The 202,734-nt window shown below is 39.8% G+C and overlaps 7 protein-coding genes across 13 annotated transcripts; 3 read left to right on the top strand and 4 right to left on the bottom strand.

Moving 5' to 3' along the window:
• Positions 1-225: 225 nt before the first annotated feature.
• On the bottom strand, positions 226-24,390 carry faxcb (failed axon connections homolog, metaxin like GST domain containing b). Of its 2 annotated transcripts, XM_047361436.1 has the most exons (7): positions 24,157-24,390; positions 20,032-20,153; positions 12,665-12,800; positions 12,207-12,403; positions 10,362-10,579; positions 7,931-8,047; positions 226-4,849 (listed from the first exon to the last, which is right to left on the bottom strand). In XM_047361436.1, exons 1-7 carry the CDS (start codon positions 24,190-24,192, stop codon positions 4,530-4,532), a joined length of 1,146 nt encoding a protein of 381 aa, XP_047217392.1. In that variant the 5' UTR covers positions 24,193-24,390; the 3' UTR covers positions 226-4,529. The 2 variants fall into 2 exon arrangements, with proteins under 2 accessions (XP_047217392.1, XP_047217391.1); XM_047361435.1 differs by lacking the exon at positions 24,157-24,390 and having other exon boundaries at positions 20,032-20,479.
• Positions 24,391-24,525: 135 nt separating this feature from the next.
• On the bottom strand, positions 24,526-35,120 carry coq3 (coenzyme Q3 methyltransferase). 3 transcript variants are annotated; one of them, XM_047361437.1, is made up of 6 exons: positions 34,822-35,120; positions 33,363-33,500; positions 30,103-30,202; positions 27,553-27,819; positions 25,423-25,582; positions 24,526-25,247 (listed from the first exon to the last, which is right to left on the bottom strand). In XM_047361437.1, exons 1-6 carry the CDS (start codon positions 35,109-35,111, stop codon positions 25,075-25,077), a joined length of 1,128 nt encoding a protein of 375 aa, XP_047217393.1. In that variant the 5' UTR covers positions 35,112-35,120; the 3' UTR covers positions 24,526-25,074. The 3 variants fall into 3 exon arrangements, with proteins under 3 accessions (XP_047217393.1, XP_047217395.1, XP_047217394.1); XM_047361439.1 differs by having other exon boundaries at positions 34,846-35,117; XM_047361438.1 differs by having other exon boundaries at positions 33,363-33,512; positions 34,846-35,112.
• Positions 35,121-42,076: 6,956 nt separating this feature from the next.
• On the bottom strand, positions 42,077-51,237 carry pnisr (PNN-interacting serine/arginine-rich protein). The gene is made up of 12 exons (XM_047361434.1): positions 51,093-51,237; positions 50,505-50,616; positions 50,228-50,404; positions 48,963-49,213; positions 47,982-48,147; positions 46,670-46,860; positions 46,364-46,504; positions 46,172-46,271; positions 45,536-45,589; positions 44,970-45,155; positions 42,826-43,915; positions 42,077-42,411 (listed from the first exon to the last, which is right to left on the bottom strand). Exons 2-12 carry the CDS (start codon positions 50,593-50,595, stop codon positions 42,378-42,380), a joined length of 2,481 nt encoding a protein of 826 aa, XP_047217390.1. The 5' UTR covers positions 50,596-50,616; positions 51,093-51,237; the 3' UTR covers positions 42,077-42,377.
• A 3,116-nt stretch (positions 51,238-54,353) lies between these two features.
• Positions 54,354-101,923, bottom strand: usp45 (ubiquitin specific peptidase 45). 3 transcript variants are annotated; one of them, XM_047360780.1, is made up of 18 exons: positions 101,645-101,923; positions 99,751-99,861; positions 98,822-98,991; positions 97,484-97,584; positions 97,176-97,276; positions 83,141-83,292; positions 81,474-81,569; positions 81,052-81,182; positions 71,372-71,459; positions 68,768-68,849; positions 68,405-68,496; positions 65,212-65,268; positions 64,916-65,047; positions 62,764-63,427; positions 62,053-62,150; positions 61,816-61,902; positions 59,457-59,601; positions 54,354-57,200 (listed from the first exon to the last, which is right to left on the bottom strand). In XM_047360780.1, the coding sequence occupies exons 2-18, from the start codon at positions 99,851-99,853 to the stop codon at positions 57,070-57,072; spliced, it is 2,430 nt and encodes an 809-aa protein (XP_047216736.1). In that variant the 5' UTR covers positions 99,854-99,861; positions 101,645-101,923; the 3' UTR covers positions 54,354-57,069. The 3 variants fall into 3 exon arrangements, with proteins under 3 accessions (XP_047216736.1, XP_047216738.1, XP_047216737.1); XM_047360782.1 differs by having other exon boundaries at positions 83,141-83,289; positions 101,645-101,922; XM_047360781.1 differs by lacking the exon at positions 101,645-101,923 and adding an exon at positions 100,692-100,835.
• Positions 101,924-102,134: 211 nt separating this feature from the next.
• On the top strand, positions 102,135-106,098 carry tstd3 (thiosulfate sulfurtransferase like domain containing 3). Its single transcript, XM_047360784.1, has 4 exons — positions 102,135-102,378; positions 102,464-102,631; positions 102,808-102,967; positions 105,631-106,098. The coding sequence occupies exons 1-4, from the start codon at positions 102,252-102,254 to the stop codon at positions 105,686-105,688; spliced, it is 513 nt and encodes a 170-aa protein (XP_047216740.1). The 5' UTR covers positions 102,135-102,251; the 3' UTR covers positions 105,689-106,098.
• Positions 106,099-112,624: 6,526 nt separating this feature from the next.
• zgc:172323 (uncharacterized protein LOC564165 homolog) lies at positions 112,625-117,758 on the top strand. 2 transcript variants are annotated; one of them, XM_047359226.1, is made up of 11 exons: positions 112,625-112,950; positions 113,091-113,250; positions 114,139-114,288; positions 114,742-114,861; positions 114,951-115,046; positions 115,121-115,255; positions 115,339-115,449; positions 115,544-115,654; positions 115,742-115,866; positions 115,956-116,046; positions 117,403-117,758. In XM_047359226.1, exons 1-11 carry the CDS (start codon positions 112,727-112,729, stop codon positions 117,409-117,411), a joined length of 1,332 nt encoding a protein of 443 aa, XP_047215182.1. In that variant the 5' UTR covers positions 112,625-112,726; the 3' UTR covers positions 117,412-117,758. The 2 variants fall into 2 exon arrangements, with proteins under 2 accessions (XP_047215182.1, XP_047215173.1); XM_047359217.1 differs by having other exon boundaries at positions 112,629-112,950; positions 115,956-117,191.
• Positions 117,759-129,248: 11,490 nt separating this feature from the next.
• On the top strand, positions 129,249-135,962 carry prdm13 (PR domain containing 13). Its single transcript, XM_047360273.1, has 4 exons — positions 129,249-129,571; positions 130,599-130,730; positions 130,837-130,957; positions 133,373-135,962. Exons 1-4 carry the CDS (start codon positions 129,404-129,406, stop codon positions 134,842-134,844), a joined length of 1,893 nt encoding a protein of 630 aa, XP_047216229.1. The 5' UTR covers positions 129,249-129,403; the 3' UTR covers positions 134,845-135,962.
• The last annotated feature ends 66,772 nt before the right edge of the window (positions 135,963-202,734 follow it).

Genomic DNA, 202,734 nt, shown 5'->3' with positions numbered 1-202,734 from the left:
TTCACCTTCAGTAAATCTCTGCTGCTGTTGGCTCGCCCTCCAGCAGCTGGCAGACCCCTTTGGCACCTGAATTATTGCACCTTCTTTGCCTGTTTGATAACGCGACAAAACACATAAAATAGAATCAGAAATATGACAATAAACAATATGAAAAAAATATAACATCTGGCACACCATATTTACTCCCTCAGGAGTTAAGCAGCAAAAAAAGATCTAAACAAGATGTTCAAAATTGTCACAGCTAGACTTTATTGAAATCCTCCAGTCGCCCCACTTTTTATGACTGAACAACCACAGGTAGTTGGATCAGTCAGTCAGACCAACATACAGCAGGATACACATTGTCACACAATATTTACATTACACCAGCACTAATGCTATGACATGGCTCCAAAAACAATACATCTAGTAGTATTAATATGGCTTGATTAAATCAGTCCAACTGTACTGTTTGTGGTGACCTGACCCAGAGAGATGACTGACAGCTGGATGGATCAGGACAGATGAGACCCCTGGACCAACATGTTGGAAGGACATCCTTAAAGTCTAAGAACCAAGCTCTGACCTAAAGCCACTAAAACACCTAACCAGCCTTCAGCTTATTAAACGGAACAATGACAAAATAATTTGATTTTACTGCCTAGATGCTAAGATTGACTATGTTTGTCCCAGAACTTTGAAGGTGGATGGAATTTTATTTGACGTGCAAGCAGGCGTGGTCCACAGTGAAATTTTCACAGCATGATCACCTTGTGGAAAAATTACCTAGTTTCATGGTATCACAGAAATTTCAAACAAAAATGCGATTAAATATAGTTTCTTTTTTTGTAAATAAAAAAGGTTACATGTATTCCTAAAACACATGCCTGGTGAGTGATTACTGTATTTTTCAAGCCATAATTTGTCTTTCTTGTAGGCCATAGAAAGGTTTTTTAACTTTTTTCAGCCAGCTGACTGACAGTGTGCAGTCACAGATGCGGTTGGGCCTTTGCTACATTGTTCTATGCTCCAAACAGCCAAAGAAAACTCCTGTCGTTCTTGTCTTTGTCTCATCTAATTAAAAAGGGCTTTATATGGTAGAAATAATATACCACAGAACATTTTAGCACTTTTGAAACTTGTTAAAACCTTTATATTTGTAACTGGCCCATGCCTGTATGCAAATCCAAACAAACACTACCAATTTATTTTCCAAACAAAATGAGTTTAACATGAACTTTCTAATTATTTCCAGATTTTAACTGAAGTCTTGAACGGCATATCTGGCTGACTGGTAGACAAACACTCAGTTGGCGTACTTTACCAGCCAGGCGCTAGCTTAATTGGTGAGTCATTTGTTTTGGAGCAATCAATGTGCAGGGGGAAGCGGGTGAGTAGGGGTGGGGTGGGTGGTTAGTTTCGCTTTGCTGAATGAGCGCCCTGCTGCTTCTAGGAAGGATGCTAATGAGAGCAGTGAGACTGAACCAAAACAAAACAGAGAGGTTGTGTGGCTGGAAAAAGAACTGATTTAGAGAGATAGCCTTGGACAAACTTGTCCTTTCAGAAAGAGAGTTATTTTCATTTTCCATTTTTTACCTGATGCGTAAACTAGTTATATTAGTCACATTAGTTTATGCTAGAAGTTTGAAACGTCTCACTTTTTGTAAGTGGTTTGTGTCTTGTTCCAGGGTAACTCAGAGCAGCAGAACGTGTGAAAGAAATTATGAAAAAATAAGAGGTTGCTGAGCTTTTTTTTCTGAGCCACAAGTAAATTTCAACTCATCTCACCTTGTGTTAGGGAGATCTATGAACCACTACATGTGGACAATGTATTATGTAAATTGACTGGTCCACCCATTTTAAATACAGATGTGTACATATCTGTTGGTACCAGTGGTAAAGATGTGTAAAAGCTCCTAATAATGTATCTTTTATTGCAGTATGTGCAAATGTGCACATAAACATTCACAATAATCTCATTAGAAATTGTTTTTAATAAAGTCACATTTGTTGGTATCCCTAACAATACTTTTAACATACATGTAGATGAAGCATCTTTAATATATTTATTTTACTTGTTTTAATCGGTCAGAGTTTCTAGGAACGTCTAATTCGTAATCTACAACTTTCTGTTCCCCTGGGGTGCATATATGTGATGGCACAGGAACCAATCACCTTTAGCTATCAGGCTGGAAGATAACCCATATTTATTTTACCACAACGTACAGTGAGCAGGGTTGTAAGGTAGGGGAAAAAAAGCTCCAAAGCTCACAGTTAGAGAAGTGCGGCCAAGAGAGGCATGTTGGAGGTCGCCAAGTCTCTGTAACAGCTACTAGATGCAATCTACCTGTCAACCTGTTTATTTTTGAGGTATACCCAGAATGTAGGATAAATGTTCGGAAAAGCATCTCATCCCCAATATTAGGTACGGTAGTGGCCCTGTGATGCTGCGTGTCTGCTTGTCTTCCAAAGAAATTGTATAAGAGTGCACAACATGAACACTCATGAAATACCAGGAGATTTCAAAATACCAATCTGTTGGTCTCTAGGAAATTGAAAATGGGTCATCATTTGGCCTTTCAACAGGACATTGATCCAAAGTATATGTCCAAATAACCACAGAAATGCATCATCAGATTCAAATTCATCTTCTTCCATCTCAATCATTGGACCTATTGGACCTATTTAAAAAAAACTCAAGAGAAGAGAGCATAAAAGAAAGACCCAGGATAGATCATCTAGAAAGATTGTACAAAGAGGACTGGCCAAAGATCCCTCCCTCTGTATACTCCAAACTTATTAGATAGACTGAAGGCCTTCCTGCTGGCAAAAAGGGGTTGACAGCAGGGTTACTAATAATTGTACCAGTGGTGGTTTTGTTGTTTCCTAATGTTAGATTTTCCCCTCACTAAAAAAAATGTACTCAAATTACAGTTGAATTAAAAAAATATTACTGTGAGACTATGCTGAAGCAATAAAAGATGAATTTATTTTTAGACTTTTTGAACATCTTTACCGGTGGTGCCAACAAAGTTACCTGCATCTCTACGATTAGATTTTGAGCTCTTCTACCTGAAAGACGCTTTTGGTCCATTTGGAGTTTTTCCATCTACCTACCTCTGGTTTGATATTCTGACTCAGTGGTGAAATGTCTCACTGATGACATTCACACCGGGTAAATTTCACATACACACAGCCAACATAAGCAATGCATTCTCCCTTACTGAATGATCACTGACAGAACCTTTAGTTTCCCATGTTACATCGATCATAGCATTCCTTTTCGGCCCTCTCTGTGCCTTCACAGCAGACTTCTTCCTTTGACATAAGGTAAAAAATAATTCCCCAGTAGTGCAAAATAACATGTTTCTGAGAGCAATAAGAAAACAAGAAATATATATTTATATACATAAACTCATTAGAAAAAAATTGAACGGCACTGGTATTAAATTATTCAAAAACAAAAAAAACAACTAATGTCACCATTTTATAAATATTCTGAGCACTAAGGCTGATTTGTTGCTGTGCTCAGTTTCAGTTTGCCGTTATGAATGCACCCACACACAACACCTACACGCTGTAAGACAGGTCACCAATGAGTGGGAATTACAATGTCGGGAATGAGGGACAAATATTTGTAGCAGTAAATGACTCGCATCTCCTTCAGGAATCTGCTTGGAAGGCCATAGGGGTGCCCTATGCCTCCATCTAGTGGTCGAATACAGACTTACACATCAAATGTGTTGAAACCATTTTTTAAAAACCCAAGCCTAAACATAAAGTGCATGAAGATATTTACTCAATGAAGAAAAATAAAGACGATAACTGGTAATTGAAACAGGCACAAATGTTTCCTTCTGCTCTCCATCCAATAAACCTGCTGAAAGATTTGGGTTGGAAACGATGAAGTCATAGGCCCCTTTTCAATAAGATTTCCAACAGTACACAGCAGCATAAAGGACATGGCACTAGGATCTGTGATGGACAAGACGTGGCACTCGCTTTTGTCTGTGTTTACTATTCAGTACACGGATGGTAAACAGCAGAGACACGGCAGCTGTTCCTTTTGATCCACACGATCAATCCCCACCTGTTTGAATGGATTTATGCGTTTTGACACATGGCAGAATGGTGATTAGTTGAATCATTTCATAGCAAGTGAAGTGCCAACTGTCTTGTCTGCAACCCTTCTCCCCATCGCTGCACGAGATCAGATATTTAGTTGGTGCAACTTTCAGGGCGACTTCTGTATCTGAGAATGAGACAAATAAGGCAAAGATGAACTGCCGATGTGACAGTTCAGGTGATACAGAACGGGACAAACGGCACACTACATGTTTTAGGAGGTTTACTTTGTATCCTCTGCATATAAACACCCAGTCAGAAGGAAGCGGTAACATGCTGGGTTTTGTCAGTGGAGAACCTGGAATAGTTTCCCCAGATATGCAAACGGTCATCTGGACAGGTTGTTCATGTGCAACCACACAGCTGCCTGCCACATTGACTATTCCAGTTTTCCTGTCAGTCCCACTTTGTTAATCAGTCACAACTCAAACCTCCAGGTCTGGCATTATTTCCTCTTTGAGCTGAATGTCATTTTCAGAGCCCGTCCCCATGTCCGAATCAAAAAGTGAGTGGTCCGACTCAGGGGAAGGGGTGTGTGTGTGTCTGGCTGACTGGCTGCTGCTGTCACTGTCATCTAGAGTGTCAGTCCTGGAGAACAGGCCAAAGTCCAACAGGCATGCAGGGGTGCTACTGGTGCTGCTCTCGCTGTCTCCATCGTAATAAAGATCCTCCACCTCCACGAACCACTCGGGCCAGAACTTTCTTCGCATCCGTTCGCAGAACATGGCCAGGTTGATCAGCTCTCCTGAGGAGACATCAGCCACAACTGGGTCACATGTAGAGCAAGAGCTTAAACCTCCAACGAGGTATCGAAGAACTTTCATCTTTTTCATTTCACATGAGAAGTTTGCAAGTATGAAAACACGGATTTTTCTTTTTTTTTGACACTGCGGGTTCAGGTGCAGTGCCTCTGTAAAAGTATTCATACCCCTTAAGTTTTTCCACATTTTGTCACAATTACAACCACAAATTTCAGTTTTGTATTTTATTGGGATTGTATGTGATAAAATAAAAAGTAATGCATACTTGTAAAGAAAAGGAAAAGGATAAACATTTTTTAAAATGTTTTTGTAGTTAATATCTGAAAAGCATGCACAGTTTTATTCAACCCCATTAACTCTGAAATTCTTAAATAAAGTCCAGAACAATAAAGTAATTAGTAAATGGAGTGCAGCTGTGTTTAGCTTAACCTCAATATGAATCCAGTTGTTCTGTGAAGTCCTCACAGGTTTCTTAGAGAACATTAGTGAACGAACTTTATCATGAAAACCAAGGAACACAGCAGACATTTCTGGGACAAAGCTGTGGAGAAGTTTCACAGAGCAGTGTTTAGGTCCTCATGGTACAGCTGCAAACCTCTAAGTCATGGCCAAATGCCTAAACGGACAGGTGAGGCTGAAGTTGAGGTTTTTGATATACATGCTATGTGTTGTAGAAGGCTAACATTGCACAGCACCCACAACCAGTTTCCCCAAGGTTGATTTCTTCCACAGGGACAGGGAAGTTGGGTCGAGTTCAAGGGAGGATGTATGGAGCTAAATTCAGGGCAATCCTGGAAGGACTGGGGGGACCAAATAGGTTTGCACCAAGTAACATTTCAAGAAACAGCCTCTTCATCAGAATCTGATCTCTGGTTTGATGAAGAGCCTATCGCTTGATACATTACCTTGGTACCACATTACAACACAACAAATGATTCCTGCATTGGTATCTTGCAGCAACTGGATCATTCACAATGATCCAGGGCAACATCCTCTACATGTTTCAAGCGCCACAGCAGAGAGGATCTGTTTGCTTGTCCTCTTGTTCCACACAATTTCCTCATTTAAATATGGCGGTCTGCACCTATTTTGCATCTGTTATCCGTTGCACTCTCAGTCTTTGAAAATCGCATGCAACACGCCCCAAATGCCATTTTTTGTGCAAACAAAAAATGGCATTTGGGGCACATACAGTTCCAGTAACACATGCTGAGGTTTGTGGTCCTAAAGTAAACAAATAAAGAGTTTTAAACACTTTGCAAAAGCTACTGCATCAGAACAAGTAATTCTCTTTTCACACTGCAAGTCATAATACTGTTGGTAGAAACGATAACATCAGAGGTTTTGATTACTGTAAAATCTAACATATTGTTGAAGGTCTTTTCCAAAAATGTGTATCAGTGAAAAACACTTTAGCTCAAGAAGTTTCATAAATTCCAGCTAAGAAGTGTTTTGAACATATATCAGTGTATTGGTCCTTATTGCTTTTCTCAAGATCAGTATTCAGTAGGTGAACATGTATGTATTTAACAGATCACATTATAATCATCACATCTGTTAGAAGTGGAGGCTAAACCATCATGTTATAGCAATGCTTTAACTTCTAGATCTTATAGAGAGATTGTTTTAGAGATCTATATGTAAAGTGCATAGTATTTAAATGTGTTGAGGTCTCATTGTGAAAGCTTTGTTTCTCTCATCTTTAGAAGGAACAACTGCACTTGTGACTGAAAGCTAATTTTTATGTTTTGTTTGCAGCAATAGTGGCCTTTATTTTTCTTATTTGTTTTACAGTAAGCTGACAGGAAAGCGGTGGAGGGAGCAGGAAGCCAGGAGTCGAACCCGCGACAGCTGCGTCGAGGACCGAATCTTCTGGCTGCATATGGGTTGCACGTATTTCCTCTGCAACACCGTCACGTCCCTGAAGACTATTTTAGTATGTTTCCCGCAGTTTAATGAGAAAAAGCGATTAGTAACTCCCCACCAGATGATACTGAGGCCTGTTTACCTATGAAACACTGATCTTGATAAGCTTGATAAGGATCAAACAGCAGATCGCTCAAAAGTGTGCATCACTTTGCTTTGCAAAACACCACAGCCCTCTGGTGGTAAAAACCTAAAACATCAACACTATTAAACGCTGCCAACAAAACCTTTAAAAATCCCAAATATTCCACAACTTTTCCAAGCTTTACAGGAAAGCTTCTGTACGTGTCAGTTTCATTGTATCTTTAACCTTCAAATAGTGATTTTAACTGGCGTCGTTAGCAGTTGTTTGGTTGATAAGAGCTAAACTGTTGCTCAGAGGATATTTTTAATTTCAAATGTCCACAATTTTCCAGACTAAAATTTCTAAATGTTATCTTTTTTCTGTTAGTATTATGTCAGTTAGTAAGGATAACATTCTAGTATAATTTACCTCATTAGCTTTTATTATCTGTATGTTCCAAAATGATTCAACATGATGCTGAGGTAGCCTCTGATTTAGGAGTGAGGTAAAGGGTATCTGAACCAACTTAATATAGCTCAGTTTTAAAATCTGTAACACTTGGACTTATCAAATTTGAAAGTTAAAGTTCTAGTGTGTAAAACAAATAACTTTCACTGATTTCTTCAGATTTGTATGAATCAACTTTAATTTAAAGTTCACCAGTGGTGCTTATTTTTCAAATGTGGGGAGGTGCTTTATAATAATGACAGGTAGATCTATGTACACAGTTTAAGATTTCTACGATTACCATTTATCTATCAAATACGTTTTAGTTTAAATTAAATTTGACAGAAGTTAAGTTATAACTACAGTTATAACTATAGTTAGAAAGATGTGCGAAGCTGGTAGAGACATACCCCAAAAGACTTGCGACTGTAGCAGAAAGTGTCTCTAAAAGTTGTTGACTTATGCTAAACTTCAAGTTTTATCAGTAAAGCCTTGTAAAAACCACATTGTTTTCTCTAATTGTGTACTACTGTGTGTTATTCAATCCAAAAAAAATCCAAATTAATTCAACTGAAGTTTGTGGTTGTAATGTGACAAAATGTGAAAAGGTCCTGACAAAAAAGCTGACCTTTGATAAGTTGTTCTGGCCGGGTCCCAGGTAGAGTCCACATAGCCTGAGCTAGATGGCCGAACACTGTGGCATCTAATGTTGACATCTTAGAGCCCATAAAGTATTTCTTATCCCCTGCATGACAAACAACAGATACATTGAATGCAGACATTTCACAGCACAAACTCAGCTGGTCATACGCCACTACATCACGTCATATTTGTTTATGTCAAACTTGTTGCAAGTATGTACTGCAAACTACTATTTATCCTGATTAAGCCATGTGCCAGTTACTTTCCAGCCTTTGATAAATTGCCAACTACCTTCCAGACTACTGTCCAGGCCGTGTATCTGTCAGATATAGCAAAGTAAGTAGTTATTTTTCATCGTCATTCCTCGGGCTGGAAAAGTAGCAACAATACATTTATACTACTTACTAAAAGTTAGGGATATTGGGCTTTTGGTGAAATGAATTGAAAACGTAAAACATATTATATCATGAAAGTAGAGCATTCAATGAAGATGTTCTCATCTTAAACAATTTATTAAAACAAAAACCAACAATAGCAGTAGGTATACCATAACACAAAAATGTCCATCTCAATAACGTGTCATGTGCCTTTGAGCATTAACTACCGCTTGTCAACGACAGCTCATGCTGGTCACAAGTGAACTTCTTGTCTGCTGAGGCATAGCATCACACCCTTCTTGAAGGATGGTCCTCAGGTCATTGAAGTTCTGGGGTCCAGAGTTACGAGCCTCAAGACGGCCACTCAGCTGGCCCCATAAGTTTTCTATGGTATCAGGTCAGGAGAAAGTGGAGGCCACTCCATTCAAGGTATCCCAGTCTCCAGCAGTCGTTCCCTAATGAGTTGGAGCATTGTCGTCCATCATGATAAAATTAGGTCTGTGTTGTTCATGCAGGGGAACAATGATGGAATAATGATGTTATTCAGCTAGTATGGGCTTGTCATAGTACCAATGACGAAGTGCAGAGCAGTTTTGTATTGACTAGACACACCTGCCCACACTGTAACACCACCATCACCAAAAGCTCGTCTGGAGACAACAGTGGCTGATGCACTCTCCTTGATGTCTCCAACATCGTAGGCGGCTCAGCGCGAATCAACTTTCAACAGCACTGAGGCTCACTGGCCCCTCGTCCATTGTAAATGCTCCCTGGCCCATGCAAGACCATGACGCTTGTGCCTGGTGGTGCGGTCAAGTACCCTTGCAGGTCGTCTAGCACATAGACCACACTGATGTAAACAATTTCAAATGGTCTGACGTGACGCTTAGGTGCCTCTCACCTCCCTTAAATGTGCATGGAGTGGAGTGGCATTCATCATCCAGTTTTGCAGGGCACTGTTCTAATGAAGCAGTCAACAGTGTGTGATGTGGTCAAAGGACGCCCACTTCTGGAAAGACGGATTCTTCATAAAATGAAGAACATTATGGAGAACTCTGAGCATCCTCTTCATGAGACTGTCCTACAACAACAGAGTGTCTTCAGTCAGAGGCTTCTTCAGATCTGCTGTAAGACGGAGCGCTACAGGAGATCCTTCCTGCCCACAGCCATCAGCATCTACAACGTCTCTTTGAAGAAACCTTCATAATGAGCTACAACGACATTTAATTTCCCTTTGGGATTAATAAAGTATTTTTGAATTGAATTGAATTCTATGCCTTACTGTGCCTCTTCCAGTCTCCAGTCTCTCTCAATCTCTGTTGCAACCTACTGATGACACTCAAAGCTCAGTGGCCACATCCTGTTTAAAGCCTCACAATGGTGAGGTACCGTTGATCAGTTGTTAGGGGACGTCTTGATGTCATGATGTCAAAGTGTGAACAGCATTATGAAGAGGACTGTTTAAATACCAACTCTGATTGAACCAGGAAACTAATTGGTTGATTCACCTGTCGTGAATTTAGCTGTTAAGCTCTTTGTTAGAGAACAGCAAGTTGTGCAAAAGGTACTGTAACAGTGAACAACTGGACATAACATTACATTACATTAAAGGTGAACTATTGTTCACCTGTAAATAATATAGTGCATTTATGTTCATCCTAAAACTTCACCCAAAAGCCAAATATCCCTAACCTTTTGTGAGTATTGTAAAATGAAAACATCTGGCATTTGCACAAAGCAAACAATAAGTGGAGTAGCCATGTTTTGGATTAGTGCACAGATTATTTCACTCTGAGAATGACTTTCCATTTTTTCACAAAAAACATTCATTAAATGGAGAAAAAGATCAATACAAATCTATTTTTCAGTCCTCCACCTGACCATTGCTAACTGGGTGCTTACATAAAAATCATTTTCTGACATAAACTCCTTCAGCTGAGCTAATTAGCCTTAAATGTGAGACCCATATAGACTAGCATCATAATACACTACAACCACGAAAGCCTGATAATACATGAGCTCAAGGATTGCTGTTCCTACCCAGCAGAGTGGCCAGTGTTCTCAGGTCCTTCTCCATTAGCGTGTAGACCTCCTCCTTGGAGAAACGGCCGATGCCGTGGCCGTACATCTCTCTGCGCACTACGCTGCCATTCAGATGGCTCAGCAGCCACTTTAGGGTGTCACTTAGAGGACCGTTCATTGCCAGCAGCTTCTGGGTTTCTTCTACGTTGTCCACCCACTGGCAGTAGGCTATAGTCCTGAGGGAACACACAGCATAACAAGAGTTGAAAACATTACTGAGAATAAAAACTACTTTGATTTAATTGCAATAATAGGGATTTCACCTCCAGATAATGAATTCCAGCAGACATTTTTGATAATGACATGTTTACATTGAAAAAGGCCTTTAGCAAAGCAAGACGATATTACAACCTCTATTAGAACGATCCCCTAGATGGATCCTATTCCTTTTTTTATGTTCTCTGTTTTATCACACCAGATTTAGTATTTCCTAAAAGTACTTCTAAAATATTTTAGCAGCACATTACGTGTTGAAAGAGACTCTGTATCTAAATGAAGAATAGAATTAACATAACTGTGAAGCTAGTTGGCGGTAGCGTTTGCAACAAACACAAACCATAATGTTATTATACCATTAATCCTAATTAAATCTCAGAATGTTCGGTTCTCACTGTTGGATTTGGCATCCTATGTGTACCTGAAATATATCAACATGTCATGATGAACTTCACCCTATCAGTTCATCTACAAGCTCTGAAGCCTGATATCAGACTTCCTTTCGTAGGATGCAAACTGTAAGATGGAAACGCTCCTAATGTGCAGCAGCACTCGTTTTATATAATGTGTATGACTGGTTGCTGGGCAGAAACTGAATCAAAGACTCTGGCTAATATCATGTCTGGCTGCATACTTTTTAAATTATCTGACATCCCAAAGACAGGCCCAGCTTTGCTAAAAATAAAACTAAAAACTCAGATGCTCAGACGAGGTTGAATATTTACAGGATATAGCCAGGGTACAGGCACCAAGTGCTAAGTGACAGCTTTCTTAACTCAGGCCAAAAGGCTCATATAGTGACTGAATATATTTCATTAAATACACACTAATTATAAAAACCACAAGCAGCAGTAGTATGATATTATCAAGCAAGATGCAGGCTACAGTCTCCGGGGCTCATAATACACCCCACTGATGCTAGCATGTATTTTATAATGTAAAGAGCAATGAGCTGTCAAGTTGCTCTTTATAAATAATTCAGCCCATTGGTTCTAGATGTGGGTCTAAATATGTCAGGTGGAGGTAGTAGCTGAGAAAGCAGTCAGGAGCAGGAAAGAGTGAAACAGGATGTGGGTTACATGACTGACCTCTGCTACTGTCCTCATCTGACAAACAACTGAGCTTGCAGCTGAGTGTGGGGTTAAAACAAGGTTCTTCATGATGCGTCCTGATGTTATCAAAGGGATGGGACTGAAACGGCTACAAAGGATAGGTGGAAGATGGATAGAGCTTTTAGGTAATGGAAAACACTCTGTGTGTGTGTGTGTCTGTTGGAAGAGAGGTGAAAAATATTTCCTACAAGCAGGAACAGCCTATGTTTATTCCGGCCGCTCTGGTGTGACTCCACACATCAGCAAATCAGGAACCCTGAGGACAGTATCAGCCCACAGCAAAATAAAGAGCATTATGTCTAAATAAAGCTAGACAGTCTGTCAGGGAACAAGCCCTCTGGATATTTTTATTAGCATGCCAAAGTTGCAGTTTCAAATAAACTGATCCAAGTTAGTACCAAGCTGTAATATAAATCCAGTCTTTCATAATGTACCATTTCTCCATACTATTAATGTGTGTGTGTAATCCCCATACCAGTAGAGGTGCTCCTCAACCATTTTGGTTACTGCTCTGGACACGGCGATTTCTTGTGGGGTGAGGTTCTTGTTCAGGTTGACCCCCAGTTTCTCCTCCAGGAAATCCACGATGAACTCTGACCCCGACACCTGCTCATAGTTATACTCAATCCATGGCATCTTTCCCTGCGGTGACAGCTTCCCATCAAAGTAGTTCTGCAAGTGACAAAAAGATACTTTTTAGCTCGATAGCTAGGATTACATGGAACATACTGTACATTTGGTCAACATTACCTTCTAAAGTAACGATAGATTGTGTTTCTAAGCTGTGTCTTGAATATGTATGTTGAATGCTTGTACAGAACAGAAAACCATCAGTAGCAAATTTAAGAGTACGTCTTCCATCACTACCAAATGACTGCCTTGGAAAACAAAAGGATGGTAATGAACGAACTAGCTAGCTCCACTCTCGGTTACCTGGTAAGGTAGATCCAACATGCGCAGGTACGTCTCTATTTTGAGACAGAAGGGGGAGAGGCTGGGGATGCCGTTATTTGGTCTGGAGAACTGATGGAGGATGATGGCATCCTTAGAGTCCAACTCCTGCTCCTTCCTACACACACACACACACACACACACACACACACACACACACACACACACACACACACACACACACACACACACACACACACACACACACACACACACACACACACAGCACAAATAAATGAAAGCACATACTTAATAAAATTTGATATGTTCATTTCCATACTGTTTAAGCTATTATTTTGGTCTCATCTTAAATAAGATGGAAATTTCATATAAGATTTGATCAATGTCCAACTCTAAGCTAACACCAAACCATTTCCCTTTGGGATTAATAAAGTATTTTTGAATTGAATTGAATTGAATTGAACACAACAGTATTAAAGCTAGGCAAGGAGATTATTCTCATTTATTAGGCTTTGCCCTGCCATTAGCTCAGTGTTGATCATATAAAGTTTTAGAGTCTAAGTAATCGAAGCAACCCTAGGCATTTAAGTATGTTTACACTGGCTAGAAAATATAGTTGATATTCCACTGTGCTGCTCCACTGAGGGGAATCAGGGGCCCCTGAGGGACTAAATGAGTCATTTTCCTCCAGCTCTGAGCAAACATAATGATCTGAACCAAGTGCCGGCAGCCTGAAAACACTTACTGTACTAGTTTGTTTGTGAGAAGAAAACATCATAAGGGGGAAAAAGAAAAATCAATCAGATTTTCCTCATTTTAGTGTTCATATCACTCTGTCAAGCAACTGATTCAATTACTACAACACGACTTCTTGAACTCTAAAATAAAATAAAAACCTACTAGAAGAAAGAGCTTTTGATATGCAGGTAAAAGTTTCAAATTGTAAAATAAATCCATGAAATACATTGCTTATCAGATGGACAGAATATAAAAATGATATGTGGCCAAGACAGTTGTCCAAGGACATATTATAACTTGAATTCGTTTTCTAAGCATTTACATAGAACACATTTTGAGCCATGTGCAAAAAATATCACTGTTGTTCAACCCTTGTACCCAAGCGAGGCATCAAACAGTATGGAACAAATTCATAACATTTCTGATTATTTGGATATACCAAATGTCAGCGATGACATGGTTGCAACTCCACAATCTGAAAATTGCATTGACCTCAGCAATTATGCAGCATCTTTTGTGGCCCAGATGTATTCATCTTGAAAAGTGACTGTTTCTAATGTTATGAAAAGTGTGAGCTGTGCTAAAGAGCTGATTCTTTTTCATTGTTTCTTTTATGAATTTTATTGCCATGTTGTTCATACATGTTCACTGAATATTACAAAAAATATTTAATAATGCAGACAGTCTTTTTTTTTTAAGATTTGGAGTTAATACCTTAGAAAAATGGGTATTTTGTTTGCTTGACTTTGTAGTTTGAATTTATTTTAAAACTTTTTTTATATATTTGAGCTGCCCCAGCATTATTGTTGCAACATACATAATTGTAATAAAAGTATCTTTAATATCCTCAAATAGAAATGCCCGTTTTTATTTGACCTTATCTATGAAAACACATTTTATACATATGTGTGTCAAAATAACACATTTGTGTTGATTTGACTGACACAATAGTTGCATGAAAATGACAAACACATTAGCTGTGTCATAAATGACAGCATGTGTTGTCCCTGAGCTGATTCGGCACGTGTGTTAAAATTTAACATATCATGTGTTGTTTTTGACACATCTGTTTTAAGAGTGTAGGCTTGGGCTGGTATGAGATTTTATAAGTATGATAACTTTGAGTAAAAACACAATGGTTTCACTCTGGTATTGCAGTGGCACCACCAAGGGAAGAATCATTTGTTGATGCTTACAAAACATGTTCTATCATAATTTATCTGTTAAATGTTGATACTTAGAAACTTGAACTGACTGCCCAGGTTGTCAGAAAAAAAGTTTTAAGATTTATTTTTGTAATCAGACCTAAGTTTTAACCTCTACCATAGAAACATATGTATATGAAACCCCTGACATTCTGATCCAGCTTTGGTTTTGGAGCGTCACACCAGATTATTAAAGGCTTCCATCTGGTCACCCCTTGCAAAACCTTTTATAGGTCTCCATTTAATACAGCATTGACTGAATAGCTTGTTTCTTCAATCAACAGGTTTTAACTTTCTTATGATCAGCAGGTCTGAACAGTCATTCCTTCTACGTATGTTTCCTATATGAAAACATGCTTCAGTCAATTCTGTGATTATCATCGCGGTCTGAACCCCTGATCAATTATTGGGTAGTATGCATGGAAGCCATTAGCTGCAGAGGATGTTGTTGTTAATTCTATTTACATTGTCTACTGTTAATCATGTTTAGATAGTGATTGTGTGTTTTCTTTGTGATTTTGTTTTTTTGTTTGTTTATAAGTCGATGTAATTGAACGGTGTCATGTGCTCTGTCACAAAGCAAAATTTCCAGTTGGGATTCGATTCTATTCTATTCTATTCTATTCTATTCTATTCTATTCTATTCTATACATTAACAAAGGAAGTTACTGATGTAAATGAAAAGGAAAAATTGTTCCTTCTGCTGCAAATATATAAAAAAAAATGCATAACAGAATAAAACAGTGTAACACATTTTAATGTAATATGCAGAAGGTAAAATTACTGATCACCAATTTTCTAAGTAAAAATATTTCTAAAGGTGAAACTGACATGGAATTCTCACCAGATGTCAGTAACAACCCATCCAGTCCAGACGTGCAAAGAAATCAAATCATAGACGTCCATAAATTATGTGGAATAAAACTGGGGGAAAGGTTTGAACACCCTTACTTAAATTTATGTAATACTTTGTACAAAAGCCTTTTTTGATAATGGCAGCTTTTAGACACTTCATGTATGGAGAAACTAGTTGCATACATTGCTCAGGTTGGATTTTAGTCCAATCTTCCACACAAGGACCTGTGCTGAAGGTCCTGTTGGCCCTTTCAGTTCTTTTCATAGATCTTCTATAGGAATCAGGTCAGGTGATTAGCTAGGCTTTTCTAGAAGCTTTGTTTTCTTTTCATGGAACCAAATGAGAGTTTCCTTGGCTGTGTGTTTGGGATCACTGTCTTGCTAAAACCCATGCAAGGGCATCAGATTTTTCTTATGAATGTCTGGGTACATTTGTCCATTCATCATTGCTTCAGTTAAGTGAAGTCTACCGTTGCCAAATGCTGAAAAACAGCCACACACCATGATGTTCCCACCTCCAAACTTCAGTGTTTCCACAGTGTTGTCAGGGTGTTATGCAATGCCTTTTGACCTCCAAACCTGTTGTGTATTATAGCATCTAAACAGTTAAATCTGAACAGATTATATTCTCCCAGTATTTCACTAAATGTAGTTCAGCAAACTTTAAATGCGCCTCAGCATGCTTTTTTCATCAGCCATGCAGTGTTGCGCAGCAAACATGCATACAGGCCATGGCAGTGGAGTTAATTACTAATTGTTTTCTTTGAAACAAGAGTCCCCGCTAATTGTAGGTCTAACTGAAGCTCTGTGCAACTGCTCATTGGCTCTTGGACAACCCAGTAGTTTAGAAAGTCTTCTGTAACTAATGTCATATCTATGTTTTGCAACAATAAGGTAGCAACAGTCCTCAGACTGATACTGGTAACCAGCCCATGCCTAGTTAATCACACCCATCTACCTATTTCATTTCACACTCACAGACTCAAAGAATTTCAATGGAGATCCGTTCGCAGGTTTTGAACCAGACCAGTATCCTATCTAGCTGACATTGTCCAGCAGGTCGGATCATATTTGTCTGATCTTGTTCAGCATCGTGTAAATTACTGAATTTCCTCATCCATTGTTCTCTTGTCTAGTGCAAACTGACAGTTAATCCCTGAATGCCGCTTTGATCTAAACATCCATGTTTACCCCAATCTAATCTTATTATCTTTTACTCTGTTAATCACAACTGTACAGTTTGTAGTTTCTTTCAGTATTATTATTATTAATTATTGTCTGTTCATCTTTATAACCCATGTGTTTCCATGTGTTCCATCATTTTTCTGCTAATGCACCAGATTTGTATCATCATCATTTGAATCTATTGTATTCCAATGATGGTCCATGTTTGGCTTTCAGTGTGATGTGTTTCTTGCAAATATTGAGTCATGTTTCTGCCCATTTGTTCTTTTTTTGCTGTATTGTTACAGAAAAAGGTTCCTACTGCTCTCTGTGTCACAAAGAATTAATACTTTTCCTTGAATTATATCAGCTTTAACAGCATGAAACATGTCACAGAATCTGGTTCATTTTAGATACTCATTTGAACAATAGAGGTTTGTCTGCTGCTGTGTCCTCACACCTCCCTTGGTCAGGAGTATGGGACACACATTAGATGTTGTTCTCTGTCCTTGAATTGCTTCTTTGCCTTTTTTTTTTGCTTGCAATTACAAACAACCCTTTAGCGCATGGTTGGCCAAACTTTAGGCGATCATTGCATTCTGTCCTTTGTGCAAAAAGATAATAAGGCTTTCGAAGACAGCAAGTTGTTGTTCATAATTGTGGAAGAGATCTGCAGGACAGTTGCATTCATATATACAGGGGTTGGACAAAGAAACTGAAACACCTGGTTTTAGACCACAATAATTTATTAGTATGATGTAGGGCCTCCTATTGCAACCAATACAGCATCAATTCGTCTTGGGAATGACATATACAAGTCCTGCACAGTGGTCAGAGGGATTTTAAGCCATTCTTCTTGCAGGATAGTGACCAGGTCAATACGTGATACTGGTGGAGGAAAACATTTCCTGACTCGCTCCTCCAAAACACCCCAAAGTGGCTCAATAATATTTAGATCTGGTAACTGTGCAGGCCATGGGAGATGTTCAACTTCACTTTCATGTTCATCAAAGCAATCTTTCACCAGTCTTGCTGTGTGTATTGGTGCATTGTCATCCTGATACACGGCACCGCCTTCAGGATACAATGTTTGAACCATTGGATGCACATGGTCCTCAAGAATGGTTCGGTAGTCCTTGGCAGTGACGCGCCCATCTAGCACAAGTATTGGGCCAAGGGAATGGCATGATATGGCAGCCCAAACCATCACTGATCCACCCCCATGCTTCACTCTGGGCATGCAACAGTCTGGGTGGTACGCTTCTTTGGAGCTTCTCCACACCGTAACTCTCCAGGATGTGGGGAAAACAGTAAAGGTGGACTCATCAGAGAACAATACATGTTTCACATTGTCCACAGCCCAAGATTTGCGCTCCTTGCACCATTGAAACTGACGTTTGGCATTGGCATGAGTGACCAAAGGTTTGGCTATAGCAGCCCGGCCGTGTATATTGACCCTGTGGAGCTCCTGATGGACAGTTCTGGTGGAAACAGGAGAGTTGAGGTGCACATTTAATTCTGCCGTGATTTGGGCAGCCGTGGTTTTATGTTTTTTAGATACAATCCGGATTAGCACCCGAACATCCCTTTCAGAGAGCTTCCTCTTGCGTCCACAGTTAATCCTGTTGGATGTGGTTGGTCCTTCTTGGTGGTATGCTGACATTACCCTGGATACCGTGGCTCTTGATACATCACAAATACTTGCTGTCTTGGTCACAGATGCGCCAGCAAGACGTGCACCAACAATTTGTCCTCTTTTGAACTCTGGTATGTCACCCATAATGTTGTGTGCATTTCAATATTTGCTCTTACTGGTGCAATGTGCAATTAATGAAGACTGGCTACCAGGCTGGTCCAATTTAGCCATGAAACCTCCCACACTAAAATGACAGGTGTTTCAGTTTCATTGTCCAACCCCTGTATTTGAAACCTACAGCACTCAGGTATGTTTTGGTCCTGAATTTTGAAGGTCTGCCTTGGTCCTGTCTTTTTTTCAACCGTTCCACTTTATTTGTAATTGATAACAAACAAGGGAATAAATGAAATCTGTAGCTACAGTGACCATCTGTTACCTTCCTAAGGGAGTTTTAATTTCATTTTTTATTGATTTAATTGACAACTGTTCTGTTTTTGGCCATGTGTTACAGTTTTTCAAAGAGTCTTAAAACTGCAGACAATTCTGCATTTTGTACTTTGGCAGATGTTTGTAATAGAAAGGGACTCCATATTTTTTCCTCTACCTAATCTTAAGGAAAACAATTACAAGAAATCTACAAGTTTTTAAATATGTTGGTTTATAATATATTGTACAAAGGCCTTTGTGCTTAGTGGTAATGTATGTACTTTGAGCCTTAACTTTGAATATTTTTTATATTTTTCCTTATTCATTGATTACAAAGTACACCAGATAAATTATCATCGTCCTAGACACGTTGTGTATTGTCCTGTGTTGCGCTGAAGCTACCGTCTTCAGACTTATGAGTGGCTCAAAAGTCACTGTCCACACTTGTGGTGCTGAAAGCCCTCCAAATACTCTAAAGGAAACCCTAAAACCTTGACTTGTTACAGCACCAGATAACCTCAGAATCCTTTATTTTTATTTTATTTTATTTTTATTTTTTTTTGCTCCTGCAAAGGACAGAACTATTTCAGACAGGAAGTATCTGTCAGTGAGCAGGGTAATCTAAGCTGGTTTACAGTAGCCCTGCTGCTGCCACTGCCACCCATTAAGTCACATGGCACAAACAGATGATTCTGGCAGACTGCAGAGCCAACATCAGGAGCCTGCACGTGATTGAGCAGACTCAAAACACAGCTTATAGGCGGGAGGGGAAGTGAAGGCACACACTATCAGGCCACTGTAACAGGATGTACCTACTGCCCGGCACTGGGCTAGTCCAAATATAATCCCTCTTCTGCCAGGCACGCCTTATTGCTCTGAGAGTAGCCCAGTGATGTCCCCTGTCCCGCTGCCAATCAAAGCCATGTTGAGGGTCTATTCTTTCCTGGTTTTCAGGTGCAGCTGCAGCATCTGCTCACTGCAGATGTATTACAGGCCAGGTTGACTGCAGAGCTCCAGTGTTTACACTCACTCAGCCGCGGGCCAGGCTGGCTGGCAGGCGAGCAGCCACTCTCTCCTAACAGACCTGTGACAGTACATTTATTATGTTTTATTTCTCTAAACATGTCTTGTCCTTGGTAGAAGGACACATGGACAGTACGCTCAACCACCACAGCGAAATCTGCAGAGCAATTCCACCGTAACTGCTCTCTGTAGCATCCATCTATTTGTTATGTTACCATTGAACGCTGTTCTCAAACCTAGTCAAGCCAGATGAGCAGGTGGGCTTTTTATATGGGCCTCGAAATACTGACGGGTGAATAAAAAGAACACGAGAATCCAAGCATGTTGCTGTGTCCACCTACCTGATGGCGAGCAGCTCATGCAGTAGGTAGGCTGCAGCAGCCAGCAGGGCCCCCCCGGTGATGTAGAGGGTCTTCTTCCACCAGGAGTCCGAGCCCAGAGCAGACATGATGCCTCCGTAGTCCTGCAAAGGAAAAGCGATGATGTAGCCATATAATGACTGCTGCTGCTCGGAACCGCATATCCCGAGCGGCAGGCTGTGATTCCGCCCCAGTTCCACCACGCACGGCCGGGAGGAGGCGAAGCCAGCAGCCCAGTGCATCCTCCCACCTTCGGTTACGACCACCCGGCTTCCTGCCAGCTGCGATCCCCGTTCGGCTTCATCAAAACGCCCAGCGGGATACCTACGGCATGGCGGCGGCGGGAGTACTAGCTATTTACCCAGAAAACGGTCTGAAGTAAACATGACGGCCCCTTCTAGGAAGATGCTCCGCGCCCAGCTCACCTCCCTCTGCGGGTTCTAGAAAGCATTGTTACATATGCTGGAGAAACAGCAGTACTCTTTCCGGTTGTACTCATCTAAATAAAGGTCAAGGCTGAGATTATTTGAGGGTTTCACAACGTGGCAATCTACTAATATTCCTCTAGTTACATTTTAAAGGTTAGTTTAAAAGAATCAAATCTTTGTAGATCAGCACAGCATTCACTAGGGTAGGGTTAGGGTTGCAGCAAGTTTTTAACAGCTGACTTTCTCTGACTTGAAAGATCGTAGATGTCAGTTTTGACAGGCAGAGGTTTAATGTTTAATGGAGAAGCATGGCAATAAAACAAAGTTTCAGTTGGGTTTATGGTCAAACTGCAGGTCATGTCTACACCAACATCTTTACACTGAAAGCAACTAGCTGCCTTTCATACCCAGTCTCCCAGTATAAGACTGGGAATAATCAGAAAAGAAGAAATTAACATTTTTTACACAAATCTAACAAACAATTAATAGTGCCCAATACATATTTACATAAATACAAATCTTTATGACTATACAAACCTAAGGCTAATAAAAAGAATAAATCAAATTTAGCATAACTCTTGCAAGCACTACTCTAATCTAATTGGTTTGCTCCAAGAGAGTTTAAGCAGCATCTGGAGCCTGTTTCTCCCTGTTGTTGCCCCACCCTGCTGAGGAGATACACCAGGAAGAGGTAAGTGGTTGTTGTTGTTCCACTGAACAGGTATATTCTTAAACTGAAAAGTTAAACCAATAGAAATTCAAGAAAACCCAAACTGACATTTGTAACTGTGTTCTCTTTATAGAGGAAGGATGGCCAATCCCTCTGCTTCTTGATAATGTCTCCAAATGTCTGAGCACAACTACAATAAAGAACCCAAACAACCCAACCAAATGGTCTGTATCGCAATCATACATTAAGCCCACATTTCTGTATTAAAAATGTCTTTATTGGTCTGGTGTAATAGTCTAAGCTTAAATGCTGTATTCCTTAACTTTAAGCGGAAAATCATCACAATTAACACAAATCACAATTTTTTGTGATCATTTAATATTAACAATTTATGCTGCACTAAACTGTCTTCATAAAATCGTGTCAATACTGAAAAGAGCTAAGACATTCAAATGATTACTTTAATCTATTAAAGCTATTATAAATGAAAAACAAGTCTAACAAAACTTTAATCAGCGACAGCACATTGTTTCCTGATTTTTCATTATGATTTACTCAGATTCTTTTTAATTCTTTGTTCAAATTGTTTTTGGTTACCCTTTCGCACACCAAACATTCGGTGGTACATATTCTGAAAGGGTTACTACTGAGATTCAATGGCCTGCATGCCATCAAAAAGCTGCTTATTCAGTCTTAAACATTATACATTTTGTATTAGGCATGGGCTGGAATGAGATTCCCACCGTATGACAACCTTGACTAAAAATACCACCGTTTTACAAACAAAACTTTAAAAGTGACCTAAATAAAAAAGCATAAATTTGTACCGCTGCTAAAGCAAACACCAGTGAAACTATAGAATAAACCCCCGCTAAAATGGTAGTTTTTAAGATGCAGCATCACCGCTCTTTATAGAGTAACACTGGGATTTACTCCATAATCAAGCTTATATTTCATCAATTCCAATTTCAAAGCATGTTACCTTTTAAAAACACAAAAAGGTGGTGATTCTCTTTAGTTTCCACAAAATTATGGTGTTTCCCTCCACTGCAATGTTTTGCAAACAGCCAACATTTGTCTGTAAGCAAGATAAAATGATAGTAGCTGTCAGTTGATGGTGTGCAGCAGCATACAGCAGGAGGGGCAGTGCTGTGTTACTCTGTGCTCCACACTGCTGATGAAACCTCCAGTTACTGACACCTTTAAAGGGCTCATTTAAAGGGGACACATCAAGCAAAATCCACCTTTTCAGCCTTTAAATACATTTTGGAGTCTGAAGATTGCACAAAAGTTTCATTTAGTCTCTCCAGATGTTGCAGAGATATCTCTATATTCTGTTTAGATCATGTTTTTCAATCCGTTCAGTTTTCTCTATCATCTGCTGCGTTTTTTGAACTGTTACGTCACAGTATTTGCTGATCAATTTTGTGTATGCCATATTTATTTCTCGCTGCGATTTTGTAGTCCAAGCTCAAGTATGCCTATAGTGAAAGAGGATAAGTTTGATCGGTGAATATATCCACACAATTCATTACACCATCCCTCGGCATCAAAACCTTTTCAAAGTGCCTGGTCAAATTTTTATTTTTCATGATGTGGGAACATTCGAAGCACTTTGAGGATAAGTGCCTCCAGCAACCTCCGCCATTATCAAGAAGGATTTGAAGAAAGACTTAATCTGACTGAGGACTCAGTTCCTTCTGTCTATGGAAACGAGGGACACAGCAAAGCGGTAAACTGCAAATAACGCTAAAATGACAACAAACTTTATTTTAGACATGAATTTATTGTGTTGATATGACATCCTGGCCATTGTTTTTATAGCAGTAGCAATGTTCCTTCTGCTTATGTTAGCGCTGTGTGGTGGACATAACCGTACTGCGTATTTTGAATAGTATTATTACATAAACAGTTTTGTATTGTTTTTTGCCGTTTTGTCTTGTTTCTGCAGCGCTACATGATTATTATCAAACTACAAAAATGGCTAAACGGGTCAAAGTGGAGCACTCCATGACCTGGAGGGTGGCGGGGTGGGAAGCACCTCAATAACATTTAAAGAGACCACACCAACACGAGTTGCTCTCAGACGCTCCTCAGAACAGGAGTAAAAGAGGAGCCTGTGGAGCTACAATAACAAGGAGTTCAGACCAAAGCCTTGCAGCTCCACTTTCTATAGACCACAACTATATGATTTATGGGTAAAAAGGAAGGATTTAAAACACGGCATGTGCCCTTTAATCCATACAGATAATATAATGGAAGGTTTTAGCAGTATCAAAACTTTTTAAAATCTCTGTTCACCTTGATACCAGTATGTGGCCATGACTATTTTATATTAGGGTGTGTTGCTCCGTCTTAGAGCTACATAAATGTTTTTTTTTTTTCTATTCATGATATTTATCAAATGAAGATCTTGTCACCCAAGCTACATTCTACTTAACAAAGTCTATTTAATATGTAAGGTGTAGACCTATATTAAAAAGTCAAACACAATAAACAGCTTAGTGGTAAAAACAGGCTGACATCACCTAGAACAAAGTTAGGAAATTTTCTTTTACTTTGTAAAAACACAGTGAAACCATTTCCGGTATGGAGCTATTAAAATGCTGTCGCCTTGACGTAACTTTGCCTGTATTGTCTAACTCCAGTGATGGGGTCACCCTGCCCTGACGAGCCAACAGCAGCATCCCAGTGAAAACACGGGATCGTCGCAATGATCGCCCGTGACGTAGCTACATCTTTGATAATATTCAAACAAGTTCAACTCTAACGTAAACGGTAACCAAATTAAGCATAATTTACTGACATTTGCGGAAATAAGTCAGTTACACGTAAAATGCTATCGGTTATGTGACGTTTTTCTTACTACTAACAGTTTTTAAACATACTTTTATAGAAGAATGTAGTAAAAGCATGATGCAGTAGGTCTAAACTGTAAAAATAGCTCTAGATTATTTATATAAATGCATTATTTTCACTAGAAACTGATAGTTGAAGTAATGTACTCACTCTGGAACAACCTCGAAAGTGCAAGAGTACGTTCATGTTGACGGCCTAATCCAGCAGCTGCCGAGTTGGGAATTTGTTGGGCCCGTGAGACTAGGGACACCAAACCCGAAAGTGTTCCGCTGCTGTCATCCGTCCGCAGCTTGTGTCCACGTCAAGGACACGGACCCTGGCGAAGACCAAATGAGTCAACTAATGGTGGACCTTTTAATCTTTACGGCGTTCAGCGCTGCCATGGCGACGGCGACTGTGCAGTCGCGCGCCTTCTAGGAACGCGCACCTTACAGCGCGAGCGTGTATTAGTCACAGCCGGATGCCATAGAGGTTAGTGAAATGTTCAAAACTACACAAATATAACGAAACTGTTCAGTCTTGTAGATTAATTCATAGTTTATGCGATGTAGAACATATTCTTTAACAGGTAATTACAGTCATGTCCGTGGACTCCTTAGAACATTGTGCAAGCATCACTTATTCTCTGCGGGGAGATTCTATATTACATAATACCTCCACAGAAGACCCATTATAATCCCTCTGAGTGGCCTTAGAAACTAAATATAGAAATTGTGAAGCCAGTTTTTTTATAAGCCAACAGTCAAAATATAAATTCTTATTAAAAGAGATACAACTGACAAGTCAGTTTAAATAGAGAATGACACACTTCAATAAACATTCACATTCATTGTTAGCAGAATGATGCAGAACAGCATATGGTGAAATTAATGCACACCAAAACGATATGCTTGATCTTTGAAGTTGAAGAGTCAGATAACTAGTGTACACATGTCATTCTATACCAAGTTTATCTTTATTCCTTTAGTAAACTCATTCTCTAATTGGCATTTCACAGTTGACCAGAGGGACATTAAGAGTCCAGCAACACATCTTCATCCCCGTCATCATTTTTTGTCTTTCCTTTTTTCAGCTGTGGGTGGCCTCATGGTGATCCCCTGGGGGAGTGCTGCTGTCCATAGTTTCATCATCCTGTTTGACAGCATGGAGTGCATAGTTGATGGCAGTGCTGTTTGCCCAGCTCCAGGCACCAGAAATTGGGTTGTACAGCATTCCTTGAACAGACTGCACCAGGAAACCATCTGAGAAAGAAAAGGCAGAATAGACAAACTTTTTGTTGTTGCTTTGGTTTATATATTGAGAATTTAGGTGACATTTAAATTTAATTATAATCATTGTTGCTCTGTAATATGTCAAAAGGAGTGCAAGGTTTCCTCCGTTTTTGATCTTTTCCCCTAATGAACATCTGAGACTTACTGGACTCCAGGAAGCGCTCCAGCTCCACAGGGCTGACAAACTTCTCCCAGTCGTGTGTCCCCCTGGGAACGATGTGTAGCAGCTGTTCAGCTACGACGATAGCCAGCGCGTACGACAGGTTGGTTTTATTTATAGTGGTAATGAAGAGCGACCCTCCTGGCTGCACAGAAAAAGGACCACAAAGATTTAGATCGTGAAATGTAGACCTTTCTGAATTATAATGCAAAAACATTTTTTTAAGACATCCTTGAGTAGAATCCTGGAAGACCAAAAGGAAACAGTGCCAAACTTCAGGATTCAAATTGGACAAGAGTATGGATGCAACTTCTTTAAACATAAAATAATATTTAGCAAAAGGACACTACTGTGCCAGAAAGCTTTACATGTTATACAAAGTCTATAGTAAAACCCTGATCCAGTATCAGACGCTTGTCAGCTTGACTGGCCCTGACCAGTGATAGGCAGTTGGAAACTCATAAATCCGATCTGTGAACACATTGTCGTCGCCACAAGGTTGCAGCACTGCATGTTCTGTCACATGTGGAGGCATGTCTGTGGTTCATTCAGGCTGAGAGAGAGCAAGATTTTCAGCAGATAATAGGAACGCTGAATAGAGTACAGCAAAGTTAGTCTATGTTTGTAATAGATTTAAAAGATGCTTGATTTAGAAAAACCTGAACGGCTGTTTGAGATCCCAAAGTTAAGGTAAGCATCTACATTCTCTTCTACTCACAAACTACTACTCTCTGACAATCTGTGGTCTGTTTGTCAGGTAGTCTTTGATCCAGGAGATTGTTGAGGCCTCCACCACCTGAGTCTTCTGGAGTTTCTGACAAAGCAAATCAGGTTGGATTGTATTAAATGTTCTGGAGAAATCAAAGAACATGATCCTCACAGTGCTGCTGGCTTTGTCCAGATGACAGTAGGTTTGTTGAAGCAGGTGTATGATGGCATCTTCAACTCCAACTCCACAGCGATAAGCAAACTGAAGGGGGTCCTGATAGTTTATTGTTTGCTTACTCAGGTGGGCCAACAGGAGTCTCTCTAGGACCTTCATGATGTGAGATGTCAGGGCATCAGGTCTATAGTCATTGAGGACTGATGGGTGAGTTTTCTTTGGTACCGTAACAAGACAGGAGGTCTTCCACAACACTGGTACTTTCTTCTGGGCCAGGCTAAGGTTGAAGAGGTGCTGCAGAATCCCACAGAGCTGCTCTGCACAGGCCTTCAGGACTCTAGGGCTGACATGATCTGGACCTGCAGCCTTATTCCGGTTCAGTCTCTCCAGTTGTCTCTTTACCTGACTTCCTTAGAAGTCAGGTAAAGGAGCAAAGGGAGCATCAGCATCTTCTGATTTGGTTGAAGGCAAACATGTAGAAGCAGAAGGGTCCATGGTTCAGGTGGAAGATAAAACATTTGAGGTGTGACAGGAAAGCTGTGGATCAAAGGAGGGTGGGAAATCTGATTGGCTGTGAGCAGGAGAGGAGGATGCTAAGCTTGTTTCTGAACTGAACCTATTGATAAATGTGTTTAGTTCATTGGCTCTGTCCAGACATCCATCGCTCTGATCATCATTCAACTCCGTAATCTTTTTGTCTTTGTATTAAATCGGTAAACCCTGTCACTCAAACAGAAATACCTAATGACCACTAAACAACAAGGCTAGGAAGAAATATTTTTACTGATGTTCTTATATCTTCTTATTTTATGGTTGTTAAAGAGAATTCAGCTACAATTGGTAGCAGACTATCAAAGCAAAAAATAAATAAATAAACAGATCAGAAATCATCCACAAAAATCTGATTGGTCCATCTCTACTCCTCATATGCATTAACCTAAGAACAGGGCAAAGAAAAGTCTCTTCTTCCTTTCTGTTACCTCCTTCAGCCTACTGACACAGGAGATAATGATCATCTGGCCACAGCACTGACACACAGCCTTCACTGTAGCTTTTTAATGTCCGCTTCAAACCACACACACACATTTACCCAGAGACAAACCCCAGATGCAAACACAGCAAAGGCACCATATGCACATTAAGGGCGCTCAGGTGAACAAGCAATGCTGCACTGATGTAAACATCTAAGGAAAATGAAACAAACAAACAGACGTGCTTGCGAGAAGGTGCACCTTCAGAACGTGACTGCAGCTGATGGCAAATGTTTCCAAGTCAGCCAGATGCTCCACAACTTCAGACGCCACAATGGCGTCAAACTGGGTCTCTGTCTGCTCCTCCTGCTCTGCCTCGCCTTCGCCTGAGAGCTCCTCCAGGGTGCAGGCCCGGTAGGACACCCGGTTGCAGAGGTCTGGGTCATGTGACGAATGCAGCTGGGCAGTGCGGATGCTGTCTTCGACTGGATCTATACCTAATACACTGGCTCCCAGGCGTCCCAGTGGCTGGAGAGGAGAGGTAGGAGGCTGTGTAAATATGAGATTTAATCACACACACACACACACACACACACACACACACACACACACACACACTATGTGGTGGACTGAAATCAGTTAGTGGTTTCAAACCATTGATTTTATTGATGAAAAAAGAATTATGTTCCTGCTGGATTTCATTTTACAAGCGAGTGAGATCAAAGTAAAATTTTACAGCCTAAAATGAAATGTAACAGATGTTTGAAAAGGTTTAAAAGGGAAAGACAAAGCACACGCCCCTTAAACAACGACCAACCGCTTCGATGTCTTCCAGTCAGACTTCCTGCTCACCACAGTACAGAGACTGCTCTTGTCAAGGTGTTCAATAACATCCGTATAAATGTAGACTGTGGAAGAACCACAGTGCTGGTATTATTGGACCTTAGTGCAGCATTCGACACTGTTGATCACTCCATTTTATTAGAGCGCCTGGAAAACTGGGTCGGCCTTTCTGGTACAGCACTCAACTGGTTTAAGTCCTACTTGAAGGACAGGGACTTTTTTGTGTCAGTAGGTAACTTTACATCAGAGACCACAAAAATCACATGTGGCGTTACCCAAGGGTCCATCTTAGGGCCCCTCCAATTCAATATCTACATGCTCCCCCTAACTCAGATTTTAATAAACAACAACGTAAGTTATCATAACTATGCAGACGACACACAGATATACGTTACCATGTCACCAGGTGACTATGAACCCATTCAAGCGCTGGGTAAATGCTTAGAAGAAATCAATGCATGGATGGGCCAAAATTTTTCTTCAGCTGAATCAAAACAAAACTGAAGTAATAATCTTTGCACCAAAGGAAGAGCGTTTAAAAGTTATCACACAGCTTTATTTAATACAGCTAGAAACCACCAGTCAGGCTCGAAACCTGGGGCACATAAAGGTTGTAACTAGGTCGGCCTTCTATCACCTAAAGAACATCTCCAGGATTGAAGGACTAATGTCTCAGCAGGACCTTGAAAAACAAATTCATGCGTTCATCTTTAGTAGAATTGATTACAACGGTGTCTTCACAGATCTGCCTAAAACGTCAATCAGACAGCTGCAGTTGATCCAGAACGCTGCTGCCCACGTCCTCATTAGAACTAAGAAAGTGGAGCACATCACCCCAGTTCTAAAGTCCCTACACTGGCTCCCTGTAGCTCAGAGAATAGACTTTAAAATACTTCTGTTAGTCTATAAATCATTGAATGGCTTAGCACCAAAATACATTACAGACTTGTTGTCAGTGTATCAACCACCCAGACCTCTCAGGTCTTCTGGCTCAAATCTACTCTGCATACCCAGAACCAGAACCAAACATGGAGAAGCAGCTTTTAGTTCTTATGCTCCACTAATCTGGAATAAACTGCCAGAAAACTGTAAAAGCGCTGAAATCCTAAATTGCTTTAAATCGAGATTAAAAACTTATTTGTTTAAAGTGGCCTTTGACTGTGTTATCTAAACATTATTAGTTACGTTTTCAGTCCAATTTTCCTTTCATTTTCTTATCCATCATTCTATTCTCTTTATTTTATTTAACTTTTTTAAATCACCTCTGTTGTTTGATTTTATCATTTGATTTGTTTTTCTGTGTCTGCATCTGTGTTTATTTTCTTTGTGATTATATTGTAATTGTATGAACAGCGCTTTGAGTGTCTCGTTGCTGAAAAGTGCTATATAAATAAACTTACCTTACATGTTACCAAAAATAATGTGTGTAAATATATTCCAATGGACAATACTGTTAGGATAGGTGCTACCTACACTGCCCTCTTGTGGAGAGATGAAAATATTTGCCCGGGGGTCTTACTCATCCCCCCATGGCTGATCCATTCTGATGAACATCACAACCAGACATACAGTAAATATCTATGACCTTAACATGGCCTTATATGGGTATGTGTGAGTGTCATTCCAGATCACACAACAGAGCTGGTTATGTCCTCCGTTCAAATAAAAGTTGCCCAGCTATCAACCATAACAAACACATAAACAACTGTAAACGACCGGCTGTCAAATCCACCACACTGTGACCAGTCAAAACCACTAAGGGAATAGAGCTGGGAACACTCGTTCCGGAGTGTGATTTTTCCAAGGCACCGCTAGGAGTACATTTCAGAGGACTGCCCCTGAAACACTAGCATACAGCTCATGACGAAAAACAAGTAGATAGATACTACAGATCAGGATATGTCTCGATGCCTTTATGCTCACTGTGTGGTTCCCCAAAGAAAAGGGAAAACATGCACACATCTTCACCTCTGTGAGCAGGCCTCCCCCACAGCCGACATCCAGGATTTTCAGTCCTGCCAGCGGTTTTCCGGGATGACGCTCTCTCTGCACATTTAACAAATTATCCCTGAAAAAATAAAAGAGCCATAAAAAAATCACATTCAAATTCACTTTAAAATAACTTCTTTCAAATAAAATGTATATGGCTTAAAAAGGAATTATACAAACTGACCAAACAAGAAATCATTGAAGGTTTACAGAACGCAACCAGCCATGACACTGACACAAAACAAATCTGTGCACTTGACATGAAACTACACTTTACTCTACCCCCAAACTCAAAAAGTCTCACTTTAAAATGGCCACCCCAGGATTAAGTGCACCAACAACAACAAAAACACAGGAGTAACTGTGCTGTTGTGCTGCTGTATCTCATTCAGGATGCGCCCTGAGGGGCAGAACCCGGACGGGCAAATCAGCGTCTCTCAAATGCACCCTGGCACTAGAGCTGGCATATTGTCATCTTCATCATCGCCATCTTCAGGAAGAGTACAGAGCAGCTTCAGGCTCTAACTAAGAACAGAACACTTCATTTAAAGCAAAGTATTCAAACCCCTTGACATTTTTCACATTTTGTCACAATGCTGCCATGAACTTCAAGGTATTTTGTAAAGATTAAAAACATTTCCCCCACGCCACTATTTGGTGGCATGAGAGAAATGTTTTTTTAAAAGCTTTCAGGCTAGTGTGCATTTGCTCCTCTTTATTCCAATACCCCTGAATAAAATCTGAAGAAACCAAATGCCTTCAAAAATCACCTACTTTGTAAATGGAGTCTACCTTTGAAGGCCTCAGAAGCTCGTTACAAGGAACACACCAGATAGGTCAGTAGTAGTTGTGGAGTGAGGCACAACTGCAAGCTACAACATGTACAGGTCCTTCTCAAAAAATTAGCATATTGTGATAAAGTTCATTATTTTCCATAATGTCATGATGAAAATTTAACATTCATATATTTTAGATTCATTGCACACTAACTGAAATATTTCAGGTCTTTTATTGTCTTAATACGGATGATTTTGGCATACAGCTCATGAAAACCCAAAATTCCTATCTCACAAAATTAGCATATTTCATCCGACCAATAAAAGAAAAGTGTTTTTAATACAAAAAACGTCAACCTTCAAATAATCATGTACAGTTATGCACTCAATACTTGGTCGGGAATCCTTTGGCAGAAATGACTGCTTCAATGCGGCGTGGCATGGAGGCAATCAGCCTGTGGCACTGCTGAGGTCTTATGGAGGCCCAGGATGCTTCGATAGCGGCCTTTAGCTCATCCAGAGTGTTGGGTCTTGAGTCTCTCAACGTTCTCTTCACAATATCCCACAGATTCTCTATGGGGTTCAGGTCAGGAGAGTTGGCAGGCCAATTGAGCACAGTGATACCATGGTCAGTAAACCATTTACCAGTGGTTTTGGCACTGTGAGCAGGTGCCAGGTCGTGCTGAAAAATGAAATCTTCATCTCCATAAAGCTTTTCAGCAGATGGAAGCATGAACTGCTCCAAAATCTCCTGATAGCTAGCTGCATTGACCCTGCCCTTGATAAAACACAGTGGACCAACACCAGCAGCTGACACGGCACCCCAGACCATCACTGACTGTGGGTACTTGACACTGGACTTCTGGCATTTTGGCATTTCCTTCTCCCCAGTCTTCCTCCAGACTCTGGCACCTTGATTTCCGAATGACATGCAGAATTTGCTTTCATCCGAAAAAAGTACTTTGGACCACTGAGCAACAGTCCAGTGCTGCTTCTCTGTAGCCCAGGTCTGGGGAATGCGGCACCTGTAGCCCATTTCCTGCACACGCCTGTGCACGGTGGCTCTGGATGTTTCTACTCCAGACTCAGTCCACTGCTTCCGCAGGTCCCCCAAGGTCTGGAATCGGCCCTTCTCCACAATCTTCCTCAGGGTCCGGTCACCTCTTCTCGTTGTGCAGCGTTTTCTGCCACACTTTTTCCTTCCCACAGACTTCCCACTGAGGTGCCTTGATACAGCACTCTGGGAACAGCCTATTCGTTCAGAAATTTCTTTCTGTGTCTTACCCTCTTGCTTGAGGGTGTCAATAGTAGCCTTCTGGACAGCAGTCAGGTCGGCAGTCTTACCCATGATTGGGGTTTTGAGTGATGAACCAGGCTGGGAGTTTTAAAGGCCTCAGGAATCTTTTGCAGGTGTTTAGAGTTAACTTGTTGATTCAGATGATTAGGTTCATAGCTCGTTTAGAAACCCTTTTAATGATATGCTAATTTTGTGAGATAGGAATTTTGGGTTTTCATGAGCTGTATGCCAAAATCATTTGTATTAAGACAATAAAAGACCTGAAATATTTCAGTTAGTGTGCAATGAATCTAAAATATATGAATGTTAAATTTTCATCATGACATTATGGAAAATAATGAACTTTATCACAATATGCTAATATTTTGAGAAGGACCTGTATGTCCACAGAGACTGGCAGACCCCAACAGGGGAGAGTTAATCAGAGAAGGAGTAAGGGGCCAATGGTAACTTTGGAGGAGCTGCAAACATTCACTGCTTAAGTGGGATCAACCTGTTGAGAGGATAATGATTAGTTGCTCATTCCACATATCGGACTTTTATGGAAGGGTGGCAAGAACAAAACCACTGTTGGCGAAAAAACGCCAAAGGAAATCCTGTCTGCAGGTTGCCACAAGTCATTAAGGGGGTACATCAAATATGAGTACGAAGGCACTCTGGTCAGAAGAGACCAAAATTACATTCTTTGGTCTGAAGACAAAATGTCCGGTTTGGCGGAAAATTAACACTACATAATACCCTTAAAACAACGTATCCACTGTGAAACATGGTGGTGGCAGCATTAGGATGTGGACATGTGTTCTTCAGCATGGACAGGGACCCCGAAAGATGGAGGAAGTTAAATATAGGACAAAACCCACAAAAAAACACTTTAGAGGCTTCACAAGACTTGAACTGGGACTGATGTTAATGTTTCAAAAATACTAATCTACGATAGAATTATTTATATCAAAGCATATTCATGTGTTAGAATAACCTCAATCTGTAGCAAAACTATAAAACTGATGTTTACAGAGGATCTGCACCTAGTCCGCCTAAGCTTGAGCTATTTTGCAAAAAATTACTGAAAAAACTTGCAGCTGTAACGGCAGCAGAAGGTGGTTCTATACGAATCCGACCTGCAAAATCAAACGACTAACCAAACTTAAAAAATGAGAGGCTCCTACCGCACAAAAGGCACCCTGAGGTCATTCATGGCATGAAGAGCAGCAAAGTCTCCCTCTTCATCCCACCACTTGTTGGCCAGCAACTGGAACCTCTTCACCTCACCGGGGTCCACCGTGGTGTGTGAGGCTGACCTAATACTGAAAATGTTCCTTAAAATGTCAAAAAACACAAAATGTAGCTATTAAGTGTCATTTTACAGTAGTGTGAACCTAATACTGTTGCCGTTTGATGCATATTCCACACATACAAAAGACCATAAAGGAAGCAACTAACAGTCCTAGTTCGAACAGTTGCAATAATACAGCATTAAGCTTTATTTGAAACACTACACAAATGGAACAGAAACATGTGGTAATTCCATTTTAAAGACTTGTTTTAGTAATAGCATCATTAAAAAAAAATTTATTATGTCTAATGCCACATAATACCTCAATTTGTATTATATTGGTTATATATAAATGAACAATATTTTCTTGTTCATTTGAATTAACATATTCAGCATATGTCTGATGGAAATAAACCCATAATTATTATTTTTAATAACTGTTAAATAAATTAAGGCAGCAATGGCGTTAAGGCTCCCAGGCCACTAGGGAGACATCCGAGATTAATACACATTTGTAATCAAGATAATCAAGAATCTATTGAATCTGGAAATTTAAAAAAAATTAGGATAATTTAAGCAGAAATTTTCAGATGTAAAACTATTAATATATTACTACAAATATATTAGTATAAATTTATTTATGACCACTAAAAAGGGTGGTGGTCGAGGGCTGGTACTCATCACCAGCAGTCATTGGTCAAGAGGTGGTGACCTGTCTGGACAAGTACTATTAATATCATCTAATGGAAAATATTTTCCAAAAACTATTTGTCTTACTAAATATGGGAATGTTCAATGGTTATTTGTAAGTACAACCATTTAATAATGATCTTTCTTTCCTCACTATTTTAAGTTTTTAACAAAGAGAACCACACCATTATCAGATGGGATGAATAAATCAGAGATACAATCCCATCTACAATCTGTCACCTTTTATAAGTGACATCAGATATGATGCACCTCATGACTGCATTACAAGCAAGAGAGTTTGGAGTGCTCAGATTGATTTTAAACCAAGCTCTACATCTGATTCTACAGGATATTAAGTGTTATAACACTGACTGTGCCCATAAAGTCCTCTCTGTACCAAAATATGCTGCTGATTCCACTGTAAGGCCATTTGCCTTTAGCAGGACAACGATCCAAAGTACTGCAACAAATCTGCAGCAGAATGACTAAAACGGAATCAATGACCCAGCAAAACAAGCACAGATCACAGCATTATATCTACTACCAGCTACGGCTTTCTGCTGTTGCGTTTTAGGATTTCCAAAGCTAACAGGGACGCCCAATGGTACACTGTTTCACACATGGACACTGATGGCAGGTTCAGGTGCTATCACCCGACCCACCATCCGCTTGGTTCTGCTAAGTACCCGGTCCGCTGCATCCCTGTACCGACGCTCCTCTGCTGCCACAGTTCCCGCTGCTTACACACCACAGCCCAGCTGAAACCGCTCCGACTCGCCGCTCTCTGGATCGCACCGCAGACGGAGGTCGCTTTAAGGCCCCTAAACCCAAACATGAGACCGCCAAACTTGTTGGAGAACATCTCACAACATTCGTCAGGTGTCACGTCTTTGTTTCTTCTTCTTCTTCTTGTTGGTTTTATTGGCGGTTGGCAACAAACTTTTAGTAGCATTACCGCCACTTACTGGTATGGAGTGTGGTTCGTGTCGGTCTATCTATTTATATATATATATATATTTAATTCTACAAATTAAATAAATAAATATATCTTACCTATATGTATATATACAAATAGACATACTTACACATTACATTGTATTCTACCCTTCTATATCCTCCATACTTTCACAATTTTATCTACTATAATCAAATTCTATGAAATAATTTTTTCTTTAAAAAACGAATCACTATTTGTATGTTTACTCCCTAAATTCTTCCTCAAAATATCTAATAAATTAACCTTTTCCTTAATACCTTCAAACTCTCTTCTCATATATCTTCTTTCTCTTTCATATTTATGACATTCTAATATAACATGTTCTATTGTTTCATATTTTCCACAGTAATCACATTTACCAGTATTATGCTTTTGAATTTTAAAAAGTGTATAATTAAGTCCTGTATGCCCAAATCTCAACCTTGTTATCACACTTTCCTCCTTTCTATTTCGTCTTCCATTTCTTCTTTCTCCTACTATCTTCTGAATTTAATAAAACCATCTTCCTGTTTTTCCTTCATCCCACCTTTTTTGCCATTTTTCCATCAGCTTTCCTTTAACAATACTCTTTCCCTCAGATTTACTTGTTTTAACTATAAAACTAATAGGATTTTGAATTATCCTCTTTGCTATTTTATCTGCCCTCTCGTTTCCTTCTACTCCAATATGTACTGGAACCCACACAAATATAACTATCAAGCCCATTTTTTGTATTCTGTATAATGTATGAAATATTTCTAATAAAATGTTCATCCTACTATCTGATTGATTTTATTTTAAACTTAATAATGCAGAGCTTGAATCTGAGCAAATGACTGTTTTTAATGGTTTTATATCTTCTACTCATTGTAAAGCTAATAATATAGCCAATATTTCTCCTGTGTATACTGATAAGCCGTCTGTAATTCGTTTTCCTATTTTTAGATTGAATTCTGGTACTACAAAAGCTATTCCTACTTTTCCATTTATTTTTGATGCATCTGTATATATTTGAATATATCTATAATAATTATTTAAATGTATCTGTACTGAATAACTATCTACTATGGAAGATTTATCTTGCTTCTTTTCCATTATTGACATATCTACTGTTGCTTCTGGTAGAATCCATGGTGGTATAATTGATATTGGTGACTAATTTCTAAATAAATCATTTTAAATTATTTTACTTTATTTTCAATTGTCCATCCAAAACTCTTCATTTCCTTATTTTCTTTTTCCCAACATGGATTTAAAATTTCCCAAATTGGATGATCCAAGTTATTACCTTGTAAATTTAACCAATAATTTATTTCTAGTTTTATTCTTCTTAACTCTAACGGCATTTCTTCCATTTCTATTTCTATTGCTGCTGTTGGTGTAGTTTTAAATGCTCCAGTACATAATCTTAATGCCTGATGTTGGATAATATCTAATTTAACCAGATGTGTTTTAGCTGCTGAACCGTAAACTATACAACCAAAGTCTATGTTAGATCTAATCATTCCTGTGTAAATCTGTTTTAGTGATTTCCTATCTGCTCCCCAGTCACTGCCAGCCAAGCATCTCATAATATTTAACATTTTCTTACATTTATCAACAACTTTTTGAATATGTATATTCCATTTTAGTTTTTCATCAAACCATAATCCTAAAAATTTTATATACTTTACTTGCTATAATTCTTGGTTATATAATTTTAATTTTATTTCCTTGTTTATTTTTTTCTGATTAAATATCATTACTTTGTTTTTTTCTTTTCCAATATCTTTAAAAACATCATTTATCATAATTGAAAACAATAACGGACTTATAATACTCCCCTGTGGAGTTCCATTTTCTACTATATATTTTCCTGAGATCACTTCCCCAATTCTAACTTGTATTTTCCTATTTGTTAAAAAGTCTTTAATCCATTTAAATATTTTCCCTTTAATGCCCAGCATTTGCAATTTAATTAATAATCTCTCCACACACATCATATCAAATGCTTGTTCTATATAAAAAAATACTGCCACTACACTTTCTTTATTTACCTGTGCTCTTCTAATTTCATGCTCTAAACATAGCATTGGATCATTAGTACTCCTCCCTTTTCTAAAACCACTTTGATACTTTGACATATATCCTTTATTATTTAAATAATATACTAGTCTACTATTAATCATTTTTTCCATTATTTTACATAGATTTGATGTTAAGGCTATTGGTCTATAATTTCCTGGATTTGAGTTATCTTTGCCTGGTTTAGCTATTGGTACTATAATTTATTCCTTCCAGCTCAGTGGTAATTTTCCCTCCTTCCAAATTTTATTATATAATTGTAATATTATATCTTTTGATTTTTCACTAAGTTGCCTTATCATTCTGTACCAAATTTGATCTTTACCTGGTGCTGTATTTTATGTCTTCCTAAGTGCCAAATTTAATTCAGCTTTTGTAAATTCAACATTTAACAGATTATTTGTTTCTTCAACACTCTGTAATAGATCTTTATATATTAGTTTTGTATTTTCTCTTCCTTTTCTTCTCTCTTCACTAATATAATTTGAACTGTTAATTTTACTAAATATTCTTGCCAATATTTAAACTTTATCTTCATATTTTATTATATTCATATTATTTATTTTTAATATAGGATATTCAAACTCTCTCTTTATGCCATTCATTCTTTTAATTATTTCCAAATTTTTGTATTTGTGTTTCTTTCCCTATTGTGCTACAGAAATTTCTCCAATATTCTCTTTTTGCCTTCTTAATAGTTCTCCTTACTATTGCTTTCTTTCTTTTATAATCAATAAAATTCTTATCAATTGGATTTCCTTTTATTACCATAAATGCCTTATTTCTTAACTTTATGGTTTCTTTACATCAGTTTGTCCACCATGGTACCATTTTCTTATTACTTTTACACTCTGCTTTCTTTATAGAATTTTCTGCTGCTTCCATGATTATCTTACAAATTTTTAAATTTACATTATTTATATCCAGTCTCATATCTTCTTTCTCTAAGTTTATTTGACTCAAGTATCTAAATTTAGTCCAGTCTGCCTTATTAAAATTTATATTCTTATTATTTAAAGTTAATCCTACTCTTATTGTAATGGGATAATGATCACTACCTATTGTTGAATTTTTATCAATGCACCACTCACAACTACTAGCTAAACCATTTGAAACCATTGTTAAATCAATAACTGATTCCATCCCTGTTCTTACATTGATTCTTGTTCCCCTCCCATCATTAATACATACTAGATTTTTTATTTCCATTAATTCTTCTATAACTTGTCCATTTTTATCATTACAGTTACCCCACAATGTACTATTTGCATTAAAATCCCCACACCAAATTACTTTCCCTTCCAAATATTAATTTAACTCCTCCATTATTTCAATTGACAATGTTTTACATGGATTATAAAAATTTATTATTTTAAATTTACCTTCTTGTTCCCATATCTCAATTACTATGTATTCAAGTTCTTTCCCTTTCCCTAATACCTGATATTGTATCCCTTGCTTAATAAATATTCCACATCCTCCTCCACTTCCCTCCTGTTGATCTCTTCTTACACCATCATATCCTTTTATCACAAAATCCAACGTTGTTTTTAACCATGTTTCCTGAACACAAATCATTTCTGGTTGTTCTTCAAGACTATAAATATAACCTTTAAGTTCTTGTCTGTTAGCCATTAAACTTCTTGCATTCCATTGTAATATTAACATTTACTACTTTCACCAGATGTTCCTTGTCTCCCATCTACCTCCAACTTTTTATTTATGTTCTCCCATGATCCCTCCTTAAACCCCAACAACATTTCAGCTCCTCTCACTATTATTTTAATATTCTCAGTTTTATGCTTAACTTGGTCAGTACAGTTTATAACATATGCGACGAATAATATTAGTTTTTCTACTGATATTGTAACATTTTCTTCTGACTGTACTTTGCTTTGCTGTGGAATTTGATTCGCTATTTGTTCAATCTTTCTAGTTTTCTGTTCCTTCATATTTTTAACTGCTTCTGCATAGCTTATGTTTTTAGTCATTTTAATCTGTATGATTTCTTTTGACTTCTTCCTTACTTCACATCCTCCATACGTAACTCTATGTTGCCCTCCACAGTTACATTTTTCTTGTACTTCTTCTTTACATTCTTCTAACTTGTGATCTTCTCCACATTTTGGACATCTCTGCTTCCCTTTACAAACTGCTGCTATGTGTCCATACCTTTGACATTTGAAACAACGAAGTGGTGGAGGGATATAAGGTCTAACCTGAAAGCTGAGATAACCTATTTTAATGTTTTGTGGCAACTCTTTTTCTTCAAATTCAATGAGGATTGACATACTTCCTACTTTTTGTCCATTTATTGTTTTTGACAATCTCTTCAAGTTATTCATTTTTGCACCAATAATACTTCTCTTAATTTTATCAAGATCTTCATCTAGAGGGATCCCATAAATCACTCCTCTAATTTTTTTATTTTCTCCCATGATTTATTTTCTCCAACACCGTTTTCTTGCAGATATTATCCACCTTTAAAGCCTTGTTCTTTTGTTCTTCATTTTTACAAACTACCAATAAGTTTCCATCTCTCAAAATCTTTACCATTTCAACATCTCCAATTTTCTTTTTTATCTTTCTTGACACCACAATGGGGCTGATGTTATCCTGTTCTTCCTCGTTCTTAAGTTTTAATACTATTTTAAATTCCTCCCTCATAACTTTCCTCCTAACTATCCTTTCTTCTTCTGAACTGCTTCCTTCCAATTCTCGTTTACTACCTTGAATATCACCAATTCCCTTTCCTTCATCTATTTTATTTCTTCCACATCCTTTCCCTCTTCCTCTCCCCGCTGGCGTCCTCCCTTCAAAATCCATGTCTTCCTCATTTCCTGTCTCCATTTCCAACCGAACCATTCACATACCAGTTTATGCCCAAATCCACCTTTTCCAAATCCGATATATTTCTATTTTTGTTTTTCCCGCGCCGCACCAAACCCGTTCTTCTTCGACGTAGTCTCACCACCGACAACCTCTCTCCAACAATCTTCCAGCCACCCTGACCCGTCTTTGTTTCTTCTTCGGCTGTCTGGTTTTAACGGAGCTGTCAGAGCTACACGTCTCTCTACTGCCATCTTCTGGACTTGGTTGAGTCCGTTTTATCTATCCTACACCGAGCAAAAGGGATTTTACTGAATATTTGGCTATTTAGGTTATAAGGTTTGGGAAATTCTTTATCATTTTTTAAAAGTATTGTTTTTTCAAACCAAGAAATGCAGTATGAATCACATTCACATAAAATGATTTTGATAACAATACATCTCTCCTTGGTGACGCTATATTTTTCTGGTGTTGCAATTTGCATGAGGATCATCGTGGTGTTGGGCTCGTTTTAAGGACCATAGGCTTGTAGCTCACTGTCTGCCTTGCTGTGGTTGCAGAGAGGTGTCGGTTTTGTAGAAGCAATGTTCCGCTGATAAGTTATTCATCCGGAAAAGCCGAACCTGTCAATATCTTTCTAACGTTACCGAACTCTATTATCCTCACATAAGAAAGGTTTATATAAATTTCTGATGAAAAATTTCAGCTTTTTAAACCAAAATACTTTTCTTCAAATTTTGGGGCATTTTTTTGTCTATGTACAAAAAGGAGAAATGGATCTTATCAATCCACAGAAAGGGAAAAAGGAAATATTAGGCAGTTAAAGTGTTTATTTTCTTTATACTTACTGTAAAAAGCTACAGCATAAACCTTCTCGTGAATCGCTGAGCCATTTACATCAGTTTTGCATCGATTAAACTTACGATACCAGTGAATAGATATTCTGGAGGACAATTACTCTGCATCCTTTATTTGCCCCAGAAACATGATTGATTTCACCCAACCCATTTTTTTAAGATTGAGGTCAGAGGTCAGGCTGGCCACTCTAATGTTAATCTTGTTGGTTGGAACAGAGAAGCTGCTCACTCAGTCCTGTTAAATAGGTCCCATTAGTGTAACATCCTCAAACCATGGTGCCTACACTACCATGCTTCGACACCCCTTAGACCCAATTGGAGCGATATTGCTTTCATTACATAAAGTGTTGAGTCACCTCTCTTCTGACCAGGTAATGTGTTTTTGGCAAATAACCTCTTTGCATTATCGTTTTTAAAGGGAATATGTGAGGGTTTTTTTCCTGATAGATTGGCTTCACATTAGCAGGACTTGATTACCTTGGAATTGATTACTAGATGAGTCTTTGCCATTTTGGCCATTTTTTAATCCATCCAATAAAACTGTTCTTCCACATTTCTCTGGTTTTGATTACCATTTTAAAAATATTTATTTTTGACGAGCAACCTCGCACATTTTGCTCTTCTGCACATCCTTCCATCTCCAACTTTTTAAATCCAAGGTACACAGAATTGACCTCCCTGATTGAACCATGCACTATTAATTTGAGCACACCTCTTCCAATAATGATCCCGTTACAAAGAACCAGCAGCATGATATGTATGACTGATTTCTGTTGATCGACTAGTTGTGAATGCTGTGCCAAGCAGAGAAAGAAGTTCCACCGAGCCCAGCCATTGATCTGGTCAGTGATGTTGGACTGAGATAATCTTTAACACAACTGCGTAATGTTCAGTAATTTAAATCTCAAACAGTAATGAAAGTTTCGACTCAGGGTACAGAGATGAAAAATGTTCAATTTTTTTTATCCTATACTTGGGCAGAATTAACAAACTCCATCCTTTTCAAAGATTGGTTGGGACTGGATTAGGATCATCACAGCAGAGGTCCTAACGTTTCATGATCAGGCAAGTGGCTAAAGCAACATGGACAAAGGCTGCCCCCCATTCACATTCCTAATATCATAAAAGCAAATGTTGATCATGCGACTGGGAAAAGGAAAGATAATGGTATTTAGATCAGATGAGACAAAACAAGGAAGAAATGGTTTTATTGGACATCTTACAACAAAGTGAGGGGAAAATGTTTTATCTTATGTTTTAAAATGATACAACTTCAGATTTTAGTGTGATTAAACTCTGCATACTGAAATCTACCATTCAAAATGTATTGTTCATCAGCCACACTTTAAAAAAATTACAGCGTATTTACAATAAAAAGAAATGTATGAGGGGGGTGTTCACCTACACAACTGCCTCTATAATGAGACAAGCCTGCTCAACTCATGGAATTTTAAGCGGTTAAATGCACAGATCCAGACGTCGACTGTGCTCCTCAGCGTTTGCTTCGATGGGACGGGGATGTCGACCTGAAAGAGAGGCGGATGGCACCACATTAAAAATACATGTAGCACTTACAGCATTCACTACACCAGGCAAAACATGTGAATTCCCACTCATCATAATAAGGAGACTAATGTTCTGCAGGTTCTACACAGGGAACTCTACCATGCAAACACAGCAGCAACAAACAGCAGTTTTACATTTTACTAACAGAAGAGGATCAAAGGCAAAAATGACACAACATGTACTGAAAATTGAAAATATGGCATATAAAACCATCACGAGCCCTGGGTTGTATTACGCTTGATTATACACAGCTGAGCACTTTGCTGCAATGACGGTACATTTTTTTGACAGTCAACATTTCTCTGAAAACACACATTAAAGTAAGACATACAATAAACACAGAGTAAGTGGAGAGAATAAAAAACGAATACTACCTTGATCGTGACTTAGACTTGTGTTTGCGGCTTGCCTTCTTACCAGACTTGTGAGATTTTTCCACCGACCTTGAACGACTACGTTTGGATTTCTTAGATTTTCTTTCCTTGCTAACTTCGGGGGAGGGGGATCTACTTGAGTCGGAGTCTGAGCGCCTCTTGCTAGCTTTGCTGGAGCCCTTCCTGGAGGTTTTGCTATCTTGTCGAGAGCGTTTTTCACACTGAGAGTCTGTGAATGAGTCACTCCCTTTCCTTTTCTTTGCCTTGTCGTTCTCTGTAACAGATCTTTCTTTTTCCTTCTCCTTGTCTTTAGATCTAGGCTTTTCTTTCTTTCTGTCAGTATCTTTTTCCCTGTCCTTGTCTTTATCCTTCTTTTTCTTATCTTTTTCATGGCTTCGACTTCTGTCTCTCCTCCTCTCCCCATCTCTGCTGGAGGCCTTTTGTTTATGTTTACTGCTCCGATTGTGACTGCTGTCCCTGCGCTCCCGGCTCCTTTTCCTCTCCCTATCCCTCCCTCTGTCTCTGCTGCGACTGCGACTGCGGCTGTCTCTGCCCCTACCCCTGCCTTTATCCCTGTCTCTCTCCCTGGATCGGGATCTACTCCTGCGGCTCCTGTGCTCTCTGGAAGCACTGCGCTCCCTCTTGTGACGACCTGATCGCTCTGCACTGCTCCTCCTCCTCTCCCTGCCCTTCTCACTGCGATGCCTGTGAGAGCTATGGCTGCGGCTGCGCCGGCGGGCCTTGTGGGATGAAGAGCGACTACGCCTTCTCTTCCGTCGTGGGGAAGAGGATCGAGAAGAGCTACGAGAAGATGCCGAGGAAGACGAGGATGTAGAGGATGAGTGGGAGCTGCTGCGGCTGGAGGTGGAGCGGGAGCTGCTACTGTGACCATTGGTTGGCGAATCACTGCCACCTCGTCTTGATTGTTCCTTCCCCCTGCCTGAATGCTTGCCCTCATCGCTGCGAGACCTACGCCTATCTACCAAGGACTCTGGCTCCCTCTCATTCACTTCCTGTTTATGTGCATTTTCTAAGTGACCCTCATTGTATTCCCCCTTTTCTCTGCTCAATCTCTCCTTCACCATCTCTTCTGTAAAACACGAAAAGAAAACAAGGGTTAAAAATAAACTTGGCAGCTTTAGATGCACCATTCTTTGGTAAATGTTTTTATTCCTGCGTGCAGGTTTCCCCAGGGACTTTGTTTCTGATTCTGAGGGGTCCATTCTGGGTTCATTGCTGTTTATTTCATACATGATGCCTTTGGGGTCCATCTTAAGGCGCCAGAATACATCTTCCTTTATTTTTTCATTACAGGTCTATTCTCAAGTTTGGCTAAAAAGTAGTAATCCGGGGCCACTGTGGCGATGGTTGCAGCGGTTTGTCTTGTAACCAGTGGGTTGCAGGTTCGAGCCCCTGCTATGTCTGTCTCAGTTGTTGTGTCTTTGGGCAAGACACTTCACCCCTCCTTGCTTACTGATAGTGGTCAGAGAGGCGCCTGTGTATGGCAGCCTCACTTCTGTCAGCTGTGGCTACACTGTAGCTCACTACGGTCAGTGTGTGAATGTGTGTGGATGGGTGGGTGACTGTATGTAGTGTGAAGCTTTGGGGTCTCTGGGGACTTGATAAAGCGCTATACAAGTACAGGCCATTTACCATTTAACCTCGTATTGTTTTAATGAAATTAGGACCTGATTAAGTTCAACTTTCTGGACCTTCAATAAAATGAAAACAGAAGTAGTTTGGTCTGGTAAGTCCAATCCTCTCCTCAGTTTAAACAATGCTCCACTAACTCTGTTTTCCAGATTTAGGGTCTTGAACTTTACACCTCAGGCAGTTTGAACATACTTTTCCAGACCTAAATACTGAAACCAAACATGTTAACCTGAATGTCTACAACAGCATTCCTCCTTTATTGCAGTTTATTTTAATGGGACCACATTGTATAGTGTAAATATGGGTTGGATAGTGAAGATAATGAAAATCCTATATTGTACTTTTATGCATGTAATTTGCACTTTAGAACCCTTCCCATTTATTCTTTTTGCCCCTTGTTTTCATTAAAAAAAACCTATTTTTTAAAGTTTTTTTTTTTTTTTAAATGCAGATTGTTTGTTATTTAAAAAAGCAATTAACTTGAGACTTACCCCGTGCTAGCAGAGTCTCTTGTGCTAGTTTTTCTTGCATTTCTTGCTCTTTTCGCCGGAAAGCATCCTGCTTCACTCGGATACGGTGGTGCAGTTCTTCCTCATCCGTGTCGGAAGAGTCAGATCCTCTGGCACTGCGGCCACCGTCGTCCTCACTTTCATCTGAGCCATAGTCGCCAATCCCGCCTGCCACAACAGAGCCCCCCAGATTGTTCATTGTTGGAAGGAACGAGACCGATCTCACAATTAGGTTCTGATAATGAAACCACTCAAAGACAGGAATCCAATGAAAGGCACTTAATCCTACATAGATCTGTATTTTCCATCAATAACCCTCCCAATAACAGAGTATACATATAAGGCTTAAAGAAGTATTTCATTGTAGCAAGTCTAAAGCATGCTTTCGTAAAAGTAAGACGGTAAGATTTGGCTGAAATGATCTGAAAACTAAAGTACTTTGGTGTCATGGGCTAAGCTCTTTCTCTTTTGTCCAATCTAACACCGTACCATGAATTATAACCATTTCCATTCCCACCCTCCCCAGGAACAGAAAAAGGGATACTCACTGAGACCAGTCAGAGAAGCCAGTGCACTTGACTGTGCCAGCTGTTTTGCAGGAGCTTTGATTCACATCAACAACAGGAACAACATGTTAAAACACATACTGCCATTGTCTCTAAGGCAAGAGAGTTGCTAGAGAAGGGGCCACAGATTAAGCACTAGTCACAAGAGCTGCCGTTGGTAACAAGAGAATAAAAAAAATTAAAATATATATAAAAAAACAAAATAGAGAAAAAAAAGAGAGGGTTAACAAACAAAGTTCTGTCACACATTCCAAGTCAATCAGTGGGCCAAGAGGGAATGAACCAATCTGTACTAATGCAGTAACTTCAATAGAGGGTGTCACTTCCTTCATCTATAGGTGAATTCAGTGACTACTGAGACTTTAGTCTTTCAGGACAATTTAAACCAACATGAACAGGTTTCTAAATCAAATTTATCAGAGCCGTGTCTTTGCTCTCTCCCTCAGGTGCATTAGCAGAGAATGGTTGAAAAATGCATATCATACAAACTTCATATGATGTTCTTACATGTGAGTATACTATATACAGATTATTTTGCACATAATTGATCTGCAGACTTATGTGATCAGTGTTGGTGGAAAGGACTGGTGATGTGTGACGTGAACAGGGTGAGCAGACCTCGAGTGGCTTTTCTGTGGGTGTCTCTGGCAACATGCAGGATCTCTTCATTGGTGACTGTTAGGAGGATCTCTGTCAGAAGAGTTTTAGTGATGCCCATCTAGAAAAGGAGGGGAAATATTCTTGTCAATGTTTAAAAGGATTTTCCAGCAGACTACTTGTAATGTTGAATAAGGTAACAGAGGAACTGACCAACAGCTCTTCCTTTAACTCATCAGTTAGTTCTGGTTCACTGTCTTCTGCAGGCGGAGACGGGCTCCGGGTGGAAAATTCTCTTTTGATGGTGATCTTCTCTTCGTTCTCATGGTCTTCATTGCCCTCATCATCGCTATCCTGATTTTAAAAGTGAACAGAAAATGTAGAGTCAACAAATAAGCAAGCATATAGACAATTAATGCTTCAAAGCAGGACTGGGGTACACCACCAGTTATCCTTCCCTTATTAATAAAAATATAACCCTGAAAAAGTTCTCCATAGAAATTCAAATGAGATGCTTACAAATTTACTCTTGCGGGGCAAACGAGGCCCATCCCCGTCGACGTTGGCCTTGTGCTCCTTCCCATCATCCTTTGTCATTTCTGCACGCTGCTTTTCCATTCGTTCACGCTCCAGCTTCTTCTGCTTTTCCCTGTCCATCTTCTCCAGACCCTCTCGGATCCATGCCGGCAATGTGCGTCGTTTTACGGCGTCTAAAACGTTTAAACATCAGTGAAGCAAGTATTTCATTTGTCAAAAATGCATGTACACTACGATGCTCCAGGTAATTCTAAATATTTAAATTCCTGTTTACAATTACTGTGATTTTCTGTTAGTGTAACTTTTCAGTATATAACATTGACTAAACTAATATAAACAAACACAAATGACTAGAAACCAGATAAAACAGATATTTCTTTTTGAAGTTGTAATAAACTTCAAACTTTCCTATAAACTAAATTTAAAATATACCTGTAATGTGTACAAATTAAATGTAGTGCCTTGCTAAAGTGTTCATATCCCATTCTGTCACATTGCAACCTCAAAGTATTTGTTGGGATTTTCTGTAATAAACCAAGACAAACTGGTGCATACTTTCAAAGCAACAGGAAATGCATCATTTTCTTTTGTTTTGCAGCATCTGATAGGTTCTAACAGGTTCTTCTCCAGGATTGTCCTAAATTTAGCTCCCTCCATCTTTCCGCCATGTCCGACCAGCTGCCCTGAGCTTGCTGATAAAAATGCTTTCTTTACACCCTCCTTCCATAAATGCCACATTTGTGAAGTATGATTGTCCTATCAGCATGTTCTCCCTCATAAGCTGTGCATCTCTGCAGCTCCTCCAGAGTTACTTACGGGCCTCTTGGCTGCTCATCCGTTTGGGGAAGATCTGCGAGAAGTTCAAAGCTAGCCTAATCCTGTGTTAAAATTCTCGACAACATTATCCCTGATTTGTCTGCTGTGTTTCTTACTCTACGTCATGCTTTTTCTTCACTTATGTTCTGTAACAAAAGTCTGCGGCCTTCATGGAATGCTGGATTTAAACAGAGGATAAATTGCACATAGTTAAAGAAGATCCAATATACTGATTAGGAGACAGTTGGCACTGGATTTTATTTAGAGGTATCAGAGTAAGGAGGGCTAAATACAAATACCACACTTTGCATTTGTAAAAAAAAATGTTCAAAACCAATTTTCATCCACTTCATAATAATGCCCTACTTTGTAACAAAGTCTTGAATACATTGAGGTTTGTTGTTGTAATGTGAAAAAGTTCTAGGAGCGTGAATACTTTGGCAAGGCATTGTACTAGACATGCGATAGTTGGACTCACCTAGAGGTGCTGGGGCCTCTGGAGGTTTGACGGGGAGCTGGATAGGGGATCTGGGCCGGTCTCTAAACCCAGGCGGTCGGGTATCTCGTCTGTTCTGAGGAGGACCCTGCCAGTAGGGAGAGTGAAATCCTGTGGCAGTTGGAGCGAATGATGGAGCTGCACCATGCTGTGAAGAGACAGGACAAACTGAAAATTAAAGACAGGCTCAAAGTATACACAGTTTACTGTTTGTCCCATCACTGAGCGTGGCGCGTCACTGCCTCAAACAACTCTCACTGAGCTAGATGGTCTGATTTACTACCAGAACTCCTGGAAAGTCAACAAAAGCCCTTCCAGTGGTTTATTTCTAAATCCGTTTGTAATTTGTTGCTTTACATTTAGACAAATCTCTAGAACTAAATACATAGGTTGCCATCAATGTCACTCTTTTCACTTCGAGGTCAACTTTTAGGCTCAGTGGCTACAGTTTCATGTGCAGCAGTGGACCCTACTCTGAATAACACACTTCAACATTAAAATTATTTCCCAATCATCTGAACAAGATTTAGAGCAGCTAACCAAGTTACACTTTCATAACTACTCTGATCACAGGTACATAATGTTTGCACTTTGACACCAGCATGAAGAGTACTTTTTCTTTGCTGTGTCTCAGCACATCCTCTTTGTCTTGCCTACGGATGCATTAGCTGGCAGAACGTTATAAAATCTCAGCATAGATTAGTGTGGAAGAGCCCCCACCCCAATAATAAGTTGAAACTTGCAAGACGGCAAAATTCTGCAGAACACCTGCAGTCTGGAAAACTTGTTAACGAAATGTTAAACACTCCAAACATGCAGAACTTCACATGTTGAATGACAGTCACTGAGACAGCTAGACGCTGGGGTCCGGCCCAGTTGTTGGGGACTGCGTCTTCCTTTGATACTTGGTTCTCACACTAAAACCAACAAGCTTCAACATTTTCTACTGTAGCATCTGCATACCTGGTAATCAAACTGGTTCATGGCCATGGGGGCCATGGCGTAGCTGTCGGGCTGTGCCCCATACCCATGGCTGTTCTGGGGGTAAACCCCGTGGTGGGCCTCAGAGTTGAACTCCACGCTGTCCTGGCTGTTGCTGTCCTCACTTGGGGTCACCACATCCATCGGTCCTGACCCTGGAGGGATCCAGGGCTGCTCAGGGGGGGGTGGTGGTGGCGGCGGTGGAGGAGGGGGTTGACCATGTATTCCCCACTCTGTAAAAGACACATCCACATCCATATTTTTCAACTGGCAACATTAACTCAAAAGATCCATTTATTTGGAGACCAGTAATAGGAGAGCAGAACAGGACCCCATCTGTGAGCACCATTTCACCCAGTCTCTTTTCATAACTGCAGGGAGTGCTGGGAGAAAAATGCTTAAATCCAAATCTAAACTTCAGCCTAGTTGTTGTACCATTAGATATGTGCTAAGTGGTGAATGCTGCACCCATTTCATTTTATCTCAAATACAACATCTCCAAAAAAGCCTTATATACTTTCTCACATGTTCCAGTACATGTCATCTTTTATACTAATGTGCTCAAACTGATTTCTGGGTAACTCAATAAAACAGGTAAAAATGGAGAGGACACAAGTTCTGCGGTACGAAACACAGACTGCCAGTCTGGGTCGCTGAGCAAGACCCTTAGCCCCAGAATCCTCCCTGGGTGCTGCACAGCTGCCCACTGCTCCCCAAGGGATGGGTAAATGCAGAGGACCAATTCTGCTAGGATGTACAATTGCAACGACAAATGAAGGTGATTATCATTATTAAATTTAAATCAGATACACAGATCGGTCCTGATTAAGGCATTTTTAAGTGACCATGTTTGAATCCATGCCTAAACGTAACTCCTGATAGCTGTTGTTGGTCTGCTGTCTGTGATTTTATAAGTTGCCACAACCTTTTTACTCAAGTAATATTTTGAATGACCATTTTTACTTCAACTTGAATACAAATATATTGAAGTATTGCTACTCTTTCTCGAGTACCATTATTGACTACTGTACCTACCTCTGTTTAAAGACCATGTAAATTACTTTACTGAACTAACAAACCTGTTTTCTTCCTGATCTAAGAGATCTTCCCATTTGACAGTTACATTCACAAAATAAAATTAAATGTCTCCCTGGCACATCCCTTACAGCTCTGGTCTTGTCATGTAGAACTGGTCTGGAAAGTGATTATTTTCAGGGTTTTAAAGTCCTAATGTTAAATCAAAGCACCTGGTTGCCACATCCTTCCAAATGCTGGTTCACCCTGAAAAGCTCCATGGTTAGGCGGTGGAGCAGATTCAAGGCCGGGGATGTCCTGGCCATTAGGCTGGATGTTGTGCTGTTGTGTTCCTGTTGACTCCTTCTGGGCTATCCAGGCCTGTGCCAGAGCAGCCCAGTCCACTTGACCTGATGAAAATGACCCAAACATTTCAACAGTTAATCACACATAATCAGATCTTTTTCATTGGATAAAAAATGTTTAAGAGCATGAATGCCTCTTTCTGACCTGGGTCATGCTGGTGTTGGAAAGACTGCATCCATTGCTGCTGGCTGCTGAGAGGCCACTGCGGCCACGGCTGTCCTCCCTGGTCCCACATCACTCCTCTCGGCACTAACACCTGCAATATCCGGACAAGTGACTTTTAGATTTAGTAAAAAAAAAAAAAAAAACGACATGCGCCGTTGCGGTCTACACACGATCAAGACAGGCTCTCGTTGATGGCCAGAAAAGCGCCAACGTTACCGCTGGTTCACCAGCACAGTGAACGTCGGAGATTTCAGCAACGTGTGGATCATTTTTTGCTGCAGTGTTGGATACAGACGTTGTGCAGCAAAGGGGTCTTGAGCCGTGTTGACGCATGAGACCAAAATAAATGCTTGGGTATCTGAAATTACAACCTCCGAGACAACCTCGAACAGAAAGCTAAGGAAGCTAACGTAAGCTAATGTTAGCTAAGTCTTGAAGCTCGTAGTGGACTCGGTTTTAATCGCTAAAGCAACACAAGAGCGTCTCTGTAGTTCACCGATCAGTTGAAAGGGGAGTAGGACTAAAAATTAAATATGCTAGCTTTCTTATGCGTAACACAGTTCCCACCTTTTTCAGTCAGCTTCTCTCCGGAGATGCGGCTCAAATCAAAATGGCTGCAGTCACTGAGGAGCTGCTCTGAGGAAGCGAAGCTATGCTGCCTTCACGGGATACCGGGAATGTTAAATTCAAGTTGTTGAAGCGGTAAAGATATGCACTTAAACAGAGTCAGCCTGAATTTTCATAAAAAGAAAATTGTGGGGATTTTTCCTGTCAGATTGATCTGTACGAAGGCTCATCAGAGGTATTTTTTATTTTTTTAGATAAAACTGTTCATAGCTTTCATGTTTCTTGATAAAATATTGCAATGGAAGAACTGCATTAAAATAAAACAATAATGACGGCCAATTAAATATTGAGATAGCCCTAAAGCTTTTTCATCAGATTTTTATGAGTGGAAAAATTAGATCCTTTCAATGGATGGACTAGAGACCTGTCCAGGGTTTACCTCTCCTTTCTCCTTTCTCCCTTTGACCACTGCAGATAAGCACCAGCCCCCCGCAAACCAAGCAAAAATGAAGTAGGTGTGGAAAATAGGTGAATTTTTGCAACTACTGCATATGTGCCCTCTATTCTGGGGGCCCGATGCAGCATTGTGTTCTACCTAAGCTAGCGCAAGCTACAGTGGACATAACTAATGGTAATTTAAACATATGTGATTGACAGTGAACTGAGTGCAGCAATCAGCATCTAGGAGATAAACTGCCAATAAAAGGTATAGCTGAGTCTATTAATCTATCTATTAAGATTGGGCAGAAAAACTTTGTTTCTTATCAATTCTAAGCACTTCTAAAAAGTCATATAACATTCTATGTAAGACAGAAATGCTCAATAACAAATCTACTTACAAGAGAACAACCTTTTTTCCATCAGTCCACAAAATGTTGCACCATTACTCTTTAGGCCAGTTGTGTTCTTTGGCAGATTGGGAAAATCAAGTCCCGTCACATCTGTTATGTCTCTTTTGATGTCTTAGAATGTATGCTGAGGTGAGTGAATCTTCATCTATAGCATGGGATGGAGTCATTGCAGTGACATTTGAGTAACATGTAAACTCCATAGCAGTGGCATATACAGGGGTTGGACAATGAAACTGAAACACCTGGTTTTAGACCACAATAATTTATTAGTATGGTGTAGGGCCTCCTTTTGCAGCCAATACAGCGTCAATTCATCTAAGGAATAACATATACAAGTCCTGCACAGTGGTCAGAGGGATTTTAAGCCATTCTTCTTGCAGGATAGTGACCAGGTCACTACGTGATACTGGTGGAGGAAAACGTTTCCTGACTCGCTCCTCCAAAACACCCCAAAGTGGCTCAATAATATTTAGATCTGGTGACTGTGCAGGCCATGGGAGATGTTCAACTTTACTTTCATGTTCATCAAACCAATCTTTCACCAGTCTTGCTGTGTGTATTGGTGCATTGTCATCCTGATACACAGCACCGCCTTCAGGATACAATGTTTGAACCATTGGATGCACATGGTCCTCAAGAATGGTTCGGTAGTCCTTGGCAGTGACGTGCCCATCTAGCACAAGTATTGGGCCAAGGGAATGCCATGATATGGCAGCCCAAACCATCACTGATCCACCACCATGCTTCACTCTGGGCATGCAACATTCTGGGTGGTATGCTTCTTTGGGGGTTCTCCACACCGTAACTCTCCCGGATGTGGGGAAAACAGTAAAGGTGGACTCATCAGACAACAATACATGTTTCACATTGTCCACAGCCCAAGATTTGCGCTCCTTGCACCATGGAAACTGACGTTTGGCATTGGCATGAATGACCAAAGGTTTGGCTATAGCAGCCCGGCCATGTATATTGACCCTGTGGAGCTCCTGATGGACAGTTCTGGTGGAAACAGGAGAGTTGAGGTGCACATTTAATTCTGCCGTGATTTGGGCAGCCGTGGTTTTATGTTTTTTGGATACAATCCGGGTTAGCACCCGAACATCCCTTTCAGACAGCTTCCTCTTGCGTCCACAGTTAATCCTGTTGGATGTGGTTGGTCCTTCTTGGTGGTATGCTGACATTACCCTGGATACCGTGGCTCTTGATACATCACAAAGACTTGCTGTCTTGGTCACAGATGCGCCAGCAAGACGTGCACCAACAATTTGTACTCTTTTTAACTATGGTATGTCACCCATAATGTTGTGTGCATTTCAATATTTTGAGCAAAACTGTGCTCTTACCCTGCTAATTGAACCTTCACCCTCTGCTCTTACTGGTGTAATGTGCAATCAATGAAGACTGGCTACCAGGCTGGTCCAGTTTAGCCATGAAACCTCCCACACTAAAATGACAGGTGTTTCAGTTTCATTGTCCAACCCCTATATGTGCAGGCATCTCAGAGCTGACACTAATTCTGTGGAATATTTCAAGATGTCAAAAAACTACATTATAGCTAGTGATCAATTTGCTTAATCTACAATATTAAAAGCATACAAATCTTTTTAAAAGCCATCTAAAGTAATCACTTGACATCCTTTGATAAAAGGGTTTTGCAGGTGTTGTTCATTGCTGTCTTGTGCTGTGTTGGTCGTTAACAGCACTCTGGAAAGAACAAAGCCCCGAGGCATGTGCAGTCCAAGTGTGTTGATGTTTGCAAAAGAAAATGTGTTGAATGCTGGGTGTATGCGTCTGCCGAGGTAAGGCTGACAGTGACAGCAGACGGCATGGTGAAGACAATTTTAACCACCACTGCTGGTAAGGCAGCACTCCAGCAGCACCTTATTACTTTCATGCAAGTGTCTCACAGAAAGGGGGCGAGGGCACATTTCATTAACTGAGATTAAATCATGTCAAATGCCTCAGCAGCTTGTCCTCCAGCTAGAAACCCTCCTGCCCCTTTTAGAAATAGACAAACACATTTCAGGAGGGATTTGCTGTTTTTGTTGGTGGCCGCTTGACAACCGGTCCCAATGTTCCAGCTGTGTGACAGGGATGTCACGGCGTGCGAGAGTCAGAGGACATGCGGGGCGATGCTTTTCGACGTTGCCCTTTTCATGATTCCACACCCACCTCCTCTTCACCAGCTCGCGACATGTTCCGAAGCAGTGCGGATTTGCACCCGTCAGGGCCGGGAACAGGCCAGGATGGGTGGAATATGGCATGGTGGGATGCACAGTGACAGCATGGACAGAAAAACCGCAAGACAACAGCTTCAAAGTAGGAAACATGAAATCTGTTGTGATCTCTCTTCCACTAGCAATGTTCCATAAAAAGCTGAAAGTCAAAAATATAGGAGTCCTGCAGACTGTACAGTTCCTAAATCTGATTTATTTTGATACATTGCGTTTTATACTCATTCCAAAACATTTGAAGCGTTACAGAATTTCACTTGTTGTTGCTTTCCATTCCAGAGAACAAAAATCTTTCCCGCCCAAAGCACCATGAGTTTGTACTGCATCTTTTATGTACAAATACACATAAATACTGTTTCTGCCAACAGTAAACTCCAATGTACATAAATTAAACATACATATCCCTGTTTTATATTACCCTCTGCATACATTTCATTCTCACCATACACAGGTTTCTCAATGTGGAAGCAGAGGCACTGAATTCATCCTTGTTAAAAAAAAAACACAACTCTTGAGGTTCTGACCCGATAGTCTGAAAGCTCTTTATACATTTGTAGCAAATGATAGGAGAGCAAGAAAAAAAAAAAAAAAAGTCTGATTCCAGGATTAAGCAATACATTCATTTGCACATTTTTCCAAACCTGTTTTATTAATAAGGCCTAAAGCCAAAGTTTTATTTATTTATTTTTTATCTCTGTGACAACATGAAGGAAGACAACATCTGCTGCTCTGTAAAACACATCATTATGGATTTCTTTGTGCGCTTATAGTTTCAGCAAGTTCCAAACACAATGAAGGCAGATGTGGTCCTGTTGATTTAATAAACATTGTCTATGTTTGTTTGCGCAGTGACGCCGCACTGATGATCTCACAACACTGCATACAGTAAAGTAAACTTGTCTTTGGCTGATTGGTTTCACAGATAGTCTGATAATTATTCATTCTAATGTAATAAAGAGCCAGCAGGCTTTTAAAAGAACTGCTGCGCTGTTTTTTAAAGGTCCTATGTGTAGCAGTTTTAATTTATTTATCAACTACTGTTGTAGTTGTGGTAAACAGATTCCAGTAACATTAAACATAAACGGTTCATGATGAAAATGTAACTGTAGCCATTGGTAATATTAGTGGGTTTCTCAGTGTTACCAATGCAAAAACAACCTGCGTTCACCCAATAGGTTTTTGTCTTATACTGTATTGTTTTCTCTCTACCGTACATAAAAAAAAAAAAAAAAAGGGATGCAAAGAGAAATTGAGAGATGAGCAGAGTCGGCTGACTTTACACTCAATTGGCCTCGATTGGGCTATTTTGATCAGAAATAGCCCAATAATCCAACTTGACTGCAGAGCTGTATAACAGCAACTGCTCTCTCATACAAAAAGTGTGACAACCCTTTGTTCCCGATATATAAAAAAATCAGTTAGGCTGCGTCAAGGTTCTTTATAGTTACACTAAATAAATGAATTATTTAGCAAGCTAACATACCTGTAAGTCTGAGATTTAGTTTCAAATATTAAAAGTCGGATAGAGCTGGGTTAACATCTTGTGGTATGGTGCACTTTTATATAGTAGGAAGCAGTGAGTTACAACTCTAACTTTGAGTTGTCTTTTTGGAAATCTGTTTTATTTTACTGTAAAGATTTCATAGTTTACAGTTACATTTTCAATTTATGAAGAAAGTAAAAAAAAAAAAACAAGTATTTTGTTAATTATATTTCTTAATAAAAAATCTGAATCGGTTAAAATCCGTTTCAGCCACAAAACCTCTGCTTGGTTCTTCTTTAAAAGGTCCATCAGAAATCATATTTTTCAGGGTTATTGAAGGAGCGTCTTCTCCACGTTTCTCTGTGTTTGAATGCAGATTAAACTCACCGTGACTCATTGTGAAATATGTTGTTTTCCTTTGTGAACCAGGACAAACAGGCACACATACCTCAAACTAACTTTTGGAAGCAACATAAATCCTATTTTAAAAAAAGAAAAATTATTTAATCCAAACACAAGTCCTAACTGATTAATATGATAGTTTACTGATGTTTAACAAGGGATGTGGAGATCATTAATTGAGGATTAGCTGATTAGTCGTTATGCCAGTTTTACTAAACAACCCAAAAAATGTACCAACTTGGACCTTCTGTGTTCAGCTGACAATTATTCTTTAATACCTGCCATAATACACCAACGGTGGTCTTATGACTTTTAATGTTTTAATGTAAACAGTTGGTGGTGCTGATTCTCCTCTTGCAGGTGCATCATGGGATGCAGCTGGCGGCAACATTAAAGGAGCTGCAGACAAACTAGAACTTTGAAGAGCAACCTGGCGATATTATTGGCTAAATGAGACCATTTGTTTATAAGTGCAAACAATACAGACAAGTTAGATTGAATCATTTCATTAAGATACTTCCTGTAACTGCTATACATAGACCCTTTCAGCTACATTCATTAGTCTTTACCTCAGTCACCCTCTGATACGTGTGCCCACACACTATTTATTGACATCAAGTCACTGCAGACTGCAGCTGGGAAGGGATACTTCTGCTAGTTTGTTATGGTTGCAAACTCCATCATGCATTTTATACCTTAATAAATTCTACATACTAAACAGCTCAGGTTCAATCCAAACCTTTCTCCTAAGCTTTCTGTCTAATGGTGGGTGTTTTAAGTCAGGATCTGAAATGAAAATCTATGTAAGATCTGGATAATGTTGGCATTTAGTTTTCTTTTTACCTGCATAACCTTAGCATTTGCAAATGCCCATTTGTGTAAATTAAATAAACAGATAAATATTTCCCCTTTTGCTTGTCTTTATGTATTCAAACAGAAAGGATTTTTTACTGAAAATAAATACAAAGAAGTAGAGATATGTAGAGGAGTTGCATCGCCTGAGGACATCACAACATTTCCTCGTAGAAGAGCAGGTATGCCTGAGAGCTGAGTACTCTGGACTCTGGTACAGTCTGAACGGTGGTGTCACTGACGTACACCCACTGGCCTTGGCAGCTGCTGCTGGCATCCTTTGCACCTAAAAACATGAAAAGTGTCAGTGTCATCAAGTCCTAAGGCCATTTTCTGAATGTATTTTCAGACATTCTGAAAATACCAAGAAATCAAGAAAAAACTGGAAATTGGAAAACTCATCTGTCTCAGAGTGAGTTCTCATAGGTTTTAGGTCAACTCTGTGTACGTTATGAAGTTAACATTTGTATAATCAATATAATTTAAATCCAAAAACAGTGCCATTAAGATGTATTTAAAGAAATTCAAAAACAGATGAAACACAAAGTGTTGACATTAATCAGTCTGAAAAGAGTTACGAAGCCATTTTTAAGGAACTTCAGTGAATCACATTGAGAGCCTAACTGCAGGGAAACTGAAAATGTAATGAACCTTCCCAGGAATGAACAGTCTACCAAAAATGCCCTAAGACCACACTGAAAACTCATCCAGGAGGTAACCAAAAACCAAGAGCAACATCTAAAGCACTGCCGGCTTCTCTTGTCTCAGTTAAGGCCAGGGTTCATGATTCCCAATAATAAAATAGACTGGGCAAGAATCACGGCATCCAGGGGAAAGTTCCAAAGGCTGATCAAAAAATACCGCAACGGCCTGCCTCATGTTCCCCCAACACCATTTTGATGATACCCAAGATTCAGCAAAGTACCACAACAACTTGCCGTAATCAATGGAACAATTCATTTTGCTCTCTAGCAGAATATCCTCCAGGAGAATGTCTGGCCATCAGTTCCTGACCTTAAGCTGTAATGTACCTGGGTTATGCAGTAGGATAACGATCCAGCGCCCTCCTGTAACTCCAACTGGCTCACATCTAAAAAGGGAGTTTTGGTGTAGCCTTGTTAACATCTGGAGATAATTTAATTACACCAATGTGATGGAATTGGCAAAGTGGACCAAAAAAACTCCTTGCCAGATATTACAAATGCTGAATGGTGGTTGCCACAAAGAGGGGGGCACAATCAGGTAGCAGGTTTAGGGGGCGAATACTTTGAAACATAAGGTCTGGTTGGTTTGGATAAATTTTGTCCCTTAATAAATGAAATCCTCATTGGAAAACTGCTTTTTGAATTTACTCAGGCAATATTTGTTGGATATTGAACATTTGAGTGCAACAAAAAAGGCAAAAAGGAGAAATCTGGAAAGGGCATATACTTTTTCACAGCACAGTGCATAAATTATGAAAAAAAAAAACATTTTTAGTAAATACTTAAATATTTAACTTCCTGGATATATTAAGCAAGCTAAATAAAACTTGGTCAACATAAGTTGGTGTTTTTTTTATGATTTTTAGTTCTTTTATACAACTCCAACAACACACAGAAAGCTTCATTGCAAATTTAATATTCAGCTGAACCTAATTTAAGACCTAGTAATAAGAACCTGGGGTAAATCCATACTTGAAGGCCGACAATTAAGATTATTCAGGTTTAGGCCTTGTAGAAATCCTGCCTTTCATAACAAGAAAGTAAATAAATGAAAGGAGGAAACTGGACCTAGCCAGAGTCCGTTGAAATGTTTTTGTAAGGCCTAAGAATGGCACGTTGTTCTGACAGTTTTTTAGGGTAGTAACATCTAAGCTGAGGGCCGAAGTCATTCTCTAAAACAGGTCCTTATCTGCAAGGTGAAACATCCTGAAGAGAAAGACAGATTTTAAATGAATTACTTGAAGGCAACCTTATAGCTTCAACATTTATTTGACCAAACAGACACGGAGTGAATATTACAGTCTTAGTTTGGAGATGCCACCTCGGCTCTATTTAGATTTCCATATTCAGCCTTTGACTGGTTGACCTGGCATATGAGGCACAATTTAAATGTCATGCTTCAAAATCTATTTTCAGATGCTTCACAATGTGGTACTTGCACTGCAGCATTGTTTTAAAGTAGAGCAGCTAGAGTAGAGAGAAGAACTACTGTGACAGATGAGCTTTTGTTAGAAGCTCCTATCACAGACCCAACCAGACTGCAGTTATTCCAACATGTTTGGACCTCAGTGCCATCACAGACATCCAACTAGAACACACCAAGTCTTAACATTAGCCTGTTAGCAGCAGGGGTGCATGCTTTCTTAGGTTTCCAGTGACCTTTCAGGGATTGCTTTTGTTAATCTGCACAGTTTCCTTGAGCAAAGGAGAAAATGAGAAAAAAAGATCTCAATTTAATCAATCTTCAAAACAGTCAAACCTTGGCTTCTTTCACTAAGCTTCCACAGACAAAGATGAACAAAAAGTAATAACAGATTGCAAAAAATCTGACCCCTGACCTGACAGGTTTTTGTGGCGCTGTTCTGTTCTCCTCTGAGGGGCACGCACTCTCACATATGCAGTGTAGTGCCCGCCTCGCATTGAGCCGCTGTGTTCAACGATCCCATAAAGGCTGTACAGGACGCGCTCACCAGTAGCCAGGTTCTGGAAATGGTGGAAAAAAGAAAAGGAAAACACAAAACAGAAAGTTTTCGGGTTTCAATCTAAGCAAAGTCATTCAAGACATTAAACCTACTGAAGTAAAATGGGAATCATCTCATATTCATACATTAAAGGACTGTTATATTTAGATGCTTGAAATCTAACCAGAAATTTGACACTAATAAATGTACACTGAAAATAAGAACACAGCTGGGGAATGAAATGTGGATTTCCACTACAGCTTTTCACAATTTACCAAGTTTCTGAAACCATTCTGCAAATTCTCCTTTGTGTGTTTTGGTCTAAAGACATCAAAAGAGGAAGAAGAATCGAGCCAATCAGCAGGCATTAGTAAACAGTATGGCAATCACACAACTATTGCTAAATTTTAACGGATTCTAACGCACTGGAGTAGAGCCCGTTTTTTTTTTATCCCGCTGTCTGTCTGTTTTCCTCCCGCTCACTCCGTATTTGCAAAAAAATAAATAAATAAATCACACCCCCCGGCCACACTTTAACTGATGCACTGCACTGTACTGTTTTACTGCAGCTAAACAAGAGCAGAATACATTTTAAATATTTAACAAAAATCTCTCCTCTTTGAACCACAAATTCTCCTGTGAACGGAGGCCAAAAACCACAAATACCATATCTGCAGTGAGACAATATATAAATAAGAAAAGCTATCAAACATCACAAAAACAGATGAAACCCCTGAGAGGCATTTTAAAAATAGGCTAAGTTTGGAATTGCTGAACACTAATAGAAAACAATGGCTCACAACACACAAATAACTATGAATATAACAGTTAAATTAACCTGGGATGTCTGTCTAACTTGTAATTACTGAGCTGAAAGAGTAAATTGCTGAGACTCTGGTGTCAGACGACTGCAGCTTCCCTCTAAAATACACGCGCAGACGCTAAATGCTCTCTCTGATGGTGCAATGGACCCACAGTAAATGAATCTCAAAAGCTTTGACAGCGGAGGAAAACATTCCTTGAGAAATTTCATCTCGTGGGTTTGCAATCGGGCTGTCCGATGGTCTGGCGCTGAGGTAGGCCTTTTATTTGGCTGGTGGTGGTACGTCCATCTCAAAGCCCATCTTTGGATAAAATTGGGCATATTTTAAGTAATAAAGAGATTTAAGTTTCTATTTATCTGTTTTTTGATTTCAATACATTTTCAATTTATGAAATATATTATTTCTGTTATTTTTCTCCAGTCCAAGGTGTTGCTTTTATTACCAGCCTCAGTTGTACTCTCCATCCGTCCAACAGTTTCCCGCAGTAATAAACCTGCCCTCTCCCATGTTCCAGTTTGAATTTTTTAATCTGATTGATTTCTGCGCAAATTCACTGCTTATAAAATAAATAAATGGTGTTTTCTGCTTGCATTACCTCAAATAGTTACATTATTTGCCAGTTTAGAGGCATTGCCTGCAGTATGGACTTATACTACCTTAGCTTACCTGAGCAACTTCTCTGTTGCTAACAACGATGGGATTTTTTTCTTTTACATTAGGTTACTGGGGGTGACTGGAATGATGGCCATGGATTGTTTTCCCAAATTTGATGAGTGATCGTTTTAAGTAGGTGTGATTTCAATATTTACCAGAAATAACTGATAATACAATAAACTAATTTTCCATAACTGAGCAACTCTACTGCAAATGATTGCTATAGATACTGGATAAATAAATCTGTCCACTCCAGTCTGCCCTGATCCTCTTCACTACCTGCCTTCATGTGCTTTATTGCTAGCAAGTTTTCTTGAAATCCATACGTTGTGCTAACAGAACAGCTTGTTGTAGCCTTACAGAACCCAAGCAAACACCTTCGATTTAATTTGATTTAAAACATATAAATTAAACAGAAAAAACAAATAAAATACAAATGGAGGTCCTCAAAGGGTCCACAATCTGTTGCGTTATGCCTTATGTGATGTCACCAGAGGGATGTGTGTGTAGGAGCTTGTTTTTGGGAAGGGCATTTTATCATGATGACATAAAGATTTACAACAAAAAAGCAAAACAAATAGACAACTAATCAAGAAATGTAGTTCTATTGGCCACAAACTACACCAAAAGAGAATTTGACCGATTTTACATAAAAAATCTGGTTGGTAGATTTAAATAAATACAAAATAATTGATGTTTCCCCAATTAAGATTTAGTAATAAGTGAATGTTTGAGCTGCAGAAATATGCCGATGTTACCATGCAAGATGCAGAGCAGAAGGGAGCCAGATCCAGGATGAGAGGAAAATCGACATGGCGATTCACCTTCCGAAGGTTCATCCCTGCCTTTACACAGGCACGCAAACACACACACACACACACACACACACACACACACACACACACACACACACACACACACACAAATACAGAATTAAGACATATACCACATAGCAGCACTAATGAAGATTTGAACAGGAGCCTGGGGCTGCCTACCTGGTGGAAGCGTTTCAGATGCAATGTGATCACAGGAGGCAGCAAGGATATTAGCATCTGCTTCCTGGCACTGGTGTAAATCTTCTCTACTTTCTTATCTATGGAAAAATCATTGAAATGTTTGACTGTTTAGTTAATAGAAGTCATCTGAGGGACCTAAACAGAATAAAATACATGGGCTAGGTTCAAATTCAGTCCCATACAGTCCAATCAATGCAACTCTTAACATATTAATCATAAAATAATATGTTTAAAAGAAAAACAGGTTTTTAAGTCACTGAGAGCAATAGATCGCAACAAAAGTTGCATTTAAGCTGCAAGAACCGTTTCCAAAAAACATGTTTATTTTCTTGGGCCATTCTTCGTTTCTACTGCACCGACTCGGGAAAAATCGAATTGCTTGGTAAAATCTTACCTTGGAAAAACACCCTGGTCAGGATGTAGTACTTTTTCATTTACCTAAACTACTGGGGGAAGTTTTGTGGAAGGAGAGTAGTAAGCATTACATTTAGTTAATATTAGCTTAAGTCGACATGAATCCTTTTATTCAGTTATCCTGGTTCTATATTTTTCAAATACTGTTTGATATCTCTTTCTAAATTTCCAATAAACAATCTGTCAAACATTATAAATTGTTTTGGTCAAAAGCTACACTGTAACATTCATCTGCAGAAAGCCATGTTGGGGTTTGGACTGCGGTGTTTGTCTCACCTGTGGAGCTGCTTTTGCGCAGCTGCTTCTGCCTGCGCTCAGTGCAGTTCTCACAGAGAAGCTTGTTGTTGCCCATCAGCAGTTCTACAGATGTGAACTGGTGCAAGCAGGACTGGATGGAGCACTCTTTGGAGGTAGGAGTGTAACTGTGGGACAGTGCCTGGAAAGCTCCCTGGTGGTGCTGATGATGTAGATGATCTCGGCTTTGAGTCTCTCCCTGCTCCTCAGGAGAACAGTGAGTTGAAGTGGACATGTCCCCAGGAGAGAAGCCCAGGTTGACTTTAGAAACCGCGGTAACTAGCTTCCCCACAGCGCCACACTGCTTTGTGGAAGCTGATGATGATGCGGGAGAGGAGGAAGAGACAGGTGTAGGGGAAGGAGTGAGGGTGGATGTGGATGATGATGGCGTCGTGTGACCGTGGCCATGACTGGAAGGACGTGGGGCCCACTCACTTTCAGAGGCCTCGCTGTCTGCGTCATTACTACTGTCCTGGGCGCCCGAATCTCTTTCGCTGCCGTCTGACAAGCTGCCTGCAGCTGCCATCTTACACACAGAGACGCCGCGTGCTAATCCACCAGCAACCGCCTCCTCCTCGACTCGCTCAGCACCACAGGATGCTCCTTTTTCCTCCACAGAGCTGGAAGATCTCCTGTTCAGTTGCTTCTGTAAGCGAAATAAACAAGGTATGTTATGTCCTTTCACAGATTCGCATCCAAAAAATATCCTAAGTTTTAGATGGGGTCAGATTAGAATATTTCTAAATAATTAGCTTCAAGAGTCCCTGGTACAACCCGACTCCTAATATCTGTAGTTGATCCGCTGTCTGTGATTATGTCATCCCCACCACCAGTGAGCCAGGGAACAGCGTTTTGCACAGGCAGTTTTTAAAAATCAGGGCCTAGTTTCGTCTAAATGGCTTAGGCAGTAAACATTACCTTCTTCATCTAACAAAACTGGGCTTTCTCTAGCAATCTAAGTGAATTTCAGCCTTTGTGATAACATTCATATTGGAAGAAAGAACACAGAGAGCAGCTGAAACACTAGCCAATAAATGTTATAGCGTTCAAAAGCAAAGTGCTAAGTTTCTAAAACAGGAGAACAACTTTTTGATCAAGCTTTCTACGCTTAGTGAACTGGGACCAAAAGAGATCAGTTATGAGCTGGATCATCAGAATCTGAAGAAAACAGGCTAAATCTAGTCTAGCGCTTCAGCAAACTGTGCCGCATAAGGAGGAGCAGTACAATGTGTTTTATTGGAAAACTATGAGTGGACTTAGATATCTTTAGAAACAAATGACAAACCTATGTGTGTTTAAGGTGACGCACTGTCAGAACATTTTAACCGTTTCTTAACCGTGTTAAACCTGTGTTGAAAGAGCACATTGAGACCGACTCCCAGAAACTCCGGCCCGCACAAAATATTAACGGTCAGGAAAAAGCTGATACTAGAGCAGCCAGAATCTTACAGGTGAGTTAAGTGAAATAGTGATGTAATGTAACGTGCTATTTTACTGCATGGTAAGATAAAAAGTTTTTAAGCATACATGACATAAGCCTTAAAAAAGTATGAGCCTAGGACTCAGCAAATGTCTGTTCTCGGGAGGTTTGTTTTTGTAGAAAAGATGTGGGACGAACTAAAAGATTTCTATTTTCCCAAGGGTGAAACCAATTAGCTCTTTGCTGTAATTCTTTGTTCCTGGACATTTTTCATGTCAAAATACCGTACTTTCCAGACTCTGGCATTGTCAGTCCTGGGCTCATTTTTAAGTAAGTGAGTGGGTGGATGGATGGATGGATGGATGGATTGAATAAGGGTTTAGAAATGTTTGTATTTTTTCATACTGAATTTCCTTGTACATAATTAATAAGATCAGGAAATGACTTAAATCAAACTTTTCCAGAGAGTTTAAGAATTATCAAGAAAAAGTGTACATTTGATTTGAAACATATAAATTTTACTTAGTAGTATCTAAGTAGCCAGTCTATTAAAAATGAAATTCCAAATAATTTTACATCAGTCTAAAATGTCTGATTCAGAACCTGAAAAGATGCTCAATGATTGAGACTTGGCGTTTTAGGCAACAAGTTCAAAAAAGATGAATGAATCTGATTCTTGACTGGAAAACTGAAGAAAACTTTGTGCTGCCTCACCGGTCCGCTAAGCTTCCTGGAGTTCTTGTTGGCAGAGTGCGCTGCTGAAACAACCTGGTCACTGTGAGCTGCATGGATGTCCTGCTCCCGGCTGCCCTTCCCCAGGCGACCTGGGTTGGATGGTTTTAATATCTGAGGAGGGGGAGTAAGAAAAAATACAAATACAGTCAACCTATTATTAAAACATTAATAACAGCAACTTTTAATTCTAGTAAACAGCTAGTATTCTTTTCGATGGTATTAAGCAGTCCTCATTCTACACATTAATCAAATGATTATGTTTTGTGGCAGCTCACCCTCTCCTCTATGATGGGTAGAGAGATATCTATAAAGGCTTCCTTTACTGTTGAGATCTGAAAAATAAATATGACACAAAATCTCAATATGCAGTCATGAAAAAAATAGGAACTCCACGTGAATATTTAGTTCTTTATGGTGAAAATATCCACGTCCAATCATTTTTTATGGAAATGACTTTGCACCCATTTAAAAATCAAAACTTAACCTTGTTTACTCATTAAACTAAATATAGAAAGCAAACTGCTTTTGCCAAGGTAAGATAAAGGGTTAACAAGTCCCAATAGCTAGCGTTATCCCCTGCGGCTGAAATAGCGTTAGCGAGACACTTTTTGTAGCCATCTGCCAGTCTGACATCGTCTCTGTCTCTCACATTGGTCTCTCCTCACTTTCAGCTGTGGGACGTTTGAGAGGTTTCCTGCATCTTCAGACATTTCCAGTCAACCTACAGTATCCCAATGAGATCAAGATCTGGGCTTCGACTGAGCCCAGGACGTTCCATTTCACTAATTCTTGGTAGACTTCATGGTTTGGACCCTTGTCATATTGCAGGGTCCAGTTCTGCCTCGCCTATAATAGCTTTACAGATGGTCTCATGTTTCCCTTAAACGCTCACTGATATAACGCTAGAATTAATGGTGGATTTTTTGATGGTGAAGGGGCCAGGTCGTGATGCGGCAAAGCAATCCGGAACCATGACACTTTCGCCGCCATGCTTCACAGCTAGTGTGAGGATGAAATGTTGCAACTGGTTCATGCAAAGCATGTCCTCTGTTCTGGTGTCCAAGTCATTCAGTTTTACACTCATCTGTCCAAAGATTATCACTCCAAAAGTCTTTGTCTTCCTGTACATTCCTTCCATACTTTAGTCCGGCCTTCAGGTTTTTCTCTTTGTGTGTAACTTGGAGAATGGTGGTATATCAACAGTAGCTAGAGCTTGCTCCCAGCGTAAAAGGGTTTTTGAGAACTTCTGTTAGCATTTCGCAGTCTGCTCTTGGATTAAACTTGCCACACCTGGGCATACTGGCGGTTGTTTGGAAATGTCCTCTGCTTGTAGACAATTTTCAGAATTTTACAGTAGATTTGCTGATTTGTAATTCTTTTGAGACCCTTACACCCTTAAGAGACTTAATAGTTGCTACAAGCTAACAATTGAATTTTTCATTGAGTTTAATATACATCCACAAATTACAATCTGTAAAATTACCTATAGAAAAAAGCAAACAAGAAAATCAGCACAGGAAATCTGGACAGGAAATGGACAATTAAAACAACCTTAATATGATTTACAGTCCTCTATAAGCCTAACCTTAAAAAACAAAGTCAGGTTTGGCTGTTTGTTCTTCTGTTCCAGTTCTCTGTTTTTTCCTTACTCTTCTCACCTTAAATATCTCACCTAAACCTTTTAACAGATTAGAGGAAAAATTTAAATGCTAAAATAAAAATCTTAATGAGCTCATCTAAATTAATCTTATGTTATTAATTGCTCAGTATCTGAAGAAATCCTTACTATATAAACCATATTGCTTCTTTAAGTCCTCAAAACCTCATATATTCTCTTGTGTAATGAACTCCCAAAATATTTTCGGACCTTTTCCCCACCTACTCATAGGTATAAAATGGGAATCATGTACAATCCTTCTCACTAATCTACTCTACTCTGTTAACCCATTTTTGGATATAACCTCATTCCATACATTGAGGGATAAACCCAGCCATGGATTCCACTCGTTTCTAAGGTGTTATCATTTATAATGGCTTGTAAAGGTAACATGGGTGACATGGTACAATCTAACTTTTTCCACCCCACCACATAAAAAGGACTGCATAGGTTTAGAAGAGTTTTTACTGCAAATAAATGTATTGTAGAAGCCGAAATGTTGTGGCACCTTATATAGGAAGTCCCACCTGACAGAGTCCATAGCTTTCTCTGCCTCCAGTCCCAATATTACAGCTTCTATTTTAGTTTTAATCATATTTTGCGTCACACGCAATGTGCACCTAACATTAACTTGTGTCTGTCTCTGCTTTATGAACCCAGTTTGGTCTAAATCAATTATTTCTGGCCATGACGGCAGTAAATAACCTCTAGTCTAGATTAAGAACACTAACTGGTCCATAATTAGTGTGGTACAGGTTATCCTTTGCTTCCTTAGGGGTAACTGAAATGAAGGCTTTCCTCCAGGAACTTGGAATGTTTCCTTTCTTTAGTACCTTGTTAAAAGTATTTTTTAGCCGAGGGATCAGTCGTTTCCTAAGCAGTTTAGAAAAGTGTATCCATCAATGCCTGGAGCCTTGCTGGTTTTCAGCTTTGAGATTGAGTTTATTTCTATGTCTCTAATTTCAATTATTTTTTTTAAAAACACAGGCTTTTATCCTTTTTCCACATGAGTGAAGCTACACAGGAGTTTGAACTTCAGCTGCAGAATCTGAGCCCATTTAAGAGGAGAAGCTGCAGTTTTCCTGCTTTTTTCTCTCTCTGGCACCACACCTGGCGCTCTCTTCCTGCAGGCATCTGCTTTATTTTTCATAGTGGCATTCCCTTTTTTAAATAGCCAGACTTTTACTGTAAGTGCCTGCTGTAAACAGTCGGTGTTTGAGCTGGTCCTTGAAGTGCTTTTTCTTTGTTTTCCTGAGACTTCTTTTCTATTATAGTATCCACAATATGTTTGCACATGTCTAACTTAGAAATGCCTAATGGGTCCCACTTCTGGTGAAGAAGCTGATGATTTTTTTAAGCAGTCTTGACTTTGGATTTTTTTTTAAATCTGCCACAAATGAGGCTAATAGGGAATGCCTTTACAGTTAAGAGATAATCTAATAGCCCCCCACTTAAAGCTAGAAAACTAAACAATAAAGAGACAAAGTAGTTCATGACAAATTCTGCAAAGGTTCCAAAGTAATTAAATAGCTAGAGGAGTCTTTTCAGCTGCTATCCTTATTCAGGGGTCACCACAGCAAGTCAGTAAAACTTGCACATAGACATGGCAGAGTTCATTCACCGGATGCCCTTCCTGAGGCAACCGGGAATCGAACCCAGGTCCCCTGTATCAAAGACCCGGTCTTACCCCGCTACGTCACGAAGGAACGACATTAATGAAACAGCTGCTTCTGTCTTCATTAACTGGCTGAAGAAGGTGTATCCAGCATGGCACATTAAACTACGCCCCACTTTTTGGCGCTCACGCTTACATGCTCACACTCTTCACACATTATTGTGTTGGTAAGTTCGCCCACAAAGATCCGGTCAACAAAGGTCATCCTCACACCTTCTTTTCCAAATGCTAATGGAAAAAAAAAGACAAAGGTTTTAGTTATTTTATCCAGCATTTGATTTACACGTAAAATGTTTTAGCTTAGCACAGATAAGTGTGTAGACAGAAGATGCACAATTTTCTATTAAATTTCTCCATAGCATAGTAAAATGATGCCATAATCAAAAAAATTAATTGTCTAGAAAAGATGGGCATAACTGCAGATGTAACTGCATTATCCTTTACCACCACAAGGTGGAAATATAGATCTTCTGCATCTTTGTAGTGATGTTTGATCAACCTTTGACTTGGAGTTTGGTGTCCTCATCTGCCGTCTTCTCTGTGGGATTGTTGAAAGCCTTTAAAATGGCTGCTTTCACCCTCTGCAGGAAAGAAGAAAGGGTGACCGTTAAACTTTAAAAGGGTGTTCAGACATTTAAACAAAGTGGAAAACTAAAAACAAAATTGTGGGGGTCCTTTTTCTCTGTGTGGATAGCTGGGGTGGCTGGGGTCTTGTGTTGTTACACCCATTAGTGAAATATCAGAATCTAGCCTGCAGCTGAGTTTGACAGGTATACCCATTATAGGCATCATTAGTGTAAAATAATTATTGTGCTTGTCTACAAAGGTTAACATGTAAATCTCCTAATGAACTGTGTGTGTGTGCAGATTTTATGCAGGGCCCCCTCATTGAAGGTGACAAGGTCAGTGAGTGTGTTGGTGAGAGAGCTGTGAAGAGGCACAGCCACTGTAAAGCACCAATCAATAGATAATAGGCCATAGTCTATGTCTGAGTCATGACCAATAAACCCCCATTGTCCCACGACCCACACACTGAACTGGCTATTTAGGTCAAAAAGCCCTGTTAATCCTAGCCTGGCCAGCAAAGTCAAACCAGGCTGTGGCTCGCCTACTGATTAATTACCAGTAACCCCCATAATCTCCTTCCCTCCCCACAGTAAAAGGGTGCACTGTCCCGGAGACGATGGGCCAACGGGAGGGGTCGTCGGGTCCGAGGAGGGTTGCTGGTAGATGGCAGCAGCACTAAAGCAAAGATGAGGCGAAGAAGGCCGGATGATGCCTGGAGAGGGAGATACTTCCCATCTCGGTTAATTGGTGATAATTGACTGGGCTCAAATTAGCATATTCAGAACTGTGATACTAATGGGCAATCAACACAAACACTTAGGGCTGCTGGAAGCTTTGCGACATACAATGAAAAAGTACCAGGCTCTTTCTGACTTATCCCCACAGAACGAATGTGTTCATCTCATATTTGTATTGCAGTGTTAATTTTTTTAAATAATACTTTTGATTCATTTTAACTGTGATTAAACCACTGTTGGTTTGCAAAGTAACAAAAGCCCCTTTAATTCTCCTCTGTTTTACATTTGATTATATTTGCTTGGAAAACAAATTGCTTCAACTGAAAAATATCCCACAATTTGGGTTTAAAATGCCACTGTACTTTAGCAGTAAAAATTTGTTTCTGAGTGGATGAATGGAGAAGCCCCCCCCCCACACCCTTTCTGCTTCCTTGATTGGATTGGTGGTGATTGTGTGTGTTTGTGTGTGCTGGAGGGGCTCTGGGTGACCCTCGAGCACAATAGAACGGCCCTGGAGCTCATTCAGCAGCTGTGGGTTTCCCAAGATCGCACAATGATGCTGGTAGTGCCACTTGCGAGTCCCCTAAGTGGCACAACTGTTGGCGTTCACAAGTTTGAATAGAAGCAGAGGGAGCCCAGCCTGTTGCCCCTCCTGGGCCTTAGGCTGACTACTAAACACACCCGCTAACTTCTCCTCCTTGGTTCACGTGGTCACTGGTGGGCCCTCCACAGAGATGCTGTGTGGTCTCCTAATTGCCTGTGAAGGGGTCGAGGGAGGGTGGGGGACCTCCATGTTTGCCAAAAATATGGGTGTTGAGAGAAAATTCGGTGATCATATCAAAAGCAAATTAAATATTGTTATACAAACACAAATATTCCACACACAAAAAAGTTATCCCAGAGGAATTTTAAAGTTCTTCCAATACGATTACTGCATTAAAACACTGTTCACATAAAGGGCTGATGTCACTGTACCAATAACTTCAAAAATCCACTTAATGTCTGCACAAACTCTGCAAGAACAGAACATTTGTTCCCTCTTCTAGGACGAAGTAGCATGTTCTTAGCTACTCCTCTGAGCAGAACTTTCTTCTTCAGTGATATCTGTTTAGTACTATCAAGAGGGCATGGTTAAAACACTGCCCTATGCCGTATCACTGAGTATCACCGTATCACTTATGAAGACTTTCCACTAGGTCTGGATGTGCGTTTCTTGTTTGACATTTGTTGTTGATACGGTGAGAAACAAACCAGTTTCTCTGATCTTGAAGAGTATGCGCCGGCCATAACTGAGAGGCACCTTAAATCAGGTCAAAGCTTTACAAAAACTGCAGATCAGACGTGTACCAAAGAAATTCTGATCAGTATATCTCAGTAAAAAACAAACCTCATCATCTGAGATTACAGCAATTTACATTCAAGTTCTGGATAATTTTGCTGCTATTAAAATCAGCAACCCCACAAATAATCTGCTACAAATTTCAAGAAGTGACCTTAAGAAACTATTAGCATTCTCTTGTGAACAGCTACCAATTCAGCTTAAATATATTTGAGTGTAAAACACAAGACTTTCCTTTACAGCTGCTGAGTTTATCTGTGAGTTCCACTACAAGATACAGAAGACAATTAAATCTTGGGTGTTCTGTGAGGCTTTGGGCTCATGCTAAAAGTACAGGGAATGCTTTGTCTAAACCTCAAGGCCTTTGCCATGAAAAACTTTAAACATCTGCAAACCTTGAAAGAACTTAGCACAAGATTCCTTGTTAAATTGATTCTTAATTTACTAACAGGAAACTTACTTTAGTCTCCTCTACTCTGATGGAGTCCAGTAAGTAGTGCAGAAGCTCCTGGCTGTCTTGCTGCTGGTATCCTTTGAAGCGTGGAGCTCTGCAACAAAACAAAACTATAAGACTGCATGGAAAAAGAAGAAGAACAGAGAAACAAAAAGAATAAAAGGACCGTCAAACAGCCCTATAGTGGAGGTGGAGGTGAATCTTTAACTTTTAATAAAAACTCAATTATTGGCAGACAACAAAACAAACACTTGAATGAAGTCAGAAAGAACTCCCTCACAACAAAAAACTGAAAACACAAGAAACACAAACAAAAGGTGAATGTATTGTGTTCAGTGAAGGGCTTTTCATTGCTGGGCAATATCGACGCTGGAAACAGCTCACAGTTTACACAGACAATGTACGCGTGTTAGAAACGGCAGGACAGACGATCAGGCAAATGAACTTCAGTGAAGGCTGCGCTGTTGTGTACAATATGAACTGGCACAACTCTGCATGAGGGATTTATATGGATATATCAAAAACAAAGTACGCCCTCTTTCAGTTTTATGGTTTCATGTATCTGAACATAATATCTGGAGCTTATTTGGTGCTAAAATGGTTCTAAAACCCAAGTTTAACCAAAGGTGCACAAAAACTGCTTCCACACAATATTTAGTATAAAGAGAAACCCCAAATGAAAAGTTTTGTGAAGCACTGGTGCCGGTTCTTTTTTACATATGGATTTTTGCCAGATACAAAATGTAGCTCTCAGATGGAGCACCTACACCAACCACATGTCAGGGCGACGTCTCATACCTGCTTTGACAACCAGTAGTTCAAGTGATGTTCTATTATCTATTCATGCTCCACTGCAAGGAAATGTGATTTTATGACTCTTAAACCTAATATCTACCAGCATTAGGTCATTTACAGTTGATTTAGTTTCATCAGAGGTCATAATTAGTCATATTTCATTAGAGTCGGGAGCTAAAAGTATCAAAGGCACAGCCAGGTTTTCAGAAAATGAATGTTAATTATACATTAGATATATGCATTTCTGTGATCATTTACTGCCAAAATTGATCAAAATACTGAGCTGCAAAGAAAAAGTATTGTAGTAAAATAGAATTGAATTTGTTTTTAGTACAGGTGTACGAAATGGTTTGTTTCTGATGCCAAATGAAAGGGATGAAATGGCAACACATGGGTATAAAACTGAGATGGGAAGGGGCAAAGACAGAACTGACCCAGAGCCGTAATAAACTAAGCACCATCCTCAACTGAATAGCTTGTAGAACCACCCTTATCAGCAGTAACCTATAGCAGCCGTTATCTCAATAACAATTAGTCACTCACATATGAAGGGGTTTGGTTCCCTCTTCTTTCCAGCATTATTTCTCAGCTGGCATGGCACAGCATCAGCCAAGCTGTAGCTGTCCACTGGCGACTCCACATCTGACTCTAGGATACTTTTGTATACAGAGGAGATCGTTGTGACTGCAAGGTACCCAGATCCTTGCAGTCTGCAAACCAAAAACAAATCATCACACCGCTACCACCAAGTCTGACAGTTTTCTCCAAACGTTGTGCTTTGCACACAACCAAACATTGTTTACTTTGGTCTCATCTGTCCAAAACGGATTTTTCCAGACGTCTTATGGATCATTCAGATGTAACTCAGTCAACCAGAGTCTTGTTGCCAAACCTTCCTCCTGGAAAATTGTCCCAGACAGCAACATTTGTTCAGTGTTTTGCACATCGGCGAACTTTATTATTTAATATACAACAAAGTTAGACCAGTAGATTACAAGATGTGTTTTGGATGTCATTTCATGGGTTGGGACATTTACTCTTAGGAAGACAGGCTACTCCTTAAATGTTTTTTAATTGATTAATTATTCTCACTGTGAAATAAAGTGCGAGTTGTATGAAAACAGCCTTATAACCATTCCCAGATTGACTAAAAACACTGCTGATGTCTTTCCTTCTTGGCATTGTTTCATCAGACAACTGTCCCCCAAATAAATCCAACTAATTTCCTTCACTGCATTTAGTATAATTACAGATCTGCAACCAACAATTTAATCATATCTTTAATTTCTAAGACTCTATGTTTAATAACCTACTTACAAAAGAAAAAACCATGTTAATTTTATTATTGGGAACCGCAGAAGTCTTCGCATGAACACAGGAGTAATACAATAAGGACTCACTATTCTATCACAAAGGGAGACAGGGGGTTCATTTCTTTGACATTTCATTAACAAAGCTAAAGTCAGCCTCCAACAGGGCTTTTAATGCAAAAAAAATTAGAGGGGAGGCTCTCCTTGGGCTCCACCCTGGCTGTCCATGGTGAAGCAGATGTGCAGACAGATGCCAGGGGCAGATGGGCAACCAAGACTGGAGCCATGGCAACCTGTTGGGCCGAGCCAGCCACATAACCAAAGACAGGTTGGTCGGGCCAGCATAACACACTCAGTAGGGGGATCAGTTATGATCAGAGATGCTATCAGACAAATGCCAAGGATGTTTTGATGTGTAACTACTCTAGCATTACTGGGGCTGACCTTATATCGACTTTTCATGCGCTAAACATAGAATTCTATTAACATTAAAAAACACAAATATTGTTTACGTTGTACCTGGACTAAAGTAAACTAAAAGATTATTGGTGGAAAGCCCAGAGAAGGTCAATGTGACCCTAACACTGTGACTACAACTCACATGATTCCAAACTTTTCAGCCATTTTCTGCAAGAACAATGAAGGTGGCTGGTGAAAGGATGAAGATGAGTTCTAACTGATGACATTCATGTAGTAATTCTAAATGTAGCGAAAAAAAGAGAAGAAGTAACCGCTTGGTCTAAAGCAGAACATAGAGAGAAATATAATGCAAGCTTGATCACAAATAAATGAGTGGGGGTAAAGGATGAGGAGACGGAATGAGATGCAGAGGAAATGAAACGCATTGTTGGGATCAGTGGGAATGAGGAGGTCTGGAAGCTCATCCCAGTGGAGGGAAGCAGAAGGGCCCTGTAGCGCTGCTCTCAATCTGGCCAATGCAAACAGCTGCGGTGCTAACACAATTAATAGCCGGATGAGTTAGTACCAGACACAAGGCCACACAAGCCCCCCCCCATTCCACACACACACACACACCCAGAACACATACAAGCGACACAATGACACACACTTCGCACAATACTGTAACCCTTCACTCAAATAGCCATATTACGCAGAGCTGAGCCAGAAAGGTCTACAATATATTTATACTACAAAGAAAAGCAAATGTGTTCAAACTATAGGCTGGTGTTACAAATCTTTATAATAAAGTATTACAAATATTCAATAGTCTGTATTTAGTGCCAAACAGCTACCTAAACCACAATTATATTCTGTTAGCTGATTGATACATGTAACGTAAGATTTATAGAAAAATAGTGAAAAATGTTTTGTACAATAGATGCTGAGAAAAGGATTGGTGACCAAAATTGGCCAGTTTTACAAAAACTAAAAATCAAATTCTTTTTCCACCCAATCAGTGAATGCACCACACCTGGGATAGGTTAACAGGTTGCTCCAATAACTACTCTCTCTCAGTTATATTCAGTATCAGTGAGGTGTATGAAGTAAGTCAGGAAGCTCAAAAAGGTTTAGAAGCCTCTGGCATGGAAACTCCCTTTTCATGTCAGAGGGATTTCAGCTTTTCCTTTAGGATGCCCCTAGTAAATAGAGGCTGACTTCAGCAAATAACAGGAAGCTGATCGTATTACCCCAAATTAGTCAAATTCTATCTGTCATAGATCTAAGAGGAGGCTTTTTAAACTCTGGCAGCTAATGTAAATGTCTACTTTACATTAACCTTGCTAATTGTGCTAATTATACCAAACATAAAAAGACTGTTTAAAATCTGAACTGTGTGATCATTTTGTCTTTGCTTTGAAATATTAGGGAAGTCCTGTTTAACTGCAGAACTGTGTAAAACTGACTGCTCACTCACACACAGGCACACAGTGGGACATCCCCTCTGGTCCCAATGTACATAATCACTGCTTACTGAAAGACTTCTTCAGGATACTGAACTGTTACGATGAATGAATGAATGATTTAACTCTAAAGTAACAATAAATCATAGGTTTGTATTTTCTTTATATGAACTACATTTTGAGGAGTTCAAAAATAAAAAAATAAAGGAAAATAAAGAAAGTATTGGAATGAAATAGTCTGTCTTGTAAATGAGTTATCAAGATTTTCTATAATACTTCTTCATTGGGTTTTATTTGTCTTATTGGGATTTAAATTAATCTGTCCCATAACCTGAAAAATTCTGCTGTACTTGTAGGTTTTCAGTGAAGCAAAGAGAAGCAGTGTTGTGTTATTCTAGAAAAACTTGCTTTATTTCACTATAAAAATGCAATTGTTATGATTCTTAAATTTGAGTTCATACAGAAAATGGAAAACGGCATTTTGTGATTACGGTTGTTAAAATGAAATTTAAATCAGTCAATGTTGGTACTGGTTTGTTAGACTTCTACATAAATGGGGGTCGATAATCAGTCACGAACCCTCTAATTGGTGCTTCTCTATTATTGTTTTGAGATGCAGTACCACAATCCATGCAATGTTGTAAAATTTCAGATAGATTTTCAAAGGAATTGTTTTTTTTTAAATTTCCAAATTATCTAAAAAAGGGTTTTTCAGCTGCATTATCTATAGTTTAAAAGACTGACCATGACAACAAACACCTTACAGTTGATACAAATAAATGTATATCTACAACTCCGGTCTTACATATTCTGCTAAGAAGATATTCACAATCTAACACTTTTATAATTGAATAAAGTGTGTGAATATCTGGTTTCTTAAAAGTATGTGCCCTGGGATGTGTGCATGAGTGTTCATGAGACTTGCATGATGGAATTCATTGTTGTTCTCTGCTATTTCTATCAGGGATGAAAGGCTTCTCACAAAGCTTATTTCTCAAAACTATTTGAATGATGTGGGTATGCGGACTTTTATCCACAATAGATGAGAAGAGAAGGGAGCCTGCGTACTTTCCATGCTTGCAACACATTAAAATAAGTGTCCACTGGCTATTCTGAAATTGAAGAAGAAGATTTAGATGAATATCTATGGAGTTAATTCTGTGCAGCTTACATATTGCAGATGCATGGAGTGTAAATCCAGATACAGACATGCATTCAAAGCAGTATTATTAAAAATTAAAAAGATTTCTTTAGACCATGAGATTGGTGGAACCCAGGTGGATTTACATTCGTATTTGAAACCTTATTAGGCTTTATTCTTTTCTATAGCTCACCATTAACTACTAGCTGGCTGCTGACTAGCTTTGGAGTACACTGGGTACAAGCTGGGACCCTCCCTGGCACCAGATAGAGTGTGGTGCTGACCATCCGACACACACAGCTTGGCACCGGTCCAGGCAAAGACCAGAGCCCATGCTCTGGCAGAAGGACGAGGAAGAAGGCTGTAGGGAACTCAGCTGGTTGGGGTCAAATCCAAGTGAACCCATGCGCAAACCCACACACACACACACACACACACACGAAACCAAGAAGGGCTCCACTGCACAAAAACACTCAAACAGTTCTCCACCAGAGCCAGAGAGCATTATTAACCTGCATCGCATACACTGAGAAAGATGGTGAAAGAGAAATGGTAAAGAGATGTCAGTCCCCACAGGTCAAGTGCACACCCAACCTTCTTTGAAAGGGAAGACCCTGCAGCAGCAGCTCAAGATGGTTGCATTTACAGCGTGTTGCTGTCATATAGGTCACTGCCATGAAGAAAGATGTTCTTGACCCTGAACATTTTAATTTAAAACTATAGACCTGAAAGAATGTAGACAAGCTGCTCAGCAGGAAAATCTTCACATCAAACTATTTTATATGTGAGACACAGCTCCGAGCAGCAAGGACGCACAGTGTCACCGCCACTCTACGTATTCCCCTTCTTCATCCCTTGTTTGGTTTAATGGGCATATATACCACCTTCTTTTCTTTTGTTTTTCCAAAGCTACAAGGCAAATTAGCTGCTCCTTCTCGTCCGATGACGCCATGGCAGAAAGTGTAGGGAATGCAGGAATCTGTCACCATAAATCTAGGAAATGGGTATTCTCGACTATGAAAACCTCCAACGTCCGCGGACAGTTTGCACAGACTATTCCGTGGTGCTCACAGTACACTTGACTCTGTGGGAGCCTTTCGTCCGAACACCATGGCTGTCCATATGATTTTACAACTGGAAATATTCTAAGCAGCATCATTTGTCTTTCTTTGTATGCCAGGAAAATGTGTGGAAGCCTCCTTTTAGGCAGCTGACTGGCAGTGTGAAGCAACAGGTGGGGAAGGGGCGGAACTGATCTACTCTCTCTCTGGCACTTTGTCTGACAACTCTCAAAAATGACCGTAATACTGGTATGATAGAAAACTAGGGCTGCACGATATTATTCTTTTCTTTTACTCAATATCTATTCTTTCACCATTACAATGTCCTCACCATTCTTATTCTAATTCTAAAACTGGTCCACCTGACCAAATAAATCATCGGCACACGTCCTCAATGATTTACACTAGAAAAATAACAGCCTACAAAAATGCCGCATCCAAAAATTCCTTTATGATTGAGATATTGCACACATTGATAGTGCGATGACGGTTTAAGATATTGTGCAGCTTTATTGCACTTTTAAAAACCTTAATATACCTTAATGCCGGCAATTAGCCCATTTCTAAACAGAACGCAATAATTTTAGAGCATTTAATCAATAAATTCTCGTTCTATTCTAAAACAAACAGGCATAAGTAAACCATTCTTTATAAATGTCAGCTTATTTCACTTTAGGGCTGCACAATATCAGAAAATCATATGATAGAAATACCATTATTGGATATTAGGATGATGATATCATTTCCAATAAACATTTTCCACCCTGCTCTTACTCATCTGTCATTACGATGCTTGAAACCTTTCTTCTACCATCAGTATCTGGTGCCTCCAATATGTAAAACGTAAGCTTTAATCAGCTGTGAAAATCAATAAAAAAAAAAGTTTAAGTGAACATTTTTAGAAAATTTGTGTCTACCCTGGTCCAGCACTGATTGAGATGGATTTTGGATCAGGCAACATGGTGCATCAAGTAAAAAAAAAAAAAAACAACCTTTGTTTATCCACCATAGATTTGCAAACACCTTCAAGGATTTCTGCTTAAAAGAATAAACCTGTGAGCTGCAACATTTGTAAAATCCTAAATGGGATTTTACAAAGAGAAAACCACCATTTCAAAACAGAAACAACGTTCACCGCCATTCCTTGCGCTTATTTAATGATCTGACACTGATGTTTTGCTGTGAAACAAATGAAGCAATCTGGATACTATACATTTGCTTTTCGAGCTCGGTTCAATAGGGACCTCTGTTTGGAACAGGGAGGTATTCCCACTAAAATAACAAGGTCACATTGAAAAATTCCATTGAAATTCTGGCACAAGGTGCCAGGACCTGCATCACCGAGTACAAATAAACACTGCAGGTTTTCTGGTTCTTTCATGGTGCTTTGTCTGGAAACTTATTAAACTAAGGAATTTTCAAAATTGGTTCAGTTTAGATACATGTACATAGTTGCACAGTATACAGGTGAAACTTTGTTTTTTTATTTCCACACCAATTTGGAGAAAAATAAATATTTCTCAGTAAATACTAGAAAATCCAGAGTTCCTTAAATACTTGATGTTTGGAAGCAGACAGCAGTAATTTTTTATAGTTTCAATTAAAGTAGACATAATGTCTAACTGGATAATGGGTGTGAAGGCTTAAAACCATATCTCTCTTCACAAATTCATGTCAGTGGAATTGATGAGCCCAATTTGAAATTAAACGAATGAGTGCATAAAGGTGTGGGCATTGTGTGTTGTCTGAATGCACAATTGCCTGCATGTGTGTTGCAGCCCGAGATGGTGCCAGGTGAGGTGGCAGTCCACACTCACAACACAAAAGCACACAGCGGCCTGTCTGATGACAGCTAGGTACCAGAATAACTGTCAAAGCCACACCAGAGATGGACTCACTCATCCAACATTAAATGTCCTGCTTACCCACCTGCACTACTAAACAGTGCAAGACCCGCCACAGACACACAGGAAAGCTGGACCCAACCGGCAGTGCACCACACTCTGACAGGAAGTCACTCAACCACGTATTCATACTGTTCATAAAAGAGAACATTGGCGTTTAGCTCACAGAAGCAAGGCTTTGGGCCTGCAAGTCACACAGTGTGTTTGACCTTGATCCAGATCAAATATGACACAGGTGGCAAATAGCAGGCAGCCAACAATCAGCTAGCTGCTGGCTGGACATTTATTAAGGTACAGTGTGTGTTGTTCATTGGAAGGATGGAGAATCATAAAGGTACACTGCTGGGACCAGGTGTTACCTGGTTAAAATGTTCAGCACTGCAGAAATGGGAAGAAATCAGGTGAAAGCAATGGCTGCTGAGCTATAAACTGCTGTCGCTGTGAAGGATAGACTAAGATCCAAACAATTACAATAGAGTCTGATGACTTCACCAGCCCTGAAACAGTGGCCAGGGGAGGCAAGGCTAGATGCTTAAATATGCATAACATGTTAATATGTTATAAATGAAATTCATAATTATTTATTTTATAACCTTTCAAGAGACCCCGCTGCTCTGAAATGAGAAGTTGATGCGTGATTTTAAAACCTTATGTCTAAGAAATTTGCGACCTCAATAGCCCCTTTTCCACCGAACGTCATACGATTTTAATAACTGGGATTTTTTTTTTTACCTGGGTATAAGGAATCCTTGTTAATTTGTGTGTTTTCTGCCTCCACTTCTCTAAAATGCAGCATAGAATCTATTTAAATCAGCCTATTGACATGTGGGTAAACTGTGAAGAAAACTGCCCTATAACTCCGGTCCAGCGGGTGGCGGTAATAAGAAACCACAGGCCAAACAAGCAAAGCCTGACCGGGAAGCTTGTGCCATTTGTTCATAAAACATGATGGAGAATGAAGATTCTCCATCACAAAAAGTAAGCTTCAGTTGACTCGCGTATAAAGTAGAAAACAACAACACAGGTCTTAAATATGGTGGGTGAGCAGAAAGGCTCCACCAATCAACCTTCAATCGCTGCTCAGCACATAACCCCACCCAGGTTAATCTGAAGGTCCTACCCCGAGACATGGACTTTTTACCCAGGAAAGTGTGGACCTAGCAAATCCAAATGACTCGGGTAATATTGTGTCAAAAAGCGTGAAGACTTTAAAAATCCCAGAAAATGGAAAAAGTCCCTGCAATGGAAAAAGAGCTACTGGTGGCTTTACAGCAGCCCCAGCAGGTCATATAACTTCCAATATTAACTGCTCTATGATAACTGATACATTTAGCTTCTAAGAAACCAAATTTTTGTTCTTTAACATTGAACAGATAAAGAAAATTAACCATTTGTGCGTTTGTGAACAAACAAACAAACCATTTGTGCCTACAAACGGAAAATATTTACTTTGCTGTTCCTGCTTTCTTGAGAGCCTCACATGTGTTGCAAAGCTTTGAGCTGAAGAAAACATTTAGTTTTCACACATTATGGGAAAAAAAAGGTGTGTGGTGAGGATCGCTATGGTCAGGAGCGAAAACCAGAAAATTCTGATATAAAGGGTTAGACCGTACTTCTGGCAGAGCTGGTTGAAGAGGACTTTTGGATTGACGGGGCCTTTCCCTGGCTCCTTCATGCTCTGCAAGAAGTGAATCATGGCTGCAGTCAGCGGGTCAGGACTGGACAGAATCACTGTCAGCGGACTCTGGAATACAAATCAAATCCAAACTAATTACTTAACAAAGTTTGAGTGAAAATTTAAGTTATCAGATCAAAAATCTGTATCTTTAATAAAGTTCTAAGTAGTAATACACAGCTATTTTTGTGAATATATTAGAATTAATCTTTCATTTCACCACATTTAAAAGCAGATATATAATTTTAATGCAATAAAAAAACATTAAATATTAAATTGTAATAACTGAAATAAAAGAAAAGAATGATCAGATTTATCATTTGTCTCATCAAAAGGAGAAGAAGTCACAGCAAAGTGTACCAGGTTTGTCTCGACAGACGGACAGATCTTCAGCTTGTATCCTTTCTCCTTCACTTCCTGGATGAGGTCAATGAGCATGTGCGTCTGGGACAGGTTCTGTTAAATAAATAAAAAACATATTTGGGTGATTTAATTTATCTAAAAGTTGTATGCCACTGACTCGTTGAATCATCACATATACAGATTTTCAATAGTATTAAGGTCGAACTTTAAAAGACTGCCACCAAATTGATGATGTTTTCATCGTGTTTAACACAGACAGACACTGAGAAATGGGCTAGGAACCAGCATCAGGCAATTTTCAGTTTTATCAGCCCTGATCGGTGGCCGCCAGTCGCAAACTCAAAGATCGAATCTTTTCAAGGTAAATGACACCCAAGGGCTACCAGCAACACTCTTCAGTGTGGATGTTGGCTTTGATTCTACTCACAGCAGCAAGGATTAAAATATTTTAAACACAGTGTATTATTGTTCCTGAGGGGAAATAAATCTGAATTAGCTGAAACTGGTATTGCCAGAAAAACTGAAAGTTGGAAATTGGCTACAAACCTCTGTTGGTTGCATCTCTAATTTATTACCGTGAATGTTCCTTGAGCCATACTAAAATACCGTGTATAACACCTCTGCCATTTGCTATGTCCATTTATGCAGCATTTGGAAGCTTCTGGTGAGCTTATTATTCTAAAAGTGCTTTTCATAAAAGGCTTTCAAAAGTTATCTATACTCTGTAATGTTTCTCCTCATAGAACAATCCTTGGTGAGCATTTGGCCTGAAACAATTGTTGCCACTTCTTGTTATAGAGGTGCTTTCTCCCTTTTCTTTCAACGGATATTTGTTTAGTCACCTCCTGCCAATAAACACTGTTGCTATGGAAAACACACAATGAAGCTGGGACTGTGAATGTAGACACTGCTAATCCCCTGACAATTATGTGTTTTCACCAAAAAGATTGCAATTTTCAAGGGGACAATACAAACAGGCAGTGAGAGAGAGGGAGAAGCATGTAAAGCGTGCTCACTCGAATTTCAATCAACCGGCGAGACCCTGAGGGTGATTAACAAAATGGCTGAAAAAAACAGCTTCATTGTTGCAGAGGCATGTCAGTTTGCAGTCACCATGACATGACCAGAGAAAGACTGAGGAGGCTTTATAGCTGTGCTGTTGTCAACACGCTCTGCACCAACTGAGCGCCACTCACAAGGTGACTGTTTCCAAGCCAGCGCTGCATGAACTGCTGCCCTTCATTTTACTACACAACATGTATACACTCAGTTATTCTAAGACTGTACTACTGACCAGCCTCATAAATAGAACCTCTTGATGAGTGTGTACACATTTGACAGATATGCATATTTACTGCTGTGGCAGAATGGAAATCCTTAAGCTTCATTAGGCAAACAGTCTCTGCAAATGAAACAATAACTTGTGGGCAGGTTGTTTGCGACATGAGCTTCACTTTATCGTGCGACTCTGCTTCCGATTTATAAAAACATTCATACCAGCTTATATCATAATAATAATACAATAGACAGAAGTAAAAACCAATGATGGCATTGTGGCAATGCCCAATTTTTAAATGATCGTTCTCTGCTCTAATTTTAGACATTCACATCTTTTTCTAGTAGAACCTTTTTGCAGAAGTAAAAATAATAGTTTAAATACCAACCTGCATAACAGCATTAAAGAAGCAGGTGTTACCAAGGTTAAGTATTCCTTTCACAGGGACCAAGGTGCTGTTGATGGCTGGACTCTTTCCTCTTTGTGCTTCAGTGTACTCCGACGGTTCCTCTCGCAGCTTGATGATCTTGGGTGATGCTGCTGATACACACACAAAAACATACAGATATTTAGTTTAGACTCAAGCATTCAAGCACATGAACAATGGTTACATGGTAAGCACGGGGTGGTTACCAGCATAAAGGTATAGAAAGGTAGAAAAAATTGTTCAAAACTGCAAAAGTTTTCCATCATGTGTTTCTTTAGGTTTAAAGTCCTCTTAATGGGATGCCAGACGAAAATGGCATTTTCTTCTACCTGTAAAGATCAGAGGTTGGACATTATTTTCCTCAGAGGAGAGGCAACTGTGACTGTCGTGGCCTGGACCCTTGGCACTAAACACAACCTTTCCAACTGCATCGTTAAAACTGTAATTTTAAAAATAAACAGTAGTTTTCTCTTTTTCTGGCAACAGTAGACAAACTGAACAATAAAATGCAACCCACCATACCGATAACTGAGACCTTATATGGTCTCTTCATTTTGTCCTCCACCTGTGTGCTCTTTAATGGACTGCCACAGAACTATTATGCAAACGTTTTTCAACATTTTTAAAGAATTACATTGTTACCTTTAGTCATCACAATACACAATAAACATTCATAAACTGTCTGAATTTTTAACTTCTCAAATGCCAGTTTTAGGGGTTTTTAATTTTCTTTTCCCACCTGGTGTTCGCAAATTGAAATAATTTGGGGTGAGCTATTATTCAAGCAGAGTCAATGTCAAATATTGTCAGCAACCTTTCATTTTCTATTTATTATAGTGTTTGCGAAAATGTCTGAACATAGTAGAAAACAATAAAATCTGTATTTTTTTCTAAATCGTTTTTGAAACGATCCCATTTTTGTCTCAATGTGGACAGGGCCTTAGGTTAAATTGCATATTAAAGACTAGTTAAAAATACACACCCTTGCCACATGTTATTCCATTTGCATCAACACAGCCAGAGTGACGCAAAGAAAGAGCACAGAACTCTAAAAAACATTTGGCTTTTACAAAAACAAATGTCAAAAATAAGCAAGGATTCATATTTCACCGTGTGTTTAGTGTTATCATTTAAATTCCAGTCTGACCATTTTCCACAAACTGAGAACACCATTTTAGATTTTTAGTTGGAACTGAAACTTTTTATCATATCACTTATCTCAGTCTATGCCTCCCCTACCCCATATATTACTGCACATTGACAGTCAGCTGGCTGAAATAATTCTACTAGACTTTTCCTTTGCTTACAGGAAGGCAAATTCATCTGGTTGTTAATTTTTCTGGTCTCTGAAAACGTGAACAGTCATGGTAAGTAAGGAGGGTTAGCCATCACAGAAAACGTGTGGTTTTAAATGCTACACTTTGCAAGTTTCAAGATGCATGTCTATTAAGTGCAAAAAACTGAGTGGGTGTTTATACGAATAAATGTTATACAATCATAAATATAAAACAGAAATTGATGTGATTTTTTAGTAGCAGTAGGAATAACTGTAGCTTTTCTGTTTTAGGTAAAACCAATTAAATCTTGTTAAACATTTCTGCTAAAGGATTTGTCAATATAACAAAACATTGAGTTTTGTTTTTTTAATTAAGGTCACATTATAAAACAAAACTGGAGTCAAAAACATGAGGATGCAAATGAGAAAGTGTGTGTTTGGAGATTGTGAACACAGGTTAACGTTGCATATAGAAAAAGATGCCTGTTTCTTGCTTACTGGGATTGTGGCAGAATAATGAAAAAGTGTGCTCAGACTTGACTTGAGAATTGGGTTGGGAGCAGGGTGCCTGGATGGCAGCTGGAAGGAGAGCTGGGTCATTTGGGAAGGCAGATGACAGCTGTTGAAGTTTCTGCTGGTTAGTGAGGGCGCGGTGGGGGCTGGGGCTGCAGAACTCTCTCTCCAGAGCCAGCTGTTACTCCTGATCACCAATGAAAACGAACCTTCGGCAGAAACTACGACACAGATGGTCAGAGTCTAACAGTGCACAGAGCAAGGGACAAACTAGAGCAGATCCTGCAGCTGTGTGAGCTGATCTTGGAACAGAAGTTAACAGGGAGGTTAACATATGACTTCATGACAGTAACACGTGTTAGCAGATCCTGATGTTCTAATTAGTGGCTGAGACAAAACTGTTTCTGATTTATTACTTTAGGTTTCAGGAAGTAGATGTGACAAGTGTTGGCAGTACACAATGACTGTGCTGCTTTCAAGGTCTAAGACAATTGGTGGCTCAGAACCAATCATCTACCTGCTTTACCCATGAGGCAAGTTCTCACAAACAACCAGGTGGGATGGCTTCAGCTATAGCAAAGAAATGCTAAAGGCATGGAAAAAAAATGCTACTTTATTAAAACTTGTAATCTAGCTTGAGAAAGTTCAAGCAATATTAGAAAATCTTCTGAATGTTCTGCTACAAGTTAAGCACCTTATCTGGCTGATCAAACTGAAATTTTGGGCTTAAGAATCAATTTAGGGTGTATTTCTATGTTCGATGAGGACACACACAAAAAAAAAAAAAAATAGCATCAAGATATTAAGCTAAACAAATACAGTAAAACGTTTCATAAATCTGCCTTTTTGTCTAATATATCTACAAAATGTGACAACACATTTTGGCTGACATTATTTCAGATCAGTGAGAGTCAAATTCTGCTTGTTTTGTTACATTGTTAAATAATTCAGTTCAATACAGTGCAGATGAAGCTTTAATTCATCACTGTCATATTTACAGGTCCTTCTCAAAATATTACCATATTGTGATAAAGTTCATTATTTTCCATAATGTAATGATGAAAATTTAACATTCATATATTTTAGATTCATTGCACACTAACTGAAATATTTCAGGTCTTTTATTGTCTTAATACGGATGATTTTGGCATACAGCTCATGAAAACCCAAAATTCCTATCTCACAAAATTAGCATATCATTAAAAGGGTCTCTAAACGAGCTATGAACCTAATCATCTGTATCAACGAGTTAACTCTAAACACCTGCAAAAGATTCTTGAGGCCTTTAAAACTCCCAGCCTGGTTCATCACTCAAAACCCCAATCATGGGTAAGACTGCCGACCTGACTGCTGTCCAGAAGGCCACTATTGACATCCTCAAGCAAGAGGGTAAGACACAGAAAGACATTTCTGAACAAATAGGCTGTTCCCAGAGTGCTGTATCAAGGCATCTCAGTGGGAAGTCTGTGGGAAGGAAAAAGTGTAGCAGAAAACGCTGCACAACGAGAAGAGGTGACCGGACCCTGAGGAAGATTGTGGAGAAGGGCCGATTCCAGACCTTGGGGGACCTGCGGAAGCAGTGGACTGAGTCTGGAGTAGATACATCCAGAGCCACCGTGCACAGGCGTGTGCAGGAAATGGGCTACAGGTGCCGCATTCCCCAGGTCAAGCCACTTTTGAACCAGAAACAGCAGCAGAAGCGCCTGACCTGGGCTACAGAGAAGCAGCACTGGACTGTTGCTCAGTGGTCCAAAGTACTTTTTTCGGATGAAAGCAAATTCTGCATGTCATTCGGAAATCAAGGTGCCAGAGTCTGGAGGAAGACTGGGGAGAAGGAAATGCCAAAATGCCAGAAGTCCAGTGTCAAGTACCCACAGTCAGTGATGGTCTGGGGTGCCGTGTCAGCTGCTGGTGTTGGTCCACTGTGTTTTATCAAGGGCAGGGTCAATGCAGCTAGCTATCAGGAGATTTTGGAGCACTTCATGCTTCCATCTGCTGAAAAGCTTTATGGAGATGAAGATTTCATTTTTCAGCACGACCTGGCACCTGCTCACAGTGTCAAAACCACTGGTAAATGGTTTACTGACCATGGTATCACTGTGCTCAATTGGCCTGCCAACTCTCCTGACCTGAACCCCATAGAGAATCTGTGGGATATTGTGAAGAGAACGTTGAGAGACTCAAGACCCAACACTCTGGATGAGCTAAAGGCCGCTATCGAAGCATCCTGGGCCTCCATAAGACCTCAGCAGTGCCACAGGCTGATTGCCTCCATGCCACGCCACATTGAAGCAGTCATTTCTGCCAAAGGATTCCCGACCAAGTATTAAGTGCATAACTGTACATGATTATTTGAAGGTTGACGTTTTTTGTATTAAAAACACTTTTCTTTTTTTGGTCGGATGAAATATGCTAATTTTGTGAGATAGGAATTTTGGGTTTTCATGAGCTGTATGCCAAAATCATCCGTATTAAGACAATAAAAGACCTGAAATATTTCAGTTAGTGTGCAATGAATCTAAAATATATGAATGTTACATTTTCATCATGACATTATGGAAAATAATGAACTTTATCACAATATGCTAATATTTTGAGAAGGACCTGTAGGTTTGTCAATAGGCAGAAGCAGAACGTTTCCTCAATCTAAACCTAAAACTAATAAGTTCCACCTCACCTTTCAACTACAGGTCCATGCTGAACTATTCACATCATGTTTTTAGGATTGACAATCTGACAAGTGGGATGTGCGCATGTATCATGCTCGCTTTACTCTGACACCCCTACATAAAATATAGTTCCACCTACTGCCTTTCTTAAGTCACCTAATTATTTAACAACTGTGTGCAACGCACACCTGTCCGTAATATAATGTCAGTATAAATCCAGCGGTCCTATGAAGGGCTCAGAGATTTGTTACAGAACATTAGTGAACAAACAGCCTCATGAAGAACAAGGAATCAGACAGGTAATGAAGAAAGATTTGGAGATGTTTAAGGCAGGGTTCGATTATAAAACAATTTCCCCACATTGCACCTGTCATCATCTGAAAACGAAGAGGCGCAGCACAACTGCAAATATGCCAAGACATAGTCGGCTCAGTGGAGGGAAGAATAATCAGAGAAATGGCCAAGAGACCCATGGTAACTCTGGAGGAGCTGCAGAGATGCAGAAATAAGAAGGGGCAATCTGTTAGTTCTGCACTTCACTCCCCACCTTTATGGAAGCAAGGCCAGAAAAGGCCTCTTTAGCAGTTTGCCAACAGCCATGTAGGTGAAACAGCAAACATGTGGAAGAAGGTTAGACTGCAGCTGTTGGGAGGAAAACGGTCAGTGCATGACCCTCAACAACTAGTCCCAATGGTAAAACATGGTAGTGACAGCACCATGCTGTCAGGATGCTGTTACGGCCCCAAAAAAAAGGTAACAACATATTTAATGAGGACATGGAGACAAAATACGGATTCAAACATTCTGTTTCTGTGTTTCTTTGATTTTCTTGAAATCGCACGGACTGGGACTTTTAACTGCTGTTTCCTAAAAAAGAAAGATGGACCTGATGAGCCAGCTAAACAGAATCAACAGGTGCGGCAGAGGGCCAACCCTATACAGGGCCGTCGAAGCCACTACCAACACCGAACTAAGAAAAAAAGAAATCCCAAAAGAAAAGAAAAGCAAAAACAGGACAACCGGTCCCATCAGGCCAAAATCAGAACAAAAGGCTAAAGCTACCAACAAAAGCTACCGCATGGCAAGATGCTGCTGCGGCCTGCAGTACTGACAACCAGCTGGGAGCGCGCACATGCGAGGTGCGCCCCAGCAGCGGAAGAAAGAACGCAAACGAGAGAGAGAAATGGACAGACAGAGCGCTCAAAGTCCAGCCTATTTATAGGCTGGCGAAGACAAACGCCGTACTTAGAAAGCACGCAAACAATTATTTAACCAACACTAAACAAAAACACTAAGACTTAAGCCAAAAATACAAAAGAAAAAATTTAAACAATAATAATGATAATAATAATAATAATGTGCCCAGAGCACATAACAATGCTTTTCTTCAGCCCAGATTAGAGTTGATGAGAGGATGAATGAAGGTAAAAACTGGAAACTCCTGTAATTTACCTTAAATCAGGACAACTACTCTAAGCATACAGTAAGAGCAACAATGGATAATTTAAATCAGAGTGAATGCATACCTGTTAAAATGAGCCAACAAAGTCCAGACCCAAATCCAGTTGAGAACCTGTGGTGAGACCTAAGACCAGCAGCTAACATAACCTTTCTTACCAATCTGACTGAGTTGAGCATTTTTGAATGAGCAAAGATGAACGAGCAAAAATCCGCAGATGTGTAAGGCTGGATGAGAAATACACTAAAAGACCTGTAGCTGTAACTGCAGTGAAATGTGGGTTTACGAAGCAATAACTGTATCCATAATCCACATATCCATCCACTAATGACACACATTTCAAAATATATTAGAAAAAAAAAATCACAGATGCCGGTTCTTATGGTTGGGTTCAACAACAAAGCCCAAGCATTTCCATAAGTCGAAAGAGGAGATGTAACCAAACTATTTTTGTCTGAACCAATTATTTTACTCAACAGTTAGACAACCTTCACTGCAGTCCAGGTCAACATGCTTTTACTGCATTAATATAGAACATGAAAATATAACAAAAAATCATAAATGTTACATACTGTTAAAAACTGTGACTTGTTAAAGAAAATTTCCCTCTGGTTTAACAATGACAGATACAAATGTTTCATTAAAGTAAACGGTAAATGGCCTGCTCTTGTAGAGCGCTTTATCCCCAGAGGCCCCAAAGCACTTTACACTGCAATCAGTCATACACACATTCATACACAAATTCACACACTGACAGTGGTGAGCTACATTGTAGCCACAGCTGCTTTGGGACACACTGACAGAGGAGAAGCTGCCATACAATCGCCACCACCGAACTCTGCGACCACCATCAGCAGGCAAGGAGGATGAAGTGTCTTGCCAAAGGACTTAACAACTGAGACAGACAGAGCAGGGGTTCGAACCGGCAACCCACTGGTTACAGGACGAACTTCACTACTGCCGCCACTGTCACCCCAAGTATTCAATGGTTTGTGCTGCATACTAAAAAGAAAACTTGAAATGATTCTGTAGAGAGAAGAGAATAATAAAAAAAGGCAGTATTCAGAAAATGGGCAAATTCCCATTTTGTTCTGAAGAAAAGAAAAGATGACTTCTTTAAGAAACCACAAAAAAAAACAACTATTTGCAGTCTTGTTTTCAGAAACAGATGCCTCAACTTTTACCGAATATTGTTCAGAGCGGATGAGAAAGAATTTTCAAATTCTTCAACTTGTCCCAGAGTTTCTGCATCATGACGGTAAAGGTGAGGTTCAGCTTGTTGGGACGACAAGCTGTTCAAGCGCTCCATCCAGTGGAGCTACGTGCATCTGGACCTCTGTGCAACATCTGTAGGCCTGTTTTCATCCTCGGCACGTAGCCATTAGAGAGCTCCCATATGTCAACACACACAAATCCAAGGAAAACAAATGGAGATGGCGAGAAAGCTGCATCTCTGATGAGGAAAACTGTATTTCTGAGCTTGGTGTGAAATGATGTGTTCCCACACGGGTAAATGAGTGAATACAAAATGAAAACAAGAAGAAGGAAGGAGTGTTTGAGCGGCATTTTGAATCAACAGACTTGGAAGCAACAAGAGTTTAAAAGCTGCGACTGGCACTTGAAGTAAAAGAGAGTGCAGAGGAATGAGGAAACCAAACGGGCGGAAAGAAGATGCCGATGGACAAACTCTACATCTGGGACCGTCACCCAAGGTAAACAATGTTCAGGAAGCCATCTGGTTCAGACTGGGGGTGGGGGGGGATGACAACGCAGGGGAGAAGAGGGTGGAGGGGAGGGTTGTAACGAGCACAAGCATATGGAAAAGCAGATTTTTCCTCTCCCTGCAGCAGTCATGAAGGCAAATGTAAGCATGCGCTGCGTCCACGCTTGACTGTGCTGCACTCGGCACCACCACCTGGCCCTCCTTGCTCAGCCACCGAGTGTGGGCAGCAGTGACACTGTGGAGCTTTTCCCCGAGGAGCAGGAAAGCGCCGAGGTGCTCGAGCTCGTCCGCATGCATGTACACCAACACCTCCTGCACTCCCAGCTCTTTCCCACACAAGAGATGGACACAGGAACAAGTGACTTGGTTTCTTTTACTGGGAATAGAACCAGAGAAGGCAGAAATGATACCGACGGTCCTTCTGTTATCAGTTTATTTCACTTCATAGTCCCAATATCATCTCAAGGCACTTGCACCAACAGCTCCAATTCACATCCAATTGTATGGAATTCATATCGGTGCATATTTTTATCAAATTAATCCAATTTATTCCAATCCAACCAGGCAGTCACATTTAGATCTAATTTATTTAGTCCTTGTTATTGTATAGTACAGGTGAAGTCAGCATATCATCTAATGCCAATAGGCAAAAGGTTATCTACCAAAGCCAAGCCGAGTCACTGAACTGGCAGCAGTTGCTCATCCTGAGCAAGCATGGGGAGAAACCAGTAGGACTCTCACAACTCATCCACGCTGGTGTACAATAATTATTATTCATTTATTCATGTATATTTTTTAAAAAGTATTCTTAAACATTTAAAAAACCGCTCCAAATGCTTTCCTCCACATTGCTGCTTGTAGATGGTCCCTGGCTTTAGTGCTAAAGCACGAGCAACTGAAGACAACTTTTAGATTCTACTGATAAGCAAAGTTTGGGATTTGTTTTAAAGTTGCAGAAAGCACTGTGAGGTTAGAAGAGTTGCCTGCAACTTTTCTCTCTGAATAAATGTTTCTGGAAAGTTTTAGTAGCAGTTCTGGTTGACGGACTCTGTGCCTGCATGTAAATGTGCAGACCAAGTCATTCTAAGTCATTGTGTCTACTACAAAAAACTGATTGGAGTTTTCCTCATAACTGAAGCAATTTCTACTTCTGTTTACTTCCTGTTCAGCCTCAGCATATCTGGCATTTGGAATATGCTTTTATTTGTTAATACATAGAAAATCAGGGAATTGTTTTTTTGTGGCATGTGAGAGGTGGCAGTGAAAGTGCAAAACCTTTGTTTACATTTTGAGGTATGCAATACATGTGAAGGTTAACTTTATAAAAAGGACGAAAAACTAAACAATTTTTTTGGAACAATTTTGGAATTAAGAATAATAAAATTAGTAAGGAATTAGGAAAAATACCAGTTAGTTGCTGTTCTTATATTTAGACATTCTCTCACTTAGGATACAGTACCAACATCTACTGCTCTGAGCACTGAACTCACCACAATCCCCATCTGCCACTTGATGTACAAAATTATACTGATCTAATCTAAAGCAACAAAAACAACACTAAGACATATTTTTTTTTACAGCGTTTTTAATGCGCTTCACAGCTGACTAGAGAGGCTGTCAGATCGCACGGCCAGTTGGCTTAATCCATGTTCACTATCCGCGCAGCAGCGTGGAGGGCCAAGGCCAGCTCACTTCATGCAGAGCAGGCAGTCAAGAGGAAGGCCAGGCAACACCAAATGTCTTATTCATTTGCTAATTTGTTGTGACTGCAGGGCATAAAAAGCTTGTTTTCTTGCCATCTGAGGCCAAGAGAGCCCAGTGACATGTTACCCAAAGACACACATGCACACACATATAAGCAAACAGATTGGGCTACCCACTATCTGCCCTACTTTTAGGTGCAATGGTGGTAATAAATGGAGAGTCGCTCCTGATTACTTTTATAAAAGCACCACCAGGGGACGAGCATCTAGCTGCTGACTTGGCAAAGCTGAACTGACAGTTTGCAAAACAAGTAAAAACAGGTAAAAAGACATGCAGTAATGCTTTGCCTCTAGCGGTGGCCACGGTCTGAACCCAACCAAGGCTTATCCAAGACCAAAAGCCATGCTAAAAAAACAAAAAGCTCATTTATTATGCAACTATGTGATTATTTTCCCACCAAGACACACTACACACTCTACACACTACCAAACATCACACATTTACAATAACATTTCAGCCAAAACACACTATGCTGCAATATTCTAATTTATTTGACATTAAAGCTTTCAACATGAGCAGGACAAATATCAGCAGTATTAACATAAATCTGGTGACAGAAAAATACTCTAATAACTGCAGAAAAGTGTAACTCAAATTAAGGATGGACCAGCGTTTATTTAGTACACTTAGGCCCAAGTGGCCCACCAATGAGTGCATCAGTGTATGAATGTGCGCACTAGGTGAATGTGGTTCTAGTGTGAAGCGGTCGGTATGACTGGAGAAGCGCTGTATGAATTCAGTTTATTTTCCATTATTTTTCCATCTGTTCCAAGATCGGTTTTCGAGCCGCTGCAGAAACATGGCGTGGAACATTGGTCAATGGGTACATTCACACTCATGGTCCAGACCAGGGATCAGGAAAAGGGAGAAAATTCACAAATTCCTTTGACCCGGTTTTCCTTTAAACAGAGAATTTTAACCGGACCAATCAACGTCATGTTTCGGGGGCAGAACTGCTCCAGTATTGCGCTGATCGAGAAGAAAAAAAGCACGAAGAACAACGTCAGTCTCAGCAGGGTTTCTGTTGTTACTTTGGCATTCAAATGCAGTTGTGCGCCTGCACCTCTTCACTACTCTACATTTTCAAACTTTCATCTTATGACGTTCTTCTTCCTCTACTGAAATGAACTGCTCTTACTTCACATCGTATGGTACATTGGGACCGGCTCAAATTCACACAGCAAGCGAACCGCTCCTGGGTTCCAGATAAATCGTGCCAAGACTGGCAGTTGTAACTGTGGCAGGATACGGTTCTCTGGTCCGTTTCAGGGTCCAGGACGGGTTTACACCAGCGTGATCTGCTCCAGATGCTGGACTTTGGCACGGTACAAAGCGTTCCAAATGTTTTAAGTTGAAAGCAGTGTATAAACAACCTCTCCATGAACTTTCCAAACTGCAGCCAACTGTGCAACAGAACCACCAGATTGTTGCACAGCTTTCTGTCTCAAAAGGAAACTAAGAAAGCTGTTAGGATTATGCAGTTTTTATTAATCTTTTATTTTGTAGGCTTTTTTAATCTATTTCATGTTTTTTAATCAGTTTGTGTTTCATGCATCAATATCTAAAGTTCACAAATATTAAGATAACTATGTAATAAGGCTCAACAAAACCCGAGGATTCCTTTAGCTTTTTTTTCCCCTTCTATAGCGTAAAAAACAATCCAAATTTCATTCTAAAACTACTTGCTTGACTTAATTACACTCAGACAATGGCAGTCAAACGACAGCATTTGCTCAGATGATATTCTCTGATTAATGTTGCCAATTTTGCAGAACACGAGAACGAACAAAGAGCATAATAACATGAATATCAATGCAGCACAATCTAAGAAATAAAAGCAACAGCTTGAAGACAAAGAAGAATTGTGAGATTTCAATGCAAAACAAGCAGTGGTGTCCTTCCAGCACCAACATTTTAATTTACTTAACAAAAACTCCCCAGCTGTGTTACAAGCTGGCGCCCGACTCCCTGAGGTCAATTTGATTTTTATTTGGACTCTGGTACTTAAGCGGAAGGCCTTGGTGGTGTGAGAGCAACGTTAATCGACTTCCTTTCTTCCCTGAGCTGATGTACAAAATTATTAGAGATTCTGAGAAAAAGAAAATCTGAGCTGTGGCTCCTTTGTGCTTGAGGTCTATAGGAAAAAAAACACAGTGCAACAATCGCTTCTCAAGAAAACCCTGGCCTTCACAATCAAATGCAAGTTCACAAGCTCCTTAACAGGCAGCAACTATCTTTTTGCTGCAACAATGAGTGGTTGCTTCTATACGCATTTGCTGTGGAAGAACTGCAGGAAAGGTAAGAGGTCAATTACAGATTCAAATATGGAAGAAAGATGAAGGTGGTCACTTTCCACTTTGGGGGAACAACAGTAAATCCCAGCCTGGTGCCACACAGAAGAGCTCTCCCGAAAACACATGGAAAACCGAGAACGTAATTAAAAAGAACAGGATTATTATGATTTATGAACAAAGAATGCACAAGGTGAGCCTGAACAAACTCCTCTAGAGGAGCCAATACACCAAAACAGACTTTTTATGAAATTATTGATATTTTCTCAGTTCTTTTGTAAGTTTTTCTAACTTTCTGAGTGATTTCTGGTAGGTGGTGTCATGGATTAGGAATGTGTGGTGTGTTGTAGCTCCAGTATTTTTAATTAGATTATACTATAATGCTTAAAGTCGACAAGTGTTGTCTGGTTCGCACTCCTGTGGCAACAAGAATTAGCATAAATCTAGTAAACGCTCCAGTACTAAACGCCCTTGCTAATAGCTAGCTCGACAGACAAGACGGCTGAATTCATGGCTTCCTGTAATTAACTGAAAATGAGACTTGATCTGGTTCATTTAGTGGTGTGAGAGCATGGCGAACATCTATCCTCGATGCGCAGGTTCTTTGATCAGCCAGTCAGCTGACCAAGAAACTGGAACGAAGGATGCACCAACCCGCTGAAAAGCTAGCTCCAAGCCATCTGCTGACGTTATTAACCTGGAAAACTGGAGCTGTCTGATAAACCTTGGTACAGGGGAGATTCTCTACCAGAACTCTCTGTAAAAACGGCCTCGTAAAACTTCAATTTCAGCATTACCAAATAAAGGAACTAATTATCAAGAAGGCTCAGCTAAGGGGAGTACCGAAGTACTGGATCTAGCTAATTAAACTGTGGAAGATTACAGTCCTGAAACCTTGAAGCAGAGAGCTGAATACAAGGAGGTAATGGTAAATATAAAGCTTTCTGAAAGAGGACTGAAGCCATCCCAGGTTCTCAGATACCCGCTTCGCATCCTCCACCTTGATGAACCAGGCTGACACCATCGTTTTCCTTTTCTTCCACCACTAGCGTTGATACATTTATCCTTCTTCACTAAGCTGATATACAGGCTACCAAAAAACTGAATGTTTTAAAGTTCTGGTATACATTTAAAAAATGAATCGTAAATAATAATAGAGCTAAGTTCATCACAAGGGCTTGGACGCATTTATAAAAGCTAAGCGTACGGCACACAGTGGTAGAGAATTAGCTTTTTTCAAGGTTAACCGTTCTCCCTTCCTGTGCATAAGCGTGTGTCCACTGAGAGTTAGAGCACTCCAGCTGTTAGAATCCAGTCGCTCTGACTTGTTGAGGACCCTGGCTCCCACTAGTGCGGCACACAGACCCAGAGGTGGTGAGACATACAGCAGCTCCACAGGGAACACGGGGGACAGATACAGATAGCGATAGAAAGACAAAGAACGACAGCACAGAAGCTGGACCCCACGCAGCTGCTCATGTTCTTCAGGGAACCCAGGCGGGAAGCGTTACTCAAGCGCTTAATTCCTCTAATACGTGCAGTCATGCGAGGAACGAGGTGGGGGAGTTGGGTGGGGGGCGGGAGGGGGAGTACTGCGGCAGAGTCGACCCTGCAATTCTCCAGCCATGGCAGACATGAGGGACCAGCTTTACTGGGCCTGGGCAACTGGCCGCTGGCCACTGGCGACATGGCACCGGGCAGTAAGCGATGCTGAGACAGCCAGTGAGACCAAAAGTGCTGATGCCTACCACCCTGATCAGCTACATTCTGTTAGGAGAGCTCTCTGCATGCCAACACAAAGCTGGGGAGGCACCAGGAGCCAGCAACAGAAGGTGTGTGAGTATGAATATACATGAGATGATCGGGGTGGGGGGGAGGGTAATATGGTTGGTTGAGCGAGGAGGACTCAGGTGGTCTGAATGAGGTGAAAAGGACATCTTAGTTAAAATGCGGCCACCACGTGTCAGTATCTATTACCTGTTGTCAAACTTGGACTCAATCCCATTTAACATTCAGCTATTATTTTCCACAGAATGTAGAATTAAACATATGCAGGTTTTACTTTAGTTTTTGCAACTCCTTCATCCTCATTTACTGACTTCCAGAAGGAGGATACAGCTACTGCCACAAGGGGGAGCAGCAGTACTGCAGCCAGCTACTGGATCGCCTGTTTTAAATCTTTTTTTTTAAACCATGAAAGTCAATATATCTGAATAAAAATGTTTGAAAACAATCCTAGACATTCATACAATTATAAAGTAAATTATAAAGTCAATCCACCTCTGGGATGTTCCAGCTTACCTGATGTTGCCTTGACAGAATGCTTTTGTAAAAAGTCGAGGGTCTGAGCCAAGGCCTTCTTGTTGCAGTGAGTAGAGAGCTCCTCGTTGCATTCAAAGCACCTGTTAAAACCAGAAATAAAATCAATAATTAATCATTTAAATCTTATGTATTTAGACTAAAAATAAGTAGTTTTGGCCATGAATAGGAAGATTTCTGGCTACTTTTGTTTCTATGGAGGTCACAACGCTAGCCAAATCTCAACACCTTGCCTTAAAGCAGCCATTTAGGTCTCTAGCTTCACTTTTTCAACCTGCAGGGGTTCTCACCAGGCTTTCCACGAGCTCAGGCTGATTGTGATGCAGTGTGACTCCGGGTGAAAAGTCTGGTGATGCTTGACGGCATGCTGGATTCCCGACTGGTTACAACCCTGTAAGACAGTTCATGCAGACATCTTGCGTTAAAAGGATTATTTTACTGACTTAAAAATCCCTTGGCCAATTAAATGAGACTATTTATTTTGCATTTTATTTCACAACAAGAAACTTTGATGCGTTTTATAGGAATTTATGTGAGGCCGACACAAAGTGGTGCAGAATCGCGAAATGAAAGAAAGGGATAGCAGGTTTTTTTTTTCAGTTATTTACGAATAAAAAGCTTAAATACAGAGCATGCATTGATATCCAGTCCCTCTTGATTCAAAACTTTGTAGAAACACATTTTGCTTCAATTACAGCTGCAAGTCTGTTGAAGTATGACTATCAGCTTCGCACCTCTAGTGACAAAAGTTCTTGCCCGTTGTTATTTATAAAATAGCTCAAGCTCAGACAGACTGGTTGGATAACATTGGTGAATAGCTACTTTCTAGTCTCATGAAAGATCTCAGTTCTATTTAAACTCTTATTGGGTCCTTCCTTGATCCAAACCGTTCCAATGTAGCTCTGGTTGAATGTTTAGCATCCCTGTCCTTTGAAAGTCTTTTACACGTTTGCAGGTTTTATTCCAGGACCTGTATTTATCTTCCTCAATCCTTCCACCACCTCTGACGAGCTTCCCTGTCCCTAAAATATAAAAACAGCCCCACAGCATGATGCCACCACCACTATGTTTCATCATCATAGGGGTGCTGTGCAGTGTTACTTTCAGGTACATGTACAGTTTTGAATGTAGGAAATTACTATTGCTGCTAATTTACTTTTAATTAAATTAGCTGCAGCATGAAATTAAATGTACTTTTTGCTTATGATGCTATTCCTTCGATTTGAATCATCTTTTTCACTTTTCTCACATTTCCAAAAAGAAATCCCCAACCTGTGCACAGCAGCCTGATTTCAGTAAACAAAGCAAGAAGAATACATGGTGTTAAATTGCCTCTTGTTCTGTTTTATCACAACAGGTTCCTTTCACATTTAGATTAAATATCTTTAGATTCATACAACAGGCTATAAAAAGCCTTTTAGAGAGAAAAAGAAAAAGCATGAAAATGGCTAATTTCAAACTTGTAAAAATAAACGTGAGCAAATTTGATCATGTTTTAACAATGCTCATCAGACTAGTAGCATTTGATATAATTACATATGCGACAATCATCAGACTGAAGTATTGACCCCCAGTGTCATGATCTGTGTCATATTTCATCTGTTAAAAAGCAGAAAAGCAAATCTCACCTGAAAACCACACTTTAGGCACACCAGGATGTCATGGAACGCTGCAGGCTCTCCGTCGATCATCGTCCTCTCCCTCAGACACTCGGAGCAGACCAACCACACGCTCGAGAGCACCGACTTCTTCACTGAGCTCAGGTCCACTGCTTTGTTCACATGCTGGCATGTCAGCCCTGATTAACAAACAACATTCAATGTATTAAATGTTCTCTGTGCTTGAACTTTTAAAGTGTGGTGATCAAAATGACAGGAGACCACAGTTCAGAGTGAAGGGTGATATTCCTAGCAGCTTGAAGTATTGCTTGATAAATGGTTTTAGTAAAGAACCAGCGGAAACTGGAAAAACATTTTTAGAAAAGTTTTGAAAGAAATAAGGTAATTATTTGAACCCCAACCTTTAAATAATTTATTCCACACTGAGTCATGGTTTGAGTAAAAAAAAAAAAAAAAAAAAAAACAATTCTGGTTTCAAAATAGTTCAACAGCAAAAATAATAAAAGTCTGTAAAATACATACAGTAAGTTTACACGCAAAATAAGGTGAGTATGTTTATTCAGTTTATGTAGATGCAAAAATCCTGAAGAGATCATGATGAAAACTAAAGTCAGGAAAAAGCTGTCTTTATTTGGATTTAGTCTGGCAGCTTCAAAAGGTCAACTGTACAAAAACAAAACCAATAATATTACAGATTTTTGTCAGTTTGGTTTGTTTTTCTGCCTGTCCAGAATATGCTAATAACCTGTTAGCATTGTAGCGCTGCGGTTGATTCTGTGAGCATCTAAAAACCAGAGCCCGTCTAAACTTCCCTTACTGAACACACTAACTGCAGCATTTCCTTCTGGTCAAACTGAACCATCAGTATTTCGAGCCAAATCTTATCAGATGTACCAAACCTTTTAAGTCTAGTGTTAGAAACCTAGTCTTTCACCTACCACTGACTTCGTCTGATGACTCCTCATCTCGAGGTTTCCGAGGTTTATTAGTCCGCTTTGTCATGTCGGTGGCTTTCAAAGAAAAGGGATCCTTTAGCCGCATCTGGAGCTCTGAAAGTGAGGACGAAAGATAAACTAATTTGTTTTGTTTAAAAAAATAAAAGAGTTAAATTGTCTCAGCATAACTTTAAAACTAAAGTCCCTCACTGCTCGTGGGTTTCTCAGAACAATCAAATACAGTGATTTCCAAAAAATGTTATTTGGTCACAGATACAGTGACGAGAAACATTGATCTCCATGTTTCGGTAGCTTGTTGAACCACCTTTATCCTGTTTGAAGTCATTAGTCCATCATCAGTGTGGAGAAATCTTGGCACATAAATTCTACACATAATGTTCATTAAAATATGCAGTCATTCATTTCTGCTGAAGGCTCTAAAGTTCCTACCACAGCATTTCAATCAGTTTGCTATATTAGACTTTGACTGGACCATTGCAGCATCTTGATTCATTTCTATTCTATTACATGGTATACAACGCAGTATCATGGTGAGTCCTTCTGTCCAACTGACTTAATAGTTTGGTATGAGACTTTATGGTCAACTCAATGACTGCAAAGAACCCAGGTTTCATAACATCAAAACAGGCCCATGTCATCAGTCTTCCACCACCATGCATGGCAGCTGCTATGATGTATTTGGGCTAATATACAGTACAATGTTTGTTTGTTTTTCAAACATGGTGCTGTCTGTTATAGTCAAGCATTTCTACTTTGTTCTCATTTGTGCAAAGGACACTGCTCTAGAAGTGCTGTGTTTCATTCAGATACCACTTTGTAAACTGAGCTTTTTCTAAAAACCCTGGCAACCTTTTCAAACAAGCCATGCATGTTTAGTCCTTTCAGACTGTAGTGTCATTAACTTTAAAATTAAACATGCTTACTGAGGAACGTAGTGTCAGAGATGGAGCTTAAGGTTTTTTGTTACTTCTTTCACCATTATAAGCTCTGAACATGGGATGAATTTGCTGAGACATCTATGTCTTCAATGTTTTCCACCTGTAAATAATCTTTCTCACTGAAGAACAATTGTTTGGAAATGGTTCATTAACACGTCAAAGATTGAGAAGCAGCAGCATTACTTTTAATATGGGGCATAAAACAAAAGCATATTCTGTAAGGATGGATGGATGGATGGATGGATGGATGGCACACAGTTGATAGATGAACAGATGGATACTGGATGGATAAATTCATAAAGGTTTACAGCGACGCTGATGAATGGGTAGAAAGACGGAGACAACTTTTTGACAATGGAATAAGGGGAACAACTCTGAAAAAATATATATATTTTCAATAATGTGCTTTCATTCACCAAGCAGACCTGTAATTTGTTTTATGAAATTATATTTAATCGTTCTAGACCAATTCAAACCCGGGGATCAAGGAAGGGGTTGCTTGTAAAATTTGTTAAAACACCTTCTTGTGGTGATTAAGATCAGAGAAATGATTTAATACAATAAACACATTCGCTGCCTGTCTGACGTGGTTAAAAGCAAATATTTTAGATATGTTCTCATGATGCCACAGGAATTCAATACAATAGATCTTAATTTGACTAATAGCCACTCGTTTAGAGCTGATGTATCTATATCTTTATATCAGATCTGATTACCTCATCTAAACATGTAATCAATACATCAGTAAACCAGGATAGTTAAATAAAATGAGTTAATTCACAGTGGATACCTATTCTTACATGGACAAGACGGATAGGCCTACACAGTGTGGACAGTCCAGATTTATGCATCAAATCTTCGTGACGTTTACATAAACAATCTACACCTTTAATGAAAGCCTCTCTTAATGAAAGACGCAAAAATGAGTGTAAACTAACCTCTTTCCGCTCGCTCCCGTGCTGACTGTGTTAGCTGAAGCCAACAGTAATGTTTCCCCTCTTCCTGTTTAGCTAACCAGCTAGCTACATTAGCATTTCGCGACGAATACAGGAACTAACACGTAACTTTTATCCAACACGACACCTTTACTTTAAGACATGCCGAATGTCCACGTTAGGGACAGCCGACGAGCCGCAAACTCAGTGTTTTTTGTCTCTCGGTTTCACTTTCACCTGAAAATAATGCCAAGCTATCGGTAGCACTAACTTTAGCCACAGAAGTGAACATGTGACGCAAGTACGGCAGCGCAGCATGACCAAATGCTGCATTCACGTCTGTTTGAAAGTGTTTCATTCAAAATGTAACAGCATTAAAGGTTCTGTCCAAATGTTTCAGGGGCTCTTTTCGCAAGTGTGTTTATAAAAAAAAACAATGGTCACAAGTGTTTTTATTTACATACGTTTGTCCTTTAAATTAGCAGCACTTCTGCGCACGCGCAAACGAGTTTTTTTTTTGTTTTGTTTTTTGCCGCTTGATCGCAGAATCATCCTACGTAGTATCACTGTGTTTTTGCGGGGTTGCTGAGAGCAGTTCATTCAGGTTATCATGGCGCTTAGAAGATGCTGGAGGTTGACCGGTCTTCTTCTGAGACTTCCAGCCCCGCCAGGGTCTTCTTCCCCTGTGGGACGGCTAACTGTGTCCAGCTTTATCAACACTTACGGAGGCTTCAAAAGTGAGTTTTACTCTGACTCCTTGTAAGAGTGAGGTCCATGTTCAACCTAAATATCTCCTTATTGTTTTTTATGTTTTGCTTTCAGGCGCTGAGTTCCAGCTCCGCAGGTTCAGTTCTGAAGCACGGAACACAGATGTGAGTTATGAGCGGCTAAAGCAGCTCCTGTCTTATGGCAAAGCTGTAGTTGTAGATGTCCGAGAGCCCTGGGAGCTCAGGGAGTACGGCCTCGTCCCCGGGTCTGTGAACGTCCCATGTGAGTCTAAAAAGCCCCGGTCTAAGTTAGTCGCCTCCTCACTTTCTGAATCATCTTTTTATTATATTTATATTGTTAAATCTGACTGTACCTTAACTGGATGTCCTCAGAAAGCAGCTACCCCCATTAATGTGATATTTTTATCTAACCCTGCTTGTGCTGCATTCACTTCCCAGTGGGACAGGTGAACACTGCCCTCCAGCTTGATCCTGAGGAGTTCAGAGAAAAGTATGACGGGGTAATGCCCACGCGAACGGATAAAATTGTGTTTTTATGTCTGGCCGGGATCAGAAGCAAGACTGCACTCAACACAGCCGTTGCGCTGGGATATAGAGAGTAAGTGATTGAATTTGAATATTCATATTCATTGAACCTTTTTAGATGTTATAACTACACACTTTATATATTAAAAGGATTCATGGTTTTAAATTTGGTTTGTAAATACAAACCTGAAAATGTGGTCTGCATTTGTATTTAGTCCCCTTTTTCTGATAGCACTAAATTACATGTAGGTCGACCTGTTGCCTTCAGAAGTCATCAAATTAGTAAGTAGAGGCCAGCTGGGTGTAATTTAGGCTCAGTTATCAGAAGATTGTTAGAGAACATTAGTGAATAAACAGCATCATTAGGACCAACGACCACATCAGACAGACCAGGGGGAAGGCTGAGGAGAAGTGTAAATTACTGTTAGGTTAGAAAACCATATCCCAAGCTTTGAACATCATACTCTGATCATCCCATCATCTGAAAATGGAACAAGTATAGCACAAACCTACCAAAATGTGGCCACCCTTCTACGCTGTCAAGCTGGGCAGGGAGACCATTAATAAAAGAAGTAGCAAAAGACCCATGGTCATTCTGGAAGAGCTGCAGAGATCTACAGCTCAGGTGCAAGAATCTGTCGACAGGAAAGGTCATGTATTTCGCTAATATAGCCTTTACAGAAGAGTTGTATGAAGAAAGCCATGAAAAGTCCAGTTTGCTGTTTGCCAAGAGCCATGCAGGCTACACAGCAAAGATGAGGAGGAAGTGGATCTGGCCAAGATGAGACCAGATTTAAAACATTTTCAAAAGATCTGTGTGGTGAAAAACTAATTCTGTGCATCAAACTAAACATGCCATCCCCAACATTAAACATAGTGATGGCAGCATCATGCTATGGGGATGCTTTCCTTCAAAATGAAAGGTGGGCAGAGCTGATGGAAATGTGAACGGAGTTAAATAATGGCAAATCTTAGAAAATCCACAAGGCTGAAAAAGAATTCAGCCAGAGCTACAATGGGATGGTTTAGACCAAAGCATATTCCTGTGTTAGAAATGGCCCAGTCAAACTCCAGAGTTGAATCAATTTGAGAATCTGAGGTAAGACTTGAAGACAGCTGTTCAGACACTCTGCTCTGGCAGAGACATACCCCAAAAGACTTGTAGCTATCCAGCGAAAGGGGGTTCTACAAAGTGTTGACTCGGGGCTGGTTGAATACAAATAATTGCCACACTTTTCAGATGTTTTTTTTTTGTAAAATATTTTGTAATTTGTGTATCTCTTTCCCTCCACTTAAAACTACACTCTACTTTGTGTTGGTCTATCAAATAAAGTCCTTGGAGAAAATCATTGAAGTTTGTGGTTGTAACCTGTCAAAATCTGCAATGAAAACCTTTGCAAGGTAGTGGAATAATATTGCCTTAACCACAGTCATGTGATGTTTATTCCTACCCCAGATTGTACTAAAGTTCAACTTTTTTCTCAGTCTGACCAAAGGCTGCCTTATAGTTTCACTTGAGACTCTGTTTATTGTGGTTTCCCAGCCTGCAGTCCTTACCCTGTTATGGCACGAAGCCTTATTTATGAGACGTTCTTTGGAGAGGCGTCGTACGTCTCATCCATGTCAAACTTAAAAGTAGAACAAAAATATGATGTCACAACATCCTTGGTGAAGTTGTGTGAAAAGCATTAAATTCATGTTTAATGTAGAATAATCTCATACTGAAAATAGAAAAAAATAAAAATTCAGAACATTTAAAACAAACATCTGGAATGTCTGGGGACCACTGATTCAGTTTTTCAGGCACAAGTCCTCCTCAACCGCTTGTATCGTAGTAGTCACCTTCTTGTATTAACTGATCGTTTCCGAGCTTTTAAACACGCCATTTCCAACTCATCTTGTTTTATATCTTGTTGTCTTCCATGCCTCTAATCCATTAGTGCTAAACTTTTGTCACAGGTGGTAAACTCATTAGAAAACACAGATATTTGCTTCTTCTTTTCTAATTTCTTTTCACCATTAAGCTCTGAAGGTGTGAGAGTTGTGGTTCAGATGTGAATGATCGATGGTTGGTTTGAATAAAGTGTCTCAACTGCTTGTACTTGAAAAAAATGCTTCTTAGAGATATCAGATTTTAGGCACAATTTCTCAAATGTCATAAAAATCCAGTGAGCATAAAGATCCCCTACTTTCTGAACCCCTTAACTTGCCCTTATTGTAAAACCTCCATCTGCCCTTTCTGTTGAGAAGGATTCATTACCATCGTTTGGTGAGGAAAATGAAAAGGATGTTTAGGAGCTTTATACCAAATATTAATTGTATTTTTAAGAAATGGATTACCTGTTATCTGTATTAGTTTTTTATTTTATTTTGCTGAGTAAATGTATGAGTTTAATCTAAGGGTCTTTGCTGATGTTTTTCCAGTATCTACCCGGCAGGTGCAACGTCGTTGAGAAGTAAACTGTAGCCCTCCTCTATCATCGGGTAGATCTAACAATCAGAGTCTTATTCTGGGCTTTGTGTTGCCCCAGATAAAGTTACTAAAGATGGAATGAGTTGTGTTAGAGAATGATTGTGGCAACAACAAGGGAACCTACTGAAATAAGTAAAGATATTTTGGCAGTAAAGTCTTTTTTTTTTTCTTCATATTAAAGTCAAATATATTTTAATCAGAAGTGAAGACTTTAGTAAGACTTGACGGACTTTCTTCAATTGTCTTATTTTCCTTTGTTGTAGTGCTCAGCATTATCCTGGTGGATGGCAAGACTGGGCGGAGCGTGAACAACACAAGTGATCCAAGGATTTAGAAGTGAAAAGTTGCATCCAGACATGAGTCTGATAAAAGACTAAACAAATCGATGTCCTGGTTCTGCCACACCACAACTCAACTGGTATTGGTTCTGTAAGTCCATGGAGCTCTGCTGTAGGGATTAAACCCAGATCTTCCAAACATCAGTCCTAAAGTCTTCCACAAGTGGAGTTATACAGTATCTTGCAAAAAGGGCTCTATTTATAACTTAGAGAGGCAACTGGTTGCCCTGGATTTTATTTTCAGGTATGAGTGTTAATAGGGCTGAATAGAAATGCATGCCACACTTTTCAGATGTTTATTTGTAAAGACATTACCAAACGGTCATTTTTTATTTCCTGTCCGGTTCTGCTAGAGTTGCCTTGGCCACTTTAATAAACTCCTAATAAAACACAGCGCATGGGTTAACGTTTGCAAATGTCTGTTGCTGGAGATTCTTATCCCATCAACTCTGTGGCATATTAGGGGCACATGAGAATTTAGTCAGCATTTCTTTTTTCTTGTATTTTAAAATAATGTTTTAGTAAATACAAATGGAGCAGACAAAATTCCAAAACCATCCTAGGTTTTTGGAAATGTTTGACAGTTTGTCCATTCGGTTGTGTCTTTCCATTGGCTCGTCGGAGAGTTACGCATAAAACAACATAATTGACATTTTCACGTGAACTTGCTACTCTTACGCGTCAGTTTCTGTGCCTGGAGTTCAAACATGGCCAATACTCGGGGACAGAAGAGCATAATAGGAAAATGAACGTTGCTGATGACCTCACCATTTTGAATTTGCTCGTGGTCACAACAATAATGTTTGTTTTTCCTTTTTACATCTATTTTTAGTTCAAGCTTTGATCCTTAAAACTCTGAGTGTGTGTGTTCCTGTCTTGGCATCACAGTGAGAACCTTTTTCCCGATTTCACCATCAAATTGAGGACCGTTTGTACCAAAGTGAGGACATTTTGCTGGTCCTCACGACCTATTTTGCTAACGGTTAGGTTTAGGACTAAGGTGTGAATTGACTTTAGGTTAAGGTTAGGGTTAGGTAAGCACTGGTAATGGTTAGGTTTAGGGTTATTGTCAGGGTTAGGGCATAGAAAGGGTTGAAAATGACTGAAAATCAATGGAAGACAATGGGAGTCAACACATGGTCCTCACTACATATAGCAAAACAAGAGTGTGTGTGTGTGTGTGTGTGTGTGCGGTTTTGAGAGTTAAAATTTCAGCTGTGGATCCAGAGTGAAACCAGATTATTTTTGCTATTCTATTTGAAGTGACTTGCAGATTTTTCCACAGGACAATTTCACTAAGAATATACAGCCATTTGCCTCTCAGTGCAATAAAAAAAGTGCTTTATTTATTTTCTATTGATCTGTACTTGAATGTGTAAGTGGGTTTCATCAGTAATTAATAAATCACTGAATGAAACTACCCATTTCTGTTGCGGATGAGTTGAACAGCCTCCCTATTCAGTCTTGAAATCCAGGTCTGGATAAGTACGGAAAAAAGCAACCTGAGTATGAAAAATGTTTGATTTTCAGGACTTTTTTCTTGTCATCAGTTTTCTAAAGGGGAATGATCTAACAATGATTAATACAATGCAGTGGGTTTTTACATTGCTTTAATTTTATTGACATACTTTATCTCTGATTTGCCACATCACACTTTGATTTTAACATTTGACCCATCAGTATTTAATTCTTTTTCACTTACTGACTGAATGCAAACACATTCAGAAAAGGGGCCATCTGGAAAACCTTTTGAACCTTAAGACAACTTCATATTCAAGTTGAACTGGACCTGAGGTCCTTCAACTGGATCTGTTAATTTGAACACACTAAAACTGCTACTATATCGAATCTTTAGAAATGACAGAATTGCACCAAAGTTCTTAAAACTCATCTTTACAGAATCTGTATTAATTGTGGGAACCTCCCTGTTTCCTATTTGATGACTACAACAGTTACAGAGTTTGGACCGAGTCAGTCCAAATGCCAAAAACTGGAGCAGGGCTCCATGCCACGCTGAAAACTGGAAGCCAGTTTTAGCAATGCTTTATTTTGTGGTTTGGGGAACCCACAGATGAGACTGTTCACAGTGAATATTTGTACGCAAATATTATAAAAGCTGAAAAGAAATCTATAAATGTATTTAATTTTAAAATACAAAACAACTTCCCAAGCCAGGGACTTATTTTAATGTTTAAAAATGTTTGCTCCTTTCTTTTTTTTCAAAAACGATTGTGAAGTTGACCTGAGAGGACATTTACTGGCCAGTCTCAGATATAAATAGACGTGGAGAGGCTCTGAGGTGACAGCCACGGTAACCATGATGATCTACTGTGTTGAAGGGTCATATCTAATAGCCACTGTGTCTGTGGATGAATTTGCCACTGACCCTACAGGAATCGTTAACGGGTTTCTCCGTCATCCATGATAACAAATGGGTTTGTTTTCAGCCAAGAAGAATATCTCTGCAACAAACTACCGATCAGGCCCAGGATGGTGTTCTGATGATGTTTTAAAGCTTGAGCTAAAGGTCCAAGAAGCGATCAACTGTAATCTTGGTCCAGTTCAGTCTGCTCATGGCTTCTGCTTATCCCAAAGCTTAGAGCCGGCTTGTTGACTCTGAGTCATTGTCAGTGAAATGAAAATGAACTTGTGACTTCCCAAATGCATAAGCAAATAATCTGGCCCCACTGAACTGATACTATTTCTGACCATATTAAACACAACAGGTAAGGAAAGTCAAATGGCAAACAAGGTCTTTAGAGATAGTAAGAGAACTAAAAAAAGGAATATCAGTTTTAAAATAATAATTTGTTTTTTACAATATGCAGAAAACTACCTATTCCTATATCAATAATCAGTGGTAAAACTTTTATTGGTATTACACTAATCGAATCCTTCCTGTAATTGCTGACAAGCTCTTTTGCATTTTTGACAGTTTATTTTTGAGCTCCAAGTCTTTGAAGTTTGAAGGCCTCTTTGCCATCACCCTAATCTTCACATATTATTTACCAGATTCAAGTCAGAACTCTGGCTGGCCGCTCCAAAACGTTCATATTGTTTCCAGTCAGAAGAAACAACTGACTGTAGCAAAAGTAAGATAAAGAAATATGCACATGTACAACTTTAAGTTAACGCAAAATACCTCTGTAATGTTACTAATTAAGATTTAGGCTAGAAGATTAAACATACCTAAATTGTTTTATTGTAACATAGTACATGGTTTTCTTGGGACTTTACATGAAATTTCTAAGTCAAAGATCTTAACATCAGAGCAAAAAAACTCAATATTGAATTATAGTTTTTGCCCATGTTTAGGGGGCGTGGCCGGGGCACGAAAATGGCGTTCGTGCCCAAAGTGAAAAAATGCTATAACTTTTCCAAAAAAACTCCAAATCAAACCAAAGTTGGCATGAAGGAGGACCTTCGAGTTCCTGACCATCTTATGGGGTCATATCATTACATCATTGAAACCACGCCCCCTGAGAACAGGAGTCACTTTTTTTACTGGGAAAGGTCACTATCTGGCTGTCTACGCTCAATCCGCTTCAAACCGTGTCCGGTAACTGATAACTAGTGGATCTAACTTCCTTTGAAGCACAGTGACTTTTCATAAAAGGGCGTGGCCGTGGTGGCGCGGCGAAGTTGGACGTCATGCCATGGCCATACGTTTGGCTCTAATTTCCACATACATCATCTGATCTGCACCAAATTCAATGTGATGGAACCTAATAAAGTCCCCAACAGAGATCTGATTACATATTTGGTGGGCGTGGCCAAATTCATCCACAGCGCCCCCTAGAAAATAAAAAAAAAATCAGCCCCAAGCCATGCTTTGACCAAATATTCTAAAATTTGGTACACATACGTAACTTCTCAGGCCCTACAAAAAAGTCTCTTGGAGCATTGGTCCAAACCCCACAGGAAGTCGGCCATTTTGGATTGAAGTTGCCATTTTGAGTCCAGTTTGGCCATTCTAACCCGGTTATCTGAGCGAACTCCTCCCACAACTTTTGACTTAGAGACTTGAAAATCACTCAGTATACTCTTAAGGCATTGGGAATCAAAAGTTATCAAAAGCTTTTTGATACATGAAACCGTGTGGGTGTGGCCACGCCTCAAAATATGACTTCTCGCCATAAAAGACGACATTGATATAGCTCCTACAAGGAAAGTCACAGAGACCTGAAACCATCATCGAAGCCCCGCCCCCTAAGAACAGGAAGTGTCATTTTTTCCTTGTGATGGTCCATATTTGGTGTCCTCCACCTAATCAAAGTAAAACTGTCTCCAGTGACAGATAACATGATGGTCTAAGACAGTCTCCAGTACTGACATGATAGAAATCAGTGTAATAAGGATCTGTACAATAGAAATTAGTGCAATAGGGATTGGTACAATAGTTAGTGCAAAGGAGGTAGTGTGTGATGTAAGATCAATAAGGAGGGATGTGCAACATCTTGGGTATCCTCTTCATTGTTTGTTATTTTTTGGTACACGTTTATTGTCTTTTTGTATATGTACATGTCTTTGTTCACATATGTCTAAATGTATATAGTAAGTATAGTCTGTGTAGCATCTGTTTTTAGTTTCCTTTTTATTCCTTCGGTAACATCTTCTTCACTGCCATCATTCAATCTGTCCTGTCTTCATCCATCTCAGTGTGGTTTGGTTCATCCACAAAACAGGACAGGTCCAGACTGCAACGAATAATCAGGTCTGCAGAGAGAATAATCAGGGCTGACCTTCCCTCCATCCAGGACTTATACAGGTCTAGGGTCATGAAAAGAGCTGCTAAAAATCTCTGCAGACCCCACATACCCTGCACATAAACTGTTCAGAGCTTTACCTTCAGTTGCAAATGCACCTTTTTATTTATATATGTGTATATTGTACATTGTAAATATGTATATTCTGTAATGCAAAAACAAAACCAAAGAGCAAAGTGTACCAGAGTCAAATTCCTTGTTTGTATGTACGAACTTGGCAATAAAGCTGATTCTGATTCTGATTCTGATCAACCTACCAAGGGGGGACTGCAGATGAAAATTAGCCAAAGTCTATATTCTGGCATGTTTACATTTCTGTAAATGTTCATTAATATGCATTGTCACTCCTCTTTTTCTTAAATAAATAAAGATAGTGAGTGCATGTGAACATAGATTTTTAAGTCTTGCCACAGATTCCTAATTTGATCTATGTTTAGATTTTGTCTGGGTCATTCTGAATATGCCTTGATCTTGTCCAGCTCATAGTCGCTTTATGTTTGGTTTCATTCTCCAGTTGCAAGGTGAGCCTACTAGTTTCTAGGTTACCTGTTCCTGTTGAAGAAAAGCATTCCCACAGCATGGTGCAGCTGCAACCATGTTTAAGTAGGGGTGATGTCTTCAGGGTGCATTGTTGTTGTTTTTTTGACACAGTATTTTCCACAAAGGCCTAAAAGTGGACATGTTTGCTGTGTCTCTGACAAACAGTAGATGGAGGAAAACTACAAAATGTCCCTTTTATGGCTTTCTTTCAACAATGGCTTTTCTCTTGCCACCCTTCCATAAACGACAAAAATTTGAAATTATCTAATAGTTATTCTGTCAAATTTTAACACAGGAGCTGTGGATCTGCGTAGCTCCTCCAGAGTTACCACGGAGCTCTGGGTGGCTTGGCTGATCAGCGCTCTCCTTGATTGGCCTATTTGTTCAGGTTGAAGATCATGTCTTGTTAGGTTTGCAGTTGTACTGTTCTCTTACATTTTTGGATGATGTATGACCAGTTCTGTACGAAATGTTCAAAACTCAGGATATAGTTTTATAAACCAACCTGGTTTAAATTATTCCACAAATGTATCTAGGAACTGTCTGCTGAGATGAAATCACACACATGCAGACCCTATTTACTAATTACATGAAATGTTAAAACATTTTGTTACACTGGATATTATGCAGATGTTTCTCAATGAAGTGGGCAGAAAACATGTGCATGCCACACTTTCCAGAACTTTATTTAATATTTTGTATAGATCATTCACTGCTTTGTGTTGGTCTGTCGCATAAAATCCCAGTAAAATGAATAGAAATTTGTAGCCATTAATTGAAAAAAAAAGAAAAGATATTTTTGCAAAGTACTGTTATTTATTAGGACAGAAATTATAAATAACTTGCAAACAATGTTTTATATTATGTCATTAATCAGTCTAATTAAGCCTTTAAGATACAGCTTCACTTATATCAATACAATTAATACAGTTAACAACTAAGTAAAGCATTTCTGCCCCTCTGGCATTTAACCTTTTTGAGGAATGGCTTCACCACAATTACATTTCCCCTTATTACTGTGCCATGTCATCTGTAAACTCCCCACAATAATCACCCTTTCTTTTCATTTACTTCATTCTTTCCCTTTCCTAAGCAGTTAATTCCAACCTCTTTTTTTCTGCATAATCCAGTTTTAATATATTTCAAACAGACCAGACTAATAAGTCCTAATTTACATCAAATCTTGCCCTGGCTCCTCTACAGCCACAGCCTTATCAGGTCACCCTCTAGCTTCTGCTCAGTATTCAATTAGGTCCTTCATCCCATCAGAGCACATCACATCAGAGCTGCACCTACTGGCTGACTGCCTCACTGGATCCATGCCTGTCTTTTTGCTGACATTGAGACACTGTGTGGCACTGCAACCCATAGATTACTGAAGTTTCTAATAAAACCAGTCTGATATATGATCATAATGAGTATTCTGAGGAAACATTTGACATCATGAACTATTTTGCCAGCCCACCTCTGCTCCTCACAGACTGCTGACAGAAATCTGAGCATTCCTCTTTGGTACAGAGATTCGAGATTCCACAGCTGTTAGCTCATGTGCTGGGCGGTTCTGCTGGATCTGACAGCATGTATGGCAATGTAGGGGTATAAAACCTGATTCTGAGCTGACAGACAAGGAGAACATTAAGAACAGAGAAGAGGAACTGCTTTACAGTAAAACTCCAGACAGGGCCAGCCGGAGCATTACCCTTCAGACGACCAGAATGAGTCGCAGCCCGGAGAGAATTTCATCCTACCGCCGTCACTTTGAGGACAGCAGCAGTTCAACCTACCAGGTCAGGGTGTCCAGCCCATCCCCCACCAGGAGAGAGGTCCGTCATGCCTCCGCCGGCTACTCTGCTAGAGCCAAGTCCAGCTGCATGTGTTTGGATTCAGTGGGACGAAGGACTGTGTCTGCTGCACACAGATCACGCATGTCTGGACTCGGGTAAGAGCACAAAACTATAATTTGGCTGAATTATTATTTTTTCTCATCAAGTCAGCATGGCATATTTTATCCCATCATCTCTCGATTAATATATGCTGTAAGGTACTCACGGGTTGATATTTATTAATGTGTGTTTTCAGAGTAAGTGCAGGAGCCATGGTGTGTGTTGGGCCCAGTGGAGAACCTCCCATAGACCTGGATGTCGCTGCAGCTGAGAACCAGGAGTTTCTCAGCACTCGCACAAGTGAAAGACAAGAGATGATCGTCCTCAATGACAGACTGGCTGTTTACATCGACAAGGTAGAAAGTTTTCAGAACTGAAATAGATACCTGCAGCGAGGAACTTTTTTATTTTATGTTCAACTTAAAGTCCAAAACTTCAATTTATTTTACTGAGATTTTATTCCATAGATCAACACAAAGTAACACATAACTAGAAGATAGAAGAGAAATGAAAGAAAGTTTTCACTTTTTTTTTTTACAAATTAAAAACCTGAAAGGGTCGGTGTAAAAGTCACCTAATGAAGGACCAGAGCCTCTCTGTGTAAGTTAGTCTCAGTATAAATCCAACTGTTCTGTAAAGGTTCACCCAGCAGCAAAGGCTAATTTCGATTGTTTGTCCCCCCTGCCATATGGTCCAGGTTACAAGATTAGGTAACAAAATAATATTCCAAGCATTGTAAATTCCACAGAGCAATGTTCTATCCATGAAGCAAAAGTGGAAAGGTTTGGAAAACTGGAAAAGTGTATGTGAACTGGAAAACTATCACTACCGTAATACGGCCTGCCACCTAGACTGACAGCCCAGCTAAGGAGAGCAATGATCGAAGAAGCACCCAAAAGGCTCATAGTAACTCTGGTGGAGCTGGAGAGAACCATGGCTCAGGTGGGAGAATCAGAATCAGCTTTATTGCGCTATTGACTTCAGTACCCTCTGCTCTCAATAATAAAGAATAGATTATTAAATGTACATATATACACAACTGACTTTACAATGGAATATGATGTGAGATTTTAAGAAACATTTAAAGGTTTGTGGTTACAATGTGAAAAAATGTGAGAATGATCATGGAGTTTATTTGCTTTGGCTTGACGCTGTAATTGTCATGCCACTCTAAAATTACATTTCTGAAGAAAGATGTGCCTGATGGTTGATTTCAGTTGAGCTGACCTTTTATGTGCTCACAGGTTCGACTGCTTGAGCAGAAGAACAAGCTACTAGAAGCAGAGATTGAGGTCTACCAGAACAGGTTTGAGAAGCCTTCGGGTCTGCGCTTGCTCTATGAGGAGCAGCTGAAGGAGCTGAAGAACATTGCTGATCAGATGAGAGTCCAGCGGGTGAGGCAGAATATTTTATGTTGCAACTCCTTTTTTTTTCTACATTTCAGATGTTCAATAGGGCATAAAGCTTTACACCTCACTGATTTAGAAGCTCTACTGGAGCAACACTACAAGACGTCAACTTGGTGTTTTCAGGGTCCTTTACCTGGTAAACGTGCCTATTTCTGGCAGGCAAATGGAGAGGTGCCTCAGTGAGTTTAAGTGTCCTAGAGTACAGCTGTCATCAGTAATGCTTCATGCACAGATGATGAGGCACAAAGTCACACACACACAAACACACACACACACACGCACGCACACACACACACACACACACACACACACACACACACACACACACACACACACACACACACACACACACAGGAAAGGCATAAAGCAGAAATGCAAAGGAGGCTGATCTACATTCTGCACACCTCCTTATGTTCACCTTCTTCTGGTTATGTTCAGGACATTTCCTTGGCTGCTAAGGAGGCTGCAGCTAGTCAACTAGAAGCTATCAAAATCAAATACGAGGAGGCCTTGGATCTGAGAAAGAAGGCCGAGTTAGACATTGAAACCTTCCGTCCAGTGGGTACCACCTTATCATTAACCAGAACTGCTGCTTATGACAATAAGTTAGCAATCATAAACATGTTATAATGATGTGCTTTCTCCAGGATGTCGACAAAGCCACCTCTTCCCGTATCACTTTGGAGAAAAAGCTGGAGCAGCTGGAAGTTGAAATTGAATTCTTGAAACGGATCCATCAGCAGGTTGATAACATGTCTGTGGGAGAATAAATATCCCGATTGCCCCCCAGATTCCTAAACTTCTCCATTTTGCGTAGGAAATTGAAGAGCTCATGAAACAGATCTATGCAGCTCACGTCTCGGCTGAGAGTGCCTTCTCTCTGCCCGATCTGGCTAGCGCTTTGAAACAAATCCAAACCCAATACGATGATATTGCAGCCAAAAACCTTCAGGTGAGTCACTGCTAGGAATTAAAGGCCACATCTGCATCATTTTTAGACAGATGTCTAAAGATAATTTTGATTTCCTAACTTAGGAAATGGATTCATGGTACAAAAACAAGTTTGAAGATATAACCAAAAAGACATCAAGGCACGTAGACAAAGTTCGAAGTGTCAGGGAAGAAATAGCTGGGGCCAAGAAGGATGTAAGTATCATAATTTGAAATATGCAAGCAAAGAAATTCTAAAATATGTATTACCGCCCATTGCTTTGCATCCTCCATGGTAAATTACTCCTAGATCCAAAACAAAGAACGTGACTTGGACTCCATGAGGACCAGAAATGAAGCCCTCGAAGCCCAGATTCGAGAGAAACAAGAAAAGCACAAGAAGGAACTGGGGGAGCTACAGGTAGATGTTGGCTCATGTTGTCTCAGGATGGACACCTAATCACACCACAGTCATCACATGACCACTTTAGCACATCTGTTTCCACAGGCTCGGATTGAGGCCCTACAACTTGAGCTAAAATCCACCAAGGAGAAAATTGCCCTGCACCTGCGTGACTACCAGGAACTTTTAAACATCAAAATGGCTCTGGAGATTGAAATTACAACATACAGGTACAACCAAAACAGCCAGAATCTTTTATTATTTCTGTGTATTTCAGTAAAGGTTGGGATAAACAAATTCTTTTGTTTTCTCTTTGCAGAAAGTTAATTGAGGGGGAAGACCTGCGGCTTACTGGCATGATGAAATCCCTCTCCATTGCCAGCTGTAGCATGAGCGCCATTGGTGCTGGGGTGAGCCTTAGTGGAGGAAGCATTGCTGGTCTTGGTGGTATGGGTGGCGGACCAATAGGAGTTGGCAGCGGAGGAGTTGGAGGCATGGTGGGTAGTGTAGGAGTGAGTGGGGGTATGGTTGCAGGAGTCATGGGTTCAGGCTCTGGCATTGGGGATCTTGGTGATCGAAGAGCTGCTGAAGGTACCAGTGATATGAAAGTTTATGCTGGTAGAGCAGGTATTTCCGGCATGAATGGGGGTCAAAAACTGGGAGGTGGAGGTGTCAGAGCAGGTGATGGGAGTCTTGGCACTGATGGTGGAAATGGAGGAATGAGTGCTGTTGGTGCTAGTAGTTTAGGCTCTGGAAGCTTTGGTCCTGCTCCTGGTAAAGGTGGTAGAGTTGGCTCTGGTGCTGGTGTTTCAGGCACTGGTCCTGAGGGTTTGAGCTTTGGGGCACCAGGTTTGAGTGCAGATATTAGGAGTGAAGGATTCAGCTCTGGGGTTATGGGAGACAGAAGTGGAATCACAGCTGGTGCAGATGGTGATGTCCCAGGCTTAGCAGGTGGTATGGGTGCACCTGGAATTGGATTCAAAAGAGGATACAGTAGTGAAACGGAAGGCAAGGGTGCAGAGTTGAATACTGGTGTTGGTGGGGTCGGATTTGGCTTTGGGGACATTGGTGATAGCAGTGGAGTTGAAAAACGTGCAGATGGGGACATCTTGAGCTCAGCAGGTGGTATTGGTGTGGCTGAAACTGGAGTAAGAAGAGCAAATGGTGGTGAAACTGAGGTTAAGAGTGTTGGATTGGAAACTGGTGTTCATGGTATGGGATTTAGTTCCAGAGGCATGGGTGACAGCAGTAGAGTTGGAGCACGCTTGGATAGTGACATCTCAGGCTTAGTGGGTGGTATAAATGCAAGTGAAACGGGATTTGGAAGAGGTGGTGCAATTGAGGGGAAGGGTGCTGGGGTTGATGGTGGAATAGGTGGAGATAGAAGTACAGTCCGTGGCCTGAGTCCTACTGGTAGAGTTGGTACAATCAGTGGAGGGAAGGGTGACATAAGTGGTGTCAAGACTGGCTATGGATCAAGTGGATATGACGTCAACACTGGGGCATATGTGGAGCAGGCTGTGGAGCTGACAGAGAGAAGAACAGTGCTTATTAGGTAAAGGTACCACCAGGTATCTTTTCCAAATGTTTTGAACAAAGCTTCTTGAAATAACGTGACTCAAACTCAGAAACTGTAAGCAAACTGATTAGGTAGTACTGATTTGACCTGATGGATCATATGAGTATAACTGCAAGTGCACCAGTCATCAGAGTATTCCTCTGGTCTTTTGACTCATAAAGCTGTGTCATCTCCTCCCCCCCTATAGAACAGTTAAAAAGGAGGATGATGTGCTGGAGATGGACCACCAAGAACAGACCTACACCATCACTGGTGCTGCAGATGAATCTGACGTCGACTGAAGAACACAAACTCCCTGATGACCTCCTTTCGCCCTTAAACCTCCACTCCCCTCCAAGCTTTGCACTGACCAAAACCCCATGTTTGGGTGCTGACCTTTGCCCTTTGGCCTGGACAAGACAACCATGAATGACCCCTTGCTACACTGAACCCTTCAGACAAAATAGCTCACTAGAAACACTCACCGTGCTTTCTCGACTTTTATGTGCTTAACCCCCGCACCTCTTGTTTTTCACTTGCCATAAATAAAATTACCAGCATTCAGTTACCTTGTCTTTCTTTATTTGATCTCTTCGATGAAGCATTTTTTTCAGGGCTGAGAATGCTGTCAAGTATAGTTTTTTCCAGAGATATTTTGTTTCATCTCTCCCCATCAAGTCCCTACTAATAAAAACCTCCCCATAGTATGATGCTACCTCCACTATGTTTTCTGTGTGTATAGTGTGTTCAGTGTAAAGCAATATAATACAACTTTAATAATAAAGCACATTAAAAACAACACCGTTGACCAAAGTGCTATACACTGAAAAAACTAATACAATAAACATATGCTTAGCAGATCTACCATAAATACAATAGTTCTGGAATCACCTAATAAAACATAAAAACAATATAAAACAATGTAAAAAAATAGTTAAATTAATAAAATAAAAGAGTAAAAGAAAAAGACCCAACATCTCAAACTGAGTTAAAAGCCAAGGAGAAAACGTTTGTTTTAAGAGAGGAATTAAAAACAGCAAGTGAGTCTACCTATCTATTTTGCAATGGCAGCTTATTCCACAATTTGGGGGAAGCAACTGAAAAGGTTTGGTCACCTCTCAACTTCTTCTTTGGCTTTACAACAACCAACAGTAAGTGATCAACCAACCTGAGAGAGCGTGAGGGAACATTCTTTTGAATCAGGTCGGACAGATACTGAGGGGTGAGACCATGTAAACACTTAAAATCAAATAAAAGAACTTTATAATCAATACACAAATGAATCGGAAGCCAATGGAGAGAAACAGGAGTGATATGTTGATGTTTCCTTGTACCAGTTAAAAAGCGAACAGCAGCATTTTGAACCAGCTGAAGTCGATTAATTAAATACTGGCTCAGCCCAACATAAAGACCGTTGCAATAATCTAACCAAGTTGTAATAAAAGCATGACTTAAAATCTCAAAATCATGCTGTGAAAGAAATGGTTTGACTGGTTTGATTACAGATTTCATCTGTGCATCAAGTTTAAAGTCACCGTCCAGTCTCACACCCAGGTTTGTTGCTGTCTGAGTCACATAATCTGTTAAAGGACCCAGATCAGCATAGGCTTTAAAAACATCACTGGGTTTACATTAACAATACCTCCGCCTTTTGTTCATTAAAATGCAAAGAATTCCAAGACATCCATACATCCATGCATTAAATTCAGCTATATATTACAGAAAATGATTCACAGAATACTGTTTTCCGTGTTTCACTAGCATATAAATTTGATTGTCATCAGCATCGGCTTTATGTTTTGGATCATTGTCTTGTTGGAAGATAAATCTCCGTCCCAGTCTCAGGTCTCTTGCAGACTCCAACAGGTTTTCTTCCAGAATGGTCCTGTATTTTGGCCCCATCCATCTTCTCATCAATTTTGACCATCTTCCCTGTCCCTGCTGATGAAAAGCAGGCCCAAACCATGATGCTGCCACCACCACGTTTGACAGTGGGGATGGTGTGTTCAGGCTGATGAGCTGTGTTGCTTTTACGCCAAACAAATCGTTTTGCATTGTGGCCAAACAGTTTAATTTTGTTTTCATCTGACCAGAGCACCTTCTTCCACATGTTTGGTGTGTCTCCCAGGTGGCTTGTGGCAAACTTTAAACAAGACTTTTTATGGATATCTTTGAGAAATGGCTTTCTTCTTGCCACTCTTCCATGAAGGCCAGATTTATGCAGTGTACGACTGATTGTTGTCCTATGGACAGACTCTCCCACCTGAGCTGTAGATCTCTGCAGTTCATCCAGAGTGATCATGGGCCTCTTGGCTGCATCTCTGATCAGTCTTCTCCTTGTTCAAGATGAAAGTTTAGAGGGACGGGTCTTGGTAGATTTGCAGTGGTCTGATACTTCTTCCATTTCAATATGATTGCTTGCACAGTGCACCTTGGGATGTTTAAAGCTTGGGAAATCTTTTTGTATTCAAATCCGGCTTTAAACTTCTCCACAACAGTATCTCAGACCTGCCTGGTGTGTTCCTTGGTCTTCATGATGCTCTCTGCGCTTTGAACAGAACCCTGAGACTATCACAGAGCAGGTGCATTTATACGGAGACTTGATTACACACAGGTGGATTCTATTTATCATCATCAGTCATTCGGGACAACATTGGATCATTCAGAGATCCTCACTGAACTTCTGGAGTGAGTTTGCTGCACTGAAAGTAAAGGGGCCGAATAATTTGCACGCCCCACTTTTCAGTTTTTTATTTGTTAAAAAAGTTTGACACATCCAATAAATGTCATTCCTCTTCACGATTGTGTCCCACTTGTTGTTGATACTTCACAAAACAATTTTTATTTTATATCTTTATGTTTGAAGCCTGAAATGTGGCAAAAGGTTGAAAAGTTCAAGGGGGCCGAGTACTTTCGCAAGGCACTGTAACCATTTATCAAACTGCTATATATAATATAGGGAGCCACGAAAGGGAAAACCGCTTTAATATGACCAGTGATCTCTTTTAAGAGAGGCAGAGTGACAAACTTGAACTGATTAAAAACAGCAGTGTGTGTGCAAGAGATGGAAGGGTTGTGAGAAGGAGGGCTGGTAAGGGTCCTAATGCTCGCAACCTTGTTAATAAAAAAGCTCGAAAGTTTCTTGCACAGTTCAGTCGAGTTCTCCAGACCCGCTGATTGAGGGACATTAAGAACAGAGTTAATGGTTTTAACAAGAATCCGAGGATTGTTGTAGTTAGAGGCGATAATATCCGAAAAACGTTTGTTTTTTGCAGTTTTCACAATTGTTTGATAGGAACGCCAGCAATCTCTCAACATCTGGAAGGACACCTGTAACTTGTCCTTCTTCCATTTCCGTTCAGCTCTCCTGCACAGTGATGTACACTGTCAATTTTCTGCTATGCATAGAATTTTGCATGTAGGCTAAAAAGTATAATTTTTTTCTCATCTGACTGTAGCACATGTTGGCATGGGGATGTCTCATGACTTGAACAATTCCTTTCTTCTTGTCCCTCTTTCATAAAGGCCAGATTTGTGGAGAGCATGGCAAACAGTTTCAACAAATTGTCCCACCTGAGCTGTAAAACTCTGCAGCTCCTCAGTCACCGTGGGCTTCTTGGCTAATTCTCTGATTAATGCTCTCCTTGCCTGGCCTGTCAGTTCAGGTGGACGACCATGTCTTGGCAGGTTTGCAGTTGTGCCTCGATCTTTCCACATACAGACAATGGATTGAACTGTGAGAGAATATTTACTTTAAAATTATCCAATACTTTAGTCATGGTTTGTCTAGTGTATTCCTTGGTCGACATAATGCCGAGGTAAAATTATTTTTAGAAGGCTATTGATTGCTCTGGATTTTATTTAGGAGTATCAGAGAAAATGAGGCTTAATACAATTGCAAACCAATTTCTTTGTAGATTTTGTAGATTTTTATTTGTAAAATTTTTGAAAACTGTCATTTTCCTTTAACTTCACAGTTTTGCACTGCTTTGTGGTTGTAACGTGACAGAAATAGAAACAAACTTGGGGGGGGTGTGAGTACTTCTGCAGAGCCCTGTATGTTGCTGTGGAATGATTAAGAGTGGGAAAAGGGTGAGCAAGTTGTGAGGGAACAGCCAAACAGCCAAACAGGGCCAGAGACACCTGAGGGTCATGGGGGATGTCCTGACACTTTCCAGTGGGCTGAAGAATCAGTCACTCATATTCTGTACTGCAAGAAGTGATGGCTCACAGCCGTTTTCTGTCCTCATTCCATCCACATCCACACCTCTTTCTCCTGCTGTTGATTGGGAGAGATTGGATCTGGGCATCATATGCCAAACACAGTTAGCGTCCGGCTCTGGGGCAGAGAATGGAGAAATGCAACAAACCCCAAGAGCTAGCCGATCAATGTTAGGGCAGAGAGCGATTTCTGTGGCTATCATTCATTTGTACATTTAATAATTGTTGTTATTTTTTATTACCCAAATCATAAAAAGCAGAATTCTTATTGTGTTGTAAAATGATTGTACAATAACAGAGACATGAGAAAGGTTTATGTTTTTGCCTCAGGTTTAAGTCCAACAGGAAAAGGACCAGACTGCAAAAAAAAAAAATCCTTTATTTTGTTTCACTACTTGTAAAGAAATCATCTTTTTTATTCACAAAATGTTTGCATTACTATTCAGTCACAATTAAATAGAAACACAGTTTATCCAAAAATTAAGGAAAATAATATATATTATTTTAGTTAAATCAGAGCCTACTGATAATTGCATATAGAGTGAAAAGCAGATTTATGGGCCCAATTTCAATGAAGACCCCACTGACCAACAACCAAGCATCCCCCTAATATCTCTTCATTTCTCCAAGCTTGATTGTTTGTGTATTGTGCATTTAAACCCCCCTCCACCCCTTCCCACCCCCCCTCGCCCTTGTTTCATGATTGCTAAGCCAATCAAATGTATTTTACTTTGCTCTATACCTAGTTACTTCATATGTTTCATCAAATAAATACATTTTGGAGACAGAATTATTTTGCTGGCATGCGTTTTGGTCTGGTAGTTATTATTGACTCAAGTTGACTCAGTGGTGCTTACAATCCTAAATGCTTTAGAAGAAGGCAACTGAACCTATTTTCTCTTGTTTCTTGATGATGTTTTGACTCTCATCCAAAAACCCTCTTCAGTTCATCCATGCTGAAACATGAGAAGAAGTCCAGTCAGCTTCTACTGATGGATTTCCATGTCCTGGCTGACTGAGAATCTACCCTAGCATGGTGCTTTACTGAACATTGTTATTTATTTTTAAAAATCATTTGCAGTTACAGTGCACATAAAATGACACTCTTTTACAAACCGAAGCAGAGGAAATTAATTGTCTGCCTGCATTGAATTATGCGGCGAACATAACTGAAACTATAAAATTTTCTTCCAAATAACTGCAACTACTACAACTGTAATTTCTTTTTAATTGTAACTTAATCCGAATTTTAATCTTGAAAGAGTTTTGAATTTACTTCATCCATTAATGCATACAGTCTTAAATCTGAACCTAAATTAACATTCTGTGTGAAAAAGGTCAATCGTTCATCGTTCTAGGGGGCCCTCCTGCTGGCATGGGGGGGCACTAAACAGCAGCTTAGGTTGCTTTGCAGTGGGCATGGTTTGATTTAAAGAAAGATATATAGAACACATTATAACCGCACTGTTGGATCCATTGAATGTACAAGCTCCTCGTTGCATAATACAACATAATGTTGCCTAAATCATTTGTAAGATTATCGTGCAGATTTCATCAACATTTCTCTCAGGCGTCACTTCCACAAGATCATCCCACCTGAACTCTGAAGAGTCAATTAGTTCGAACCCAGAACTGTCAGTGGCAGACATAGGCCTGTATAATGAGGAGTCTGGAGACGGTGCAGCCATTAGATGACATTTTGTTGCAGCGTGTTAGGAATGTGCAACCAACCTGAAAGACGTGCATAAATAACAATATACCGGTCTGGTTTTTAAGTTCACGGAGCCGGATGCCACTTTATGGAAAACAATGCGACTGAATTAACAGACAGTACGTGTAGCTTGGTCCTGGACGCAAATTGTCACATTTTGTGCACACAGCTACCGCTGATGCATCTTTTGAAATGAAGCAAAATATTTGATGCAATTGTTAAATAAATACATGTGATCATATTGCTACTTTTATTATCTTTTAATTCTATATAACCCCGGAAAAATAAGAAATTATGGAATTTTTCAAAACGGAAATTGTACATTTTGGTCAATATTTTTCATCATATTCAGTCAGACAGATGGAAGTCAAAGCTGCGTGTCTCTTAACATGCTCTTTGTCATTATAGTTATGCTCTCACATTTAGGTTGCAGAAACAACCCACACTCTGGGTCAATAACCTTCATCCCATGAGAAACATACTGATTTACTCGGAATGTTCTCCAAGGAGGGCAAAAGTTGAGACTTTCCTTTGAAACCTGCCATCTTCTGTCACTTTGTGCACATGCTCCGGGTGGCTAAATCCCAATTAGGGTCGGCTGACACGCTGCTCTATTCACGCACAGCCATGCCTGCATACATTTGCCTAGGAATGAACTCCTTTAAATAGATCTGCCGCTAAATGCGCCGGACAGCAGAGAAAATCGGCCTGAGTGACATTTGCTTTCTGGGGCGCTCGAGTGAGAAAAGGTATGAATTTATAAGGAAACACCGAAACATATCAATTCACGCAACTTCTCAGGCGTCTTTATCCGCGTCTCCTCATGCGAGAGGAAGCGGGTTTAAGTGAGGGAATAGGCTGGAGAGAAAAAATAAAAAACTTTCAGACTTTGAATGCCAACGCGGTGCAGCCCACTTCAAGGAGGCGATAAAAAACACAGAGAGAGGAGACATTTTGAATGAAATCACGCATGAACAGCGTTGAATCAGGTGCCGTTTATTCGGCCGCTCTCTAATGCGATTTTGAATATTAGTCTGGCCTTAAGATCCCAATCATGTCATCTGGTGGGAGTCCCATACAAGCATAATTACTATTCAAACGCGTCGCTAATGTCCCACCCGCACCCAGGCAGCTGGTCTGGTTCTGCAGGACGCAGGCCCCAAGATTCTCAGGGAGGAAAATACCTTTAAGTCAATGGTTTGGGCTCAAAAAGGAAGACATTAAATCTGGGAGCATAAAATATGTGCAAATAAAACTATTTAAATGTCATTCAGAATTTACCTGAGCATCTTAGTTCAGTCAGATGTGTTTCTCCTTTGTGTGATGTAATTGTGAATTAATAAATCAACTTAGCCAACTTTAAAAACTTGTGGCTGTGACCGTTTCTGTGCTGGAAGAAAAACCCTCAACTTGTAAACAGCTTTAACTGGTTTAGCGACTGAGGCTAAAGCCAAACTTGCTATTCTGCAATATAAAAAGGAATTTTGGAGGGTATTAAATATTAACCATTTAATGTATTAAAATATTATTGAAGCTTCATGCTTGTGCTTGAGAAATGCCTGCAAAATTAAAGTTTGCATCCAGTTTTACCTGGAAGCACTAAAGCAAATCCAAACCTGCTAGCAAGCTACATTTGATGGGTATAAAATATGAGCCAATAAAATAAATTCCATTTTATTCAAGCATTATAGTTTAGAATTGCATTGTTCAATAATATTAAGTATACAACATCAGCTACTCTTCTTGGTAACAAATCCTACCAAGACATTTTCATTTGAATTTTGACTAAAAACTTGGTTTAAACAACCATTATTCTCGTTTTGCCAAGGAAAGGGTTAAGGTATTACGAAAAAAATATATCAACTTAGTAAATATTAAGGAATTTTATAAATCAGTGTTTGCATAAACCTTTAGCAATAAAGCTAATGTTAAAGTTAAACTTGCTAGCACACTGAAACAATTTTTTTTTAAGATTATTTAATATTATCCAATAAAATCATTTACAGTTTAATTAAACATTTTAATTTGAAATGGTAACGTTCAATAATGGTTTCATTTGAACATTAGCTCCATTATTTTGGTTCCTAACCATTTGGATGAATTTTACCTGAAGATGTTGGTTCTAGCAAAGGTTGCATTCATTCATTGCTCCAGTCAGGAGCCAGTATAAAGGTTTACATTTCACCATGTTTCAGTAATTTACAAAGTTTAATATCATTACAGTAACATTTTATGTATGAATCACAAACTAATTATTTTGAGCCTTTTTAATATTGGAGGACAATCAGGAAGCGCAAAATGATCATGAAATCTTGTAAAAAATCAGGCCAATTTATTTTGACCTTTTTACTGTAAAGTTTACATTAATCCAGAAATACTGATTTAAATCTGGCCATGTATGCAAAGTCTTGAATCAGTTTTGTTGGTTATTCCTCCTCCTCCGACCCCTTCTCTCTCCTAATAGACCGAACTAAAGTGAATGATAATAAGTTATGGTTGTTCGAAAAGCCCTAAGATTTAGGTTTTGTTTGTTTCAATGCAGAGAAATGGATGTGTGGCATATAAACGGATCGGGACAAACGCGGAGGGATTTATGCAACGTGGGAATGTGTGAGAAACGCGCCACGCTGCAAAGAGACAATGATTGGGCCCTTCCAAGTCCTGAATAGAGAAAAGTTTATGGGTCGACATAAAAAATGTGTTTTCTTCTGCAGCTCAGAAAAGTCCCAAATGGAAGGCCAATAAAGGCAAAACAGGAAAGGTGGTGGTGGTGGTGAACCTTTGGCACAAGTGAAGTAAAGCCCCGCAGTCAAGGAGCATGAATGGAGATCCCTGGTGGGGCATTGCTCTCTGTATTTACCGCGTTGCTTTGCAGGCAGGTTGTTCCTCTATATTCATGGCTCATTAATGGGCCAACCAGTTAAATCAGTGAGCCCCACCGTTTAGACAGTTGAATTTCCCTCCCCTTGTAAAAAAGGAGGCTGGCCAGAGAGGAAAGAGCCGCCCATAAAAACGTCGTCCTCCTTCTCCCAGCTTCGATTCTTCTCACATCGTTATTTAAGTTCATTACAGAGATTGAACTCATGTATAAGAAACGCTTTTAATTGACTCCACAATATTGTTCCCGAATAAAGATCCAAGCATGTAATTAATGTCTTTTTTCATAATAGGGAGGATGAACAATACCCCTGGTGAGACCATTTCATCTCATTTAATTTTCCATCCCATTTGCTCCCAATACTGCCTTCCCTCTCACATCGAGTCTTTTAGCCGCTCCTCGGGGCTCCGCAGCTCACTGTGCGCCGGGAATTCACCCCAGCGACTTCTCCGCAAACAGAAAGGAAACGTCTTGGCCCCTCTTTCTCTCTCCTCCAACCCCTCAGCCCATCCTGTAGGAGATGAATTAATTTAACTGTGGACCTGAAAGCAGCGCTGGGATACATGGGATGGGAACCAGTCGCAAAAGGCCAGGCGTTAATAAATAACCCCTCCGCTCAGTCTGGCGCAAACATTGTGCCCATTGACGAGATTGTTCGCGTGTCGTTCTGACGGTTTGAAAGAGCACAGGGAGGAGAATGTGGAGTATGACAAAGGGTTGCATACAGATAAATAAATCAAATACAACTCTACATTTTTTTAAATTCAATAATACAAAAAAAAAAAAACCCAACTGTTAGAATTAAATGGATACAACTGACATAACACTGTGTATAATTTCTAGGCTATAATCAATATTTATGAATAGAAATTATACAATTTTACCAGCTAAAAGACAATGCAATAAATCTATTAAAATTTCTACACACTTTTTAAACATAATGACCTCCCCGCTGCAAAAAAAAAAGTTAAGCCCTCACTTGTCTTGCATTCAAAACAGACAAATATAGCAATTAGTTTGTTATTAAAGCTTGAAACGTTAGTGAAAAACTACTAAAACATTTAAATCTATTCTAGCAAACCTCCCTGACAACCAAAGTTAAGATGTCCATTGGCAAGGACTAAACAGCTAAAATGGATCCAATGTTAAATTCTTGTTCCAACTCAGAAACTTTATCAACCAAGCTTTATAATAATTATTAACATTTAACTAAGCTGATATACACAGTCAATAAAACTCGTATAAATATATCAGCCTTACTGTTCTCTGTGGATCACATGAATGAACCATTTGTGAAATTACAATGAAAATGTTTTGATAGGATTTGTTACTGTTTGTATCACTAAAATCTAATAAACTCCAATTTTTTTTTTTTTTATAGTGTATAACGTCTCCTGATTCTGCAGTAGGTTTTAGTTTTAATGGAAAACATACTTTTAGTTAAGACACAGAGTGGGAGGCCAGAGTGGACAGGTCAGGGGTCAACATTGTCATGGTCTGGACTGACCGCCCACAGGTTGTTGTTCATCCTCTCTGACCCGACACAAAACATTAAATCAGGCTTTCTCATCTTCATCACACTTATTTTTTTTTTAACTCGGTGGATTTTTATAACCCATTCTCTTAGGTTCGTCAGCGTAAGTAAAAAAACAAAGCAGCAGTTGTTCTGACGGCTATTTTTAAACCAGAGGGCCTCCTTGAAAGCACACGTAGTGATGCTTCAACTGATTTTCGTCTTTTTGTTTTATTCACAAATATTCCTCGATATAAACCTTTGAATAATGAAACAACGACTCACCATGCAAACTATTGCAAATATAGCAAATAAATAAATAGTTTTCACAGCTCAGGAACGTTAGGCAGCCCAGGATTTTTTTTTCTCAAGTTAATTGCAAAACACATCGATCCATCAACCAATTAATTTGTCAATCGAACCTCTATGTCAGTCCTCTAATGGCCAATCCGGACTTATTACCCCATTTATAGAGCGTGGTGTTAAATCATCAACTACTTGTTTATATTTTGAGATTGTTGTTATGCCAGATATGAAAGCAATACGGTATATGATATATTTTGTTGTTGTTTTAACAGCAAATTTGCTACATTTAGACGATTTTTATGTTATCCGTTCACAATATGCTGCTGCAGATTTTTAATGCATTGATGGAAACTTTTATGCAACAGCCATTCAAATCACAATAACGTTAACAAACCAGTCGGAGATCCATCTTAACATCGAATGTTTATTTTTTATTTTTAACTGTAACTCATGTTCTATATTAGATGGGTTTGTTAACATCAAACAATGAGTGTTTCCTCCTTGTCTTTGTCAAAGAGCAGAATAAAACAGCTGAACACATTGTACGAGGAGACAAGAAAACCACAAGTACCTGCGTGTGTGTGCGCGCTGGGAAGATGGTGATGTTATTTTTTTCTCTCCGTGCCTCTCCTCCTGCTGCTGGTCCTCCCCTTTCAGTACCTGCCCGATCTCAACCCGGCACACGCCGAGAGTCAATAGAAGTTAACAAGTCCTCTAAACTTTCCTGCTCCTTTTGTTCACACTAACGACAAAAAAAGGAGGAGGAAGGGCGGTGGGGGTGGAGGAGAGGAGCCCTTTGAAGTATGCAGAAGCCTTAAGAATGGCAGCCAAGTAGATTTAAAGTATAGCCAAAGAAAACCTGAATGGAGAAGGGTGAGGATTTATGGGGAAATTATACAGTGGATTTGTCGGTGAAAATATCGGAACTGTCTAGAGGACAAAGCCACATGCTGAGGATTAATGGCCGCTCTGGACCTTTGATTCCGCGCTCTCTTTTCTCTGGCCTTGACAAATTGGATTTCGGGGATGGGAAGGGTCGCCGGGCTCTTTGTGTCTCTTGACCGTTTTGGAGCAATTCATTATGCGGTGGAGTGAGGGAAAGTCTCCATGTGAGCTGGCCCGGCCCGTTTTCCCTCTGCACACAGCTGCTGGGAGAGCCCAACTCTCTCACACTCACCACTTGCTCACACACACACACACACACCCACACACACACACCACACACACACACACACCTTCTTCGCGCTGCTGCAAACTCTGGAGCACTCCCCTCCTCCACCCTCCACCCACGCCAACCAGCGTCACCTCTGTGCTGCAACATCCAGTTATTCTTCTCATTGCATCCACAGATAATCTTGAGTGTGTGTGTGTGTGTGTGGAGAGGTGGAGAGAGGGGTGTCAGGGGTGGTGGTGGTGGTGGAGGGGTGGAGGTACCTTACCCTGCTCCATCACTAGAAAAGCCGGAGAGCATAACGCCACCGCGTCACTTTGAGGGCGGACATCGGCCTGTCCTCATCTTCCTCCTCTCCTCCTCCTCACTGCATGCGCGCTCTCTCACATTCGGGTCTCCATCAGTCTTCATGGTTCTGATATCACCCCGCGCCATGCAAGCCACCCGGGGGTCCACCACCGTCAGTGTGTTTGCGGACTGCAGCATCCCGACTGGGCTCCGGATAGGACCGGTGCCGAGCATCTTCAAACTGGGAAAGTACGTGTCGGACCGCAAGGAAATTGGACCCAAGAAAAAAGTAAGTCTGAAACTCTTATATATTAGCTGACATGTCAACTTCATTGAGCAGGGATTTATTAATTGGTTTGGCCTGTCAGGTTAGAAATAATTGAGCTCCATTAGTGACCGACTTGTCAGCTTAACCGGCCATTAATGGGAAGTCCGGCTGTGCGGAGTGGGACTATGCGCCCTCATATCACAGCCTGCCGGGCCTGTTATCCCGATGAGCCGTTTACTGTTAAGGGAATCCGGCCACAAAAAGATGCCCGTGTGGTCCGGGCCTCAGCCTGCGGGCAGCGAAAATTTGTTAAGAGGCAAAATGCTCAAAAGCAAACAAACGACATGAGTTATTCAGCTGCACGCACACGCATTGTGCTGGGAATATTCTAAAAATTCAAATGGTAAAAATATATTATATTATATTATAATAATTAGAAAGTACAAAAATCAGATAGACCGGCAACAATTTTCCTTGCAAAAATTGCGCATTTTTCGCCTGTACCAGTGTTCGCTCTTATCGCAGAAGCTGTCAGCGGCCGTGATTGATGCGTCTAAATGCGTGGCCCCGGGGGTTTGCGGGGTTTGGGGGGGGGGGGGGGGGGGGGGGGGGGGGGGGGGGGATCATCAGGTGCAATCTCTGTGTCAAATGTCACGCCTCGATCCCTAATGTCCTCGAACAGTTTAGAAACGCTCTGACACTCTTCAAATTCGTTTCCCATATCAAGTCAATTAGGCCCGTGTGCCGCTCTCTTTAGGAAATTATCAGCAGAGCGCATAATGACGCGTTAAGCGCGCTTTGCTCCAAACAGCGGCCGCATCACCTCCAACTCCGACTGCAAACAGAAAGTCGCGAGATTTGGCAAAAAACTTGTTGGATGAAATGTTAATTTAATAATCTTAAATAAAATCAATTTTGTTTAACTCGAAGAGAGAAAACGCATAAAATAAAACCACTTTAATATTAATGTAGGTTACATTCGGGTGTGACTTTGTTTGGCCTTTAGTGTTTTCGGATTTGCCAACTTGTTTCCCCTCTCCTGGCTCAGATCCGCTTGGTACGCGGAGAGTTTGTGGACGAGTCGGGCTGTCCTGTGCCAGACTGGATCGGACTCATCCGCGCCGCACGGAACAGCCAGGAACAAAACATGGAGGCAGTGTCGGACTTACCTGGCGGACAGGTGAATTTTAATGCCACCACGTCACACTTTTTTTCTGTGCTTCCTCGTGCCACATTTCGCCACATTTCCTCGCTTATTATGTTGTATTGTTTTTATGATTATTTAGATTTTCTACCGCGTCCTGAGAGAAATCCCAGCAGGAGAGGAGCTCAGTGTCTGGTACTCCAACGCTCTTGCCCAGTGGTACGACATCCCCACCACGGCCACTCCCACGCACGACGAAAAAGGTAAACGAGACTGATTTAATAATAATATTGAACAGCAAAGGTCATGGCGCGTCTTTGCGCAATTAGTGAATATCCGCAATTTCCTCGTTTTATTGCAGCCGGTCGTTTTCCCAGCTGGTCAGTGTTATGCCATTAATTTATTGTTTTTTATTTACTTATTTTATGCATAAACAAGATAAATTATGACTTTTCGTTGCTTCAGTTTAGTTCATGGATAAGTAAAATAAATTTACATCGAAAAAAATTCATATACACGAAGAGAAGGAAAAACTGTTAGGGATGTTTGACCAGTCATCAGCCCTCCTGACTTGGACAATACACTGCACGCAAACCAATAAAATAAACAGGGTTTATGAGGATGATCCTTTTCCCTGGTTAATCTTCTTGTTCAGCCTACTAATCCGTTGTTTGTGCTTGGGGATTAATGCCTCTGCTCTGTAAAAGAGACACTCATCTGAGCCTAATCCTGTTACAGAGGAGATTATCAACAGATAGGAATTTCGTCATCAGACCATAAATTTGGATTAGACATTTTATTCCGAACTGGAAAGGCCCCTCTGTTGGTTGGTTCATAAAAAACCGCGGCGCCTGATATGATCACACCAGGTAAAAAAAAAGAAAAATATTGTGAAGTAATTACGGTGCTTGATACTCAGAATAAAAAAGCAATTTAAAGCAGGAATTGATGCGTCTCGGTGAGCATAGAGGAAGAGGAGGCCCGCGATTCAGTTGCTCATTGGAGGTTAACGAATGTCCCCTCGTCGTTAATATTCATGTATTCAAAAGCAAATAATTCAAAAACAAGTACTTCACGCTGAATTAGGTGGCTGCGTTAAGGTATTGTGGCCTAATGAATGCGAACTTTTATGTGGGGTGTATATTGGCCGGATTCTGTGGCGCAGCGCGCTCTCTGTGCGCTCCTGGACATACGCGCTCTCCCCCCATTATCGAGGCGTCAACAGATGGGCCTGCGCCATTGTTTCTGAAGACTTGCGATTTCAAGCAACAGCTGCTGTCACTTCCACGGGAAAAAGCGCAGAGAGGGAAAGGGCCGCGTTCAAAGGACCCGGCTTCGGAGCGCCAGATTGGGCAGGGCGTTTGCCTTTTTGATGGTGATCATAAACAATAGCCCGTATGAGGATTACAAAATCATTACATCTATATTATCTTTTGAGGGCCCGACTGGGGGCCATTATCGTTCCCGGAGTCTATTACCATTTGGAACCAGATCTTAGGAACAGATTTCGTTAACCATGATGTGCAGCAGGGGGATAAAAATCTCTTTGTTTTAATCAGTCTAATAATGTGACTTATTATTAACTTTTCTGATGAACTATAGAGAACACTGTAAGTTTTTACAGGTTAATAAAACAGTTATTTTATATTTACCCACGGTTTTCTAAGCGCAGAAAAATTTAATTATAGAGCAGAACCAGTCCAAGATTGTTGGGGCCCTAAGCAGAATTTCCAGGTAAAACCACACCTAGAAACCAACCTTGACGCTTATTTCCCTTAAATAATCAAGGCTTGCGTTTAAGACATCTTGATGTACTATTAAAACAACAAATAAATTCACATAATTCTCCGCTCCCTTAATATAATTTACGTGATTTTCTAAATAAATAGTAACTAATTTTCAAATTAATCTGCGTTACTGATCGGACTGTCATGTCTAATGTACAGCTTTTCAGTACAGTCTCAGTAGAGTGTTTAAGGAGGGGTCGTGCTTCATTAGTCTTGCTCACAATAAATGATAAATTTGTCGTTTATTTATTCTTTTTTTTTTTTTTTTTTGCGGCCCCATTGTGCATAAAAAGAAACTCCAGCACTGATATAAAAATGAATAATTTAGCTGCATTAAATTATGATCAACATCAGTGGCGGTTCTGACCCAAATGGCGCATTGAGCGAGCCCCTTAATGGTTTCAGCAGTCTTTACTGGTATTCTAAGGAATATCTGTTCAGTGTGGAATTATCCAGTTCAGCTTTGATCAGTCCTAAGTATTTTATAATTTGAACTGATACACTCTGGATAACTTAAAAACTGTAAAAACGTCCTTTAATTTAACAGCATAAAGTGCTGAAAATCAGATAGCATATTCAGAGAGCCATTGGACACACCACATAAGGGTGCTCTCTTACCTTTGACTGGACAAGCAAATACACACCAGAGATGGCGTTCTGGGTGCAACACTTGTTTGAGCCGCCCCCTTTGCCTTGCCGCCCTGGGCAGTGAGCTTTATGGCTCATATGAAAAATTGCCACTGGCAAACAAAACCCATCTATGAAGATTCCTCTCTGCAAGCAACAGCTTAGATCGCTTATGTCTTTGCCCATGTTACAAAACTATTTGGCTCTACTTTGTCCTGGTTGATCTGCATTGACCTCATTATAAATACCGTGTTCTCTCTGCAGGTGAAGAGCGCTACATCTGCTGGTACTGCTGGAGGATATTCAAATACCCCAACACGCTGAAGGCCCACATCCACTTCCACTGCGCTCTGAGCAACGGGCGGAGGTTTGTGAGCAGCGAGCAGGCCAGGGGTACCGAGTCCTTCAGCAGGTCGCCAAAATCCGGAGACATTCCTAACACCTCCAGTCACAGCTACTCATCGGACTCCAACAGGCGGGCGGTGTCCTCCTCGCCCTTCCCGAGCAACAAAGGCCAACTGTCAAAGAAAGGCAGCTCCGAGGACCAGAACGGGGCGCTCGACATGAGCGTAACGTCAGCCAGAAACCAGGGACACCTTTTCGGTCTGGGTCCCGCGTCTTCAGTGCTGGGCAACATGGGCTTCCATCCAGGCGTGCGCTCCGCCTTCAAGCCGACTGGAGTCTCCAAAGTTCAGGGCGCAGAGGCTACCAGAGAGGAGGCCAGCGGGAAGCTGAGTGGCCTCGGAATCAGTAAGCTCATCGGGAACATGAAACCAATTCGCAACCTGGGCGAGGGCCTGAACGGAGCCGGGAACCACCCTTCAAAGTGCGCACCGGCTATCACGGACGCCACATCTCAGATGATACCGTGCGCAAATCCCATTCGGGGCTTCCCGCTGCTGCCACACGTGGAGGAAACATCGGCTTTCAAGCACGTCGAGAGCCGGATGCACGCCGGCTTGTCGTCGTCCCGGTACTCCCAGATGACCCCTGGTCTGCACTTTGAACGGTTCTCACTTCCGCACTTCGACGGCGTGAAGACATACAGTGGAGACTGCAACATCCCGCTGATGCCCTTCACCGTTTATAACGGGGAGCTTCTTTACAGCTCACCCTATTACCCGCTAAAATTCCACTTCAGCAACCTGCTTAAATACCCAGACTCAATGCCCTACTTTGGCGCACCCCCTCTGAGCCAGGACCTGGGCTCTATCACAAACATTGACCGGGAGATCGCCATGCACACGCAGCAGTTGTCAGAGATTAGTGCGGAGAAGAACCGGGCGCGACTAGACTCCGTTCCCGCAGGGAGCACCGGCTCCACTAGTTCGGGCAAACCCAAAAAAGGCCACCTGTGTCTTTACTGCGGGAAGCTGTACTCCAGAAAGTACGGCTTGAAGATCCACATGAGGACTCACACGGGTTACAAGCCGCTCAAGTGTAAGGTGTGCTTCAGGCCCTTCGGGGACCCGAGCAACCTGAACAAACACATCCGGCTCCACGCAGAGGGAAACACGCCCTACAGGTGTGACTTCTGCGGGAAGGTGCTTGTGCGGAGGCGGGACCTGGAGCGGCACGTCAAGTCCAGGCACCCCGGACAGACTCTGAAGAAGCTGGACGACAAACAGGGAGGCCCGTTCGAGGACGCTGACCACAAGAGCGAGAACGACAGCGAAGTGGACGTGTGCTTCACCGACGACCAGAGCGACCAGGAGTCGAGCAAAAACAATGACTGAGTCGCTCCCTCGGCCACTGTCAGAGACTCAGTATTTAAGGAAAAAATATGGTTTTGGTGTTGCATGAACATTTTAGCGAGTCACCAGAAGAAGTAATATTTGCAACAGAAATGTCATTTTTGATCATTTTTTTCCCCGTGACATATAATCGAAAAAATACAACCATAAATTTCAACATATTCAAATCGAAAATGCAAGATTCTTATTTAAAATTTGTATTTATCAGTCTGTTTTTTCCCCGAATGCCTTCAGCAGGCCTTTTGGATTTAAGCTTCTCACCATATTAATAATAAAAAGAATAAATAAAAAGAAATCCAACGTTTGCTTCATGCAGAAGCCGTTTTCCTTTATTTTCTTTGCCAATCATCATATCAACTTTTTATTTCAACGATACCAAAAACATTGTTTTCTTTCAGACAGACGCTGAATCCACCTGCGCGCAAAACAAACAGTAATTGGTTCCAATTCTTTTTATTTCAAACTATGAAAAACAAAACAAAAGAAACTGCCAAAGCTGAATACGAGGCTTAATTGTAAAGTTTGCTCCATTTTTGCTGAGGAAAATCCATCTGAACTCAGTTTCTGGTTAAAGATTAAAATCCTGATCCAAAAATTACAAGCCCAAAGGCCCACATTCATTCGGAACCACTGTTTTTGAAAATAAACGTGACTCCCAACTTATTTTTTGTTGTGTTTATCGTGATTCCTATCCTCTTTTTCCATTTTAAACTGTTTTTGCACTTTAAAAACAAACCATCTCCCCCGTTAAGCTGCAAAATAATTCTTAGGACCCGCTCCGTCGCCCAACCCTTTCTTTCCGAACATGACTCTGTACTTAAATTTGCACTTTTTTTTCGACCTGCTCTTCGGAAGCACCAGGCAGCTTCCAGTTTATTTAAGGATGTATTACCAGAGAAAGAAAATGTAGATATTGTTTGCGGTCATATGCGTTGTAAAGAAGCTGTAAATGATGAAGATGATGATGATATTTCGCATTCCGTTGGAGAAGTTGTGTATGTGTGTTTATACGTCATGATGTCTGAGAGGACAATGATACACTCCTAATTATTAAATAGATGTTTTTGTTTTTTTTGGAATAAATTAAATTTAAAGCATTATTCGTGTTTGGGGTGATCTTTTTATGTTAAATGAGACAGGGACACTGGGACAAATCTTAAAGTTTCCCTACAAGATATGAAGAAACGCTCATTTGCTCTGTCACATTTCTTTTCATTGCACAGAATCCTGTGTGTAAATCCTGCAAACCTTGCGCATATCATAAACCTATCAGTCTGAGCTGTTGCTTCAATTTGAAATATGTAATTTTCTGATTCCGTAAGATTGCAATGCATCATTTCTTTGTTCCCTACATAAACACACAAAATGCGAGTTTTTGTGACTTAATAATAATGTATATTATTATGCTCTATATTTATCGTATTTATTTTATCATTGAACAATCTAAAAAGATAATATTCTGTCTGAGACCAAGAAACTATTCAAATCACGATTTAAAATACACCAATTAGCTCATTAGGGAACTTAAAAAAGCTTAACTAATAGATGTAAATAAATAAAAAATGTATGAAATATTTGTGAATGACTGCATGTGCATTAATGTCAAAGAAACATTTTAGCTACTTCCAGTAAATTTGCTAAGTTAAGAATAATATGTGAAAATAATGAAAACTGCGACATAGATGAAAATATTAATTACACTATATGCAAGCTGTTAACCTATAGAAAACATACACTTTACTACATAAACGTCCATGTTAGCAGTGTTATAAAAGAACATTGTTAAAATAAAACTCAACAAAGAGTTGTAAAACAGAAACAGTAAACTACTGTATAATAAGTGTAAAATCTCTTGTGGACATTTAGCCTTACTTGACTCTTTAATTTTATATTCTGGGGGCCATTTGCGGCCCTTGGAACTGATTAGTGCGGCCCTAGACTGTATTTCAAAAATGGTACCAATTTGGTTGATACAGATGGAATCTTTTTATTTTAAATAAGGCCAAATTTATACATAACTGTTTTTACAATAGAAAAAATTAGGTGCAACACAACGTTTTCATCTTTAATAACCAGACTTTCTGCATTCTTTTTGGGTTCATAGTGAATAGGAACATATCTGTCCAGCACCGGCCATCATGACTTTGGTGCACCAAAATCTACTTTTAATTAATATCTTAAACATGGAAAATGTAGCAAGATTTTCCAAACTACATTTTATTTATTTTTTTAATCAAGACCAAAGGAATGTGCAAACTGGATGCATTGGTTTGAATAAGGAAGACATGTAAATCACATTTTAATAGAACTGAAATAAATTTATTTGGTGATAGCACAATTTAGTGAAACATTAGCACTTCATGACCACAGTTAAGTATCTTTATCAAGGATAAAAACACAAGAAAGCGAAGAGCTTTTTTCCACTGTGGTCCTCCAGATACCCAAAAACCTATTTAAACACACAACACGTATAAAACCAGCAATATAAATAAACATGAAATAAAATACAAAAAACACAACGCAGAATTGGAACAAAAAACCAGACACATACCAAAATATACAGTACTGTGCAAACGTTTTAGGCAGGTCTGAAAAAACTTTGTAAACAAAATAAGCTTTCAAAAATGGAAGCGTTAATCATATATTTTCATCAATCAACAAAATGCAGTGAATGAACAAAAGAGAAATCTAAATCAATATTTGGTCTGACCACCCTTTGCCTTCAAAACAGCATCAGTTCTTCTAGGTCCACTTGCACATAGTTTTTGAAGGAACTCGGCTGGTAGGTTGTTCCAAACATCTTGGAGAACTAACCACAGATCTTCTGTGGATGTAAGCTTTCTCACATCCTTCTGTCTCTTCATGTCATCCCAGACACACTGAAGGATGTTGAGATCAGGGCTCTGTGGGGGCCAAACCATCACTTCCAGTAAGTCTTGTTGATCTTTAAGCTGAAGATGGTTCTTAATGACTCTGGCTTAATGTTTGGGTTAGCTCACTTTGCATTTTGTAAATTGATAAAAATAAACAATCATCATTTATATTTCTGAAAGCATTCTTTGTTTATAGCATTTTTTTCCACACCTGCCTAAAACATTTGCACAGTACTGTACATGAAGTTTTAAAGTTTTGGATCTACAACTTTTTTACACATCCCTTTCTTACAAAAAAAGTAATATCTCATGCTTCGTTTATTGTTGACCAGGTAATAAAAATTCACATAATATTTTTTTGTGATATTAGTTTTCAAAAATATATTTTTTTTTGTCCGTGAGTACTTTTGACTTGACGGCTTTGGCCCGTGTGACAAAAAGGTTTGGACAAATGAGCATTAAACTATCTTGTTGGTTGTGGTGCAATGTGCTTAAGCCATTGAGGAATTTTTTTTCCTAACCATTCCTGTTTATTTCACCATTGTTGTCGGCACGTTTTATGTTTTTTTTCCAGCAAGGTCTTTTTGGCCCACAGCTTTCTGTACCCTCTGTGTTTGTGAGAGTGTTATGTCCTCTCACCCCCAGCCAGTTAGGGCAGATGGCTGCTCTTCATACGTCTGGTTCTGTTGAAGGTCTTTTCTTGTTGAACGACCTTCAGTCTGTTACACTGCAGTCTGCTGCCCAGTGTATGCTGAGTGGAAGACTGAACTGAAGCATGTTTGGAAGCAATCTATCACTTTTCTTTAAGAGACACTGTATGTCTATGGAAAACTGCTCTCATAAATTGGGAATTAAGTGAATAATTGGACTTGAATGGAAAGGTTTATCAAGACAGAACTGGATGTAGATTGAAAATTAACCTGAACTTTTTTACTGTCTCTGTATACAGTGCCTGAAAAAATGAAATTTTTCATGTTACAACTACACACTTCAAACATTTCACTGGTAAAGGTGCAAGCTCCTGGGATTATGTGTCTACCAGCTATGCGCACCTTACATTTTTGCCCAACTCTCTTAAATTTGATGGAAAGCATATGTGAGCATCAGTTTTCAAGCCTTTGTACAGATTCTCATTTGGTTTTAGGCGTGAACTTTGACTGGGCCTTTCTAGCACATAAATATGCTTTGACCTGAACCATTGTAGTCTTGGCTGTACAATAGAGTCCTCGTCCTGCTGGACAGTGAACATGTGCCTCAGTCTCAAGTGTTTTGCAGCCTCTAAAAGGTGTTCTTACATGTCAGCCCTGGGTTTAGCTCCACCCATCCATCGTCTGATCTATACAGACAAACTTCCCTGTTCCTCCTTAAGAAATGTATCCCCACACCATGATGCTGCCATCACCATGTTTCAGTACAGGGAATTGTGTCATGACAATGTGCAGTGTTAGTTTTTCACCAAACAAAACATTTTACATGTAGACCAAACTGACAAGAGCATCTTCTCAACCCTGGTCCTGAGGGTCCACTGTCCTGCAATGTTTTAGGTGTTTCCCTGTTGCCACATGCCTCACCCAAATAAATTGGTGATTAACAGACTTCTGCAGCACTTGATGCTCAGGATGTAATGCAATCACTTGAATTAGGTGTGCTAAAGCAGAGACACATCTGAGACATGTAGAACAGAGGGCAGGTTTGTGGAGTGGATGACTAATAGTTCTCCTGTCAATCTATTTTTCCACCTGAGATACATATCTCTGCAGCTCTTCCAGAACTGCATTAGCCTTTTGACTGCTTTTCTGATTGATGCTTTCCCTGCCCGGCCTGTCAGGTAAGGTGTGTGGCCTTGGTACTTATTATATTCTAAGATGACGCATTGAACATTGTTCAAAGCTTTAAATGTCTTCACAACGTTCTCCCTGAAAAATTCTGCTTGTGTATTTTTGGTCTCCATGATGCTGTTTGTTCTCTAATGTTCTCTAACAAACCTCCGAGGCCTTTACATAATGCCTGCATTTATACTGAGGTTGAATTACACACAGGTGGACTCATATTGGCTAATTCAGTGATGTCTGATGGCATTTGGTTGGACTGGATTTTACTTACGGATATCAGAGTAAAGGGGGCTGGATACTAAGGCACAGTAGGGCAAAAGGATGACTTTTGTTGTAGACCAAGTAAAGCAATAGGGCACTGTGGTGTACATGAGCGCCTTTAACTGAATGCTCAGCAAACATGGATACTCACATTAAGTGACAGCAACACAGGAATTATTGTACTGTATTCACTGTACCATGTATTATATTCTCTCCTCCCTGCAGAACACTTGGGCCTCTCCTCTGTTGGAGCCACCATCTTTCTGGATTAGGTCCAGATGCTGTTTGCAGTCAAACGCTCATGTATTCACACAGCTACTTCGTGCTTGCTCACCCCCTCCCACCAGTGTTTTCAATCAATTAGTGCTGTTCATTAGTGGAAACACTGGGGGTTGAAAAAGGAGTTTGATTGAGAGAGTGTGACTCTCACCCCAAACTGCAGTCAATACCTAACTTTACTGGCAGTAAAAACCTGCACACCGAGGCCGGCTTGTATGCAGTGTACTGCTTTGTCTCCAATAAAGCCTGGCACAACTTTCTTGATTCAGGAATTCTTTTCATCTTTTTAATGCTACTGACCAAGCAGTAGGTTAGGCATGATAAAGGTGACTGTTTCTTCATATTCAACATCGGGGAGCCGAATAACTGAAGACACTGTTGAGTACATTGACAAGGACACAACAAAGTCCCTGCATGATTTGAAAAAAGTTAATGTGAAATACTAACATGGTCTCAGTCCATTGTATAAGGAAATCCTTTTTTTTTTTTTTGATGCAGCTAATAAAATATTCATTCACAGCCAAGGCTTTTCTAAACGGAGAGCCGACAACGAAATCAATAGCGAGGAGGATCTGTGGAGACTAAAAGAAGAACAAAGTTACAGCAAGGACATTGAATCTAAAGACCTGAAGGAAGAAAGAAGGTAATGTTGAACTGGAGCTAATAAAAGAGTAGCGAAGAGTAGTTGCAGGTCTTTCGTGCCCTTCATTCATCTTTTTTTTCACGTACAACATATCAAAATTAGAGCAGTATCTACTAGAAAGCTGGACACTATAGACTTTATAGACAATATGCATGTTTGAATGTACAGTCTTTCAGGACCGTGTTCTGAGAAGATGAGCTTTTTTCATGAAATTTTTCCAATTAAAAAAATCCCTTTGAAATAGAGAGACAAAGTTTTTAAAGCTGAATGACTTCTTTTAACAGCGACATGATGTCACCTGTTAACTGTTTCGTTTCTCTTTTGGAGGCCTATAGATGTTGAAATTGATAATAATAAGGTGACCAGCAGTGCAACTCGAGCTTTAAGTCTTCATATGAATGTTTGGATTGTAAGGAATGGTGAATGGAGGAAAGAATGAAAAATATGAATGCACCCTTTCTTTTCCCTTCCTCTGATTGTGTTGTAATTAAATGGTTACTCTCATGTAACCTTTGAAACATATCTGAGGATGTTTCCAAAGAAATAATATAAAAGTATAGAACTTGTCATTCTTTCAGAAATTGACAGATCTAAAGTGCTTGAGAGTGGTATGGCTGGATGTGCAGAGGGTGTTTAACATGAAACCAGTTATTGACCTACTATGTGTGAAAAAACGTCTGTCCGACAGTAAATCAGACCAAACTTTCCTGTTTTAAGTCAGTCAGGACTACCAAAATTATTTCAGTTATTTAACACCAGAGTACTGGAAGAGACAGATTTTTGAACAAATTTTGTTGTTAACTATTAACTTTAATTCAGAAATTTCATAGAGTTGCCTTTTAACCAGTATGACTTGGGTCAAACATTTTGGGTATCCTTTCACAAGCTTCTCACAGTTGTTTGCTGGAGTTTTGGCTCATTCTTCCTCACAGAACTAGTGTAACTGAGTCAGATTTGGAGGTCTAAAAGATTAACTTTTGGTATGCTGGGTTGGGACCCAAGCCATAGGTTACACCATTAAACACCGGTATGGACTTTCCAGAACTTTTAAAATAAATCACACTAACCTATACCTAACCCAGCCCAGGAAGAGGAGCCATAGCTGACTCCCTGTGACGTCACTGTTTGAACAAAAACGCAGTGTTCCAACATGGCGGCATCTTTCCACGTGGGATCTCACATGTGGAGGCACAGCGAGCAAATGTCTCCTTGCAGGCAAGCAGACATATCTCTTCAACTTGGATCCACACTAGTCGAATCCCAGATGATTGTGTGCACACAAAGTTAAATAATGATTTGCTGTTCATGTAGCCAGTATTTATTCATAAAAGGGGGTAATTAACACAACCTTGACTTCTCTTTTTGAGGCCTGCAGAGGCCCCTGCCTCTAATTGAAGCGGTTTTCCCCATGACCTCAAGGAAAGGAATCGGGACCGCAGTTCGGCCGACTGAATACAATATGTGACAGATAATTAAACACCATTAAGAATCACTTATCCCGAAAGGTTGTTGGTTTTTATTCAAAATAATATTTCCTTAAATATGATTATAGTGAACAGAGGCAGCTAATTAAACACCATTGAGAATTAATCATCCAGAAAGTTGGTTTTATTCAGCAAAACATTATTTGAATATTTTATTAAAATTATGTTTAATCTGATGTTTACCTGATGAGGTATACCAATTATTGCCTAAGTTAGTTCTAAGACTAACTTAACCTCATTTCCAGATTCTTCCAGATAATCCTTGGTTCTCAAACATAAATAACATTGAACGGTAATGTTGCATCATTTTATTGGTCATGGTTTTTAACCATCTTTGATTCACTTGTTCATATTCTACATAGTAGGTCTTCCTTATTGTTTAATTTTGCTTGGTAGTTTAGTTAAATTGTTCTAGTATAGTACAGAGTTTGTTGATTGAAATATGTTTGACTTTGAGTTGACTTATTTTTGTTAATAAATTCCTGTATTCTAAACAATTTCGTGAATTTATTCCATGTGTTTATTCCATGAGTTTTGCTGTTCAGTAATGTCAGAGCTTGTTTCGCCGTTTTCTCTATCTTTGACTTACTGGGTCAGATCAAGGACTATTTGCCCTCTTGAGATTTGGTTGTGGTAAGTGTTTTTGTCTGCACCATATGTTTTTTTTAATTTTCATTTAGGTTTTGCAGTTACCACAAAATTTTGTTTTCCTTCCACACCTTCCCTACATACTCAGCATCGCTCAGTGATATCAGTAGAATTTATTTTTCTTCGAGTCCAACTCAGTTCGAAGTGCAAAGTAAAGAATCACATAAGATATCCAATGACGTAGGCCCGGCAAACTAGCAACTCCCTTTTTTGTATAGAGTGACCCCAGTTTGAACAACTGTTGGGCCAAGGTTTTCTTCTCAGTCATCCGAAGGTCTATAAGAATGGGACTATGGCTACTGCAGGTCCAGAGATTAATTTATGTTTATTGACAGATGATACAACTAGATGCAGAGTATAGCTAAGCTAGTTATCACATCAATATTGACATGTTAAGATGGTTTAAATTTCTCCCTTTTTCCTTCAAAATCTCCCCCTCAGTTTATTAATTGTTTTTAGAAATAAAAGTTTCTTCTTTAATAAACTCCAGAGAGACCAATAAACGTTTCATCTTAGATACTATTTTGAACAATGTCTTATTCAGAAAAGCTTTCAATGTTTTTCCCTGTAGCTGTATTGAAAAAATAGTGATATACTGTATATTTGTTTTTCTATTTCTTTGTGTTCCTTTTTACTTGATTGACTCAATAAGATATAGACTTAGTATTATTAATAATAAATATAATCCATAATAATTAATATGTAATTAATATGGTTGATGGTGAACAAATCTGAATGTCATCTGCAGAAATACAATATCAGAGCTGTATAAATACCTTGCTGTTCACCTGGACAACAGACTGGAGACGAGATACAACAAGTAAGGCAATGACTCGAACAGAAAGAGTTCTTCAATTTATACTCTAGGACCTTCCATATCTTCTATGTTTCTCTTAGTAACTTAAACTCAAGATAAGAGACAGCAAGGAGGTGTACAAGAAGAAGCTGGAGAGCAAGCTCCAGGAGAGCAAGCTCCAGCAAAATAATATCTGAGATGTGTGGTCAGGGATGAAGATCACAGGCTTCAAGCAGAAGGATGATCAGACCAATGGAGGTCTGGACAGAGCCAATGAACTGAACACATTCTTCAATAGGTTCAGTTCAGAAACAAGCTTCTCATCCTCCTCTCCTGCTCACAGCCAAACAGACATTCCACCCTCCTTTGACCCACAGGACCCAGAGCTGTCCAGTAACACCTCACATGTTTTATCTTCCACCTCAGCCCTAGACCCTTCTACATGCTTGCCTTCAACCATATCAGAAGATGCTGATGCTTCCTTTGCTTCCCCCTTCCACCAGTGTGTCTCAAGAAGTCAAGTGAAGAGATAACTGGAGAGACTGAATCGGAATAAGGCTGCAGGTCCAGATCATGTCAGCCCTAGAGTCCTGAAGGCCTGTGCAGAGCAGCTCTGTGGGATTCTGCAGCACCTCTTCAACCTTAGCCTGGCCCAGAAGAAGGTTCCGGTGTTGTGGAAGACCTCCTGTCTTGTTCCAGTACCAAAGAAAACTCACCCATCAGTCCTCAATGACTATAGACCTGTTGCCCTGACATCTCACATCATGAAGGTCCTAGAGAGACTCCTGTTGGCCCACCTGAGTAAGCAAACAGTAAACCATCAGGACCCCCTTCAGTTTGCTTATCGTTGTGGAGTTGGAGTTGAAGATGCCATCATACACCTGCTTCAACAAACCCACTGTCATCTGGACAAAGCCAGCAGCACTGTGAGGATCATGTTCTTTGATGTTTCCAGTGCATTTAATACAATCCAACCTGATTTGCTTTGTCAGAAACTCCAGAAGACTCAGGTGGAGGCCTCAACAATCTCCTGGATCAAAGACTACCTGACAAACAGACCACAGTTTGTGAGACTGAAGGGTTGTGAGTCTAACCAGGTAGTCAGCAGCACAGGAGCACCACAGGGGACTGTACTCTCACCATTCCTTTTCACTCTGTACACCTCAGACTTCCAGTACAAGACAGACTCCTGTCATCTGCAGAAATACTCGGATGATTCTGCAGTCGTGGGGTGCATCAGAGATGGACAAGAAGCTGAGTACAGGAAGGTGGTGGACCGCTTTGTGGCATGGTGTGGAAACAATCATCTCATTTTGAACGTGACTAAAACAAAGGAGATGATTGTAGATTTTAAGAGAAACAGGAATAAGTCAAAAACTATTTATATCATGGGAGAAGAAGTGGAGGTGGTGGAGGAGTATAAATAATTCGGTGTTCACCTGGACAACAGACTAGAGTGGAGATGCAACTGTGAAGCCATCTACAAGAAGGGACAGAGCAGACTGTACTTCTTGAGGAAGCTTAGGTCCTTTGGTGTTTGCAGCAAGATGCTGCATATCTTCTATAAGTCTGTTGTGGAAAGTGTGATCTCTTCTGCCATCATATGCTGGGGAAGCAGCATCAGAACCAGGGACTTAAAAAAGCTCAACAAGCTGATAAAGAAAGCTGGCTCTGTTCTGGGGACTCCTCTGGAACCTCTGGAGATCATTGTGCAAAGAGGGGTTTTTCATAAAATGAAGAACATTATGGAGAACCCTGAGCATCCTCTTCATGAGACTGTCCTACAACAACAGAGTGTCTTCAGTCAGAGGCTTCTTCAGATCTGCTGTAAGACGGAGCGCTACAGGAGATCCTTCCTGCCTACAGCCATCAGCATCTACAACGTCTCTTTGAAGAAACCTTCATAATGTGCAACAACAACATTTAATTTCCCTTTGGGATTAATAAAGTATTTTTGAATTGAATTGAATGGAGAGGAATATAATGAGGTAGCATCACCAGTCATTAACTTAAAAAAGTAGAATAAGCTGAAATAGAAGGCAGGCTATTCTAGGGGCTGCTCTGGAGTCTCTAGAGCAGATTTTTCAAAGAATACTGCAGAAATTGAGGATCATACTGAACAACATTTTGAATCCTCTGCACAACACTAAACACAATATTTATTGTGTCTACAGGATCACTACAGAAGATCCCCTGCCCACAGAATTCACTATCAATTCAAGTTATTACAAAATTAAGTTTCCCTTTGAGGTTAATAAACTATCTTCAATTTGAAAAGAACTTGGGATTCCCGGTGGTGCAGTTGTTAGCACGGTGGCCTTCCAGCATGAAGGTGCTGGGTTCAAATTCCAGTCTGGGTCTTTCTCCATGGAGTTTGCATGTTCTCCCTATGCGTGCATGGCTTCTCTCTGGGTACTGTGGCTACCTCCCACAGTCCAAATACATGTTACTCTAAATTGTGTGTTATGGTGTGTAAATAGCGTGTGGAGGGTTGTTGGAGTGGCCAGCTGAACAGGTTGTCCGCCATCTCTCAGGCAAGGATAGCTGGAGATAGGCACCAGCTCTGCCTTGACCTTGCACTGATAAGCATGTATAGAAATGGATTGATGAATTGAACTGAGCCAAATAGCATTGAACTGAGTTGAACTGAATTACTACCAACCACCCTTACTGTTTTGGTGATATTTTCCATCCAGAAGTTGATGAAGTCTGTCCCAATATATGAAAATGTATGGATTTTATGGGTAACAGAGGAGCAATTGGGCATTTTACTACAGCTGCAACACTGGATGTGGACAAGCTTCACTGCAGAATGAGATCAAGCATGACAGATAAAACAATAACGTGTCTGAGGAAAAGGCTCTGAGAGCTTGTCTCAGTCTCTCAACCTTCTTTGACTTTGACAGGGTTGATGTTTCCTGACTGCTTCATGGCTGCCAGCCTACTCCTCTCGAACAGGTAGACCATGAAATCTGTGCAGGTAAAGTCAATGTGCACAACTGGTCAAGCAGAGCTGGAAAGAGATGGAACAAATTACTTTGTGTGTAGGAGACAGATGCAAACCAATTTCCTGTCTGTACACCCACTGTCTGTAAATTGTGCCTTGGACAGACAGTCCTCCTGGTAAGGACAGGAGTCGGTCAGGGTGGATTTGAAGTGACGGTTGCTCTGCTGGCAGCCTGCTTTCCTGAAGCAGGTATGTCAGGTAGAGTAAACACATGCAGCTGGTTTCACAGAGCAGTGCAGAGGGATGAAACACACATGTACAAGAAAAAAAGCTCTGATGAGCATGGACGGAAAATAATGCAAATTGGCATGCATGCACTTAGCTGTAGGAAGTCAACAAGAGAAGGACACAAGCTGTAATCAGAAAGATGGACAGATACAAAAAACTAAGCAGAGAAAATAGCAGTCTGGCATCATGACAACATGAGAGTAAGAAAGTCATCTGTGGGCAGATCCCACTTTTTAGCTTCAGTCAGGGACAGACTATTAATCCCAGCCCAGTCTGTCAGTTGGGATAGCGGCAGGTAGGAGGTTTACACTGTGGTACACCAGCTGTGGCCCACTGGTGTCTTCTCCTCCTCCTTCCCTCCACCACCTTTGCAACACAAGCACATGCTAAACAGGCCGCTGTCTCCGCTGCCTTCCACATTCACCTGCAAATGAGCCCCGGCCCCTTTTGATGTCATGAATAATGAGGGTGAATTTTCATTTCTAAAAAAACTATAATTCCTATTTTACAGTTGTCACATCAAGCAGTCAGGTCTCTGAGCTCTTGGTTTTATAAATGAACTTCAAACTCACCCTGCACTTCTAAAGTGTAACATTTGGGAACATTTAATTAATTAATAAATCCATACAGATATTGTCTATTTGACAAACTTTTAAATTTTCCAGGGCAGGTACATTCAGTCTTGGGGTATTGAGAACATCCCTTGTGACACATCATGTAATCATGAGGAGGTTATGATGGAAGTCTGACAGAGTGGATGTGAAGGAGTAGCCCCCCCCCCCCCCCCGGCAATCTTCTCCAGACAGAGCATACACTTACTGATAACAACACAAGACAGAGAAAAATGAAGCTTTCCAATGTACTGACTGAGTAGCACACATTGGTTTTTAAAATGCTTTAAAGCCTGAAAAGTGTTGCGTGCGTTTGTTTTCAGCCCGACCTGTTCCTCTCCAATGGAACCTCTGTATCTGGAATCCTTCTCCTCTCCAAACTTCAAAACAGATTATTTATAGTAAGACAAATAAACCTTATCATCCTCATAAACAGTTTTGGAATCCATCGTTTCTCCTCCAGCGTTTCCTGAGTTTCTCTACTGGGACCAACCAAGAAAATTACTCACCCTTTCTATCTTATCTGACCTCTGTGCTCTAACTCTGGGTTTGTTTAAAAAAATGACAGCCTGCGAGAATGTTTCAGGAAAGGTTAAGGGGAAAGCATTACAGGTCTCTTAGTTGAATTGCGCCTGAAATACAGGCAAACGTCTTTTGGAGTTATTTAAAGACTGGTAATGTGTTCAAATTTGCTGGTGTTTATCAAGACTCTGGCATAAGCATTTTGGTAGAGCTGCAGCTGCCTGAATAATTTATTTTTATTTTTTTAACAGAGACCTCTACAGACACCTGCTACAATCTAACTTCCTGAAATTAAAAGCAGCCACCAGTTTGACATTTTTAAAGTGGTGGTAGCCTGATTCTGAGTAGACTAGTAGTGTGATTTATTGAGAAACTAGCTGGTTGTCAAAGTTTAGGTCTGAGTCTTTTATGTTTGTGCACCACAGAGGTCTTAGAACCATGGAGTCTGGTACAGGTTCGACCCAAAACAAAGGACTCCTGTCTTTTCTGCATTGAGTTGGAAGAAATTTTGATCCATCCAACTGTGGATATTTTGGACATGCAAGCTCAGTGACTGTAGTGGGCTATAGTTGAGTGGTGACACAGAATTATAAACCTGTATATCATATCTGTAATTGATGAGTTGTAATGCACTTGGACACACAATAGTTCTTACTTATCATCACCAATTAATTTCATGGGGACATTTATTTATCGAATGGAGTATTTATGAATAATTATAATAGTGTTTCTTTTCATTTTGAATTAATGAGCTCTCCATATATAATGACTACCCCCATCTGTTTAGTTTTTTTTTTCTGGGGGGGGGGGGAGGGCTAACATAGGCATCTATCTAACATGTACATCTAACATAAGCATCTAACATATACACTTAACATAAGCACAGCACATAAACATATACATAGACACATATACATATTTTTGGCACTAATGGAACCCCATAACTGAGCTCCCATGCTTCTATGCCTGTTTCAGTACGACTGTTGTATTTCATTGTTATATGTCTGTACTGCATTGTGATTTTGTCTTAGTCTTGTCTTATACTGTGTCTGTGTGTTCTTTGCAGGTGCTGTACCCAAGACATAAGTGTCATTTTGTTCGAGATAGATCTGACCCACATACAGAAGAACCCTCAGAAGCACAACTGAATTAGTGAAAGGTGTTTTATTTACAAAGTGATACTGGAACATGAACGGTAGAATCGCCAACTGCATGGAAAGAGGGGAAAGAGAACTGGTGAAAACAAGAACTATAATCTTGAGGAATAAACAAGAAGTAATTATGTTAATAGTAGAACAGCTTGCTAAGTGAGTGAAGTCAGATCGCCAGGGGTAGAGGGAGTCGGGACCCAGGTGTGCGAAGCGGAGAAAATCCAGATGGTTTACTTGAGCTGTAGAGTGAGTTCTGGTGAGTTCAGGAGTTAGTTCATTGTTCAGGTTCTTGCGTTGGAGGGTGGACAGGGTACGCTTCTGTCTTGGTTCAGGAGACGGAGGATAACAGGAAGCTGCCAGCTTGGTACTTGGAAACGAAATCCAAACAAAAATCCACCAAACACAGGTTATCTTGATCGTCCAGAAACTTCTGGAACCGAAGTCAAAGTTCAATGAAGAACGATCAGAAGGTTCAGGTTTCTGCCTGCGAAGGAACATAAACAACATCAGCTTAGTGACAAAGAATGAAGCATAGCTTAGTAGTGGCTGAGTTTGTTACCACTGAAGGCAAACACTCTGGCATCGAAGTGCTGGCAGCCTCCTGCTTAAATACTCCTCAAAGCAATCAGCAGATCAGTTGCACCTGTGACACAGCACACCTGAGAAACTCCAGCACCATCTGGAAACTGACAACAAAAGTGCAGACAAAAACACAAACACACACACTGAACCCACAACCCCAACAATAAGTTTTTGATGCTTCGTTATTAAGAACACAACTTGCAGTCTCAGTGCTGTAGAGTTGTTGTTTTTAAAAAAAATCAAAATAAAGCAAACTACACTGCACACACTGGACTCTACTTATTAATAAGCTGACTTTTGGATTGGTTGCACTAGATTCTAAAGCAATACAAAAAAAAACTTGTTTCATTTTTCATCCAACTCACAATAATGCTTCACTTTATGTCGGTCTACCGCATAAAATCCTGATAAAATACTTTCAGGATTGTGGTTGCAACATGTAAAAAAGTGGGACCTTCAACAGTGAGTAAGAAAACTGACAAAATTGTCAAACGTTTTTTTATTCAAACCATATCAACTGTTCCTTGCAGAGAGAGAAAAACATACAGGCTGTATTGTATCAAATAAACAATTATCTCTGCAATGTCTAATGACAGACAAAGGTTGGTGAAATCTTTTTCTCCATATGTCTAAGTAAGACTGGGTGGAATCACAAGGTCTTTCTCCAGAGACACAGTAGGCTCTAATGTCAAAGTCATAAAACCTTGACTTTTTCAATGATTTCTGATTGTTTTTTGGTGGATTGGAGAAAATAATATGGAACGATAACAGCTAAAGTGAGATGTGCAAGATGAGCAGCTTTACACTGAAAGCAACAAACTTCCTTTTATACCCAGTCTATCGGAGTGATTCACAGGGAGAAACCATGAAATCAGAAAGCAAGAAAAATATTTATGTAATCACCAAAAAGAATTAATGATACCCGATAAATATTTACATGTGCAGAAATCATTATAACTATACTAATCAAAAGTCTGTCAAAAGAATACATCTAATTTAGCATAACTCTTCCAAGCACTACCTTCCTAATCTAACAGGTTTGCTCCAAGACCTTTTAAGCAGAACCTGGAGCATGTCTGTCCCTGTTACTGCCACACCCTGCTGAGGAGATACACCAGGAAGAGGTGATATAGGTGGTATATTGTTAAACTAATAAGTTAAACCAACATAAATTGAAGGAAACACAAACTGACCTTTGTAACTGTGTTCTCTTTATACAGGAAGGGTGGCCAGTCTCACTGCTTCTTAAGAATGTCTCTACAAACGTCCAAACACCACTACAATAAAGGACTCAAATAACCTAGCTATTTGGTCTGTAACTCCATCATACATCATACAATATCAATACACACATTTCATAAGGCCCTACGATGGACTGGCAACCTGTCCAGGATGTACCCTGCCTCTTGCCCATGGACTGTTGGAGATAGGCACCAGCTCCCCCGCAACCCACTATGGAATAAGCGGTAGAAAATGACTGACTGACTGACATTTCATAAGTAATGGAACCTTTGGTCTTCCTTTAATTCCCTCCTCCCTTCACCCAAGACAACAGTTGCTCAATCATTGTACTTACGAGACAGTCGGCCGAAAGGTTAGACTTCCCTAAAAGATTTTGTACTGTAAAATCAAATGGTTGCAATGAAAGATACCATCTTAAACTACCCATGCAAAACTCTTTCATTTGGTGTAACCATTCCAGTGCACTGTGATCTGAATCAAGGGTAAAATGTCATCTAAACATCTGTACTTTTCTGCTTGAATAGTCGTTTGCAACTAAAATTTAGCTAATCAGGCACATTGATATAGTCTGCAGCCACTGCCAAGTAACACGGACATTGTTTGTCCAAGAAATCAGGGAAAACTCTGAAATATCTCTTTAACACGTACATGTGTGCTTCAGACAAAACTCCTGCTGTCATCGAGGCAGTCACAGATGCCTATAATAATTAGGTGCATTTGATAAGCAGCACTCGGCTACCACTTTCACTCTGGAGGTACTTAATTTTACACACACCACTTTTCCATTTTAGCTTGATTTCTATTTAAGAAAAGGATGTTTGGAATGTTATGTGTCTTCTATTTTTTTGCATTTCAGAACTTTTTTAAATTGTTTTCCTTCATACATTAAAACAATAGACATGACAAAGGATGTAATTTATGTTCACTATAACTGTATTTCTCCAAATTTGACAGTCAAAAATTAGGAAAACATTTAATATGGAGGATAAGCAAGTGAGAGACAAATGTAACTGGTTTAGCACTCATCAAATAAATGGTGGGCAAATGGTTGGATTTAATTGAAGCCTACAGGCTAACACAAGTTAATATTGATCAGCTGTTTATGCCACTCTATAATGGAGGGTCAAATTGTTAACTTATCAATTTGGGGTACATGGCAGATGTGGTTTTCTCCTGAAAAAGAACCCAGCTATTTTAATGTTTAGAGTCTAATTGTCTACTCAGATAATGTTTAAAAAACGTTTTAGTGATTTAAAGCTCCAAACAGATGTTGAATGAGGCCTATTGATTTTCCCATTACCTTCAGCCTACTAAACAACCCGGCAGCTGCTAATGCACTGGTCATTACAATTCAGCACAACAAGCACGGCCTTTAAAGGCAAACCTTCCCCTCAGTTGTTAAGTGCCTGACTGCATGTATTTTGTGTCATATTTGTCAAAAGGTTATCTGACAAACCATTTTTTTTTTTTGTTTTATTAGAATTTTCTGTCATGTTGTGTACTGAACTTATATGGATTGTCAGGTTAAGTCAGAGCTCTTTTTTACAGCTGCCAGAAACACAGTACTAATAGAGATAGTGGGTTTACTGACTCCATGGGTTTTGTAACAACCGCAGGATTAGAGAAAACAGGCAGTGTATACCGGCCAATAGGCCATAAATCCTTCCTCCACAGGTTATCATCCATGTGTGTAGCTGCAAATGTAAGTCGTGCTTGAAGGTGTTGATTTTTGAGAAATGCGTCATTCTTGGTCAGCACCTTCTCTGTCCACGTTGATGTGAAACTTGCTTAATTGTGGACAGTAACTGTGGTCTCCCAGCGCCTTTCAGTTTATGATTGGTTAAGCACTGGTGGCTCTTGGGGATTTTCTGAACATGACAGCCAATTTTTATTCACATAGGCATCACAGTGTGGGTCTTGTGGCTGAAACCTTGACACGACTAGATAAACCAACTGGACACCAACACATATGGTTCCATTTAATCAACCTGCTTTGATTGATTTTAAAGATCAGTTTCAGTGTTTTAGGCAAAAACACAACTAAGGCTGCAAAGTTTATCACTGACAAACATTTCAATTCATTTTAGATCATTATTATTACTTTTTGGGGTGTACCAACAGTTTAAAGTAGTGCAGAATAATTGTCAGGAATGACCCTGCAACCTTGCATTATTCGTTTTTAGCACTGATATGTTTTCTTTTATTATTTCTTATATCACATTTCTTATGTAGAAATGCAAATGTTTGATGGATTTCTATTTGACTAAATTAAATATCCAGTTTGACTTTTCCATTCTTAGGAGACAGTCATTACTAGCCATCACAAAGGACCACTATTTAAACACTTGCTCCTGTTGAAAGCAACGTCATACTAAATGAGGGGCAGAGCTCAGTGAAAAAGACAGAAGAAAAAAAGAAACAAAAGCCAATATAGACCCTGAGACAACATGAAAAGGAGAATTAGGATGGTAAAGACAGAGAAAGACAGACAGAAAGAAAGAAAGAAAGAAAGAAAGAAAGAAAGAAAGAAAGAAAGAAAGAGGAAGAATGATATATAGAGAGATGGAGATGAGGAGGCTCCATTGGGGTGCAGTGGGCTGTGAGACGGGTCCTTTCACCCTGATTGAAACACAGTGGCTCACCGCGCATCAGCGCTCTCACCCAGGCAGCCAGCACTGTGACCACAGACACAAAGTTAACCAGTCAACTCCATTAAAGTGCAGGGGGCGTGTACAGACCTGCCACACCAAAGGGATCAGCCAAGAATATTAATTGCTTTTAAATGAAGTGGAAGTCTCTTTATTGGATGTCTGGTGTTGGTTTGTTATCTGTGAGACTCAAAAGGTCCCACTGCTCTTTGGTCTCGCCGCCTTTGAAAGAGAAACTGACTCTGGATGAGGTCATGTGCTATATACTCCCAGTGTGTTTTTGTGCGGCCTGCCCCTTTAACTACCCCTATTATACTCTGCCCATTGATAGTTCAGTGCGCTGCAGTTAATATACATATTTGTTAACGATGTTTCCTTTCAGGCATGGATACAGTTCAGTAAGTATTTTTGCATTGAACAGTCAGCTTTGAAGACAGAGAATTCAGTGCAACCGTTTTCGAAATCAAAACTTTTAATTTAAACTGCCAGCCTGCTTTAGCTAAAATATTTATTCAGATGTAAACGGCTGGGTTTAAGAATCGTTACTATTGTAGTTACAGTCTGAATACTATGAGGTTAGTAAAAATACGGTTTGGCTTATTTTTAAAAACCAGCTGTGGGTCAAATATGGAGTGGTCCAGCCCTGAGTTGATTTCTGAAACTGGGTTGAGTTACTGGTTGAGCCAGCATACTGGGTAGGTTTTCAACCCAAAATATGTGTTGAAGTGACTAATGCTTGCATTAGGATTACCAAACAGTGAGCTAAAAACAAAAACTCGTTACATGGATTACTACACAAGTATTATTTGGGTTAAAATATAAAAAACAAGAAATAACTGATTATTACATTGGTAATACATTATTCATACTAAAGAACTGTATAAAATATTCTTTATTGACTTTATGACCAATTCTTTGGTCAAGGTGTGAATATGGAGAATAGCTAGCAGGAGATTTCACTAACCACAGGAAAAAGTCAAATGTTAGCTTAAATAAACAAACTTATTTTTTAATCTGAACTAGTCATAAACACAACCCAACATTTGTCCTAGCAGCATTAACTCAGCATTTGGTTTAAAGAAAGGACTAGTTTGGTGTGTTTGCATGTGCACTAGTTTATGCTACGCATTTAGGGCCTTTTCTGGTATATTTAAATGGAATGGTAAATGGAAAGAACTTATATAGCGCTTTTCCAGTCATACAGACCACTCAAAGCACTTTACACTAGAGCTCTTTACACTAGAGCCACAGTCACCCAATATATATATATATATATATATATATATATATATATATATATATATATATATATAGTCAGTCAGTCAGTCAGTCATTTTCTACCGCTTATTCCATAGTGGGTCGCGGGGGAGCTGGTGCCTATCTCCAGCAGTCTATGGGTGAGAGGCGGGGTACACCCTGGACAAGTCGCCAGTCCATCGCAGGGCATATATATATATATATATATATATATATATATATATATATATATATATGGGTGGTGCAGTTGGTAGCACTGTTGCCTTACAGCAAGAAGGTCTTGGGTTCAATTCCTGGCCGGGGGTCTTTCTGCATGGAGTTTGCATGTTCTCCCCGTGCATGCGTGGGTTCTCACCGGGTACTCCAGCTTCCTCCCACAGTCCAAAGACATGCCTGTTAGGTTAATTGGTCAATCTAGGTGTATGAATGAGTGTGTGCATGGTTGTATGTGTGTTGCCCTGTGATGGACTGGCGACCTGTCCAGGGTGTACCCTGCCTTTTGCCCATATCCTGCTAGAGATAGGCACCAACTCCCCTGTGAACCCCTATGGAATAAGCGGTAGAAAATGACTGATTATATATATATATATAAACAGTTCAAGCTATGGAGGCCTAATAGTACAATTAGAAAAATGACAGAACAAGTATGGCTTGATTGGAAGGGTTGCCAGGCTTCTTCTGTCTGAAAGAAAAATATCAATCACACTTAGTTTTGGTTAGTTGTATCTGAAAGAACCACAATAGTTCTAAAAACAATGTCCTTTGAACAGAGCAGACCAAAGAGAAGATGTTTGACCATAAAGCACTGCCCCATGTTTAGGGAAAACCAAACACAGCCTATCACAAACTTATACCTCATACCAGCTGTTAAGCATTCTGGTGGAGGGCAGAAGATTTGGGCTTATTTTGTAGCCACAGGGTTTTTAGGTACCTGCAGTCATTCAGTTGACCATAAACGTCTCTGTATACTAAGGTTCTAGAGTCAGATGTTAGCCCATGTGTTTTACAGCTGGTGCCTGGCCCATACTGGGTCATGCACCATGACAAGGATTCCAAAGACAGCAACATACAGGGGTTGGACAATGAAACTGAAACACCTGGTTTTAGACCGCAATAATTTATTAGTATGGTGTAGGGCCTCCTTTTGCGGCCAATACAGCATCAATTCGTCTTGGGAATGACATATACAAGTCCTGCACAGTGGTCAGAGGGATTTTAAGCCATTCTTCTTGCAGGATAGTGGCCAGGTCACTACGTGATACTGGTGGAGGAAAACGTTTCCTGACTCGCTCCTCCAAAACACCCCAAAGTGGCTCAATAATATTTAGATCTGGTGACTGTGCAGGCCATGGGAGATGTTCAACTTCACTTTCATGTTCATCAAACCAATCTTTCACCAGTCTTGCTGTGTGTATTGGTGCATTGTCATCCTGATACACGGCACCGCCTTCGGGATACAATGTCTGAACCATTGGATGCACATGGTCCTCAAGAATGGTAGTCCTTGGCAGTGACGCGCCCATCTAGCACAAGTATTGGGCCAAGGGAATGCCATGATATGGCAGCCCAAACTATCACTGATCCACCTCCATGCTTCACTCAGGGCATGCAACAGTCTGGGTGGTACGCTTCTTTGGGGCTTCTCCACACCGTAATGCTCCCGGATGTGGGGAAAACAGTAAAGGTGGACTCATCAGAGAACAATACATGTTTCACTTTGTCCACAGCCCAAGATTTGCGCTCCTTGCACCATTGAAACTGACGTTTGGCATTGGCATGAGTGACCAAAGGTTTGGCTATAGCAGCCCGGCCGTGTATATTGACCCTGTGGAGCTCCCGACGGACAGTTCTGGTGGAAACAGGAGAGTTGAGGTGCACATTTAATTCTGCCGGGATTTGGGCAGCCGTGGTTTTATGTTTTTTGGATACAATCCGGGTTAGCACCCGAACATCCCTTTCAGACAGCTTCCTCTTGCGTCCACAGTTAATCCTGTTGGATGTGGTTCGTCCTTCTTGGTGGTATGCTGACATTACCCTGGATACCGTGGCTCTTGATACATCACAAATACTTGCTGTCTTGGTCACAGATGCGCCAGCAAGACGTGCACCAACAATTTGTCCTCTTTTGAACTCTGGTATGTCACCCATAATGTTGTGTGCATTTCAATAGTTTGAGCAAAACTGTGCTCTTACCCTGCTAATTGAACCTTCACACTCTGCTCTTACTGGTGCAATGTGCAATCAATGAAGACTGGCTACCAGGCTGGTCCAATTTAGCCATGAAACCTCCCACACTAAAATGACAGGTGTTTCAGTTTCATTGTCCAACCCCTGTATATGTAACAGAAAGGTTGAAATAAAAAAGAAAAGTTACAATGGCCCAGTAAAAGTCCAGATCTCAACCTCATGCCGTGATGGGACCTTCAGATAACTGTGTAGAAACAAAATGTATCTAATGAACTAAAGCAGTGTTGGAAATAAAGAGTCAACCAAAATTACTTCACGATGGTAGTAGAAACTATTACAGTCATACAGAAAACAAGTACTTCAAGTTATTGGTGCCAAAAGTGTCATTGAATGTGTGTGTTTATTGTGTTATTAACATATTTTTATGCATTTTGGCTTTATATATTTTAATATGTATGTTGGAATCTGTGTTGTGACTTTTTTACACTTAAAAATAAATTTAGAACTCAGTAAGGATCAGATGATTTTTATTTTCTCCTTATGTGTAAAACATAGAAAGTAAAAAAGGAGGAACTCTTTTTTTAATTATGACTGTACATATGCATCGTGATGAGCCATGAAGTTGTGAAATTTCCACAGCTCTGGTGACCGCCAAGTGCACACTTTTTTTCTCACCTCATCTTGTCAGTCATGACTCGCTTCCACTGATTGCATTACCACCAGTGAGCCCTGCCAGGACTACAATGGCTGCTGTAGCTCAGATCATGTACGTACAGTGTATCTACCACAGTGATCCCCGCTGAGATGTGTATCTGAAGCCTAGCAGGCTAACGGGAGGGGTGGCATGAGGATGGAGAGGTAGGTGTGCTAGCGGGAGCAGATAGAGAACATTATCTATAATTCCCAGTGCTGTCTTTCACTTTCTCAAAAGGGGCCCAGGCACCAAACAAAGCCTTGGTGCTAGACAGCTCTGAAGATGAAGACAACTCTGAGGTTTCACAGCCCCAAGAATAAGGCTAGATATTAATCCAGCTAGAAGAAAAAACATGCTACAGGTTGCTTTCTAAGCTTTCTTTGTGGGAGTATTTCTTTGTGTTGCTGCCTGGCTCTTGAATAGAAGCCCCCTGCTTCTCACTATGCCCATTGATAAAAAATGGCTTCCAAATAAAAGCTATTAGAATATTTGTGTAGATGAGTAATAAGTTATTAGTTGCAATTACTGGTCATCTATTAGCCTGGTATAATAGACTGATTAGGCAGTGGGCCTTTTAACTTCTGAAGAAGTAATTTGGAAGACAGGCTACCTTTGAGAAAGCAAAGAAAGGCTTCTTTTATTCAGGACATATCAGGGTATTGTACTAACAGACATGTTATAATGGGATTACTAGCAACTACCACGGACTGATAAAACCAATGCCGAACACATCATTTTGTATAATTCACAGGTACTGGAGATGAGAAGAAATCTGTGCTAGTGAGAGGGCACTTCAAACAAGATGAATAGGGAGTGGTATATGCATCTTGCAACCTATATTTAAAGTAATTGACTGCATATGGGAGATGGTGGTGGGACATTTCAGTACCTAAGCTTTTACTGTAAATGACCTCAGTGCATTTTGACTTTTTGAGTATTTAGAGTAGCCTCGTGTTACAAGGTTACATTTTGGAGGATTACACGTGTTTGACCTTGGAGAAATGGTAGGCATAGCCTCCGCTGTACAGGTAGCACTGGTCCTTTGTCAAAGATGATGACAAAAACTTCCATTTAAATTCTGACTGAGCTTTTCAAGGACACCCAAATTGTTGGCAAACATGCCCCTGGCTGAAATCTTACATTCTGAAGAACAACAAAAACAATTGTGGTCATTGGGCAAGGGTTATTTCTTTTTTTTTTTTAACCCAGCTTTCCTTTGCCTTCTTTGTTATCGTCAGTCAAAGGAGAGGCTAATAAAATTCCAAGCTCTGTTTTTTTACAACCATTTTTTACAATTTAGAAGGTTGCATTGGGGAAATGCGATGTAAAACTGAGATTTTCCTGAACTTACAGAGATTTGAATAAACATATTCCTCCTTATACCAGACTTCCTCATGTTTTTCTTTTTGTCACACAAATGTCAGTCATTTTCTACCGCTTATTCCATAATGGGTCGCAGGGAAGCTGGTGCCTATCTCCAGCAGTCTATGTGCAAGAGGCAGGGTACACCCTGGACAGATTGCCAGTCCATCACAGGGCAACACACAAACAACCATGCACACACTCATTCATACACCTAAGGGCAATTTAGAGTGACCAATTAACCTAACAGGCATGTCTTTGGACTGTGGGAGGAAGCCAGAGTACCCAGTGAGAACCCACGCATGCATGGGGAGAACATGCAAACTCCATGCAGAAAGACCCCCAGCTGGGAATCAAACCTAGGACCTTCTTGTTGCAAGGCAACAGTGCTACCAACTGCGCCACCATGCAGCCCTTGTCACACAAATGTTTCAGATAAAAGAAATTTTCAGATAAAGTTAACCTGAGTAAATACAAAATGCAGTTTTCAATTATGATTTCATTTACTGAGGGGGAAAAAAAACAACTATCCAAACCATCTGGACATGATGTGAAAAAGTCAATTCCCCTTTCGTTAAGTCATGTAGTAACCAAATTGTTAATTAACTATGATTAACCACAACTTTAGGGTCAGTATCACAAGGAACACCCAGGCCTGATTACTGCCAGACCTGCAGAATAAAAAAATCACTTATATAGGACTTGTCTGACAACATGAAGTGGAATAAAAGTTATCTCCAGGCAAAACATCATGCCCCAATCAAAAGAAATTCTGAAACAGATGAGAAACAAAGTGACTGACATCCATATTAGTCTGAAAAGGGTTAAAAATCCAGTGAACCTCAATGAGGCACACTATAAACAAATGGAGAACACATAAAACAAAATTGGTTCAAAAGTGCGTCAATAGCCCATTTCAGATCCATCTTTCATCCCGTGATCTACACAGAATCAGAATCAACTTAAAGGGGCGCTGAAGTCATCCCATCAATATTACGCCCGTGATCCTTCGGCAGGTAGTCACAAACCCATAATTTATATGAGCTGTAAGGGGGGATACAAGACTGTGAAACAAGTGTGACGTAGTAATGTGATTCAAAGCAAAGACTGCTGCAGAAGCCACAGGAGTCTAAAGTATGCAGTGAGAGCAGATGCACCACATGATCATATAGAGTCAACCTGATGTGAGAAGAATGTTTCTCTGCAGAATCTGATGCAGATAATAACATGTTGATAATTTTGTGCTCAACTTGTACTTACTTTACTTGTAGAACAACTTGTAAAGGACTGCAGGCCTCACCTGTCCCAGTTAGGTCCTTTTTCACAATTGTTGAACAAGAAAGAGGCTGAGTAAAAATGGCATCCATCAGAGAGTTTCAAAATAAAAACTACTGCTGGGATAAAATGCAAATGCATTCTTTACATTTGACTAAATATATCTTGATAAATCCAAAGACATTGGGGAAAATATTCTTTGCACTGGCGAAAAAGGTTTTGGAGTGGTTTAGTCAAAGTTCAGAAAATCCGATTAAGAGGCTGTGGCATAACCTTAAACAGACTGTTGATATTCAAAAACACTTGAATGTGTCTGAATTAAAGCAATTCTGCAAAGTAAATGAAATCATCCCTTGAAAACTGCATTTTCTTTTTTTGTATTTACTCGGGTTATGTTTGGTTAAAATGTGTATGATATGTCTGAAACATGCAAGAGTGGCAAAAAAGCAAAAATAAAATAAAGTTGTACAAGGACAATTATTTTTCCACAGCGCTGTCTAGGGTGACCAGCTTGTGCTGCTAGATGCTGAGGACCAAGACACAAACAAACAGAGAAGTATTGCTTCATGTCTCATCATTCAGCATCGGCCACAGATGGAGCGCCGTGTTGATGCTGGGCCAAATACCCAAGAACAATATCATCCTTCCACTTGCAAATGACATGACAAGCATATTGCTGTCTTTCTGGACCACTTGTCTGCTCTCTTTGTACCTATGCTTCTTCCCTGCTTGTTGTTTATTCTAATGTGGTCTAGATGGAGCAGCTGGTAGTGACACGAGGTTGATTATGCTGTTCCCACAGTGACATATTCAAAGGCGATTGGGGAAAGCACCATTGTTGTCTGTGATCTGTGGAAGACAGTCCTGCCTGTTGCACCAGCTCCACTGTGGTGATCTGGTGACAGGGCAGTGTGCTGTGCTGGCAGGAATATGTACAGGGCAGGCTAGCTTTGAAAGGAATATCTTGGTACCAGGATATTTGGCTGGGCTGTTGGTTTTACTGTTGAGGTCCCACAAGTATAAGACCTCCAATAATTCTGACATCCTTCATCTTAGCTTGTAATAGGGGATGTTCAAAATAGCACCAGCACATGTCTCAACACTAACCTGAAAATGAGACACATCCTATTTTTGGCAACAGTTCTTCAAGAGATTGCTCAGGATGTTTTCAAATAACATTCTGTTAAAATACCATAGACATTTAATCTCTTGCCAGCACTAAACAGTTCCCTTGTTGTCTCAGTTTAGTCTAATTCAACAATAATTGGTTCTGGTGACTGAAGTCATAAGGGGGCCAAGCCCTAAACGGATTCTGTTTAAACATTTTCTACTACAAAACGTCATGTATGTTTTTGTGAAAACTGTTTATGATTCTTTAAGCTATCTTCACTGAAACAAGTATCACACAGAACATGTAAAGCTTTTCTGGTCAGAGTAATATAAGATTTAAAAATACTGTAGTATGCTACTTCTCACTTTTTTTTAAACATTGTTTAGCATTTCTATTTGGTGTGCAAAGTGTTACGGCTTGCGAGATAAAGGATCCCAGAATGCAGACTAGCAGGCAGCATAACGGTAAGTGAAAAAAAAGGATTTAATGAATAAAAAACAAAAACTCACTCACGGAGGAAGCAGGAACAAAATAGAAACAATAAACGGGCAGGCAAGACATGCAAAAGCAGACATGGGCAGAGTGGCAAGATAGGCTTGGCATGAAACACATGAGCATGATCCTGAAGACAAGACATGGTTTGAAAAAATTTTTCCCGCTGAATAACTGAACAGGAGTGTATATATGGAGAGTAAACCAGGTGGAGCAAGGAGACAGATTAGCTTGGAGCAGGTGAACCGGATAAAGATAATTAACAGACAGAACAAAACAGGGCAAAACAGAACTTCAAGGATACAAACAAACAAAAATCTAACTAGAAAAACATGAAACCAAAGCATAACCAGAAGCCCAATCCAAATACACAACTAAGCAAAACATGAATACAAAAACTAAAGCATGACCAGGAAAACAAACAGAAGAATGATTCAAAACCTTAACTGTGAAGAAAACCAACAAAACCCCCAAAAAACCCAGAAATCATAACAAAAAGAGGATGCTTATTTAATATTTAATAAAAAACTTTTAATAATAATTTAATATTTAATTAAATAACCATTCAATCTGTCAAGCATTGTCCTAGGAATACCAGCCCAATATGGCGGTGGTATTAGGACGATAAATGAAAGAGTGAATTGAGCTCTGGCATTACTGAACAGCAAACTCTGCTCACATATGGAATAAATTCACAACAACTTAGTCTTAGAACTAATTAAGAACAATAATTGGTATGTCTTCCAACAAACAGTCACAATGCAAAACCAAAAGAGAAGAGAAAATATAATTTAAAAAAATAATAATTTCAAGAATTATTGCTGAATTGGAAATCAACCTTTCAGATAATTGATTCTAATTAATTCATTAATTATCTAAATCTACTTAATTTTCCATCCCTACTTTAGTAAAATGATATTCAAGGAAATATTATTTTCTGGATTGGAATCTAATAACCTTTCTGGATAATTGATTCTTAATGTTTTAAGTAGCCATCACATGGTGTAATGGACTACTAAAATAGTGACAAGGAACATCTAATGACTCATAAGACGGCAACGAGTCGTGTGTAAATATTTGATCTGCCTGGCACGAGCATTAGCAGTAAAAGCTCATTCACCACTTCTTTAAAGTTCAACATGTACCTTATAATACCATTAATACAAAAATTAAGATGTATATGAGCGCCTATGGTGCCTTATGGGTGATTTGTGTTTAAAACCAGCCATTAAATAAAGTTTGTCTTATCTTTAAAAACCAACACGGAACAGATAACTAGCTTCAAAGCTGAGAGGTCTGTTCACATTAGCTGAGCAGATAACCTGCTAGCACTTAAAAAGATTTAGCTTTCGAAAATTTTCTCCGCCTACAACCATCTCTTATGTTCTGACAAAGGGAGACGGGAGGTCCAATTGGCGCTGGTTTTGTGGCGGAATTGGCTCACTTTCTTTTGTGAATAATTTTTAGTTTCTGTGTGAATAACCACACAGTGTGACCATAGTTTACCAGTTCATAAAATAAAACAAAGTTTGCATAAACTGCTGTGAAGTTTTATATTTGAGTTGTTTGCTTTGATTTGGCGCCTTTCTGACTAGATCTTAGCTTTACGCTTCAAGACCACCTTTTCTAAATTTATTCTAAATGTAGACGCCAAAAGGATTATTGACTGCAGGTAAAATTTTTAAAGCTAATAATGTTTTGACATATTCTCTGTTCAAAAATCCTGAACTATCTTTTTAAGCTGTTAGTGCTTTACAGTCAGGGTATCCATCATTAAAAAGTATTTTAGTCAAGAGTTTCTGATAGTCATCAGAGAATTTAGAAAACGAGAAGTTTGTCACATAATTTATTTTCTGCATAAAGATTATTTTATATGTCAATCAGAACTATGTACAGCTCCTATACAAGTGTCTGAAAAAATAGAAAAAAAAGGTTGACAACAGAAATAATTTTATAAACTCTCCTTTTTGTCCCAGATATTGTTTTCAATTGAGTTAAAGCCAGCCCACTCCTAGACTTCAATAAAATCAATGCCATATGCAGTCACCTAACATATTTCATCAGTATTATATAGTCCACACTAGTATTGTGATCATCTATTACTGCAGTTCACATTTTTCTTTGAAAGTGATACATAATTTCTTCCAACTTCAACTGAGGTTTCTGCATAGGAGCTTTAATATGCTTTTCCAAATCAATTTAACCAAGTTAAGGAAGCTAAAATAAGGTTGTAACAATCTGTCACCGAAACATGGAAAGCATTATAACAAATGCAGGTTTTGCATTAGCCGATGACGACTAGCTGATTTTCTAAAACGCTAGGCTAACGCCTAAATAGTCACTCTATGTTTTGATAGGACTTGTTGGTAATTAATATCTTTCAATGTGGTTCCAGTTATTGGTGTGTGGACAAAACTTACAGAACAAGTTTATTCTTCTGCTTTGTAAGCAATGGTATTATTTGAGCATTGTACATTTTGTTGAACTAGGGTTTCAGATGCTCTCAGCCCTGCTCTTTGCATACCTCTCACAGGACAACTAATGATTTCTGAGAACAGGCAGAGCAGGTTACACAACACAGATGGACTGGGTACTTAAAATAAATTTGACACTGCTGCCTTAAATCCCTTAATGGTCATAATTACTGATTAATTATCTCCATGCTCTCTTTTGCTTTACATTATGGTAGAATTGCATATGGAGAAGGCTTTTTTTAAACTAATACCCTGCCTACTCCAAGCAATAACATGCTCTCCTTTGTGCAGTGCATAAACACTCATATATGTCCTATACTACTTACTCCACTTTGTTCAAAAGCAATGGATAAAACTATAAACACAAGCAAATAAGAATAGGAGAGCCAGTCACTGAGTCAGTCCATCCTCTTCATCACTAGCCCCAGTTTGGATCATTTGGTCCGTAATTGCTGCCCACAAGTGAGCCACTCCACATGAATGGAAGTGCAGTAAAGCATCAGTGGCCATGATCAGTGTCTGCTCCCAGGTAATAGCCATCAACCCACCTCCCCCCTCCCTACTCCAGCCCTGTTTCCCAGGCTGCTTCTTCTGTTGAATGAGGGGATAAAAGTAGGAAGGAAGAGGCAGGGTTTTGTGGAAGAGGAGAAGGGCCAGGAGAGAGGGGTGGGGGGAAGGGCCCAGCAATATAGGCAATCCATAATTATCTGTAATGAGACTTTTGTCTTGAAACATTACAGGGATGTTCTTGAAGTCACTGCGGAGGTGGTTTTCAGATGGAAGAAGAGCTGTGCACACCTCAAATCCTCTCATGGCCCATCTCATCCATATGTGCAGTAATAAGTAATTACTGAAGTCTCATTGAAGTCCATGTGAAGTATGCTCCTTCTCTTTCTCTCAAGGCAGATGAATACCCGCTACTCACCTATTACACAAAGTGACACTCCTGAAGATCCATCGTGTCATCTCAATCTTCTTCTTGAGTCCTCCTCGTTCCTACCTTCATCCTCCCTCAGTTTGCGAAAACATCTGGCATCCTTTGATATCTGACCGGCCCAGCACTGGGTCACCGTCACTGCTGCATCTGGCAGGGTAGCTATTCATGCCAATCTTGGGGCATTGAAATCATTTTCTATACAGCACCATGTTGCAAATAGCTACCCTGTGTGTCCTGTGCTGCTTCCTAACACCTAGAGCCAGATAGCTCTCACACAGACCAAAATTACAGAACTGCTCTGTCTGTCAGGTCCTGTTGGATGCCTTCTCTTACATCCACTTTGAAAATCTGCCCAATACATTTCAGTTGACGGAATCCAACTTCTGCACAAATTAATCTTTCGTTGTTTGTGAATTATGCCTTATTTTGTAGCAGTTGCAGCATAACTAGCTAAAACTTTGCTCAGCATTACAATAGTGCAAAAGGTACTAAAGTCTGATAACTGACCTTAATTCAGGCAAAAGATGCCTAGAGAGATTTCGATGTTGCTCCAGGTTCTTTTGTGGCCTTTTGGATAAGTTGTCATTGCACTCTTTGAGTAATGGTAGATTTATTATTGTTCCATGTTTTCTCCAGTTGTAGCTTCTCAGGTTTGCTGGTGTCCCCATCCTTAGAAATGTCAGTGAAATGCTTTTCTGACTGTTAGATGTCAATGATTTGGTTTCTCATCTTTTTAACATGATGTGTGTTTTTTGAGATCTTCCAGCCTACTTCATCTAATCAGGACTGGCAGTAATCAGTTTGAGTGTGGCTAGTGAAAGTGATTTTCAAAAATTGGTGTTTCACTTGATTAACATTAAATTAACCTCTGTGTGTTTTTTTTTGTTTTTTTTTTGCTATAAATAAATTACCTGAAACAGTTTCTATTAAGTTTCCATAAATTGTTTGCAAAAAATCACAAACAACTTAAATTGATAACAGTTATAATAAATGACCCTTGAAGGTATAAAAAAGAATATTTAAAACATTTGGAAGTGAGTGGGTCTGTTAAAAGGTTTTTTTGTAATTAACCTCTTACCTGCTGTTGTTAATTCTCTTTACAGCTTCATTAAGTTAAAATCCAAATTGGCTGGTCTCAGAGGCAGAAGCTAACAGCTAAATCAAAAGGGGCCAAAACGTAGGTTGACTTTTAGAGTCTTAAAACAACTTCAGTTCCCAAAAACATTATTGCAGTTTATGCAAATGCATTTTTCATGAGCATTTGCATTGATTGATTCTTTACAGAAAAGCTGAGGAAGGAGACTGTGCGCCACAAATGATCTTCCTGCGTGAAACACAAACTGAGAACAGGTCAGTTTCTCGGCAGAGTAACTGTAAAATATAAAAGTAAATCTGTAAAAGAAAAGAAGCAGTTTAAATGAAAACTATTTTATTGATTTTTACACTTCATTTCAGTCAGCCAGTTACTGTGAAATGCTTTATATGTTTCATTCTGTCTATGTTTTTCACTTAGGATAATCATTGGTGGTGCTCTGCCTCCAATCTCCATTTCCTGTATAAATCATCAACTTCTGTATTTAAAAACTGCCCAAAGTAAGGAGACCCATTCTTTAAAAGTGAAAAAAAACGTTTTTGCATAAACTACTTCTTTTTAAGATGGTAGAAGTCATACTTTGGTCTAACTAAGAGGTAACATCCGCCTCCAGGAACAACTAATTTGTATTTGTACTAAATAAACAGGTCATGTTACTACAGGTCTTACTGCAGGTAAGATACCAACAACCTAAACCCATGTAACAGACAATTGCATCAAACATCTTGAGCTATGCCTTCATAAAAATGAATGGAGTAAATTCAATTCAGTATTTTTCAGAAATAGAATAAATAAAACAAAATTTGAAAGTAGAACTGAAAGTAGACTAGAGTAACACACGCTTGCACCTTACTGTAGCCTAGAACATTGCCCAGCACACCTTTTTTATATGCAGTCTCCAGGTAGAATTGCCACCACTCAGGGCAATCTATCAGGTCATTCAATAAAAGGTGGGTGAAAGTTTTGATAGATAATAGATAATAGATGTTGATCACAAGAAAACAACAGATGAAGCTGGTCACCTACATTCAGCTAAATGACAGCAGGTGAATATGATTTGATTGTAGTAGTGGGTCAGGTTGCCAGTCCACCTGCAATGGACTGGCGACATGTCCAGGGTGTACCCTGCCTCCCACCCATAGACTACTGGAGACAGCAGGCACCAGCAGAAGTGGTAGAACATGACTAACTGACTGTAGATTATATAATCACTTTCAAGACACCTGTGTAGTAGAAAGATGGACACATTAAAAAAACTGTTAAATCCATGGAGTTTCTGGCTATTTTCAGCTTTCAGCTGGAAATGATGAGTGGAAATAACTTAGGCCGACTCAGGAACTTCTGTTATTGGCCTTGATGTCCTCTAGGCTGTATGGCTTTGGAAAGTCTTTGAGATTCATAGCTTTTTGTCTGAAACTGCCCATAAAAAACAGTCATCTTCAGGCAATAACACCATAAAAGCTTTTTCTAAGAAACAAGGGCAGGTTATTGACAAATGTAATCATGTGGACCGAAAGAGGGATTTTGCTACTGAGGGAAAATCAGTGGCGGAAGAAACAATTTATTTTTTGGCCTGCTGTGCTGCGTTGCTTGTTCCACAGAGTTGTAGATACCGTGTTTTTCTGTAACATTCCAATAAAATACATAGAACTTTATGGTTGTAATGTGATGACATGCAAAAAAGGTCTTGGGATATGAAAACCTTGGCCAGACACTGGAACTAATAAGTGTGATTTGTTCAAATAAGACACATTAGAAGTAAAGATGAAAAATGAAGCGTGGTTGGACTGTGAATATACCTCAGATACACCATGGAAAACTGTGGCAAAAATAATGCAGGGAAAAACTTGTGGCCATTGCTTCAATGAAAACATTAAACCATGGCCTTAAATCAAATAACTGAATTACTTCTTCAGCATGCAACATGCTAATGACCTAATTATTTGATTCAGATGTGTTGAAGCAGAAATAATCTAAAAGTTTGAGTTTGAGACACCTGGTTCTGGTAGAAAAGGTGCACACTTATGTAGGAATGCATCCCCACTGGTTAAAATGAGCCGTAGCGAATGCAGCGGTGGTAACACCCACACCATCTTTAAATCCCCACTGCATTCTATTAAAAATATATGCTGATGTGTGCTGTACCATAAGATTTCACAATTTTTTTTATGTTTGGCATAATGTGTGTGATGCACACACATTTTAGACTGAAAACACCTGTGACCTTGGAGAGGCTGCTGTTAGAGATGAAGGGGATGACTGGGGTGAAAAGGACACAAGACAAGTAAACACATGTGATGCTCTGAAGGGCTTTTTGAATATAAAGATATTGCTTTTCTAGTTGCATTGCTACAAAAACAAATGCATTGACATTATGCATCTGCTGTAAAGATCTTTTTTTCCTTTCATGTTGACCCTCATCTATACATTCCTTTCAAGCACAGGCCACCAACATACTCATTAAACAGGCAATAGAAAATTCTAACACCATCTGATACATCTGGAAATGTGCTTGAAGGGTGGCATAATTTGTCCTTCTAGGGAAAAAACACACTCTTCATACATATATATATATATATATATGACCTTGAAGTTTGAGTTGAAGGGCTTCAGCTTGATTGTTTAAACTACAAGAGATAAATACATCTATCGAAGTGCTGCAGTTGTTGGAAAAAAAAAAAAAAAAAACATCATCAGAGGTATTTATGAACTAACAAACATACAAATGAGAATGCTGGGAGATGCTGCATAGCTATCAGGTGGAGATTTAAAATGAAGTGCTTTGATTATCAGCCAGGCTTTGTGTATGTTCATCATTTTTCTACCAGACATTTGCTTTTCAAAACAATAAATGACCCTCTGGTGACCACACGTGCTCAGACTCACACACAAATGTCCACAGTTGTTCACCCGGGCACAACAAAACAGCTGTGCCGGTGGGGCTTGTCTTGTTTCTCTTTTGATTGAGGGAAGTTGCATTGCGCTGCTACTCTCAAAGTGCATTCTAGGGCGAGGGAGCGTGCCATGTGGATCGGTTTTCAGGGTCCACTTGGCACTGGGACTAATTTGCATTCCATTGTTTACGAATAAAAGACACCTATTCTGAGGACAGAGTTTACCAGCTGCCGTCCAGGACCAGTCCTTATTAGAGCCCTGCTGTTCCTCTGAGAACGCCTGCACATGTTCAACACGCGCTGCCACTCACACACGACCACAAAGCTCACACACACACACACGCACACACACACACGCACACACACACACACACACACACACACACACACACACACACACACACACACACACACACACACACACACACACACACACACACACACACACACAATCAAGGACACGTGCACCCTGGAGCCCTGGCCATAATCTATTCATACACAAATGAAAACACAATGATACAAATGAACAAAGAGAAACAGACACACACTTTACACAGAAACTCTTGCAAAGGATCTAAACTAGATATACCAACACCGGAGGCCATGCTTTAGAGTTATCAAGAAGAGGAAGGCCAAAGGTCAGCCTCACAGACATCAAACTCAGACCCTGACAATGCCACTCCAGTTACTTGCTTAAACAGATTGTTTTTTTCCTCCATTCTTGAAAAACAATTCTGCATCCACACAGACAACAAACGCTCTAACACATATTATGCACCAACTGGAGGCAACAATATCAATACTGACATCAGAATTCAGAGGAAGAACATCCCAAACATGGCTCAAGCAGCGCAAGGCAAACAATTTGAAAGGTTCTTCCTCTCTCAGTCATATAACTTCTTCAGCTTAAAATTAAGGTTTAAAAAATGGGACTGCACACTGAATCTTTAAAAATGCTTATGTAATACTCCAAAAATGTTTTGTCAAGTTTCAACCAGCTATATCATGATAGAAATATTGGTCTTACTTGAATCCGGTAGAATTAGATTTAAAACTACTTTTACTCAATGAAGAGGTTTGTTATAATAAGAAATGTGACAGGCATCTGCATCCATCTTTTACACCCGCTTCTTCCATACAGGTAAAGGGGGAGCTGGTGCCTCTCTCCAAGGTGGGGTACACTGTGGACAGGTCACCAGTCCATTGCAGGACAACACAGAGACACACAGGACCAACAACACCGCACACACCCAATCATACCTAAAGGCAATTCAGAGAGACCAACTAACCTAATAGTCATGTTTTTGGACTGTGGGTAGAAGGCTGGAGTACAAGGAGAGAACCCACGCATGCATGGGGAGAACATGCAAACTCCATGCCGAAGACACCCGGACCTTCTCGCTGAAGTCAACAGTGCTACCAACTGCAGCATGAGACAGGCATCTATCCAAAGATATTTGAACAACATAAGAGGAGAAATAATTTAGAAAACATATATTTGCTTTTATTTACATTTTATATAAAACTGGCCTGTCAAAAATGAATATTCTCTTTTCAATAACCAGTGTAAAAGTATTCATCGCCATTACAGCAATCAAATCCTTCCTATAATTGCTATCTTGCTGGTTGCATTTTTCTACTGGTATGTTGACAACCTATCTTTGGTGATGAGCTCCAGGTCATTGAGATCAGAAGGCCTCCATGCCATCCAACTAATCTTTAGCTTTTCCTCAGATTTGACTTGGCATACAATGTCTATTTGTTCATTTAGTTCAAATATCTCATTAAGACAGGGCTAATTTAATTATACAAATAAACATTCATCATGTGAAGGTAAATGACAGTGCTCAATGCTTAATTCCATTGAAATTATTTGAAATTACTGTGTTTTAGGAATTTGCATAAAATCAGTTTTTTTCAGTTTAGGGGAACTTCTGTGTTCCCACTGTGTTCACTGTACTTGAACTGAACAGCTATCCATGTTCTATACATGACCATCCATATTGTTATCACAAGCTGCATTTAGAGGCGACATAGGAGAACTGACAGAAAAACAGTGTTTATGGGATATGCAGTTAGCACAAATTACCTCACTGAGGACTCTGGAAACTTAATTAGTCATTAGCAGCATTTTGTTGCACCTTCTGTCAGAGGCCTATTTGCTTTTGCCCAAAATGTAATTCAATAGTAAATTAGAGGTAGATTTGGGATTTAAAAAGAGAAACAAATTGTTCAATTTAGCCCAATTAGCACAGAAAATGAAGACAGGCTCAGTGTGACCTTGGCTTGAATACCTAATTACAGCAAGAAAAGAACTGTCCTTCCATGTCTGCATAATTACAGACAGAAATGATAATTTACCTTAATACAATTATTTATATGTAACTCAAATATACACTAATGTCTACCTTGCTTGTGATTTTCTCTAGATTGCAATGTATCTCAATCAGTTAAATTTAGGTCCTTATTTTTCCACTAATTTTACAGTTAGAGTCAGAACAGTAGTGCTGTGAAAGAGTACTGCGCCCCTAACAGATCTCTTCTGGTTTTTCTTTTTTTTTTATCATGTAAATGTTTCAGATTAAACAAATTTATAGTCAGACAGAAAAAGAGTAAATGCAAAAAGCAGGTTTTTATCCAAACCAACCTATGTGTGAAAATATGTGCCCCCGCTGTTAAATTCTTAATTAACTATAATTAACCACATTTGGCTCAGGTTCACCAGCAACAGGCCTAATTACTATCAAATCTTTAGAACTAAGAAATCCCCTAACCTGTCTGATAACAGGTTAGGCTAAAAGATCTTAGAAAGCAGCACATCATGTTTCAAACTAAAGAAATTCAAGAACAGATCAGAAACAAAGCCATTTATCAGTCTGGAAAGGGTTACAAAGCCATTTTGTAAGGTTTTGTGACTGCAGCGAACCACAGTAAAAACAGTTATACACAAAAGGAGAAAACATGGAACCAAATGGCTCAGTGGTGAACCTGTCCAGGTGGTCATTAAAGGCTAAGACTTTTGAGAAAAGATTTTGTGGACTGGCAAGCCAACAGTGGAACATTTTGGAATGAGTGCATGTAGTTACAATTTGCTTAAAACCCCTTTTAGAAAAAGATCAGACCTACAATCAAGCGGTGGTTGCACGATGGTCTGGAGATGCTTTCCTTCTGTAGGAAGCTGGATGGACAAAGCAAAAATAGAAAAATCTGCAAAGGGGAAAATGCATTTTTTTATGACAATGTGTGATTTGGCTGTTTTGAAATTATTATAATGTTGCTTTTTAAAGTGTACTTAGGTAAAACATATTTCTTTCATTGTGCAAACTATTCTGGTTTATGAAGAATAGATGTTAGACCCGTGCTTCCAAACGTTGGGCTCTAGACCCACTGCAATCTTTAGATGGTCTCTACAAAAAAAAAAAACGACATTCACAAATATTCGCTGATGTCATTGTTTTACCATAATGAGCACAATAGTAACCATGGACAGTGATTTTAAACAATGTAAAGACTATAATAGTTGCGGAGACTGTTTGTGTTATCATATGAATCCAGCCTTAAACTGGATTAATTGTAACCATATTTGTGTATTTACACCAGTCATATCTGGTGTTGCATGGCTCTTTTTGGTGCGTTAAAAGCCGAAATGTTTGGGATTCTCCGTATTAGGTTACAAGTGTGATGAGCAACATTTATTTCAGTGCTCTCTGCATCTTGCTGTGATACACTTCTATAAATGGGTTGTAAAGGTCAGACTTTAGTCAATAAGAAAAACAGAAATGACAACTTGCAGCCAAAGTACTAGATTTCACCTTCAAATTAGCTGCTAATCCTCAAGGTTGACAAACCATGTTCACCTTCAGATGATATAATAGGTATTTCTGAAATTTCTTGTTATAGCACTCAGTTAAAGTTTGATGCTATTTTATGTTGAGGGAGTGATGGCTGAAATTGAGATTTCAGCATATTTGTGAACCAATACCATCTTTCGTTTTATTTAAGTATTTATTTTGTTTCATATTTATCTCTTCCATCACCAAGCTTCTGCTTCTGATATTGAAAGTCACTATCTCAGAAAATCATTGACATTTTGAGGGTGAAAAGATGTGAGCGAACCAAAGGGTTATTATTATTTGATTTGAACTTACAGCACCCCTATAGTTGTCCTTTCATCTCCAGCAGCACAGCTCAGAATTTGAACAAGTTTGTGAAAGCAGAAAGATGCAGTGCCTTCACATTCCAATGCCGCCACAAGCTTTTAACATTAATTTCATGTCTTCTGCACACACACATATAGAATAGTCCATCATTGTAAAGTGGAAGATAAGATGTCCTCTCATTTTTCTGCAAATTAAAGCCTGAAAGGTGTTGTAAGAAACTGTATTTATTTCTATTTACTCTGATACCCCTCAATACAAATCAGCCAACTGTTCTGTGTCCTTTAAGTGAAGGTGTTGTAAACAGTGGTGTCGGTTCTGGGGAAGATCCGGAGGAGCTCTGAGGCATCTAACCCCAACAGGGTGCAGTAGCTCGGACAGATGCCTCAGAGGTTTATTAGAGAAAATTAAAGAACAAATAGCATCATGAAGAGAAAGGAACAAAACATACAGGTCAGAGAGAAGTTGTAAGGTTGTGAAACAATATCCTAAGCTTTGAACATCTGAGCTCTGTTCAACTAATCATTCAAAAATGTTGAAAGGATGGCAGAATTACAAACCTTCCAGGACATGGCCCCTTCCACCTGACAGCTCAGGCAAGGAAAGTATTAGTCAAAGAAGCTATCGAGAGGGTCATGGTAACTGTGGAGGAGCTGCAGAGATCCACAGCTCAGATGGGAAAATATGTCAACAGTACAAATGTTGAGCACTTTACATAATGTACTCCACCAGAACAGAGAAATTTGATCTCTCTCCTAGGGCTGCAGGAACAAACACGTCACATTCAGCTTGCAGCAGCCCAGGTTTGGATGCTCTTGCAGCTTAGCTTGTTCTTGACACATTGTCTGGGCAGAAGTTGTTTCTTGTGTGGTGTCTGCCAGCTATTGTGTAGTGGTCAGTAACTTGAAGTAGGCGAGGTTACTGACAATTGCTGCAGTGGGAGGGACCTTTTCACCTATCTGCAGTGGAAAACATGGCATGTCACCCTGAACGCACCCTTCTTGTTTTGAAACATGGTAGCAGCATCATGCTCTGGGGATGCTTTTCTTTAGCAGGGGCAAGGAAACTGGTCAGATCTGATGTTTAGATAGGGAGGACTAAATGTAGGGCGTTTAACTCAAATAATGCATGCCACATCTAACTAAAAAACTAAATGTAATGTAATTTTTTCTTTCCACTTTGTGTTGGTCTATCACATAAAATCCCAATAAAGTAAATTAAGAATTGTGGTTTTTACATGATGAAAAGTTGTGTGTCACAGCAAAGGCAAGCTATTCAGCATTTGTTTCCTAAATCTCTCAGTTAATAACGCTAAAAAATGATGTAAACTTTACATGTTGTGTTACTGAGGGTCTTTTCTCACACGGTGATCTGAGTTATAAAGAAGCTTACAGGTCACAGAGCAAATGGATGCCAGGCATTCAAGTTGCATGTTTAAGGTGTTACATTGTTACAAAAAGGAATTAGCCAAAACATTCAGGGAATTATCCTCATGTGTAAAAACTGAAACAGGGAATATTTCCTCGAGGCAACAGCTACTCCAAAAAACAAACAAACAAAACATTTATTGGATTCCCTCAAATTGGACCTTTAATTAAAGATGGTTGTGGATCACCACTGTTATGAATGCAAGTGAAAAGTAGTCATTGAACTTTTATTCACAACCTAAAGGTTGTATAAACGATGCAGTAAAAAGGCTGTTTGCAGACTTACTTTAGTTTTTTTTAAACCATTACTCCGATTGTGGGGAACTCAGAACTGAAAACGGGGCTATGTGATGGAGTATGACCGCTGTCACAATGCAGACAACAGAAAGGCTTGGTGAAAAATGTAATTTCCCATCCTCCATGGTGCGGGAAAAAAAAGAGGAGGCAGAAGATGAACTCGGCAGAATTATTTGCCTGCGACTACTAGAGCTTGTGGTAATTACAATAATGATGTCACCAAGTAGAAGGCAAAGCCAGCGTCGCGCTCACACAGAAACTGATCAGACAATACAAATTTCAGAGGGCACAAAAGGGCAGTTACAATCCTCTCATTAATACATGCTAATAAGACAAATAACGATGCTGTCTGGCATTCTGTGAATCTGAAGTGAGGAAGAAAGCTCTGCTGGGAATGTATTCTTCATTCGTTGGTGGAAGGAATTAATTATTTCCTTTTTTGGAACAGTTTAGTTTTGATGGTAAATAAAAACACAGGGTAATATGTGGAAAGAGCCTGAACACAGCACAGCTGGATAAAGTCTGAATATATTAAACATATATTTAGGATTTCTTTTAAGTCCAGTACTATGAAGAGGTTAATATTTGTTTCATAGTTTACCAAAAGCAACAAAATGACTTTGAGTCATTTTGAGCTTCGTTTTATTTAAAACCTATTTGTTTTTTCTAGGTAACAGCTAGTCCAAGTTTAAACGTGACCAAAGCAGATTTGTACCATTTTATAATACACATCTCATCTAACTATGAACACACCCCTAAATCTCGATGAAGATGTTTACAGAATAGTTCAAGTTGCTATTGCTAGGAACAGGGGGTGCATCAACAAGCTGGTCCTTTTCGATAAAGAAAAGGATGTCATCTAAATTCACGTACTTGTAAAGTAGACAGACAAACAATTTTGGCAATATGGTGTATCTATAGTCAAAGGGTTTCTGCAAACGTAACAACCATCCAATTTGCTTTGGATGTTAAACCTCATAAAAGTGCTAAGGCTGCAGTCTGTTACCAACAACCTCTCATGTAAAAGTAAGGCAGAATAAAAATCAAGAAAAATTGAAAAACCCCTGTCTTATAAATGTACACATTCTGCTTTAAACCCTGTTTCAGACAAAGTCTTTAGCAATGGACTACTCCCTACTAAATATTAAGGTATGTAACTGTAGAATTTTATGTATAAACTATTAAATACCAAACTATGGTTTTGTGGTTTATATGAGAAGTTTTTATTTTTATTTTTATTGCACATGTTTTAGGATGATAGAAATCGTCTTTTGACTCTGACCCGGACAAGATGCTAGCTTTAGCCCCTGGAAACAATCCGTGCTTGCCTAATTCTGTGACGCTCCCCATGCCAAAAACATACTGAAAATGTCCCTTGTGTTTTTCAAAACAGAATAAATGTTATGTATTTAATGTAAAAGTCAAACTGCATTTAAAAGAAACTGTTTAGTGTAGATGTATACTAATCAGGTTTGGTTTGTTTAAGCTTTTAGATTTGAACCAGAGGTAATCAATGCAGTACAAAAAAGAAAAACCTGAAGTAGCGCTTCAGTTTAGCGCAGATAGGAGACTATGAATGAGCTTTAGCGTCGTTAGCCCACCCCAACATTTAGTCTGTTGCATTATTCTCCCAGTGCTTACATTTATTTGACTAATCCTGTCTGTATCTTGTCTGTTTTTTTATTTATTTTTATCAAGCACCTATAATTACTGCCACAGAAACAATATAAATATGCAGGAAGCTTCTTCAGTGTTTAAGCAACCAAGAGTTTCTGGGAAGTCTGATAACAAGTATTTGTCAACTCAGTCAACACAGCAGTGCAACTCAAAAACCGCTTCCTTTCTTACCTCAAAATAAAAGTCTCAAACATTTACAGGCTATCAAGCACAATGCTTGCACCTTATTACTTCACCAGATTTAGTCACATGCAAGTCGCAGCTGGACAAGCCTAACTTCAAATTGACAACAAATATGGTGGTTTTTTATTATTAGAGGATCTTGTGCCATGAGAGCTCATCTTACCTCTATTATTTATACAAAATGAAGACACAGTGTGAGTTATTTTCTGCAGGTAAGATATTTCCTACTCATAATCTATCAGAGAACCCCACTTTAAAGCCATCCATCTCAGTCAAATTAATAAGTGAAACTACGTTTTGCTTGAAATAGAGTCTGATGATCATCTGCATTTTCTTTGCGAACATAAATGTTTAAACAACCTGAAAATAAAATAAAATTGTGGGTAATGGTTTTCAAGCCTTTCTAAAATGTTACACAAAATATATTAGAGGGCATTTGGAGCCTTTTAATTGTCTAAATACCTGATCAAGTGTTCACTGAACAGTATGACATAAAACAGTATTAAGTAGTTTTGCATGCACAGAAAGAAAAGCTTAATAAAATAGTTAAAACATTTGAAAAAGAGGCATACTTAGACAACATTTTGCTGTGAAAACATACATGACTTACAGATACTTATGCTGCGTTCTCGTTAGTCAGTCTCTTTTTGTGTGACAGAAACTGAGGTTATCCATTTCCAAAGCTTTAATCAGCACACCAAGAAAACCACTAATTACAACAAGCTTCATCATTCCACCGGAGGTCATGATCTCTCATCACAACAGTCCCACACATATTGAAAGAAATTGCCGGAAAATGAAAAGCAAATTCTGTTGACACTGGAGCATATCAGTTAATTAAATGCACTATTTCTGGTCAACAAGGCATGTAAAATATTTTTTCAAATATTATGGCCAATATCCCTCCAAAAATAACTCAGATGAGAAATTCTATAAAGGGAATATTTAGAAGTGAGGTTCTGTTAAAAGGTCGTAATCAGTCAGAATCCAACCTGTGGTATTTAACTCTCATGGTATTTTCATTTAGCGTTGAACCAGATTAGTTGGTCCAAGAAGCTAAATATAAGGCCTAAAAGAGCCAAAACCAAAGCAGACACGTACCGTTTCAAACAACTCCGGTCCAAAAAACCATTCATGCAAGCGCTGTTTTCTGAAACTTTAACTCATTATTACATTTGCATTGGGCGGTTAATTACACAGAAGTGGATGAATATTATACAGTAAATACAGGTAGGAGGTGATGCACCATCAGAGATCTTCCTGTGTGAAACACAAAAAGGGGAGAACGAAACATGCAAAGTAACTGCATAGGAGAAACGCAAGGCTGTGTAACAATTAGCGTCATTTTAAACTGTAACACCACTTTAGTCTTATCAGACTGTGGTCTTTGGCAGGATTCTTTTTATATTTTACATTCTTGGCCCATGTTTCACACAGGCTGATCACAGATTAATCTATATCTATAATTAGTCATCAGCTACTCTCTCTCTTTAAAGTCTGCTCTGGTCTTGGCCCCTGTTGGACAAGCTGTTAGCTTCAACCTCTGGGGCAAAATAATCTAGATTTATACCAAATAAAGATGAGCAAAGACTGGAGGTAAGAGAGCTGGGACATTGCATGTGCAAAGTAAAGAAACTCGGGTTCTTTCTAGAAGAGAATATTCAGCTAAAAGAAAAGAAAAAGCTTCACGAGCAAAGGCAATCTCTTAGTGACTTTCCCAGTGTCCAGAGAAGACATGGTGGACATGCAGGGACTGTGGCCAGCTGATTTGCACAGATGTTCCCCCTCACATCCACAAGTGTGACACCACAGTCACGGGTTCATCCTTGCCAGTCGCCCGCTAACACATCTTTCCTCTTGGTCCCCCCACATTACGCACAGCTCCGTTTGAGTCTGATGGGTCCTGAAAGCCAGGAGACATACGTAGCTGTAACAACATCAATGCGCTTCGCCAGGTTTTCAAGTCAGGGACACGTCTTGTTATAATTACTACCTATGTATTATTTATTTTGCTCCAGAGTGGTGCGAATTGTCATGGTACTGCATGGGACAGTTTTGTGTTTTCCTCTTCTCCCTCCCACCTTCCTGTCCTCCTTTTTCTTGTCCCAGGAGCAGGAGAGAGCACAGCAGTTTGGTAAGGATAGACAGGGTGAGGGCAAGGGGAGGGTGGCGGGGGCAGCAGTGATCTGCAAATCATTTATTTACGTTTGGCATCTGCATAATGAGACAGGGAGCCAATGGCAGCCCTGGCTGGGTGCAGACAGGGTGGCATGCCTTCAGTTTTAATGGGCACACTCAGGAAACTTCCAATTCTTCTTGACATTTCTCATAGCGAAATAAACGTGCTCTGGGTCAGAGTGTCTATTAGGAAGATAAGAGACGAACAAGTCAATTATACTTCAATGACTGCATAGCCAGGGGACCTCATTAACATGATCAGGAGGTCCATGCTGCAGCAGCCCTTCCCTCTGTGTAGCCCCTGATTAAGTTGTGGAAGAATGACATGGCCTTTTTCCTCCCTGCCTCATGTTAGAAAAGAAAGGATATATATATTCACATGTACATAAGCAAGTAAAAACCTACACATACACAGTGGCACACGAATGCACAGAGCAGACATAGCCAGGACGTGGTGTCTGGCCAGCCAGCCAGAAATTGTTGACACATAAAAAAAAAAAAAAGTGAGAGGCATCCTCCACTGGAGGTTTGTGGGGACATTTAATCTGCTGATAGGCTCACAGAAGTGGATGCGTCAGGAAAACATGTGTGGCAAGGGATGTTGCAAACTGTCACGCACAGCCTGGGCGCATGGCCTTGAGAGGGGTGGTGGTGGTGGATGAGTGGGGGGGGGGAGGTTTGCAGCAGGCGAGGCGGGCGGGGCACAGGCTGAAGCGAAGGCACGGGTTAAAAAAAGCAGAGCCTGGGGTTTGGTGGGTGGAGTGGTGCGTGTTTTTTTTTCCATCTTTCTTCTCTTTTTTTCCCCCTTCTTGTTTTCTCTGAGAGGACGCTTCGATCTGTTGACGTTGATGGGATGAGTGCAGACAGGGTACAGGGAGCATGGCTTGTCTTTTCTAGTGCTTGCATAGTGTGCATCATATTCAGTCACTGCTTGGCTAAGGCTCTAATTATTTAATTTAAGTGCTTCTATCTGGATCAGTGGAAATTGATCAGCAGTCGTCGTATCAGTGGGGAAATGTGGGAGCTGCTGCTTCTGACAGGATTCAAACTATTCATTTTTCCCACACTTGCATGTTGTCATCCATTACAGCATGGCTTTACACTTAAAAAAAAAGCTTAAAGCCAAATTTAAATAATTTCAAATGCATTGCATTCAGAGGGGTATTAAGTTTGTAGTAAAAATCACAATAGCTGATTTACATTGATTTAGAGCACGCTTTGCAGAAAATTCTGAATCAGTTGCTACAATGAAAGACAAAGCATGGCACCGTGGAGAAGACACGTAAAGGGACTGAACTTAATCCTCCGTCTTCATGTTTGATTTTCTGAAATTCTGTTATACCACTTGGTTTTGTTTGTTTAAAATACATCTAATTTCCATAAAAATGAAAAGTAAAAAAGCGTTTTTGAGCAAGTAAAAAGAGGCAAGCCTTTGTTCAATGGTACCCCAAGCACACACAAATGCATTCCAAAGGAAAAGGTCCGGCACGTATCTGCTCACGTACATTGCTCCCTGAAACATGAATGATTTGATTATTTGATGACAGCTTATTTCTTAAATCTGTTTCGGCACCATATGTGTCTAATATGCGGTTCGCCCGCCATATGAAGGCCGTGCCCTGGGGTCTGCGAGAAGCCCGAGCAGTTTTTAAACCTGGAGGGAGGATCGGCTTGTGAACTCAGACAGGCATACTCGCTGTGCAAATGCGCATCGGACTGGATGTAAGTGCATGTTCAAGGAAATGTCTTCCTGCTACCGTGCATCTCTCTTGCTCTCCCACTTTCTGTCTTTTTACTACAAATTAATAATGCTGCTTAAGGCTATAAGCGCTGTTTGTGAATATCTTGGTCTGGACAACTCTGGCAAATGAAGCAGAACAGAGCTACAGAAAACGTCCGTCATTATTTCAAACCTCTCCTGAGGAACATTTTTGTTATCATAATTGGTTCCCTGCTTCTTTTGTTCTTTTTCTCCTTGTAGGAGTTATAAAACAAGACAACGCAAGCCTCGCAATTCAAAACTAGCATTAACCTGCAACCAGTGTTTCCTCAGTCTAATTGGCTGTTTAGATGATCTGATGCTAAATTATGGCACAAGGCTCAACTTACAATTGCTCAATAATACAATTTTGATAAGCCTCGCTATATCCAATTCAGTTCAATCAAGTTCAATTTAATTCTGGTTAGTTGAACTGAATTTTATTTATTTATGTAGCCCCAATTCACAACAAATGTAAAAGTGGCTTACATAAAATTCTTCAAGTGCAATCAAAGATATAAAACAATGCAGTCAATTTCAGATTGTTTTGCTAATTGATAAAAAGTTGAATATCTAAGGAAACCCAGCTGACTTCATCAAGCGACAGACTTATCCCTCCTTCTCTACAACCATGTTTCCATGTTAAGGAGTTGTTTAACTTGAGTTGTTAACTTTACAGCAATTTCTCATACTAAGCCATCTTTGGCAGGCATAGTATGAGAGGAAACATCCTCCTGTAGAACCTGGATCAGTGTGGCCATCTGCCGTGACCAACTGGGGGTTGAAACCACAAAACAAACTTCAAAAAAACACAGAAGCTCTGCTCCATCAGTGTTTTCTATTTTAAAGTAAAGATAAAATCTGTTTCTTCGTTAATTTTGAGGAATGCAAAAATAGAACTTGGAAGCGTGCAAATGCTCCACCAAGAGAGTATATGGTCTTATGTCCGATGGGTTAAATAAAAGGGAATATTTTAAAACATGAGAAACACAATCGACATGCGTTGGGAATCAGGGCTTCTGTGCTATGGAGCTTTCTTTGGATATAAGATCCTGTCCTAGAGATATTTGGCTGAAATGGTGACCCACTTGCACTGCAACAACACCCTTAACAAAGTGACGGGATCACAGATAGAAACGACTGCTCTACCTTGTGAGGCACGGACAGCTATTGCCCTGGAATCATATGTCGGTGTGACTGTGCCTCATGAGAGGCTTTTCCATAAAATTTGTAGAGAAAGTAATATGGATAATGTCTCATTAAAGCTTAGACATGATGCATGGATTGCATCAGTGTGCAGAAAAGTTATAGACCTCATACGGGATGGGTCATTACATGAACCATTTGATTAAGTACTTAATTATCTTTACATCTTAAGGTCATATCAGTCTAATTAAATAACATATTATTTTTATTCGCCTTAAATCTATCAACAAATCCATGAAGGGTAAATTCTCTTTGTCAGGGAGCTTAAATTGCAAACTGTATACAAAGGAATAAGAGTAATATTTTGTATTGTGAAAATATTTTTATTCTCAGGAATCACGATGATAACACCTCAATTGTAAACTTAAAGAATTGTTGTATCTTGTCACTAGAAGATTCAGTAATTATTCTATTAGTAACCATACAAAAATATTTTAATGATTAATTAGGTAAAAAATCATCCTTTATTTTAAAGTTTTTTTGTTGCAGAAAAGCTCAGCCTTTGCTTCATCAGACCAAGACTCATGGTTCCAGTCTAAGTTTTTTCTTGACAAACCTCCCCAAAAACTGGTTGGCTTGTAAATAGTGTCTCATGGTTTCTGTGGAAATTTGGTGATTGGGGGATGCAGCAGTGAGCTTTGGAGATTTTTTTTTACCTCTCTTACGATCCTTACTATGTGTGGTGTTGAAATAAATTTGGGTTCTCCTCCATCCTTGTTTGTTACAGACTCAGTTACTTTAAATAAAGCTTTCACTGTTGCTCTCGCTGTATATCTGATTTGGTTTAGATGAATAGGTATGTTATTGTAACTGAGCTATAAAGATCAACACATTTGCCCTAAATGGACGCCATGTTCTCTTGTCTTTCCCATTTTCGGAGTGACAAACAGAGATCGGTCTCTGCCATTTTGTGTTTACACTCCAAGGAAACAGAAAGTCGAGGATTTCTTATTAAATGTTTCCTAGCCACACCGATCAGCAAAGTTAAATACAAAAAACATTGCATAAAATGAAATCTTAATGTGGATATTTTTTTTACAATGCTGAATAAATTCATTCATTTAACAGTTGGATGTTTTGAAATTGTTCAATATCAAAATAAGCTACTGGAATAAAATAAAATCACAAAACAATTACAATTGAATCCATCTTAAATTTGTAAAGGCTGTGCTTCTTTTTAAATTGACAAATTTAATACAGCCCAGAGTCTAAAATGTTCTCATTAATCTAAAAGGGTTCCTTAGATAAATGTCCTGCAAATCCCTGTTATTTCAGGAGGTAACTGACAGTCCACAATAAAGAATATTTAAGCATCAAAACACTTGCAGAAAGAAATACAAACTCCTATCAAACAGATGTGCACTAAGTAAAGCAAAGTAACTCAGCACTAGAAACTCTTCATCATTGAAATGTGATGTAAAGCAGGAAGACTAGCTCTACAGATAAACTGTCCAAAGAATCAAGAAACCATAAAGAACATTGGGTTTTTTAATTATTTGGCTCCCCTCTCAAAGAACTTTTTCCAACAATTGGACTATACTGGCCTTGGTAATTCTCCCCGTGAATAAAATCAATCCATGAGCTCTGAAAGAGGTCACACTGTGGTCTTGGGATACAAGTCTCCTTTTATCTAACTGCAAATAAAGTGCAACACCGCTTCAAGGTTTGTGCTGAAACAAAATCTCCTGTGGAAGAAAATACAGCAAGGGCACATTCAGATATTTTTGTCCAAATCCATTTTGTTTATGTAGGGCCAAAATCAGAAGTTGTTTCCAACCAAAGCCGAAGACTTTGTCATCTAACTTCCATCAAATTCAGACTGTGGGCGTCATAAAGGAGAGAGGTGAAATGTTGGACTTTGTAATCTGGTGAAAAGATGACTGTTTGCCACTGACGGGGTGGTGGGGTGGTGGGGTGGTGGGGGTTGTTGTAGCTGCTAGGATTCCAACCATTTAACTCTGCTAACAGCCTCTTTGGCACATCAAATCACCCTTCCAGCTAAAATATTCAGACCCCAGGGGACGGAGAACGCTCTTTAACTGATAAACCACACTTTATCAGACCATTAGGTTTGGAGAGAAAAGGGAGCTGGTAAAGTGATTTTGAATGAGGAGCAGAATGATATATTTGAGGGTAATTCACTGAATGTCTCTGTTGCCTGAGATCTCTGCTGAAGAGACTGTTGTTTGTGTCCTAACAAGACATGCAGTCATGGATGACTTCCTTCTTCCAAGGCTTCTCTCCAGGATGGAAAACAATAAGATTTGAATTTGAATTTGAATTTAAATGTAATGTAATGATTACAACACAAAATAATTATCTCATTCTTTAGATGTATCGAAGACCAAAAGCACCAGTCAATTTGATGTTACCCTTGTTGATTATACAGACATTTTTTGTAAGTATTAGTATCATTGGCTCTTCTCCAACTAATGTTGCTTGTTACTGGAAGAAACTGAAGCACTTAATATCCATCCCTGCAATAACTTGTGAGCCATTCGAGAGCTGTTATTTATGGAACATTCCATTTTAACTTCTGCGTTGGGAGCCTATAATTAATTTCTTTGGAAATAGCTGCATGCGCCATTTTCAGGTATATAAACAGACAATATACATTCATGTATGTGGCAGCTAGTTGTAACAGATTATAAATCACGCTGGAAATGTCAAAGCATTATACTGCTGTTGCATAATTCTTTTCAGATTTCGGATTGCCATTTAAAGAGAGATTTTGATGATCACTGAAAGAATACATCAATATATTGTCATATTACAAACTACCATTGAATTAGATTGTCCACCTAAACCGGCAGGCTGAGCAAAGAGAATGTTCATCAGAGAAGCAGCCAAAAGTCATGTTGTAAGGCTTAATTCAAACAACCCACCCATTTCACCGAAGATTATGTGTGATGTACATTTGTATACCACCCACTAAGGCATGCTAGGGGTCTTTACTGATGTCCTTGGACAGTCCAGTTTTTGCTGACCGCATTGGCTGTTGGCACCAACAGGGAGAATAAGTCTACCCATCTGAGGGTAGCTCCAAGAATACATCGAGCAAAGAAAACATCAGCTCTGATCATGATCATGAAAAACAACGCTTTTTTGTATAGAAAAACAGTGAGAAGTTTTTCCAATGTGAATACTTTATCAGAGAGACAACTGGGATGAAAACAATTGCTCTGGTATTCTCTTTGTTCATTGTTTTCAGTTCTCTTCTCCTCAAAGTACATAGTGTTTAAACGAGTGCATTATTGCCCCTAATAAGCCTATAGTACAAACGTCTTAAAATCCTGTTTTTACTTTGCCACAAGGCCTACAGAGGACACTGCAAATGCAAAAGAAGGTATTCTGGTCAGATGAGACCTAATTTGTACTTTTTGACCTACATGCAAAATGCTACGTGTGGTAGAACACTAACACTGTCCAATATCCAGTGTGAAACAAGATGGTGGCAGCATCATGTTGTGGGATGCTTTTACCTACTGTGTGTAGCTGGTTAGAGTTGATGGGAAGTTTGTTGGAGCTGTCAAATCTGGAAGAAAACATGTTAGAGGATGCTAAAGATTTGAGACTGGGACAGAGGTTCACTGTTATAGCAAAATGTCAACCCTAAATTATTAGAACTGCCAAGAGCATTAATTTATTGGTATGGTCTAGTCAAAGACTAGACCTAAACCCAACTGAGAATTTTTGGCAGAGCTTGGATGTTCACAGATGCTCCCTGTGGAGTCTGACTGAGCTTCAGCTATTTTAAATTTAATTAGCTAAAACATCAGCCTCTATATGTGTAGAGCTGATAAAGAAATATTCCAAAACCTACAGTGAAAGGTGGTTTTACAAAGTTTTGACTCAGGGGAGCGGAATAGAAATGTTTGCGCCTTCTTTAACAGTTTTATGTAAATAAAAAGATGGGAACCATGTATCATTTTCATTTCACTTCATAATTATGCACCACTCTGTTGATCTATATCACATAAAATCCCTCTACTGTTTCCACATGTTCTTTTAGGTGGAGGGATTGCTGCAAAGTCAGTGACTCGATGCAATCCTCTAATCTATTGGCATGTTAAACTAAACTTGACTGCATTGTTTTATAATAAGAATCTATTCAATGTGTCTATATGATAGGACAGAGTTGACTATATATTGACTATAAATTTATGAATATAAAGCCTTGAGATTCTTATAGAGAGCCTTAAGAGGACATTTTGTTGTGAATCTATGCTACATGGATAAATAGAATTTGTCTCATTAAATCTGTTGCAGCTTGTGGCTGTAGCCTGGCAAAACATGGAAAAGTTCAAGAGTATGAATACTTTTTCAAAGCACTGTGTCCTTGTAGCTTAAAGAAAACGGTGATTCTTACATTCACAATAACATTTGCTGTGATTGAGGACACTTTTGAAACAAATTGCTTACATTTCAACCCATGGCTAGGTGGATATTATACACGTGGTCACGGCACCAGGTTCTGGAAGCCTGTGTCCTTCTACATTGTTTTAACCATGACACACTTAAAACATACATCAGCACCCTCTCACAGCTGCTCAAGAGATCACATTGAGATTCTATAGAGTTCCACTTTAATGTGCAAGCATTGTGTGGTGAAAAGTGGGACCACAGAAACATTACTCCTGCATTCATTCTTCCCCTGAAGGTTAAAACAGGTCAGTGTCAAAATACTCGTGATGATTAGTGTCTACTAAATAATCACACTTCTACATGTGGTGCCAAATTGACAGGTCAGTAATTTGATTTCAGTTATTCTTTTTTTTCCCACATTGCACTCCTTCACTCCACTTCATGTTGTTAGATACAAAGACAGGGCCTGTTTTGAATGTCATGTTCAATAAAGACGGCTCGGGTGGGGGGCAATTAATACCTTACAACACTGGAACGGGACAAAAGGGAACCTAAGAGAGATTTCCTGAGGACATCACTAAGTCTCATTAAATCAGCTCTCATTTGAGCAATTGGGCCCGCAGGGAGTAGGTTTGTCTTAAAGGTTACACCTAGAACATGTAATCTTGTCCCATTAACAAGGAGATAAAAAACAAAGAAAGAGAGTCTTGTTAAAGTAGTAAATAACTTTTATATTCCCACTTTTCTTTTATGATCATTGGGGAACTTAATACTTCATTTTGGTGCCAAATGCTTTGAAACATATAATAGTAAATCAGAAAATGGGATGTGGTCGCCTTCAGAATTGTTTTTCATACTGATGTTATGGTCAGTGCATTAACCAATACCTCTCGGTTTTCTCCAGTAATATATCAAAACAGAAATTGACAGGATAGCACCTATACCAGAACATTTGTATCTAGCTTTGAGGGGTCCAGTTACATTCCAATCCCCTTTCCTCTGATTTTTTTCCTTTGCTGTCACTCTGATACTATAATAGCTCTTTACTCTCTGGTAGTTCAACTGATATCTTCAGCTCACACTGTCCAGGGATAGTCCAGACTCTCAGAATTGTAACCTTATGATCCTCCAGGCCAAACTTAATGGGACACCAGAGTCCCAACCCGCCTCAACCAGTCCACTGGATTAGTGCTACTCCTATCCCATTACATCCAGGCCCATCACCAAGGTCCTTCAGACCGCAGAACTGCAAATATGAAGCGGCACCTCTGAGCCCAAGACCTGCCTGAGTTTACCCATAGCCTCAGGGTCATGTGGCTGGGCGGACCTGCTTTCATGGCCTGGGGAAACAGAAACAGCAGCAGTGGAGAGGGACTGAACAAGGCTGACTGACCCAGAAAGACCATCAAGCTCAGATACAGGATAGACGGCCTCAACTGTCTTCCTCGACAGGAAGATATTAAATAAAAAGCATGTGAAAGGCATCTCTGCAATTAAGGTTTGGTTCGGTTTGGAGTTGACATATGTTTAGGAAGACCAAGGAAGACCAAGCAAGGAAAATGGTAGAGATAAGACAGACAAAGAATGGTATAGATCTGGTCCTGAAATGTAACATTTCTACTTATGATTAATATACCACTGTAACCTAGTTACCTGGCAAAGGTTTTAATGTTAGAATGTTAAAAACACTTTAAAGTTTATAGTCCCTTTGTAAATCATGATTTTATTGGTTAGAAAAAAAAAGCCCAGATAATTCAATCCATCCATTCATCCTTTCTGCCAGCAAGCCTGCGTTGACACACTGGCTCGCTTCTTCATTCCGATCTTCAAAAAGTGTCCAGAGCTGTCTGATGTAGGAGATCCTCTCTTTGAAAAGTGCCCAGTGAAGGGTGGCAAAGAGCAAAAACCAAAAAACATTCAAAAGGACGCAAACTACTGGAGAGCAGCTCACCGATCCATCCATCCGTCTGTCCATCTGTCCATTGATCTTTACACTGTTGTTAGGGGGTTGATGTCTGTTTCCAACGACTAGAGATCAGATACACCCTGAACAAATTTCCAGTCCATCGCATAGCAACACAGAGTCCGACAACCAGGCACGCACACAGTAATTCAATTCAATTCAATTCATTTAATGCCAAATCGCAACTAAAAGTCATTGAAGAGCAGTTTACAAAAAAGGGTTCAGGTAGTCTGTGGCCACTTGTGCCACTATAGGCTGCCCAGGATGTCTTTTAGTTTGGGTTTGCACTTGGTTGCCCCTGTGCCTTTCAAGCAGTTGAAAACGAGTTGTGTAGTGTGCCAACATCTTGGTATCAATTGTATTGATTGAATTAACTTCTCTTGCCTGGACTCAATAGCCTACAGCCTGGGTGGGAAAGTAAGACAATCAAAGAAGTTATGTTTAGCCAAAGAGTTGTTGCATATTCAACCTTTTTTAGAGAGGGTGCTGTGGGATATTGAAGAGTGGGATGTGGGAGTTTACCCACCTTGGCCTTATTGTATTAGAGGCAGACAGAAAAGATACAGAAGAAGGAACATGGGCCTGAGAAGCTGTTAAAAATAAGATGTATTGTACAGAACGTATTTGGATGATCCTTGCTCCTCAATACCAAGTGTTTTTAACAGGAGGAAACTTTCAGCATAATCAGGTTTAGGATCAGCAGACTTTGACCAAGTGGAAGCAGAGAAGACAGGAAAAACACAGACACTGATGTTGGTATGTTTGAAGGCTACATTTGTGAAACAGTGGACTAAAGCTTCGTGCCTGAGAAGGAATGTTAGGATTCTTCAAGTTATTGAGACTTATTTAGGCAAGTGATTTTGAGAATATTACCTATTTAATTATGGTTTTAGCTGTACTTTCAACATTTAAGCATCCAATTACTTTGTAACTATCTGGAGCTGAAAAATACTAGTAACCGATTGTCTGAAACATGACAATAAATTTAGATTTTTGCTCTCATGTGAATGAAGTTCATGAAGTTTCAGATTTATGGTGGTGTGGTCCAGTCCAAATGAGCCCAGTTACTCAGCTAACACACTGCAGTTTATGAGGAGGTCTGTTGCATTTACACAAAACTATGGCTTTTCTCTAACTCTGTCACATGTCACGTGTCATGTGTCACACAGAGGTTTGTTTAAATCCAGAAGTTCACATGCACCACAATGACTTTCTTAGGTAATTTGGGACAGCCTAGATGATGATGATGCTTTTTAGGCTTCTGGTTAATTCACAGCATTGGAGTTAAATGGAGGCACACCAGTGGATGTATTTTAAGACAACACCTCAAACACGCTGCTTACTTTTGTGACATTATGGAAAAATCTAAAGAAATCAGCAGAATATCTCAGGGAGAGAATTGTGGACAGTAATAGATGTGCGATGGTGCCACGCTTATCTGTTCAAACCATTATATGCATGTGTAAACATTGCAGGAAAGTCCTGAGATGTTTTGTTGTGAAATGTGTGTATCGACCCCAGAACAAAGCAAAAGGTCTGTGAAGACACTGACTGTCCCTATCCACAGTAACATGAGTCCTGTACTGACACGGACTGAATGGTCACTCAGCAAAAAATGTCATTACTCCAGCATATAAAATCAGATAACAGTTTGTAAATGCACTCAGGGACAGATATCTTAACTCTCGAAGAATTTCCTAGGGATTTGAGGAAACTAAAATTAAGGCTTTTGCCCATTATGGTCATTGTTAGATATGGAAGAAAAGGTGAAGGTTAGAAGCTTCTGAACACCATCCCAACTGAGAAGTACAGTGCATCATGTCGTGGTGTGTGTTGTTATAGGACAAATTGGTGCATGTCACAGCATAAATGGCATCATGCAAAAGGAAACAAAACTATTGAGGTAATATTAATGGCAGGATGTTCTTCGAATCTTTGCCCCAAATGGGTCTTCCAGATGACAATGATTCTAAATTATTTACGAAGTGACCAGAAAGACTTGATCTCAGTCCCATTGAAAATTTGTGAGCTCATCTAAAAAGGTGAGTGACCCACTTACACCAGAGGAATGGGTCAAAATTCCAGCAAAAGCTTGTGGAAGGATACCAAAAATATTTCACCCAAGTCAGACAGTTTAAATACTAAGAAAATGTATGTAAATTTCAGACTTTGGAGAAAGTAAATTATGTTTGCATTTAGCAAATAGAAATCTGACCACAGGCAGAAAAAGGTTGTGTCTTTTCATACAATATAAATATTTTTAATGTAGATATGGGTAGGTTTAATGATTTTATTGGTAGAGGGAGGGTGGCTGCATTTGTGTCACTTCATATGTATACCTCAGGGAAACAGCAATTCATTGATTTATAATCAAAGGTTCCAAGAGAACTTGGACAGGTACAAATTACAAGAATACTTTAGTTAGATTAATTTTGAAGGGATCGGTAGGGATGTCTAATAATTGGCCTTCCGGTGGTTTGAGTCTATAACATCTCAACTCGGAGTATTGAGGAGAAATGTGCTGAGAGAACACTAGGGATTTTGTTGCAGGTTTGAATCATTGCATTCAAGATCCTGAGTGGGTGGAGCTGATGGATGAATGTAGGTTTAATAACTTATTTAAAGGATGTTTCCACACTTTGTTTCACTTTAAGACAGAGGACTAACAGATCAATCAACAGCAGGGGAGTAAATGATGAAATTAACTGATACAAATCTATTAAAAGCTTGTAAATCAATGTGCCACCTGGAACTGTATTCCCTGTTTTATTTCTATAAGTGGTTCACCAACATGTATGTTTATCATGCATATGAACGTGTGGGAGAGACAGACACTCAAACACACATCAGTACACATATTATTTTGGACAATTCTTTTACCTTTCAGCAGATACAGGCTTTTTGATTAGAAACCCAGCTCTCCATTCATCAGCTTTTCCATTATGTCACTGTGTTTTCAATTAGTTACTCGCTGTTTACAGGTATTGTGCTCACAGAGACCAGTGTGGCCAGGCCTCCAGGCTATTGTAGCCATCCACAAAAGATAATTAACCGTCCACCTATAGCCAGCCCGCAGAGGATGGACACACAGTATGGTTTCACTAAGGCCAGGATACAAACATGCAGCCGGTGCTTTCACATGTTGTATCAATCAATTTCTCCTGCTTGTTTTTCAGGGTTCATGTTTTGTCTCTCAATGGACCATTTGACCCATGACAGCCTTTTTATGGGAGTTTTCTGTTTGGAGTTTAGGATATTAGAGTAGGTATTCAATACAATGTCAAGAGTCTGATCAGGTACTTTTTACATTCAGGACTGTGAGACAGTCATTGAACAACACAACAGATGATCAATCCTCTCTGCAGTATAAAATTATGACCTCTGGCTGTTGGTTTGTAAATTGTCCTTGAGGAATTTTCGCCATAGACAACACATCTGTGCTACAAAAATGCAACATCATAAATGGTTTTATTTCTGGTGATTTGGTAAATTTGTTTGATCATTCTGAAGTGACGTCGCCTCAAGCTTTAGCCTAAAATGTATTCGATTTCCTCTCTATGAATAAAAGGTGAAATAACAATAACAATTCAGAGAAATCTACCATTGGAACATTGTTAGAGATTACTAATAAGCATCCGAGGCAAAGCTGGTCACCAGATGGGATCAAGAGTAGAAGTCTGATGTGGGGCCCATTTGGGTGTTCAGAACCTGCAGTTACAATACAGTTCAAAATAGAAGTCACTTCTCACAGTTACATGGATCAATGGCATTAATGGCTTTATGTATGACCGGTAATATATTTGAACATTTCCTTTTACATGATTGGATAATACTACCTGCAACTGGAAAATGGTTAAAAAATTTAAATTGGGCCCAAACATTTTATTTATTGTTTTTTTCTGCAATTCACTGATGGTCATACCATCCATTTGTTACAATGGCTTAAGAACAGTAAAATCAGTGTTTTGGAGTGGCTACTACAAAGCCTTGATCTCAGTTCCATAGACAGAGCTGAAAAAGCGTGTGAGCAAGGTGGCCTACAAATCTGACTCAGTTACATTAGTTCTGTCAGGGGGAATAGGCCCAAATTCCAAAAATATTTGACCCAAATCATACTTTCTAAAAGGGTGTTCTACCAAATAGTAAGGACATGTATGTAAAAGTCTTAATTTGAGTAAAGTTAGAAGAAAAATATTTTCTCTGTACTGGTTCTGCCATTTAGCAAAGAGAAATAATTTTAATAATTTTAACTGACCAAAAGGAGGAAAGGTTTAGTCTGATTTATTGTCAGACAGAGCAGGGAAAAACGTCTGTCTTTCAGTAGAGTGTGTGTCAAGTTCTGGTTACTAATGGTTGTGTTTTCTGTGTAAAACTGATGGATCTGTGATTTTATCAGCATTATGTCTGAATGATCACAAAGAATAAAGGAGACTTCTACAAAACTGGGTGCAGAATGAGAAGGCTTGTTTATCCTTTGTGGACCAAATCTGTGGACACCGAACATGAAAACTCTGGTTAGTTTTCATAAGAAATATGAAGTTGTGAGCCGTTATTGCTGTTTAATAGCTCTTTTGTTCATTTAAGCAACCTTTAAGTCAGATTGTCAGAACTTTATATTACTGTCAAAATAAACTGCAAAGTGATGAACTGATCAGAAAGGCAAAAAAACTGAACATTTGTTGGTTCTTTAATTTATCCATCAGGTGGATGGACTCAGGTGGACACTTTAGCAGATAAGGAGATAACACATGCCACAAGTGATGCTGGCCACATCAAAGAGGATCGGGCCATTATTAGGCAAGGGGAATACTGGATTACCATCACATACACCTCACTGTCTCAGTCTACTGCTACAATGACACACATTTGTGCAGTAGGACGAGCACCATGACCACACAAGCCAAGAGAGACAAACAACTTTTTATACCCATAACAACCAGAAGCTGTTGCTGCCTCTCACAATTAATTAGGCAACTTATTGAGCTCAAGATGCAATATGCATGTTAATTTAATGGGCTATGTCTGGTTTCAGAGAGAAGGGGCAAGTGCTTTGATGTTTACAAAACTTGGCAGAAAATCACTGGCGGCAAACAATTACAGAATTAATGAAGATCAAAAGAACAATTGGCAAAGGCTATTCCTGCAAATACATGCATGCTAATATCTGAAAATGCATGCATGTTGAATGTGATGTCAGCCAATCACGAGCAACGGAGAGTATTCAGGCTGAACATCAATGCTCTCCTACCGGTCATGAGAGCATCGAGTGTGTTGGTGGGCTTACCGTTCTTTGTTAATGAGTGCTGTTTATTTTGGAACAGGTTCATACTCACCGAATATTTACAGAAAAAAAATACAACAATCATATAAAAAGGCCAAGATGTTGGTATTTAGATATCACCTTGTGTTAAACAAGGTACTTAATAATACTTACAGATTTAATTTTCACACCAATTTGAACAGTTTTTTTCTTATATGGGTCTTCGCATATGGGTACCTGTGTGATGGACCATCGACCTTTCAAGGGGATATTCTGCCTCCAGCAGGAATAGGTAGGTATAGACAATAGATGAATGGAAGTATTTACATTCACACATTCATACACAGATAAATAGGCAACAAGCAGTCAAGTGTCTTGGCCAAGGGAGCATGTGGAGGGGGAAGCCAGAACTGAGCTCACAGTCTCCTGATTCCAAGTAAACTACCTCCCTCTGTGTCGTAAAGGTGGCTTTTGCAGACTTTTTCTTCCTATTAAATCTGACCAGCTTCCCTGTTTCTGCTGAAGAAAAGCAACCCTGCAGCATGAGGCTGCCACCGCTGTGTTTTGCCATTGGGATGCTGCATTCAGGTTGATGAAGTTTCTAGTTTTCTACCACACACTGCATTTTCATGTAGACCAAAAACTCCAATTTGCTCTCATTTGTCCAGAGCACATTCTTTTACATGTTTGCTGTGTCCACTACAAAGCCAGTGGCAAACTGTAAACAGGAGTTCCAAAAAAGGTTTTAAATAGTTCTCAAACAGGTCTTCTTTCTTGCATCAGTGATTTTCTCCATGCCATAATGGCCAAATATGTTGAGTGCACTATAGACACAAGTGTCTACATGATTATCTTGTATTGGATTTGTTTGATTATGTAATTATATTAGACATTGAATCCGCCTTGTGAAGTGCCTAGAGACAATATTTGGCACTGTATAAATAAACTGAATTTAACTGAATTAGGGCTGTATGGTGATGCAGTTGGTAGAACTGTTGCCTTGCAGCAAGAAGGTCCTGGGTTTGACTCCTGGCCTGGATTCTCTCGCCATGGTGTTTTTATGTTCTCACCGTGAACGAGTGGGTTCTCTCTGGGTCTTTCTGGCTGGGCTTCCTCCCACAGTCCAAAAACATGATTGTTGGGTTGGTCTCTCTCAATTGCACTTAGGTGTGAGTGGGTGTGTGCATGGTTGTTTGTCCTGCATGTCTGTATGTTGCCCTGTGATGGACTGGTGACCTAAAAGGGAGATGAATGCTAAATGCGCCCTGCACTTTTCAGGTTTTTAATTGTAAACTGGTTTTGATAACAGTGTATTATTGTTCTTCCATACCACATTTATACGGTACATTGTGTAGGTCTATAACATTAACCCCAATAAAATGCATTAAAGTTTGTGGTTGTAATGTGATAAAATGTGATAACAGCTCAAGAGTTATGAATATTTCAACAAAGTACTGTAACTGAGGTAGGTTTTCCATAAAGTTACCCATAAATATCTATTTGGACATGTTGAAGAATTGACAAGATGCTTCATAATCCCTATTACCAACCTAGCAAAATATTCAGTATTTTAGCCTACAAACATTTATCCATTCACATGCATACTAAATCAAAATATACAGTATATGTTATAGAGCGTTTTTGCAGAAAACAAAACTTATGTATTTTTTTTTTTTTTTTACCATTTTCCATTTTAAGGCTGACTTGTTTGCATGTTGGAGCAGAAATGACTGTTTTAGGTCACACACATATATCTATCTGGAGCTTTCAGCAGAATGGTAGGCACAAGCCTGTCTAGATGTACTCCAAAGGCAGCAAATACATGTTCAGCAACTAAAGGCATTGTAATGCTATGCTGCTTCAATAAATGTTGCATTTTCATATGGTGTAATTTTTTTTTAATTGGTTTAAATATGTGTCCTCATGATAAAGACCTAAAAAGCTTGGCCTACCACCTGTTTAATGTGATGTGAAACAGAATCTACCTACAAATTAATAAATGTTCTAAAATGCAAAGATTTGTCCCATTTCAGTTTAATTTAGTTTTGGTTTTTTTCACCATGATAAAAGCTGCAGGGACTTATGTCAGCAGGCTGTGTGCTGCAACAAAAATTAATCAAACACGACTCTGGGTCGTGATCACACATGTCACGTTGGATTTTAGTGCCAGAGTCTCCGTGCTGGGTTCAGGGCCTCGTCTAATTATGGAAAAGTTGTCAAGGCGTTGGCGCTCCTGCTTGGTATCTGCGAGTGGTACCCGTCTGAGAAACAACAGGCTGTCGGAAACCTGCGTCCACCAAAGGCTTTCAGGCTAAAACCTGTGCGACGTGCAGGCCTTGTGTTCTGTCTGCGAGACCGGGAACGTCTCTTTTAATTATCCCCAGAACAATTCACAGGGATGGCTGAACATTAGAAAGCTGCTGAGCAGAGGTGGTCCTCATTCAGTCCACCACCAGCCAGGCACAGCACTGGAAATTTGCTTAGGGAATAAGGTCAGTCCATCTAGCAACTACCCTAAGCTAAAACTAGAGCATTATATAAGGTCAATTAATGTGTAGCGTCAGTTTCAAAGTTAGTGGTGTTAGATTGGAATCAGAAATGCATGTTTAGGCTGATTATGAGCTGAACTCGGCAAGACATGATGAGACTGATGAAGGAAAACATTCAGTAACATAACTCAAAAATTAACAGTGGGGAAAAAAGGGAATCTGTGACAACTGTAATGTACAGGTTTTTATTTTTAAATCTGGCATCAAAAGCAAAATGGGAGAGCTTTGGCTAACAAGTGCTTCATAATCACAAACTTCAGTCTATGTTAGACACAAACATTTTTGTGTATTCTTAACATTTATAACTCAAAATGCACTATATTGCTGAAGGTGTTTGTCTGTCTTCTTTTACATGTACATGGACTTTGACGACATCTCATTCTTAATCAATAAGGTCCAATTTTTTGATAGACCCATCGTTGAAAGCAATAGCAATTTTAATTAAAGCTGCAAGCAGCCTTGAAGGCCTTCGCACCTCCGCGCAACTCGGCCTGTGCAGCGACTGCGGGAGCCTGGCATCGCCTACTCCACGCCACCGACGATCGCGCCGCTCAGTTGTGCACATCAACAGTAGGTGGCAGTGTAAGCAGGCTGTCATACAATCTTCGGTGAAGCCGAGTACTGCTCTGGTGAGAAGCATTAAAAATGGAGCTGAAATCTCACCCTCCTTGTGAAAGCTGCACTCACTTGTTTAGTAGTGGGCAGCCCTGAAATGATGTCTTAAACTGACTGTGGCAACATGTTCAGCATTGATCCCTGATGATATATACTACATTTGAAGTGCATCCGATGATGTATGAGGGAGATAGAGCACTTGAAATGTTGTGGGGGGCGTTGTTGATCCAAATTCCAATATAATCCAATAGAGCTGTTTGTGGGCTTACAAAGATCAACCGTATTCAGTTTGGAGTAAATCGGACCTTTCTGATGGAAGCTGCACTCATTTGTTTCTTAGTGGGTGGGGCTAAAGTGATGTCATCAATTGACTGTGTCAACATGTCCACCATTGATCCATGATGATGTACACTAAATTTCAAGTGGAGCCGTTGATGTATGAGTGTGATATAGCCCTTAAAATGTCCTAGTGGGCGCTGTTGATCCACATTTCAATGTAATCCAATAGAGCTGTTTGGGGGCTGATAGAGATCAACCATATTTATTTTGAAGTGAATTGGACCTTCCATATGGAAGCTATGCTCATTTGTTTATTAGTGGGTGGGGCTAAAGTGATGTCATCAATTGACCATGTCAACATTTCCATCATTAACTCACGATCATGTATACTACATTTCAAGTCGATCCGATGATGTATGAGGGCGATAGAGCAGTTGAAATATCCTAGGGGGCGCCGTTGATCCAAATTCCAATGTAATCCAATAGAGTTGTTTAGGGGCTGACAAAGATCAACCGTATTCAGTTTGGAGTGAATCGGACGATGCATGTGTAATTTAGAGACAAACGTATGGCCATGGCCTGACATCAGACTTCGCCACGCCGTCATAGCCACACCCTCCAGCCAAACCTGTCAGTACTAGAGACTAAGTTATACCATTGTGTTATCTGTCATTGGAGCCAGTTTCATGTTGATTAGGTGAAGGAGATCAAATATATCAAATATGGACCACACTAAGTGAAACATTCCACTTCCTGCTCTCAGGGGGTGGGGCTTCAATGATGTCAGCAGTTGGCCATTGAATATTGTTCCAGTCATCATCTGGATAAATCCCAGAAAGTTTCATGTGTCTGTGATTTTCCTTGTAGGAGCTATATCAATTTAATCTTTTATGGCAAGAAGTCATATTTTGAGGCGTGGCCACGCCCACATGCTTTCATGTATCAGAAAGCCTTTGATAACTTTTGATTCCCAATGCCTTAAGAGTATACTGAGTGATTTTCAAACGTCTAAGTCAAAAGCTGTAGGAGGAGTTCGCTCAGATATGCGGGCTAGAAACGACCAAAACAGGGTCAAAATGGCAACTTCAATCCAAAATGGCCGACTTCCTGTTGGGTTTGGACCAATGCTCCAATAGACTTTTTTGTAGGTCCTGACAAGTTACATATGTGTATCAAATTTCAGATTCCTCGGTTAAAGCATGGCTTGGGGCTGTTTTTTTTTATATTCTAGGGGGCGCTGTGGAAGAATTAGGCCACGCCCACCAAATATGTAATCAGATCTCTGTTGGGGACTTTATTAGGTTCAATCACATTGAATTTAGTGCAGATCAGATGATGTAGGTGGAAATTAGAGCCAAACGTATGGCCATGGCGTGACAGCAGACTTCACCACGCCACCACGGCCACACCCTTTTATGAAAAGTCACTGTGTTTCAAAGGAAGTTAGACCCACTAGTTATTAGTCACCTGACACAGTTTGAAGCGGATTGAATCTAGACAGGCAGATAGCCACCTTTCCAAGTAAAAAAGTGACTTCCTGTTCCGAGGAGGCGTGGCTTTGATGATGTCAGCATATGACCCCATAGGATCGTCGGTAACCCGAAGGTCCTCCTTCATGCCAACTTTGGTGTGATTTGGCGTTTCCTTGGGAAAGTTATTGGATTTTTTCGCTTTGGGCGCAAACGCCGTTTTCGTGCCCCGGCCGCGCCCCCTAAACATGGCCGAAAACTCACGATTTTGATGACTTTTAATCCCCCATGCCATAACTGCATATTGACCAAATATAAAGCCGATAGCTCAAAATCCCTATGAGGAGTTTGTTTAAGTTCGAGGTGAGTAAAAGTGAAAAACGGGTAAAAGTTGGCCTTTGACCCAAAATGGCCAACTACCTGTGTGTTTTAGGGCATACCCCCAAGAGACTTTTTTTCTTGGTTTGAGGAGCTCTAGCAGTGTGCCAAATTTCAGATATGTACGACTTACGGTTCGGCCTATCTCACGTTTAGGGGGCGCTGTAGAGCAGTTTGGCCACGCCCACTGACTATGACATTAAGGAACAAGAATTTCACGAGGGGGACAATTTTGGGTAAAATCTGGTGAGTTTACATGCATGGCAAAGTCCCCAAATTGCCCCGTGAAGACGTAAAAGAAACAAAAAGAAGGAAAGAATAAGAAATCCTACAATTACAATAGACCCTTGCAGTTTTCCTGCTCGGGCCTAACTATTCTGTAAACATCTTGCAAAAGGTTTAGGAGTGTGTGCTTATTGTAGTTAGATGGTAAGCCAGAATTGCAGCCTTTGCTCTAATTCGTCCCAAAGGTGTTCAAGAAGCTTGAGGTCAGGACTCTGTGCAGGCCAGTCAAGTTTCTCCACACCAAACGTAATACAAGTGCAGCCATGGAAGTGATTGGAACATCAGAATTCATTGATTTGGTGCTGTGAACCAATACTTTTATATAGTGTAAGTCAGACTGGAAGGAGAGCATTGGTGAACATCAATTTTCATGTCTTGCCACATATTAAATTTAGATCTGTACTTTGACTAGACTATTGTAACGTATGAATTTCCTTTGATATAAATTGTTTTGTTGAAGTTTCAGCTGTATGGTTAATTTTGTTGTCATGCTGGAAGTTGAACCTCTGCCCCAGTCTCAATTCATCTGTAGCCTTTAAGAGATTTTGTTTCAGGAATGTCCTGAATTTAGCTTCACCCATCTTCTCCTCAACTCTGACCAGCTTCCAGATAGGTCCCTGCTGAAGAAAACATCCCCACAGCATGATACTGCCTACACCATATTACAGAGTGGGGATTTTCAGACAATTGCTCTGTGAGACATTAAAAGCTTGGAATATTGGTTTATTACCTAACCTTAATTTTAATTTTGTCATAGCTTAATTTCTGACCTGTCTTCTGTGTTCTCTGGTCTTCATGACTAATGTCCACTAACAAATATCCGAGGCCTTCACGGAACAGTTGGACTTACATTGAAAATAAATGTCACACAAGTGGACTGTACTCAATAACTCGGCTGATATGAAGGCAATTGGTTGTGCTGGCTTTGACTTAAAGATGTCAGAGTAAAGGCCACACTTTCCAGATATTTATTTGTAAAAGACAGTTGTGTAATTCTTCTCCTTTAGAATTATTCACAACATTTTGTCAGCTTTTAGAATTCTATGAAAAATCCATTGATGTTTGCAGTTGTAACATCATATGAAAAAGTTCAATGGTATGGATTTTTTTGCGAGACCCTGTACTTGATTTCAAAGGAAGAAGCATCACAGTATTTCTGTCATGATTCTCCTTTCAGCTCCCCACTAATCTACGTTTTGTCGACAAAGTTTTGCTCTGTGTGGAGCACACAACAGGAAAATTAGTGAGAGTTGTTTTAATGAAAAATTGAGGCATGGGGAATCATAGTTTATTAATTGAGTTTTTGTGCTGCACTCTTTTCTCATCGTGAATACGTTTATTTGAAAAGGAGCGATGGAAAGTTGCATACTGGCTGCATTCATTTGGCGCTTACTGGTTGCACTTACCGATCAATACGTTTCAATGTTTCAGGCAGCCACAATCAGCTCTTATAAATGTCACTCTTTGTGACTGAGAGGAAAGCAAAGAGAGCGGCGCACAGGTGCTTAGAAAATCCTTGAAGTCTTAACTGTTGTCCGACAGACAACGGAGAAACCTCACAATTCCAACAGCTGATAGTAGGTGGCTGAAACAAAGGAGCGTTTACAAAAACTTCATCCAAATAGTTCAGACTTCTTTTTTTTGACTTGTCAAGATTTTGATTCTGTGTGCCTATAGTTTTATATGCATAGGCCTATAGTTTTTATATGCATAGGCATCTGAAACATAGATTCATGAAGGTGTCAAGAAAAACAACACATATTTTGTAAAAACAAAAAACAAAAAAAACACCATGTTCTGTATTAACCATCTCATTGTCACAGCTGACAATGAGACTTATTGGACCAGCCAACATTGTTCCAATAAGTTATTGTGTAATTTTGGTGAACATGTGTCAAATGTAGCCTCGGTTTGCTACTCTTAGCTAACAGGAATGGCACCCAGTGGGGTCTTCTGCTGCTGCAGCACATCTGCTTCAAGTTTTGGCACGCTGTGCGTTCAGAAATGGCATTTTCATACCTCAGCAGTAGAGTGACTTTCTGAGCTACTTTTGCCTTTCCATCACCTCACACCAGTCCATCCATTCTCCTCTAACATCAACAAGGACTTTTCATCCACACCCCAGTCCCTCTCTTTTTTTTTTTCGAACCATTCTCTGTAAACCCCAGAGATGCTTGTCTGTGAACATCCCATTGATCTGTAGCTTTGAAAATTTGAGTTGCTGCTATGCAATTCGTTCATATGTAATTTGGGTTAACAAGCAATTAAACAGGTGTCCCTAATTAAGAGACCTGTGAGTGTAACTGTTAATACTGGATATTAAATACTAGTAAATAATTTTCATAAGGTGAGACCTGGATTTCTGCAAGATACTAGCTGACTATTAAGAAAAGAGGGTCACATGAGTAAAGAGCAGAAATTAGTAAAATGTTTATGTGCATACTGTCATGTGCAACATTTAGGTGATGGCTACCATCTACGTTATCCAACAATCCTTATTTTCTCAGGCTACAAGTGTCTTCTGAAGGGTTTGTTCACCCAGTGTTTGTAACTGGTTAAACAAATTTGTGAAAGGCTTAAACCCTTGTCTTAAGCTTGAATTGTATATAGCATTTGCTGTAATTATCACATCTTGATATTGCACTTATGTGGTACTAACATCAGATGCAGCCCCTACAGTGAGTGAAGATGATAGCAGTCGCCCTGATCTTTGCTCAAATACTGTGTTAGTGTGCCCTCTGCTGGTCATTTATGAAGATTTAGAGTGTAGATTCTTGAGAGCTTTAACTGAGTTACCAGGGTTTAATGACTCCCATACCCTCATTAAAGTAAAAGACTAAGCTTGATCAATAAAAACAGAGGAGCTGAACTGTACATGGTGTTAGGAATGAATGTTATCCTGATTTTATAACTTGGTGGACTCAGAAATGGGAGCTAGACATGTCAAATAGAAGAGGACAGGGAGGCTGGCTAGACAGAGTCACACAGGCAAATATGCCCTGAGGGGTTAGTGGGGGGAGGTTTACTGATTAGCACAAATCAAAATGTCCAAGTAAGGTGCCATTTAATGTAAATGCAAACAAGGTCAAAAGGGTGTAAGGTTACAGATGCCAGTAACGCAGATTGACTGTCACCTCCAAGGTGCCAAAGGCCTGCAGGGAAAGGCCAAAATGTGTCAGGCAGAAAGTTTAAAGTTAGTTTTAAACAGCATGCAAACAATGCCAGAAAGTGTTTACTTTGTT

This window comes from Girardinichthys multiradiatus, chromosome 3 (genome assembly GCF_021462225.1).
Source record: "Girardinichthys multiradiatus isolate DD_20200921_A chromosome 3, DD_fGirMul_XY1, whole genome shotgun sequence".
NCBI lineage: Eukaryota > Metazoa > Chordata > Actinopteri > Cyprinodontiformes > Goodeidae > Girardinichthys > Girardinichthys multiradiatus.
Note: the sequence above shows the minus strand (reverse complement) of the source record. Positions and strands in the feature narration are given on the sequence as shown.

Excerpts from the sequence above, each read along its gene's own strand:
- tstd3 (XM_047360784.1), top strand. The coding sequence starts at position 102,252 with ATGGCGCTTAGAAGATGCTGGAGGTTGACCGGTCTTCTTCTGAGACTT. Across the intron at positions 102,379-102,463 it reads CACTTACGGAGGCTTCAAAA|GCGCTGAGTTCCAGCTCCGC; the intron begins GTGAGTTTTACT and ends TTTTGCTTTCAG. Across the intron at positions 102,632-102,807 it reads CGGGTCTGTGAACGTCCCAT|TGGGACAGGTGAACACTGCC; the intron begins GTGAGTCTAAAA and ends TTCACTTCCCAG.
- zgc:172323 (XM_047359217.1), top strand. The coding sequence starts at position 112,727 with ATGAGTCGCAGCCCGGAGAGAATTTCATCCTACCGCCGTCACTTTGAG. Across the intron at positions 114,289-114,741 it reads ATCAGATGAGAGTCCAGCGG|GACATTTCCTTGGCTGCTAA; the intron begins GTGAGGCAGAAT and ends GGTTATGTTCAG. Across the intron at positions 117,192-117,402 it reads AGAAGAACAGTGCTTATTAG|AACAGTTAAAAAGGAGGATG; the intron begins GTAAAGGTACCA and ends CCCCCCCTATAG.
- faxcb (XM_047361435.1), bottom strand. The coding sequence starts at position 20,291 with ATGCACTGGGCTGCTGGCTTCGCCTCCTCCCGGCCGTGCGTGGTGGAA. Across the intron at positions 12,404-12,664 it reads TGTTGGATCTACCTTACCAG|AACTACTTTGATGGGAAGCT; the intron begins GTAACCGAGAGT and ends TGTCACTTGCAG. Across the intron at positions 8,048-10,361 it reads AACACTGGCCACTCTGCTGG|GGGATAAGAAATACTTTATG; the intron begins GTAGGAACAGCA and ends TTTGTCATGCAG.
- coq3 (XM_047361437.1), bottom strand. The coding sequence starts at position 35,111 with ATGCTACTAAAAGTTTGTTGCCAACCGCCAATAAAACCAACAAGAAGA. Across the intron at positions 30,203-33,362 it reads CTCAGGGTGCCTTTTGTGCG|GGATAATTTGTTAAATGTGC; the intron begins GTAGGAGCCTCT and ends TTATTTTTTCAG. Across the intron at positions 25,248-25,422 it reads GGAGCGCTTCCTGGAGTCCA|ATGGTTTCCTGGTGCAGTCT; the intron begins GTAAGTCTCAGA and ends TTTCTTTCTCAG.
- pnisr (XM_047361434.1), bottom strand. The coding sequence starts at position 50,595 with ATGTGGGACCAGGGAGGACAGCCGTGGCCGCAGTGGCCTCTCAGCAGC. Across the intron at positions 48,148-48,962 it reads TGAACCAGTTTGATTACCAG|CATGGTGCAGCTCCATCATT; the intron begins GTATGCAGATGC and ends GTCTCTTCACAG. Across the intron at positions 46,272-46,363 it reads AGTTAAAGGAAGAGCTGTTG|ATGGGCATCACTAAAACTCT; the intron begins GTCAGTTCCTCT and ends CTCCTTTTCTAG.
- prdm13 (XM_047360273.1), top strand. The coding sequence starts at position 129,404 with ATGGTTCTGATATCACCCCGCGCCATGCAAGCCACCCGGGGGTCCACC. Across the intron at positions 129,572-130,598 it reads AAATTGGACCCAAGAAAAAA|ATCCGCTTGGTACGCGGAGA; the intron begins GTAAGTCTGAAA and ends CTCCTGGCTCAG. Across the intron at positions 130,731-130,836 it reads CGGACTTACCTGGCGGACAG|ATTTTCTACCGCGTCCTGAG; the intron begins GTGAATTTTAAT and ends ATGATTATTTAG.
- usp45 (XM_047360780.1), bottom strand. The coding sequence starts at position 99,853 with ATGCGGCTAAAGGATCCCTTTTCTTTGAAAGCCACCGACATGACAAAG. Across the intron at positions 97,585-98,821 it reads GCCTAAAGTGTGGTTTTCAG|GGTTGTAACCAGTCGGGAAT; the intron begins GTGAGATTTGCT and ends ACTGTCTTACAG. Across the intron at positions 81,570-83,140 it reads TCTTTAATGCTGTTATGCAG|AACCTGTCCCAGACGCACAT; the intron begins GTTGGTATTTAA and ends TTTATTTAACAG.